General features: G+C 47.5%; 1 long non-coding RNA gene across 1 annotated transcript; it reads left to right on the forward strand.

The window, feature by feature from the left end:
• Nucleotides 1-18,419: 18,419 nt before the first annotated feature.
• LOC136793489 (uncharacterized) lies at nt 18,420-144,208 on the forward strand. The gene is made up of 3 exons (XR_010838778.1): nt 18,420-18,488; nt 130,614-130,706; nt 144,191-144,208. It is a non-coding gene; the product is annotated as an uncharacterized lncRNA (long non-coding RNA).
• Nucleotides 144,209-288,358: the final 144,150 nt, after the last annotated feature.

Raw genomic sequence — 288,358 nt, forward strand, 5'->3', positions numbered from 1 at the left:
AGCAAACATTGTAGTTAAGCCAAATCTTTACGAGACTGATGAGTTTTAACCCCAGGAAACTTTAGTTAACAGGCAAATCCTCTAGTCAACTGGCTTCAATCTGCTTCTTCTTCATTTGAGAAAGAAAAAAAGAAAAAAGGCAGGAAAATCTCTGGCAGAATTGAAGCTGCTTCTCTGAAATTACAATTCAATTTGTTGATTCACCACAGGGTTTGTGAGAAAGAGGGCTCAATCTCTGTCTTCAGATTTACAGTCGAATGCTAGCTCAGTCATTTTACCTCTGTTCATACACTGTTGATTATTTTCAACAAATCACAAAGATATCGGCATCTTATAATTACTATTTGGTGCTTGAGCTGGAGTAGCAGGCAGCACCTTAAGAATATTAATCCAGGCTGAGCTATGCTAACCTGGAGCGCTACTTGGAGATGCACAAATCTGTAACGTGGTCATAACAGTCCCTGCATTTGTAATAATTTTCTTTATTGTTGTACCCCTTATATTGCAGGGTTTGAAAACTCACTTGGGCCACTAATAACTCGCACACCTGAGGTAGCATTTCCCCGAGTAAACCATGTAAATTTTTGACTACTTCCCCCATCGTTCTTACTCCTACTCATATCACCAATAGTAGAAGCTTGTTCTGGTACCAGTGGACCGTGTATTCAGCTCTAGCCTGCAACCTGGCCCACGCAGGAGCCTCTGTCGACATAACCATTTCCTCCTTACATTTATCAGGTGTCTCCTCAATTCTTGGTGCTATTGCTTTTATTACTATAGTCTTTCATACAAAACCAGCAGTCATACCCCAATACCAAACACCATTATTTGTTTAATCTTCACCAACTATAGCCATATTACTATAATTACCACTCTCAGTCCGAGCAGCCAGAATTGCCATACTCTTAAGAGATAGAAATCTCAACACTACTTTCTCTGACCCTGCAGGAGGAGGCCGAATCCTATACCAACACCTATTTTGATTCTTTGGTCACCCTGAAGTCTGTATTCATGGCCTACCAGGGTTTGTTATAAATTCACACATCATTACACACTATTTAGGACAAAAGGTGCCTTTCAGCTATTTGGGAATAGTATGAGTCATGCCCACTGGCTTTTTAGGATTTCTCTTGTGGGCCCATCATATATTTACCATAGGGAGAGCTGTCCACTCAGGAGCATACTTTGCAAAAGCTACCATAATTGCTTCTATCCCTACAGGAGTGTGCTTTCTCTGGTTGCAGTGAGCAGTAGCGACTCTACGCTGCGGTGCATTGCCTTTTCACTGAAAAGGCTTTCTTTATTGCAGAGCATGGCTTTCACGCTCTAGAGGGCAGGCTCAGTAGTTGTGGCACATGGGCTTTTTGCTCCACGGCAGGTGGAATATTCCCACACGATGGCTCGAACCCGTGTCCCCTGCATTGGCAGGCAAATTCTTAACCACTGCACCACCAGGGAAGTCCCTGGTTAGCAACTGTTCACGGAGGTAATATTATATGACCTCCAATATATTATGAGTTTTAGGCTTTAGTTTTTCTTTTTACAGTAGGAGGTTTCACAGGAATCATCTTAGTGAACTCATCCCCGGACGCTATCCTCCAGGATACATACTATGTAGCAGCACACTTCCATGACCTAATGTCCATGGGAGCGGGCTTCACTATTACGGGAGGCTTCCTACACGGATTCCCACTATTCTCAGGTTACACAGTGAACTCAGCATGAGCAAAAAGTCACTTCACGCGTATATTTGTAGTAGTAAATATGACTTCCCGCAGCACTTTCTGGCCTCTCAGGAATGTCATTACTTTAGTCTCACTACTCGGAGGCACACACAACATGAAATATTGTGTCTTTTGGCTCACTCATCTCAATAGCAGCAGTAATGCTAATCATAATCTTCATACTTTGAAAAGCATTTGCATCTAAACAAGAAGGCTAAGCACTAGAAACTGATACTCCTAACCTAGAATTGTTACATAAATGCCCTCCACCATATCCTATGTTTCAAGATCCTACCTATGTAAATATAAAATAAGGAAGGTCTCAAGTCCTTTTCAACCACTTTCAAGCCAACACCATAACAATTATGTCTTTCTCAATAAATGAGAGAAAAGTAAAAAGTGATGTAGCTTTGTCAAACTTAAATCAGAGGCTAAAATCCTGTATATCACGAAGGCATATCAATTTCACCTAGGATCTCAAGATATAACATCACCGATTATGGAAGAACATTTACATTCTCATCATCACACATTAATAGTGATTTTTGAAACTAGTTCTCTATATTATTTCTCTAACATTGACAACTAAACTAACTCATATACATATAATAGATGCACAGGTAGAGAAAATGTGAACAATTTATCAGCCATTATTGTAATCTTAATTGCTCTATCATCATTGTGAATCCTTTACATGATACATGAAATCAATAACTCTTCCCAAACCATAAAATCGATGGGTCAGTAATGATACTGAAGCTACAAATACACAGATTATGAAGATTTAAATGTTGGCTCCTCTGTAATCCCCACATCAGGGCTAAAACCAGGAGAATAATGACTAATAGAAGTCAACAACCACGGAGTTAGAGAGAGTCATAGAATATTAGTTTCATCTGAAATTGTTGTACACTCCTGAGCTGTTCCTTCTCAGGCCTAAAAAGGGCTGCTATCCCAGGACGCCTAAATTAAAGAATCCTAATACCAACAGGACCAGGCCTATGTTGTAGACAAGAGAGCTCATTTTCCTGAGTTCAAAGACAGGCCAGAGGGATATGGCTGAGATGAGGGGTGAATCTGGAGCCCATGGGGATGCACTCTCCAAGCTCCAGGATAGGAATGGGCCATTATTGGTTTAATGGACCTCTGGGGTCCCAGGCCACCCACACCACGCCCTCCCGAGCAGGATCTTGGCAACATTCCCTGTCAGTGATGAGGCAACCTAGCACTTGTCACGCCCCGATGTTGTGTCCTATGTGGGCACCATGCTGTGGGGACCACACCCACACTCTGCAGGTCCATGCTACAGGGTCCTTCTTGCCTCAGGAGTAGAGACCACCCAGCAAGCAGTTCGCTCCCCAACCAGCAGGAGGAGGGGAGGAGAGCAGGGGCACCAGGGGAATCTCACTCAGACAACAACACCCAGGGGTGCCAGCGGGGACAGTGATGATGCAGATGAGGCCCAGACCAAGAGATGCGACCAGAGGACACAAAAGGCAGCTGATCAGGTCCTGACTCAACTGCATCCCGGACACCTTTGTCCCTCCTACGCCCCTTCCTCATACATCCCCTCCTTAAATGCAGATTCTTCAGATGCAAACAGGCAGAGCCTCAGACTGAAAGTCAGCTCTTCCAAAATGACCCGTCAGCAAACACTGCAGGATTGTGCTCCAGTGGGGGCCCTGGAGTCCACAACTCAGGGACTGAAGGGGACATCGGTGCCAGGGCCAGTGTGAGGGGATGGGGAGTGAGACTTTCATGGTTGTGGAATGTTGGTTTTGCAAGATGAAAAGTTCTAGGCGTGGTGGCGATGGCTCCACGAGAAAGTGAATAGATCTGTTGCCTCAGAAACGTGCACTTAAAATGGTGACGATGGTAAAGGGTATGTGACGTGTGTTTTATTTCACTTAAATTCATAAAATAATGTCTTTTTAAATCAGAGTCCATTTCGACTCCCGTTCATCACAAATGTCGGAGACCCAAACACATTCCCCTACCTTAGGGGCCATCACGGTGCCCTCACATGGCACATGGGAGACCGTTCTCACAGGGGCCTAGTCTGTGCTCACCTCACCTCTGTCCAGGGAGACCCAGGCAGTGGTGACCCCCATAGATTAGACATATGATATGCTATGATATTCATATGACACCACCGAACATTGTCACTCACCAGCACACAGAGCAGCACCCCACTCAAACATGCATGACCTCATATGAATGCGACAAGATTAAGGGAAGAAAAGGAACCACCAGTTAATCAGGGCAACACCCTTAACGCAGAGGTTGGAAATGTCAAAGGGGTAAAGACACACTGCAGGCAAAGAGCACATAGGGGTCTCCCCATACATGTGATCCTGACCCATGCAGATGTGGTGAGACCCATACAGTGCCCGTACCCTATAGCTGGGGTCACACATCCACACTCACCACAGTGACCCCACCTCCCCAGACCCTGCACCTAAAGTCACACGTTCTCTCTCAACACGTGACCCCACCTCCTCAGACCCCTCCACCTGGGTCACATGTCCACAGTCCCAGGGTGAACTGCCCTCCACAGACTCCCCCAACTGGGGTCACACGTGCACATCCTCCAGGGTGACCTCACCTCACCAGACCGTGCACCTGGGGTCACATGTCCCCTTGGTCAGGGCACCATAGCTCTGCTCTTGGCTCCCTAATTTGGAAACAAGCTGGGTTCCTGGGCCCTGCTGGGATGAGAAAAAGTGTAAGGTGGGTCTCCTGTCCCCACACTTGTCCCACAGAAGTCCTCCTCTTTTCACTTTGGTTCTGTGTGATTTTACCTCTTTTTAAAGCTTTCATGCTAGAGTTGAACATATTACTTGGTTCTGGCAGGCGCAGTCTCACTTGTCTCACTTACTTGTTGAGAAAACTCATAGGACAGCAGGGCTGAAAGCCGAAGGGCAGCTCTGGACGCTGCTGACTAGGGACGGCAGACAGGAAGGAGAGCTCAGCAGCAGCCTCAGCTGTTACCCATCGGCCTTTTGCCCGATCTGCGTGCCCTGCAATCAATTCACCAGCTAAACCTGCCTCCCTTCGCACCATGCACGTGCTGGTAAATTGGAATAATCAGCAGGTAGCCCTCCTGAGGATTATCCACGAGCCCCAAGGAAGGTGAACCTTGCAGGAATAAGGACTAAGGCCCTGCCCATAGCACTGCCCTTGGGAGGACCAGGTCACCACAGTCAGAAGAGAGGGTGTTACCTAGACAAGCCCACCTCGGCTCCAGACCCAGACATCTAAGCACTGACTTTCAAATGCAGGCACGGAGCTTCCCAGTACTGAGGCCAGGCCGGCTCTCTTCCCAGCTCTCCATACTCCTAGCATACACGGAACATGGTCAGGTCTAAATCTTCTTATTATAGACAACACATGGTCAGCTCTAAACATAAACAGTAGACAGCACATGGAGAGGTCTAAATTTACCATGTAGACAGGACTTGATCATGTTTCAACTAGCTTAGGGCTGAGCTCATAGGAGGTACAGATCACACATATGGGTCTCTCATCTTTGGACACCCACATCAGGAAACTGAACAATATCGTTGTCATTAAACATTTCAACAGGCAAAACAGAAATGTTACCAGTGTGTCTGGCCACCTGATGGTCAGGATCCTCATGTGATGCAAGAACTTCTTAGAGTGCAGCCCAGTCTGCGGCCAGGCCAGGCAAGAAGTGGCCTGATTGCAGCCTCCCAGGCTTCCAGAAGGAGGCGGCCGCACAGGAGGCCCAGGCAGGACAGTTCTGCATGGTGCGGGCCAGGAGAGCCTGTCTGTCCATTCCACTGGCCGATTCCGGGCGGGGTGCTCAGGGTCGCTGAGAGCCCCGCGCTCAGGCCCTGCTTCCCTGCACCATGTGCGTGTGCGTGCGTGTGTGTGTGTGTGTGTGTGTGTATCTGTGTGTGTGTAGAGGGGGCAGTGGCTGACGGCTCCCACGGCTCCCGTCCCGGGCACCGTGATATCTTCGAGGGGAGGTACGGGGAGAGGTAGGGGCACAGAAGCCATTGGAGAGGAGAACCCACCACGGAGCTCCTTGCACACTGGCTCGCCCCACCCGGGGACCAGCCTACCCATCGTGGGCCACATGCCACCCCCCAGCCCCGCACCCCAAAAGGCAGGGCACCTGCTCTTTCAATAGCACAGGGTCTCACATGAAGGAGACTCAGTGGGGAATGTCACCCACTCCCCCACTCCTGATGCTCCGTTTGGGGAGAATGAACCCCCTTGACTGGGCGATGGGACCCTGTGATGAAACATGTGGTGCCCCATCCAAGTCGGGGTCTGGCTGACAGATGGGAACACAGGAGCCACGTGCATGGCCTGGAGGCCAGGCCAACAGGACAAGCACCTCCAGCCTTGGTCTAGCTCTCCAACTGTGACATTGTAGCATTAAGGGACCTGAGGCAGGTGACTGAATGTAATGGGGTCTAAACTGGACCCTGAATGGGGCTTAAAGAACGTGTGAAGGATGTCACTCAGACAGTGACAGTCACTGGAAGACAGACCCTGTGTGAGGACATCCTGCTCCATCCATTTAAATCCCTGCGATCTCTGAACTTTACGTGGCTACGCAGGATTGTTAGAGCAGGTGCGTGCGGACATATCTGGGGCACAATTCAGTCTGCAATCAACTTGCAAGTGGTTGCAGAAAACACACAGGTGTGCGCAAAGGTAGACACAGCACACACACAAACATACGCATGCGCACAGCACAAATATATTCACACACTAGCCTATGAACACACACGCACGCGTGTACCCACGCACACACTAACGTGTGCCGGTGCACATACCTATGCACATGCACAGCACATGTACGCATACAGGCACATGCACACACGTAGCACACACACAGGGAATAAAGTGAATCCGTAAAGCATTAATTCCTGAAAGCAAGTGAAGCTGACATGTATTTTTCCCTTTTTCTTAGCTTTGATGTCCACCTGAGGCCCCCATTACATTCAGTCACCTGCCCTAGGTCCCCTATAAACTACAATGTCACAGTTGGAGAGCTAGACCAAGGCTGGAGGTGCTCGTCCTGTTGGCCTGGCCTCCAGGCCATGCACGTGGCTCCTGTGTTCCCATCTGTCAGCCAGACCCCGACTTGGATGGGGCACCACATGTTTCATCACAGGGTCCCATCGCCCAGTCAAGGGGGTTCATTCTCCCCAAACGGAGCATCAGGAGTGGGGGAGTGGGTGACATTCCCCACTGAGTCTCCTTCATGTGAGACCCTGTGCTATTGAAAGAGCAGGTGCCCTGCCTTTTGGGGTGCGGGGCTGGGGGGTGGCATGTGGCCCACGATGGGTAGGCTGGTCCCCGGGTGGGGCGAGCCAGTGTGCAAGGAGCTCCGTGGTGGGTTCTCCTCTCCAATGGCTTCTGTGCCCCTACCTCTCCCCGTACCTCCCCTCGAAGATATCACGGTGCCCGGGACGGGAGCCGTGGGAGCCGTCAGCCACTGCCCCCTCTACACACACACAGATACACACACACACACACACACACACGCACGCACACGCACATGGTGCAGGGAAGCAGGGCCTGAGCGCGGGGCTCTCAGCGACCCTGAGCACCCCGCCCGGAATCGGCCAGTGGAATGGACAGACAGGCTCTCCTGGCCCGCACCATGCAGAACTGTCCTGCCTGGGCCTCCTGTGCGGCCGCCTCCTTCTGGAAGCCTGGGAGGCTGCAATCAGGCCACTTCTTGCCTGGCCTGGCCGCAGACTGGGCTGCACTCTAAGAAGTTCTTGCATCACATGAGGATCCTGACCATCAGGTGGCCAGACACACTGGTAACATTTCTGTTTTGCCTGTTGAAATGTTTAATGACAACGATATTGTTCAGTTTCCTGATGTGGGTGTCCAAAGATGAGAGACCCATATGTGTGATCTGTACCTCCTATGAGCTCAGCCCTAAGCTAGTTGAAACATGATCAAGTCCTGTCTACATGGTAAATTTAGACCTCTCCATGTGCTGTCTACTGTTTATGTTTAGAGCTGACCATGTGTTGTCTATAATAAGAAGATTTAGACCTGACCATGTTCCGTGTATGCTAGGAGTCTGGAGAGCTGGGAAGAGAGCCGGCCTGGCCTCAGTACTGGGAAGCTCCGTGCCTGCATTTGAAAGTCAGTGCTTAGATGTCTGGGTCTGGAGCCGAGGTGGGCTTGTCTAGGTAACACCCTCTCTTCTGACTGTGGTGACCTGGTCCTCCCAAGGGCAGTGCTATGGGCAGGGCCTTAGTCCTTATTCCTGCAAGGTTCACCTTCCTTGGGGCTCGTGGATAATCCTCAGGAGGGCTACCTGCTGATTATTCCAATTTACCAGCACGTGCATGGTGCGAAGGGAGGCAGGTTTAGCTGGTGAATTGATTGCAGGGCACGCAGATCGGGCAAAAGGCCGATGGGTAACAGCTGAGGCTGCTGCTGAGCTCTCCTTCCTGTCTGCCGTCCCTAGTCAGCAGCGTCCAGAGCTGCCCTTCGGCTTTCAGCCCTGCTGTCCTATGAGTTTTCTCAACAAGTAAGTGAGACAAGAAAGTGAGACTGTGCCTGCCAGAACCAAGTAATGTGTTCAACTTTAGCATGAAAGCTTTAAAAAGAGGTAAAATCACACAGAACCAAAGTGAAAAGAGGAGGACTTCTGTGGGACAAGTGTGGGGACAGGAGACCCACCTTACACTTTTTCTCATCCCAGCAGGGCCCAGGAACCCAGCTTGTTTCCAAATTAGGGAGCCAAGAGCAGAGCTATGGTGCCCTGACCAAGGGGACATGTGACCCCAGGTGCACGGTCTGGTGAGGTGAGGTCACCCTGGAGGATGTGCACGTGTGACCCCAGTTGGGGGAGTCTGTGGAGGGCAGTTCACCCTGGGACTGTGGACATGTGACCCAGGTGGAGGGGTCTGAGGAGGTGGGGTCACGTGTTGAGAGAGAACGTGTGACTTTAGGTGCAGGGTCTGGGGAGGTGGGGTCACTGTGGTGAGTGTGGATGTGTGACCCCAGCTATAGGGTACGGGCACTGTATGGGTCTCACCACATCTGCATGGGTCAGGATCACATGTATGGGGAGACCCCTATGTGCTCTTTGCCTGCAGTGTGTCTTTACCCCTTTGACATTTCCAACCTCTGCGTTAAGGGTGTTGCCCTGATTAACTGGTGGTTCCTTTTCTTCCCTTAATCTTGTCGCATTCATATGAGGTCATGCATGTTTGAGTGGGGTGCTGCTCTGTGTGCTGGTGAGTGACAATGTTCGGTGGTGTCATATGAATATCATAGCATATCATATGTCTAATCTATGGGGGTCACCACTGCCTGGGTCTCCCTGGACAGAGGTGAGGTGAGCACAGACTAGGCCCCTGTGAGAACGGTCTCCCATGTGCCATGTGAGGGCACCGTGATGGCCCCTAAGGTAGGGGAATGTGTTTGGGTCTCCGACATTTGTGATGAACGGGAGTCGAAATGGACTCTGATTTAAAAAGACATTATTTTATGAATTTAAGTGAAATAAAACACACGTCACATACCCTTTACCATCGTCACCATTTTAAGTGCACGTTTCTGAGGCAACAGATCTATTCACTTTCTCGTGGAGCCATCGCCACCACGCCTAGAACTTTTCATCTTGCAAAACCAACATTCCACAACCATGAAAGTCTCACTCCCCATCCCCTCACACTGGCCCTGGCACCGATGTCCCCTTCAGTCCCTGAGTTGTGGACTCCAGGGCCCCCACTGGAGCACAATCCTGCAGTGTTTGCTGACGGGTCATTTTGGAAGAGCTGACTTTCAGTCTGAGGCTCTGCCTGTTTGCATCTGAAGAATCTGCATTTAAGGAGGGGATGTATGAGGAAGGGGCGTAGGAGGGACAAAGGTGTCCGGGATGCAGTTGAGTCAGGACCTGATCAGCTGCCTTTTGTGTCCTCTGGTCGCATCTCTTGGTCTGGGCCTCATCTGCATCATCACTGTCCCCGCTGGCACCCCTGGGTGTTGTTGTCTGAGTGAGATTCCCCTGGTGCCCCTGCTCTCCTCCCCTCCTCCTGCTGGTTGGGGAGCGAACTGCTTGCTGGGTGGTCTCTACTCCTGAGGCAAGAAGGACCCTGTAGCATGGACCTGCAGAGTGTGGGTGTGGTCCCCACAGCATGGTGCCCACATAGGACACAACATCGGGGCGTGACAAGTGCTAGGTTGCCTCATCACTGACAGGGAATGTTGCCAAGATCCTGCTCGGGAGGGCGTGGTGTGGGTGGCCTGGGACCCCAGAGGTCCATTAAACCAATAATGGCCCATTCCTATCCTGGAGCTTGGAGAGTGCATCCCCATGGGCTCCAGATTCACCCCTCATCTCAGCCATATCCCTCTGGCCTGTCTTTGAACTCAGGAAAATGAGCTCTCTTGTCTACAACATAGGCCTGGTCCTGTTGGTATTAGGATTCTTTAATTTAGGCGTCCTGGGATAGCAGCCCTTTTTAGGCCTGAGAAGGAACAGCTCAGGAGTGTACAACAATTTCAGATGAAACTAATATTCTATGACTCTCTCTAACTCCGTGGTTGTTGACTTCTATTAGTCATTATTCTCCTGGTTTTAGCCCTGATGTGGGGATTACAGAGGAGCCAACATTTAAATCTTCATAATCTGTGTATTTGTAGCTTCAGTATCATTACTGACCCATCGATTTTATGGTTTGGGAAGAGTTATTGATTTCATGTATCATGTAAAGGATTCACAATGATGATAGAGCAATTAAGATTACAATAATGGCTGATAAATTGTTCACATTTTCTCTACCTGTGCATCTATTATATGTATATGAGTTAGTTTAGTTGTCAATGTTAGAGAAATAATATAGAGAACTAGTTTCAAAAATCACTATTAATGTGTGATGATGAGAATGTAAATGTTCTTCCATAATCGGTGATGTTATATCTTGAGATCCTAGGTGAAATTGATATGCCTTCGTGATATACAGGATTTTAGCCTCTGATTTAAGTTTGACAAAGCTACATCACTTTTTACTTTTCTCTCATTTATTGAGAAAGACATAATTGTTATGGTGTTGGCTTGAAAGTGGTTGAAAAGGACTTGAGACCTTCCTTATTTTATATTTACATAGGTAGGATCTTGAAACATAGGATATGGTGGAGGGCATTTATGTAACAATTCTAGGTTAGGAGTATCAGTTTCTAGTGCTTAGCCTTCTTGTTTAGATGCAAATGCTTTTCAAAGTATGAAGATTATGATTAGCATTACTGCTGCTATTGAGATGAGTGAGCCAAAAGACACAATATTTCATGTTGTGTGTGCCTCCGAGTACTGAGACTAAAGTAATGACATTCCTGAGAGGCCAGAAAGTGCTGCGGGAAGTCATATTTACTACTACAAATATACGCGTGAAGTGACTTTTTGCTCATGCTGAGTTCACTGTGTAACCTGAGAATAGTGGGAATCCGTGTAGGAAGCCTCCCGTAATAGTGAAGCCCGCTCCCATGGACATTAGATCATGGAAGTGTGCTGCTACATAGTATGTATCCTGGAGGATAGTGTCCGGGGATGAGTTCACTAAGATGATTCCTGTGAAACCTCCTACTGTAAAAAGAAAAACTAAAGCCTAAAACTCATAATATATTGGAGGTCATATAATATTACCTCCGTGAACAGTTGCTAACCAGGGACTTCCCTGGTGGTGCAGTGGTTAAGAATTTGCCTGCCAATGCAGGGGACACGGGTTCGAGCCATCGTGTGGGAATATTCCACCTGCCGTGGAGCAAAAAGCCCATGTGCCACAACTACTGAGCCTGCCCTCTAGAGCGTGAAAGCCATGCTCTGCAATAAAGAAAGCCTTTTCAGTGAAAAGGCAATGCACCGCAGCGTAGAGTCGCTACTGCTCACTGCAACCAGAGAAAGCACACTCCTGTAGGGATAGAAGCAATTATGGTAGCTTTTGCAAAGTATGCTCCTGAGTGGACAGCTCTCCCTATGGTAAATATATGATGGGCCCACAAGAGAAATCCTAAAAAGCCAGTGGGCATGACTCATACTATTCCCAAATAGCTGAAAGGCACCTTTTGTCCTAAATAGTGTGTAATGATGTGTGAATTTATAACAAACCCTGGTAGGCCATGAATACAGACTTCAGGGTGACCAAAGAATCAAAATAGGTGTTGGTATAGGATTCGGCCTCCTCCTGCAGGGTCAGAGAAAGTAGTGTTGAGATTTCTATCTCTTAAGAGTATGGCAATTCTGGCTGCTCGGACTGAGAGTGGTAATTATAGTAATATGGCTATAGTTGGTGAAGATTAAACAAATAATGGTGTTTGGTATTGGGGTATGACTGCTGGTTTTGTATGAAAGACTATAGTAATAAAAGCAATAGCACCAAGAATTGAGGAGACACCTGATAAATGTAAGGAGGAAATGGTTATGTCGACAGAGGCTCCTGCGTGGGCCAGGTTGCAGGCTAGAGCTGAATACACGGTCCACTGGTACCAGAACAAGCTTCTACTATTGGTGATATGAGTAGGAGTAAGAACGATGGGGGAAGTAGTCAAAAATTTACATGGTTTACTCGGGGAAATGCTACCTCAGGTGTGCGAGTTATTAGTGGCCCAAGTGAGTTTTCAAACCCTGCAATATAAGGGGTACAACAATAAAGAAAATTATTACAAATGCAGGGACTGTTATGACCACGTTACAGATTTGTGCATCTCCAAGTAGCGCTCCAGGTTAGCATAGCTCAGCCTGGATTAATATTCTTAAGGTGCTGCCTGCTACTCCAGCTCAAGCACCAAATAGTAATTATAAGATGCCGATATCTTTGTGATTTGTTGAAAATAATCAACAGTGTATGAACAGAGGTAAAATGACTGAGCTAGCATTCGACTGTAAATCTGAAGACAGAGATTGAGCCCTCTTTCTCACAAACCCTGTGGTGAATCAACAAATTGAATTGTAATTTCAGAGAAGCAGCTTCAATTCTGCCAGAGATTTTCCTGCCTTTTTTCTTTTTTTCTTTCTCAAATGAAGAAGAAGCAGATTGAAGCCAGTTGACTAGAGGATTTGCCTGTTAACTAAAGTTTCCTGGGGTTAAAACTCATCAGTCTCGTAAAGATTTGGCTTAACTACAATGTTTGCTTTACATTCAATTGATGTAGGATGAAGTCTTTCAATCCTTATTTTTAGAAATTAAGTAAATTTTACTTGTTTTGGGTTATGAAAGCTCTTGGTCTGAACTAACCTAAATTCCTAGTCCAGCACGGATGGAATGGGTGTTATGTGGAGTAATTGTCTGGGTTTTATGATTAGTAATGATAGGAAGGTTATTTCTTTGAATGTTCAGTGTGCTTTGTTTTTGTGTTGTTTCATGAAGGGAATACAGTTAGTGATGTGGAGTATGTTAGCTGCAAGTAGAAATATATGCTGAGCACTGCTGTGATGGCTATTAATGTTGGTAGAATGATGTTGTCATTTTCGTTATCTCTTGGATAAGTATTCATTTGGGTAAAAACCCTGATAGTGATGGACTATGTCCTAATGATACTATAATGGTGAGGAAAAGGATTGTGATGGGAGGTGTTTTACCTCATGTGTGTGATAATGACACTCTTGTAGTCCATGCTCTGGGCATAAATAATAAGAAGAGAGTACTGTTATGATATAAATTAGTATGTTTAGGATTGTTATAATCGGAATATACTTTATAACGGCTGTTATTCATCCTATATGGGCAATTGATGAGGAGGGTTTAATTTTTTCCAGGTGAGTCTGACTAAATCTCCCTCAGCCTCCAGCTATGATTTATAATATCACTATGATTAATAGTATATTTAGGTTGATGGATGGTGACATGTGGTATAAAAGTGACAGGGGTGCACTTTTGTCATATTAATAGCATCAGGCCTGCTGTTCATGGGACGCCTTGTGTGACGTGAGGCACTCAGAAGTGAAATGGGGAAAGTCCTACTTTTGTGACAAGGGCGATTGTCATGAGGGTGGATGCTGCTGGATGAAAGATTTTTGTTATTCATTGTGTTCCATGACCAGAGTATATTAGATTAATGATACTAGCCATTATAAGTAGTATTGGTGTGGTGGATTGTTTTAGGAAATATTTGTTGGATGCTTCTGTAGCTTATGGGTTTGTGTTTTTTATTAGAATGGGGATACCATTAACCAGTGTGAGCTTCTTATACAATTATATTTCCTGTGATAATGGTCAGTAGAATGATAGTAAAAACAATGAGAGTTTATTAGTACAGGAAGGATCTACGACAACATGTTGGGGGTATGGGCCTGAAGCTTACCTAGTGAACCTTAGTATATAGCATGTGCTGTAATGTGGTAACATGGAGAATATAAAATTCTTAGGAAGAATTCAATTCCAGGAATAAGAGCATTGAAACCTCTATAATTTACTCTATCACAGTAACTCTTTTGTCAGACATATTTCTTAAGTTTGTGGTGGGTTGCCTGGTATGATGACAGGTGGTGAAAACTCTCATATACATCGGGCTAATGTTAGTAGAAAAAAATTTTTATACGAGATGTAGACGTTGATCATATCAAAATTGTGGGTAGGATGCTCAAATTCATAGAAAGGAGATTGTTAGATGTGTTTTAATGATGACTTGGGGTGCATATAATTCTGGCACCTAGGGATTGTCGAATGCTCCTACAAATGGATTGTTGTGGAAATGTTTATTATAAGGAAATTGACATATTGTCTAGCAAGGAAGAGGTGAATGGGCCTGCTACATCTTCTACATTGAAGTCATATACAGGTTTTGATTCTACTTCTGTTGAATCAAGTGAGGCTTCATTGAATTTCTGCTACTGCGGAGATAATAAAATTCTGAGTAGGGGTCAGAAGAAAATAGTCATAGGTGTTCCTGTGTAATAATTACTGTTGAAAGTGTAAATGATCCATTTATCAGTAAGACTGAGAATAGAATAACTGCTACATTACTTCATATGAGATTGTCTATGCTACTGTCCCTAGAGCTCCAGTGAGTGAGTATGGTGAATGTGAAGCTCATCCAGAACTGAGGATGGAATAAATGGCTAGGTGTGATATGGCTAATATAAAGAGTATGCCTACATTTATATTAATTAGTGGCTAAGATATGGGAAGAGGAATTCATGTTGTGAGAGCCAGGGTTAAGGCTAGCATTGGGGCAATAATATATAAATTGATGCTGTTGATGGACATAGTGGGTCTTTAATAAGTAATTTGAATGCCTCAGCAATGGGTTGTAATAATCCATGTGGGCAGATGATTTTTGGCCCTTTCTGGATTTGTATATAGCTTAGGATTTTCCATTTAGTTAATATGAGGAATGCTATGGTGAATTAAATTGGGTAACTTGTGAAAGAGTGTTGATTATAAACATATTCTTAGGAAGAGGACTTGAACCAGTGCAGATAAAAGTTTCAGTTTTACATAATTACCGGGCTCTGCCACCGTAACAAACCCTGCTCTACAGTAGGGTATGTATAAATTAATTGAATGTAGATTATGTCATCATTTAGTTTGAAGACATTGTGTAAAGTAAGCCGTATTGCTCTTGTCCTTTCATACTGGAAGAAATCTGCAATAGACAGAAACCAAGCAGGATGGCTCCAGTCTGAACTCAGATCATGTGAGACTTTAATCATTGAACAAAGAGACAATTAATAGCAGTTATACCATTGAAATGTCGTGATCCAGCATCAAGGTCAAAAACCATATTGCCGATATGAACTCTAGAATACAATTACACTCTTATCCCTAGTAAAACTTGTTCCATTGATCAGTGTTTGAGAAGAACAGGTGATAAAGAATTTTGACTAGCTGGTCTAAATTGTAATCACTCAGAGGTGATTTTATTCTCTAAAAATGAATGGCACACGGGCTCAAGGTGCACCAGCTTCAGTAGTTGTGGCACGCAGGCTCAGTAGTTGTGGCCCACTGGGTTAGTTGCTCCGTTGCACGTGGGATCTTCCCAGACTAGGGATCGAACCCGTGTCCCCTGAATTGGCAGGCGCAGTCTTAACCACTGCATCACCAGGGAAGTCCCAGAATCGCCGTCTCCCTTTTAATACACCTTAAGCCCAAAGAATCCATGGAAGATTGTTACAGATAATAAGAGAATAAAATATTGTAAGGACTATAACAGAAGCATATAGTACACTGTTCATATAGACACATCCCAAGCAGTTACAAAGTATATTATAAAGGAGGCTGCAGTTTGCAAAGAACAACATAAATTATACCCACAAACTCCCAATATTTCCTGAATCGTTGCAATCTGAAACCCTATTGTAGGAAGCAGAACATTCCAGGAGACATTCTACAAATCAAGGCCTCTAAACCCTGTGGGTGGATAAGGAATTCTGGAAGGAAGGTATCCTCACTCAAGGAGAGCATGATCCTATACTTTTGTCACATCACATCCCTGTACAATTCCCATTGATCTCGGTCCAGGCATTCCCAGTTCTCTTGAGAGAAATCTATGGGCACATCCTGGGATGTCAGCAGTCCCTGAAATTAAAAGTACACATGACATGTGGCCACGGGAAGAGTTCATAATGTGACGCAAGAAGAAAAGAGCAAATTAAGAGAACTGGTTTTAATTTAGAAGAGTGTCTTCAATCATCCACTAATATATATATATATATACATATATATTTTTTTTCACAAAGTAACTTTCTCTATTTCTAACTACAAAAAAGAGTATGTCATGTGATCCATAAAACTAGTATAGAGACTATAGTCATCTGGAAAAGAAATGATAAAATGGTGGTTTCAACACGGACATATGCATTTTTGAGTGTTTTATTTATATCAAACTGGATAAAATGTGCGTATTTCTCAGACAGAAAAGACATGTCGAGGTAGAAATGTATCTTTCAACTATTCATGGGTCCACAAGTACACTGGAGAGAGTGTAAAATTGCAGATTCTGATACAGTAGGGCCGGTGGGCCTGAGTTCTATTTTTTAAACGAGCTCATTTTTAACTAGTGATGCCACAGTCTCTGATTCATTAACGACAATTGTGAATAGCAGAGACATAATAAGGAAAGGTAAACATTCATAGTTAACTTCTAACTTCAAGTGTGTTATGGATTTCCCACGTTTAATAGGATAGTAAGCACAGCAGCAACCACCATTTGTGAACATTCACTGTAGACCGTGTGTATCTTTCTGACTTTTTGTGTAGGATTGCAGGTAAAAGCCCTGTGCTGCGGCCACAGTGGGCGGGGCCCTCAGGCCGGGCCGCCCCTCCAGGCCCCCCGACGGGGCCCTGAGCTCCTGGCGGCTCCTCCCCCGGCGCCCCGCCCCCTCCCAGGAGGCCTCGGGGCAGAACGGCCCCACCCACTGCGCCCGGAACGGAGCCCGCGTTTCCTCAGAGCTGGAGCTCCCGGCTCGGGGTCTCTTCCCTCCGCCGTCACGGAGCTGCCCCGGAGCCCAAGGGGAGGGCGGCCTCACTGACGCTGCCGGCTGCGGAGGGGCCCCGGCGGCCGAAGCCGCGACAGTCGTGGGGACGGCGGGCCGGGTAAGTGGGTCCGGTGCCCGGGCGGCCGCGCAAGAGCAGCTTCTGAGGGGAAGGGTTTCGCGGCCACCCGCCGCTGCTGTGCAGAACGAGCGGCCTCGGGGTCTGGTCCCGGGGAACTTCGGCCCCTCCTCTCGGCCCTGCCCTCGGCCTGGCTCGCGGGGCCCGGGGGGCGTGGGGAGAGGGCGGCTGAACGTCCTGAGGGGACACGGGGCGAGGGAGGCGCAGGGTCCGGCCGCAGCGTCAGCGACCCTCCTCCCGACGGCGGGGAAAGCGGCGAAAGTTCCTCCCGAGGCTCCCAGGCCTCTTGTTCAGCCGAGGCCCTGTGCGCCCCTTCGTCCCTGAGCTAAAGCACCGGGGGGGGGGGAGGGGACAGGGCGGGGGGCTGGCGCAGGTGATGGGGGACGGGAAAAGGTGATTGTCAGCTAAGGAGAACCTGCTCTCCCAGGTTCTACAGGAATGCAGGGCTTTCCTTATGCGAAGATGCCGGAGTCAGGCTCACGAATTCCTTCCTTTGATATGCACCTCAGCTCTCTGGGGCCTGCATCCTGTAATTGCACATCCTGAGTTCCTCAGGGCCTGCCCGCTCACATTGGAGAGGATGACTGTGGCATCTTTTGTTTACTGAGATGGCAAGAAATATTCCATTTCTCACAGGCTTGAGGGGCAGACAGTGAAGAAGCGTCGGAGAGTCTCACTTGGCATGTACTTTGGTTTACATATAGATAATAGTTATACTTACTTAACTGTGCTAATAGAGGCTCTGGAGTACAATCAACTTGTACTACTGCCCTCTATGTATTAATTTCATCAATATCATAAGATAAATGCCTGTAGAATTGACTTAATCCAGTTAAATAGCATAATGATTTTTAAAGGAAACATAATAGAAATATAACAACAAAACCTTTACCACTACAGGCTGGGTCTGGAACAAGGTAAATAAATGTTCCATTGTTAAAATATTGAAAGAGTATTCAATAGAAATATCAAGAAAAATGACAAATAATAAGGGCAGCAGAATGTTGAAATGTTCTATCTTTATCATTAAAGTGGCAGAAAATCATTTATGAGCAGGCACTGGGGCAGAAGATGCCTGATTTTATATCTTTGTCATATTTGTGCAGTTGTTTCAACAAGTAACTTAAAGACACAATGGAAAAGCCAGGAGGTTTGTGCCTGAGATCATGTTGATGTGAAACCCGGGATGGCCGCCTTGTGCCAGGTGAGTTAAGTTTACCTCGCAGGTAGACCCCAGAGCTCCTGAGAAACAAGGGCTGGAATTTTTCTTCTGCGATGAATAGGAGCTGTTGAGTCCAGTTCATTGAGCAAGGAGTAGGTCTTGTCTATTACATATTTGGTTTTTGGAACGGTATCTGTGCTAATTTCAAACTCTTGTTTTATGAAAACCCCCCCTCACCTTTCCCCTGAAGCAGGCATAAGTGTGTTTTCTAAAAGCGTGACTCTGTTCTGTTTTAATTCAGTTCTTTGTAGCCATGTTTACATTCCCTCTATAAGTGATATGTTTTGATAAATTTCTTTTTCTGTGTGACCTTTTTCACTTTGAATTATCGTACCTAAATCCACTCATTATGCTGCTACTAGCCTTATGACATTGATTTCATGGCTGAGTGATATTCCATTGTACATAAGTTTCACAACTTCTGTATCCATTTTTCTCTTTCCTGGGATATGGAACGGGTACCGAAGTCGAGGTTCTTGTAAACAGAGCAGCCCTAAGCTTTGGGGTGCCTGTGTCTTGTTGATTTTTAGTCTTCCCAAGATATACGCCCATGAGTGGAAGTGCCCTATGCTCTGTAGCTCTGTTGTTTAGATGTTTTAGGAAACACCATACACTTTTGTAGAGTGTCTGCGGCAATTTTCATCCCGCCCGTCAGCATAACAAGGTTTCCTGTTCTCCATGGCCTGTCCTGCATTTGTGGTTTTTTACACTTTTTTCAGATGGCCGTTTTGACCGGGGGTAAGTGAGACTTCTTTGTAGTGCTGATTTGCTCTCCCAGCTTGCTTGGTTGGCCAAAACGTGTGTATGCTTTTTTACCTGAATATATTCAGGAAGGAACACATACTCCCTTTTTGGCCAACTGCATCATTGTCCAAGTTCTGCCGCTTTTCATGTGCTTTCAAGGAAACTCCAATCTACCTCTTGAAATCTGTTTCCTGCAATTCTGCCTTGCTTTCAAATCCTCTTCGTTGCCTTAACTCAATGTATTTTTGGATGGTAGTTGTCATTTATCACTGTGCAGGTTTGTGAGTTGCAGTGCCCCTGAGCTCCATGTTTCAACTGCCCTTTTTGTGAGCTGGCCCAGAAAACCACAGCATCGCCTCAGGCCCTATCCTGGTTTCGGGGCGTCAGGCTGAGCCTTTGGTGAATTCTTCTTCGTGATGGGAAATGAGAGTAACATGTGCCCGACCAAACACCTCCAGCGAGTCTCTCATTGGTTCCCCCTTTTCCCGTTCATCCTCGGCACATATTGCAAACTGTTCGAAACAGGAGGTTAAAGGTGCTGATTCTCCAAGTGGGGAGATTGTTAGTAAAGCGGCTGGAATGGTGAACCCGAGCACCAGGAGATGAAAAATGAGGTGCGCTGTCGAAACCTTTCATGATCACACGGTGTATCATCCTCTGGGCTTCCCATGCAGCTTTTAGCTGTAGGAAGGTTGCGTTGCACCTGGAGAGTTGGGACCCATGGAATGGGTAGCACACAGTATTACTTTAAAGGGTCTGCATTTGCTCACTCAACCTCACCAATCCTCTCAGTCCCAAGAGTGTCCAACCTTATGTCTCATCCTGCTGTGTGTCTAGGTGTGTTCAATCCATGTTGCATCATAGCCCCTGAGCAAAAGTTATAAGGGTTTTTATGTCTGTCACTGTCTTTTTCTACTATTGTTATATTGGTTACAGCTGATTTTCAACGCTGTTTGTTGCTGTTCTACATCCACTTGATTCACGTAGAAACAGACATCAATAAATTCTTTTTCAGATTCTTAACAGTCGTATAGAATTTTTTCTGGTGACTTGAGTGTGCTGAGTGCAGTTCTTTGAGGTTCTGTGTAGGCCTCGTCTATTATCAATTTGGTATTTGGAACGGTATCTTTGCTAATTTCAACCTCCTGGATAATGCCTCACCCCTCCCCACCTTTCCCCTTTGGCAGCCTTATGTGTGTTTTCTACATATTTGACTATGTTTCTGTTTTGTAATTTGTTTCATGTGTAGCCATTGTTGATTCTACCTTTAAGTTATATCTTACGATATGTGTCTTTTTCTTTCTGACTTATGTTACCTAGAATGATCTTACATAACTCCTCCTGAGTTGATGCAACTGGCCTTATTTCATTGATTTCCTGGCTGAGTTATATTCCACTCTACATATGTACCACATCTCTTTTATCCATTTTTTCCTTCCAGGTATATTTAGGTTTTATCCAAGTCGAGGCTCTTTTAAACAGAGAGGCGGTAAACGTTGGGGTGCCTGTATCCTGACGATTTTTGTTTTTCCCAAGATATTCGCCCATGAGTGCAAGTGCCCTATGCTCTGTAGCTCATCTGTTTAGATGTTTTAGTAAACACAGTACACTTCTTCAGTGTGCCCGTTGGCAATTTACATTTCCACTATCAGCCTCACAGGGCTCCCTTCACTCCTCGCCCTGTCCTGCATTTCTGGTGTTTACACTTTATGAGGATGGCTCTTCTGACTGATGCGAAGTGTGATACTTTTTGTAGTATTGATTTGCAATGCCCACCTGTTTGGTTGGCTAAAAAGGGTGTATGCCCTTTTCTTGAATATATTCAGGAAAAAAGCATACGCCCTTTTTGGCTAACTGCACCGTTGGCGATGTTCAGCCCCTTTTTTGTGCTTTCATGATGAGTCCTTTTTACCTCTTCAAATCCCTTTCCTGCCATTCTCCCTTGTTTACAATTCCTTTTCGGTGACTTCCCTCAAGACATTTTTCAATGATAGATATTTTCAACTCTGCAGTTTCGTGAATTTTAGTGATCCCGAGTTCCATTTTTCAACTTGTGTTTTTTGGAACTGGCCACAAAATAGTGGGATTTCCTCAAACCGTATTCTTTTTCCATGGGCAATCTTAGCCTTTGGTCATTTCGTCTTCCTGATTGGAAATGAGAGTGACATGTGCCTGTCCGAACACCTAGGACTTTTCTCTCATTGTTTCTCATCCTTCCGCTTCATCCTCTGGACAAATTCCAAACTGTGCGCAACAGGAGGTTGAAGGTGCTGACATCCCCAAGTGGGGAGATTGTTAGGAAAGACGCTGGAGGGGTGAACCCGACTCCCTGGAGATGAGGAGATGAGATGCCTTTTCCAAACTCTTCCCGATCAAATGGTGTACCACCTTCTGGGTGTCAGAGTCATGTTTTAGCTGTAGGAAGGGTCCCGTGCATGGTAAGAGAACACCAGGGATGTTTCCAAATCAGTGTCTCCCTGAACCCTAAACTGGGGAATTTTACGCTATGGCTACACGTATGTTCATTAAGGGCCTTGGGCAGTAGGCAGAGTCCGAACTTAAGATGATTAAAGTCTTCAGGGTCAGAAGCGCTGACCATCGGCCTCCCTTAGGGTACATTGTATCTGTCATTGATAGATGATGTCAATAAAAATATCTATTCGTTTTCAGATTATTTCCGCTTCTAGGTATTACAAAATATTGAGTGTAGTTCCCTGTGCTGTACAGTAGTTCTGTGTTGATGATCTATTTATACATAGCAGTGTGTACGTGTTAATCCCAAACTGTTCATTTATCCCTCCCTGCACCTTTCCCCTTTGGTAATAATAAATTATAAGATTTTATGCTTCTCAGAAATGGGGGAGCTGAAAGAGAGGTATCATTTTCAATGGAAAAGCATTCAAAACTATATTGAAGCTTCAGTCAAGATTATTCGATGTACATCCTTGGAAAGAAATCACTTCATTTCTCCAATGTTGACCTGACAAATAAGACAATCCCCTTCACTGAACTTGCCTATACTAAAGTGATGGAAATATCAAATGGAAGTGTTGGAAACATCTTATTTTACCTGAGCCTTATACACGGCTCTAGGTTAATTACAGTTTGGCTCACACATCTGTTCATTGAAGTTACAATGTTCTCAATTTCTGTCACTGATCCTGCAGAGTGGGCCCCAACAAGGGTCCCCTGCCCCGTGTCATTGGAGCCAAGAGAACGAGACTGAGTTTGGTTCAGAAGCAAAGGAAACTTTAGATTCTGATCAGAGAACGGGGAGAGGTGAGAGCGTGCGCTCCCCCGAGGGCTGTGGGCGGGGCTGCTGTGTGGGGATCCAGGCAGCATCAGCGGGACGGAAGGGGCGGAGTCTCGAGGGCCGGGTTGGCTGGAGCTCAGGCTCCATGTCGCAGAGTCTGCATGGGGCCCCGCGAGCTGAGGTGTCGGCCCAGCCATTTTGCACCAGGAAATAGGTTCTGAAGTGCCGGGTGTGGGACCTCTGCATGTGGAAACCTAGGAGCAAGTGAAATTAGACAAAGCACAAAGGAATCAACGTTAGACTTTACTTTATTGCCCGGATTCTATTTTTATCTCCCAGGATTTTTTCATGGGCTCTGCCGGTGACAAACCCCTCCTCTGCCTTTTGTCCCATTCCTCATTGTTGGGGCGCTGAGGGTGCAGACCCCGCTTCTGTAACTGCTTCGTGCTGAGTCGGGAGGCCTCATACCCGGGGGGAGGGGCAGAACTTCTCCCCAGCAGCCTCCAGGTGAGGTTGACTGTCCCCAGGGCTCTTCCCTCACTGCTCGTCCGCCTGAGCCCCAGCATTTGAAGTGTTATAGATTCTAATGACCTTTAAGGGTGCAGGAAAGAGATGCGCAGAGACGCTGGGGGGGCCGGTTTTACCCCGCCCACATTTGTTCGGCCACCTTAGGCAGACGGTTTCTGCCAGCCTAGATGCTCTGACCAGTAGTCTGCGCTTTCTTCAATTAGGCCCCTGAATTAACGTACAAACAGCACCAGGTGTCAGAACCCTGCCTGCTCAACTCCCACACAGTCCAGGGCCGGTGGTGATCCAGACCCATGACGGCCACTGAGTCAACGGCCTTTTCAAGTAGCCAGGAGTGCAGCCGGTCTCATGGCCGCCGCCGTCACCGCGGTGTCTGTAGGCGTTTCTATGGTGACAGCGTTATTTAGGGTTCCCCCGCCAAGCTTATGAGCTCCGCTCTGGGTGCAGTAAGTCCTGCAAGCAGTAGTCTGCTCTTTTGGGGCACGCTCTTGTTGTTTTCTGAGAGAAGATCCACGTCAAGTGATGGTCACACGGGTCATCATGGGGACCCGTTGCCCCCAGTTGTCCCTCTGGAGGTTGGAGTTGGAGGGCTTCCTCACTCGAGGTCAGTGTGCCCACGGAGCGATGCCTGCAACTTCAGGGCATGGTGGGTGGTTAGGATCACCGTGTGCGGTCCTTTCCCCTTAGGAGGGAGTTGGCCTTGCGGGCTGCGGATTCCAGGTTTTTAGATACCCCCAGTATCTTGGCTGGATGGGGCGGCGGGCCAAGCCCTTGGTGACCGTACTTTCTCCTACCTGGAGGGCATTCTTGCATTGTTCCATTTCAAGAGGTCCCAGTTTTTGCACTAATACTCCAAGGGCGATTCACTTTCTACCCAGAATGTAAAGGTCAAAGGGTTTAGCTAAATTAGGGAGGTCCAGGGCAAGGGTCTGAATTAACTGCTCTTTCCATTCTTGAAAGACCGCTTCTGGATTCTATGCGAACAGATCATCATCTTTTCCTTTCAATGTTTCCTATAGAGGCCCAGCTATTAGACTGTAGTTAGGGATCCAGATGCAGCAAACCCCGACCTCCCTAGGAACCCTTAAGCTGTCTTCTAGGTTTAGAAGGGGTAAGGCTGCAAATGACTTCTTCCCTTTCCTGGGATGGGCTTCTCCGACCTTCTGTGAGAATGAAGCCCAGGCAGGTCACCTTAGTCTGTGATATTTGAGCCTTTGTCTTGGACACCTTCTATCCTTTATTGGCTAGGTAGTTCAGAGGCCTCCTTAGTAGGGCTGGGGATCAGAATGTCGTCTGCATATTGAAGGAGGGTTCCCTTCTCCAGAGGTAGATCTTTGAGGTTTTAGTTAAGTTTCCCCAAAGGTGGTGCGGGAAGTTTTGAACCCTTGGGGGAGGACGGCCCAGCAGTACTGTCTTCCTTGTATGTTGAGTCCTGCCAGTCACAAGCCAAAATTTCTGTGACCTCTGGGACTAATGGAATACAGAAGAAAGCATCATGTACGTCTCATACAGAATACTATGTCCTGGGGGATGGTACAATGACCAGCAGGGTGTAGGAATTAGGAACTATTGGATGCATATCCTCAGTGGCTTCACTGACTGTCCCGACATCTTTACCAGTTCCCCAGTAGCCCATGGGGCTCTCGTGGTCAGGCCCCTCGCAGGATATACAGCTCACCTGGGCAGGTACCCAGCAGCCCACGGGGCTCTCGTGGTCAGGCCCCTCCCAGGATATGGAGCTCACCTGTGCAGCTACCCAGCAGCCCACGGGGCTCTCGTGGTCAGGCCCCTCCTTGGATACGGAACACCCTTGTGCAGGTACCACGGCAGGGCTGGGCACACAGGAACCGTGCACATAGCCCTCATTGCAGAGCACCCCCATCTCACCTGTCCCTCAGAGCTGACACAGAGCACCTCAGAGCAGGACTTGAACTAACAAACAGCAGCTCCGACAGGTCTGTGACCCTGGGCTTCACTCTGTGTGGCCTCCCTCCGCCTGGTCTTCCAGAGACTTCCACTGCAGCCGGGGCACCAGGTCTCTGTCTCCACCCACCACCCCTCCTCTCCCTGACTCCTGGGTTCCTCTTATTAGGAGAGGGTCTTCTTGAAGTTGTCTCCCACTCATGGGCCAGATAAAATGGTTAGAAAACAAGCCAGGGCTGCAGCCCCTTGTCTATCCTGACCCTCAGGACCTACACGTGTTCCTTGGAACTGACCGGTGCAGGAAGGTCCATTTTATGCAACTGTGAGCCCCTGAGGGGCGAGGAGTGGCTGACCTGGGCAGTCTGACCCGGCCGGCCAGTCCTCCCCAGGTGTGCCTGGGCTGAGGTCAATATAAACACCGCTCCAGGCAGCAAGAGCCCCTGCAGCTGTGCCTGACGCCATATTCTCTGCCCCATCGGCAGTCTCGGGGCTGGGCTGGTGGGAGGGAGTAGGGCCCACGGCTCTGTGCGTGGCCCGGTGCGAGTGGGGCTCTGGTGGACTTTCTGCAGGAGTTGCCGCGCTGCCACCTGCTAAAGAAGAGGATGTGTCACCCATACCTGCCGCTGGAATTTCTCCCCGGGCAGAGGTGAGGACGGAGAAAAGCGGTGGGCGCCGGGACAGGAGGGGTACATTGGGCAGGGAGATGGAAAGCTTCCAGAAGAGCGCCCGGGGCCAGGACCATGCTGGCTGGCCTGCAGGCCCCAAGTCGGCCTCCGTGCTGGTGTGGCTCCATGGCCCTTCCTCTAGGCTTTCAAGTCCTTGCACACATTCAGGTGTTTTAGCTGGGAAGGGTGGGAACAGTTCAGCAGCAGCTGGCCTGGGGGTCAGCTCATGTTTACTCAGGGACGCCTTGACATGGTCCCCCAGCTTTGCAATGAGGACGTTCCTTGCGGGGGGGCTGCTGGCTGCATGAGAGATGATTCCCCACCTCTGACCAACTTCAGAATTGTTTACCACTGGAGCAAGGGTTTTCCTGATAGGGTTTTCCTCTGTGTAACTAGTGGGTTCTTAATTGGCAGCGTGAACGGTGATATCAGAGGTCCCGAATCAGGATGGAAATACTTATCCCCAACTTGTACAGGCAGGCATAAAAACCTGGGGAGGCCGTGTGCAGCCGGCACCCTTAGGGATTGGCTTCCGACTGACCCCTCAACGTTCTGGTGTCCAGCCACTGCTTTAGAATTTCTGGGGCCCAGTGCTGACTCTAAGGGTTCTGTAACCCAGGCTCTGTTGGTCTTTAATGAGACCCGCACTTCCAGGGTCCCACAGAGCAGGGTCCGTGTGACTGTTCTGTGGCTTCTGTAACAAATGACCACAAGCTGGGTGGTTTAAAACAACAGGAATTCACCCTCCCCCAGTCCTGGAGACCAGACATCTGAGATCCAGGTGTTCCAGGATGGACGTCCCTCCAGAGGCTCCAGGATAGGGCTCTTCCTGCCTTTTCCAGCTTTGGGGGGCTCCAGGCATCCCCAGGCTTGCGGCTGCAGCCCTCCTGTCTCTGCCTTCACGTGGCTTCTCCTCTATGTTTGTGTTTCTCCTCTTTTGTCTCATAAGGACTCTCTCAATTGGATTGGGGGCCACGCTAACCCCAGATGGCCTCACCTTGAGACCCTTAACTACATATACAAAGACGCTTTTCCCAGATATGGTCCGGTTCCTGTGTTCTGGGGGGAACATATTTTGGGACCAGCATTCAACCCATTACCTGTGTATAAAATAACCCTAATTTTAGGAGATTACCAAGGTCCCGTATAGATAGCAGCCAGCAGCCATGTGGGTGGGGGTCTGGGGAGAATGAGGACCCTGGAATCACCTGGAAAGGATGAAGTCCTGGCTGCATTAGGTGAGCTCTTCCACCACGGGGCCCGTGGAAACAGCCACTCCACTCTGTCCGTGGAAAGGGACCCAGTGCCGAGTCCAGAAATGGTGATATTGCAAAGCTGGCTCTTCTGGGATGTCATCATCAGTAGCATCATGTAACCAGTAACTACGGGCTTGGAGGAGTCACGCTGTGGCACGTGATGACAGCACTGTCACTTTAGGCTCATCAAGCTTAGAATAGGAATGTTTGAAGGAGAAGAGTTTGGGAGATTGCGAAGCTTGGTTGTTAAGGAAACTGAGCAGGTTTGTCAAGGTAGGTTGTCAAGGAAACTTCTCCCTTAAACTGAAGGCAGGGCGGGGAGAGCTGAAATCCAGGGATCTTTTAAAGGGGCTGCTCTGAAACACCATCACCTGAGAGGTGGTCTCAGCGTGAGCTGGTGTTTGAGAAACGTGTGATGAGATGAAGCCTGACTTTCTGTGACAGCTGGGGAGGGGTTTGTAAAGCAACTTAGCGTTTAAGGCCAAGTTTGTTGCTGGAACATAGTGTCTCCCCAAACTGGGCTGAAGCTCAAGATGTCTCTGTCCCCTTCCTGTGAGAGTCCAGGGCAGGTGGGTGTCAGTTCCCAGGCTCTGCCCCCACTTTGTTTCTCCTCCCTGCTTCCAGGTGAGTGTTTCAACCAGCGGGGTGGGGTGACCACAGGGACATCATGCCCTCCGTCCTAGGATGCAGGCTGGCCAAGGCCCTCACCACCTCCACCCCTTCCCCTTGGTAACACGAGACACTGTGCCCCAGCTGTAAGGGGTGGGAAGGCTGGGATGTGCAGGGTAGCTGTGCACAGGAAAAAGGGAAATGGGTTCTGATGGGCAGCTGTGCGGCTCTGTTGTGAGGGTCGCCCAGACACTAGCGCACAGATTCTGGGTTCTGTGAAGCTTCGATGCTCTGTGGTTCTGGAAATCCTATAGGAGATGGTCCACAGCAGGTGAAGCTAATGCTCGCAGTGGAGGTGGTGAAGCCAAAGGTCTGCAGTTCAGACTAAAGGTGCCGATGTACATGCAGGACAAAACCATCTCAGGTGAATGGACTTCAGGCACGTTTAACATGAATGCAGTCATGTTAATGCCTAGCATCTTCTATCTTGTGCCTCCTCAGGGACCCCCTCCTCAGTGCCTGGGGCTCCTGTAACTCACGTACAAGGGGATGGAGAGCGGGGTCTGTCCAGTCTGAGCCCTGTGAGTCTGCTCGGGACCACCGTAACAAATACCACAGACTGCGCAGCTTGAATAACAGGCCTATCTCCCAGTCCTGGATGCTGTCGGAGATCAAGGTGTCTGCACGCTGGCTTCTCCTGAGGCCTCGCTCCTTGGTGCTTAGACAGCCACCTTCTCCCCAGGTCCTCACATGGTCTCCCCCTGTGCCTATCTGTGTCCTAATCTCTTCTTGTAGGACATCAATCCTATTGGATTAGGATCCACCCTAGTGACGTCATTTTTACTTTGATCATCTCTTTAAAAATCCCATCTCCAAATACAGACACATCCTGGGGTCCTGGGGGTTAGGCATTCAGCATGTGGATTTGGGGAGACATGACTGAGCCTATAGCATCCTCCTTAGGAAGCAAGTGTGCCTCGGTCCTTCCTTCCCTCAAGTCATACGAGGTGAGCTAATGGCTCAAGGAGAGGCCACTCGTGCAGAGTTTGTGTCCCAGCTGGGGAACCCTTCTCTGCTCTCTTTGATCAGGCAGTGGCAGTGCCAGCCCCCTCCTGAGGTGAGCAGTTCTGGGGTTTCCTGCCGTGTCACCTGGCCTGCTGAGGTGCTCAGTGTCTGGGAACCCAGGAGTCAGCAGCCTAGTGGGGCTGCTGGGGACTCTCAGGGCCTTGGCACGTACCCTAGCGAAAGTGGGGAAACTTTGGGGGATTACAGGAGGGAGAGAGTCACAGTCTCGTTTATGCTTCAGAAAGACCACGTTGGGGTGGGATGTGAGACGCACCGTGGGGCAGGGAGGTTTGTCAGGTCTGATGGAGGAACCAGGCACAAGATCGGGCTTGGGCCACGGCTGTGGGCGTAGAGGGGAATTAGTGTGGGAACTGGCCACAGGCTGTTGTCGAAATATCGGTTTCCCTGTGCACCGAGGCCGAACAGAAATACGGAGACAGGGGTTTTGGAGGAAGAGACAGATGGCTTTATTTTTCTGCCAGGCAGCAGGGAAGACACAGCTGGCTAGCACCTCAAGAACTGGGCACCCCTCTTTGAGAATCAGGGAAGATTTTATATGTGGGGCTTCTGCAGTCCAGGGTAGAGGATAAGGATCAAAGTAGTGAAGGTCTTGCATTCCTCCTTTCCTTTGCATTATTTCAAAACAGTCATCGCTGGCATCAGGTCGCCGGTAATTGGGGTCCAGCAGACTGGTAATTGCGTCCGTTTGCCTCTGGTTTATTGGCCAGTGACCTTGTTTCTGAAATGAAAAACTAGGGGGTGATTTGTTATGAGGAGCGTATAGAATCTAAGTGCGTTACATAATAAGGTTAGGGAGTGAGAAGCAGGGGCTGTAACACACACAGTGAGGGGTGATGGGTGCCGAAGGTAAATTCCATAGTGTCGGAGTGAGGTTAGCTTTGTAGAGTACAAATCTAGTTACTACAAATGAATGACAAAGTGAAACAAGGAGTGATGAGCTCTTTCAGGCCAGGTTACGCTTCTTCTCTAGTCTTTTCGCTGTCCCCTTGTTCTCAGGGCAGGGAAACTTCGTTTCTGTTTTTGCTGCAACAAGACTGTGGAGGAGGAGCTGACAGTCACTGGGGCACAAGGCGAGTGGGAGCCTGGGAGGCCCCAGTGTTACCGAACCGAACGTGGGTCCGCTCGCCCGAGGGCAGCAGAGCCAGTCTACTGACACCGGGGGTGGTGGAGGAAGGTGCAGCCTAAATTGTCAAAGTGCGGATACAAGGAGGCCAGGTGGCCTGTGCTCTAAAACCCCGAGCTCCCTGAAGGATTTCAGCAAAGCAATTTTCAAGGCCAAGTGAAGGAGGGGGGTCGCAGGGTATGTGATCAGCTGGTGCACAATTCTCTGATTGATGGTGAGGTAACGGGCGGTTAACGTTATAAATTCTTAAGCACCAGGAGCTCCGGGGTTACCTGTTCCTGATCATCAAGTAGTTAATTTCTTCCACTTGGTGGTGGAGGAAGCATGCATCGGGCACTGTTATCCAGGTACTTCAGAGGGGAGCTACAGCAGAGGGTGTGGGGGAGGGGTCTGTCCTGGGAAGGCCCCACAGGGTCCTGCTCGGTTACACCTGGTGCCTGGGCTCAGCAACCTGGGAAGGTGGGGCTGCTCCTGGGTGTGGGGAGCTGCAGGATCCCAGTCCTCTGAAACCCTGCTAAGCCCCCAAGGTGAGATGGGTGTGCAGTGACTGGACGGAGGCGTCTGGCCTGGGAGAGGGGTCCGGGCTGGAAATGTCACTGGAATCATGGCAGGGAGGGAGAGGAAAGGCAAAGTGGGGGCAGATGGGTCACAGCAGACTAATGCAGGTGACTGCGGTCTTGTTGGAAGCAACTCAGAGCCAGAAAGGAGTGGCCGTCAGGGGCTCAGCTCCATTCTCTTGTTCCTTTGTAAAACCACTGTGTCAGAGTTTGAGACGCCGCCAGGAGACGTCTGGGCCCAGTGCTGCCATGGCTTCATCAAAGGGCCCAGGGGGAACACAGAACCACTGCAGGCCCCGCCCATGTCCTCACTGGGAATGAGTCCCATCGGGGCTCCTGGGCTCACAGACTTCAGGGCACCTCTGTCCTCAGGACTGGTCTTCCTCCTTCCTCTCACCTGCTGGTCAGAGACCCAGGAACCCCCAACCTGGCTCCACCCCCAGGGCCTGGATTCAGAGGCCCAGGAGCCCCCAACTTGGCTCCACCCCCAGAGCCAGGATTCAGTGTCCCAGGAATCCCCAAACTGTCTCCACCCAGGGCCTAGATTCTGGGACAGCTTAGGGGTAAGCAAGACCCTCACGCTCCTTTATTTGCTTAGGGGTGAGAATGTCTTAAACGCTGCAGTTGACTGATTACGGAGTGCTGAGTGTTTCCAGCAGGTGTGGATGGAAAGATGGGGTGCGAAGTTCCTATGTCTGCAGGGTCTTCCCGGCGTGAAGATCTGTGTGTTCCCCCCGGCCAGTCGGCATCCTCCCAGGAAGCCCAGATCCAGGATTACGAGGGCAGAGGCTCTCCCCTTGCGTACCTGTAACTTCGCACTCCCACAGCAAGGAGCCTGGCTCCCACCATCTGCCATTTATCTATGCATTGCTCCTTTCCACATTACATGTGCAGAGGTTTCAGAATTGTTAGCTACTACACCCTGGAAAGAACTTCATAAAACAAAGCCCACTGTATATATACGGGCCATTTTGCCTTTAGCCTACAGATTCCATTCATTTCCAAAGGTAACTTAAGTCAGCAGCTTTTACCCCATCCCCTACAGTGAGTTGTTTCCATATATTTCTAATACAGTTAGATTCTGTCACATGACGTATTCCATCGTGCAACATCCTACACCCTAAATAACTAAATTTGAGTAGATTATGATTGGCCCCTTGGGCTACACACATCTATGGGCTTAGACAAATGCATAGTGACAGGTATCCATCCTAGAGTATCACATGGACTACTTCAAACCCCCCACCCCATGATCTGCTTATCATCTATGTAGCTTTGCCTTTCCCGGGATGTCATCAATGGGGTCATACTGTGTGCAGCCTGCTCAGGCTGGAGTTTTCACTTAGCAGTACACGCTGAAGGTTTATCCATGTCTTTCCATAGGTGGATGGTGCATTCCTTTCTGCTGAGTAGTATTCCACTGCATGTGTATGGGAGGAAAAACAATTTTCCCTCTACTTTTCTAGGTTCTTGGTTGAGGCCCCCCCCCGCCCCTGTAATAAAAGACAGATTACCAGGAGAAAAGCAGAAGTTTAATAACATGTATACCTTCTGAATAGAGGGGGGATACCACGGAAAACTGAGTCACTCCCCAAACCATCCCCTTCAATACCGTCTTCAGCTAAACACAGAAAAGATGCTGGGGAAGGGGGGAAGGCCAGTTATGGAAGGTTATCATGCAAAGCACAGTAAACAAGGGTATGGCTGTGTGCACATTTAAGTCAGGACTTCCCCATTGAAAAGAGTTACTTAAGATTTAATTATCCTTCTATGTTTGGTGCAAAGAGGGACATACCCTTATAAATGGAGATTTCTCTATTGTAAATGCCCTTCATAAAACGGCAATCTCAGTTTTCTGAGATTTTTTAAAAAATAAATTTATTATTTTATTTTTGGCTTCATTGGGTCTTCGTTGCTGCGTGCAGTCTTTTCTCTGGGTGTTGGCGAGCAGGGGCTTCTCATTGTGGTGGCTTTTCTTGTCACGGAGCACAGGCTCTAGGCATGCAGGCTTCAGTAGTTGTGGCACACGGGCTCAGTAGTTGTGGCTCGCGGGCTCTAGAGCACAGGCTCAGTAGTTGTGGCGCACAGGCTTAGTTGCTCTGCGGCATGTGGGATCTTCCCGGACCGGGCCTCGAACCTGTGTCCCCTGAATCGGCAGGTGGACTCTTACTCACTGAGCCACCAGGGAAGCCCTATTCTTTTTAAAGCAGACCAATAACCCTTATGCCAGAGAGACATATTTTGAGGTGGCATATTCTACTCGCCTTGACATGGATGTATCCCAATTTGCTTATGCATTCATCTTTTGAAGGATATCCTGATTTCAAGTTTTTAGCCATTATGGAAGTGCTGCTGTGCATAATTGCATCCTTGTTTGCATTTGGACATAGATTTTCAAAGCAGTTGCCTAAATACTGGAAGTATGATTGTTGGATCCCAACGTGAGACTTGTTTAGCTTTGGAAAAAACTGCCAAATTGTCTTACAAAGTGGCTGCACAGGCATCCCCCCAGCTATGAGGGAGAGTTCCTTTTGTTCCTCACCCTCTAGCAATTGGTATTGTCATATTTTTGGAGCTTAGCAGTCCCAATTGGTGTGCTATGGTGTCTCATGATTTTAATTTGTAGTTCCCTAATGGTATATGATGTTGAGCTTTTTTCTGTATGACTTTTACTATCTGTAACTTTTTTGGCAGGATGTCTGTTCAGATCACGCTGTTCATGTTCATGCTGGGAGGAGCCCTGTCTCCTCGGGACCTGCTGGGGCTTTGGCTTCAGGAACACGCGGGGCTGAGTCCACGCTGATGGCCTGGCTTCGGTACAACCCGGGGTCAAGTCCACACTAACGGAAACCGGGTCTCCTCAGGACCCGCCGAGGCTTCAGCTCTGGGACACTGGGGGGTCCAGTTCAGGCTGACATGAGCCTGATCTCCTCAGGACCTGCTAGGAGGTGATGCCGCTGAGGGAGAAGGTGAGGAAAAGTGGGGAGAAGGTTCCTGTGCAGGGCTGACCGCTGTGGGTGTCTGTCTCCAGAGGACCCAGGAGAGGAAGGGCTTGATGTGGAAAACTGGGTTTTTGGCCCATTTTGTGTGGGGTGTAGACAGTTGAATGTTGTTCTTTGGCGTGTAGTGTCTGGTTTTCCCAGCACCGTTTATTGAGGGGCCTGTCCTTTCCCTGGTGTATGTTCTTGGCTCCTTTCTTGTGAATTAACTGATCACATACCTGTAGGTTGATTCCTGGGCTCTCTGCTCTATTCCTCTGGTCTGTGTGCCTGTTTTTCTGCCAATGCCACAATTTTGGGGGACTAGCTTCATAATGAAGTGTGAAGTCAGGGAACGAGATGCCTCCACACATTCCCCTGCCTCAGGGTCGCTTTGGTTCTTCTGGGTCCTTTGTGGTTCCACACACAACCTAAGATGGTTCGTCCTGTTTCTATGGAAAATGTCATTGGACTTTTGATAAGGATTGCGTTGAATGTGTACATTAACAGGATCTTAGCTGGAGAAACTGTCAGGGCATGACTTAAGAGCAGCATCAGGGCCTTTGTTGGGTCAACATTATGGTCTCAGTGAAAGATATGATCAGAACCTGAGTTACTAAGAACATCAAGGCTTCATTTAGGAAAAGCTTCAGGGCCTGAGTTAGGCACAGCCTCAGGACTTCACTTAAGGACACTGACAGGGCTTTCTTTGGGACAGAGTCAGGAACGTGCATAGAAATGTGGCAGGAAATTATCTCAGGAGAGTGTCCAGATTTTAGCTATTGATTTCAACAGGTCCCATGTTAGGGACAGATTCCGGGCCTTAGTGAGAGCGAGTGTGAAGGACTTATTTAGGGTTAGTCAGGGCTTAGTTAGGGAGACTATTAGGGTTTCAGTTAGGATAAGATGCAGGATATTAGCTTGGGACAGAGTCAGGTTGCGGGCCAGGGATAGCGTCACGAAATGACCCAGGAGAAGCGTGAAGACCTTCGTTATTGAGAGCCTCAGGGCCGTAGTTAGGACCAGCGTGAGGGCCTAAATCAGGACCACTGCCAGGGCTTCCTATACAGACACCGTCAGAGCATAAGGAAGGTACAACCAAAGGGCCTAAGTGAGGCTTATCTTTAGGGCCTGAGTTCGGGACACTGTCAGGGCATGACTTAGGAGCAGCAGAAGGGCCTCTGTGGGATCAGCGTCAGGTTCTTCATTAAAGACATTATCAGGGCCTCTGTTAGGGAGAGCCTCAGGGCCTCATTTATGGACAGCATCAAGGCTAACTTTGGGTCAGTTTCAGGACCTTGGTAAGACCTGGGTCAAGATATTAACTCAGGATAGTATCAGGACTCTAGATATTGACGGCACTAGTGCCTTAGTTAGACACAGTGTCAGGGCCTGAGTTAGGAGTAGCATTATAGCCTTTGTTAGGTATAGTGTCAGGGACTGAGCTAGGAGGAGCCTCCAGGCCTAAGTTTGGGACAGATTCACAGCCTCGGGACTAATTTCAGGGCGTTATTTAGGGACAGCATCAGGGATTTAGTTAGCATAACAGGAGGAATTCCTACAAGCACCCTTTAAGCCAACACACGCAGATGCAGAAGTAAACCATGCACGCTGGTATAAAGGAATATTCCACAGAAGTTGAGTACATTTTGTTTAAGGTGCGTAAGAGTTTAAACATTATTTTTTTCAGAAAACTATATTCAGAAGATGAAGGAATTTCATCCTAAAGAATCTCTTTAGCTAAATTTAACATTAGCAAATGAGAAGTTTACGTTCAGGTCTAGGGCTAGTGTCAGGTAATGACCTAGGTTTGGAAACAAGCCCTTAGTTACGTAGAGAATCAGGGCCTAATTTAGGACCTGTGCCAGGGCTTCGGGTAGGGACAGTGTCAGAGCCTGATATAGGGAGAATGTGAGAGCCTGAGTGAGGCCTAGCGTCAGGCACCTAGATGCAGACACTGTCAGGGCATGACTTAGGAGCAGCATCAGGGCGTTTGTGGAGTCAGCATTCAGATCATAGTGAAAGACATGAGCAGGGCTTGAGTGAGTCACAGAATCAAGGCCTCGGTTAAGGAAAGCTTCAGGGCCTGAGTTAGGCACAGCCTCTCGTCTTCAGTTAAGGAGAGCGACAGGGCTCTCTTTGGGACAGTGTCAGAACCTTGGATAGAAATGTGTCAGCATATTAGCTCAGGATAGTGTCCGGATTTTAGTTATTGATTGTAGCAGGACCCATGTTAGGGACAGATTCCAGGCCTTAGTGAGAGATAGTGTCAAGACCTTAGTTACTGAGAGCATCAGGGCCTTCTTTAGAAGCAATGTTAGGGCTTCGTGTAAAAATAGCATCACGGACTGGCTTCGGGCGAGCGACAGGGCCTGAGTGAGGCCTAGCGTCATTCCTGTAGGTGGGGACACTGTCAGCGCGTGACACAGGAGCAGCATCAGTGCCATTGTTGGATCAGCATTATGGTCTTCGTTAAAGACATGAGCAGGCCTTCTGTTAGGGACAGCGTCACGGCTTACTTAGCGATATTTTCAGGACCTTAGCAAGAGATGGGATAGTAAATTAGCAGAGGATAGTGTGAGGACTTTAGATATTGATGGCATCAGGGATTTAGTTAGGGACAGTGTCAGGCTGTGAGTTAGGCCTAACATCCAGGCCTTAGTTAGGGACAGTGTCACGGCATGGGGAACCAATTCAGGTCCTGACGTCGGCACAGCATAAGGGCTTCAGTTAGCATAAGAGGCAGGACATTAGCTAGGGACAGGGTTAGGGTAAAGTCTAGGGATTGTGTCAGCAAATGACCTCGGGATAGTGTCAAGACCTTAGTTACTGAGAACCTGAGGGCCTTATTTAGGACCAGCATCAGGGCCGGAATTGGGCAAGAAACAGGGCCTGAGTGAGGCCCAGCTTCAGGCTCCTAGCTGGAGACAGTGTCAGGGCATGACGTCGAAGCAGCATCCGGGCCTTTGTTGGGTCAGCATTCGGGTCATAGTTAAAGATATGAGCAGGGCCTGAGTGAGTCAGAGAATCGAGGCCTCCGTTAGGGAAAGCTTCAGGGTCTGAGTTAGGCACAGCCTCTCGTCTTCATTTAAGGACAGCGACAGGCCTTTCTTTGGGACTGTGTCAGGTCCGTGGATAGAAATGTGTCAGGATATTAGCTCAGGATAGTGTCGGGATGTTCATTATTGCCTGGAGCACGGCCCATGTCAGGGACAGATTCTGGGCCTTAATGAGAGATAAGGTGAAAGTCTTAGTTAGGATCCATGAGCGCCTTAGTTAGGGAGAGTATTAGGGTTTCAATTAGGATAAGATGCAGGACATTAGCTTGGGACAGACTCATGATCCGAGCCAGGGATAGTGTCAGCCAATGACCTGGGTTGGTGTCAAGACCTTAGTTACTTAGAGAATCGGGGCCTAATTTAGGACGTGTGTCAGGGCTTCGGGTAGGGACAGCATCAGAGCCTGACTTAGGGAGAACGTCTAGGCCTGAGTGAGGCCTAGTGTCAGCCCACTAGCTGGAGACACAGTCAGGGCATGACGTAGGAACAGCATCAGGGCCTTTGCTGGGTCAGCATTCGGGTCATAGTGAAAGACATGAGCAGGGCCTGTGTTAGTCACAGAATCAAGGCCTCAGTTAGGGAAAGTTTCAGGGCCTGAGTTAGGCACAGCCTCAGGTCTTCACTTAAGGACTGCAACAGGCTTTCTTTTGGAAAGTATCAGGACAGTGGATAGAAATCAGTCAGGGTAATAGCTCAGGACAGTGTCCGGATTTTAGTTATTGATTGTAGCAGGGACCATTAGGGATAGATTCTGGGTGTTGGTGACAGATAGTGTGAAGGCCTTTGTTAGGTTTAGTCGGGGCTTAGTTAGGGAGAGTACTAGGGTTTCATTTAGGATAAGATGCAGGACATGAGCTTGGGACAGAGTCAGGTTCCGGGCCAGGGATAGCGTCACGAAATGACCCAGGAAAAGCGTGAAGACCTTCGTTATTGAGAGCCTCAGGGCCTTACTTAGGACCAGCGTGAGGGCCTAAATCAGGACCACTGCCAGGGCTTCCTATACAGACAGCGTCAGAGCATAAGGAAGGTACAGCCAAAGGGCCTAAGTGAGGCTTATCTTTAGGGCCTGAGTTCGGGACACTGTCAGGGCATGACTTAGGAGCAGCAGAAGGGCCTCTGTGGGATCAGTGTCAGGTTCTTCATTAAAGACATTATCAGGGCCTCTGTTAGGGAGAGCCTCAGGGCCTCATTTTCAGACAGCATCAAGGCTTACTTTGGGTCAGTTTCAGGACCTTGGTAAGACCTGGGTCAGGATATTAACTCAGGATAATATCAGGATTTTAGATATTGGCGGCAGCTGGGCTTTAGTTAGAAACAGTGTCAGGGCCTGAGTTAGGACTAGCATTATAGCCTTTGTTAGGTATAGTCAGGGCCTTTTCTAGGGACAATGTCAGGTTCCGGGCCTTAGTGAGAAGTCGTGTCAAGGCCTTAGGCAGGATTATTCAGGGCCCTAGTTACGGAGAGTGTTAGGGTTTCATTTAGGATAAGATGCAGGACATGAGCTTGGGACAGAGTCAGGTTCCGGGCCAGGGATAGTGTCAGGAAACGACCAAGAGAAAGCGTTAAAACCTTAGTTATTGAGAGCATCGGGGCCTGACTTAGGACCAGAGTCAGGCCCTAAATCACGACCACTGCCCTGGCTTCATATAAGGACAGCATCAGAGCCTAAGTAAGGTACAGCCCAAGTGCCTAAGTGAGGCCTATCTTTAGGATCTGAGTTAGGGAAAGTGTCAGGGCATGACTTAGGAGCAGCAGAAGGGCCTCTGTGGGATCAGCCTGAGGGTCTTCATTAAAGACATTATCAGGGCCTCTGTTAGGGAGAGCCTCAGGACCTCATTTTCGGACAGCATCAAGGCTTACTTTGGGTCAGTTTCAGGACCTTGGTAAGACCTGGGTCAGGATATTAACTCAGGATAGTATCAGGACTTTAGATATTGGCGGCAGTAGGGCCTTAGTTAGAGTCAGTGTCAGGGTCTGAGTTAGGAATATCATTATGGCCTTTGTCAGGTATAGTGTCAGGGAGTGAGCTAGGAGTAGTGTCAGGGTCCGAGTTACGTGTAATGTCAGGGTCTTGGTTAGGGACAGTGTCAGCGCCTGGGTTAGCACGAGTCTCCAGGCCGTAGTTAGGGAGCGGTTCACAGCATCGGGAGTAATTTCAGCGCCTTATTTATGTTCAGCATCAGGGATGATTTAGTTAGCATAAGAGGAGCCATTCCTGCAAGAACCCTGAAGGCCAACACACAAGAATGTAAAAGTGAACCATGCACGCTGCTATGAAGGAATATTCCACAGCAGTTGAGTACACTTTGTTTAAGGTTAACAAGAGTTTAAAAATTATTGTTTTAAGAAACCAATATTCATATGATGAAAGAATTTCATCGTAAAGAATCTCTTTCCCTAAACTTGACATTAGCTAAAGTCAAGATTAGATTAAGGTCTAGGGGTAGTGTCAGTTAATGACGTAGATTTGGTGTCAAGACCTTAGTTACTTAGAGAATCAAGGCCTAAAATTTAGGACCTGCGTCAAGATTTTCGGTAGGGACAGATTCAGACCTGACTTATGGAGAACATCAAGGCCTGAGTGAGGCCTAGCGTCAGCCCCCTAGCTGCAGACACAGTCAGGGTACGACTTAGGAGCAGCATAAACACCTTGGTTAGGTCAGCGAAAGGTCATAGTGAAAGACATGAGCAGGCCTTGAGTGAGTCACAGAATCAAGGCCTCACTTAGGGAAAGCTTCAGGGCCTGAGTTAGGCACAGTGTCAGGTCTTCACTTAAAGACACCGACAGGTTTGGGACAGTGTCAGGATCGTGCATAGAAATGTGTCAGGAAATTATCTCAGGACAGTGTCCGGATTTTAGTTATTGATTGCAACAGGTGCCATGTTAGGGACAGATTCCGGGCTTTAGTGAGAGATAGTGTCAAGGCCTTTGTTCGGATTGGTCAGGGCTTAGTTAGGGATACTATTAGGGTTTCATTTATTATAAGATGCAGGACATGAGCTTGGGACAGAGTCAGGTTCCGGGCCAGGGATAGCGTCACGAAATGACCCAGGAAAAGCGTGAAGACCTTCGTTATTGAGAGCCTCAGGGCCTTACTTAGGACCAGCGTGAGGGCCTAAATCAGGACCACTGCCAGGGCTTCCTATACAGACAGCGTCAGAGCATAAGGAAGGTACAGCCAAAGGGCCTAAGTGAGGCTTATCTTTAGGGCCTGAGTTCGGGACACTGTCAGGGCATGACTTAGGAGCAGCAGAAGGGCCTCTGTGGGATCAGCGTCAGGTTCTTCATTAAAGACATTATCAGGGCCTCTGTTAGGGAGAGCCTCAGGGCCTCATTTATGGACAGCATCAAGGCTTACTTTGGGTCAGTTTCAGGACCTTGGTAAGACCTGGGTCAGGATAGTATCAGGATTTTAGATATTGGCGGCAGCTGGGCTGTAGTTAGAAACAGTGTCAGGGCCTGAGTTAGGACTAGCATTATAGCCTTTGTTAGGTATAGTGTCAGGGACTGAGCTAGGAGTTGTGTCAGGGCCTGAGCTAGGATGAGCCTCCAGGCCTCAGTTTGGGAGGGGTTCACAGCCTTGGGAGGAGTTTCCTGAATTTAATTAGGGAAAACATCAGGGATTTAGCATAATAAGAGTTAGTTCGTTAGCATAAGAGGAGGTATTCCTACAAGCACCCTGAAAGCCAACACAGGCAAATGCAGAAGTAAACCAGGCAGGCTGGTATAAAGGAATATTCCACAGAAGTTGAGTACATTTTGTTTAAGTTCAGTAAGAGTTTAAACATTATTTTTTTCAGAAAACTCTATTCAGAAGATGAAAGAATTTCATCCTAAAGAATCTCTTTAGCTAAATTTAACATTAGCAAAAGAGAAGTTTACGTTCACGCCTAGGGCTAGTGTCAGGTAATGACCTAGGTTTGGAATCAAGCCCTTAGTTACTTATAGAATCAGGGCCTAATTTAGGATCTGTGCCAGGGCTTCGGGTAGGGACAGTGTCAGAGCCTGGTATAGGGAGAAAGTGAGGGCCTGAGTGAGGCCTAGCATCAGGCCCCTAGATGCAGACACTGTCAGGGCATGACTTAGGAGCAGCATCAGGGCGTTTGTGGAGTCAGCATTCGGGTCATAGTGAAAGACATGAGCAGGGCTTGAGTGAGTCACAGAATCAAGGCCTGGGTTAAGGAAAGCTTCGGGGCCTGAGTTAGGCACAGCCTCACGTCTTCAGTTAAGGAGAGCGACAGGGCTCTCTTTGGGACAGTGTCAGAACCTTGGATAGAAATGTGTCAGCATATTAGCTCAGGATAGTGTCCGGATTTTAGTTATTGATTGCAGCAGGACCCATGTTAGGGACAGATTCCAGGCCTTAGTGAGAGATAGTGTCAAGACCTTAGTTACTGAGAGCATCAGGGCCTTCTTTAGAAGCAATGTTAGGGCTTCATGTAAAAATCGCATCCCGGACTGGCTTGGGGTGAGCGACAGGGCCTGAGTGAGGCCTAGCGTCATTCCTGTAGGTGGGGACACTGTCAGGGCGTGACACAGGAGCAGCATCAGTGCCGTTGTTGGATCAGCATTATGGTCTTCGTTAAAGACATGAGCAGGCCTTCTGTTAGGGACAGCGTCACGGCTTACTTAGCGATATTTTCAGGACCTTAGTAAGAGATGGGATAGTAAATTAGCTGAGGATAGTGTGAGGACTTTAGATATTGATGGCATCAGGGCCTTAGTTAGGGACAGTGTCAGGCCTTGAGTTAGGCCTAACATCCAGGCCTTAGTTAGGGACAGTGTCACGGCATGGGGACTCAATTCAGGTCCTGACATGGGCACAGCATAAGGGCTTCAGTTAGCATAAGAGGCAGGACATTAGCTAGGGACAGGGTTAGGGTAAAGTCTAGGGATTGTGTCAGCAAATGACCTCGGGATAGTGTCAAGACCTTAGTTACTGAGAACCTGAGGGCCTTATTTAGGACCAGCATCAGGACCGGACTTAGGGCAAGAAACAGGGCCTGAGTGAGGCCCAGCTTCAGGCCCCTAGCTGGAGACAGTGTCAGGGCATGACGTCGAAGCAGCATCCGGGCCTTGGTTGGGTCAGCATTCGGGTCATAGTTAAGGACATGAGCAGGGCCTGAGTGCGTCAGAGAATCGAGGCCTCCGTTAGGGAAAGCTTCAGGGCCTGAGTTAGGCACAGCCTCAGGTCTTCATTTAAGGACAGCGACAGGCCTTTCTTTGGGACTGTGTCAGGTCCGTGGATAGAAAAGTGTCAGCATATTAGCTCAGGATAGTGTCCGGATTTTCATTATTGATTGCAGCAGGGCCCATGTTAGGGATAGATTCTGGGCCTTAGTGAGAGATAGGGTCAATGCCTTAATTAGGATTAGTCCGGGCCTTAGTTAGGGAGAGTATTAGGGTTTCAATTAGGATAAGATGCAGGACATTACCTTGGGACAGAGTCATGATCCGAGCCAGGGATAGTGTCAGAAAATGACCTGGGTTGGTGTCAAGACCTTAGTTATTTAGAGAATCAGGGCCTAATTTAGGACCTGTGTCAGGGCTTCGGGTAGGGACATCGTCAGAGCCTGACTTAGGGAGAACGTCTAGGCCTGAGTGAGGCCTAGTGCCAGCCCACCTGCTGGAGACACAGTCAGGGCATGACGTAGGAACAGCATCAGGGCCTTTGTGGGGTCAGCATGCAGGTCATAGTGAAAGACATGAACAGGGCCTGTGTTAGTCACAGAATCAAGGCCTCAGTTAGGGAAAGCTGCAGGGCCTGAGTTAGGCACAGCCTCAGGTCTTCACTTAAGGACGGCAACAGGCTTTCTTTTGGAAAGTATCAGGACAGTGGCTAGAAATGTGTCAGGATATTAGCTCTGGACAGTGTCCTTTTTTTAGTTATTAATTGCAGCAGGGACCATTAGGGACAGATTCCGGGCGCTCGTGAGAGATAGTGTGAAGGCCTTTGTTCGGATTCGTCAGGGCTTAGTTAGGGATACTATTAGGGTTTCATTTAGGATAAGATGCAGGACATGAGCTTGGGACAGAGTCAGGTTCCGGGCCAGGGATAGCGTCACGAAATGACCCAGGAAAAGCGTGAAGACCTTCATTATTGAGAGCCTCAGGGCCTTACTTAGGACCAGCGTGAGGGCCTAAATCAGGACCACTGCCAGGGCTTCCTATACAGACAGCGTCAGAGCATAAGGAAGGTACAGCCAAAGGGCCTAAGTGAGGCTTATCTTTAGGGCCTGAGTTCGGGACACTGTCAGGGCATGACTTAGGAGCAGCAGAAGGGCCTCTGTGGGATCAGCGTGAGGGTCTTCACTAAAGACATTATCAGGGCCTCTGTTAGGGAGAGCCTCAGGGCCTCATTTTCAGACAGCATCAAGGCTTACTTTGGGTCAGTTTCAGGACCTTGGTAAGACCTGGGTCAGGATATTAACTCAGGATAGCATCAGGACTTTAGATATTGGCGGCAGCAGGGCCTTAGTTAGAGTCAGTGTCAGGGTGTGAGTTAGGAATATCATTATGGGCTTTGTTAGGTAATAGTGTCAGGGAGTGAGCTAGGAGTAGTGTCAGGGTCCGAGTTACATGTAATGTCAGAGTCTTGGTTTGGGACAGTGTCAGGGCCTGGTTTAGCACGAGTCTCCAGGCCGTAGTTAGGGACAGGTTCAGAGCATCGGGAGTAATTTCAGCGCCTTATTTATGTTCAGCATCAGGGATGATTTAGTTAGCATAAGAGGAGCCATTCCTGCAAGAACCTTGAAGGCCAACACACAAGAATGTAAAAGTGAACCATGCATGCTGCTATGAAGGAATATTCCACAGCAGTTGAGTACACTTTGTTTAAGGTTAACAAGAGTTTAAAAATTATTGTTTTAAGAAACCAATATTCATATGATGAAAGAATTTCATCGTAAAGAATCTCTTTCCCTAAACTTGACATTAGCTAAAGTCAAGATTAGATTAAGGTCTAGGGGTAGTGTCAGTTAATGACCTAGTTTTAGTGTCAAGACCTTACTTACTTAGAGAATCAAGGCCTAAAATTTAGGACCTGCGTCAAGATTTTCGGTAGGGACAGCGTCAGACCTGACTTATGGAGAACTTCAGGGCCTGAGTGAGGCCTAGCGTCATCCCCGTAGCTGTAGACACAGTCAGGGCATGACTTAGGAGCAGCATAAACACCTTGGTTGGGTCAGCGAAAGGTCATAGTGAAAGACATGAGCAGGCCTTGAGTGAGTCACAGAATCAAGGCCTCCGTTAGGGAAAGCTTCAGGGCCTGAGTTAGGCACAGTGTCTGGTCTTCACTTAAAGACACCGACCGGTTTGGGACAGTGTCAGGATCGTGCATAGAAATGTGTCAGGAAAGTATCTCAGGACAGTGTCCGGATTTTAGTTATTGATTGCAACAGGTCCCATGTTAGGGACAGATTCCGGGCTTTAGTGAGAGATAGTGTCAAGGCCTTTGTTCGGATTGGTCAGGGCTTAGTTAGGCATACTATTAGGGTTTCATTTAGGATAAGATGCAGGACATGAGCTTGGGACAGAGTCAGGTTCCGGGCCAGGGATAACGTCACGAAATGACCCAGGAAAAGCGTGAAGACCTTCGTTATTGCGAGCCTCAGGGCCTTACTTAGGACCAGCGTGAGGGCCTAAATCAGGACCACTGCCAGGGCTTCCTATACAGACAGCGTCAGAGCATAAGGAAGGTACAGCCAAAGGGCCTAAGTGAGGCTTATCTTTAGGGCCTGAGTTCGGGACACTGTCAGGGCATGACTTAGGAGCAGCAGAAGGGCCTCTGTGGGATCAGCGTCAGGTTCTTCATTAAAGACATTATCAGGGCCTCTGTTAGGGAGAGCCTCAGGGCCTTATTTATGGACAGCATCAAGGCTTAGTTTTAGTCAGTTTCAGGACCTTGGTAAGACCTGGGTCAGGATATTAACTCAGGATAGTATCAGGATTTTAGATATTGGCGGCAGCTGGGCTTTAGTTAGAAACAGTGTCAGGGCCTGAGTTAGGACTAGCATTATGGCCTTTGTTAGGTATAGTGTCAGGGACTGAGCTAGGAGTTGTGTGAGGGCCTTTGCTAGGGACAGTGTCAGGGCCTGAGCTAGGATGAGCCTCCAGGCCTCAGTTTGGGACAGGTTCACAGCCTTGAGACTAATTTCAGGACGTTATTTAGGGACAGCATCAGGGATTTAGTTAGCATAACAGTAGGCATTCCTACAAGCACCCTTTAAGCCAACACACGCAGATGCAGAAGGAAACCATACACGCTGGTATAAAGGAATATTCCGCAGAAGTTGAGTACATTTTGTTTAAGGTCGGTAAGAGTTTAAACATTATTTTTTTCAGAAAACTCTATTCAGAAGATGAAAGAATTTCATCCTAAAGAATCTCTTTAGATAAATTTGACATTAGCAACGGACAAGGTTACATTCAGGTCTAGGGCTAGTGTCAGGTAATGACCTAGGTTTGGAATCAAGCCCTTAGGTACTTAGAGAATCAGGGCCTAATTTAAGACCTGTGCCAGGGCTTCGGGTAGGGACAGCGTCAGAGCCTGATATAGGGAGAAGGTGAGGGCCTGAGTGAGGCCCCTAGATGCAGACACTGTCAGGGCATGACTTAAGAGCAGCATTCAGGGCGTTTGTGGAGTCAGCATTCGGGTCATAGTGAAAGACATGAGCAGGGCCTGAGTGAGTCAGAGAATCGAGGCCTCAGTTAGGGAAATCTTGAGGTCCTGAGTTAGGCACAGCCTCTCGTCTTCAGTTAAGGACAGCGACAGGCCTTTCTTTGGGACTGTGTCTGGTGGGTGGATAGAAATGTGTCAGGATATTAGCTCAGGATAGTGTCCGGATTTTCATTATTGACTGCAGAAGGTCCCATGTTAGGGACAGATTCTGGGCCTTAGTGAGAGATAGGGTGAAAGTCTTAGTTAGGATCAGTGAGCGACTTAGTTAGGGAGAGTATTAGGGTTTCAATTAGGATAAGATGCAGGACATTAGCTTGGGACAGAGTCACGATCCGAGCCAGGGATAGTGTCAGCCAATGACCTGGGTTGGTGTCAAGACCTTAGTTACTTAGAGAATCAGGGCCTAATTTAGGACCTGTGTCAGGGTTTCGGGTAGGGACAGCGTCAGAGCCTGACTTAGGGAGAACATCTAGGCCTGAGTGCGGCCTAGTGTCAGCCCACTAGCTGGAGTCACAGGGCATGACGTAGGAATAGCATCAGGGCCTTTGTTGGGTCAGCATTCGGGTCATAGTGAAAGAAATGAGCAGGGCCTGTGTTAGTCACAGAATCAAGGCCTCAGTTAGGGAAAGTTTCAGGGCCTGAGTTAGGCACAGCCTCAGGTCTTCACTTAAGGACGGCAACAGGCTTTCTTTTGGAAAGTATCAGGACAGTGGATAGAAAGGAGTCAGGGTAATAGCTCAGGACAGTGTCCGGATTTTAGTTATTGATTGCAGCAGGGACCATTAGGGATATATTCTGGGTGTTGGTGAGAGATAGTGTGAAGGCCCTTGTTAGGTTTAATCAGGGCTTAGTTAGGGATACTATTAGGGTTTCATTTAGGATAAGATGCAGGACATGAGCTTGGGACAGAGTCAGGTTCCGGGCCAGGGATAGCGTCGCGAAATGACCCAGGAAATGCGTGAAGACCTTCGTTATTGAGAGCATCAGGGCCTTACTTAGGACCAGCGTCAGGGCCTAAATCAGGACCACTGCCAGGTCTTCCTATACAGACAGCGTCAGAGCATAAGGAAGGTACAGCCAAAGGGCCTAAGTGAGGCTTATCTTTAGGGCCTGAGTTCGGGACACTGTCAGGGCATGACTTAGGAGCAGCAGAAGGGCCTCTGTGGGATCAGTGTCAGGTTCTTCATTAAAGACATTATCAGGGTCTCTGTTAGGGAGAGCCTCAGGGCCTCATTTATGGACAGCATCAAGGCTTACTTTTAGTCAGTTTCAGGACCTTGGTAAGACCTGGGTCAGGATATTAACTCAGGATAATATCAGGATTTTAGATATTGGCGGCAGCTGGGCTTTAGTTAGAAACAGTGTCAGGGCCTGAGTTAGGACTAGCATTATAGCCTTTGTTAGGTATAGTCAGGGCCTTTTCTAGGGACAATGTCAGGTTCCGGGCCTTAGTGAGAAGTCGTGTCAAGGCCTTAGGCAGGATTATTCAGGGCCCTAGTTACGGAGAGTGTTAGGGTTTCATTTAGGATAAGATGCAGGACATGAGCTTGGGACAGAGTCAGGTTCCGGGCCAGGGATAGTGTCAGGAAACGACCAAGAGAAAGCGTTAAAACCTTAGTTATTGAGAGCATCGGGGCCTGACTTAGGACCAGAGTCAGGCCCTAAATCACGACCACTGCCCTGGCTTCATATAAGGACAGCATCAGAGCCTAAGTAAGGTACAGCCCAAGTGCCTAAGTGAGGCCTATCTTTAGGATCTGAGTTAGGGAAAGTGTCAGGGCATGACTTAGGAGCAGCAGAAGGGCCTCTGTGGGATCAGCCTGAGGGTCTTCATTAAAGACATTATCAGGGCCTCTGTTAGGGAGAGCCTCAGGACCTCATTTTCGGACAGCATCAAGGCTTACTTTGGGTCAGTTTCAGGACCTTGGTAAGACCTGGGTCAGGATATTAACTCAGGATAGTATCAGGACTTTAGATATTGGCGGCAGTAGGGCCTTAGTTAGAGTCAGTGTCAGGGTCTGAGTTAGGAATATCATTATGGCCTTTGTCAGGTATAGTGTCAGGGAGTGAGCTAGGAGTAGTGTCAGGGTCCGAGTTACGTGTAATGTCAGGGTCTTGGTTAGGGACAGTGTCAGCGCCTGGGTTAGCACGAGTCTCCAGGCCGTAGTTAGGGAGCGGTTCACAGCATCGGGAGTAATTTCAGCGCCTTATTTATGTTCAGCATCAGGGATGATTTAGTTAGCATAAGAGGAGCCATTCCTGCAAGAACCCTGAAGGCCAACACACAAGAATGTAAAAGTGAACCATGCACGCTGCTATGAAGGAATATTCCACAGCAGTTGAGTACACTTTGTTTAAGGTTAACAAGAGTTTAAAAATTATTGTTTTAAGAAACCAATATTCATATGATGAAAGAATTTCATCGTAAAGAATCTCTTTCCCTAAACTTGACATTAGCTAAAGTCAAGATTAGATTAAGGTCTAGGGGTAGTGTCAGTTAATGACCTGGATTTGGTGTCAAGACCTTAGTTACTTAGAGAATCAAGGCCTAAAATTTAGGACCTGCGTCAAGATTTTCGGTAGGGACAGATTCAGACCTGACTTATGGAGAACGTCAAGGCCTGAGTGAGGCCTAGCGTCAGCCTCCTAGCTGCAGACACAGTCAGGGTACGACTTAGGAGCAGCATAAACACCTTGGTTGGGTCAGCGAAAGGTCATAGTGAAAGACATGAGCAGGCCTTGAGTGAGTCACAGAATCAAGGCCTCACTTAGGGAAAGCTTCAGGGCCTGAGTTAGGCACAGTGTCAGGTCTTCACTTAAAGACACCGACCGGTTTGGGACAGTGTCAGGATCGTGCATAGAAATGTGTCAGGAAATTATCTCAGGACAGTGTCCGGATTTTAGTTATTGATTGCAACAGGTGCCATGTTAGGGACAGATTCCGGGCTTTAGTGAGAGATAGTGTCAAGGCCTTTGTTCGGATTGGTCAGGGCTTAGTTAGGGATACTATTAGGGTTTCATTTAGGATAAGATGCAGGACATGAGCTTGGGACAGACTCATGATCCGAGCCAGGGATAGTGTCAGAAAATGACCTGGGTTGGTGTCAAGACCTTAGTTATTTAGAGAATCAGGGCCTAATTTAGGACCTGTGTCAGGGCTTCGGGTAGGGACAGCGTCAGAGCCTGACTTAGGGAGAACGTCTAGGCCTGAGTGAGGCCTAGTGCCAGCCCACCTGCTGGAGACACAGTCAGGGCATGACGTAGGAACAGCATCAGGGCCTTTGTGGGGTCAGCATGCAGGTCATAGTGAAAGACATGAACAGGGCCTGTGTTAGTCACAGAATCAAGGCCTCAGTCAGGGAAAGCTTCAGGGCCTGAGTTAGGAACAGCCTCAGGTCTTCACTTAAGGACGGCAACAGGCTTTCTTTTGGAAAGTATCAGAACAGTGGATAGAAATGAGTCAGGATATTAGCTCAGGACAGTGTCCGGATTTTAGTTATTGATTGCAACAGGTCCCATGTTAGGGACAGATTCCGGGCTTTAGTGAGAGATAGTGTCAAGGCCTTTGTTCGGATTAGTCAGGGCTTAGTTAGGGATACTATTAGGGTTTCATTTAGGATAAGATGCAGGACATGAGCTTGGGACAGAGTCAGGTTCCGGGCCAGGGATAACGTCACGAAATGACCCAGGAAAAGCGTGAAGACCTTCGTTATTGAGAGCCTCAGGGCCTTACTTAGGACCAGCGTGAGGGCCTAAATCAGGACCACTGCCAGGGCTTCCTATACAGACAGCGTCAGAGCATAAGGAAGGTACAGCCAAAGGGCCTAAGTGAGGCTTATCTTTAGTTCCTGAGTTCGGGACACTGTCAGGGCAAGACATAGGAGCTGCAGAAGAGCCTCTGTGGCATCAGCGTGAGGGTCTTCACTAAAGACATTATCAGGGCCTCTGTTACTGAGAGCCTCAGGGCCTCATTTTCAGACAGCATCAAGGCTTACTTTGGGTCAGTTTCAGGACCTTGGTAAGACCTGGGTCAGGATATTAACTCAGGATAATATCAGGACTTTAGATATTGGCGGCAGTAGGGCCTTAGTTAGAGTCAGTGTCAGGGTCTGAGTTAGGAATATCATTATGGGCTTTGTTAGGTAATAGTGTTAGGGATTGAGCTAGGAGTAGTGTCAGGGTCCGAGTTACGTGTAATGTCAGGGTCTTGGTTTGGGACAGTGTCAGGGCCTGGTTTAGCACGAGTCTCCAGGCCGTAGTTAGGGACAGGTTCAGAGCATCGGGAGTAATTTCAGCGCCTTATTTATGTTCAGCATCAGGGATGATTTAGTTAGCATAAGAGGAGCCATTCCTGCAAGAACCTTGAAGGCCAACACACAAGAATGTAAAAGTGAACCATGCATGCTGCTATGAAGGAATATTCCACAGCAGTTGAGTACACTTTGTTTAAGGTTAACAAGAGTTTAAAAATTATTGTTTTAAGAAACCAATATTCATATGATGAAAGAATTTCATCGTAAAGAATCTCTTTCCCTAAACTTGACATTAGCTAAAGTCAAGATTAGATTAAGGTCTAGGGGTAGTGTCAGTTAATGACCTAGTTTTAGTGTCAAGACCTTACTTACTTAGAGAATCAAGGCCTAAAATTTAGGACCTGCGTCAAGATTTTCGGTAGGGACAGCGTCAGACCTGACTTATGGAGAACTTCAGGGCCTGAGTGAGGCCTAGCGTCATCCCCGTAGCTGTAGACACAGTCAGGGCATGACTTAGGAGCAGCATAAACACCTTGGTTGGGTCAGCGAAAGGTCATAGTGAAAGACATGAGCAGGCCTTGAGTGAGTCACAGAATCAAGGCCTCACTTAGGGAAAGCTTCAGGGCCTGAGTTAGGCACAGTGTCTGGTCTTCACTTAAAGACACCGACCGGTTTGGGACAGTGTCAGGATCGTGCATAGAAATGTGTCAGGAAAGTATCTCAGGACAGTGTCCGGATTTTAGTTATTGATTGCAACAGGTCCCATGTTAGGGACAGATTCCGGGCTTTAGTGAGAGATAGTGTCAAGGCCTTTGTTCGGATTGGTCAGGGCTTAGTTAGGCATACTATTAGGGTTTCATTTAGGATAAGATGCAGGACATTAGCTTGGGACAGAGTCAGGTTCCGGGCCAGGGATAACGTCACGAAATGACCCAGGAAAAGCGTGAAGACCTTCGTTATTGCGAGCCTCAGGGCCTTACTTAGGACCAGCGTGAGGGCCTAAATCAGGACCACTGCCAGGGCTTCCTATACAGACAGCGTCAGAGCATAAGGAAGGTACAGCCAAAGGGCCTAAGTGAGGCTTATCTTTAGGGCCTGAGTTCGGGACACTGTCAGGGCATGACTTAGGAGCAGCAGAAGGGCCTCTGTGGGATCAGCGTCAGGTTCTTCATTAAAGACATTATCAGGGCCTCTGTTAGGGAGAGCCTCAGGGCCTTATTTATGGACAGCATCAAGGCTTAGTTTTAGTCAGTTTCAGGACCTTGGTAAGACCTGGGTCAGGATATTAACTCAGGATAGTATCAGGATTTTAGATATTGGCGGCAGCTGGGCTTTAGTTAGAAACAGTGTCAGGGCCTGAGTTAGGACTAGCATTATGGCCTTTGTTAGGTATAGTGTCAGGGACTGAGCTAGGAGTTGTGTGAGGGCCTTTGCTAGGGACAGTGTCAGGGCCTGAGCTAGGATGAGCCTCCAGGCCTCAGTTTGGGACAGGTTCACAGCCTTGAGACTAATTTCAGGACGTTATTTAGGGACAGCATCAGGGATTTAGTTAGCATAACAGTAGGCATTCCTACAAGCACCCTTTAAGCCAACACACGCAGATGCAGAAGGAAACCATACACGCTGGTATAAAGGAATATTCCGCAGAAGTTGAGTACATTTTGTTTAAGGTCGGTAAGAGTTTAAACATTATTTTTTTCAGAAAACTCTATTCAGAAGATGAAAGAATTTCATCCTAAAGAATCTCTTTAGATAAATTTGACATTAGCAACGGACAAGGTTACATTCAGGTCTAGGGCTAGTGTCAGGTAATGACCTAGGTTTGGAATCAAGCCCTTAGGTACTTAGAGAATCAGGGCCTAATTTAAGACCTGTGCCAGGGCTTCGGGTAGGGACAGCGTCAGAGCCTGATATAGGGAGAAGGTGAGGGCCTGAGTGAGGCCCCTAGATGCAGACACTGTCAGGGCATGACTTAAGAGCAGCATTCAGGGCGTTTGTGGAGTCAGCATTCGGGTCATAGTGAAAGACATGAGCAGGGCCTGAGTGAGTCAGAGAATCGAGGCCTCAGTTAGGGAAATCTTGAGGTCCTGAGTTAGGCACAGCCTCTCGTCTTCAGTTAAGGACAGCGACAGGCCTTTCTTTGGGACTGTGTCTGGTGGGTGGATAGAAATGTGTCAGGATATTAGCTCAGGATAGTGTCCGGATTTTCATTATTGACTGCAGAAGGTCCCATGTTAGGGACAGATTCTGGGCCTTAGTGAGAGATAGGGTGAAAGTCTTAGTTAGGATCAGTGAGCGACTTAGTTAGGGAGAGTATTAGGGTTTCAATTAGGATAAGATGCAGGACATTAGCTTGGGACAGAGTCACGATCCGAGCCAGGGATAGTGTCAGCCAATGACCTGGGTTGGTGTCAAGACCTTAGTTACTTAGAGAATCAGGGCCTAATTTAGGACCTGTGTCAGGGTTTCGGGTAGGGACAGCGTCAGAGCCTGACTTAGGGAGAACATCTAGGCCTGAGTGCGGCCTAGTGTCAGCCCACTAGCTGGAGTCACAGGGCATGACGTAGGAATAGCATCAGGGCCTTTGTTGGGTCAGCATTCGGGTCATAGTGAAAGAAATGAGCAGGGCCTGTGTTAGTCACAGAATCAAGGCCTCAGTTAGGGAAAGTTTCAGGGCCTGAGTTAGGCACAGCCTCAGGTCTTCACTTAAGGACGGCAACAGGCTTTCTTTTGGAAAGTATCAGGACAGTGGATAGAAAGGAGTCAGGGTAATAGCTCAGGACAGTGTCCGGATTTTAGTTATTGATTGCAGCAGGGACCATTAGGGATATATTCTGGGTGTTGGTGAGAGATAGTGTGAAGGCCCTTGTTAGGTTTAATCAGGGCTTAGTTAGGGATACTATTAGGGTTTCATTTAGGATAAGATGCAGGACATGAGCTTGGGACAGAGTCAGGTTCCGGGCCAGGGATAGCGTCGCGAAATGACCCAGGAAATGCGTGAAGACCTTCGTTATTGAGAGCATCAGGGCCTTACTTAGGACCAGCGTCAGGGCCTAAATCAGGACCACTGCCAGGTCTTCCTATACAGACAGCGTCAGAGCATAAGGAAGGTACAGCCAAAGGGCCTAAGTGAGGCTTATCTTTAGGGCCTGAGTTCGGGACACTGTCAGGGCATGACTTAGGAGCAGCAGAAGGGCCTCTGTGGGATCAGTGTCAGGTTCTTCATTAAAGACATTATCAGGGTCTCTGTTAGGGAGAGCCTCAGGGCCTCATTTATGGACAGCATCAAGGCTTACTTTTAGTCAGTTTCAGGACCTTGGTAAGACCTGGGTCAGGATATTAACTCAGGATAATATCAGGATTTTAGATATTGGCGGCAGCTGGGCTTTAGTTAGAAACAGTGTCAGGGCCTGAGTTAGGACTAGCATTATAGCCTTTGTTAGGTATAGTCAGGGCCTTTTCTAGGGACAATGTCAGGTTCCGGGCCTTAGTGAGAAGTCGTGTCAAGGCCTTAGGCAGGATTATTCAGGGCCCTAGTTACGGAGAGTGTTAGGGTTTCATTTAGGATAAGATGCAGGACATGAGCTTGGGACAGAGTCAGGTTCCGGGCCAGGGATAGTGTCAGGAAACGACCAAGAGAAAGCGTTAAAACCTTAGTTATTGAGAGCATCGGGGCCTGACTTAGGACCAGAGTCAGGCCCTAAATCACGACCACTGCCCTGGCTTCATATAAGGACAGCATCAGAGCCTAAGTAAGGTACAGCCCAAGTGCCTAAGTGAGGCCTATCTTTAGGATCTGAGTTAGGGAAAGTGTCAGGGCATGACTTAGGAGCAGCAGAAGGGCCTCTGTGGGATCAGCCTGAGGGTCTTCATTAAAGACATTATCAGGGCCTCTGTTAGGGAGAGCCTCAGGACCTCATTTTCGGACAGCATCAAGGCTTACTTTGGGTCAGTTTCAGGACCTTGGTAAGACCTGGGTCAGGATATTAACTCAGGATAGTATCAGGACTTTAGATATTGGCGGCAGTAGGGCCTTAGTTAGAGTCAGTGTCAGGGTCTGAGTTAGGAATATCATTATGGCCTTTGTCAGGTATAGTGTCAGGGAGTGAGCTAGGAGTAGTGTCAGGGTCCGAGTTACGTGTAATGTCAGGGTCTTGGTTAGGGACAGTGTCAGCGCCTGGGTTAGCACGAGTCTCCAGGCCGTAGTTAGGGAGCGGTTCACAGCATCGGGAGTAATTTCAGCGCCTTATTTATGTTCAGCATCAGGGATGATTTAGTTAGCATAAGAGGAGCCATTCCTGCAAGAACCCTGAAGGCCAACACACAAGAATGTAAAAGTGAACCATGCACGCTGCTATGAAGGAATATTCCACAGCAGTTGAGTACACTTTGTTTAAGGTTAACAAGAGTTTAAAAATTATTGTTTTAAGAAACCAATATTCATATGATGAAAGAATTTCATCGTAAAGAATCTCTTTCCCTAAACTTGACATTAGCTAAAGTCAAGATTAGATTAAGGTCTAGGGGTAGTGTCAGTTAATGACCTGGATTTGGTGTCAAGACCTTAGTTACTTAGAGAATCAAGGCCTAAAATTTAGGACCTGCGTCAAGATTTTCGGTAGGGACAGCGTCAGACCTGACTTATGGAGAACTTCAGGGCCTGAGTGAGGCCTAGCGTCATCCCCGTAGCTGTAGACACAGTCAGGGCATGACTTAGGAGCAGCATAAACACCTTGGTTGGGTCAGCGAAAGGTCATAGTGAAAGACATGAGCAGGCCTTGAGTGAGTCACAGAATCAAGGCCTCCGTTAGGGAAAGCTTCAGGGCCTGAGTTAGGCACAGTGTCTGGTCTTCACTTAAAGACACCGACCGGTTTGGGACAGTGTCAGGATCGTGCATAGAAATGTGTCAGGAAAGTATCTCAGGACAGTGTCCGGATTTTAGTTATTGATTGCAACAGGTCCCATGTTAGGGACAGATTCCGGGCTTTAGTGAGAGATAGTGTCAAGGCCTTTGTTCGGATTGGTCAGGGCTTAGTTAGGCATACTATTAGGGTTTCATTTAGGATAAGATGCAGGACATTAGCTTGGGACAGAGTCAGGTTCCGGGCCAGGGATAACGTCACGAAATGACCCAGGAAAAGCGTGAAGACCTTCGTTATTGCGAGCCTCAGGGCCTTACTTAGGACCAGCGTGAGGGCCTAAATCAGGACCACTGCCAGGGCTTCCTATACAGACAGCGTCAGAGCATAAGGAAGGTACAGCCAAAGGGCCTAAGTGAGGCTTATCTTTAGGGCCTGAGTTCGGGACACTGTCAGGGCATGACTTAGGAGCAGCAGAAGGGCCTCTGTGGGATCAGCGTCAGGTTCTTCATTAAAGACATTATCAGGGCCTCTGTTAGGGAGAGCCTCAGGGCCTTATTTATGGACAGCATCAAGGCTTAGTTTTAGTCAGTTTCAGGACCTTGGTAAGACCTGGGTCAGGATATTAACTCAGGATAGTATCAGGATTTTAGATATTGGCGGCAGCTGGGCTTTAGTTAGAAACAGTGTCAGGGCCTGAGTTAGGACTAGCATTATGGCCTTTGTTAGGTATAGTGTCAGGGACTGAGCTAGGAGTTGTGTGAGGGCCTTTGCTAGGGACAGTGTCAGGGCCTGAGCTAGGATGAGCCTCCAGGCCTCAGTTTGGGACAGGTTCACAGCCTTGAGACTAATTTCAGGACGTTATTTAGGGACAGCATCAGGGATTTAGTTAGCATAACAGTAGGCATTCCTACAAGCACCCTTTAAGCCAACACACGCAGATGCAGAAGGAAACCATACACGCTGGTATAAAGGAATATTCCGCAGAAGTTGAGTACATTTTGTTTAAGGTCGGTAAGAGTTTAAACATTATTTTTTTCAGAAAACTCTATTCAGAAGATGAAAGAATTTCATCCTAAAGAATCTCTTTAGATAAATTTGACATTAGCAACGGACAAGGTTACATTCAGGTCTAGGGCTAGTGTCAGGTAATGACCTAGGTTTGGAATCAAGCCCTTAGGTACTTAGAGAATCAGGGCCTAATTTAAGACCTGTGCCAGGGCTTCGGGTAGGGACAGCGTCAGAGCCTGATATAGGGAGAAGGTGAGGGCCTGAGTGAGGCCCCTAGATGCAGACACTGTCAGGGCATGACTTAAGAGCAGCATTCAGGGCGTTTGTGGAGTCAGCATTCGGGTCATAGTGAAAGACATGAGCAGGGCCTGAGTGAGTCAGAGAATCGAGGCCTCAGTTAGGGAAATCTTGAGGTCCTGAGTTAGGCACAGCCTCTCGTCTTCAGTTAAGGACAGCGACAGGCCTTTCTTTGGGACTGTGTCTGGTGGGTGGATAGAAATGTGTCAGGATATTAGCTCAGGATAGTGTCCGGATTTTCATTATTGACTGCAGAAGGTCCCATGTTAGGGACAGATTCTGGGCCTTAGTGAGAGATAGGGTGAAAGTCTTAGTTAGGATCAGTGAGCGACTTAGTTAGGGAGAGTATTAGGGTTTCAATTAGGATAAGATGCAGGACATTAGCTTGGGACAGAGTCACGATCCGAGCCAGGGATAGTGTCAGCCAATGACCTGGGTTGGTGTCAAGACCTTAGTTACTTAGAGAATCAGGGCCTAATTTAGGACCTGTGTCAGGGTTTCGGGTAGGGACAGCGTCAGAGCCTGACTTAGGGAGAACATCTAGGCCTGAGTGCGGCCTAGTGTCAGCCCACTAGCTGGAGTCACAGGGCATGACGTAGGAATAGCATCAGGGCCTTTGTTGGGTCAGCATTCGGGTCATAGTGAAAGAAATGAGCAGGGCCTGTGTTAGTCACAGAATCAAGGCCTCAGTTAGGGAAAGTTTCAGGGCCTGAGTTAGGCACAGCCTCAGGTCTTCACTTAAGGACGGCAACAGGCTTTCTTTTGGAAAGTATCAGGACAGTGGATAGAAAGGAGTCAGGGTAATAGCTCAGGACAGTGTCCGGATTTTAGTTATTGATTGCAGCAGGGACCATTAGGGATATATTCTGGGTGTTGGTGAGAGATAGTGTGAAGGCCCTTGTTAGGTTTAATCAGGGCTTAGTTAGGGATACTATTAGGGTTTCATTTAGGATAAGATGCAGGACATGAGCTTGGGACAGAGTCAGGTTCCGGGCCAGGGATAGCGTCGCGAAATGACCCAGGAAATGCGTGAAGACCTTCGTTATTGAGAGCATCAGGGCCTTACTTAGGACCAGCGTCAGGGCCTAAATCAGGACCACTGCCAGGTCTTCCTATACAGACAGCGTCAGAGCATAAGGAAGGTACAGCCAAAGGGCCTAAGTGAGGCTTATCTTTAGGGCCTGAGTTCGGGACACTGTCAGGGCATGACTTAGGAGCAGCAGAAGGGCCTCTGTGGGATCAGTGTCAGGTTCTTCATTAAAGACATTATCAGGGTCTCTGTTAGGGAGAGCCTCAGGGCCTCATTTATGGACAGCATCAAGGCTTACTTTTAGTCAGTTTCAGGACCTTGGTAAGACCTGGGTCAGGATATTAACTCAGGATAATATCAGGATTTTAGATATTGGCGGCAGCTGGGCTTTAGTTAGAAACAGTGTCAGGGCCTGAGTTAGGACTAACATTATAGCCTTTGTTAGGTATAGTCAGGGCCTTTTCTAGGGACAATGTCAGGTTCCGGGCCTTAGTGAGAAGTCGTGTCAAGGCCTTAGGCAGGATTATTCAGGGCCCTAGTTACGGAGAGTGTTAGGGTTTCATTTAGGATAAGATGCAGGACATGAGCTTGGGACAGAGTCAGGTTCCGGGCCAGGGATAGTGTCAGGAAACGACCAAGAGAAAGCGTTAAAACCTTAGTTATTGAGAGCATCGGGGCCTGACTTAGGACCAGAGTCAGGCCCTAAATCACGACCACTGCCCTGGCTTCATATAAGGACAGCATCAGAGCCTAAGTAAGGTACAGCCCAAGTGCCTAAGTGAGGCCTATCTTTAGGATCTGAGTTAGGGAAAGTGTCAGGGCATGACTTAGGAGCAGCAGAAGGGCCTCTGTGGGATCAGCCTGAGGGTCTTCATTAAAGACATTATCAGGGCCTCTGTTAGGGAGAGCCTCAGGACCTCATTTTCGGACAGCATCAAGGCTTACTTTGGGTCAGTTTCAGGACCTTGGTAAGACCTGGGTCAGGATATTAACTCAGGATAGTATCAGGACTTTAGATATTGGCGGCAGTAGGGCCTTAGTTAGAGTCAGTGTCAGGGTCTGAGTTAGGAATATCATTATGGCCTTTGTCAGGTATAGTGTCAGGGAGTGAGCTAGGAGTAGTGTCAGGGTCCGAGTTACGTGTAATGTCAGGGTCTTGGTTAGGGACAGTGTCAGCGCCTGGGTTAGCACGAGTCTCCAGGCCGTAGTTAGGGAGCTGTTCACAGCATCGGGAGTAATTTCAGCGCCTTATTTATGTTCAGCATCAGGGATGATTTAGTTAGCATAAGAGGAGCCATTCCTGCAAGAACCCTGAAGGCCAACACACAAGAATGTAAAAGTGAACCATGCACGCTGCTATGAAGGAATATTCCACAGCAGTTGAGTACACTTTGTTTAAGGTTAACAAGAGTTTAAAAATTATTGTTTTAAGAAACCAATATTCATATGATGAAAGAATTTCATCGTAAAGAATCTCTTTCCCTAAACTTGACATTAGCTAAAGTCAAGATTAGATTAAGGTCTAGGGGTAGTGTCAGTTAATGACCTGGATTTGGTGTCAAGACCTTAGTTACTTAGAGAATCAAGGCCTAAAATTTAGGACCTGCGTCAAGATTTTCGGTAGGGACAGATTCAGACCTGACTTATGGAGAACGTCAAGGCCTGAGTGAGGCCTAGCGTCAGCCTCCTAGCTGCAGACACAGTCAGGGTACGACTTAGGAGCAGCATAAACACCTTGGTTGGGTCAGCGAAAGGTCATAGTGAAAGACATGAGCAGGCCTTGAGTGAGTCACAGAATCAAGGCCTCACTTAGGGAAAGCTTCAGGGCCTGAGTTAGGCACAGTGTCAGGTCTTCACTTAAAGACACCGACCGGTTTGGGACAGTGTCAGGATCGTGCATAGAAATGTGTCAGGAAATTATCTCAGGACAGTGTCCGGATTTTAGTTATTGATTGCAACAGGTGCCATGTTAGGGACAGATTCCGGGCTTTAGTGAGAGATAGTGTCAAGGCCTTTGTTCGGATTGGTCAGGGCTTAGTTAGCGATACTATTAGGGTTTCATTTATTATAAGATGCAGGACATGAGCTTGGGACAGAGTCAGGTTCCGGGCCAGGGATAGCGTCACGAAATGACCCAGGAAAAGCGTGAAGACCTTCGTTATTGAGAGCCTCAGGGCCTTACTTAGGACCAGCGTGAGGGCCTAAATCAGGACCACTGCCAGGGCTTCCTATACAGACAGCGTCAGAGCATAAGGAAGGTACAGCCAAAGGGCCTAAGTGAGGCTTATCTTTAGGGCCTGAGTTCGGGACACTGTCAGGGCATGACTTAGGAGCAGCAGAAGGGCCTCTGTGGGATCAGCGTCAGGTTCTTCATTAAAGACATTATCAGGGCCTCTGTTAGGGAGAGCCTCAGGGCCTCATTTATGGACAGCATCAAGGCTTACTTTGGGTCAGTTTCAGGACCTTGGTAAGACCTGGGTCAGGATATTAACTCAGGATAGTATCAGGATTTTAGATATTGGCGGCAGCTGGGCTGTAGTTAGAAACAGTGTCAGGGCCTGAGTTAGGACTAGCATTATAGCCTTTGTTAGGTATAGTGTCAGGGACTGAGCTAGGAGTTGTGTCAGGGCCTGAGCTAGGATGAGCCTCCAGGCCTCAGTTTGGGAGGGGTTCACAGCCTTGGGAGGAGTTTCCTGAATTTAATTAGGGAAAACATCAGGGATTTAGCATAATAAGAGTTAGTTCGTTAGCATAAGAGGAGGTATTCCTACAAGCACCCTGAAAGCCAACACAGGCAAATGCAGAAGTAAACCAGGCAGGCTGGTATAAAGGAATATTCCACAGAAGTTGAGTACATTTTGTTTAAGTTCAGTAAGAGTTTAAACATTATTTTTTTCAGAAAACTCTATTCAGAAGATGAAAGAATTTCATCCTAAAGAATCTCTTTAGCTAAATTTAACATTAGCAAAAGAGAAGTTTACGTTCACGCCTAGGGCTAGTGTCAGGTAATGACCTAGGTTTGGAATCAAGCCCTTAGTTACTTATAGAATCAGGGCCTAATTTAGGATCTGTGCCAGGGCTTCGGGTAGGGACAGTGTCAGAGCCTGGTATAGGGAGAAAGTGAGGGCCTGAGTGAGGCCTAGCATCAGGCCCCTAGATGCAGACACTGTCAGGGCATGACTTAGGAGCAGCATCAGGGCGTTTGTGGAGTCAGCATTCGGGTCATAGTGAAAGACATGAGCAGGGCTTGAGTGAGTCACAGAATCAAGGCCTGGGTTAAGGAAAGCTTCGGGGCCTGAGTTAGGCACAGCCTCACGTCTTCAGTTAAGGAGAGCGACAGGGCTCTCTTTGGGACAGTGTCAGAACCTTGGATAGAAATGTGTCAGCATATTAGCTCAGGATAGTGTCCGGATTTTAGTTATTGATTGCAGCAGGACCCATGTTAGGGACAGATTCCAGGCCTTAGTGAGAGATAGTGTCAAGACCTTAGTTACTGAGAGCATCAGGGCCTTCTTTAGAAGCAATGTTAGGGCTTCATGTAAAAATCGCATCCCGGACTGGCTTGGGGTGAGCGACAGGGCCTGAGTGAGGCCTAGCGTCATTCCTGTAGGTGGGGACACTGTCAGGGCGTGACACAGGAGCAGCATCAGTGCCGTTGTTGGATCAGCATTATGGTCTTCGTTAAAGACATGAGCAGGCCTTCTGTTAGGGACAGCGTCACGGCTTACTTAGCGATATTTTCAGGACCTTAGTAAGAGATGGGATAGTAAATTAGCTGAGGATAGTGTGAGGACTTTAGATATTGATGGCATCAGGGCCTTAGTTAGGGACAGTGTCAGGCCTTGAGTTAGGCCTAACATCCAGGCCTTAGTTAGGGACAGTGTCACGGCATGGGGACTCAATTCAGGTCCTGACATGGGCACAGCATAAGGGCTTCAGTTAGCATAAGAGGCAGGACATTAGCTAGGGACAGGGTTAGGGTAAAGTCTAGGGATTGTGTCAGCAAATGACCTCGGGATAGTGTCAAGACCTTAGTTACTGAGAACCTGAGGGCCTTATTTAGGACCAGCATCAGGACCGGACTTAGGGCAAGAAACAGGGCCTGAGTGAGGCCCAGCTTCAGGCCCCTAGCTGGAGACAGTGTCAGGGCATGACGTCGAAGCAGCATCCGGGCCTTGGTTGGGTCAGCATTCGGGTCATAGTTAAGGACATGAGCAGGGCCTGAGTGCGTCAGAGAATCGAGGCCTCCGTTAGGGAAAGCTTCAGGGCCTGAGTTAGGCACAGCCTCAGGTCTTCATTTAAGGACAGCGACAGGCCTTTCTTTGGGACTGTGTCAGGTCCGTGGATAGAAAAGTGTCAGCATATTAGCTCAGGATAGTGTCCGGATTTTCATTATTGATTGCAGCAGGGCCCATGTTAGGGATAGATTCTGGGCCTTAGTGAGAGATAGGGTCAATGCCTTAATTAGGATTAGTCCGGGCCTTAGTTAGGGAGAGTATTAGGGTTTCAATTAGGATAAGATGCAGGACATTACCTTGGGACAGAGTCATGATCCGAGCCAGGGATAGTGTCAGAAAATGACCTGGGTTGGTGTCAAGACCTTAGTTATTTAGAGAATCAGGGCCTAATTTAGGACCTGTGTCAGGGCTTCGGGTAGGGACATCGTCAGAGCCTGACTTAGGGAGAACGTCTAGGCCTGAGTGAGGCCTAGTGCCAGCCCACCTGCTGGAGACACAGTCAGGGCATGACGTAGGAACAGCATCAGGGCCTTTGTGGGGTCAGCATGCAGGTCATAGTGAAAGACATGAACAGGGCCTGTGTTAGTCACAGAATCAAGGCCTCAGTTAGGGAAAGCTGCAGGGCCTGAGTTAGGCACAGCCTCAGGTCTTCACTTAAGGACGGCAACAGGCTTTCTTTTGGAAAGTATCAGGACAGTGGCTAGAAATGTGTCAGGATATTAGCTCTGGACAGTGTCCTTTTTTTAGTTATTAATTGCAGCAGGGACCATTAGGGACAGATTCCGGGCGCTCGTGAGAGATAGTGTGAAGGCCTTTGTTCGGATTCGTCAGGGCTTAGTTAGGGATACTATTAGGGTTTCATTTAGGATAAGATGCAGGACATGAGCTTGGGACAGAGTCAGGTTCCGGGCCAGGGATAGCGTCACGAAATGACCCAGGAAAAGCGTGAAGACCTTCGTTATTGAGAGCCTCAGGGCCTTACTTAGGACCAGCGTGAGGGCCTAAATCAGGACCACTGCCAGGGCTTCCTATACAGACAGCGTCAGAGCATAAGGAAGGTACAGCCAAAGGGCCTAAGTGAGGCTTATCTTTAGGGCCTGAGTTCGGGACACTGTCAGGGCATGACTTAGGAGCAGCAGAAGGGCCTCTGTGGGATCAGCGTGAGGGTCTTCACTAAAGACATTATCAGGGCCTCTGTTAGGGAGAGCCTCAGGGCCTCATTTTCAGACAGCATCAAGGCTTACTTTGGGTCAGTTTCAGGACCTTGGTAAGACCTGGGTCAGGATATTAACTCAGGATAGCATCAGGACTTTAGATATTGGCGGCAGCAGGGCCTTAGTTAGAGTCAGTGTCAGGGTCTGAGTTAGGAATATCATTATGGGCTTTGTTAGGTAATAGTGTCAGGGAGTGAGCTAGGAGTAGTGTCAGGGTCCGAGTTACATGTAATGTCAGAGTCTTGGTTTGGGACAGTGTCAGGGCCTGGTTTAGCACGAGTCTCCAGGCCGTAGTTAGGGACAGGTTCAGAGCATCGGGAGTAATTTCAGCGCCTTATTTATGTTCAGCATCAGGGATGATTTAGTTAGCATAAGAGGAGCCATTCCTGCAAGAACCTTGAAGGCCAACACACAAGAATGTAAAAGTGAACCATGCATGCTGCTATGAAGGAATATTCCACAGCAGTTGAGTACACTTTGTTTAAGGTTAACAAGAGTTTAAAAATTATTGTTTTAAGAAACCAATATTCATATGATGAAAGAATTTCATCGTAAAGAATCTCTTTCCCTAAACTTGACATTAGCTAAAGTCAAGATTAGATTAAGGTCTAGGGGTAGTGTCAGTTAATGACCTAGTTTTAGTGTCAAGACCTTACTTACTTAGAGAATCAAGGCCTAAAATTTAGGACCTGCGTCAAGATTTTCGGTAGGGACAGCGTCAGACCTGACTTATGGAGAACTTCAGGGCCTGAGTGAGGCCTAGCGTCATCCCCGTAGCTGTAGACACAGTCAGGGCATGACTTAGGAGCAGCATAAACACCTTGGTTGGGTCAGCGAAAGGTCATAGTGAAAGACATGAGCAGGCCTTGAGTGAGTCACAGAATCAAGGCCTCCGTTAGGGAAAGCTTCAGGGCCTGAGTTAGGCACAGTGTCTGGTCTTCACTTAAAGACACCGACCGGTTTGGGACAGTGTCAGGATCGTGCATAGAAATGTGTCAGGAAAGTATCTCAGGACAGTGTCCGGATTTTAGTTATTGATTGCAACAGGTCCCATGTTAGGGACAGATTCCGGGCTTTAGTGAGAGATAGTGTCAAGGCCTTTGTTCGGATTGGTCAGGGCTTAGTTAGGCATACTATTAGGGTTTCATTTAGGATAAGATGCAGGACATGAGCTTGGGACAGAGTCAGGTTCCGGGCCAGGGATAACGTCACGAAATGACCCAGGAAAAGCGTGAAGACCTTCGTTATTGCGAGCCTCAGGGCCTTACTTAGGACCAGCGTGAGGGCCTAAATCAGGACCACTGCCAGGGCTTCCTATACAGACAGCGTCAGAGCATAAGGAAGGTACAGCCAAAGGGCCTAAGTGAGGCTTATCTTTAGGGCCTGAGTTCGGGACACTGTCAGGGCATGACTTAGGAGCAGCAGAAGGGCCTCTGTGGGATCAGCGTCAGGTTCTTCATTAAAGACATTATCAGGGCCTCTGTTAGGGAGAGCCTCAGGGCCTTATTTATGGACAGCATCAAGGCTTAGTTTTAGTCAGTTTCAGGACCTTGGTAAGACCTGGGTCAGGATATTAACTCAGGATAGTATCAGGATTTTAGATATTGGCGGCAGCTGGGCTTTAGTTAGAAACAGTGTCAGGGCCTGAGTTAGGACTAGCATTATGGCCTTTGTTAGGTATAGTGTCAGGGACTGAGCTAGGAGTTGTGTGAGGGCCTTTGCTAGGGACAGTGTCAGGGCCTGAGCTAGGATGAGCCTCCAGGCCTCAGTTTGGGACAGGTTCACAGCCTTGAGACTAATTTCAGGACGTTATTTAGGGACAGCATCAGGGATTTAGTTAGCATAACAGTAGGCATTCCTACAAGCACCCTTTAAGCCAACACACGCAGATGCAGAAGGAAACCATACACGCTGGTATAAAGGAATATTCCGCAGAAGTTGAGTACATTTTGTTTAAGGTCGGTAAGAGTTTAAACATTATTTTTTTCAGAAAACTCTATTCAGAAGATGAAAGAATTTCATCCTAAAGAATCTCTTTAGATAAATTTGACATTAGCAACGGACAAGGTTACATTCAGGTCTAGGGCTAGTGTCAGGTAATGACCTAGGTTTGGAATCAAGCCCTTAGGTACTTAGAGAATCAGGGCCTAATTTAAGACCTGTGCCAGGGCTTCGGGTAGGGACAGCGTCAGAGCCTGATATAGGGAGAAGGTGAGGGCCTGAGTGAGGCCCCTAGATGCAGACACTGTCAGGGCATGACTTAAGAGCAGCATTCAGGGCGTTTGTGGAGTCAGCATTCGGGTCATAGTGAAAGACATGAGCAGGGCCTGAGTGAGTCAGAGAATCGAGGCCTCAGTTAGGGAAATCTTGAGGTCCTGAGTTAGGCACAGCCTCTCGTCTTCAGTTAAGGACAGCGACAGGCCTTTCTTTGGGACTGTGTCTGGTGGGTGGATAGAAATGTGTCAGGATATTAGCTCAGGATAGTGTCCGGATTTTCATTATTGACTGCAGAAGGTCCCATGTTAGGGACAGATTCTGGGCCTTAGTGAGAGATAGGGTGAAAGTCTTAGTTAGGATCAGTGAGCGACTTAGTTAGGGAGAGTATTAGGGTTTCAATTAGGATAAGATGCAGGACATTAGCTTGGGACAGAGTCACGATCCGAGCCAGGGATAGTGTCAGCCAATGACCTGGGTTGGTGTCAAGACCTTAGTTACTTAGAGAATCAGGGCCTAATTTAGGACCTGTGTCAGGGTTTCGGGTAGGGACAGCGTCAGAGCCTGACTTAGGGAGAACATCTAGGCCTGAGTGCGGCCTAGTGTCAGCCCACTAGCTGGAGTCACAGGGCATGACGTAGGAATAGCATCAGGGCCTTTGTTGGGTCAGCATTCGGGTCATAGTGAAAGAAATGAGCAGGGCCTGTGTTAGTCACAGAATCAAGGCCTCAGTTAGGGAAAGTTTCAGGGCCTGAGTTAGGCACAGCCTCAGGTCTTCACTTAAGGACGGCAACAGGCTTTCTTTTGGAAAGTATCAGGACAGTGGATAGAAAGGAGTCAGGGTAATAGCTCAGGACAGTGTCCGGATTTTAGTTATTGATTGCAGCAGGGACCATTAGGGATATATTCTGGGTGTTGGTGAGAGATAGTGTGAAGGCCCTTGTTAGGTTTAATCAGGGCTTAGTTAGGGATACTATTAGGGTTTCATTTAGGATAAGATGCAGGACATGAGCTTGGGACAGAGTCAGGTTCCGGGCCAGGGATAGCGTCGCGAAATGACCCAGGAAATGCGTGAAGACCTTCGTTATTGAGAGCATCAGGGCCTTACTTAGGACCAGCGTCAGGGCCTAAATCAGGACCACTGCCAGGTCTTCCTATACAGACAGCGTCAGAGCATAAGGAAGGTACAGCCAAAGGGCCTAAGTGAGGCTTATCTTTAGGGCCTGAGTTCGGGACACTGTCAGGGCATGACTTAGGAGCAGCAGAAGGGCCTCTGTGGGATCAGTGTCAGGTTCTTCATTAAAGACATTATCAGGGTCTCTGTTAGGGAGAGCCTCAGGGCCTCATTTATGGACAGCATCAAGGCTTACTTTTAGTCAGTTTCAGGACCTTGGTAAGACCTGGGTCAGGATATTAACTCAGGATAATATCAGGATTTTAGATATTGGCGGCAGCTGGGCTTTAGTTAGAAACAGTGTCAGGGCCTGAGTTAGGACTAGCATTATAGCCTTTGTTAGGTATAGTCAGGGCCTTTTCTAGGGACAATGTCAGGTTCCGGGCCTTAGTGAGAAGTCGTGTCAAGGCCTTAGGCAGGATTATTCAGGGCCCTAGTTACGGAGAGTGTTAGGGTTTCATTTAGGATAAGATGCAGGACATGAGCTTGGGACAGAGTCAGGTTCCGGGCCAGGGATAGTGTCAGGAAACGACCAAGAGAAAGCGTTAAAACCTTAGTTATTGAGAGCATCGGGGCCTGACTTAGGACCAGAGTCAGGCCCTAAATCACGACCACTGCCCTGGCTTCATATAAGGACAGCATCAGAGCCTAAGTAAGGTACAGCCCAAGTGCCTAAGTGAGGCCTATCTTTAGGATCTGAGTTAGGGAAAGTGTCAGGGCATGACTTAGGAGCAGCAGAAGGGCCTCTGTGGGATCAGCCTGAGGGTCTTCATTAAAGACATTATCAGGGCCTCTGTTAGGGAGAGCCTCAGGACCTCATTTTCGGACAGCATCAAGGCTTACTTTGGGTCAGTTTCAGGACCTTGGTAAGACCTGGGTCAGGATATTAACTCAGGATAGTATCAGGACTTTAGATATTGGCGGCAGTAGGGCCTTAGTTAGAGTCAGTGTCAGGGTCTGAGTTAGGAATATCATTATGGCCTTTGTCAGGTATAGTGTCAGGGAGTGAGCTAGGAGTAGTGTCAGGGTCCGAGTTACGTGTAATGTCAGGGTCTTGGTTAGGGACAGTGTCAGCGCCTGGGTTAGCACGAGTCTCCAGGCCGTAGTTAGGGAGCTGTTCACAGCATCGGGAGTAATTTCAGCGCCTTATTTATGTTCAGCATCAGGGATGATTTAGTTAGCATAAGAGGAGCCATTCCTGCAAGAACCCTGAAGGCCAACACACAAGAATGTAAAAGTGAACCATGCACGCTGCTATGAAGGAATATTCCACAGCAGTTGAGTACACTTTGTTTAAGGTTAACAAGAGTTTAAAAATTATTGTTTTAAGAAACCAATATTCATATGATGAAAGAATTTCATCGTAAAGAATCTCTTTCCCTAAACTTGACATTAGCTAAAGTCAAGATTAGATTAAGGTCTAGGGGTAGTGTCAGTTAATGACCTGGATTTGGTGTCAAGACCTTAGTTACTTAGAGAATCAAGGCCTAAAATTTAGGACCTGCGTCAAGATTTTCGGTAGGGACAGATTCAGACCTGACTTATGGAGAACGTCAAGGCCTGAGTGAGGCCTAGCGTCAGCCTCCTAGCTGCAGACACAGTCAGGGTACGACTTAGGAGCAGCATAAACACCTTGGTTGGGTCAGCGAAAGGTCATAGTGAAAGACATGAGCAGGCCTTGAGTGAGTCACAGAATCAAGGCCTCACTTAGGGAAAGCTTCAGGGCCTGAGTTAGGCACAGTGTCAGGTCTTCACTTAAAGACACCGACCGGTTTGGGACAGTGTCAGGATCGTGCATAGAAATGTGTCAGGAAATTATCTCAGGACAGTGTCCGGATTTTAGTTATTGATTGCAACAGGTGCCATGTTAGGGACAGATTCCGGGCTTTAGTGAGAGATAGTGTCAAGGCCTTTGTTCGGATTGGTCAGGGCTTAGTTAGGGATACTATTAGGGTTTCATTTATTATAAGATGCAGGACATGAGCTTGGGACAGAGTCAGGTTCCGGGCCAGGGATAGCGTCACGAAATGACCCAGGAAAAGCGTGAAGACCTTCGTTATTGAGAGCCTCAGGGCCTTACTTAGGACCAGCGTGAGGGCCTAAATCAGGACCACTGCCAGGGCTTCCTATACAGACAGCGTCAGAGCATAAGGAAGGTACAGCCAAAGGGCCTAAGTGAGGCTTATCTTTAGGGCCTGAGTTCGGGACACTGTCAGGGCATGACTTAGGAGCAGCAGAAGGGCCTCTGTGGGATCAGCGTCAGGTTCTTCATTAAAGACATTATCAGGGCCTCTGTTAGGGAGAGCCTCAGGGCCTCATTTATGGACAGCATCAAGGCTTACTTTGGGTCAGTTTCAGGACCTTGGTAAGACCTGGGTCAGGATATTAACTCAGGATAGTATCAGGATTTTAGATATTGGCGGCAGCTGGGCTGTAGTTAGAAACAGTGTCAGGGCCTGAGTTAGGACTAGCATTATAGCCTTTGTTAGGTATAGTGTCAGGGACTGAGCTAGGAGTTGTGTCAGGGCCTGAGCTAGGATGAGCCTCCAGGCCTCAGTTTGGGAGGGGTTCACAGCCTTGGGAGGAGTTTCCTGAATTTAATTAGGGAAAACATCAGGGATTTAGCATAATAAGAGTTAGTTCGTTAGCATAAGAGGAGGTATTCCTACAAGCACCCTGAAAGCCAACACAGGCAAATGCAGAAGTAAACCAGGCAGGCTGGTATAAAGGAATATTCCACAGAAGTTGAGTACATTTTGTTTAAGTTCAGTAAGAGTTTAAACATTATTTTTTTCAGAAAACTCTATTCAGAAGATGAAAGAATTTCATCCTAAAGAATCTCTTTAGCTAAATTTAACATTAGCAAAAGAGAAGTTTACGTTCACGCCTAGGGCTAGTGTCAGGTAATGACCTAGGTTTGGAATCAAGCCCTTAGTTACTTATAGAATCAGGGCCTAATTTAGGATCTGTGCCAGGGCTTCGGGTAGGGACAGTGTCAGAGCCTGGTATAGGGAGAAAGTGAGGGCCTGAGTGAGGCCTAGCATCAGGCCCCTAGATGCAGACACTGTCAGGGCATGACTTAGGAGCAGCATCAGGGCGTTTGTGGAGTCAGCATTCGGGTCATAGTGAAAGACATGAGCAGGGCTTGAGTGAGTCACAGAATCAAGGCCTGGGTTAAGGAAAGCTTCAGGGCCTGAGTTAGGCACAGCCTCACGTCTTCAGTTAAGGAGAGCGACAGGGCTCTCTTTGGGACAGTGTCAGAACCTTGGATAGAAATGTGTCAGCATATTAGCTCAGGATAGTGTCCGGATTTTAGTTATTGATTGCAGCAGGACCCATGTTAGGGACAGATTCCAGGCCTTAGTGAGAGATAGTGTCAAGACCTTAGTTACTGAGAGCATCAGGGCCTTCTTTAGAAGCAATGTTAGGGCTTCATGTAAAAATCGCATCCCGGACTGGCTTGGGGTGAGCGACAGGGCCTGAGTGAGGCCTAGCGTCATTCCTGTAGGTGGGGACACTGTCAGGGCGTGACACAGGAGCAGCATCAGTGCCGTTGTTGGATCAGCATTATGGTCTTCGTTAAAGACATGAGCAGGCCTTCTGTTAGGGACAGCGTCACGGCTTACTTAGCGATATTTTCAGGACCTTAGTAAGAGATGGGATAGTAAATTAGCTGAGGATAGTGTGAGGACTTTAGATATTGATGGCATCAGGGCCTTAGTTAGGGACAGTGTCAGGCCTTGAGTTAGGCCTAACATCCAGGCCTTAGTTAGGGACAGTGTCACGGCATGGGGACTCAATTCAGGTCCTGACATGGGCACAGCATAAGGGCTTCAGTTAGCATAAGAGGCAGGACATTAGCTAGGGACAGGGTTAGGGTAAAGTCTAGGGATTGTGTCAGCAAATGACCTCGGGATAGTGTCAAGACCTTAGTTACTGAGAACCTGAGGGCCTTATTTAGGACCAGCATCAGGACCGGACTTAGGGCAAGAAACAGGGCCTGAGTGAGGCCCAGCTTCAGGCCCCTAGCTGGAGACAGTGTCAGGGCATGACGTCGAAGCAGCATCCGGGCCTTGGTTGGGTCAGCATTCGGGTCATAGTTAAGGACATGAGCAGGGCCTGAGTGCGTCAGAGAATCGAGGCCTCCGTTAGGGAAAGCTTCAGGGCCTGAGTTAGGCACAGCCTCAGGTCTTCATTTAAGGACAGCGACAGGCCTTTCTTTGGGACTGTGTCAGGTCCGTGGATAGAAAAGTGTCAGCATATTAGCTCAGGATAGTGTCCGGATTTTCATTATTGATTGCAGCAGGGCCCATGTTAGGGATAGATTCTGGGCCTTAGTGAGAGATAGGGTCAATGCCTTAATTAGGATTAGTCCGGGCCTTAGTTAGGGAGAGTATTAGGGTTTCAATTAGGATAAGATGCAGGACATTACCTTGGGACAGAGTCATGATCCGAGCCAGGGATAGTGTCAGAAAATGACCTGGGTTGGTGTCAAGACCTTAGTTATTTAGAGAATCAGGGCCTAATTTAGGACCTGTGTCAGGGCTTCGGGTAGGGACATCGTCAGAGCCTGACTTAGGGAGAACGTCTAGGCCTGAGTGAGGCCTAGTGCCAGCCCACCTGCTGGAGACACAGTCAGGGCATGACGTAGGAACAGCATCAGGGCCTTTGTGGGGTCAGCATGCAGGTCATAGTGAAAGACATGAACAGGGCCTGTGTTAGTCACAGAATCAAGGCCTCAGTTAGGGAAAGCTGCAGGGCCTGAGTTAGGCACAGCCTCAGGTCTTCACTTAAGGACGGCAACAGGCTTTCTTTTGGAAAGTATCAGGACAGTGGCTAGAAATGTGTCAGGATATTAGCTCTGGACAGTGTCCTTTTTTTAGTTATTAATTGCAGCAGGGACCATTAGGGACAGATTCCGGGCGCTCGTGAGAGATAGTGTGAAGGCCTTTGTTCGGATTCGTCAGGGCTTAGTTAGGGATACTATTAGGGTTTCATTTAGGATAAGATGCAGGACATGAGCTTGGGACAGAGTCAGGTTCCGGGCCAGGGATAGCGTCACGAAATGACCCAGGAAAAGCGTGAAGACCTTCGTTATTGAGAGCCTCAGGGCCTTACTTAGGACCAGCGTGAGGGCCTAAATCAGGACCACTGCCAGGGCTTCCTATACAGACAGCGTCAGAGCATAAGGAAGGTACAGCCAAAGGGCCTAAGTGAGGCTTATCTTTAGGGCCTGAGTTCGGGACACTGTCAGGGCATGACTTAGGAGCAGCAGAAGGGCCTCTGTGGGATCAGCGTGAGGGTCTTCACTAAAGACATTATCAGGGCCTCTGTTAGGGAGAGCCTCAGGGCCTCATTTTCAGACAGCATCAAGGCTTACTTTGGGTCAGTTTCAGGACCTTGGTAAGACCTGGGTCAGGATATTAACTCAGGATAGCATCAGGACTTTAGATATTGGCGGCAGCAGGGCCTTAGTTAGAGTCAGTGTCAGGGTGTGAGTTAGGAATATCATTATGGGCTTTGTTAGGTAATAGTGTCAGGGAGTGAGCTAGGAGTAGTGTCAGGGTCCGAGTTACGTGTAATGTCAGGGTCTTGGTTTGGGACAGTGTCAGGGCCTGGTTTAGCACGAGTCTCCAGGCCGTAGTTAGGGACAGGTTCAGAGCATCAGGAGTAATTTCAGCGCCTTATTTATGTTCAGCATCAGGGATGATTTAGTTAGCATAAGAGGAGCCATTCCTGCAAGAACACTGAAGGCCAACACACGAGAATGTAAAAGTAAACCATGCACGCTGCTATGAAGGAATATTCCACAGCAGTTGAGTACACTTTGTTTAAGGTTAACAAGAGTTTAAAAATTATTGTTTTAAGAAACCAATATTCATATGATGAAAGAATTTCATCGTAAAGAATCTCTTTCCCTAAACTTGACATTAGCTAAAGTCAAGATTAGATTAAGGTCTAGGGGTAGTGTCAGTTAATGACGTAGATTTGGTGTCAAGACCTTAGTTACTTAGAGAATCAAGGCCTAAAATTTAGGACCTGCGTCAAGATTTTCGGTAGGGACAGCGTCAGACCTGACTTATGGAGAACGTCAGGGCCTGAGTGAGGCCTAGCGTCAGCCCCCTAGCTGCAGACACAGTCAGGGTACGACTTAGGAGCAGCATAAACACCTTGGTTGGGTCAGCGAAAGGTCATAGTGAAAGACATGAGCAGGCCTTGAGTGAGTCACAGAATCAAGGCCTCACTTAGGGAAAGCTTCAGGGCCTGAGTTAGGCACAGTGTCAGGTCTTCACTTACAGACACCGACCGGTTTGGGACAGTGTCAGGATCGTGCATAGAAATGTGTCAGGAAATTACCTCAGGACAGTGTCCGGATTTTAGTTATTGATTGCAACAGGTGCCATGTTAGGGACAGATTCCGGGCTTTAGTGAGAGATAGTGTCAAGGCCTTTGTTCGGATTAGTCAGGGCTTAGTTAGGGATACTATTAGGGTTTCATTTAGGATAAGATGCAGGACATGAGCTTGGGACAGACTCATGATCCGAGCCAGGGATAGTGTCAGAAAATGACCTGGGTTGGTGTCAAGACCTTAGTTATTTAGAGAATCAGGGCCTAATTTAGGACCTGTGTCAGGGCTTCGGGTAGGGACAGCGTCAGAGCCTGACTTAGGGAGAACGTCTAGGCCTGAGTGAGGCCTAGTGCCAGCCCACCTGCTGGAGACACAGTCAGGGCATGACGTAGGAACAGCATCAGGGCCTTTGTGGGGTCAGCATGCAGGTCATAGTGAAAGACATGAACAGGGCCTGTGTTAGTCACAGAATCAAGGCCTCAGTCAGGGAAAGCTTCAGGGCCTGAGTTAGGAACAGCCTCAGGTCTTCACTTAAGGACGGCAACAGGCTTTCTTTTGGAAAGTATCAGAACAGTGGATAGAAATGAGTCAGGATATTAGCTCAGGACAGTGTCCGGATTTTAGTTATTGATTGCAACAGGTCCCATGTTAGGGACAGATTCCGGGCTTTAGTGAGAGATAGTGTCAAGGCCTTTGTTCGGATTAGTCAGGGCTTAGTTAGGGATACTATTAGGGTTTCATTTAGGATAAGATGCAGGACATGAGCTTGGGACAGAGTCAGGTTCCGGGCCAGGGATAACGTCACGAAATGACCCAGGAAAAGCGTGAAGACCTTCGTTATTGAGAGCCTCAGGGCCTTACTTAGGACCAGCGTGAGGGCCTAAATCAGGACCACTGCCAGGGCTTCCTATACAGACAGCGTCAGAGCATAAGGAAGGTACAGCCAAAGGGCCTAAGTGAGGCTTATCTTTAGTTCCTGAGTTCGGGACACTGTCAGGGCAAGACATAGGAGCTGCAGAAGAGCCTCTGTGGCATCAGCGTGAGGGTCTTCACTAAAGACATTATCAGGGCCTCTGTTACTGAGAGCCTCAGGGCCTCATTTTCAGACAGCATCAAGGCTTACTTTGGGTCAGTTTCAGGACCTTGGTAAGACCTGGGTCAGGATATTAACTCAGGATAATATCAGGACTTTAGATATTGGCGGCAGCAGGGCCTTAGTTAGAGTCAGTGTCAGGGTCTGAGTTAGGAATATCATTATGGGCTTTGTTAGGTAATAGTGTCAGGGAGTGAGCTAGGAGTAGTGTCAGGGTCCGAGTTACGTGTAATGTCAGGGTCTTGGTTTGGGACAGTGTCAGGGCCTGGTTTAGCACGAGTCTCCAGGCCGTAGTTAGGGACAGGTTCAGAGCATCGGGAGTAATTTCAGCGCCTTATTTATGTTCAGCATCAGGGATGATTTAGTTAGCATAAGAGGAGCCATTCCTGCAAGAACCTTGAAGGCCAACACACAAGAATGTAAAAGTGAACCATGCATGCTGCTATGAAGGAATATTCCACAGCAGTTGAGTACACTTTGTTTAAGGTTAACAAGAGTTTAAAAATTATTGTTTTAAGAAACCAATATTCATATGATGAAAGAATTTCATCGTAAAGAATCTCTTTCCCTAAACTTGACATTAGCTAAAGTCAAGATTAGATTAAGGTCTAGGGGTAGTGTCAGTTAATGACCTAGTTTTAGTGTCAAGACCTTACTTACTTAGAGAATCAAGGCCTAAAATTTAGGACCTGCGTCAAGATTTTCGGTAGGGACAGCGTCAGACCTGACTTATGGAGAACTTCAGGGCCTGAGTGAGGCCTAGCGTCATCCCCGTAGCTGTAGACACAGTCAGGGCATGACTTAGGAGCAGCATAAACACCTTGGTTGGGTCAGCGAAAGGTCATAGTGAAAGACATGAGCAGGCCTTGAGTGAGTCACAGAATCAAGGCCTCCGTTAGGGAAAGCTTCAGGGCCTGAGTTAGGCACAGTGTCTGGTCTTCACTTAAAGACACCGACCGGTTTGGGACAGTGTCAGGATCGTGCATAGAAATGTGTCAGGAAAGTATCTCAGGACAGTGTCCGGATTTTAGTTATTGATTGCAACAGGTCCCATGTTAGGGACAGATTCCGGGCTTTAGTGAGAGATAGTGTCAAGGCCTTTGTTCGGATTGGTCAGGGCTTAGTTAGGCATACTATTAGGGTTTCATTTAGGATAAGATGCAGGACATGAGCTTGGGACAGAGTCAGGTTCCGGGCCAGGGATAACGTCACGAAATGACCCAGGAAAAGCGTGAAGACCTTCGTTATTGCGAGCCTCAGGGCCTTACTTAGGACCAGCGTGAGGGCCTAAATCAGGACCACTGCCAGGGCTTCCTATACAGACAGCGTCAGAGCATAAGGAAGGTACAGCCAAAGGGCCTAAGTGAGGCTTATCTTTAGGGCCTGAGTTCGGGACACTGTCAGGGCATGACTTAGGAGCAGCAGAAGGGCCTCTGTGGGATCAGCGTCAGGTTCTTCATTAAAGACATTATCAGGGCCTCTGTTAGGGAGAGCCTCAGGGCCTTATTTATGGACAGCATCAAGGCTTAGTTTTAGTCAGTTTCAGGACCTTGGTAAGACCTGGGTCAGGATATTAACTCAGGATAGTATCAGGATTTTAGATATTGGCGGCAGCTGGGCTTTAGTTAGAAACAGTGTCAGGGCCTGAGTTAGGACTAGCATTATGGCCTTTGTTAGGTATAGTGTCAGGGACTGAGCTAGGAGTTGTGTGAGGGCCTTTGCTAGGGACAGTGTCAGGGCCTGAGCTAGGATGAGCCTCCAGGCCTCAGTTTGGGACAGGTTCACAGCCTTGAGACTAATTTCAGGACGTTATTTAGGGACAGCATCAGGGATTTAGTTAGCATAACAGTAGGCATTCCTACAAGCACCCTTTAAGCCAACACACGCAGATGCAGAAGGAAACCATACACGCTGGTATAAAGGAATATTCCGCAGAAGTTGAGTACATTTTGTTTAAGGTCGGTAAGAGTTTAAACATTATTTTTTTCAGAAAACTCTATTCAGAAGATGAAAGAATTTCATCCTAAAGAATCTCTTTAGATAAATTTGACATTAGCAACGGACAAGGTTACATTCAGGTCTAGGGCTAGTGTCAGGTAATGACCTAGGTTTGGAATCAAGCCCTTAGGTACTTAGAGAATCAGGGCCTAATTTAAGACCTGTGCCAGGGCTTCGGGTAGGGACAGCGTCAGAGCCTGATATAGGGAGAAGGTGAGGGCCTGAGTGAGGCCCCTAGATGCAGACACTGTCAGGGCATGACTTAAGAGCAGCATTCAGGGCGTTTGTGGAGTCAGCATTCGGGTCATAGTGAAAGACATGAGCAGGGCCTGAGTGAGTCAGAGAATCGAGGCCTCAGTTAGGGAAATCTTGAGGTCCTGAGTTAGGCACAGCCTCTCGTCTTCAGTTAAGGACAGCGACAGGCCTTTCTTTGGGACTGTGTCTGGTGGGTGGATAGAAATGTGTCAGGATATTAGCTCAGGATAGTGTCCGGATTTTCATTATTGACTGCAGAAGGTCCCATGTTAGGGACAGATTCTGGGCCTTAGTGAGAGATAGGGTGAAAGTCTTAGTTAGGATCAGTGAGCGACTTAGTTAGGGAGAGTATTAGGGTTTCAATTAGGATAAGATGCAGGACATTAGCTTGGGACAGAGTCACGATCCGAGCCAGGGATAGTGTCAGCCAATGACCTGGGTTGGTGTCAAGACCTTAGTTACTTAGAGAATCAGGGCCTAATTTAGGACCTGTGTCAGGGTTTCGGGTAGGGACAGCGTCAGAGCCTGACTTAGGGAGAACATCTAGGCCTGAGTGCGGCCTAGTGTCAGCCCACTAGCTGGAGTCACAGGGCATGACGTAGGAATAGCATCAGGGCCTTTGTTGGGTCAGCATTCGGGTCATAGTGAAAGAAATGAGCAGGGCCTGTGTTAGTCACAGAATCAAGGCCTCAGTTAGGGAAAGTTTCAGGGCCTGAGTTAGGCACAGCCTCAGGTCTTCACTTAAGGACGGCAACAGGCTTTCTTTTGGAAAGTATCAGGACAGTGGATAGAAAGGAGTCAGGGTAATAGCTCAGGACAGTGTCCGGATTTTAGTTATTGATTGCAGCAGGGACCATTAGGGATATATTCTGGGTGTTGGTGAGAGATAGTGTGAAGGCCCTTGTTAGGTTTAATCAGGGCTTAGTTAGGGATACTATTAGGGTTTCATTTAGGATAAGATGCAGGACATGAGCTTGGGACAGAGTCAGGTTCCGGGCCAGGGATAGCGTCGCGAAATGACCCAGGAAATGCGTGAAGACCTTCGTTATTGAGAGCATCAGGGCCTTACTTAGGACCAGCGTCAGGGCCTAAATCAGGACCACTGCCAGGTCTTCCTATACAGACAGCGTCAGAGCATAAGGAAGGTACAGCCAAAGGGCCTAAGTGAGGCTTATCTTTAGGGCCTGAGTTCGGGACACTGTCAGGGCATGACTTAGGAGCAGCAGAAGGGCCTCTGTGGGATCAGTGTCAGGTTCTTCATTAAAGACATTATCAGGGTCTCTGTTAGGGAGAGCCTCAGGGCCTCATTTATGGACAGCATCAAGGCTTACTTTTAGTCAGTTTCAGGACCTTGGTAAGACCTGGGTCAGGATATTAACTCAGGATAATATCAGGATTTTAGATATTGGCGGCAGCTGGGCTTTAGTTAGAAACAGTGTCAGGGCCTGAGTTAGGACTAGCATTATAGCCTTTGTTAGGTATAGTCAGGGCCTTTTCTAGGGACAATGTCAGGTTCCGGGCCTTAGTGAGAAGTCGTGTCAAGGCCTTAGGCAGGATTATTCAGGGCCCTAGTTACGGAGAGTGTTAGGGTTTCATTTAGGATAAGATGCAGGACATGAGCTTGGGACAGAGTCAGGTTCCGGGCCAGGGATAGTGTCAGGAAACGACCAAGAGAAAGCGTTAAAACCTTAGTTATTGAGAGCATCGGGGCCTGACTTAGGACCAGAGTCAGGCCCTAAATCACGACCACTGCCCTGGCTTCATATAAGGACAGCATCAGAGCCTAAGTAAGGTACAGCCCAAGTGCCTAAGTGAGGCCTATCTTTAGGATCTGAGTTAGGGAAAGTGTCAGGGCATGACTTAGGAGCAGCAGAAGGGCCTCTGTGGGATCAGCCTGAGGGTCTTCATTAAAGACATTATCAGGGCCTCTGTTAGGGAGAGCCTCAGGACCTCATTTTCGGACAGCATCAAGGCTTACTTTGGGTCAGTTTCAGGACCTTGGTAAGACCTGGGTCAGGATATTAACTCAGGATAGTATCAGGACTTTAGATATTGGCGGCAGTAGGGCCTTAGTTAGAGTCAGTGTCAGGGTCTGAGTTAGGAATATCATTATGGCCTTTGTCAGGTATAGTGTCAGGGAGTGAGCTAGGAGTAGTGTCAGGGTCCGAGTTACGTGTAATGTCAGGGTCTTGGTTAGGGACAGTGTCAGCGCCTGGGTTAGCACGAGTCTCCAGGCCGTAGTTAGGGAGCTGTTCACAGCATCGGGAGTAATTTCAGCGCCTTATTTATGTTCAGCATCAGGGATGATTTAGTTAGCATAAGAGGAGCCATTCCTGCAAGAACCCTGAAGGCCAACACACAAGAATGTAAAAGTGAACCATGCACGCTGCTATGAAGGAATATTCCACAGCAGTTGAGTACACTTTGTTTAAGGTTAACAAGAGTTTAAAAATTATTGTTTTAAGAAACCAATATTCATATGATGAAAGAATTTCATCGTAAAGAATCTCTTTCCCTAAACTTGACATTAGCTAAAGTCAAGATTAGATTAAGGTCTAGGGGTAGTGTCAGTTAATGACCTGGATTTGGTGTCAAGACCTTAGTTACTTAGAGAATCAAGGCCTAAAATTTAGGACCTGCGTCAAGATTTTCGGTAGGGACAGATTCAGACCTGACTTATGGAGAACGTCAAGGCCTGAGTGAGGCCTAGCGTCAGCCTCCTAGCTGCAGACACAGTCAGGGTACGACTTAGGAGCAGCATAAACACCTTGGTTGGGTCAGCGAAAGGTCATAGTGAAAGACATGAGCAGGCCTTGAGTGAGTCACAGAATCAAGGCCTCACTTAGGGAAAGCTTCAGGGCCTGAGTTAGGCACAGTGTCAGGTCTTCACTTAAAGACACCGACCGGTTTGGGACAGTGTCAGGATCGTGCATAGAAATGTGTCAGGAAATTATCTCAGGACAGTGTCCGGATTTTAGTTATTGATTGCAACAGGTGCCATGTTAGGGACAGATTCCGGGCTTTAGTGAGAGATAGTGTCAAGGCCTTTGTTCGGATTGGTCAGGGCTTAGTTAGGGATACTATTAGGGTTTCATTTATTATAAGATGCAGGACATGAGCTTGGGACAGAGTCAGGTTCCGGGCCAGGGATAGCGTCACGAAATGACCCAGGAAAAGCGTGAAGACCTTCGTTATTGAGAGCCTCAGGGCCTTACTTAGGACCAGCGTGAGGGCCTAAATCAGGACCACTGCCAGGGCTTCCTATACAGACAGCGTCAGAGCATAAGGAAGGTACAGCCAAAGGGCCTAAGTGAGGCTTATCTTTAGGGCCTGAGTTCGGGACACTGTCAGGGCATGACTTAGGAGCAGCAGAAGGGCCTCTGTGGGATCAGCGTCAGGTTCTTCATTAAAGACATTATCAGGGCCTCTGTTAGGGAGAGCCTCAGGGCCTCATTTATGGACAGCATCAAGGCTTACTTTGGGTCAGTTTCAGGACCTTGGTAAGACCTGGGTCAGGATATTAACTCAGGATAGTATCAGGATTTTAGATATTGGCGGCAGCTGGGCTGTAGTTAGAAACAGTGTCAGGGCCTGAGTTAGGACTAGCATTATAGCCTTTGTTAGGTATAGTGTCAGGGACTGAGCTAGGAGTTGTGTCAGGGCCTGAGCTAGGATGAGCCTCCAGGCCTCAGTTTGGGAGGGGTTCACAGCCTTGGGAGGAGTTTCCTGAATTTAATTAGGGAAAACATCAGGGATTTAGCATAATAAGAGTTAGTTCGTTAGCATAAGAGGAGGTATTCCTACAAGCACCCTGAAAGCCAACACAGGCAAATGCAGAAGTAAACCAGGCAGGCTGGTATAAAGGAATATTCCACAGAAGTTGAGTACATTTTGTTTAAGTTCAGTAAGAGTTTAAACATTATTTTTTTCAGAAAACTCTATTCAGAAGATGAAAGAATTTCATCCTAAAGAATCTCTTTAGCTAAATTTAACATTAGCAAAAGAGAAGTTTACGTTCACGCCTAGGGCTAGTGTCAGGTAATGACCTAGGTTTGGAATCAAGCCCTTAGTTACTTATAGAATCAGGGCCTAATTTAGGATCTGTGCCAGGGCTTCGGGTAGGGACAGTGTCAGAGCCTGGTATAGGGAGAAAGTGAGGGCCTGAGTGAGGCCTAGCATCAGGCCCCTAGATGCAGACACTGTCAGGGCATGACTTAGGAGCAGCATCAGGGCGTTTGTGGAGTCAGCATTCGGGTCATAGTGAAAGACATGAGCAGGGCTTGAGTGAGTCACAGAATCAAGGCCTGGGTTAAGGAAAGCTTCAGGGCCTGAGTTAGGCACAGCCTCACGTCTTCAGTTAAGGAGAGCGACAGGGCTCTCTTTGGGACAGTGTCAGAACCTTGGATAGAAATGTGTCAGCATATTAGCTCAGGATAGTGTCCGGATTTTAGTTATTGATTGCAGCAGGACCCATGTTAGGGACAGATTCCAGGCCTTAGTGAGAGATAGTGTCAAGACCTTAGTTACTGAGAGCATCAGGGCCTTCTTTAGAAGCAATGTTAGGGCTTCATGTAAAAATCGCATCCCGGACTGGCTTGGGGTGAGCGACAGGGCCTGAGTGAGGCCTAGCGTCATTCCTGTAGGTGGGGACACTGTCAGGGCGTGACACAGGAGCAGCATCAGTGCCGTTGTTGGATCAGCATTATGGTCTTCGTTAAAGACATGAGCAGGCCTTCTGTTAGGGACAGCGTCACGGCTTACTTAGCGATATTTTCAGGACCTTAGTAAGAGATGGGATAGTAAATTAGCTGAGGATAGTGTGAGGACTTTAGATATTGATGGCATCAGGGCCTTAGTTAGGGACAGTGTCAGGCCTTGAGTTAGGCCTAACATCCAGGCCTTAGTTAGGGACAGTGTCACGGCATGGGGACTCAATTCAGGTCCTGACATGGGCACAGCATAAGGGCTTCAGTTAGCATAAGAGGCAGGACATTAGCTAGGGACAGGGTTAGGGTAAAGTCTAGGGATTGTGTCAGCAAATGACCTCGGGATAGTGTCAAGACCTTAGTTACTGAGAACCTGAGGGCCTTATTTAGGACCAGCATCAGGACCGGACTTAGGGCAAGAAACAGGGCCTGAGTGAGGCCCAGCTTCAGGCCCCTAGCTGGAGACAGTGTCAGGGCATGACGTCGAAGCAGCATCCGGGCCTTGGTTGGGTCAGCATTCGGGTCATAGTTAAGGACATGAGCAGGGCCTGAGTGCGTCAGAGAATCGAGGCCTCCGTTAGGGAAAGCTTCAGGGCCTGAGTTAGGCACAGCCTCAGGTCTTCATTTAAGGACAGCGACAGGCCTTTCTTTGGGACTGTGTCAGGTCCGTGGATAGAAAAGTGTCAGCATATTAGCTCAGGATAGTGTCCGGATTTTCATTATTGATTGCAGCAGGGCCCATGTTAGGGATAGATTCTGGGCCTTAGTGAGAGATAGGGTCAATGCCTTAATTAGGATTAGTCCGGGCCTTAGTTAGGGAGAGTATTAGGGTTTCAATTAGGATAAGATGCAGGACATTACCTTGGGACAGAGTCATGATCCGAGCCAGGGATAGTGTCAGAAAATGACCTGGGTTGGTGTCAAGACCTTAGTTATTTAGAGAATCAGGGCCTAATTTAGGACCTGTGTCAGGGCTTCGGGTAGGGACATCGTCAGAGCCTGACTTAGGGAGAACGTCTAGGCCTGAGTGAGGCCTAGTGCCAGCCCACCTGCTGGAGACACAGTCAGGGCATGACGTAGGAACAGCATCAGGGCCTTTGTGGGGTCAGCATGCAGGTCATAGTGAAAGACATGAACAGGGCCTGTGTTAGTCACAGAATCAAGGCCTCAGTTAGGGAAAGCTGCAGGGCCTGAGTTAGGCACAGCCTCAGGTCTTCACTTAAGGACGGCAACAGGCTTTCTTTTGGAAAGTATCAGGACAGTGGCTAGAAATGTGTCAGGATATTAGCTCTGGACAGTGTCCTTTTTTTAGTTATTAATTGCAGCAGGGACCATTAGGGACAGATTCCGGGCGCTCGTGAGAGATAGTGTGAAGGCCTTTGTTCGGATTCGTCAGGGCTTAGTTAGGGATACTATTAGGGTTTCATTTAGGATAAGATGCAGGACATGAGCTTGGGACAGAGTCAGGTTCCGGGCCAGGGATAGCGTCACGAAATGACCCAGGAAAAGCGTGAAGACCTTCATTATTGAGAGCCTCAGGGCCTTACTTAGGACCAGCGTGAGGGCCTAAATCAGGACCACTGCCAGGGCTTCCTATACAGACAGCGTCAGAGCATAAGGAAGGTACAGCCAAAGGGCCTAAGTGAGGCTTATCTTTAGGGCCTGAGTTCGGGACACTGTCAGGGCATGACTTAGGAGCAGCAGAAGGGCCTCTGTGGGATCAGCGTGAGGGTCTTCACTAAAGACATTATCAGGGCCTCTGTTAGGGAGAGCCTCAGGGCCTCATTTTCAGACAGCATCAAGGCTTACTTTGGGTCAGTTTCAGGACCTTGGTAAGACCTGGGTCAGGATATTAACTCAGGATAGCATCAGGACTTTAGATATTGGCGGCAGCAGGGCCTTAGTTAGAGTCAGTGTCAGGGTGTGAGTTAGGAATATCATTATGGGCTTTGTTAGGTAATAGTGTCAGGGAGTGAGCTAGGAGTAGTGTCAGGGTCCGAGTTACATGTAATGTCAGAGTCTTGGTTTGGGACAGTGTCAGGGCCTGGTTTAGCACGAGTCTCCAGGCCGTAGTTAGGGACAGGTTCAGAGCATCGGGAGTAATTTCAGCGCCTTATTTATGTTCAGCATCAGGGATGATTTAGTTAGCATAAGAGGAGCCATTCCTGCAAGAACACTGAAGGCCAACACACGAGAATGTAAAAGTAAACCATGCACGCTGCTATGAAGGAATATTCCACAGCAGTTGAGTACACTTTGTTTAAGGTTAACAAGAGTTTAAAAATTATTGTTTTAAGAAACCAATATTCATATGATGAAAGAATTTCATCGTAAAGAATCTCTTTCCCTAAACTTGACATTAGCTAAAGTCAAGATTAGATTAAGGTCTAGGGGTAGTGTCAGTTAATGACGTAGATTTGGTGTCAAGACCTTAGTTACTTAGAGAATCAAGGCCTAAAATTTAGGACCTGCGTCAAGATTTTCGGTAGGGACAGCGTCAGACCTGACTTATGGAGAACGTCAGGGCCTGAGTGAGGCCTAGCGTCAGCCCCCTAGCTGCAGACACAGTCAGGGTACGACTTAGGAGCAGCATAAACACCTTGGTTGGGTCAGCGAAAGGTCATAGTGAAAGACATGAGCAGGCCTTGAGTGAGTCACAGAATCAAGGCCTCACTTAGGGAAAGCTTCAGGGCCTGAGTTAGGCACAGTGTCAGGTCTTCACTTACAGACACCGACCGGTTTGGGACAGTGTCAGGATCGTGCATAGAAATGTGTCAGGAAATTACCTCAGGACAGTGTCCGGATTTTAGTTATTGATTGCAACAGGTGCCATGTTAGGGACAGATTCCGGGCTTTAGTGAGAGATAGTGTCAAGGCCTTTGTTCGGATTAGTCAGGGCTTAGTTAGGGATACTATTAGGGTTTCATTTAGGATAAGATGCAGGACATGAGCTTGGGACAGACTCATGATCCGAGCCAGGGATAGTGTCAGAAAATGACCTGGGTTGGTGTCAAGACCTTAGTTATTTAGAGAATCAGGGCCTAATTTAGGACCTGTGTCAGGGCTTCGGGTAGGGACAGCGTCAGAGCCTGACTTAGGGAGAACGTCTAGGCCTGAGTGAGGCCTAGTGCCAGCCCACCTGCTGGAGACACAGTCAGGGCATGACGTAGGAACAGCATCAGGGCCTTTGTGGGGTCAGCATGCAGGTCATAGTGAAAGACATGAACAGGGCCTGTGTTAGTCACAGAATCAAGGCCTCAGTCAGGGAAAGCTTCAGGGCCTGAGTTAGGAACAGCCTCAGGTCTTCACTTAAGGACGGCAACAGGCTTTCTTTTGGAAAGTATCAGAACAGTGGATAGAAATGAGTCAGGATATTAGCTCAGGACAGTGTCCGGATTTTAGTTATTGATTGCAACAGGTCCCATGTTAGGGACAGATTCCGGGCTTTAGTGAGAGATAGTGTCAAGGCCTTTGTTCGGATTAGTCAGGGCTTAGTTAGGGATACTATTAGGGTTTCATTTAGGATAAGATGCAGGACATGAGCTTGGGACAGAGTCAGGTTCCGGGCCAGGGATAACGTCACGAAATGACCCAGGAAAAGCGTGAAGACCTTCGTTATTGAGAGCCTCAGGGCCGTACTTAGGACCAGCGTGAGGGCCTAAATCAGGACCACTGCCAGGGCTTCCTATACAGACAGCGTCAGAGCATAAGGAAGGTACAGCCAAAGGGCCTAAGTGAGGCTTATCTTTAGTTCCTGAGTTCGGGACACTGTCAGGGCAAGACATAGGAGCTGCAGAAGAGCCTCTGTGGCATCAGCGTGAGGGTCTTCACTAAAGACATTATCAGGGCCTCTGTTACTGAGAGCCTCAGGGCCTCATTTTCAGACAGCATCAAGGCTTACTTTGGGTCAGTTTCAGGACCTTGGTAAGACCTGGGTCAGGATATTAACTCAGGATAATATCAGGACTTTAGATATTGGCGGCAGCAGGGCCTTAGTTAGAGTCAGTGTCAGGGTCTGAGTTAGGAATATCATTATGGGCTTTGTTAGGTAATAGTGTCAGGGAGTGAGCTAGGAGTAGTGTCAGGGTCCGAGTTACGTGTAATGTCAGGGTCTTGGTTTGGGACAGTGTCAGGGCCTGGTTTAGCACGAGTCTCCAGGCCGTAGTTAGGGACAGGTTCAGAGCATCGGGAGTAATTTCAGCGCCTTATTTATGTTCAGCATCAGGGATGATTTAGTTAGCATAAGAGGAGCCATTCCTGCAAGAACCTTGAAGGCCAACACACAAGAATGTAAAAGTGAACCATGCATGCTGCTATGAAGGAATATTCCACAGCAGTTGAGTACACTTTGTTTAAGGTTAACAAGAGTTTAAAAATTATTGTTTTAAGAAACCAATATTCATATGATGAAAGAATTTCATCGTAAAGAATCTCTTTCCCTAAACTTGACATTAGCTAAAGTCAAGATTAGATTAAGGTCTAGGGGTAGTGTCAGTTAATGACCTAGTTTTAGTGTCAAGACCTTACTTACTTAGAGAATCAAGGCCTAAAATTTAGGACCTGCGTCAAGATTTTCGGTAGGGACAGCGTCAGACCTGACTTATGGAGAACTTCAGGGCCTGAGTGAGGCCTAGCGTCATCCCCGTAGCTGTAGACACAGTCAGGGCATGACTTAGGAGCAGCATAAACACCTTGGTTGGGTCAGCGAAAGGTCATAGTGAAAGACATGAGCAGGCCTTGAGTGAGTCACAGAATCAAGGCCTCCGTTAGGGAAAGCTTCAGGGCCTGAGTTAGGCACAGTGTCTGGTCTTCACTTAAAGACACCGACCGGTTTGGGACAGTGTCAGGATCGTGCATAGAAATGTGTCAGGAAAGTATCTCAGGACAGTGTCCGGATTTTAGTTATTGATTGCAACAGGTCCCATGTTAGGGACAGATTCCGGGCTTTAGTGAGAGATAGTGTCAAGGCCTTTGTTCGGATTGGTCAGGGCTTAGTTAGGCATACTATTAGGGTTTCATTTAGGATAAGATGCAGGACATGAGCTTGGGACAGAGTCAGGTTCCGGGCCAGGGATAACGTCACGAAATGACCCAGGAAAAGCGTGAAGACCTTCGTTATTGCGAGCCTCAGGGCCTTACTTAGGACCAGCGTGAGGGCCTAAATCAGGACCACTGCCAGGGCTTCCTATACAGACAGCGTCAGAGCATAAGGAAGGTACAGCCAAAGGGCCTAAGTGAGGCTTATCTTTAGGGCCTGAGTTCGGGACACTGTCAGGGCATGACTTAGGAGCAGCAGAAGGGCCTCTGTGGGATCAGCGTCAGGTTCTTCATTAAAGACATTATCAGGGCCTCTGTTAGGGAGAGCCTCAGGGCCTTATTTATGGACAGCATCAAGGCTTAGTTTTAGTCAGTTTCAGGACCTTGGTAAGACCTGGGTCAGGATATTAACTCAGGATAGTATCAGGATTTTAGATATTGGCGGCAGCTGGGCTTTAGTTAGAAACAGTGTCAGGGCCTGAGTTAGGACTAGCATTATGGCCTTTGTTAGGTATAGTGTCAGGGACTGAGCTAGGAGTTGTGTGAGGGCCTTTGCTAGGGACAGTGTCAGGGCCTGAGCTAGGATGAGCCTCCAGGCCTCAGTTTGGGACAGGTTCACAGCCTTGAGACTAATTTCAGGACGTTATTTAGGGACAGCATCAGGGATTTAGTTAGCATAACAGTAGGCATTCCTACAAGCACCCTTTAAGCCAACACACGCAGATGCAGAAGGAAACCATACACGCTGGTATAAAGGAATATTCCGCAGAAGTTGAGTACATTTTGTTTAAGGTCGGTAAGAGTTTAAACATTATTTTTTTCAGAAAACTCTATTCAGAAGATGAAAGAATTTCATCCTAAAGAATCTCTTTAGATAAATTTGACATTAGCAACGGACAAGGTTACATTCAGGTCTAGGGCTAGTGTCAGGTAATGACCTAGGTTTGGAATCAAGCCCTTAGGTACTTAGAGAATCAGGGCCTAATTTAAGACCTGTGCCAGGGCTTCGGGTAGGGACAGCGTCAGAGCCTGATATAGGGAGAAGGTGAGGGCCTGAGTGAGGCCCCTAGATGCAGACACTGTCAGGGCATGACTTAAGAGCAGCATTCAGGGCGTTTGTGGAGTCAGCATTCGGGTCATAGTGAAAGACATGAGCAGGGCCTGAGTGAGTCAGAGAATCGAGGCCTCAGTTAGGGAAATCTTGAGGTCCTGAGTTAGGCACAGCCTCTCGTCTTCAGTTAAGGACAGCGACAGGCCTTTCTTTGGGACTGTGTCTGGTGGGTGGATAGAAATGTGTCAGGATATTAGCTCAGGATAGTGTCCGGATTTTCATTATTGACTGCAGAAGGTCCCATGTTAGGGACAGATTCTGGGCCTTAGTGAGAGATAGGGTGAAAGTCTTAGTTAGGATCAGTGAGCGACTTAGTTAGGGAGAGTATTAGGGTTTCAATTAGGATAAGATGCAGGACATTAGCTTGGGACAGAGTCACGATCCGAGCCAGGGATAGTGTCAGCCAATGACCTGGGTTGGTGTCAAGACCTTAGTTACTTAGAGAATCAGGGCCTAATTTAGGACCTGTGTCAGGGTTTCGGGTAGGGACAGCGTCAGAGCCTGACTTAGGGAGAACATCTAGGCCTGAGTGCGGCCTAGTGTCAGCCCACTAGCTGGAGTCACAGGGCATGACGTAGGAATAGCATCAGGGCCTTTGTTGGGTCAGCATTCGGGTCATAGTGAAAGAAATGAGCAGGGCCTGTGTTAGTCACAGAATCAAGGCCTCAGTTAGGGAAAGTTTCAGGGCCTGAGTTAGGCACAGCCTCAGGTCTTCACTTAAGGACGGCAACAGGCTTTCTTTTGGAAAGTATCAGGACAGTGGATAGAAAGGAGTCAGGGTAATAGCTCAGGACAGTGTCCGGATTTTAGTTATTGATTGCAGCAGGGACCATTAGGGATATATTCTGGGTGTTGGTGAGAGATAGTGTGAAGGCCCTTGTTAGGTTTAATCAGGGCTTAGTTAGGGATACTATTAGGGTTTCATTTAGGATAAGATGCAGGACATGAGCTTGGGACAGAGTCAGGTTCCGGGCCAGGGATAGCGTCGCGAAATGACCCAGGAAATGCGTGAAGACCTTCGTTATTGAGAGCATCAGGGCCTTACTTAGGACCAGCGTCAGGGCCTAAATCAGGACCACTGCCAGGTCTTCCTATACAGACAGCGTCAGAGCATAAGGAAGGTACAGCCAAAGGGCCTAAGTGAGGCTTATCTTTAGGGCCTGAGTTCGGGACACTGTCAGGGCATGACTTAGGAGCAGCAGAAGGGCCTCTGTGGGATCAGTGTCAGGTTCTTCATTAAAGACATTATCAGGGTCTCTGTTAGGGAGAGCCTCAGGGCCTCATTTATGGACAGCATCAAGGCTTACTTTTAGTCAGTTTCAGGACCTTGGTAAGACCTGGGTCAGGATATTAACTCAGGATAATATCAGGATTTTAGATATTGGCGGCAGCTGGGCTTTAGTTAGAAACAGTGTCAGGGCCTGAGTTAGGACTAGCATTATAGCCTTTGTTAGGTATAGTCAGGGCCTTTTCTAGGGACAATGTCAGGTTCCGGGCCTTAGTGAGAAGTCGTGTCAAGGCCTTAGGCAGGATTATTCAGGGCCCTAGTTACGGAGAGTGTTAGGGTTTCATTTAGGATAAGATGCAGGACATGAGCTTGGGACAGAGTCAGGTTCCGGGCCAGGGATAGTGTCAGGAAACGACCAAGAGAAAGCGTTAAAACCTTAGTTATTGAGAGCATCGGGGCCTGACTTAGGACCAGAGTCAGGCCCTAAATCACGACCACTGCCCTGGCTTCATATAAGGACAGCATCAGAGCCTAAGTAAGGTACAGCCCAAGTGCCTAAGTGAGGCCTATCTTTAGGATCTGAGTTAGGGAAAGTGTCAGGGCATGACTTAGGAGCAGCAGAAGGGCCTCTGTGGGATCAGCCTGAGGGTCTTCATTAAAGACATTATCAGGGCCTCTGTTAGGGAGAGCCTCAGGACCTCATTTTCGGACAGCATCAAGGCTTACTTTGGGTCAGTTTCAGGACCTTGGTAAGACCTGGGTCAGGATATTAACTCAGGATAGTATCAGGACTTTAGATATTGGCGGCAGTAGGGCCTTAGTTAGAGTCAGTGTCAGGGTCTGAGTTAGGAATATCATTATGGCCTTTGTCAGGTATAGTGTCAGGGAGTGAGCTAGGAGTAGTGTCAGGGTCCGAGTTACGTGTAATGTCAGGGTCTTGGTTAGGGACAGTGTCAGCGCCTGGGTTAGCACGAGTCTCCAGGCCGTAGTTAGGGAGCGGTTCACAGCATCGGGAGTAATTTCAGCGCCTTATTTATGTTCAGCATCAGGGATGATTTAGTTAGCATAAGAGGAGCCATTCCTGCAAGAACCCTGAAGGCCAACACACAAGAATGTAAAAGTGAACCATGCACGCTGCTATGAAGGAATATTCCACAGCAGTTGAGTACACTTTGTTTAAGGTTAACAAGAGTTTAAAAATTATTGTTTTAAGAAACCAATATTCATATGATGAAAGAATTTCATCGTAAAGAATCTCTTTCCCTAAACTTGACATTAGCTAAAGTCAAGATTAGATTAAGGTCTAGGGGTAGTGTCAGTTAATGACCTGGATTTGGTGTCAAGACCTTAGTTACTTAGAGAATCAAGGCCTAAAATTTAGGACCTGCGTCAAGATTTTCGGTAGGGACAGATTCAGACCTGACTTATGGAGAACGTCAAGGCCTGAGTGAGGCCTAGCGTCAGCCTCCTAGCTGCAGACACAGTCAGGGTACGACTTAGGAGCAGCATAAACACCTTGGTTGGGTCAGCGAAAGGTCATAGTGAAAGACATGAGCAGGCCTTGAGTGAGTCACAGAATCAAGGCCTCACTTAGGGAAAGCTTCAGGGCCTGAGTTAGGCACAGTGTCAGGTCTTCACTTACAGACACCGACCGGTTTGGGACAGTGTCAGGATCGTGCATAGAAATGTGTCAGGAAATTATCTCAGGACAGTGTCCGGATTTTAGTTATTGATTGCAACAGGTGCCATGTTAGGGACAGATTCCGGGCTTTAGTGAGAGATAGTGTCAAGGCCTTTGTTCGGATTGGTCAGGGCTTAGTTAGGGATACTATTAGGGTTTCATTTATTATAAGATGCAGGACATGAGCTTGGGACAGAGTCAGGTTCCGGGCCAGGGATAGCGTCACGAAATGACCCAGGAAAAGCGTGAAGACCTTCGTTATTGAGAGCCTCAGGGCCTTACTTAGGACCAGCGTGAGGGCCTAAATCAGGACCACTGCCAGGGCTTCCTATACAGACAGCGTCAGAGCATAAGGAAGGTACAGCCAAAGGGCCTAAGTGAGGCTTATCTTTAGGGCCTGAGTTCGGGACACTGTCAGGGCATGACTTAGGAGCAGCAGAAGGGCCTCTGTGGGATCAGCGTCAGGTTCTTCATTAAAGACATTATCAGGGCCTCTGTTAGGGAGAGCCTCAGGGCCTCATTTATGGACAGCATCAAGGCTTACTTTGGGTCAGTTTCAGGACCTTGGTAAGACCTGGGTCAGGATATTAACTCAGGATAGTATCAGGATTTTAGATATTGGCGGCAGCTGGGCTGTAGTTAGAAACAGTGTCAGGGCCTGAGTTAGGACTAGCATTATAGCCTTTGTTAGGTATAGTGTCAGGGACTGAGCTAGGAGTTGTGTCAGGGCCTGAGCTAGGATGAGCCTCCAGGCCTCAGTTTGGGAGGGGTTCACAGCCTTGGGAGGAGTTTCCTGAATTTAATTAGGGAAAACATCAGGGATTTAGCATAATAAGAGTTAGTTCGTTAGCATAAGAGGAGGTATTCCTACAAGCACCCTGAAAGCCAACACAGGCAAATGCAGAAGTAAACCAGGCAGGCTGGTATAAAGGAATATTCCACAGAAGTTGAGTACATTTTGTTTAAGTTCAGTAAGAGTTTAAACATTATTTTTTTCAGAAAACTCTATTCAGAAGATGAAAGAATTTCATCCTAAAGAATCTCTTTAGCTAAATTTAACATTAGCAAAAGAGAAGTTTACGTTCACGCCTAGGGCTAGTGTCAGGTAATGACCTAGGTTTGGAATCAAGCCCTTAGTTACTTATAGAATCAGGGCCTAATTTAGGATCTGTGCCAGGGCTTCGGGTAGGGACAGTGTCAGAGCCTGGTATAGGGAGAAAGTGAGGGCCTGAGTGAGGCCTAGCATCAGGCCCCTAGATGCAGACACTGTCAGGGCATGACTTAGGAGCAGCATCAGGGCGTTTGTGGAGTCAGCATTCGGGTCATAGTGAAAGACATGAGCAGGGCTTGAGTGAGTCACAGAATCAAGGCCTGGGTTAAGGAAAGCTTCAGGGCCTGAGTTAGGCACAGCCTCACGTCTTCAGTTAAGGAGAGCGACAGGGCTCTCTTTGGGACAGTGTCAGAACCTTGGATAGAAATGTGTCAGCATATTAGCTCAGGATAGTGTCCGGATTTTAGTTATTGATTGCAGCAGGACCCATGTTAGGGACAGATTCCAGGCCTTAGTGAGAGATAGTGTCAAGACCTTAGTTACTGAGAGCATCAGGGCCTTCTTTAGAAGCAATGTTAGGGCTTCATGTAAAAATCGCACCCCGGACTGGCTTGGGGTGAGCGACAGGGCCTGAGTGAGGCCTAGCGTCATTCCTGTAGGTGGGGACACTGTCAGGGCGTGACACAGGAGCAGCATCAGTGCCGTTGTTGGATCAGCATTATGGTCTTCGTTAAAGACATGAGCAGGCCTTCTGTTAGGGACAGCGTCACGGCTTACTTAGCGATATTTTCAGGACCTTAGTAAGAGATGGGATAGTAAATTAGCTGAGGATAGTGTGAGGACTTTAGATATTGATGGCATCAGGGCCTTAGTTAGGGACAGTGTCAGGCCTTGAGTTAGGCCTAACATCCAGGCCTTAGTTAGGGACAGTGTCACGGCATGGGGACTCAATTCAGGTCCTGACATGGGCACAGCATAAGGGCTTCAGTTAGCATAAGAGGCAGGACATTAGCTAGGGACAGGGTTAGGGTAAAGTCTAGGGATTGTGTCAGCAAATGACCTCGGGATAGTGTCAAGACCTTAGTTACTGAGAACCTGAGGGCCTTATTTAGGACCAGCATCAGGACCGGACTTAGGGCAAGAAACAGGGCCTGAGTGAGGCCCAGCTTCAGGCCCCTAGCTGGAGACAGTGTCAGGGCATGACGTCGAAGCAGCATCCGGGCCTTGGTTGGGTCAGCATTCGGGTCATAGTTAAGGACATGAGCAGGGCCTGAGTGCGTCAGAGAATCGAGGCCTCCGTTAGGGAAAGCTTCAGGGCCTGAGTTAGGCACAGCCTCAGGTCTTCATTTAAGGACAGCGACAGGCCTTTCTTTGGGACTGTGTCAGGTCCGTGGATAGAAAAGTGTCAGCATATTAGCTCAGGATAGTGTCCGGATTTTCATTATTGATTGCAGCAGGGCCCATGTTAGGGATAGATTCTGGGCCTTAGTGAGAGATAGGGTCAATGCCTTAATTAGGATTAGTCCGGGCCTTAGTTAGGGAGAGTATTAGGGTTTCAATTAGGATAAGATGCAGGACATTACCTTGGGACAGAGTCATGATCCGAGCCAGGGATAGTGTCAGAAAATGACCTGGGTTGGTGTCAAGACCTTAGTTATTTAGAGAATCAGGGCCTAATTTAGGACCTGTGTCAGGGCTTCGGGTAGGGACATCGTCAGAGCCTGACTTAGGGAGAACGTCTAGGCCTGAGTGAGGCCTAGTGCCAGCCCACCTGCTGGAGACACAGTCAGGGCATGACGTAGGAACAGCATCAGGGCCTTTGTGGGGTCAGCATGCAGGTCATAGTGAAAGACATGAACAGGGCCTGTGTTAGTCACAGAATCAAGGCCTCAGTTAGGGAAAGCTGCAGGGCCTGAGTTAGGCACAGCCTCAGGTCTTCACTTAAGGACGGCAACAGGCTTTCTTTTGGAAAGTATCAGGACAGTGGCTAGAAATGTGTCAGGATATTAGCTCTGGACAGTGTCCTTTTTTTAGTTATTAATTGCAGCAGGGACCATTAGGGACAGATTCCGGGCGCTCGTGAGAGATAGTGTGAAGGCCTTTGTTCGGATTCGTCAGGGCTTAGTTAGGGATACTATTAGGGTTTCATTTAGGATAAGATGCAGGACATGAGCTTGGGACAGAGTCAGGTTCCGGGCCAGGGATAGCGTCACGAAATGACCCAGGAAAAGCGTGAAGACCTTCATTATTGAGAGCCTCAGGGCCTTACTTAGGACCAGCGTGAGGGCCTAAATCAGGACCACTGCCAGGGCTTCCTATACAGACAGCGTCAGAGCATAAGGAAGGTACAGCCAAAGGGCCTAAGTGAGGCTTATCTTTAGGGCCTGAGTTCGGGACACTGTCAGGGCATGACTTAGGAGCAGCAGAAGGGCCTCTGTGGGATCAGCGTGAGGGTCTTCACTAAAGACATTATCAGGGCCTCTGTTAGGGAGAGCCTCAGGGCCTCATTTTCAGACAGCATCAAGGCTTACTTTGGGTCAGTTTCAGGACCTTGGTAAGACCTGGGTCAGGATATTAACTCAGGATAGCATCAGGACTTTAGATATTGGCGGCAGCAGGGCCTTAGTTAGAGTCAGTGTCAGGGTGTGAGTTAGGAATATCATTATGGGCTTTGTTAGGTAATAGTGTCAGGGAGTGAGCTAGGAGTAGTGTCAGGGTCCGAGTTACATGTAATGTCAGAGTCTTGGTTTGGGACAGTGTCAGGGCCTGGTTTAGCACGAGTCTCCAGGCCGTAGTTAGGGACAGGTTCAGAGCATCGGGAGTAATTTCAGCGCCTTATTTATGTTCAGCATCAGGGATGATTTAGTTAGCATAAGAGGAGCCATTCCTGCAAGAACACTGAAGGCCAACACACGAGAATGTAAAAGTAAACCATGCACGCTGCTATGAAGGAATATTCCACAGCAGTTGAGTACACTTTGTTTAAGGTTAACAAGAGTTTAAAAATTATTGTTTTAAGAAACCAATATTCATATGATGAAAGAATTTCATCGTAAAGAATCTCTTTCCCTAAACTTGACATTAGCTAAAGTCAAGATTAGATTAAGGTCTAGGGGTAGTGTCAGTTAATGACGTAGATTTGGTGTCAAGACCTTAGTTACTTAGAGAATCAAGGCCTAAAATTTAGGACCTGCGTCAAGATTTTCGGTAGGGACAGCGTCAGACCTGACTTATGGAGAACGTCAGGGCCTGAGTGAGGCCTAGCGTCAGCCCCCTAGCTGCAGACACAGTCAGGGTACGACTTAGGAGCAGCATAAACACCTTGGTTGGGTCAGCGAAAGGTCATAGTGAAAGACATGAGCAGGCCTTGAGTGAGTCACAGAATCAAGGCCTCACTTAGTGAAAGCTTCAGGGCCTGAGTTAGGCACAGTGTCAGGTCTTCACTTACAGACACCGACCGGTTTGGGACAGTGTCAGGATCGTGCATAGAAATGTGTCAGGAAATTACCTCAGGACAGTGTCCGGATTTTAGTTATTGATTGCAACAGGTGCCATGTTAGGGACAGATTCCGGGCTTTAGTGAGAGATAGTGTCAAGGCCTTTGTTCGGATTAGTCAGGGCTTAGTTAGGGATACTATTAGGGTTTCATTTAGGATAAGATGCAGGACATGAGCTTGGGACAGACTCATGATCCGAGCCAGGGATAGTGTCAGAAAATGACCTGGGTTGGTGTCAAGACCTTAGTTATTTAGAGAATCAGGGCCTAATTTAGGACCTGTGTCAGGGCTTCGGGTAGGGACAGCGTCAGAGCCTGACTTAGGGAGAACGTCTAGGCCTGAGTGAGGCCTAGTGCCAGCCCACCTGCTGGAGACACAGTCAGGGCATGACGTAGGAACAGCATCAGGGCCTTTGTGGGGTCAGCATGCAGGTCATAGTGAAAGACATGAACAGGGCCTGTGTTAGTCACAGAATCAAGGCCTCAGTCAGGGAAAGCTTCAGGGCCTGAGTTAGGAACAGCCTCAGGTCTTCACTTAAGGACGGCAACAGGCTTTCTTTTGGAAAGTATCAGAACAGTGGATAGAAATGAGTCAGGATATTAGCTCAGGACAGTGTCCGGATTTTAGTTATTGATTGCAACAGGTCCCATGTTAGGGACAGATTCCGGGCTTTAGTGAGAGATAGTGTCAAGGCCTTTGTTCGGATTAGTCAGGGCTTAGTTAGGGATACTATTAGGGTTTCATTTAGGATAAGATGCAGGACATGAGCTTGGGACAGAGTCAGGTTCCGGGCCAGGGATAACGTCACGAAATGACCCAGGAAAAGCGTGAAGACCTTCGTTATTGAGAGCCTCAGGGCCGTAGTTAGGACCAGCGTGAGGGCCTAAATCAGGACCACTGCCAGGGCTTCCTATACAGACAGCGTCAGAGCATAAGGAAGGTACAGCCAAAGGGCCTAAGTGAGGCTTATCTTTAGTTCCTGAGTTCGGGACACTGTCAGGGCAAGACATAGGAGCTGCAGAAGAGCCTCTGTGGCATCAGCGTGAGGGTCTTCACTAAAGACATTATCAGGGCCTCTGTTACTGAGAGCCTCAGGGCCTCATTTTCAGACAGCATCAAGGCTTACTTTGGGTCAGTTTCAGGACCTTGGTAAGACCTGGGTCAGGATATTAACTCAGGATAATATCAGGACTTTAGATATTGGCGGCAGCAGGGCCTTAGTTAGAGTCAGTGTCAGGGTCTGAGTTAGGAATATCATTATGGGCTTTGTTAGGTAATAGTGTCAGGGAGTGAGCTAGGAGTAGTGTCAGGGTCCGAGTTACGTGTAATGTCAGGGTCTTGGTTTGGGACAGTGTCAGGGCCTGGTTTAGCACGAGTCTCCAGGCCGTAGTTAGGGACAGGTTCAGAGCATCGGGAGTAATTTCAGCGCCTTATTTATGTTCAGCATCAGGGATGATTTAGTTAGCATAAGAGGAGCCATTCCTGCAAGAACCTTGAAGGCCAACACACAAGAATGTAAAAGTGAACCATGCATGCTGCTATGAAGGAATATTCCACAGCAGTTGAGTACACTTTGTTTAAGGTTAACAAGAGTTTAAAAATTATTGTTTTAAGAAACCAATATTCATATGATGAAAGAATTTCATCGTAAAGAATCTCTTTCCCTAAACTTGACATTAGCTAAAGTCAAGATTAGATTAAGGTCTAGGGGTAGTGTCAGTTAATGACCTAGTTTTAGTGTCAAGACCTTAGTTACTTAGAGAATCAAGGCCTAAAATTTAGGACCTGCGTCAAGATTTTCGGTAGGGACAGCGTCAGACCTGACTTATGGAGAACTTCAGGGCCTGAGTGAGGCCTAGCGTCATCCCCGTAGCTGTAGACACAGTCAGGGCATGACTTAGGAGCAGCATAAACACCTTGGTTGGGTCAGCGAAAGGTCATAGTGAAAGACATGAGCAGGCCTTGAGTGAGTCACAGAATCAAGGCCTCCGTTAGGGAAAGCTTCAGGGCCTGAGTTAGGCACAGTGTCTGGTCTTCACTTAAAGACACCGACCGGTTTGGGACAGTGTCAGGATCGTGCATAGAAATGTGTCAGGAAAGTATCTCAGGACAGTGTCCGGATTTTAGTTATTGATTGCAACAGGTCCCATGTTAGGGACAGATTCCGGGCTTTAGTGAGAGATAGTGTCAAGGCCTTTGTTCGGATTGGTCAGGGCTTAGTTAGGCATACTATTAGGGTTTCATTTAGGATAAGATGCAGGACATGAGCTTGGGACAGAGTCAGGTTCCGGGCCAGGGATAACGTCACGAAATGACCCAGGAAAAGCGTGAAGACCTTCGTTATTGCGAGCCTCAGGGCCTTACTTAGGACCAGCGTGAGGGCCTAAATCAGGACCACTGCCAGGGCTTCCTATACAGACAGCGTCAGAGCATAAGGAAGGTACAGCCAAAGGGCCTAAGTGAGGCTTATCTTTAGGGCCTGAGTTCGGGACACTGTCAGGGCATGACTTAGGAGCAGCAGAAGGGCCTCTGTGGGATCAGCGTCAGGTTCTTCATTAAAGACATTATCAGGGCCTCTGTTAGGGAGAGCCTCAGGGCCTTATTTATGGACAGCATCAAGGCTTAGTTTTAGTCAGTTTCAGGACCTTGGTAAGACCTGGGTCAGGATATTAACTCAGGATAGTATCAGGATTTTAGATATTGGCGGCAGCTGGGCTTTAGTTAGAAACAGTGTCAGGGCCTGAGTTAGGACTAGCATTATGGCCTTTGTTAGGTATAGTGTCAGGGACTGAGCTAGGAGTTGTGTGAGGGCCTTTGCTAGGGACAGTGTCAGGGCCTGAGCTAGGATGAGCCTCCAGGCCTCAGTTTGGGACAGGTTCACAGCCTTGAGACTAATTTCAGGACGTTATTTAGGGACAGCATCAGGGATTTAGTTAGCATAACAGTAGGCATTCCTACAAGCACCCTTTAAGCCAACACACGCAGATGCAGAAGGAAACCATACACGCTGGTATAAAGGAATATTCCGCAGAAGTTGAGTACATTTTGTTTAAGGTCGGTAAGAGTTTAAACATTATTTTTTTCAGAAAACTCTATTCAGAAGATGAAAGAATTTCATCCTAAAGAATCTCTTTAGATAAATTTGACATTAGCAACGGACAAGGTTACATTCAGGTCTAGGGCTAGTGTCAGGTAATGACCTAGGTTTGGAATCAAGCCCTTAGGTACTTAGAGAATCAGGGCCTAATTTAAGACCTGTGCCAGGGCTTCGGGTAGGGACAGCGTCAGAGCCTGATATAGGGAGAAGGTGAGGGCCTGAGTGAGGCCCCTAGATGCAGACACTGTCAGGGCATGACTTAAGAGCAGCATTCAGGGCGTTTGTGGAGTCAGCATTCGGGTCATAGTGAAAGACATGAGCAGGGCCTGAGTGAGTCAGAGAATCGAGGCCTCAGTTAGGGAAATCTTGAGGTCCTGAGTTAGGCACAGCCTCTCGTCTTCAGTTAAGGACAGCGACAGGCCTTTCTTTGGGACTGTGTCTGGTGGGTGGATAGAAATGTGTCAGGATATTAGCTCAGGATAGTGTCCGGATTTTCATTATTGACTGCAGAAGGTCCCATGTTAGGGACAGATTCTGGGCCTTAGTGAGAGATAGGGTGAAAGTCTTAGTTAGGATCAGTGAGCGACTTAGTTAGGGAGAGTATTAGGGTTTCAATTAGGATAAGATGCAGGACATTAGCTTGGGACAGAGTCACGATCCGAGCCAGGGATAGTGTCAGCCAATGACCTGGGTTGGTGTCAAGACCTTAGTTACTTAGAGAATCAGGGCCTAATTTAGGACCTGTGTCAGGGTTTCGGGTAGGGACAGCGTCAGAGCCTGACTTAGGGAGAACATCTAGGCCTGAGTGCGGCCTAGTGTCAGCCCACTAGCTGGAGTCACAGGGCATGACGTAGGAATAGCATCAGGGCCTTTGTTGGGTCAGCATTCGGGTCATAGTGAAAGAAATGAGCAGGGCCTGTGTTAGTCACAGAATCAAGGCCTCAGTTAGGGAAAGTTTCAGGGCCTGAGTTAGGCACAGCCTCAGGTCTTCACTTAAGGACGGCAACAGGCTTTCTTTTGGAAAGTATCAGGACAGTGGATAGAAAGGAGTCAGGGTAATAGCTCAGGACAGTGTCCGGATTTTAGTTATTGATTGCAGCAGGGACCATTAGGGATATATTCTGGGTGTTGGTGAGAGATAGTGTGAAGGCCCTTGTTAGGTTTAATCAGGGCTTAGTTAGGGATACTATTAGGGTTTCATTTAGGATAAGATGCAGGACATGAGCTTGGGACAGAGTCAGGTTCCGGGCCAGGGATAGCGTCGCGAAATGACCCAGGAAATGCGTGAAGACCTTCGTTATTGAGAGCATCAGGGCCTTACTTAGGACCAGCGTCAGGGCCTAAATCAGGACCACTGCCAGGTCTTCCTATACAGACAGCGTCAGAGCATAAGGAAGGTACAGCCAAAGGGCCTAAGTGAGGCTTATCTTTAGGGCCTGAGTTCGGGACACTGTCAGGGCATGACTTAGGAGCAGCAGAAGGGCCTCTGTGGGATCAGTGTCAGGTTCTTCATTAAAGACATTATCAGGGTCTCTGTTAGGGAGAGCCTCAGGGCCTCATTTATGGACAGCATCAAGGCTTACTTTTAGTCAGTTTCAGGACCTTGGTAAGACCTGGGTCAGGATATTAACTCAGGATAATATCAGGATTTTAGATATTGGCGGCAGCTGGGCTTTAGTTAGAAACAGTGTCAGGGCCTGAGTTAGGACTAGCATTATAGCCTTTGTTAGGTATAGTCAGGGCCTTTTCTAGGGACAATGTCAGGTTCCGGGCCTTAGTGAGAAGTCGTGTCAAGGCCTTAGGCAGGATTATTCAGGGCCCTAGTTACGGAGAGTGTTAGGGTTTCATTTAGGATAAGATGCAGGACATGAGCTTGGGACAGAGTCAGGTTCCGGGCCAGGGATAGTGTCAGGAAACGACCAAGAGAAAGCGTTAAAACCTTAGTTATTGAGAGCATCGGGGCCTGACTTAGGACCAGAGTCAGGCCCTAAATCACGACCACTGCCCTGGCTTCATATAAGGACAGCATCAGAGCCTAAGTAAGGTACAGCCCAAGTGCCTAAGTGAGGCCTATCTTTAGGATCTGAGTTAGGGAAAGTGTCAGGGCATGACTTAGGAGCAGCAGAAGGGCCTCTGTGGGATCAGCCTGAGGGTCTTCATTAAAGACATTATCAGGGCCTCTGTTAGGGAGAGCCTCAGGACCTCATTTTCGGACAGCATCAAGGCTTACTTTGGGTCAGTTTCAGGACCTTGGTAAGACCTGGGTCAGGATATTAACTCAGGATAGTATCAGGACTTTAGATATTGGCGGCAGTAGGGCCTTAGTTAGAGTCAGTGTCAGGGTCTGAGTTAGGAATATCATTATGGCCTTTGTCAGGTATAGTGTCAGGGAGTGAGCTAGGAGTAGTGTCAGGGTCCGAGTTACGTGTAATGTCAGGGTCTTGGTTAGGGACAGTGTCAGCGCCTGGGTTAGCACGAGTCTCCAGGCCGTAGTTAGGGAGCGGTTCACAGCATCGGGAGTAATTTCAGCGCCTTATTTATGTTCAGCATCAGGGATGATTTAGTTAGCATAAGAGGAGCCATTCCTGCAAGAACCCTGAAGGCCAACACACAAGAATGTAAAAGTGAACCATGCACGCTGCTATGAAGGAATATTCCACAGCAGTTGAGTACACTTTGTTTAAGGTTAACAAGAGTTTAAAAATTATTGTTTTAAGAAACCAATATTCATATGATGAAAGAATTTCATCGTAAAGAATCTCTTTCCCTAAACTTGACATTAGCTAAAGTCAAGATTAGATTAAGGTCTAGGGGTAGTGTCAGTTAATGACCTGGATTTGGTGTCAAGACCTTAGTTACTTAGAGAATCAAGGCCTAAAATTTAGGACCTGCGTCAAGATTTTCGGTAGGGACAGATTCAGACCTGACTTATGGAGAACGTCAAGGCCTGAGTGAGGCCTAGCGTCAGCCTCCTAGCTGCAGACACAGTCAGGGTACGACTTAGGAGCAGCATAAACACCTTGGTTGGGTCAGCGAAAGGTCATAGTGAAAGACATGAGCAGGCCTTGAGTGAGTCACAGAATCAAGGCCTCACTTAGGGAAAGCTTCAGGGCCTGAGTTAGGCACAGTGTCAGGTCTTCACTTACAGACACCGACCGGTTTGGGACAGTGTCAGGATCGTGCATAGAAATGTGTCAGGAAATTATCTCAGGACAGTGTCCGGATTTTAGTTATTGATTGCAACAGGTGCCATGTTAGGGACAGATTCCGGGCTTTAGTGAGAGATAGTGTCAAGGCCTTTGTTCGGATTGGTCAGGGCTTAGTTAGGGATACTATTAGGGTTTCATTTATTATAAGATGCAGGACATGAGCTTGGGACAGAGTCAGGTTCCGGGCCAGGGATAGCGTCACGAAATGACCCAGGAAAAGCGTGAAGACCTTCGTTATTGAGAGCCTCAGGGCCTTACTTAGGACCAGCGTGAGGGCCTAAATCAGGACCACTGCCAGGGCTTCCTATACAGACAGCGTCAGAGCATAAGGAAGGTACAGCCAAAGGGCCTAAGTGAGGCTTATCTTTAGGGCCTGAGTTCGGGACACTGTCAGGGCATGACTTAGGAGCAGCAGAAGGGCCTCTGTGGGATCAGCGTCAGGTTCTTCATTAAAGACATTATCAGGGCCTCTGTTAGGGAGAGCCTCAGGGCCTCATTTATGGACAGCATCAAGGCTTACTTTGGGTCAGTTTCAGGACCTTGGTAAGACCTGGGTCAGGATATTAACTCAGGATAGTATCAGGATTTTAGATATTGGCGGCAGCTGGGCTGTAGTTAGAAACAGTGTCAGGGCCTGAGTTAGGACTAGCATTATAGCCTTTGTTAGGTATAGTGTCAGGGACTGAGCTAGGAGTTGTGTCAGGGCCTGAGCTAGGATGAGCCTCCAGGCCTCAGTTTGGGAGGGGTTCACAGCCTTGGGAGGAGTTTCCTGAATTTAATTAGGGAAAACATCAGGGATTTAGCATAATAAGAGTTAGTTCGTTAGCATAAGAGGAGGTATTCCTACAAGCACCCTGAAAGCCAACACAGGCAAATGCAGAAGTAAACCAGGCAGGCTGGTATAAAGGAATATTCCACAGAAGTTGAGTACATTTTGTTTAAGTTCAGTAAGAGTTTAAACATTATTTTTTTCAGAAAACTCTATTCAGAAGATGAAAGAATTTCATCCTAAAGAATCTCTTTAGCTAAATTTAACATTAGCAAAAGAGAAGTTTACGTTCACGCCTAGGGCTAGTGTCAGGTAATGACCTAGGTTTGGAATCAAGCCCTTAGTTACTTATAGAATCAGGGCCTAATTTAGGATCTGTGCCAGGGCTTCGGGTAGGGACAGTGTCAGAGCCTGGTATAGGGAGAAAGTGAGGGCCTGAGTGAGGCCTAGCATCAGGCCCCTAGATGCAGACACTGTCAGGGCATGACTTAGGAGCAGCATCAGGGCGTTTGTGGAGTCAGCATTCGGGTCATAGTGAAAGACATGAGCAGGGCTTGAGTGAGTCACAGAATCAAGGCCTGGGTTAAGGAAAGCTTCAGGGCCTGAGTTAGGCACAGCCTCACGTCTTCAGTTAAGGAGAGCGACAGGGCTCTCTTTGGGACAGTGTCAGAACCTTGGATAGAAATGTGTCAGCATATTAGCTCAGGATAGTGTCCGGATTTTAGTTATTGATTGCAGCAGGACCCATGTTAGGGACAGATTCCAGGCCTTAGTGAGAGATAGTGTCAAGACCTTAGTTACTGAGAGCATCAGGGCCTTCTTTAGAAGCAATGTTAGGGCTTCATGTAAAAATCGCATCCCGGACTGGCTTGGGGTGAGCGACAGGGCCTGAGTGAGGCCTAGCGTCATTCCTGTAGGTGGGGACACTGTCAGGGCGTGACACAGGAGCAGCATCAGTGCCGTTGTTGGATCAGCATTATGGTCTTCGTTAAAGACATGAGCAGGCCTTCTGTTAGGGACAGCGTCACGGCTTACTTAGCGATATTTTCAGGACCTTAGTAAGAGATGGGATAGTAAATTAGCTGAGGATAGTGTGAGGACTTTAGATATTGATGGCATCAGGGCCTTAGTTAGGGACAGTGTCAGGCCTTGAGTTAGGCCTAACATCCAGGCCTTAGTTAGGGACAGTGTCACGGCATGGGGACTCAATTCAGGTCCTGACATGGGCACAGCATAAGGGCTTCAGTTAGCATAAGAGGCAGGACATTAGCTAGGGACAGGGTTAGGGTAAAGTCTAGGGATTGTGTCAGCAAATGACCTCGGGATAGTGTCAAGACCTTAGTTACTGAGAACCTGAGGGCCTTATTTAGGACCAGCATCAGGACCGGACTTAGGGCAAGAAACAGGGCCTGAGTGAGGCCCAGCTTCAGGCCCCTAGCTGGAGACAGTGTCAGGGCATGACGTCGAAGCAGCATCCGGGCCTTGGTTGGGTCAGCATTCGGGTCATAGTTAAGGACATGAGCAGGGCCTGAGTGCGTCAGAGAATCGAGGCCTCCGTTAGGGAAAGCTTCAGGGCCTGAGTTAGGCACAGCCTCAGGTCTTCATTTAAGGACAGCGACAGGCCTTTCTTTGGGACTGTGTCAGGTCCGTGGATAGAAAAGTGTCAGCATATTAGCTCAGGATAGTGTCCGGATTTTCATTATTGATTGCAGCAGGGCCCATGTTAGGGATAGATTCTGGGCCTTAGTGAGAGATAGGGTCAATGCCTTAATTAGGATTAGTCCGGGCCTTAGTTAGGGAGAGTATTAGGGTTTCAATTAGGATAAGATGCAGGACATTACCTTGGGACAGAGTCATGATCCGAGCCAGGGATAGTGTCAGAAAATGACCTGGGTTGGTGTCAAGACCTTAGTTATTTAGAGAATCAGGGCCTAATTTAGGACCTGTGTCAGGGCTTCGGGTAGGGACATCGTCAGAGCCTGACTTAGGGAGAACGTCTAGGCCTGAGTGAGGCCTAGTGCCAGCCCACCTGCTGGAGACACAGTCAGGGCATGACGTAGGAACAGCATCAGGGCCTTTGTGGGGTCAGCATGCAGGTCATAGTGAAAGACATGAACAGGGCCTGTGTTAGTCACAGAATCAAGGCCTCAGTTAGGGAAAGCTGCAGGGCCTGAGTTAGGCACAGCCTCAGGTCTTCACTTAAGGACGGCAACAGGCTTTCTTTTGGAAAGTATCAGGACAGTGGCTAGAAATGTGTCAGGATATTAGCTCTGGACAGTGTCCTTTTTTTAGTTATTAATTGCAGCAGGGACCATTAGGGACAGATTCCGGGCGCTCGTGAGAGATAGTGTGAAGGCCTTTGTTCGGATTCGTCAGGGCTTAGTTAGGGATACTATTAGGGTTTCATTTAGGATAAGATGCAGGACATGAGCTTGGGACAGAGTCAGGTTCCGGGCCAGGGATAGCGTCACGAAATGACCCAGGAAAAGCGTGAAGACCTTCATTATTGAGAGCCTCAGGGCCTTACTTAGGACCAGCGTGAGGGCCTAAATCAGGACCACTGCCAGGGCTTCCTATACAGACAGCGTCAGAGCATAAGGAAGGTACAGCCAAAGGGCCTAAGTGAGGCTTATCTTTAGGGCCTGAGTTCGGGACACTGTCAGGGCATGACTTAGGAGCAGCAGAAGGGCCTCTGTGGGATCAGCGTGAGGGTCTTCACTAAAGACATTATCAGGGCCTCTGTTAGGGAGAGCCTCAGGGCCTCATTTTCAGACAGCATCAAGGCTTACTTTGGGTCAGTTTCAGGACCTTGGTAAGACCTGGGTCAGGATATTAACTCAGGATAGCATCAGGACTTTAGATATTGGCGGCAGCAGGGCCTTAGTTAGAGTCAGTGTCAGGGTGTGAGTTAGGAATATCATTATGGGCTTTGTTAGGTAATAGTGTCAGGGAGTGAGCTAGGAGTAGTGTCAGGGTCCGAGTTACGTGTAATGTCAGGGTCTTGGTTTGGGACAGTGTCAGGGCCTGGTTTAGCACGAGTCTCCAGGCCGTAGTTAGGGACAGGTTCAGAGCATCGGGAGTAATTTCAGCGCCTTATTTATGTTCAGCATCAGGGATGATTTAGTTAGCATAAGAGGAGCCATTCCTGCAAGAACACTGAAGGCCAACACACGAGAATGTAAAAGTAAACCATGCACGCTGCTATGAAGGAATATTCCACAGCAGTTGAGTACACTTTGTTTAAGGTTAACAAGAGTTTAAAAATTATTGTTTTAAGAAACCAATATTCATATGATGAAAGAATTTCATCGTAAAGAATCTCTTTCCCTAAACTTGACATTAGCTAAAGTCAAGATTAGATTAAGGTCTAGGGGTAGTGTCAGTTAATGACGTAGATTTGGTGTCAAGACCTTAGTTACTTAGAGAATCAAGGCCTAAAATTTAGGACCTGCGTCAAGATTTTCGGTAGGGACAGCGTCAGACCTGACTTATGGAGAACGTCAGGGCCTGAGTGAGGCCTAGCGTCAGCCCCCTAGCTGCAGACACAGTCAGGGTACGACTTAGGAGCAGCATAAACACCTTGGTTGGGTCAGCGAAAGGTCATAGTGAAAGACATGAGCAGGCCTTGAGTGAGTCACAGAATCAAGGCCTCACTTAGGGAAAGCTTCAGGGCCTGAGTTAGGCACAGTGTCAGGTCTTCACTTACAGACACCGACCGGTTTGGGACAGTGTCAGGATCGTGCATAGAAATGTGTCAGGAAATTACCTCAGGACAGTGTCCGGATTTTAGTTATTGATTGCAACAGGTGCCATGTTAGGGACAGATTCCGGGCTTTAGTGAGAGATAGTGTCAAGGCCTTTGTTCGGATTAGTCAGGGCTTAGTTAGGGATACTATTAGGGTTTCATTTAGGATAAGATGCAGGACATGAGCTTGGGACAGACTCATGATCCGAGCCAGGGATAGTGTCAGAAAATGACCTGGGTTGGTGTCAAGACCTTAGTTATTTAGAGAATCAGGGCCTAATTTAGGACCTGTGTCAGGGCTTCGGGTAGGGACAGCGTCAGAGCCTGACTTAGGGAGAACGTCTAGGCCTGAGTGAGGCCTAGTGCCAGCCCACCTGCTGGAGACACAGTCAGGGCATGACGTAGGAACAGCATCAGGGCCTTTGTGGGGTCAGCATGCAGGTCATAGTGAAAGACATGAACAGGGCCTGTGTTAGTCACAGAATCAAGGCCTCAGTCAGGGAAAGCTTCAGGGCCTGAGTTAGGAACAGCCTCAGGTCTTCACTTAAGGACGGCAACAGGCTTTCTTTTGGAAAGTATCAGAACAGTGGATAGAAATGAGTCAGGATATTAGCTCAGGACAGTGTCCGGATTTTAGTTATTGATTGCAACAGGTCCCATGTTAGGGACAGATTCCGGGCTTTAGTGAGAGATAGTGTCAAGGCCTTTGTTCGGATTAGTCAGGGCTTAGTTAGGGATACTATTAGGGTTTCATTTAGGATAAGATGCAGGACATGAGCTTGGGACAGAGTCAGGTTCCGGGCCAGGGATAACGTCACGAAATGACCCAGGAAAAGCGTGAAGACCTTCGTTATTGAGAGCCTCAGGGCCTTACTTAGGACCAGCGTGAGGGCCTAAATCAGGACCACTGCCAGGGCTTCCTATACAGACAGCGTCAGAGCATAAGGAAGGTACAGCCAAAGGGCCTAAGTGAGGCTTATCTTTAGTTCCTGAGTTCGGGACACTGTCAGGGCAAGACATAGGAGCTGCAGAAGAGCCTCTGTGGCATCAGCGTGAGGGTCTTCACTAAAGACATTATCAGGGCCTCTGTTACTGAGAGCCTCAGGGCCTCATTTTCAGACAGCATCAAGGCTTACTTTGGGTCAGTTTCAGGACCTTGGTAAGACCTGGGTCAGGATATTAACTCAGGATAATATCAGGACTTTAGATATTGGCGGCAGCAGGGCCTTAGTTAGAGTCAGTGTCAGGGTCTGAGTTAGGAATATCATTATGGGCTTTGTTAGGTAATAGTGTCAGGGAGTGAGCTAGGAGTAGTGTCAGGGTCCGAGTTACGTGTAATGTCAGGGTCTTGGTTTGGGACAGTGTCAGGGCCTGGTTTAGCACGAGTCTCCAGGCCGTAGTTAGGGACAGGTTCAGAGCATCGGGAGTAATTTCAGCGCCTTATTTATGTTCAGCATCAGGGATGATTTAGTTAGCATAAGAGGAGCCATTCCTGCAAGAACCTTGAAGGCCAACACACAAGAATGTAAAAGTGAACCATGCATGCTGCTATGAAGGAATATTCCACAGCAGTTGAGTACACTTTGTTTAAGGTTAACAAGAGTTTAAAAATTATTGTTTTAAGAAACCAATATTCATATGATGAAAGAATTTCATCGTAAAGAATCTCTTTCCCTAAACTTGACATTAGCTAAAGTCAAGATTAGATTAAGGTCTAGGGGTAGTGTCAGTTAATGACCTAGTTTTAGTGTCAAGACCTTACTTACTTAGAGAATCAAGGCCTAAAATTTAGGACCTGCGTCAAGATTTTCGGTAGGGACAGCGTCAGACCTGACTTATGGAGAACTTCAGGGCCTGAGTGAGGCCTAGCGTCATCCCCGTAGCTGTAGACACAGTCAGGGCATGACTTAGGAGCAGCATAAACACCTTGGTTGGGTCAGCGAAAGGTCATAGTGAAAGACATGAGCAGGCCTTGAGTGAGTCACAGAATCAAGGCCTCCGTTAGGGAAAGCTTCAGGGCCTGAGTTAGGCACAGTGTCTGGTCTTCACTTAAAGACACCGACCGGTTTGGGACAGTGTCAGGATCGTGCATAGAAATGTGTCAGGAAAGTATCTCAGGACAGTGTCCGGATTTTAGTTATTGATTGCAACAGGTCCCATGTTAGGGACAGATTCCGGGCTTTAGTGAGAGATAGTGTCAAGGCCTTTGTTCGGATTGGTCAGGGCTTAGTTAGGCATACTATTAGGGTTTCATTTAGGATAAGATGCAGGACATGAGCTTGGGACAGAGTCAGGTTCCGGGCCAGGGATAACGTCACGAAATGACCCAGGAAAAGCGTGAAGACCTTCGTTATTGCGAGCCTCAGGGCCTTACTTAGGACCAGCGTGAGGGCCTAAATCAGGACCACTGCCAGGGCTTCCTATACAGACAGCGTCAGAGCATAAGGAAGGTACAGCCAAAGGGCCTAAGTGAGGCTTATCTTTAGGGCCTGAGTTCGGGACACTGTCAGGGCATGACTTAGGAGCAGCAGAAGGGCCTCTGTGGGATCAGCGTCAGGTTCTTCATTAAAGACATTATCAGGGCCTCTGTTAGGGAGAGCCTCAGGGCCTTATTTATGGACAGCATCAAGGCTTAGTTTTAGTCAGTTTCAGGACCTTGGTAAGACCTGGGTCAGGATATTAACTCAGGATAGTATCAGGATTTTAGATATTGGCGGCAGCTGGGCTTTAGTTAGAAACAGTGTCAGGGCCTGAGTTAGGACTAGCATTATGGCCTTTGTTAGGTATAGTGTCAGGGACTGAGCTAGGAGTTGTGTGAGGGCCTTTGCTAGGGACAGTGTCAGGGCCTGAGCTAGGATGAGCCTCCAGGCCTCAGTTTGGGACAGGTTCACAGCCTTGAGACTAATTTCAGGACGTTATTTAGGGACAGCATCAGGGATTTAGTTAGCATAACAGTAGGCATTCCTACAAGCACCCTTTAAGCCAACACACGCAGATGCAGAAGGAAACCATACACGCTGGTATAAAGGAATATTCCGCAGAAGTTGAGTACATTTTGTTTAAGGTCGGTAAGAGTTTAAACATTATTTTTTTCAGAAAACTCTATTCAGAAGATGAAAGAATTTCATCCTAAAGAATCTCTTTAGATAAATTTGACATTAGCAACGGACAAGGTTACATTCAGGTCTAGGGCTAGTGTCAGGTAATGACCTAGGTTTGGAATCAAGCCCTTAGGTACTTAGAGAATCAGGGCCTAATTTAAGACCTGTGCCAGGGCTTCGGGTAGGGACAGCGTCAGAGCCTGATATAGGGAGAAGGTGAGGGCCTGAGTGAGGCCCCTAGATGCAGACACTGTCAGGGCATGACTTAAGAGCAGCATTCAGGGCGTTTGTGGAGTCAGCATTCGGGTCATAGTGAAAGACATGAGCAGGGCCTGAGTGAGTCAGAGAATCGAGGCCTCAGTTAGGGAAATCTTGAGGTCCTGAGTTAGGCACAGCCTCTCGTCTTCAGTTAAGGACAGCGACAGGCCTTTCTTTGGGACTGTGTCTGGTGGGTGGATAGAAATGTGTCAGGATATTAGCTCAGGATAGTGTCCGGATTTTCATTATTGACTGCAGAAGGTCCCATGTTAGGGACAGATTCTGGGCCTTAGTGAGAGATAGGGTGAAAGTCTTAGTTAGGATCAGTGAGCGACTTAGTTAGGGAGAGTATTAGGGTTTCAATTAGGATAAGATGCAGGACATTAGCTTGGGACAGAGTCACGATCCGAGCCAGGGATAGTGTCAGCCAATGACCTGGGTTGGTGTCAAGACCTTAGTTACTTAGAGAATCAGGGCCTAATTTAGGACCTGTGTCAGGGTTTCGGGTAGGGACAGCGTCAGAGCCTGACTTAGGGAGAACATCTAGGCCTGAGTGCGGCCTAGTGTCAGCCCACTAGCTGGAGTCACAGGGCATGACGTAGGAATAGCATCAGGGCCTTTGTTGGGTCAGCATTCGGGTCATAGTGAAAGAAATGAGCAGGGCCTGTGTTAGTCACAGAATCAAGGCCTCAGTTAGGGAAAGTTTCAGGGCCTGAGTTAGGCACAGCCTCAGGTCTTCACTTAAGGACGGCAACAGGCTTTCTTTTGGAAAGTATCAGGACAGTGGATAGAAAGGAGTCAGGGTAATAGCTCAGGACAGTGTCCGGATTTTAGTTATTGATTGCAGCAGGGACCATTAGGGATATATTCTGGGTGTTGGTGAGAGATAGTGTGAAGGCCCTTGTTAGGTTTAATCAGGGCTTAGTTAGGGATACTATTAGGGTTTCATTTAGGATAAGATGCAGGACATGAGCTTGGGACAGAGTCAGGTTCCGGGCCAGGGATAGCGTCGCGAAATGACCCAGGAAATGCGTGAAGACCTTCGTTATTGAGAGCATCAGGGCCTTACTTAGGACCAGCGTCAGGGCCTAAATCAGGACCACTGCCAGGTCTTCCTATACAGACAGCGTCAGAGCATAAGGAAGGTACAGCCAAAGGGCCTAAGTGAGGCTTATCTTTAGGGCCTGAGTTCGGGACACTGTCAGGGCATGACTTAGGAGCAGCAGAAGGGCCTCTGTGGGATCAGTGTCAGGTTCTTCATTAAAGACATTATCAGGGTCTCTGTTAGGGAGAGCCTCAGGGCCTCATTTATGGACAGCATCAAGGCTTACTTTTAGTCAGTTTCAGGACCTTGGTAAGACCTGGGTCAGGATATTAACTCAGGATAATATCAGGATTTTAGATATTGGCGGCAGCTGGGCTTTAGTTAGAAACAGTGTCAGGGCCTGAGTTAGGACTAGCATTATAGCCTTTGTTAGGTATAGTCAGGGCCTTTTCTAGGGACAATGTCAGGTTCCGGGCCTTAGTGAGAAGTCGTGTCAAGGCCTTAGGCAGGATTATTCAGGGCCCTAGTTACGGAGAGTGTTAGGGTTTCATTTAGGATAAGATGCAGGACATGAGCTTGGGACAGAGTCAGGTTCCGGGCCAGGGATAGTGTCAGGAAACGACCAAGAGAAAGCGTTAAAACCTTAGTTATTGAGAGCATCGGGGCCTGACTTAGGACCAGAGTCAGGCCCTAAATCACGACCACTGCCCTGGCTTCATATAAGGACAGCATCAGAGCCTAAGTAAGGTACAGCCCAAGTGCCTAAGTGAGGCCTATCTTTAGGATCTGAGTTAGGGAAAGTGTCAGGGCATGACTTAGGAGCAGCAGAAGGGCCTCTGTGGGATCAGCCTGAGGGTCTTCATTAAAGACATTATCAGGGCCTCTGTTAGGGAGAGCCTCAGGACCTCATTTTCGGACAGCATCAAGGCTTACTTTGGGTCAGTTTCAGGACCTTGGTAAGACCTGGGTCAGGATATTAACTCAGGATAGTATCAGGACTTTAGATATTGGCGGCAGTAGGGCCTTAGTTAGAGTCAGTGTCAGGGTCTGAGTTAGGAATATCATTATGGCCTTTGTCAGGTATAGTGTCAGGGAGTGAGCTAGGAGTAGTGTCAGGGTCCGAGTTACGTGTAATGTCAGGGTCTTGGTTAGGGACAGTGTCAGCGCCTGGGTTAGCACGAGTCTCCAGGCCGTAGTTAGGGAGCGGTTCACAGCATCGGGAGTAATTTCAGCGCCTTATTTATGTTCAGCATCAGGGATGATTTAGTTAGCATAAGAGGAGCCATTCCTGCAAGAACCCTGAAGGCCAACACACAAGAATGTAAAAGTGAACCATGCACGCTGCTATGAAGGAATATTCCACAGCAGTTGAGTACACTTTGTTTAAGGTTAACAAGAGTTTAAAAATTATTGTTTTAAGAAACCAATATTCATATGATGAAAGAATTTCATCGTAAAGAATCTCTTTCCCTAAACTTGACATTAGCTAAAGTCAAGATTAGATTAAGGTCTAGGGGTAGTGTCAGTTAATGACCTGGATTTGGTGTCAAGACCTTAGTTACTTAGAGAATCAAGGCCTAAAATTTAGGACCTGCGTCAAGATTTTCGGTAGGGACAGATTGAGACCTGACTTATGGAGAACGTCAAGGCCTGAGTGAGGCCTAGCGTCAGCCTCCTAGCTGCAGACACAGTCAGGGTACGACTTAGGAGCAGCATAAACACCTTGGTTGGGTCAGCGAAAGGTCATAGTGAAAGACATGAGCAGGCCTTGAGTGAGTCACAGAATCAAGGCCTCACTTAGGGAAAGCTTCAGGGCCTGAGTTAGGCACAGTGTCAGGTCTTCACTTACAGACACCGACCGGTTTGGGACAGTGTCAGGATCGTGCATAGAAATGTGTCAGGAAATTATCTCAGGACAGTGTCCGGATTTTAGTTATTGATTGCAACAGGTGCCATGTTAGGGACAGATTCCGGGCTTTAGTGAGAGATAGTGTCAAGGCCTTTGTTCGGATTGGTCAGGGCTTAGTTAGGGATACTATTAGGGTTTCATTTATTATAAGATGCAGGACATGAGCTTGGGACAGAGTCAGGTTCCGGGCCAGGGATAGCGTCACGAAATGACCCAGGAAAAGCGTGAAGACCTTCGTTATTGAGAGCCTCAGGGCCTTACTTAGGACCAGCGTGAGGGCCTAAATCAGGACCACTGCCAGGGCTTCCTATACAGACAGCGTCAGAGCATAAGGAAGGTACAGCCAAAGGGCCTAAGTGAGGCTTATCTTTAGGGCCTGAGTTCGGGACACTGTCAGGGCATGACTTAGGAGCAGCAGAAGGGCCTCTGTGGGATCAGCGTCAGGTTCTTCATTAAAGACATTATCAGGGCCTCTGTTAGGGAGAGCCTCAGGGCCTCATTTATGGACAGCATCAAGGCTTACTTTGGGTCAGTTTCAGGACCTTGGTAAGACCTGGGTCAGGATATTAACTCAGGATAGTATCAGGATTTTAGATATTGGCGGCAGCTGGGCTGTAGTTAGAAACAGTGTCAGGGCCTGAGTTAGGACTAGCATTATAGCCTTTGTTAGGTATAGTGTCAGGGACTGAGCTAGGAGTTGTGTCAGGGCCTGAGCTAGGATGAGCCTCCAGGCCTCAGTTTGGGAGGGGTTCACAGCCTTGGGAGGAGTTTCCTGAATTTAATTAGGGAAAACATCAGGGATTTAGCATAATAAGAGTTAGTTCGTTAGCATAAGAGGAGGTATTCCTACAAGCACCCTGAAAGCCAACACAGGCAAATGCAGAAGTAAACCAGGCAGGCTGGTATAAAGGAATATTCCACAGAAGTTGAGTACATTTTGTTTAAGTTCAGTAAGAGTTTAAACATTATTTTTTTCAGAAAACTCTATTCAGAAGATGAAAGAATTTCATCCTAAAGAATCTCTTTAGCTAAATTTAACATTAGCAAAAGAGAAGTTTACGTTCACGCCTAGGGCTAGTGTCAGGTAATGACCTAGGTTTGGAATCAAGCCCTTAGTTACTTATAGAATCAGGGCCTAATTTAGGATCTGTGCCAGGGCTTCGGGTAGGGACAGTGTCAGAGCCTGGTATAGGGAGAAAGTGAGGGCCTGAGTGAGGCCTAGCATCAGGCCCCTAGATGCAGACACTGTCAGGGCATGACTTAGGAGCAGCATCAGGGCGTTTGTGGAGTCAGCATTCGGGTCATAGTGAAAGACATGAGCAGGGCTTGAGTGAGTCACAGAATCAAGGCCTGGGTTAAGGAAAGCTTCAGGGCCTGAGTTAGGCACAGCCTCACGTCTTCAGTTAAGGAGAGCGACAGGGCTCTCTTTGGGACAGTGTCAGAACCTTGGATAGAAATGTGTCAGCATATTAGCTCAGGATAGTGTCCGGATTTTAGTTATTGATTGCAGCAGGACCCATGTTAGGGACAGATTCCAGGCCTTAGTGAGAGATAGTGTCAAGACCTTAGTTACTGAGAGCATCAGGGCCTTCTTTAGAAGCAATGTTAGGGCTTCATGTAAAAATCGCATCCCGGACTGGCTTGGGGTGAGCGACAGGGCCTGAGTGAGGCCTAGCGTCATTCCTGTAGGTGGGGACACTGTCAGGGCGTGACACAGGAGCAGCATCAGTGCCGTTGTTGGATCAGCATTATGGTCTTCGTTAAAGACATGAGCAGGCCTTCTGTTAGGGACAGCGTCACGGCTTACTTAGCGATATTTTCAGGACCTTAGTAAGAGATGGGATAGTAAATTAGCTGAGGATAGTGTGAGGACTTTAGATATTGATGGCATCAGGGCCTTAGTTAGGGACAGTGTCAGGCCTTGAGTTAGGCCTAACATCCAGGCCTTAGTTAGGGACAGTGTCACGGCATGGGGACTCAATTCAGGTCCTGACATGGGCACAGCATAAGGGCTTCAGTTAGCATAAGAGGCAGGACATTAGCTAGGGACAGGGTTAGGGTAAAGTCTAGGGATTGTGTCAGCAAATGACCTCGGGATAGTGTCAAGACCTTAGTTACTGAGAACCTGAGGGCCTTATTTAGGACCAGCATCAGGACCGGACTTAGGGCAAGAAACAGGGCCTGAGTGAGGCCCAGCTTCAGGCCCCTAGCTGGAGACAGTGTCAGGGCATGACGTCGAAGCAGCATCCGGGCCTTGGTTGGGTCAGCATTCGGGTCATAGTTAAGGACATGAGCAGGGCCTGAGTGCGTCAGAGAATCGAGGCCTCCGTTAGGGAAAGCTTCAGGGCCTGAGTTAGGCACAGCCTCAGGTCTTCATTTAAGGACAGCGACAGGCCTTTCTTTGGGACTGTGTCAGGTCCGTGGATAGAAAAGTGTCAGCATATTAGCTCAGGATAGTGTCCGGATTTTCATTATTGATTGCAGCAGGGCCCATGTTAGGGATAGATTCTGGGCCTTAGTGAGAGATAGGGTCAATGCCTTAATTAGGATTAGTCCGGGCCTTAGTTAGGGAGAGTATTAGGGTTTCAATTAGGATAAGATGCAGGACATTACCTTGGGACAGAGTCATGATCCGAGCCAGGGATAGTGTCAGAAAATGACCTGGGTTGGTGTCAAGACCTTAGTTATTTAGAGAATCAGGGCCTAATTTAGGACCTGTGTCAGGGCTTCGGGTAGGGACATCGTCAGAGCCTGACTTAGGGAGAACGTCTAGGCCTGAGTGAGGCCTAGTGCCAGCCCACCTGCTGGAGACACAGTCAGGGCATGACGTAGGAACAGCATCAGGGCCTTTGTGGGGTCAGCATGCAGGTCATAGTGAAAGACATGAACAGGGCCTGTGTTAGTCACAGAATCAAGGCCTCAGTTAGGGAAAGCTGCAGGGCCTGAGTTAGGCACAGCCTCAGGTCTTCACTTAAGGACGGCAACAGGCTTTCTTTTGGAAAGTATCAGGACAGTGGCTAGAAATGTGTCAGGATATTAGCTCTGGACAGTGTCCTTTTTTTAGTTATTAATTGCAGCAGGGACCATTAGGGACAGATTCCGGGCGCTCGTGAGAGATAGTGTGAAGGCCTTTGTTCGGATTCGTCAGGGCTTAGTTAGGGATACTATTAGGGTTTCATTTAGGATAAGATGCAGGACATGAGCTTGGGACAGAGTCAGGTTCCGGGCCAGGGATAGCGTCACGAAATGACCCAGGAAAAGCGTGAAGACCTTCATTATTGAGAGCCTCAGGGCCTTACTTAGGACCAGCGTGAGGGCCTAAATCAGGACCACTGCCAGGGCTTCCTATACAGACAGCGTCAGAGCATAAGGAAGGTACAGCCAAAGGGCCTAAGTGAGGCTTATCTTTAGGGCCTGAGTTCGGGACACTGTCAGGGCATGACTTAGGAGCAGCAGAAGGGCCTCTGTGGGATCAGCGTGAGGGTCTTCACTAAAGACATTATCAGGGCCTCTGTTAGGGAGAGCCTCAGGGCCTCATTTTCAGACAGCATCAAGGCTTACTTTGGGTCAGTTTCAGGACCTTGGTAAGACCTGGGTCAGGATATTAACTCAGGATAGCATCAGGACTTTAGATATTGGCGGCAGCAGGGCCTTAGTTAGAGTCAGTGTCAGGGTGTGAGTTAGGAATATCATTATGGGCTTTGTTAGGTAATAGTGTCAGGGAGTGAGCTAGGAGTAGTGTCAGGGTCCGAGTTACATGTAATGTCAGAGTCTTGGTTTGGGACAGTGTCAGGGCCTGGTTTAGCACTAGTCTCCAGGCCGTAGTTAGGGACAGGTTCAGAGCATCGGGAGTAATTTCAGCGCCTTATTTATGTTCAGCATCAGGGATGATTTAGTTAGCATAAGAGGAGCCATTCCTGCAAGAACACTGAAGGCCAACACACGAGAATGTAAAAGTAAACCATGCACGCTGCTATGAAGGAATATTCCACAGCAGTTGAGTACACTTTGTTTAAGGTTAACAAGAGTTTAAAAATTATTGTTTTAAGAAACCAATATTCATATGATGAAAGAATTTCATCGTAAAGAATCTCTTTCCCTAAACTTGACATTAGCTAAAGTCAAGATTAGATTAAGGTCTAGGGGTAGTGTCAGTTAATGACGTAGATTTGGTGTCAAGACCTTAGTTACTTAGAGAATCAAGGCCTAAAATTTAGGACCTGCGTCAAGATTTTCGGTAGGGACAGCGTCAGACCTGACTTATGGAGAACGTCAGGGCCTGAGTGAGGCCTAGCGTCAGCCCCCTAGCTGCAGACACAGTCAGGGTACGACTTAGGAGCAGCATAAACACCTTGGTTGGGTCAGCGAAAGGTCATAGTGAAAGACATGAGCAGGCCTTGAGTGAGTCACAGAATCAAGGCCTCACTTAGTGAAAGCTTCAGGGCCTGAGTTAGGCACAGTGTCAGGTCTTCACTTACAGACACCGACCGGTTTGGGACAGTGTCAGGATCGTGCATAGAAATGTGTCAGGAAATTACCTCAGGACAGTGTCCGGATTTTAGTTATTGATTGCAACAGGTGCCATGTTAGGGACAGATTCCGGGCTTTAGTGAGAGATAGTGTCAAGGCCTTTGTTCGGATTAGTCAGGGCTTAGTTAGGGATACTATTAGGGTTTCATTTAGGATAAAATGCAGGACATGAGCTTGGGACAGACTCATGATCCGAGCCAGGGATAGTGTCAGAAAATGACCTGGGTTGGTGTCAAGACCTTAGTTATTTAGAGAATCAGGGCCTAATTTAGGACCTGTGTCAGGGCTTCGGGTAGGGACAGCGTCAGAGCCTGACTTAGGGAGAACGTCTAGGCCTGAGTGAGGCCTAGTGCCAGCCCACCTGCTGGAGACACAGTCAGGGCATGACGTAGGAACAGCATCAGGGCCTTTGTGGGGTCAGCATGCAGGTCATAGTGAAAGACATGAACAGGGCCTGTGTTAGTCACAGAATCAAGGCCTCAGTCAGGGAAAGCTTCAGGGCCTGAGTTAGGAACAGCCTCAGGTCTTCACTTAAGGACGGCAACAGGCTTTCTTTTGGAAAGTATCAGAACAGTGGATAGAAATGAGTCAGGATATTAGCTCAGGACAGTGTCCGGATTTTAGTTATTGATTGCAACAGGTCCCATGTTAGGGACAGATTCTGGGCTTTAGTGAGAGATAGTGTCAAGGCCTTTGTTCGGATTAGTCAGGGCTTAGTTAGGGATACTATTAGGGTTTCATTTAGGATAAGATGCAGGACATGAGCTTGGGACAGAGTCAGGTTCCGGGCCAGGGATAACGTCACGAAATGACCCAGGAAAAGCGTGAAGACCTTCGTTATTGAGAGCCTCAGGGCCTTACTTAGGACCAGCGTGAGGGCCTAAATCAGGACCACTGCCAGGGCTTCCTATACAGACAGCGTCAGAGCATAAGGAAGGTACAGCCAAAGGGCCTAAGTGAGGCTTATCTTTAGTTCCTGAGTTCGGGACACTGTCAGGGCAAGACATAGGAGCTGCAGAAGAGCCTCTGTGGCATCAGCGTGAGGGTCTTCACTAAAGACATTATCAGGGCCTCTGTTACTGAGAGCCTCAGGGCCTCATTTTCAGACAGCATCAAGGCTTACTTTGGGTCAGTTTCAGGACCTTGGTAAGACCTGGGTCAGGATATTAACTCAGGATAATATCAGGACTTTAGATATTGGCGGCAGCAGGGCCTTAGTTAGAGTCAGTGTCAGGGTGTGAGTTAGGAATATCATTATGGGCTTTGTTAGGTAATAGTGTCAGGGAGTGAGCTAGGAGTAGTGTCAGGGTCCGAGTTACGTGTAATGTCAGGGTCTTGGTTTGGGACAGTGTCAGGGCCTGGTTTAGCACGAGTCTCCAGGCCGTAGTTAGGGACAGGTTCAGAGCATCGGGAGTAATTTCAGCGCCTTATTTATGTTCAGCATCAGGGATGATTTAGTTAGCATAAGAGGAGCCATTCCTGCAAGAACCTTGAAGGCCAACACACAAGAATGTAAAAGTGAACCATGCATGCTGCTATGAAGGAATATTCCACAGCAGTTGAGTACACTTTGTTTAAGGTTAACAAGAGTTTAAAAATTATTGTTTTAAGAAACCAATATTCATATGATGAAAGAATTTCATCGTAAAGAATCTCTTTCCCTAAACTTGACATTAGCTAAAGTCAAGATTAGATTAAGGTCTAGGGGTAGTGTCAGTTAATGACCTAGTTTTAGTGTCAAGACCTTACTTACTTAGAGAATCAAGGCCTAAAATTTAGGACCTGCGTCAAGATTTTCGGTAGGGACAGCGTCAGACCTGACTTATGGAGAACTTCAGGGCCTGAGTGAGGCCTAGCGTCATCCCCGTAGCTGTAGACACAGTCAGGGCATGACTTAGGAGCAGCATAAACACCTTGGTTGGGTCAGCGAAAGGTCATAGTGAAAGACATGAGCAGGCCTTGAGTGAGTCACAGAATCAAGGCCTCCGTTAGGGAAAGCTTCAGGGCCTGAGTTAGGCACAGTGTCTGGTCTTCACTTAAAGACACCGACCGGTTTGGGACAGTGTCAGGATCGTGCATAGAAATGTGTCAGGAAAGTATCTCAGGACAGTGTCCGGATTTTAGTTATTGATTGCAACAGGTCCCATGTTAGGGACAGATTCCGGGCTTTAGTGAGAGATAGTGTCAAGGCCTTTGTTCGGATTGGTCAGGGCTTAGTTAGGCATACTATTAGGGTTTCATTTAGGATAAGATGCAGGACATGAGCTTGGGACAGAGTCAGGTTCCGGGCCAGGGATAACGTCACGAAATGACCCAGGAAAAGCGTGAAGACCTTCGTTATTGCGAGCCTCAGGGCCTTACTTAGGACCAGCGTGAGGGCCTAAATCAGGACCACTGCCAGGGCTTCCTATACAGACAGCGTCAGAGCATAAGGAAGGTACAGCCAAAGGGCCTAAGTGAGGCTTATCTTTAGGGCCTGAGTTCGGGACACTGTCAGGGCATGACTTAGGAGCAGCAGAAGGGCCTCTGTGGGATCAGCGTCAGGTTCTTCATTAAAGACATTATCAGGGCCTCTGTTAGGGAGAGCCTCAGGGCCTTATTTATGGACAGCATCAAGGCTTAGTTTTAGTCAGTTTCAGGACCTTGGTAAGACCTGGGTCAGGATATTAACTCAGGATAGTATCAGGATTTTAGATATTGGCGGCAGCTGGGCTTTAGTTAGAAACAGTGTCAGGGCCTGAGTTAGGACTAGCATTATGGCCTTTGTTAGGTATAGTGTCAGGGACTGAGCTAGGAGTTGTGTGAGGGCCTTTGCTAGGGACAGTGTCAGGGCCTGAGCTAGGATGAGCCTCCAGGCCTCAGTTTGGGACAGGTTCACAGCCTTGAGACTAATTTCAGGACGTTATTTAGGGACAGCATCAGGGATTTAGTTAGCATAACAGTAGGCATTCCTACAAGCACCCTTTAAGCCAACACACGCAGATGCAGAAGGAAACCATACACGCTGGTATAAAGGAATATTCCGCAGAAGTTGAGTACATTTTGTTTAAGGTCGGTAAGAGTTTAAACATTATTTTTTTCAGAAAACTCTATTCAGAAGATGAAAGAATTTCATCCTAAAGAATCTCTTTAGATAAATTTGACATTAGCAACGGACAAGGTTACATTCAGGTCTAGGGCTAGTGTCAGGTAATGACCTAGGTTTGGAATCAAGCCCTTAGGTACTTAGAGAATCAGGGCCTAATTTAAGACCTGTGCCAGGGCTTCGGGTAGGGACAGCGTCAGAGCCTGATATAGGGAGAAGGTGAGGGCCTGAGTGAGGCCCCTAGATGCAGACACTGTCAGGGCATGACTTAAGAGCAGCATTCAGGGCGTTTGTGGAGTCAGCATTCGGGTCATAGTGAAAGACATGAGCAGGGCCTGAGTGAGTCAGAGAATCGAGGCCTCAGTTAGGGAAATCTTGAGGTCCTGAGTTAGGCACAGCCTCTCGTCTTCAGTTAAGGACAGCGACAGGCCTTTCTTTGGGACTGTGTCTGGTGGGTGGATAGAAATGTGTCAGGATATTAGCTCAGGATAGTGTCCGGATTTTCATTATTGACTGCAGAAGGTCCCATGTTAGGGACAGATTCTGGGCCTTAGTGAGAGATAGGGTGAAAGTCTTAGTTAGGATCAGTGAGCGACTTAGTTAGGGAGAGTATTAGGGTTTCAATTAGGATAAGATGCAGGACATTAGCTTGGGACAGAGTCACGATCCGAGCCAGGGATAGTGTCAGCCAATGACCTGGGTTGGTGTCAAGACCTTAGTTACTTAGAGAATCAGGGCCTAATTTAGGACCTGTGTCAGGGTTTCGGGTAGGGACAGCGTCAGAGCCTGACTTAGGGAGAACATCTAGGCCTGAGTGCGGCCTAGTGTCAGCCCACTAGCTGGAGTCACAGGGCATGACGTAGGAATAGCATCAGGGCCTTTGTTGGGTCAGCATTCGGGTCATAGTGAAAGAAATGAGCAGGGCCTGTGTTAGTCACAGAATCAAGGCCTCAGTTAGGGAAAGTTTCAGGGCCTGAGTTAGGCACAGCCTCAGGTCTTCACTTAAGGACGGCAACAGGCTTTCTTTTGGAAAGTATCAGGACAGTGGATAGAAAGGAGTCAGGGTAATAGCTCAGGACAGTGTCCGGATTTTAGTTATTGATTGCAGCAGGGACCATTAGGGATATATTCTGGGTGTTGGTGAGAGATAGTGTGAAGGCCCTTGTTAGGTTTAATCAGGGCTTAGTTAGGGATACTATTAGGGTTTCATTTAGGATAAGATGCAGGACATGAGCTTGGGACAGAGTCAGGTTCCGGGCCAGGGATAGCGTCGCGAAATGACCCAGGAAATGCGTGAAGACCTTCGTTATTGAGAGCATCAGGGCCTTACTTAGGACCAGCGTCAGGGCCTAAATCAGGACCACTGCCAGGTCTTCCTATACAGACAGCGTCAGAGCATAAGGAAGGTACAGCCAAAGGGCCTAAGTGAGGCTTATCTTTAGGGCCTGAGTTCGGGACACTGTCAGGGCATGACTTAGGAGCAGCAGAAGGGCCTCTGTGGGATCAGTGTCAGGTTCTTCATTAAAGACATTATCAGGGTCTCTGTTAGGGAGAGCCTCAGGGCCTCATTTATGGACAGCATCAAGGCTTACTTTTAGTCAGTTTCAGGACCTTGGTAAGACCTGGGTCAGGATATTAACTCAGGATAATATCAGGATTTTAGATATTGGCGGCAGCTGGGCTTTAGTTAGAAACAGTGTCAGGGCCTGAGTTAGGACTAGCATTATAGCCTTTGTTAGGTATAGTCAGGGCCTTTTCTAGGGACAATGTCAGGTTCCGGGCCTTAGTGAGAAGTCGTGTCAAGGCCTTAGGCAGGATTATTCAGGGCCCTAGTTACGGAGAGTGTTAGGGTTTCATTTAGGATAAGATGCAGGACATGAGCTTGGGACAGAGTCAGGTTCCGGGCCAGGGATAGTGTCAGGAAACGACCAAGAGAAAGCGTTAAAACCTTAGTTATTGAGAGCATCGGGGCCTGACTTAGGACCAGAGTCAGGCCCTAAATCACGACCACTGCCCTGGCTTCATATAAGGACAGCATCAGAGCCTAAGTAAGGTACAGCCCAAGTGCCTAAGTGAGGCCTATCTTTAGGATCTGAGTTAGGGAAAGTGTCAGGGCATGACTTAGGAGCAGCAGAAGGGCCTCTGTGGGATCAGCCTGAGGGTCTTCATTAAAGACATTATCAGGGCCTCTGTTAGGGAGAGCCTCAGGACCTCATTTTCGGACAGCATCAAGGCTTACTTTGGGTCAGTTTCAGGACCTTGGTAAGACCTGGGTCAGGATATTAACTCAGGATAGTATCAGGACTTTAGATATTGGCGGCAGTAGGGCCTTAGTTAGAGTCAGTGTCAGGGTCTGAGTTAGGAATATCATTATGGCCTTTGTCAGGTATAGTGTCAGGGAGTGAGCTAGGAGTAGTGTCAGGGTCCGAGTTACGTGTAATGTCAGGGTCTTGGTTAGGGACAGTGTCAGCGCCTGGGTTAGCACGAGTCTCCAGGCCGTAGTTAGGGAGCTGTTCACAGCATCGGGAGTAATTTCAGCGCCTTATTTATGTTCAGCATCAGGGATGATTTAGTTAGCATAAGAGGAGCCATTCCTGCAAGAACCCTGAAGGCCAACACACAAGAATGTAAAAGTGAACCATGCACGCTGCTATGAAGGAATATTCCACAGCAGTTGAGTACACTTTGTTTAAGGTTAACAAGAGTTTAAAAATTATTGTTTTAAGAAACCAATATTCATATGATGAAAGAATTTCATCGTAAAGAATCTCTTTCCCTAAACTTGACATTAGCTAAAGTCAAGATTAGATTAAGGTCTAGGGGTAGTGTCAGTTAATGACCTGGATTTGGTGTCAAGACCTTAGTTACTTAGAGAATCAAGGCCTAAAATTTAGGACCTGCGTCAAGATTTTCGGTAGGGACAGATTCAGACCTGACTTATGGAGAACGTCAAGGCCTGAGTGAGGCCTAGCGTCAGCCTCCTAGCTGCAGACACAGTCAGGGTACGACTTAGGAGCAGCATAAACACCTTGGTTGGGTCAGCGAAAGGTCATAGTGAAAGACATGAGCAGGCCTTGAGTGAGTCACAGAATCAAGGCCTCACTTAGGGAAAGCTTCAGGGCCTGAGTTAGGCACAGTGTCAGGTCTTCACTTAAAGACACCGACCGGTTTGGGACAGTGTCAGGATCGTGCATAGAAATGTGTCAGGAAATTATCTCAGGACAGTGTCCGGATTTTAGTTATTGATTGCAACAGGTGCCATGTTAGGGACAGATTCCGGGCTTTAGTGAGAGATAGTGTCAAGGCCTTTGTTCGGATTGGTCAGGGCTTAGTTAGGGATACTATTAGGGTTTCATTTATTATAAGATGCAGGACATGAGCTTGGGACAGAGTCAGGTTCCGGGCCAGGGATAGCGTCACGAAATGACCCAGGAAAAGCGTGAAGACCTTCGTTATTGAGAGCCTCAGGGCCTTACTTAGGACCAGCGTGAGGGCCTAAATCAGGACCACTGCCAGGGCTTCCTATACAGACAGCGTCAGAGCATAAGGAAGGTACAGCCAAAGGGCCTAAGTGAGGCTTATCTTTAGTTCCTGAGTTCGGGACACTGTCAGGGCAAGACATAGGAGCTGCAGAAGGGCCTCTGTGGCATCTGCGTGAGGGTCTTCACTAAAGACATTATCAGGGCCTCTGTTACTGAGAGCCTCAGGGCCTCATTTTCAGACAGCATCAAGGCTTACTTTGGGTCAGTTTCAGGACCTTGGTAAGACCTGGGTCAGGATATTAACTCAGGATAGTATCAGGATTTTAGATATTGGCGGCAGCTGGGCTGTAGTTAGAAACAGTGTCAGGGCCTGAGTTAGGACTAGCATTATAGCCTTTGTTAGGTATAGTGTCAGGGACTGAGCTAGGAGTTGTGTCAGGGCCTGAGCTAGGATGAGCCTCCAGGCCTCAGTTTGGGAGGGGTTCACAGCCTTGGGAGGAGTTTCCTGAATTTAATTAGGGAAAACATCAGGGATTTAGCATAATAAGAGTTAGTTCGTTAGCATAAGAGGAGGTATTCCTACAAGCACCCTGAAAGCCAACACAGGCAAATGCAGAAGTAAACCAGGCAGGCTGGTATAAAGGAATATTCCACAGAAGTTGAGTACATTTTGTTTAAGTTCAGTAAGAGTTTAAACATTATTTTTTTCAGAAAACTCTATTCAGAAGATGAAAGAATTTCATCCTAAAGAATCTCTTTAGCTAAATTTAACATTAGCAAAAGAGAAGTTTACGTTCACGCCTAGGGCTAGTGTCAGGTAATGACCTAGGTTTGGAATCAAGCCCTTAGTTACTTATAGAATCAGGGCCTAATTTAGGATCTGTGCCAGGGCTTCGGGTAGGGACAGTGTCAGAGCCTGGTATAGGGAGAAAGTGAGGGCCTGAGTGAGGCCTAGCATCAGGCCCCTAGATGCAGACACTGTCAGGGCATGACTTAGGAGCAGCATCAGGGCGTTTGTGGAGTCAGCATTCGGGTCATAGTGAAAGACATGAGCAGGGCTTGAGTGAGTCACAGAATCAAGGCCTGGGTTAAGGAAAGCTTCGGGGCCTGAATTAGGCACAGCCTCACGTCTTCAGTTAAGGAGAGCGACAGGGCTCTCTTTGGGACAGTGTCAGAACCTTGGATAGAAATGTGTCAGCATATTAGCTCAGGATAGTGTCCGGATTTTAGTTATTGATTGCAGCAGGACCCATGTTAGGGACAGATTCCAGGCCTTAGTGAGAGATAGTGTCAAGACCTTAGTTACTGAGAGCATCAGGGCCTTCTTTAGAAGCAATGTTAGGGCTTCATGTAAAAATCGCATCCCGGACTGGCTTGGGGTGAGCGACAGGGCCTGAGTGAGGCCTAGCGTCATTCCTGTAGGTGGGGACACTGTCAGGGCGTGACACAGGAGCAGCATCAGTGCCGTTGTTGGATCAGCATTATGGTCTTCGTTAAAGACATGAGCAGGCCTTCTGTTAGGGACAGCGTCACGGCTTACTTAGCGATATTTTCAGGACCTTAGTAAGAGATGGGATAGTAAATTAGCTGAGGATAGTGTGAGGACTTTAGATATTGATGGCATCAGGGCCTTAGTTAGGGACAGTGTCAGGCCTTGAGTTAGGCCTAACATCCAGGCCTTAGTTAGGGACAGTGTCACGGCATGGGGACTCAATTCAGGTCCTGACATGGGCACAGCATAAGGGCTTCAGTTAGCATAAGAGGCAGGACATTAGCTAGGGACAGGGTTAGGGTAAAGTCTAGGGATTGTGTCAGCAAATGACCTCGGGATAGTGTCAAGACCTTAGTTACTGAGAACCTGAGGGCCTTATTTAGGACCAGCATCAGGACCGGACTTAGGGCAAGAAACAGGGCCTGAGTGAGGCCCAGCTTCAGGCCCCTAGCTGGAGACAGTGTCAGGGCATGACGTCGAAGCAGCATCCGGGCCTTGGTTGGGTCAGCATTCGGGTCATAGTTAAGGACATGAGCAGGGCCTGAGTGCGTCAGAGAATCGAGGCCTCCGTTAGGGAAAGCTTCAGGGCCTGAGTTAGGCACAGCCTCAGGTCTTCATTTAAGGACAGCGACAGGCCTTTCTTTGGGACTGTGTCAGGTCCGTGGATAGAAAAGTGTCAGCATATTAGCTCAGGATAGTGTCCGGATTTTCATTATTGATTGCAGCAGGGCCCATGTTAGGGATAGATTCTGGGCCTTAGTGAGAGATAGGGTCAATGCCTTAATTAGGATTAGTCCGGGCCTTAGTTAGGGAGAGTATTAGGGTTTCAATTAGGATAAGATGCAGGACATTACCTTGGGACAGAGTCATGATCCGAGCCAGGGATAGTGTCAGAAAATGACCTGGGTTGGTGTCAAGACCTTAGTTATTTAGAGAATCAGGGCCTAATTTAGGACCTGTGTCAGGGCTTCGGGTAGGGACATCGTCAGAGCCTGACTTAGGGAGAACGTCTAGGCCTGAGTGAGGCCTAGTGCCAGCCCACCTGCTGGAGACACAGTCAGGGCATGACGTAGGAACAGCATCAGGGCCTTTGTGGGGTCAGCATGCAGGTCATAGTGAAAGACATGAACAGGGCCTGTGTTAGTCACAGAATCAAGGCCTCAGTTAGGGAAAGCTGCAGGGCCTGAGTTAGGCACAGCCTCAGGTCTTCACTTAAGGACGGCAACAGGCTTTCTTTTGGAAAGTATCAGGACAGTGGCTAGAAATGTGTCAGGATATTAGCTCTGGACAGTGTCCTTTTTTTAGTTATTAATTGCAGCAGGGACCATTAGGGACAGATTCCGGGCGCTCGTGAGAGATAGTGTGAAGGCCTTTGTTCGGATTCGTCAGGGCTTAGTTAGGGATACTATTAGGGTTTCATTTAGGATAAGATGCAGGACATGAGCTTGGGACAGAGTCAGGTTCCGGGCCAGGGATAGCGTCACGAAATGACCCAGGAAAAGCGTGAAGACCTTCGTTATTGAGAGCCTCAGGGCCTTACTTAGGACCAGCGTGAGGGCCTAAATCAGGACCACTGCCAGGGCTTCCTATACAGACAGCGTCAGAGCATAAGGAAGGTACAGCCAAAGGGCCTAAGTGAGGCTTATCTTTAGGGCCTGAGTTCGGGACACTGTCAGGGCATGACTTAGGAGCAGCAGAAGGGCCTCTGTGGGATCAGCGTGAGGGTCTTCACTAAAGACATTATCAGGGCCTCTGTTAGGGAGAGCCTCAGGGCCTCATTTTCAGACAGCATCAAGGCTTACTTTGGGTCAGTTTCAGGACCTTGGTAAGACCTGGGTCAGGATATTAACTCAGGATAGCATCAGGACTTTAGATATTGGCGGCAGCAGGGCCTTAGTTAGAGTCAGTGTCAGGGTCTGAGTTAGGAATATCATTATGGGCTTTGTTAGGTAATAGTGTTAGGGAGTGAGCTAGGAGTAGTGTCAGGGTCCGAGTTACGTGTAATGTCAGGGTCTTGGTTTGGGACAGTGTCAGGGCCTGGTTTAGCACGAGTCTCCAGGCCGTAGTTAGGGACAGGTTCAGAGCATCGGGAGTAATTTCAGCGCCTTATTTATGTTCAGCATCAGGGATGATTTAGTTAGCATAAGAGGAGCCATTCCTGCAAGAACCTTGAAGGCCAACACACAAGAATGTAAAAGTGAACCATGCATGCTGCTATGAAGGAATATTCCACAGCAGTTGAGTACACTTTGTTTAAGGTTAACAAGAGTTTAAAAATTATTGTTTTAAGAAACCAATATTCATATGATGAAAGAATTTCATCGTAAAGAATCTCTTTCCCTAAACTTGACATTAGCTAAAGTCAAGATTAGATTAAGGTCTAGGGGTAGTGTCAGTTAATGACCTAGTTTTAGTGTCAAGACCTTACTTACTTAGAGAATCAAGGCCTAAAATTTAGGACCTGCGTCAAGATTTTCGGTAGGGACAGCGTCAGACCTGACTTATGGAGAACTTCAGGGCCTGAGTGAGGCCTAGCGTCATCCCCGTAGCTGTAGACACAGTCAGGGCATGACTTAGGAGCAGCATAAACACCTTGGTTGGGTCAGCGAAAGGTCATAGTGAAAGACATGAGCAGGCCTTGAGTGAGTCACAGAATCAAGGCCTCCGTTAGGGAAAGCTTCAGGGCCTGAGTTAGGCACAGTGTCTGGTCTTCACTTAAAGACACCGACCGGTTTGGGACAGTGTCAGGATCGTGCATAGAAATGTGTCAGGAAAGTATCTCAGGACAGTGTCCGGATTTTAGTTATTGATTGCAACAGGTCCCATGTTAGGGACAGATTCCGGGCTTTAGTGAGAGATAGTGTCAAGGCCTTTGTTCGGATTGGTCAGGGCTTAGTTAGGCATACTATTAGGGTTTCATTTAGGATAAGATGCAGGACATTAGCTTGGGACAGAGTCAGGTTCCGGGCCAGGGATAACGTCACGAAATGACCCAGGAAAAGCGTGAAGACCTTCGTTATTGCGAGCCTCAGGGCCTTACTTAGGACCAGCGTGAGGGCCTAAATCAGGACCACTGCCAGGGCTTCCTATACAGACAGCGTCAGAGCATAAGGAAGGTACAGCCAAAGGGCCTAAGTGAGGCTTATCTTTAGGGCCTGAGTTCGGGACACTGTCAGGGCATGACTTAGGAGCAGCAGAAGGGCCTCTTTGGGATCAGCGTCAGGTTCTTCATTAAAGACATTATCAGGGCCTCTGTTAGGGAGAGCCTCAGGGCCTTATTTATGGACAGCATCAAGGCTTAGTTTTAGTCAGTTTCAGGACCTTGGTAAGACCTGGGTCAGGATATTAACTCAGGATAGTATCAGGATTTTAGATATTGGCGGCAGCTGGGCTTTAGTTAGAAACAGTGTCAGGGCCTGAGTTAGGACTAGCATTATGGCCTTTGTTAGGTATAGTGTCAGGGACTGAGCTAGGAGTTGTGTGAGGGCCTTTGCTAGGGACAGTGTCAGGGCCTGAGCTAGGATGAGCCTCCAGGCCTCAGTTTGGGACAGGTTCACAGCCTTGAGACTAATTTCAGGACGTTATTTAGGGACAGCATCAGGGATTTAGTTAGCATAACAGTAGGCATTCCTACAAGCACCCTTTAAGCCAACACACGCAGATGCAGAAGGAAACCATACACGCTGGTATAAAGGAATATTCCGCAGAAGTTGAGTACATTTTGTTTAAGGTCGGTAAGAGTTTAAACATTATTTTTTTCAGAAAACTCTATTCAGAAGATGAAAGAATTTCATCCTAAAGAATCTCTTTAGATAAATTTGACATTAGCAACGGACAAGGTTACATTCAGGTCTAGGGCTAGTGTCAGGTAATGACCTAGGTTTGGAATCAAGCCCTTAGGTACTTAGAGAATCAGGGCCTAATTTAAGACCTGTGCCAGGGCTTCGGGTAGGGACAGCGTCAGAGCCTGATATAGGGAGAAGGTGAGGGCCTGAGTGAGGCCCCTAGATGCAGACACTGTCAGGGCATGATTTAAGAGCAGCATTCAGGGCGTTTGTGGAGTCAGCATTCGGGTCATAGTGAAAGACATGAGCAGGGCCTGAGTGAGTCAGAGAATCGAGGCCTCCGTTAGGGAAAGCTTCAGGGCCTGAGTTAGGCACAGCCTCAGGTCTTCACTTAAGGATACCGACAGGGATTTTTTTGGGACAGTCAGGATGGTGCATAGAAATGTGTCAGGAAATTTTCTCAGGACAGTGTCCGCATTTTAGTTATTGTTTGCAGCAGGGACCATTAGGGACAGATTCTGGGCCGTAGTGAGATATAGTGTTAAGGCCTTAGTTAGGATTAGTCTGTGCCTTTGTCATGGAGTGTATTATGGTTTCAGTTAGGAAAAGATGCAGGACATTAGCTTGGGACAGAGTTAGGTCCGTTCCAGGCATAGTGCCAGAAAATTATTGAGAGCATCAGGACCTTAGTTAGGCCCAGTGACAGGGCCCTAAATCCGGACGTCTTCCAGCGTTTTGTATACAGATAGCGTCAGAGCCTATCTAAAGTACAGCTAAAGGGCCTAAGTGAGGCCTGTCTTTAGGGCCTGAGTTAGTGCCACTGTCAGGACATGTCTTAGGATCAGCATAAGGGCCTCTGTGGGATCAATGTGAGGATCTTTGAAGACATTATCAGGGATTCTATTAGGGGTAGCCTCATGCCCCCATTTATGGACAGCATCAAGGCTTACTTTGGGTCAGTTTCAGGAGCTTGGTAAGACCTGGGTCAGGATATTAGCTCAGGATAATGTCAGGACTTTAGATATTGTTGGCATCTGGGCCTTAGTTAGAGACAGCGTCAGGGACTGAGTTAGGGAGAATTTCAGGGCCTTAGTTATGCTAGAGACTCCAAGACCTTCCCTGAGTTCTAAAGGGCTGATTCGAACAGTTGCTAATCATGGAAAGGAGGGACTGCACAGACCAAAGAAGAACAGAATAGAATGAACAGTGCAGCCTTGGGCCAAGATTCTGGTTTTGCCTCAAGGGATACAGTTAAGAGCATCTTTGGGCTCTTTAGCAACCTAAACCCCCCCACAAAATAGAAGATTTTAGTCTTCATTCCAGAGAAGGTCCTCAAGAGACCATCTGAGGTCAGGTTATATTTAGTTAAGGCCCTGTACACACAGTAATCCTTAGGATACCTGTCTCCTTAAACCATTGCTGTAAAACTCCTCACCAGATCCTCCTGCATTGGGACACACGGTTTTTGAGGGTCGGAGTTTTCTGTGTCCCCCTTTGGCTGCCAAAGGAGTAAAGCTATTCTTCTCTACTTCCTGCAAACCTCTCTCTCTGAGATTTGATTTGGCACTGGTGCACAGAGGTTGAGTTTTCGACATCAAATTTAGTACCCAATGTGGGGCTGACTTGGGGATCCCCCTGTGGGTCCCCTGACTTGATCGGACACTGAGATTTTCTCCACACTAGTCTCTTTCGAGAGAGTGTAAGGTTGGAGAATTCCTTTAGAGGCCAAACCACCTGGGACCCTTGCCTGGAAAGGCCAAGCCCCAGTCATCCCAGCAGTTAGAACTCTAGGGCAGGAGTAGATGGTGGAAGAGGAACCACCCTAGCAGCTGCCGAGGCCGTCTTTGCCTTGAGGACGTTCCTCTGTTCCTCCTGCCTGGACTGCCCTGAATGTCCTACTCCAAGGGATTATTTTGGGGAACCAGAAAAATAGCATTTGGGATGTTGCAGCACCTCAGCCAGTGTGTGGTAACTCCCCTGGCAAGCAGTCTGAGGTCCTTTTAGCCCTGTACATTTGGGGGAACCTTGGTTCCCATTTGGGTGACTTTTCATTCCAGGAAATCTCATTTGGAAGGTGAACCACTTGGACAGAGGTCACAGGCTAAGTTGAGACTTGGAAGCTGATTTGAGTCTTGTGCTGTTTGGTTGTTGGTTTCTCTTTGGTTTCTGGTTCCTTTGGTGTGAGGCTTCCATTGGTGTTTAGGATTTTGTTGTGTTCTTAGTCCGTGGTGTGAGTGTTCCATGGTTCAAACGTAAGAAGTGCTTCTTCTTCAGTTCCATCTGAGAGCCAATGGGCAAAATCCTGGCAGACTGGTCAACCTATAGTTGTAAACCTAAGAGTAAGAAAAGAATGAAATTCTATTGTAATTTTGTCTGGCCAATGTATGGATACATTCTTGAAAAATGAGGAAAGGTGGTCTTTGAATGATAGCCTAAATGACTATACTATCCTTCAGCTAGAGTTATTTTGTCACAGGAGGAGAAAGACAAAAGAAATTCCATACGTTCAAGCATTTATGAAACTACGTAATAAAGGAGGTGAGCGGCTAGGTAACAGGCTGATGGTACAAAGAGAAAAGAAAGTCACTTTGTACTAGAGCTCGTTGTGTCTGAATGCAGAAAAAAATAAGGGACAACATAAGATGGATACAGAAGGTGGTGAACATTTGTGAAAAGGGAACATGGAGGGAAGAGTTGTGCCTGACCACGATATTCTAAGATGGATTTTGTTGGAAGTGGGTTAGGGCAAGCCTGCATTTTGTTTCTCCCTCCAAAGTTTTCTTAGAATGCTGCTTTTGATTGTGAACAGCTGGTGAGTTCCTTTGCCTGTGTCTGTGATCTGTATTTTTGTTTGAAATCTCTTTACTTTGGTTCAGTGAATAAGTGTTTTTTGGCCAATTCTAACCGTTCTTTTGATCTCCAGCTAACTTTGGGATGCTTTAGAAGGCCCTTGAGCTATCTCAGAGAGAAATGTTTGATTAGTATATTAAATTACATGGAATTCCTAAAAATCTAGTATGTCCTGGTAAAATTGGAAGTCCTTCCCCTCAAGCTACTTAGGACTTGGAGCAATTGGATAAATGACACCTCTGTATTGAAGTGTGTATTTATGAAAGTTACTGTGTTGGCTTCATTTTGCCCCGATGTTTAAGAGGAAAGGAAAATTACATAGTGAAGTTATCAGAATGTAATGACTCATGATGTATCACTGTTTGCTTTAGGTCTACTGCTAAAAGCACATGTACAATGCTTGTGTGACAATTGGGTATGGATAATAAAATGTATGGCCTATATAAAGCGTTTTGTCATTAACATACCTCTGAGCATGTTCACGATACCTGATCAGTATTCCCCCAAAGTGGATTAACTAGGCAAATAACAAGGAGGCCTAGCACTGAGGGACATGATCTACACCAGGGCCAAACAGCTGAATCATTCTGGCACTGAGGGATTGACATTTTGATCATCAGTGCTTTCTATTGAAAGACTTGGAATCAAAAGGAAAAAAACTTCACGTATTGAGGTGTGAGGAAATCTCTCTGGCTTATACATGGTTTAACTTAAATTATACTGACCAGAGTGGCCAGTTTTGTGGCCTTTTAGATACGAATTGTACATCTGCTTTGGCATTGAGGAAGGGAATGCATTTTACAGTCAAAAAGGAGTAGTAACTATGGTTCAGACATCCAAGATAAACCTAAGTGACCTTTGTAGATGTGATTTAGATGCATTCCTGAATTCTTTTTCTGTTTTCTTTTTAAGTTTTTTTTGGATGTGGACCATTTTTTAAGTCTATTGAATTTGTTACAATATTGTTTCTGTTTCATGTTTTGGTTTTTAGGCCACGAGGCATGTGAGATCTTAGCTCCCTGCCCAGGGCTCAAACCGGCACCCTCTGTGTTAGAAGGCGAAGTCTTAACCATTGAGCCACCAGGTAAGTCCCCGCATAACTGTATTGTTGAAATTGAATTTCTGAGCTACATCAGACTCAGGATGCCACTAGCCATTCTGAAAACAATGTCTGCTGGTAGCTGCAACCGTACGTTTTCAAGGACTCCTATCTTAACTATTAAATTTCAAACAGTGACTTTAGATCAGATACTATTAGAAAGATGAGACATATGTGTAGTGTTCAGTAGCTCCTGTTATGGATATGTCAATACTACATCACAAGTTAAAACCTACTTAGGTAGAATTAGACAACTTGCTACGAAATCTCTCTGAAGTGCCAGTTCCAGACCAGGTTTCAGGCTTATTCTGCTGAATTCCTAAGGGGATGCACACTTTGGGATGGCATCAGGACTTTAGTAAGGACAGTGTCAGGACCATGGTAAGAGATGGATCAAGATATTAGCTCAGGATAGTGTCAGCACGTTAGTTATTGGCGGCAGCAAGGCTGATGTTAGGGACAGCTTTAGGGCCTTAGTTAGGGACAGCATCAGAACCTGAGATAGACCAAATATCAAGGCCTAGGCTAAGACTAGGGTCAGGGCCTTTGTTAGGGACAATGACAAGGCCAGGGTTAGGCCTAGCATGAGGATGTGAGTTAGGGACAACCTCAGGGCCTCACTTCGGGACAGTGTCAGCGCTTACTTAGGGAAAGGGTCAGTTAGGGTTAGGGTTAGGGCACAGGTTAGGATTAGGGTAAAGATTAGGCTATGGCTACCGGTTAGGGTTTTAAGGGTTAGGGCACGGTTTAGGACTAGGGTATGGCTTAGGTTTAAGCATTTGGGTTAGGGTTAGGGCACAGGTTAGGATTAGGGTAAAGATTGGGGTATGGATACGTGTTAGTGTACGAGTTAGGATTAGCGTACAGGTTAGAGTTAAGTTTAGGGTTAGGGCACGGGTTAGGATTAGGGTATAGTTTAAGGTATGTCGATGGGTTAGAGTTAGTGTATGGGTTAGGTTTAGGGTATGCTTTAGGGTTGGGGTATTTATGAAACCTCTCCCACTCTCCCGATATCACTTAGCAGGTAAAGTAATATTATTTCGACTCCAGGAATGGAGAAGAATATAGACGCTAGGATAAGACAAATAACACACACATTATAAATAAATCTCATTAGGATTTTGTTTGTAACCTGTACATTAAAACACTAGTGCTTAGGAAATCTATTGGAGGCAGAAGCAGTAAAGGGTAGTTTTATGGGAATAACATCACAGATTTTCTGTAGAATACACAGATTTTGACTGGTTAGCAAGTCAAGGAGGCATGCTTTTGTTCTGAAGATATAAACCCTCTTCTAAATTGAGCTCTTATTGGAAGTTAGACATTTTCTCTTGCTGTTGTATTGTTTTGTATTTGCATGATTATTCTGCTTCCATCTCCCTTGTTAAACCGTTGATTTGGGGAAGAGTGCCATTACTGAAAGGAGGTAACAGAATTTTTCTCAAAAACAGAAGGAAATGGTTCTCACCTAACTATTAAGAAATAATCTCTATACTGGTGTACTGACAGAATTATGATTCAGGGATAATAATCCTATGTTGTAACAAGGGAAATTTAAAAAGATTAAGGGAAAAGATAATATTTTACCACTTGCCATCCTTTCCCACTCTCTGAAATGACTAGTATAATGTGGAGAATTCTCATTTCATCTGTAAGGAATGCATGAATTAGGATATGGGGGTTAACAGATAAGTACTGATACATATGAAAGACATAATCAAAAAACACCTAAGGAATACAGAGAGAGGTCTACTCAACACTCTGTAATAACCTACACGGGAAAGGATCCAAAGATGAATAGATTGATACATACATATGATGAACCAGATGCAGTACACCTAGAACACACACCACATTTTTATCCAATTGGCTGTGATACTAGATAACAATTAAATTTTAAAAAACACACAAGAAGTAAGGAGATATAAGCTCTTGGGGGTTTGCCCTGACACACTGCACTCTCATTTGCAGCCTACTAACACAATTTCCAGGAAGCCTCTGTTGCAGGAAAACCCAGAGTTGGAAATGGAGAAATGCTGCCGCCTTGTGGCCGTTTCCCGCAAGAGCGGCTTCAAACGCATAGCTATGGGTCACTTAACATTCATAAGGACTCAGGCCTCTAAAAGACACCTGCCCTCAAAAAAAAAAAAAATGTCCTGAGCTCGGCCGTGGCCAAAAAAATTCAAAGCAGGCAAATGTGTCAAAGAGATAGTATGATAGAGGTAAGTTTTACTCACTCTTTATCAAAAAAAGGAAAATGGAGAAAAGCTCAACCTCAGGAATGATCAGACTCCTCTAAGCTACAAAAAGCTTTCAGCTCACCCAAGTTAACTACCGTCAGCCAAAAGACTACAAACAATAAATGCTGAAGGGGTTTTAGAGAACTCTGTTCCCTCTGTCTGCGGAGGACATGTCTAGTTGTAACAGCCAATAATGAGAACAGAAAGGAGCTGCGTTTTCAATTAAAAATTGAGCCACCCTTCCATCCAGAACACCCACAGCCGAGCCTCTCACCTGAGAAGACGGGCTGCAAGAGCTGCACTCCACGAGTTTTCACAGTAGCCAAGACACCGAAGCAACCCAAATGTCCATCAACAGATGAATGGATAAGAAGAGCTGGTCCGTGGACACAGTGGACTATTAGCCATGGAAAACAAGGAAACACTGCTCTTTGAGGCACCCGAGATGAGCCTAGAGATCATCACAGAACATGAGTTAAGTCGGAAAGCAAAAGGCATACCGTATGACATCACCTATAGGCGTTATCTAACAGCTGACACAAATGAACATATTTCCACAAAGAAAGACACTCACACACTTAGAAAACAAACTAAGCTTAAGTAAAATGAAAGGTGGGGGGAATGGATAACTTAAGATTAGTGTCACCATATGTGTACAAATACGTATTAAATATATATATCAAACAGACCGACCATATAGCAAGGGAGGTCACCAGAACACTCTGCAATAATTTACATGGGAAGAGGATCTGTACAAGAATATATATATATATATATATATATATATATATATACATATAAAACGTACAAATGAACCAGATTCTGTACATATAGGACCAACAGTATTCTAATCATTACCCCGATTTAAACAAATTAAAAGAGCGAACAAGAAGTAATGTGACATACACTTCTGGGGTTTTTTCCTGGCACATTCCATTCTAATTGACAACCTGGGAACAGGACTTCCAGAAGGCTCTGCTGCCCTAGTAACCAGATGTGGGAATGTAGCAATGCTGACGCCTTGTGGCCGTTTCCCACAGCAGCAGCTTTAAAGTCAGTGCTAATGGTCACTCAATATTCACACCCATTGCAGGCTTGTAAATGACACCTGCCCTCCAAAACAAAATCCTGGGGTCGAAAATCGACCAAAAAAGTCCAAAGAGGGCAACCTTCCAAGAAGACAATTTCGAGAGGTTTATTGTACTCACGGTTTTTTTTTTTTTCTGTTTTTGTTTAACAGAATAAAAAAAGGCGTGGAAAAATGCTGAACCTTAGGAATTATTAGACACGAAAATACACGTTACAAAAACCTATCATGTCACACGACTCAGCATGGCCAGCAGCAAAACTTCTGCAAACAAGAAATGCTGACGGGGTGGTGAAGAAATGCGTACCCTCGGTTCTAAGTGGGACGTGGTAAGAGCCCCTAAGGAAAACACAGTGGAGTTGCCTGGAAAGGGTCAACATTGAGCGACCGTTCAATCAAGCATAGCCACTGCTGGGTCTATCACCTGAGAGGATGAGAATCAAAAAGACACGGGCTGGCAATCCTGCAATCCAGCAATGTTTACCATAGCCAACACTTGGAAGCAATGAAAATGCCCAGCCACAGAGGAATGCAGAAAGGAGCAGTGGTCCATGGACACAATGGAAGAGTACTCCAGTGAAAAGTAGAAATTCCATTTTAAAAACAGATATAAGTAAGGAGACATCAGCTTTGGGGGGTTTCTCCAGACACATCCCACCGTCATTGATAACCGAGGAACACCACTGGCAGGAAGGTCTGTTTCACTAGTTACCAGAGTGGGAAACGCAGAAATGCTGCAGCCCTCTGGCCGTTACCTGCAACGGCAGCTTGAAAACCCGTGCTAATGGTCACTTCGTGTGCACAAGTCCTGGAGGGCTGTCAATGAAACCTGCCCTCAAAATGTCTTGAGGGAGGTAGTGGCCAAAATATTTCAAAAGGCGGCACATACTTCAAGAAAAGAATGTGATGAGGTAAGCTACACACACAGTTTGAAGAAAAAAAGGACATCCCTGAAAGCTCAATTTCAAGGCTTTATGAGACGCATGCAAATCCAACCACAGAGGTATCGGCTCACACCAGTCAGAAGAACCATCAGCAACAAGACTACCAACAATTCATGCTGAAGGGGTTGTGGAGAAGTGCATACCCTCTAGGTTAAGTGGGACTTTGCCGCCAGCCGCGGCGGGTCCTCAAAGTGTAGCAACAACCGACGAGAGGGGGTAGGGAACTGAACGCACCAAGGTATGGGATCAGAAGGGCACAAGCAACTGACGCTTGCAAGGCAAGTTTAATAACAAAGCCTAGCCGTATATATACCCCTAAAGCAGGGACTTTGCTTCGTCACGCCTTATCGGCATCAGCTGGTTGGTTGGCTTCTCGGCTTAGTCACACCTTATCAGCATCAGCTGGTTGGTTGGCTGCTCGGCTTCTCCCTCAAAGGCACCAATTTCCCCTCCAGGGTTGCTTTTCCTAGCTTTAGGGAACAACCAGGGACTCCCAGTAACTGAGCAGGTCCCTGGAGCGATTTGGCCAAAGGCCATCTCCTTTTGTATGTTCATACCATAAAGTCCAGGATGCACACCAAGGAGAGTACAGTCGGGCCCTGAGGCTTAGGAGGGTCTTAGTGGCGCCTTCCTCAGAGGGCAATGCTCGCCACAGGACTTCACCTGGTAAGAGGCACTAATGGGAACAGAATGGAGGTGCCTTTACAAGGTAAACACTGAGTTACGATATGATCCAGCAGGCCCACTCGTGGGCCTATAACCTAAGAAAGAAGACAGAAGTGGAAAGACACAGGCAGGCAAATCTGCATTGCAGGAGTATTACAATAGCCAGGACATGGAAGCAAGCAGAAAGTCCATCAACAGATGAGTGGACAAAGAAGAACAGGGACCTGAACAGATGGAATATTAGCCAAGGAACAAAAGGAAACAATGCCATCAACAGCACCATCGGTGAGGCTAGAGTTCATCACGCACCTTGCAGTAAGTCACAGAGCGAAAGATACATAGCCTACGATATCACTTATAGGTGTTCCCTAAAAATCGATATCACTGAAGATATTTCCACAGAGAAAGGCAATCACAGATGCAATAAACAGATTTATGGTTCACCCATGGACAGGTGTGAGAATTGTGTACATTAGGAAATTGGGTTTAAGAGAGAGATACAAACACAGGTGAAATACAAAATCACCAAAGGCCTACGGAATACCAAGAGAAGAGTACTCAACATTGTGTCATAAGCTACATGGGAAAAGGATCCAAAGAAGACTAGATACATGTTTATGTGTAAAAGAGCCACATCTTTCACACCCACAACAAGCAAAACATTGTAATCAAACTTGCTGTGAGAAACAATAAACATTGAATTAAAAAACGAACAAGTCAGTCGTGAGGCACAAACATAAGGGGCTTTTTCCTGGCACAGTCCATTCTAATTGACAACCTAGAATACGACTTCCACGGAGGCTCTGTTGCCCGAGTAACCACGTTTGGTAAAGGAGACCTGCTGCCGCCTTGTGGCCGTTTCTCAAAACAGCAGCTTTAAACCCAGTGCTAATGGTCACTTGATATTCAAAATCATTGCAGGCCTATAAATGACACCTGCCCTCAAAAACGATTCTTGGGTCGTCCATCGAGGAAAACAACTCAAAAGACTTGCACATTTCAAAACGACAATTTCAAGAGGCATATTTTGTGCACATTTTGTCTTCTCTTTCTTTCTTTCTCTTGTGATAAATAAAAGGGCATGGAAAAATGCTCAACATCAGGAATTAATAAAGCCATGCAAATCCAGTCGACAGAAACGTTCACCCACCGTCGTCAGAATGATCATCAGCCACAGAGTCTACAAAGAATAAATGCTCAAGGTGTTTTAGAGAACTCTGTGCCCTCTAGCGGCCGCTGGGACGTAACCTGGTAACAGCTAGTAGTGAGAACACCGTGGAGGTGCGTTGAAAGGTAAAAATTGAGCTAACCTGTAATCGGGTAGGCCCACTGATGGGCCTATCTCCCGAGTAGACCAAAATCAAAAAGACACAGGCTGGCCATCCTGCACTGCAGCAACATGTACCATAGCCAAGACTTGGAAGAAACCCAAATGTCCATCAACAGAACAATGCACCAAGAAGAAGGGGGCCCATGTGCACAATGGAACATGAGCCACGGAAGAGCATGCAACAGGTGCCTCTGGCACCACCGTAGAAGGATCTAGAGATACCCACCCAAAAGGAAGTACGAAAGAAACCGAAATAGAAATATCCTATGACATCACTTATAGCTGTTACTTCAACATTGATACCCATGAAGTCATTTCCAAGAGAAGGCCGTGCATAGATGCAGAAAACCAACTATGCTTAACCAAGTGGAAAGGTGTAAGGAATGTATGAATTTGGATATGGGGGTTTACAGACATGTACTGATACATATGAAATATATAATCACAAAATACCTAAGGAATACCAAGAGAGGTCGACTCAACACTCTGTAATAACCTACACGGGAAAGGATCCAAAGATGAATAGATTGACACATACATATGATGAACCAGATGCAGTACACCTAGAACACACACCACATTTTTATCCAATTGGCTGTGATACTAGATAACAATTAAATTTTAAAAAACACACAAGAAGTAAGGAGATATAAGCTCTTGGGGGTTTGCCCTGACACACTGCACTCTCATTTGCAGCCTACTAACACAATTTCCAGGAAGCCTCTGTTGCAGGAAAACCCAGAGTTGGAAATGGAGAAATGCTGCCGCCTTGTGGCCGTTTCCCGCAAGAGCGGCTTTAAACGGATAGCTATGGGTCACTTAACATTCACAAGGACTCCGGCCTCTAAAAGACACCTGCCCTCAAAAAAAAAAAAAAATGTCCTGAGCTCGGCAGTGGTGAAAAAAATTCAAAGCAGGCAAATGTGTCAAAGAGATAGTATGAAGAGGTAAGTTTTACTCACTCTTTATCAAAAAAGCAAAATGGAGAAAAGCTCAACCTCAGGAATGATCAGACTCCTCTAAGCTACAAAAAGCTTTCAGCTCACCCAAGTTAACTACCGTCAGCCAAAAGACTACAAACAATAAATGCTGAAGGGGTTTTAGAGAACTCTGTTCCCTCTGTCTGCGGAGGACATGTCTAGTTGTAACAGCCAATAATGAGAACAGAAAGGAGCTGCGTTTTCAATTAAAAATTGAGCCACCCTTCCATCCAGAACACCCACAGCCGAGCCTCTCACCTGAGAAGACGGGCTGCAAGAGCTGCACTCCACGAGTTTTCACAGTAGCCAAGACACCGAAGCAACCCAAATGTCCATCAACAGATGAATGGATAAGAAGAGCTGGTCCGTGGACACAGTGGACTATTAGCCATGGAAAACAAGGAAACACTGCTCTTTGAGGCACCCGAGATGAGCCTAGAGATCATCACAGAACATGAGTTAAGTCGGAAAGCAAAAGGCATACCGTATGACATCACCTATAGGCGTTATCTAACAGCTGACACAAATGAACATATTTCCACAAAGAAAGACACTCACACACTTAGAAAACAAACTAAGCTTAAGTAAAATGAAAGGTGGGGGGAATGGATAACTTAAGATTAGTGTCACCATATGTGTACAAATACGTATTAAATATATATATCAAACAGACCGACCATATAGCAAGGGAGGTCACCAGAACACTCTGCAATAATTTACATGGGAAGAGGATCTGTACAAGAATATATATATATATATATATATATATATATATATACATATAAAACGTACAAATGAACCAGATTCTGTACATATAGGACCAACAGTATTCTAATCATTACCCCGATTTAAACAAATTAAAAGAGCGAACAAGAAGTAATGTGACATACACTTCTGGGGTTTTTTCCTGGCACATTCCATTCTAATTGACAACCTGGGAACAGGACTTCCAGAAGGCTCTGCTGCCCTAGTAACCAGATGTGGGAATGTAGCAATGCTGACGCCTTGTGGCCGTTTCCCACAGCAGCAGCTTTAAAGTCAGTGCTAATGGTCACTCAATATTCACACCCATTGCAGGCTTGTAAATGACACCTGCCCTCCAAAACAAAATCCTGGGGTCGAAAATCGACCAAAAAAGTCCAAAGAGGGCAACCTTCCAAGAAGACAATTTCGAGAGGTTTATTGTACTCACGGTTTTTTTTTTTTCTGTTTTTGTTTAACAGAATAAAAAAAGGCGTGGAAAAATGCTGAACCTTAGGAATTATTAGACACGAAAATACACGTTACAAAAACCTATCATGTCACACGACTCAGCATGGCCAGCAGCAAAACTTCTGCAAACAAGAAATGCTGACGGGGTGGTGAAGAAATGCGTACCCTCGGTTCTAAGTGGGACGTGGTAAGAGCCCCTAAGGAAAACACAGTGGAGTTGCCTGGAAAGGGTCAACATTGAGCGACCGTTCAATCAAGCATAGCCACTGCTGGGTCTATCACCTGAGAGGATGAGAATCAAAAAGACACGGGCTGGCAATCCTGCAATCCAGCAATGTTTACCATAGCCAACACTTGGAAGCAATGAAAATGCCCAGCCACAGAGGAATGCAGAAAGGAGCAGTGGTCCATGGACACAATGGAAGAGTACTCCAGTGAAAAGTAGAAATTCCATTTTAAAAACAGATATAAGTAAGGAGACATCAGCTTTGGGGGGTTTCTCCAGACACATCCCACCGTCATTGATAACCGAGGAACACCACTGGCAGGAAGGTCTGTTTCACTAGTTACCAGAGTGGGAAACGCAGAAATGCTGCAGCCCTCTGGCCGTTACCTGCAACGGCAGCTTGAAAACCCGTGCTAATGGTCACTTCGTGTGCACAAGTCCTGGAGGGCTGTCAATGAAACCTGCCCTCAAAATGTCTTGAGGGAGGTAGTGGCCAAAATATTTCAAAAGGCGGCACATACTTCAAGAAAAGAATGTGATGAGGTAAGCTACACACACAGTTTGAAGAAAAAAAGGACATCCCTGAAAGCTCAATTTCAAGGCTTTATGAGACGCATGCAAATCCAACCACAGAGGTATCGGCTCACACCAGTCAGAAGAACCATCAGCAACAAGACTACCAACAATTCATGCTGAAGGGGTTGTGGAGAAGTGCATACCCTCTAGGTTAAGTGGGACTTTGCCGCCAGCCGCGGCGGGTCCTCAAAGTGTAGCAACAACCGACGAGAGGGGGTAGGGAACTGAACGCACCAAGGTATGGGATCAGAAGGGCACAAGCAACTGACGCTTGCAAGGCAAGTTTAATAACAAAGCCTAGCCGTATATATACCCCTAAAGCAGGGACTTTGCTTCGTCACGCCTTATCGGCATCAGCTGGTTGGTTGGCTTCTCGGCTTAGTCACACCTTATCAGCATCAGCTGGTTGGTTGGCTGCTCGGCTTCTCCCTCAAAGGCACCAATTTCCCCTCCAGGGTTGCTTTTCCTAGCTTTAGGGAACAACCAGGGACTCCCAGTAACTGAGCAGGTCCCTGGAGCGATTTGGCCAAAGGCCATCTCCTTTTGTATGTTCATACCATAAAGTCCAGGATGCACACCAAGGAGAGTACAGTCGGGCCCTGAGGCTTAGGAGGGTCTTAGTGGCGCCTTCCTCAGAGGGCAATGCTCGCCACAGGACTTCACCTGGTAAGAGGCACTAATGGGAACAGAATGGAGGTGCCTTTACAAGGTAAACACTGAGTTACGATATGATCCAGCAGGCCCACTCGTGGGCCTATAACCTAAGAAAGAAGACAGAAGTGGAAAGACACAGGCAGGCAAATCTGCATTGCAGGAGTATTACAATAGCCAGGACATGGAAGCAAGCAGAAAGTCCATCAACAGATGAGTGGACAAAGAAGAACAGGGACCTGAACAGATGGAATATTAGCCAAGGAACAAAAGGAAACAATGCCATCAACAGCACCATCGGTGAGGCTAGAGTTCATCACGCACCTTGCAGTAAGTCACAGAGCGAAAGATACATAGCCTACGATATCACTTATAGGTGTTCCCTAAAAATTGATATCACTGAAGATATTTCCACAGAGAAAGGCAATCACAGATGCAATAAACAGATTTATGGTTCACCCATGGACAGGTGTGAGAATTGTGTACATTAGGAAATTGGGTTTAAGAGAGGGATACAAACACAGGTGAAATACAAAATCACCAAAGGCCTACGGAATACCAAGAGAAGAGTACTCAACATTGTGTCATAAGCTACATGGGAAAAGGATCCAAAGAAGACTAGATACGTGTTTATGTGTAAAAGAGCCACATCTTTCACACCCACAACAAGCAAAACATTGTAATCAAACTTGCTGTGAGAAACAATAAACATTGAATTAAAAAACGAACAAGTCAGTCGTGAGGCACAAACATAAGGGGCTTTTTCCTGGCACAGTCCATTCTAATTGACAACCTAGAATACGACTTCCACGGAGGCTCTGTTGCCCGAGTAACCAGGTTTGGTAAAGGAGACCTGCTGCCGCCTTGTGGCCGTTTCTCAAAACAGCAGCTTTAAACCCAGTGCTAATGGTCACTTGATATTCAAAATCATTGCAGGCCTATAAATGACACCTGCCCTCAAAAACGATTCTTGGGTCGTCCATCGAGGAAAACAACTCAAAAGACGTGCACATTTCAAAACGACAATTTCAAGAGGCATATTTTGTGCACATTTTGTCTTCTCTTTCTTTCTTTCTCTTGTGATAAATAAAAGGGCATGGAAAAATGCTCAACATCAGGAATTAATAAAGCCATGCAAATCCAGTCGACAGAAACGTTCACCCACCGTCGTCAGAATGATCATCAGCCACAGAGTCTACAAAGAATAAATGCTCAAGGTGTTTTAGAGAACTCTGTGCCCTCTAGCGGCCGCTGGGACGTAACCTGGTAACAGCTAGTAGTGAGAACACCGTGGAGGTGCGTTGAAAGGTAAAAATTGAGCTAACCTGTAATCGGGTAGGCCCACTGATGGGCCTGTCTCCCGAGTAGACCAAAATCAAAAAGACACAGGCTGGCCATCCTGCACTGCAGCAACATGTACCATAGCCAAGACTTGGAAGAAACCCAAATGTCCATCAACAGAACAATGCACCAAGAAGAAGGGGGCCCATGTGCACAATGGAACATGAGCCACGGAAGAGCATGCAACAGGTGCCTCTGGCACCACCGTAGAAGGATCTAGAGATACCCACCCAAAAGGAAGTACGAAAGAAACCGAAATAGAAATATCCTATGACATCACTTATAGCTGTTACTTCAACATTGATACCCATGAAGTCATTTCCAAGAGAAGGCCGTGCATAGATGCAGAAAACCAACTATGCTTAACCAAGTGGAAAGGTGTAAGGAATGTATGAATTTGGATATGGGGGTTTACAGACATGTACTGATACATATGAAATATATAATCACAAAATACCTAAGGAATACCAAGAGAGGTCGACTCAACACTCTGTAATAACCTACACGGGAAAGGATCCAAAGATGAATAGATTGACACATACATATGATGAACCAGATGCAGTACACCTAGAACACACACCACATTTTTATCCAATTGGCTGTGATACTAGATAACAATTAAATTTTAAAAAACACACAAGAAGTAAGGAGATATAAGCTCTTGGGGGTTTGCCCTGACACACTGCACTCTCATTTGCAGCCTACTAACACAATTTCCAGGAAGCCTCTGTTGCAGGAAAACCCAGAGTTGGAAATGGAGAAATGCTGCCGCCTTGTGGCCGTTTCCCGCAAGAGCGGCTTTAAACGGATAGCTATGGGTCACTTAACATTCACAAGGACTCCGGCCTCTAAAAGACACCTGCCCTCAAAAAAAAAAAAAAAATGTCCTGAGCTCGGCAGTGGTGAAAAAAATTCAAAGCAGGCAAATGTGTCAAAGAGATAGTATGAAGAGGTAAGTTTTACTCACTCTTTATCAAAAAAGCAAAATGGAGAAAAGCTCAACCTCAGGAATGATCAGACTCCTCTAAGCTACAAAAAGCTTTCAGCTCACCCAAGTTAACTACCGTCAGCCAAAAGACTACAAACAATAAATGCTGAAGGGGTTTTAGAGAACTCTGTTCCCTCTGTCTGCGGAGGACATGTCTAGTTGTAACAGCCAATAATGAGAACAGAAAGGAGCTGCGTTTTCAATTAAAAATTGAGCCACCCTTCCATCCAGAACACCCACAGCCGAGCCTCTCACCTGAGAAGACGGGCTGCAAGAGCTGCACTCCACGAGTTTTCACAGTAGCCAAGACACCGAAGCAACCCAAATGTCCATCAACAGATGAATGGATAAGAAGAGCTGGTCCGTGGACACAGTGGACTATTAGCCATGGAAAACAAGGAAACACTGCTCTTTGAGGCACCCGAGATGAGCCTAGAGATCATCACAGAACATGAGTTAAGTCGGAAAGCAAAAGGCATACCGTATGACATCACCTATAGGCGTTATCTAACAGCTGACACAAATGAACATATTTCCACAAAGAAAGACACTCACACACTTAGAAAACAAACTAAGCTTAAGTAAAATGAAAGGTGGGGGGAATGGATAACTTAAGATTAGTGTCACCATATGTGTACAAATACGTATTAAATATATATATCAAACAGACCGACCATATAGCAAGGGAGGTCACCAGAACACTCTGCAATAATTTACATGGGAAGAGGATCTGTACAAGAATATATATATATATATATATATATATATATATATATATATATACATATAAAACGTACAAATGAACCAGATTCTGTACATATAGGACCAACAGTATTCTAATCATTACCCCGATTTAAACAAATTAAAAGAGCGAACAAGAAGTAATGTGACATACACTTCTGGGGTTTTTTCCTGGCACATTCCATTCTAATTGACAACCTGGGAACAGGACTTCCAGAAGGCTCTGCTGCCCTAGTAACCAGATGTGGGAATGTAGCAATGCTGACGCCTTGTGGCCGTTTCCCACAGCAGCAGCTTTAAAGTCAGTGCTAATGGTCACTCAATATTGACACCCATTGCAGGCTTGTAAATGACACCTGCCCTCCAAAACAAAATCCTGGGGTCGAAAATCGACCAAAAAAGTCCAAAGAGGGCAACCTTCCAAGAAGACAATTTCGAGAGGTTTATTGTACTCACGGTTTTTTTTTTTTCTGTTTTTGTTTAACAGAATAAAAAAAGGCGTGGTAAAATGCTGAACCTTAGGAATTATTAGACACGAAAATACACGTTACAAAAACCTATCATGTCACACGACTCAGCATGGCCAGCAGCAAAACTTCTGCAAACAAGAAATGCTGACGGGGTGGTGAAGAAATGCGTACCCTCGGTTCTAAGTGGGACGTGGTAAGAGCCCCTAAGGAAAACACAGTGGAGTTGCCTGGAAAGGGTCAACATTGAGCGACCGTTCAATCAAGCATAGCCACTGCTGGGTCTATCACCTGAGAGGATGAGAATCAAAAAGACACGGGCTGGCAATCCTGCAATCCAGCAATGTTTACCATAGCCAACACTTGGAAGCAATGAAAATGCCCAGCCACAGAGGAATGCAGAAAGGAGCAGTGGTCCATGGACACAATGGAAGAGTACTCCAGTGAAAGGTAGAAATTCCATTTTAAAAACAGATATAAGTAAGGAGACATCAGCTTTGGGGGGTTTCTCCAGACACATCCCACCGTCATTGATAACCGAGGAACACCACTGGCAGGAAGGTCTGTTTCACTAGTTACCAGAGTGGGAAACGCAGAAATGCTGCAGCCCTCTGGCCGTTACCTGCAACGGCAGCTTGAAAACCCGTGCTAATGGTCACTTCGTGTGCACAAGTCCTGGAGGGCTGTCAATGAAACCTGCCCTCAAAATGTCTTGAGGGAGGTAGTGGCCAAAATATTTCAAAAGGCGGCACATACTTCAAGAAAAGAATGTGATGAGGTAAGCTACACACACAGTTTGAAGAAAAAAAGGACATCCCTGAAAGCTCAATTTCAAGGCTTTATGAGACGCATGCAAATCCAACCACAGAGGTATCGGCTCACACCAGTCAGAAGAACCATCAGCAACAAGACTACCAACAATTCATGCTGAAGGGGTTGTGGAGAAGTGCATACCCTCTAGGTTAAGTGGGACTTTGCCGCCAGCCGCGGTGGGTCCTCAAAGTGTAGCAACAACCGACGAGAGGGGGTAGGGAACTGAACGCACCAAGGTATGGGATCAGAAGGGCACAAGCAACTGACGCTTGCAAGGCAAGTTTAATAACAAAGCCTAGCCGTATATATACCCCTAAAGCAGGGACTTTGCTTCGTCACGCCTTATCGGCATCAGCTGGTTGGTTGGCTTCTCGGCTTAGTCACACCTTATCAGCATCAGCTGGTTGGTTGGCTGCTCGGCTTCTCCCTCAAAGGCACCAATTTCCCCTCCAGGGTTGCTTTTCCTAGCTTTAGGGAACAACCAGGGACTCCCAGTAACTGAGCAGGTCCCTGGAGCGATTTGGCCAAAGGCCATCTCCTTTTGTATGTTCATACCATAAAGTCCAGGATGCACACCAAGGAGAGTACAGTCGGGCCCTGAGGCTTAGGAGGGTCTTAGTGGCGCCTTCCTCAGAGGGCAATGCTCGCCACAGGACTTCACCTGGTAAGAGGCACTAATGGGAACAGAATGGAGGTGCCTTTACAAGGTAAACACTGAGTTACGATATGATCCAGCAGGCCCACTCGTGGGCCTATAACCTAAGAAAGAAGACAGAAGTGGAAAGACACAGGCAGGCAAATCTGCATTGCAGGAGTATTACAATAGCCAGGACATGGAAGCAAGCAGAAAGTCCATCAACAGATGAGTGGACAAAGAAGAACAGGGACCTGAACAGATGGAATATTAGCCAAGGAACAAAAGGAAACAATGCCATCAACAGCACCATCGGTGAGGCTAGAGTTCATCACGCACCTTGCAGTAAGTCACAGAGCGAAAGATACATAGCCTACGATATCACTTATAGGTGTTCCCTAAAAATTGATATCACTGAAGATATTTCCACAGAGAAAGGCAATCACAGATGCAATAAACAGATTTATGGTTCACCCATGGACAGGTGTGAGAATTGTGTACATTAGGAAATTGGGTTTAAGAGAGAGATACAAACACAGGTGAAATACAAAATCACCAAAGGCCTACGGAATACCAAGAGAAGAGTACTCAACATTGTGTCATAAGCTACATGGGAAAAGGATCCAAAGGAGACTAGATACATGTTTATGTGTAAAAGAGCCACATCTTTCACACCCACAACAAGCAAAACATTGTAATCAAACTTGCTGTGAGAAACAATAAACATTGAATTAAAAAACGAACAAGTCAGTCGTGAGGCACAAACATAAGGGGCTTTTTCCTGGCACAGTCCATTCTAATTGACAACCTAGAATACGACTTCCACGGAGGCTCTGTTGCCCGAGTAACCAGGTTTGGTAAAGGAGACCTGCTGCCGCCTTGTGGCCGTTTCTCAAAACAGCAGCTTTAAACCCAGTGCTAATGGTCACTTGATATTCAAAATCATTGCAGGCCTATAAATGACACCTGCCCTCAAAAACGATTCTTGGGTCGTCCATCGAGGAAAACAACTCAAAAGACGTGCACATTTCAAAACGACAATTTCAAGAGGCATATTTTGTGCACATTTTGTCTTCTCTTTCTTTCTTTCTCTTGTGATAAATAAAAGGGCATGGAAAAATGCTCAACATCAGGAATTAATAAAGCCATGCAAATCCAGTCGACAGAAACGTTCACCCACCGTCGTCAGAATGATCATCAGCCACAGAGTCTACAAAGAATAAATGCTCAAGGTGTTTTAGAGAACTCTGTGCCCTCTAGCGGCCGCTGGGACGTAACCTGGTAACAGCTAGTAGTGAGAACACCGTGGAGGTGCGTTGAAAGGTAAAAATTGAGCTAACCTGTAATCGGGTAGGCCCACTGATGGGCCTATCTCCCGAGTAGACCAAAATCAAAAAGACACAGGCTGGCCATCCTGCACTGCAGCAACATGTACCATAGCCAAGACTTGGAAGAAACCCAAATGTCCATCAACAGAACAATGCACCAAGAAGAAGGGGGCCCATGTGCACAATGGAACATGAGCCACGGAAGAGCATGCAACAGGTGCCTCTGGCACCACCGTAGAAGGATCTAGAGATACCCACCCAAAAGGAAGTACGAAAGAAACCGAAATAGAAATATCCTATGACATCACTTATAGCTGTTACTTCAACATTGATACCCATGAAGTCATTTCCAAGAGAAGGCCGTGCATAGATGCAGAAAACCAACTATGCTTAACCAAGTGGAAAGGTGTAAGGAATGTATGAATTTGGATATGGGGGTTTACAGACATGTACTGATACATATGAAATATATAATCACAAAATACCTAAGGAATACCAAGAGAGGTCGACTCAACACTCTGTAATAACCTACACGGGAAAGGATCCAAAGATGAATAGATTGACACATACATATGATGAACCAGATGCAGTACACCTAGAACACACACCACATTTTTATCCAATTGGCTGTGATACTAGATAACAATTAAATTTTAAAAAACACACAAGAAGTAAGGAGATATAAGCTCTTGGGGGTTTGCCCTGACACACTGCACTCTCATTTGCAGCCTACTAACACAATTTCCAGGAAGCCTCTGTTGCAGGAAAACCCAGAGTTGGAAATGGAGAAATGCTGCCGCCTTGTGGCCGTTTCCCGCAAGAGCGGCTTTAAACGGATAGCTATGGGTCACTTAACATTCACAAGGACTCCGGCCTCTAAAAGACACCTGCCCTCAAAAAAAAAAAAAAATGTCCTGAGCTCGGCAGTGGTGAAAAAAATTCAAAGCAGGCAAATGTGTCAAAGAGATAGTATGAAGAGGTAAGTTTTACTCACTCTTTATCAAAAAAGCAAAATGGAGAAAAGCTCAACCTCAGGAATGATCAGACTCCTCTAAGCTACAAAAAGCTTTCAGCTCACCCAAGTTAACTACCGTCAGCCAAAAGACTACAAACAATAAATGCTGAAGGGGTTTTAGAGAACTCTGTTCCCTCTGTCTGCGGAGGACATGTCTAGTTGTAACAGCCAATAATGAGAACAGAAAGGAGCTGCGTTTTCAATTAAAAATTGAGCCACCCTTCCATCCAGAACACCCACAGCCGAGCCTCTCACCTGAGAAGACGGGCTACAAGAGCTGCACTCCACGAGTTTTCACAGTAGCCAAGACACCGAAGCAACCCAAATGTCCATCAACAGATGAATGGATAAGAAGAGCTGGTCCGTGGACACAGTGGACTATTAGCCATGGAAAACAAGGAAACACTGCTCTTTGAGGCACCCGAGATGAGCCTAGAGATCATCACAGAACATGAGTTAAGTCGGAAAGCAAAAGGCATACCGTATGACATCACCTATAGGCGTTATCTAACAGCTGACACAAATGAACATATTTCCACAAAGAAAGACACTCACACACTTAGAAAACAAACTAAGCTTAAGTAAAATGAAAGGTGGGGGGAATGGATAACTTAAGATTAGTGTCACCATATGTGTACAAATACGTATTAAATATATATATCAAACAGACCGACCATATAGCAAGGGAGGTCACCAGAACACTCTGCAATAATTTACATGGGAAGAGGATCTGTACAAGAATATATATATATATATATATATATATATATATATATACATATAAAACGTACAAATGAACCAGATTCTGTACATATAGGACCAACAGTATTCTAATCATTACCCCGATTTAAACAAATTAAAAGAGCGAACAAGAAGTAATGTGACATACACTTCTGGGGTTTTTTCCTGGCACATTCCATTCTAATTGACAACCTGGGAACAGGACTTCCAGAAGGCTCTGCTGCCCTAGTAACCAGATGTGGGAATGTAGCAATGCTGACGCCTTGTGGCCGTTTCCCACAGCAGCAGCTTTAAAGTCAGTGCTAATGGTCACTCAATATTCACACCCATTGCAGGCTTGTAAATGACACCTGCCCTCCAAAACAAAATCCTGGGGTCGAAAATCGACCAAAAAAGTCCAAAGAGGGCAACCTTCCAAGAAGACAATTTCGAGAGGTTTATTGTACTCACGGTTTTTTTTTTTTTCTGTTTTTGTTTAACAGAATAAAAAAAGGCGTGGAAAAATGCTGAACCTTAGGAATTATTAGACACGAAAATACACGTTACAAAAACCTATCATGTCACACGACTCAGCATGGCCAGCAGCAAAACTTCTGCAAACAAGAAATGCTGACGGGGTGGTGAAGAAATGCGTACCCTCGGTTCTAAGTGGGACGTGGTAAGAGCCCCTAAGGAAAACACAGTGGAGTTGCCTGGAAAGGGTCAACATTGAGCGACCGTTCAATCAAGCATAGCCACTGCTGGGTCTATCACCTGAGAGGATGAGAATCAAAAAGACACGGGCTGGCAATCCTGCAATCCAGCAATGTTTACCATAGCCAACACTTGGAAGCAATGAAAATGCCCAGCCACAGAGGAATGCAGAAAGGAGCAGTGGTCCATGGACACAATGGAAGAGTACTCCAGTGAAAAGTAGAAATTCCATTTTAAAAACAGATATAAGTAAGGAGACATCAGCTTTGGGGGGTTTCTCCAGACACATCCCACCGTCATTGATAACCGAGGAACACCACTGGCAGGAAGGTCTGTTTCACTAGTTACCAGAGTGGGAAACGCAGAAATGCTGCAGCCCTCTGGCCGTTACCTGCAACGGCAGCTTGAAAACCCGTGCTAATGGTCACTTCGTGTGCACAAGTCCTGGAGGGCTGTCAATGAAACCTGCCCTCAAAATGTCTTGAGGGAGGTAGTGGCCAAAATATTTCAAAAGGCGGCACATACTTCAAGAAAAGAATGTGATGAGGTAAGCTACACACACAGTTTGAAGAAAAAAAGGACATCCCTGAAAGCTCAATTTCAAGGCTTTATGAGACGCATGCAAATCCAACCACAGAGGTATCGGCTCACACCAGTCAGAAGAACCATCAGCAACAAGACTACCAACAATTCATGCTGAAGGGGTTGTGGAGAAGTGCATACCCTCTAGGTTAAGTGGGACTTTGCCGCCAGCCGCGGCGGGTCCTCAAAGTGTAGCAACAACCGACGAGAGGGGGTAGGGAACTGAACGCACCAAGGTATGGGATCAGAAGGGCACAAGCAACTGACGCTTGCAAGGCAAGTTTAATAACAAAGCCTAGCCGTATATATACCCCTAAAGCAGGGACTTTGCTTCGTCACGCCTTATCGGCATCAGCTGGTTGGTTGGCTTCTCGGCTTAGTCACACCTTATCAGCATCAGCTGGTTGGTTGGCTGCTCGGCTTCTCCCTCAAAGGCACCAATTTCCCCTCCAGGGTTGCTTTTCCTAGCTTTAGGGAACAACCAGGGACTCCCAGTAACTGAGCAGGTCCCTGGAGCGATTTGGCCAAAGGCCATCTCCTTTTGTATGTTCATACCATAAAGTCCAGGATGCACACCAAGGAGAGTACAGTCGGGCCCTGAGGCTTAGGAGGGTCTTAGTGGCGCCTTCCTCAGAGGGCAATGCTCGCCACAGGACTTCACCTGGTAAGAGGCACTAATGGGAACAGAATGGAGGTGCCTTTACAAGGTAAACACTGAGTTACGATATGATCCAGCAGGCCCACTCGTGGGCCTATAACCTAAGAAAGAAGACAGAAGTGGAAAGACACAGGCAGGCAAATCTGCATTGCAGGAGTATTACAATAGCCAGGACATGGAAGCAAGCAGAAAGTCCATCAACAGATGAGTGGACAAAGAAGAACAGGGACCTGAACAGATGGAATATTAGCCAAGGAACAAAAGGAAACAATGCCATCAACAGCACCATCGGTGAGGCTAGAGTTCATCACGCACCTTGCAGTAAGTCACAGAGCGAAAGATACATAGCCTACGATATCACTTATAGGTGTTCCCTAAAAATTGATATCACTGAAGATATTTCCACAGAGAAAGGCAATCACAGATGCAATAAACAGATTTATGGTTCACCCATGGACAGGTGTGAGAATTGTGTACATTAGGAAATTGGGTTTAAGAGAGAGATACAAACACAGGTGAAATACAAAATCACCAAAGGCCTACGGAATACCAAGAGAAGAGTACTCAACATTGTGTCATAAGCTACATGGGAAAAGGATCCAAAGAAGACTAGATACGTGTTTATGTGTAAAAGAGCCACATCTTTCACACCCACAACAAGCAAAACATTGTAATCAAACTTGCTGTGAGAAACAATAAACATTGAATTAAAAAACGAACAAGTCAGTCGTGAGGCACAAACATAAGGGGCTTTTTCCTGGCACAGTCCATTCTAATTGACAACCTAGAATACGACTTCCACGGAGGCTCTGTTGCCCGAGTAACCAGGTTTGGTAAAGGAGACCTGCTGCCGCCTTGTGGCCGTTTCTCAAAACAGCAGCTTTAAACCCAGTGCTAATGGTCACTTGATATTCAAAATCATTGCAGGCCTATAAATGACACCTGCCCTCAAAAACGATTCTTGGGTCGTCCATCGAGGAAAACAACTCAAAAGACGTGCACATTTCAAAACGACAATTTCAAGAGGCATATTTTGTGCACATTTTGTCTTCTCTTTCTTTCTTTCTCTTGTGATAAATAAAAGGGCATGGAAAAATGCTCAACATCAGGAATTAATAAAGCCATGCAAATCCAGTCGACAGAAACGTTCACCCACCGTCGTCAGAATGATCATCAGCCACAGAGTCTACAAAGAATAAATGCTCAAGGTGTTTTAGAGAACTCTGTGCCCTCTAGCGGCCGCTGGGACGTAACCTGGGAACAGCTAGTAGTGAGAACACCGTGGAGGTGCGTTGAATGGTAAAAATTGAGGTAACTGATGGGCCTATCTCCCGAGTAGACCAAAATCAAAAAGACACAGGCTGGCCGTCCTGCACTGCAGCAACATGTACCATCGCCAAGACTTGGAAGAAACCCAAATGTCCATCAACAGAACAATGCACCAAGAAGAAGGGGGCCCATGCGCACAATGGAACATGAGCCACGGAAGAGCATGCAACAGTGCCGCTGGCACCACCGTAGAAGGATCTAGAGATACCCACCCAAAAGGAAGTACGAAAGAAACCGAAATAGAAATATCCTATGACATCACTTATAGCTGTTACTTCAACATTGATACCCATGAAGTCATTTCCAAGAGAAGGCCGTGCATAGATGCAGAAAACCAACTATGCTTAACCAAGTGGAAAGGTGTAAGGAATGTATGAATTTGGATATGGGGGTTTACAGACATGTACTGATACATATGAAATATATAATCACAAAATACCTAAGGAATACCAAGAGAGGTCGACTCAACACTCTGTAATAACCTACACGGGAAAGGATCCAAAGATGAATAGATTGACACATACATATGATGAACCAGATGCAGTACACCTAGAACACACACCACATTTTTATCCAATTGGCTGTGATACTAGATAACAATTAAATTTTAAAAAACACACAAGAAGTAAGGAGATATAAGCTCTTGGGGGTTTGCCCTGACACACTGCACTCTCATTTGCAGCCTACTAACACAATTTCCAGGAAGCCTCTGTTGCAGGAAAACCCAGAGTTGGAAATGGAGAAATGCTGCCGCCTTGTGGCCGTTTCCCGCAAGAGCGGCTTTAAACGGATAGCTATGGGTCACTTAACATTCACAAGGACTCCGGCCTCTAAAAGACACCTGCCCTCAAAAAAAAAAAAAAAATGTCCTGAGCTCGGCAGTGGTGAAAAAAATTCAAAGCAGGCAAATGTGTCAAAGAGATAGTATGAAGAGGTAAGTTTTACTCACTCTTTATCAAAAAAGCAAAATGGAGAAAAGCTCAACCTCAGGAATGATCAGACTCCTCTAAGCTACAAAAAGCTTTCAGCTCACCCAAGTTAACTACCGTCAGCCAAAAGACTACAAACAATAAATGCTGAAGGGGTTTTAGAGAACTCTGTTCCCTCTGTCTGCGGAGGACATGTCTAGTTGTAACAGCCAATAATGAGAACAGAAAGGAGCTGCGTTTTCAATTAAAAATTGAGCCACCCTTCCATCCAGAACACCCACAGCCGAGCCTCTCACCTGAGAAGACGGGCTGCAAGAGCTGCACTCCACGAGTTTTCACAGTAGCCAAGACACCGAAGCAACCCAAATGTCCATCAACAGATGAATGGATAAGAAGAGCTGGTCCGTGGACACAGTGGACTATTAGCCATGGAAAACAAGGAAACACTGCTCTTTGAGGCACCCGAGATGAGCCTAGAGATCATCACAGAACATGAGTTAAGTCGGAAAGCAAAAGGCATACCGTATGACATCACCTATAGGCGTTATCTAACAGCTGACACAAATGAACATATTTCCACAAAGAAAGACACTCACACACTTAGAAAACAAACTAAGCTTAAGTAAAATGAAAGGTGGGGGGAATGGATAACTTAAGATTAGTGTCACCATATGTGTACAAATACGTATTAAATATATATATCAAACAGACCGACCATATAGCAAGGGAGGTCACCAGAACACTCTGCAATAATTTACATGGGAAGAGGATCTGTACAAGAATATATATATATATATATATATATATATATATATATATATATATATATATATATATATATATATACATATAAAACGTACAAATGAACCAGATTCTGTACATATAGGACCAACAGTATTCTAATCATTACCCCGATTTAAACAAATTAAAAGAGCGAACAAGAAGTAATGTGACATACACTTCTGGGGTTTTTTCCTGGCACATTCCATTCTAATTGACAACCTGGGAACAGGACTTCCAGAAGGCTCTGCTGCCCTAGTAACCAGATGTGGGAATGTAGCAATGCTGACGCCTTGTGGCCGTTTCCCACAGCAGCAGCTTTAAAGTCAGTGCTAATGGTCACTCAATATTGACACCCATTGCAGGCTTGTAAATGACACCTGCCCTCCAAAACAAAATCCTGGGGTCGAAAATCGACCAAAAAAGTCCAAAGAGGGCAACCTTCCAAGAAGACAATTTCGAGAGGTTTATTGTACTCACGGTTTTTTTTTTTTTCTGTTTTTGTTTAACAGAATAAAAAAAGGCGTGGAAAAATGCTGAACCTTAGGAATTATTAGACACGAAAATACACGTTACAAAAACCTATCATGTCACACGACTCAGCATGGCCAGCAGCAAAACTTCTGCAAACAAGAAATGCTGACGGGGTGGTGAAGAAATGCGTACCCTCGGTTCTAAGTGGGACGTGGTAAGAGCCCCTAAGGAAAACACAGTGGAGTTGCCTGGAAAGGGTCAACATTGAGCGACCGTTCAATCAAGCATAGCCACTGCTGGGTCTATCACCTGAGAGGATGAGAATCAAAAAGACACGGGCTGGCAATCCTGCAATCCAGCAATGTTTACCATAGCCAACACTTGGAAGCAATGAAAATGCCCAGCCACAGAGGAATGCAGAAAGGAGCAGTGGTCCATGGACACAATGGAAGAGTACTCCAGTGAAAAGTAGAAATTCCATTTTAAAAACAGATATAAGTAAGGAGACATCAGCTTTGGGGGGTTTCTCCAGACACATCCCACCGTCATTGATAACCGAGGAACACCACTGGCAGGAAGGTCTGTTTCACTAGTTACCAGAGTGGGAAACGCAGAAATGCTGCAGCCCTCTGGCCGTTACCTGCAACGGCAGCTTGAAAACCCGTGCTAATGGTCACTTCGTGTGCACAAGTCCTGGAGGGCTGTCAATGAAACCTGCCCTCAAAATGTCTTGAGGGAGGTAGTGGCCAAAATATTTCAAAAGGCGGCACATACTTCAAGAAAAGAATGTGATGAGGTAAGCTACACACACAGTTTGAAGAAAAAAAGGACATCCCTGAAAGCTCAATTTCAAGGCTTTATGAGACGCATGCAAATCCAACCACAGAGGTATCGGCTCACACCAGTCAGAAGAACCATCAGCAACAAGACTACCAACAATTCATGCTGAAGGGGTTGTGGAGAAGTGCATACCCTCTAGGTTAAGTGGGACTTTGCCGCCAGCCGCGGCGGGTCCTCAAAGTGTAGCAACAACCGACGAGAGGGGGTAGGGAACTGAACGCACCAAGGTATGGGATCAGAAGGGCACAAGCAACTGACGCTTGCAAGGCAAGTTTAATAACAAAGCCTAGCCGTATATATACCCCTAAAGCAGGGACTTTGCTTCGTCACGCCTTATCGGCATCAGCTGGTTGGTTGGCTTCTCGGCTTAGTCACACCTTATCAGCATCAGCTGGTTGGTTGGCTGCTCGGCTTCTCCCTCAAAGGCACCAATTTCCCCTCCAGGGTTGCTTTTCCTAGCTTTAGGGAACAACCAGGGACTCCCAGTAACTGAGCAGGTCCCTGGAGCGATTTGGCCAAAGGCCATCTCCTTTTGTATGTTCATACCATAAAGTCCAGGATGCATACCAAGGAGAGTACAGTCGGGCCCTGAGGCTTAGGAGGGTCTTAGTGGCGCCTTCCTCAGAGGGCAATGCTCGCCACAGGACTTCACCTGGTAAGAGGCACTAATGGGAACAGAATGGAGGTGCCTTTACAAGGTAAACACTGAGTTACGATATGATCCAGCAGGCCCACTCGTGGGCCTATAACCTAAGAAAGAAGACAGAAGTGGAAAGACACAGGCAGGCAAATCTGCATTGCAGGAGTATTACAATAGCCAGGACATGGAAGCAAGCAGAAAGTCCATCAACAGATGAGTGGACAAAGAAGAACAGGGACCTGAACAGATGGAATATTAGCCAAGGAACAAAAGGAAACAATGCCATCAACAGCACCATCGGTGAGGCTAGAGTTCATCACGCACCTTGCAGTAAGTCACAGAGCGAAAGATACATAGCCTACGATATCACTTATAGGTGTTCCCTAAAAATTGATATCACTGAAGATATTTCCACAGAGAAAGGCAATCACAGATGCAATAAACAGATTTATGGTTCACCCATGGACAGGTGTGAGAATTGTGTACATTAGGAAATTGGGTTTAAGAGAGGGATACAAACACAGGTGAAATACAAAATCACCAAAGGCCTACGGAATACCAAGAGAAGAGTACTCAACATTGTGTCATAAGCTACATGGGAAAAGGATCCAAAGAAGACTAGATACGTGTTTATGTGTAAAAGAGCCACATCTTTCACACCCACAACAAGCAAAACATTGTAATCAAACTTGCTGTGAGAAACAATAAACATTGAATTAAAAAACGAACAAGTCAGTCGTGAGGCACAAACATAAGGGGCTTTTTCCTGGCACAGTCCATTCTAATTGACAACCTAGAATACGACTTCCACGGAGGCTCTGTTGCCCGAGTAACCAGGTTTGGTAAAGGAGACCTGCTGCCGCCTTGTGGCCGTTTCTCAAAACAGCAGCTTTAAACCCAGTGCTAATGGTCACTTGATATTCAAAATCATTGCAGGCCTATAAATGACACCTGCCCTCAAAAACGATTCTTGGGTCGTCCATCGAGGAAAACAACTCAAAAGACGTGCACATTTCAAAACGACAATTTCAAGAGGCATATTTTGTGCACATTTTGTCTTCTCTTTCTTTCTTTCTCTTGTGATAAATAAAAGGGCATGGAAAAATGCTCAACATCAGGAATTAATAAAGCCATGCAAATCCAGTCGACAGAAACGTTCACCCACCGTCGTCAGAATGATCATCAGCCACAGAGTCTACAAAGAATAAATGCTCAAGGTGTTTTAGAGAACTCTGTGCCCTCTAGCGGCCGCTGGGACGTAACCTGGTAACAGCTAGTAGTGAGAACACCGTGGAGGTGCGTTGAAAGGTAAAAATTGAGCTAACCTGTAATCGGGTAGGCCCACTGATGGGCCTGTCTCCCGAGTAGACCAAAATCAAAAAGACACAGGCTGGCCATCCTGCACTGCAGCAACATGTACCATAGCCAAGACTTGGAAGAAACCCAAATGTCCATCAACAGAACAATGCACCAAGAAGAAGGGGGCCCATGTGCACAATGGAACATGAGCCACGGAAGAGCATGCAACAGGTGCCTCTGGCACCACCGTAGAAGGATCTAGAGATACCCACCCAAAAGGAAGTACGAAAGAAACCGAAATAGAAATATCCTATGACATCACTTATAGCTGTTACTTCAACATTGATACCCATGAAGTCATTTCCAAGAGAAGGCCGTGCATAGATGCAGAAAACCAACTATGCTTAACCAAGTGGAAAGGTGTAAGGAATGTATGAATTTGGATATGGGGGTTTACAGACATGTACTGATACATATGAAATATATAATCACAAAATACCTAAGGAATACCAAGAGAGGTCGACTCAACACTCTGTAATAACCTACACGGGAAAGGATCCAAAGATGAATAGATTGACACATACATATGATGAACCAGATGCAGTACACCTAGAACACACACCACATTTTTATCCAATTGGCTGTGATACTAGATAACAATTAAATTTTAAAAAACACACAAGAAGTAAGGAGATATAAGCTCTTGGGGGTTTGCCCTGACACACTGCACTCTCATTTGCAGCCTACTAACACAATTTCCAGGAAGCCTCTGTTGCAGGAAAACCCAGAGTTGGAAATGGAGAAATGCTGCCGCCTTGTGGCCGTTTCCCGCAAGAGCGGCTTTAAACGGATAGCTATGGGTCACTTAACATTCACAAGGACTCCGGCCTCTAAAAGACACCTGCCCTCAAAAAAAAAAAAAAATGTCCTGAGCTCGGCAGTGGTGAAAAAAATTCAAAGCAGGCAAATGTGTCAAAGAGATAGTATGAAGAGGTAAGTTTTACTCACTCTTTATCAAAAAAGCAAAATGGAGAAAAGCTCAACCTCAGGAATGATCAGACTCCTCTAAGCTACAAAAAGCTTTCAGCTCACCCAAGTTAACTACCGTCAGCCAAAAGACTACAAACAATAAATGCTGAAGGGGTTTTAGAGAACTCTGTTCCCTCTGTCTGCGGAGGACATGTCTAGTTGTAACAGCCAATAATGAGAACAGAAAGGAGCTGCGTTTTCAATTAAAAATTGAGCCACCCTTCCATCCAGAACACCCACAGCCGAGCCTCTCACCTGAGAAGACGGGCTGCAAGAGCTGCACTCCACGAGTTTTCACAGTAGCCAAGACACCGAAGCAACCCAAATGTCCATCAACAGATGAATGGATAAGAAGAGCTGGTCCGTGGACACAGTGGACTATTAGCCATGGAAAACAAGGAAACACTGCTCTTTGAGGCACCCGAGATGAGCCTAGAGATCATCACAGAACATGAGTTAAGTCGGAAAGCAAAAGGCATACCGTATGACATCACCTATAGGCGTTATCTAACAGCTGACACAAATGAACATATTTCCACAAAGAAAGACACTCACACACTTAGAAAACAAACTAAGCTTAAGTAAAATGAAAGGTGGGGGGAATGGATAACTTAAGATTAGTGTCACCATATGTGTACAAATACGTATTAAATATATATATCAAACAGACCGACCATATAGCAAGGGAGGTCACCAGAACACTCTGCAATAATTTACATGGGAAGAGGATCTGTACAAGAATATATATATATATATATATATATATATATATATATATATATATATATATATATATATATATATATACATATAAAACGTACAAATGAACCAGATTCTGTACATATAGGACCAACAGTATTCTAATCATTACCCCGATTTAAACAAATTAAAAGAGCGAACAAGAAGTAATGTGACATACACTTCTGGGGTTTTTTCCTGGCACATTCCATTCTAATTGACAACCTGGGAACAGGACTTCCAGAAGGCTCTGCTGCCCTAGTAACCAGATGTGGGAATGTAGCAATGCTGACGCCTTGTGGCCGTTTCCCACAGCAGCAGCTTTAAAGTCAGTGCTAATGGTCACTCAATATTGACACCCATTGCAGGCTTGTAAATGACACCTGCCCTCCAAAACAAAATCCTGGGGTCGAAAATCGACCAAAAAAGTCCAAAGAGGGCAACCTTCCAAGAAGACAATTTCGAGAGGTTTATTGTACTCACGGTTTTTTTTTTTTTCTGTTTTTGTTTAACAGAATAAAAAAAGGCGTGGAAAAATGCTGAACCTTAGGAATTATTAGACACGAAAATACACGTTACAAAAACCTATCATGTCACACGACTCAGCATGGCCAGCAGCAAAACTTCTGCAAACAAGAAATGCTGACGGGGTGGTGAAGAAATGCGTACCCTCGGTTCTAAGTGGGACGTGGTAAGAGCCCCTAAGGAAAACACAGTGGAGTTGCCTGGAAAGGGTCAACATTGAGCGACCGTTCAATCAAGCATAGCCACTGCTGGGTCTATCACCTGAGAGGATGAGAATCAAAAAGACACGGGCTGGCAATCCTGCAATCCAGCAATGTTTACCATAGCCAACACTTGGAAGCAATGAAAATGCCCAGCCACAGAGGAATGCAGAAAGGAGCAGTGGTCCATGGACACAATGGAAGAGTACTCCAGTGAAAAGTAGAAATTCCATTTTAAAAACAGATATAAGTAAGGAGACATCAGCTTTGGGGGGTTTCTCCAGACACATCCCACCGTCATTGATAACCGAGGAACACCACTGGCAGGAAGGTCTGTTTCACTAGTTACCAGAGTGGGAAACGCAGAAATGCTGCAGCCCTCTGGCCGTTACCTGCAACGGCAGCTTGAAAACCCGTGCTAATGGTCACTTCGTGTGCACAAGTCCTGGAGGGCTGTCAATGAAACCTGCCCTCAAAATGTCTTGAGGGAGGTAGTGGCCAAAATATTTCAAAAGGCGGCACATACTTCAAGAAAAGAATGTGATGAGGTAAGCTACACACACAGTTTGAAGAAAAAAAGGACATCCCTGAAAGCTCAATTTCAAGGCTTTATGAGACGCATGCAAATCCAACCACAGAGGTATCGGCTCACACCAGTCAGAAGAACCATCAGCAACAAGACTACCAACAATTCATGCTGAAGGGGTTGTGGAGAAGTGCATACCCTCTAGGTTAAGTGGGACTTTGCCGCCAGCCGCGGCGGGTCCTCAAAGTGTAGCAACAACCGACGAGAGGGGGTAGGGAACTGAACGCACCAAGGTATGGGATCAGAAGGGCACAAGCAACTGACGCTTGCAAGGCAAGTTTAATAACAAAGCCTAGCCGTATATATACCCCTAAAGCAGGGACTTTGCTTCGTCACGCCTTATCGGCATCAGCTGGTTGGTTGGCTTCTCGGCTTAGTCACACCTTATCAGCATCAGCTGGTTGGTTGGCTGCTCGGCTTCTCCCTCAAAGGCACCAATTTCCCCTCCAGGGTTGCTTTTCCTAGCTTTAGGGAACAACCAGGGACTCCCAGTAACTGAGCAGGTCCCTGGAGCGATTTGGCCAAAGGCCATCTCCTTTTGTATGTTCATACCATAAAGTCCAGGATGCACACCAAGGAGAGTACAGTCGGGCCCTGAGGCTTAGGAGGGTCTTAGTGGCGCCTTCCTCAGAGGGCAATGCTCGCCACAGGACTTCACCTGGTAAGAGGCACTAATGGGAACAGAATGGAGGTGCCTTTACAAGGTAAACACTGAGTTACGATATGATCCAGCAGGCCCACTCGTGGGCCTATAACCTAAGAAAGAAGACAGAAGTGGAAAGACACAGGCAGGCAAATCTGCATTGCAGGAGTATTACAATAGCCAGGACATGGAAGCAAGCAGAAAGTCCATCAACAGATGAGTGGACAAAGAAGAACAGGGACCTGAACAGATGGAATATTAGCCAAGGAACAAAAGGAAACAATGCCATCAACAGCACCATCGGTGAGGCTAGAGTTCATCACGCACCTTGCAGTAAGTCACAGAGCGAAAGATACATAGCCTACGATATCACTTATAGGTGTTCCCTAAAAATTGATATCACTGAAGATATTTCCACAGAGAAAGGCAATCACAGATGCAATAAACAGATTTATGGTTCACCCATGGACAGGTGTGAGAATTGTGTACATTAGGAAATTGGGTTTAAGAGAGGGATACAAACACAGGTGAAATACAAAATCACCAAAGGCCTACGGAATACCAAGAGAAGAGTACTCAACATTGTGTCATAAGCTACATGGGAAAAGGATCCAAAGAAGACTAGATACGTGTTTATGTGTAAAAGAGCCACATCTTTCACACCCACAACAAGCAAAACATTGTAATCAAACTTGCTGTGAGAAACAATAAACATTGAATTAAAAAACGAACAAGTCAGTCGTGAGGCACAAACATAAGGGGCTTTTTCCTGGCACAGTCCATTCTAATTGACAACCTAGAATACGACTTCCACGGAGGCTCTGTTGCCCGAGTAACCAGGTTTGGTAAAGGAGACCTGCTGCCGCCTTGTGGCCGTTTCTCAAAACAGCAGCTTTAAACCCAGTGCTAATGGTCACTTGATATTCAAAATCATTGCAGGCCTATAAATGACACCTGCCCTCAAAAACGATTCTTGGGTCGTCCATCGAGGAAAACAACTCAAAAGACGTGCACATTTCAAAACGACAATTTCAAGAGGCATATTTTGTGCACATTTTGTCTTCTCTTTCTTTCTTTCTCTTGTGATAAATAAAAGGGCATGGAAAAATGCTCAACATCAGGAATTAATAAAGCCATGCAAATCCAGTCGACAGAAACGTTCACCCACCGTCGTCAGAATGATCATCAGCCACAGAGTCTACAAAGAATAAATGCTCAAGGTGTTTTAGAGAACTCTGTGCCCTCTAGCGGCCGCTGGGACGTAACCTGGTAACAGCTAGTAGTGAGAACACCGTGGAGGTGCGTTGAAAGGTAAAAATTGAGCTAACCTGTAATCGGGTAGGCCCACTGATGGGCCTGTCTCCCGAGTAGACCAAAATCAAAAAGACACAGGCTGGCCATCCTGCACTGCAGCAACATGTACCATAGCCAAGACTTGGAAGAAACCCAAATGTCCATCAACAGAACAATGCACCAAGAAGAAGGGGGCCCATGTGCACAATGGAACATGAGCCACGGAAGAGCATGCAACAGGTGCCTCTGGCACCACCGTAGAAGGATCTAGAGATACCCACCCAAAAGGAAGTACGAAAGAAACCGAAATAGAAATATCCTATGACATCACTTATAGCTGTTACTTCAACATTGATACCCATGAAGTCATTTCCAAGAGAAGGCCGTGCATAGATGCAGAAAACCAACTATGCTTAACCAAGTGGAAAGGTGTAAGGAATGTATGAATTTGGATATGGGGGTTTACAGACATGTACTGATACATATGAAATATATAATCACAAAATACCTAAGGAATACCAAGAGAGGTCGACTCAACACTCTGTAATAACCTACACGGGAAAGGATCCAAAGATGAATAGATTGACACATACATATGATGAACCAGATGCAGTACACCTAGAACACACACCACATTTTTATCCAATTGGCTGTGATACTAGATAACAATTAAATTTTAAAAAACACACAAGAAGTAAGGAGATATAAGCTCTTGGGGGTTTGCCCTGACACACTGCACTCTCATTTGCAGCCTACTAACACAATTTCCAGGAAGCCTCTGTTGCAGGAAAACCCAGAGTTGGAAATGGAGAAATGCTGCCGCCTTGTGGCCGTTTCCCGCAAGAGCGGCTTTAAACGGATAGCTATGGGTCACTTAACATTCACAAGGACTCCGGCCTCTAAAAGACACCTGCCCTCAAAAAAAAAAAAAAATGTCCTGAGCTCGGCAGTGGTGAAAAAAATTCAAAGCAGGCAAATGTGTCAAAGAGATAGTATGAAGAGGTAAGTTTTACTCACTCTTTATCAAAAAAGCAAAATGGAGAAAAGCTCAACCTCAGGAATGATCAGACTCCTCTAAGCTACAAAAAGCTTTCAGCTCACCCAAGTTAACTACCGTCAGCCAAAAGACTACAAACAATAAATGCTGAAGGGGTTTTAGAGAACTCTGTTCCCTCTGTCTGCGGAGGACATGTCTAGTTGTAACAGCCAATAATGAGAACAGAAAGGAGCTGCGTTTTCAATTAAAAATTGAGCCACCCTTCCATCCAGAACACCCACAGCCGAGCCTCTCACCTGAGAAGACGGGCTGCAAGAGCTGCACTCCACGAGTTTTCACAGTAGCCAAGACACCGAAGCAACCCAAATGTCCATCAACAGATGAATGGATAAGAAGAGCTGGTCCGTGGACACAGTGGACTATTAGCCATGGAAAACAAGGAAACACTGCTCTTTGAGGCACCCGAGATGAGCCTAGAGATCATCACAGAACATGAGTTAAGTCGGAAAGCAAAAGGCATACCGTATGACATCACCTATAGGCGTTATCTAACAGCTGACACAAATGAACATATTTCCACAAAGAAAGACACTCACACACTTAGAAAACAAACTAAGCTTAAGTAAAATGAAAGGTGGGGGGAATGGATAACTTAAGATTAGTGTCACCATATGTGTACAAATACGTATTAAATATATATATCAAACAGACCGACCATATAGCAAGGGAGGTCACCAGAACACTCTGCAATAATTTACATGGGAAGAGGATCTGTACAAGAATATATATATATATATATATATATATATATATACATATAAAACGTACAAATGAACCAGATTCTGTACATATAGGACCAACAGTATTCTAATCATTACCCCGATTTAAACAAATTAAAAGAGCGAACAAGAAGTAATGTGACATACACTTCTGGGGTTTTTTCCTGGCACATTCCATTCTAATTGACAACCTGGGAACAGGACTTCCAGAAGGCTCTGCTGCCCTAGTAACCAGATGTGGGAATGTAGCAATGCTGACGCCTTGTGGCCGTTTCCCACAGCAGCAGCTTTAAAGTCAGTGCTAATGGTCACTCAATATTCACACCCATTGCAGGCTTGTAAATGACACCTGCCCTCCAAAACAAAATCCTGGGGTCGAAAATCGACCAAAAAAGTCCAAAGAGGGCAACCTTCCAAGAAGACAATTTCGAGAGGTTTATTGTACTCACGGTTTTTTTTTTTTCTGTTTTTGTTTAACAGAATAAAAAAAGGCGTGGAAAAATGCTGAACCTTAGGAATTATTAGACACGAAAATACACGTTACAAAAACCTATCATGTCACACGACTCAGCATGGCCAGCAGCAAAACTTCTGCAAACAAGAAATGCTGACGGGGTGGTGAAGAAATGCGTACCCTCGGTTCTAAGTGGGACGTGGTAAGAGCCCCTAAGGAAAACACAGTGGAGTTGCCTGGAAAGGGTCAACATTGAGCGACCGTTCAATCAAGCATAGCCACTGCTGGGTCTATCACCTGAGAGGATGAGAATCAAAAAGACACGGGCTGGCAATCCTGCAATCCAGCAATGTTTACCATAGCCAACACTTGGAAGCAATGAAAATGCCCAGCCACAGAGGAATGCAGAAAGGAGCAGTGGTCCATGGACACAATGGAAGAGTACTCCAGTGAAAAGTAGAAATTCCATTTTAAAAACAGATATAAGTAAGGAGACATCAGCTTTGGGGGGTTTCTCCAGACACATCCCACCGTCATTGATAACCGAGGAACACCACTGGCAGGAAGGTCTGTTTCACTAGTTACCAGAGTGGGAAACGCAGAAATGCTGCAGCCCTCTGGCCGTTACCTGCAACGGCAGCTTGAAAACCCGTGCTAATGGTCACTTCGTGTGCACAAGTCCTGGAGGGCTGTCAATGAAACCTGCCCTCAAAATGTCTTGAGGGAGGTAGTGGCCAAAATATTTCAAAAGGCGGCACATACTTCAAGAAAAGAATGTGATGAGGTAAGCTACACACACAGTTTGAAGAAAAAAAGGACATCCCTGAAAGCTCAATTTCAAGGCTTTATGAGACGCATGCAAATCCAACCACAGAGGTATCGGCTCACACCAGTCAGAAGAACCATCAGCAACAAGACTACCAACAATTCATGCTGAAGGGGTTGTGGAGAAGTGCATACCCTCTAGGTTAAGTGGGACTTTGCCGCCAGCCGCGGCGGGTCCTCAAAGTGTAGCAACAACCGACGAGAGGGGGTAGGGAACTGAACGCACCAAGGTATGGGATCAGAAGGGCACAAGCAACTGACGCTTGCAAGGCAAGTTTAATAACAAAGCCTAGCCGTATATATACCCCTAAAGCAGGGACTTTGCTTCGTCACGCCTTATCGGCATCAGCTGGTTGGTTGGCTTCTCGGCTTAGTCACACCTTATCAGCATCAGCTGGTTGGTTGGCTGCTCGGCTTCTCCCTCAAAGGCACCAATTTCCCCTCCAGGGTTGCTTTTCCTAGCTTTAGGGAACAACCAGGGACTCCCAGTAACTGAGCAGGTCCCTGGAGCGATTTGGCCAAAGGCCATCTCCTTTTGTATGTTCATACCATAAAGTCCAGGATGCACACCAAGGAGAGTACAGTCGGGCCCTGAGGCTTAGGAGGGTCTTAGTGGCGCCTTCCTCAGAGGGCAATGCTCGCCACAGGACTTCACCTGGTAAGAGGCACTAATGGGAACAGAATGGAGGTGCCTTTACAAGGTAAACACTGAGTTACGATATGATCCAGCAGGCCCACTCGTGGGCCTATAACCTAAGAAAGAAGACAGAAGTGGAAAGACACAGGCAGGCAAATCTGCATTGCAGGAGTATTACAATAGCCAGGACATGGAAGCAAGCAGAAAGTCCATCAACAGATGAGTGGACAAAGAAGAACAGGGACCTGAACAGATGGAATATTAGCCAAGGAACAAAAGGAAACAATGCCATCAACAGCACCATCGGTGAGGCTAGAGTTCATCACGCACCTTGCAGTAAGTCACAGAGCGAAAGATACATAGCCTACGATATCACTTATAGGTGTTCCCTAAAAATTGATATCACTGAAGATATTTCCACAGAGAAAGGCAATCACAGATGCAATAAACAGATTTATGGTTCACCCATGGACAGGTGTGAGAATTGTGTACATTAGGAAATTGGGTTTAAGAGAGAGATACAAACACAGGTGAAATACAAAATCACCAAAGGCCTACGGAATACCAAGAGAAGAGTACTCAACATTGTGTCATAAGCTACATGGGAAAAGGATCCAAAGAAGACTAGATACGTGTTTATGTGTAAAAGAGCCACATCTTTCACACCCACAACAAGCAAAACATTGTAATCAAACTTGCTGTGAGAAACAATAAACATTGAATTAAAAAACGAACAAGTCAGTCGTGAGGCACAAACATAAGGGGCTTTTTCCTGGCACAGTCCATTCTAATTGACAACCTAGAATACGACTTCCACGGAGGCTCTGTTGCCCGAGTAACCAGGTTTGGTAAAGGAGACCTGCTGCCGCCTTGTGGCCGTTTCTCAAAACAGCAGCTTTAAACCCAGTGCTAATGGTCACTTGATATTCAAAATCATTGCAGGCCTATAAATGACACCTGCCCTCAAAAACGATTCTTGGGTCGTCCATCGAGGAAAACAACTCAAAAGACGTGCACATTTCAAAACGACAATTTCAAGAGGCATATTTTGTGCACATTTTGTCTTCTCTTTCTTTCTTTCTCTTGTGATAAATAAAAGGGCATGGAAAAATGCTCAACATCAGGAATTAATAAAGCCATGCAAATCCAGTCGACAGAAACGTTCACCCACCGTCGTCAGAATGATCATCAGCCACAGAGTCTACAAAGAATAAATGCTCAAGGTGTTTTAGAGAACTCTGTGCCCTCTAGCGGCCGCTGGGACGTAACCTGGGAACAGCTAGTAGTGAGAACACCGTGGAGGTGCGTTGAATGGTAAAAATTGAGGTAACTGATGGGCCTATCTCCCGAGTAGACCAAAATCAAAAAGACACAGGCTGGCCGTCCTGCACTGCAGCAACATGTACCATCGCCAAGACTTGGAAGAAACCCAAATGTCCATCAACAGAACAATGCACCAAGAAGAAGGGGGCCCATGCGCACAATGGAACATGAGCCACGGAAGAGCATGCAACAGTGCCGCTGGCACCACCGTAGAAGGATCTAGAGATACCCACCCAAAAGGAAGTACGAAAGAAACCGAAATAGAAATATCCTATGACATCACTTATAGCTGTTACTTCAACATTGATACCCATGAAGTCATTTCCAAGAGAAGGCCGTGCATAGATGCAGAAAACCAACTATGCTTAACCAAGTGGAAAGGTGTAAGGAATGTATGAATTTGGATATGGGGGTTTACAGACATGTACTGATACATATGAAATATATAATCACAAAATACCTAAGGAATACCAAGAGAGGTCGACTCAACACTCTGTAATAACCTACACGGGAAAGGATCCAAAGATGAATAGATTGACACATACATATGATGAACCAGATGCAGTACACCTAGAACACACACCACATTTTTATCCAATTGGCTGTGATACTAGATAACAATTAAATTTTAAAAAACACACAAGAAGTAAGGAGATATAAGCTCTTGGGGGTTTGCCCTGACACACTGCACTCTCATTTGCAGCCTACTAACACAATTTCCAGGAAGCCTCTGTTGCAGGAAAACCCAGAGTTGGAAATGGAGAAATGCTGCCGCCTTGTGGCCGTTTCCCGCAAGAGCGGCTTTAAACGGATAGCTATGGGTCACTTAACATTCACAAGGACTCCGGCCTCTAAAAGACACCTGCCCTCAAAAAAAAAAAAAAAATGTCCTGAGCTCGGCAGTGGTGAAAAAAATTCAAAGCAGGCAAATGTGTCAAAGAGATAGTATGAAGAGGTAAGTTTTACTCACTCTTTATCAAAAAAGCAAAATGGAGAAAAGCTCAACCTCAGGAATGATCAGACTCCTCTAAGCTACAAAAAGCTTTCAGCTCACCCAAGTTAACTACCGTCAGCCAAAAGACTACAAACAATAAATGCTGAAGGGGTTTTAGAGAACTCTGTTCCCTCTGTCTGCGGAGGACATGTCTAGTTGTAACAGCCAATAATGAGAACAGAAAGGAGCTGCGTTTTCAATTAAAAATTGAGCCACCCTTCCATCCAGAACACCCACAGCCGAGCCTCTCACCTGAGAAGACGGGCTGCAAGAGCTGCACTCCACGAGTTTTCACAGTAGCCAAGACACCGAAGCAACCCAAATGTCCATCAACAGATGAATGGATAAGAAGAGCTGGTCCGTGGACACAGTGGACTATTAGCCATGGAAAACAAGGAAACACTGCTCTTTGAGGCACCCGAGATGAGCCTAGAGATCATCACAGAACATGAGTTAAGTCGGAAAGCAAAAGGCATACCGTATGACATCACCTATAGGCGTTATCTAACAGCTGACACAAATGAACATATTTCCACAAAGAAAGACACTCACACACTTAGAAAACAAACTAAGCTTAAGTAAAATGAAAGGTGGGGGGAATGGATAACTTAAGATTAGTGTCACCATATGTGTACAAATACGTATTAAATATATATATCAAACAGACCGACCATATAGCAAGGGAGGTCACCAGAACACTCTGCAATAATTTACATGGGAAGAGGATCTGTACAAGAATATATATATATATATATATATATATATATATATATATATATATATATATATATATACATATAAAACGTACAAATGAACCAGATTCTGTACATATAGGACCAACAGTATTCTAATCATTACCCCGATTTAAACAAATTAAAAGAGCGAACAAGAAGTAATGTGACATACACTTCTGGGGTTTTTTCCTGGCACATTCCATTCTAATTGACAACCTGGGAACAGGACTTCCAGAAGGCTCTGCTGCCCTAGTAACCAGATGTGGGAATGTAGCAATGCTGACGCCTTGTGGCCGTTTCCCACAGCAGCAGCTTTAAAGTCAGTGCTAATGGTCACTCAATATTGACACCCATTGCAGGCTTGTAAATGACACCTGCCCTCCAAAACAAAATCCTGGGGTCGAAAATCGACCAAAAAAGTCCAAAGAGGGCAACCTTCCAAGAAGACAATTTCGAGAGGTTTATTGTACTCACGGTTTTTTTTTTTTCTGTTTTTGTTTAACAGAATAAAAAAAGGCGTGGAAAAATGCTGAACCTTAGGAATTATTAGACACGAAAATACACGTTACAAAAACCTATCATGTCACACGACTCAGCATGGCCAGCAGCAAAACTTCTGCAAACAAGAAATGCTGACGGGGTGGTGAAGAAATGCGTACCCTCGGTTCTAAGTGGGACGTGGTAAGAGCCCCTAAGGAAAACACAGTGGAGTTGCCTGGAAAGGGTCAACATTGAGCGACCGTTCAATCAAGCATAGCCACTGCTGGGTCTATCACCTGAGAGGATGAGAATCAAAAAGACACGGGCTGGCAATCCTGCAATCCAGCAATGTTTACCATAGCCAACACTTGGAAGCAATGAAAATGCCCAGCCACAGAGGAATGCAGAAAGGAGCAGTGGTCCATGGACACAATGGAAGAGTACTCCAGTGAAAAGTAGAAATTCCATTTTAAAAACAGATATAAGTAAGGAGACATCAGCTTTGGGGGGTTTCTCCAGACACATCCCACCGTCATTGATAACCGAGGAACACCACTGGCAGGAAGGTCTGTTTCACTAGTTACCAGAGTGGGAAACGCAGAAATGCTGCAGCCCTCTGGCCGTTACCTGCAACGGCAGCTTGAAAACCCGTGCTAATGGTCACTTCGTGTGCACAAGTCCTGGAGGGCTGTCAATGAAACCTGCCCTCAAAATGTCTTGAGGGAGGTAGTGGCCAAAATATTTCAAAAGGCGGCACATACTTCAAGAAAAGAATGTGATGAGGTAAGCTACACACACAGTTTGAAGAAAAAAAGGACATCCCTGAAAGCTCAATTTCAAGGCTTTATGAGACGCATGCAAATCCAACCACAGAGGTATCGGCTCACACCAGTCAGAAGAACCATCAGCAACAAGACTACCAACAATTCATGCTGAAGGGGTTGTGGAGAAGTGCATACCCTCTAGGTTAAGTGGGACTTTGCCGCCAGCCGCGGCGGGTCCTCAAAGTGTAGCAACAACCGACGAGAGGGGGTAGGGAACTGAACGCACCAAGGTATGGGATCAGAAGGGCACAAGCAACTGACGCTTGCAAGGCAAGTTTAATAACAAAGCCTAGCCGTATATATACCCCTAAAGCAGGGACTTTGCTTCGTCACGCCTTATCGGCATCAGCTGGTTGGTTGGCTTCTCGGCTTAGTCACACCTTATCAGCATCAGCTGGTTGGTTGGCTGCTCGGCTTCTCCCTCAAAGGCACCAATTTCCCCTCCAGGGTTGCTTTTCCTAGCTTTAGGGAACAACCAGGGACTCCCAGTAACTGAGCAGGTCCCTGGAGCGATTTGGCCAAAGGCCATCTCCTTTTGTATGTTCATACCATAAAGTCCAGGATGCATACCAAGGAGAGTACAGTCGGGCCCTGAGGCTTAGGAGGGTCTTAGTGGCGCCTTCCTCAGAGGGCAATGCTCGCCACAGGACTTCACCTGGTAAGAGGCACTAATGGGAACAGAATGGAGGTGCCTTTACAAGGTAAACACTGAGTTACGATATGATCCAGCAGGCCCACTCGTGGGCCTATAACCTAAGAAAGAAGACAGAAGTGGAAAGACACAGGCAGGCAAATCTGCATTGCAGGAGTATTACAATAGCCAGGACATGGAAGCAAGCAGAAAGTCCATCAACAGATGAGTGGACAAAGAAGAACAGGGACCTGAACAGATGGAATATTAGCCAAGGAACAAAAGGAAACAATGCCATCAACAGCACCATCGGTGAGGCTAGAGTTCATCACGCACCTTGCAGTAAGTCACAGAGCGAAAGATACATAGCCTACGATATCACTTATAGGTGTTCCCTAAAAATTGATATCACTGAAGATATTTCCACAGAGAAAGGCAATCACAGATGCAATAAACAGATTTATGGTTCACCCATGGACAGGTGTGAGAATTGTGTACATTAGGAAATTGGGTTTAAGAGAGGGATACAAACACAGGTGAAATACAAAATCACCAAAGGCCTACGGAATACCAAGAGAAGAGTACTCAACATTGTGTCATAAGCTACATGGGAAAAGGATCCAAAGAAGACTAGATACGTGTTTATGTGTAAAAGAGCCACATCTTTCACACCCACAACAAGCAAAACATTGTAATCAAACTTGCTGTGAGAAACAATAAACATTGAATTAAAAAACGAACAAGTCAGTCGTGAGGCACAAACATAAGGGGCTTTTTCCTGGCACAGTCCATTCTAATTGACAACCTAGAATACGACTTCCACGGAGGCTCTGTTGCCCGAGTAACCAGGTTTGGTAAAGGAGACCTGCTGCCGCCTTGTGGCCGTTTCTCAAAACAGCAGCTTTAAACCCAGTGCTAATGGTCACTTGATATTCAAAATCATTGCAGGCCTATAAATGACACCTGCCCTCAAAAACGATTCTTGGGTCGTCCATCGAGGAAAACAACTCAAAAGACGTGCACATTTCAAAACGACAATTTCAAGAGGCATATTTTGTGCACATTTTGTCTTCTCTTTCTTTCTTTCTCTTGTGATAAATAAAAGGGTATGGAAAAATGCTCAACATCAGGAATTAATAAAGCCATGCAAATCCAGTCGACAGAAACGTTCACCCACCGTCGTCAGAATGATCATCAGCCACAGAGTCTACAAAGAATAAATGCTCAAGGTGTTTTAGAGAACTCTGTGCCCTCTAGCGGCCGCTGGGACGTAACCTGGTAACAGCTAGTAGTGAGAACACCGTGGAGGTGCGTTGAAAGGTAAAAATTGAGCTAACCTGTAATCGGGTAGGCCCACTGATGGGCCTATCTCCCGAGTAGACCAAAATCAAAAAGACACAGGCTGGCCATCCTGCACTGCAGCAACATGTACCATAGCCAAGACTTGGAAGAAACCCAAATGTCCATCAACAGAACAATGCACCAAGAAGAAGGGGGCCCATGTGCACAATGGAACATGAGCCACGGAAGAGCATGCAACAGTGCCGCTGGCACCACCGTAGAAGGATCTAGAGATACCCACCCAAAAGGAAGTACGAAAGAAACCGAAATAGAAATATCCTATGACATCACTTATAGCTGTTACTTCAACATTGATACCCATGAAGTCATTTCCAAGAGAAGGCCGTGCATAGATGCAGAAAACCAACTATGCTTAACCAAGTGGAAAGGTGTAAGGAATGTATGAATTTGGATATGGGGGTTTACAGACATGTACTGATACATATGAAATATATAATCACAAAATACCTAAGGAATACCAAGAGAGGTCGACTCAACACTCTGTAATAACCTACACGGGAAAGGATCCAAAGATGAATAGATTGACACATACATATGATGAACCAGATGCAGTACACCTAGAACACACACCACATTTTTATCCAATTGGCTGTGATACTAGATAACAATTAAATTTTAAAAAACACACAAGAAGTAAGGAGATATAAGCTCTTGGGGGTTTGCCCTGACACACTGCACTCTCATTTGCAGCCTACTAACACAATTTCCAGGAAGCCTCTGTTGCAGGAAAACCCAGAGTTGGAAATGGAGAAATGCTGCCGCCTTGTGGCCGTTTCCCGCAAGAGCGGCTTTAAACGGATAGCTATGGGTCACTTAACATTCACAAGGACTCCGGCCTCTAAAAGACACCTGCCCTCAAAAAAAAAAAAAAATGTCCTGAGCTCGGCAGTGGTGAAAAAAATTCAAAGCAGGCAAATGTGTCAAAGAGATAGTATGAAGAGGTAAGTTTTACTCACTCTTTATCAAAAAAGCAAAATGGAGAAAAGCTCAACCTCAGGAATGATCAGACTCCTCTAAGATACAAAAAGCTTTCAGCTCACCCAAGTTAACTACCGTCAGCCAAAAGACTACAAACAATAAATGCTGAAGGGGTTTTAGAGAACTCTGCTCCCTCTGTCTGCGGAGGACATGTCTAGTTGTAACAGCCAATAATGAGAACAGAAAGGAGCTGCGTTTTCAATTAAAAATTGAGCCACCCTTCCATCCAGAACACCCACAGCTGAGCCTCTCACCTGAGAAGACAGGCTGCAAGAGCTGCACTCCACGAGTTTTCACAGTAGCCAAGACACCGAAGCAACCCAAATGTCCATCAACAGATGAATGGATAAGAAGAGCTGGTCCGTGGACACAGTGGACTATTAGCCATGGAAAACAAGGAAACACTGCTCTTTGAGGCACCCGAGATGAGCCTAGAGATCATCACAGAACATCAGTTAAGTCGGAAAGCAAAAGGCATACCGTATGACATCACCTATAGGCGTTATCTAACAGCTGACACAAATGAACATATTTCCACAAAGAAAGACACTCACAGACTTAGAAAGCAAACTAAGCTGATGTAAAATGAAAGGTGGGGGGAATGGATAAATTAAGATTAGTGTCACCATATGTGTACAAATACGTATTAAATATATATATCAAACAGACCGACCATATAGCAAGGGAGGTCACCAGAACACTCTGCAATAATTTACATGGGAAGAGGATCTGTACAAGAATATATATATATATATATAAAACGTACAAATGAACCAGATTCTGTACATATAGGACCAACAGTATTCTAATCATTACCCCGATTTAAACAAATTAAAAGAGCGAACAAGAAGTAATGTGACATACACTTCTGGGGTTTTTTCCTGGCACATTCCATTCTAATTGACAACCTGGGAACAGGACTTCCAGAAGGCTCTGCTGCCCTAGTAACCAGATGTGGGAATGTAGCAATGCTGACGCCTTGTGGCCGTTTCCCACAGCAGCAGCTTTAAAGTCAGTGCTAATGGTCACTCAATATTCACACCCATTGCAGGCTTGTAAATGACACCTGCCCTCCAAAACAAAATCCTGGGGTCGAAAATCGACCAAAAAAGTCGAAAGAGGGCAACCTTCCAAGAAGACAATTTCGAGAGGTTTATTGTACTCAGGGGTTTTTTTTTTCTGTTTTTGTTTAACAGAATAAAAAAAGGCGTGGAAAAATGCTGAACCTTAGGAATTATTAGACACGAAAATACACGTTACAAAAACCTATCATGTCACACGACTCAGCATGGCCAGCAGCAAAACTTCTGCAAACAAGAAATGCTGACGGGGTGGTGAAGAAATGCGTACCCTCGGTTCTAAGTGGGACGTGGTAAGAGCCCCTAAGGAAAACACAGTGGAGTTGCCTGGAAAGGGTCAACATTGAGCGACCGTTCAATCAAGCATAGCCACTGCTGGGTCTATCACCTGACAGGATGAGAATCAAAAAGACACGGGCTGGCAATCCTGCAATCCAGCAATGTTTACCATAGCCAACACTTGGAAGCAATGAAAATGCCCAGCCACAGACGAATGCAGAAAGGAGCAGTGGTCCATGGACACAATGGAAGAGTACTCCAGTGAAAAGTAGAAATTCCATTTTAAAAACAGATATAAGTAAGGAGACATCAGCTTTGGGGGGTTTCTCCAGACACATCCCACCGTCATTGATAACCGAGGAACACCACTGGCAGGAAGGTCTGTTTCACTAGTTACCAGAGTGGGAAACGCAGAAATGCTGCAGCCCTCTGGCCGTTACCTGCAACGGCAGCTTGAAAACCCGTGCTAATGGTCACTTCGTGTGCACAAGTCCTGGAGGGCTGTCAATGAAACCTGCCCTCAAAATGTCTTGAGGGAGGTAGTGGCCAAAATATTTCAAAAGGCGGCACATACTTCAAGAAAAGAATGTGATGAGGTAAGCTACACACACAGTTTGAAGAAAAAAAGGACATCCCTGAAAGCTCAATTTCAAGGCTTTATGAGACGCATGCAAATCCAACCACAGAGGTATCGGCTCACACCAGTCAGAAGAACCATCAGCAACAAGACTACCAACAATTCATGCTGAAGGGGTTGTGGAGAAGTGCATACCCTCTAGGTTAAGTGGGACTTTGCCGCCAGCCGCGGCGGGTCCTCAAAGTGTAGCAACAACCGACGAGAGGGGGTAGGGAACTGAACGCACCAAGGTATGGGATCAGAAGGGCACAAGCAACTGACGCTTGCAAGGCAAGTTTAATAACAAAGCCTAGCCGTATATATACCCCTAAAGCAGGGACTTTGCTTCGTCACGCCTTATCGGCATCAGCTGGTTGGTTGGCTTCTCGGCTTAGTCACACCTTATCAGCATCAGCTGGTTGGTTGGCTGCTCGGCTTCTCCCTCAAAGGCACCAATTTCCCCTCCAGGGTTGCTTTTCCTAGCTTTAGGGAACAACCAGGGACTCCCAGTAACTGAGCAGGTCCCTGGAGCGATTTGGCCAAAGGCCATCTCCTTTTGTATGTTCATACCATAAAGTCCAGGATGCATACCAAGGAGAGTACAGTCGGGCCCTGAGGCTTAGGAGGGTCTTAGTGGCGCCTTCCTCAGAGGGCAATGCTCGCCACAGGACTTCACCTGGTAAGAGGCACTAATGGGAACAGAATGGAGGTGCCTTTACAAGGTAAACACTGAGTTACGATATGATCCAGCAGGCCCACTCGTGGGCCTATAACCTAAGAAAGAAGACAGAAGTGGAAAGACACAGGCAGGCAAATCTGCATTGCAGGAGTATTACAATAGCCAGGACATGGAAGCAAGCAGAAAGTCCATCAACAGATGAGTGGACAAAGAAGAACAGGGACCTGAACAGATGGAATATTAGCCAAGGAACAAAAGGAAACAATGCCATCAACAGCACCATCGGTGAGGCTAGAGTTCATCACGCACCTTGCAGTAAGTCACAGAGCGAAAGATACATAGCCTACGATATCACTTATAGGTGTTCCCTAAAAATTGATATCACTGAAGATATTTCCACAGAGAAAGGCAATCACAGATGCAATAAACAGATTTATGGTTCACCCATGGACAGGTGTGAGAATTGTGTACATTAGGAAATTGGGTTTAAGAGAGGGATACAAACACAGGTGAAATACAAAATCACCAAAGGCCTACGGAATACCAAGAGAAGAGTACTCAACATTGTGTCATAAGCTACATGGGAAAAGGATCCAAAGAAGACTAGATACGTGTTTATGTGTAAAAGAGCCACATCTTTCACACCCACAACAAGCAAAACATTGTAATCAAACTTGCTGTGAGAAACAATAAACATTGAATTAAAAAACGAACAAGTCAGTCGTGAGGCACAAACATAAGGGGCTTTTTCCTGGCACAGTCCATTCTAATTGACAACCTAGAATACGACTTCCACGGAGGCTCTGTTGCCCGAGTAACCAGGTTTGGTAAAGGAGACCTGCTGCCGCCTTGTGGCCGTTTCTCAAAACAGCAGCTTTAAACCCAGTGCTAATGGTCACTTGATATTCAAAATCATTGCAGGCCTATAAATGACACCTGCCCTCAAAAACGATTCTTGGGTCGTCCATCGAGGAAAACAACTCAAAAGACGTGCACATTTCAAAACGACAATTTCAAGAGGCATATTTTGTGCACATTTTGTCTTCTCTTTCTTTCTTTCTCTTGTGATAAATAAAAGGGTATGGAAAAATGCTCAACATCAGGAATTAATAAAGCCATGCAAATCCAGTCGACAGAAACGTTCACCCACCGTCGTCAGAATGATCATCAGCCACAGAGTCTACAAAGAATAAATGCTCAAGGTGTTTTAGAGAACTCTGTGCCCTCTAGCGGCCGCTGGGACGTAACCTGGTAACAGCTAGTAGTGAGAACACCGTGGAGGTGCGTTGAAAGGTAAAAATTGAGCTAACCTGTAATCGGGTAGGCCCACTGATGGGCCTATCTCCCGAGTAGACCAAAATCAAAAAGACACAGGCTGGCCATCCTGCACTGCAGCAACATGTACCATAGCCAAGACTTGGAAGAAACCCAAATGTCCATCAACAGAACAATGCACCAAGAAGAAGGGGGCCCATGTGCACAATGGAACATGAGCCACGGAAGAGCATGCAACAGTGCCGCTGGCACCACCGTAGAAGGATCTAGAGATACCCACCCAAAAGGAAGTACGAAAGAAACCGAAATAGAAATATCCTATGACATCACTTATAGCTGTTACTTCAACATTGATACCCATGAAGTCATTTCCAAGAGAAGGCCGTGCATAGATGCAGAAAACCAACTATGCTTAACCAAGTGGAAAGGTGTAAGGAATGTATGAATTTGGATATGGGGGTTTACAGACATGTACTGATACATATGAAATATATAATCACAAAATACCTAAGGAATACCAAGAGAGGTCGACTCAACACTCTGTAATAACCTACACGGGAAAGGATCCAAAGATGAATAGATTGACACATACATATGATGAACCAGATGCAGTACACCTAGAACACACACCACATTTTTATCCAATTGGCTGTGATACTAGATAACAATTAAATTTTAAAAAACACACAAGAAGTAAGGAGATATAAGCTCTTGGGGGTTTGCCCTGACACACTGCACTCTCATTTGCAGCCTACTAACACAATTTCCAGGAAGCCTCTGTTGCAGGAAAACCCAGAGTTGGAAATGGAGAAATGCTGCCGCCTTGTGGCCGTTTCCCGCAAGAGCGGCTTTAAACGGATAGCTATGGGTCACTTAACATTCACAAGGACTCCGGCCTCTAAAAGACACCTGCCCTCAAAAAAAAAAAAAAATGTCCTGAGCTCGGCAGTGGTGAAAAAAATTCAAAGCAGGCAAATGTGTCAAAGAGATAGTATGAAGAGGTAAGTTTTACTCACTCTTTATCAAAAAAGCAAAATGGAGAAAAGCTCAACCTCAGGAATGATCAGACTCCTCTAAGATACAAAAAGCTTTCAGCTCACCCAAGTTAACTACCGTCAGCCAAAAGACTACAAACAATAAATGCTGAAGGGGTTTTAGAGAACTCTGTTCCCTCTGTCTGTGGAGGACATGTCTAGTTGTAACAGCCAATAATGAGAACAGAAAGGAGCTGCGTTTTCAATTAAAAATTGAGCCACCCTTCCATCCAGAACACCCACAGCTGAGCCTCTCACCTGAGAAGACAGGCTGCAAGAGCTGCACTCCACGAGTTTTCACAGTAGCCAAGACACCGAAGCAACCCAAATGTCCATCAACAGATGAATGGATAAGAAGAGCTGGTCCGTGGACACAGTGGACTATTAGCCATGGAAAACAAGGAAACACTGCTCTTTGAGGCACCCGAGATGAGCCTAGAGATCATCACAGAACATCAGTTAAGTCGGAAAGCAAAAGGCATACCGTATGACATCACCTATAGGCGTTATCTAACAGCTGACACAAATGAACATATTTCCACAAAGAAAGACACTCACAGACTTAGAAAGCAAACTAAGCTGATGTAAAATGAAAGGTGGGGGGAATGGATAAATTAAGATTAGTGTCACCATATGTGTACAAATACGTATTAAATATATATATCAAACAGACCGACCATATAGCAAGGGAGGTCACCAGAACACTCTGCAATAATTTACATGGGAAGAGGATCTGTACAAGAATATATATATATATATATAAAACGTACAAATGAACCAGATTCTGTACATATAGGACCAACAGTATTCTAATCATTACCCCGATTTAAACAAATTAAAAGAGCGAACAAGAAGTAATGTGACATACACTTCTGGGGTTTTTTCCTGGCACATTCCATTCTAATTGACAACCTGGGAACAGGACTTCCAGAAGGCTCTGCTGCCCTAGTAACCAGATGTGGGAATGTAGCAATGCTGACGCCTTGTGGCCGTTTCCCACAGCAGCAGCTTTAAAGTCAGTGCTAATGGTCACTCAATATTCACACCCATTGCAGGCTTGTAAATGACACCTGCCCTCCAAAACAAAATCCTGGGGTCGAAAATCGACCAAAAAAGTCGAAAGAGGGCAACCTTCCAAGAAGACAATTTCGAGAGGTTTATTGTACTCAGGGGTTTTTTTTTTCTGTTTTTGTTTAACAGAATAAAAAAAGGCGTGGAAAAATGCTGAACCTTAGGAATTATTAGACACGAAAATACACGTTACAAAAACCTATCATGTCACACGACTCAGCATGGCCAGCAGCAAAACTTCTGCAAACAAGAAATGCTGACGGGGTGGTGAAGAAATGCGTACCCTCGGTTCTAAGTGGGACGTGGTAAGAGCCCCTAAGGAAAACACAGTGGAGTTGCCTGGAAAGGGTCAACATTGAGCGACCGTTCAATCAAGCATAGCCACTGCTGGGTCTATCACCTGACAGGATGAGAATCAAAAAGACACGGGCTGGCAATCCTGCAATCCAGCAATGTTTACCATAGCCAACACTTGGAAGCAATGAAAATGCCCAGCCACAGACGAATGCAGAAAGGAGCAGTGGTCCATGGACACAATGGAAGAGTACTCCAGTGAAAAGTAGAAATTCCATTTTAAAAACAGATATAAGTAAGGAGACATCAGCTTTGGGGGGTTTCTCCAGACACATCCCACCGTCATTGATAACCAAGGAACACCACTGGCAGGAAGGTCTGTTTCACTAGTTACCAGAGTGGGAAACGCAGAAATGCTGCAGCCCTGTGGCCGTTACCTGCAACGGCAGCTTGAAAACCCGTGCTTATGGTCACTTCGTGTGCACAAGTCCTGGAGGGCTGTCAATGAAACCTGCCCTCAAAATGTCTTGAGGGAGGTAGTGGCCAAAATATTTCAAAAGGCGGCACATACTTCAAGAAAAGAATGTGATGAGGTAAGCTACACACACAGTTTGAAGAAAAAAAGGGCATCCCTGAAAGCTCAATTTCAAGGCTTTATGAGACGCATGCAAATCCAACCACAGAGGTATCGGCTCACACCAGTCAGAAGAACCATCAGCAACAAGACTACCAACAATTCATGCTGAAGGGGTTGTGGAGAAGTGCATACCCTCTAGGTTAAGTGGGACTTTGCCGCCAGCCGCGGCGGGTCCTCAAAGTGTAGCAACAACCGACGAGAGGGGGTAGGGAACTGAACGCACCAAGGTATGGGATCAGAAGGGCACAAGCAACTGACGCTTGCAAGGCAAGTTTAATAACAAAGCATAGCCGTATATATACCCCTAAAGCAGGGACTTTGCTTCGTCACGCCTTATCGGCATCAGCTGGTTGGTTGGCTTCTCGGCTTAGTCACACCTTATCAGCATCAGCTGGTTGGTTGGCTGCTCGGCCTCTCCCTCAAAGGCACCAATTTCCCCTCCAGGGTTGCTTTTCCTAGCTTTAGGGAACAACCAGGGACTCCCAGTAACTGAGCAGGTCCCTGGAGCGATTTGGCCAAAGACCATCTCCTTTTGTATGTTCATACCATAAAGTCCAGGATGCATACCAAGGAGAGTACAGTCGGGCCCTGAGGCTTAGGAGGGTCTTAGTGGCGCCTTCCTCAGAGGGCAATGCTCGCCACAGGACTTCACCTGGTAAGAGGCACTAATGGGAACAGAATGGAGGTGCCTTTACAAGGTAAACACTGAGTTACGATATGATCCAGCAGGCCCACTCCTGGGCCTATAACCTAAGAAAGAAGACAGAAGTGGAAAGACACAGGCAGGCAAATCTGCATTGCAGGAGTATTACAATAGCCAGGACATGGAAGCAAGCAGAAAGTCCATCAACAGATGAGTGGACAAAGAAGAACAGGGACCTGAGCAGATGGAATATTAGCCAAGGAACAAAAGGAAACAATGCCATCAACAGCACCATCGGTGAGGCTAGAGTTCATCACGCACCTTGCAGTAAGTCACAGAGCGAAAGATACATAGCCTACGATATCACTTATAGGTGTTCCCTAAAAATTGATATCACTGAAGATATTTCCACAGAGAAAGGCAATCACAGATGCAATAAACAGATTTATGGTTCACCCATGGACAGGTGTGAGAATTGTGTACATTAGGAAATTGGGTTTAAGAGAGAGATACAAACACAGGTGAAATACAAAATCACCAAAGGCCTACGGAATACCAAGAGAAGAGTACTCAACATTGTGTCATAAGCTACATGGGAAAAGGATCCAAAGAAGACTAGATACATGTTTATGTGTAAAAGAGCCACATCTTTCACACCTACAACAAGCAAAACATTGTAATCAAACTTGCTGTGAGAAACAATAAACATTGAATTAAAAAACGAACAAGTCAGTCGTGAGGCACAAACATAAGGGGCTTTTTCCTGGCACAGTCCATTCTAATTGACAACCGAGAATACGACTTCCACGGAGGCTCTGTTGCCCGAGTAACCAGGTTTGGTAAAGGAGACCTGCTGCCGCCTTGTGGCCGTTTCTCAAAACAGCAGCTTTAAACCCAGTGCTAATGGTCACTTGATATTCAAAATCATTGCAGGCCTATAAATGACACCTGCCCTCAAAAACGATTCTTGGGTCGTCCATCGAGGAAAAAAACTCAAAAGATGTGCACACTTCAAAACGACAATTTCAAGAGGCATATTTTGCGCACATTTTGTCTTCTCTTTCTTTCTTTCTCTTGTGATAAATAAAAGGGCATGGAAAAATGCTCAACATCAGGAATTAATAAAGCCATGCAAATCCAGTCGACAGAAACGTTCACCCACCGTCGTCAGAATGATCACCAGCCACAGAGTCTACAAAGAATAAATGCTCAAGGTGTTTTAGAGAACTCTGTGCCCTCTAGCGGCCGCTGGGACGTAACCTGGGAACAGCTAGTAGTGAGAACACCGTGGAGGTGCACTGAAAGGTAAAAATTGAGCTAACCTGTAATCGGGTAGGCCCACTGATGGGCCTATCTCCCGAGTAGACCAAAATCAAAAAGACACAGGCTGGCCATCCTGCACTGCAGCAACATGTACCATCGCCAAGACTTGGAAGAAACCCAAATGTCCATCAACAGAACAATGCACCAAGAAGAAGGGGGCCCATGTGCACAATGGAACATGAGCCACGGAAGAGCATGCAACAGTGCCGCTGGCACCACCGTAGAAGGATCTAGAGATACCCACCCAAAAGGAAGTACGAAAGAAACCGAAATAGAAATATCCTATGACATCACTTATAGCTGTTACTTCAACATTGATACCCATGAAGTCATTTCCAAGAGAAGGCCGTGCATAGATGCAGAAAACCAACTATGCTTAACCAAGTGGAAAGGTGTAAGGAATGTATGAATTTGGATATGGGGGTTTACAGACATGTACTGATACATATGAAATATATAATCACAAAATACCTAAGGAATACCAGGAGAGGTCGACTCAACACTCTGTAATAACCTACACGGGAAAGGATCCAAAATGAATAGATTGATACATACATATGATGAACCAGATGCAGTACACCTAGAACACACACCACATTTTTATCCAATTGGCTGTGATACTAGATAACAATTAAATTTTAAAAAACACACAAGAAGTAAGGAGATATAAGCTCTTGGGGGTTTGCCCTGACACACTGCACTCTCATTTGCAGCCTACTAACACAATTTCCAGGAAGCCTCTGTTGCAGGAAAACCCAGAGTTGGAAATGGAGAAATGCTGCCGCCTTGTGGCCGTTTCCCGCAAGAGCGGCTTCAAACGCATAGCTATGGTTCACTTAACATTCATAAGGACTCAGGCCTCTAAAAGACACCTGCCCTCAAAAAAAAAAAAAATGTCCTGAGCTCGGCCGTGGCCAAAAAAATTCAAAGCAGGCAAATGTGTCAAAGAGATAGTATGATAGAGGTAAGTTTTACTCACTCTTTATCAAAAAAAGGAAAATGGAGAAAAGCTCAACATCAGGAATCATCAGACTCCTCTAACCTACAAAAAGCTTTCAGCTCACCCAAGTTAACTACCGTCAGCCAAAAGACTACAAACAATAAATGCTGAAGGGGTTTTAGAGAACTCTGCTCCCTCTGTCTCCGGAGGACATGTCTAGTTGTAACAGCCAATAATGAGAACAGAAAGGAGCTGCGTTTTCAATTAAAAATTGAGCCACCCTTCCATCCAGAACACCCACAGCTGAGCCTCTCACCTGAGAAGACAGGCTGCAAGAGCTGCACTCCACGAGTTTTCACAGTAGACAAGACACCGAAGCAACCCAAATGTCCATCAACAGATGAATGGATAAGAAGAGCTGGTCCGTGGACACAGTGGACTATTAGCCATGGAAAACAAGGAAACACTGCTTTTTGAGGCACCCAAGATGAGCCTAGAGATCATCACAGAACATCAGTTAAGTCGGAAAGCAAAAGGCATACCGTATGACATCACCTATAGGCGTTATCTAACAGCTGACACAAATGAACATATTTCCACAAAGAAAGACACTCACACACTTAGAAAACAAACTAAGCTTAAGTAAAATGAAAGGTGGGGGGAATGGATAAATTAAGATTAGTGTCACCATATGTGTACAAATACGTATTAAATATATATATCAAACAGACCGACCATATAGCAAGGGAGGTCACCAGAACACTCTGCAATAATTTACATGGGAAGAGGATCTGTACAAGAATATATATATATATAAAACGTCCAAATGAACCAGATTCTGTACATATAGGACCAACAGTATTCTAATCATTACCCCGATTTAAACAAATTAAAAGAGCGAACAAGAAGTAATGTGACATACACTTCTGGGGTTTTTTCCTGGCACATTCCATTCTAATTGACAACCTGGGAACAGGACTTCCAGAAGGCTCTGCTGCCCTAGTAACCAGATGTGGGAATGTAGCAATGCTGACGCCTTGTGGCCGTTTCCCACAGCAGCAGCTTTAAAGTCAGTGCTAATGGTCACTCAATATTCACACCCATTGCAGGCTTGTAAATGACACCTGCCCTCCAAAACAAAATCCTGGGGTCGAAAATCGACCAAAAAAGTCCAAAGAGGGCAACCTTCCAAGAAGACAATTTCGAGAGGTTTATTGTACTCAGGGGGTTTTTTTTTTCTGTTTTTGTTTAACAGAATAAAAAAAGGCGTGGGAAAATGCTGAACCTTAGGAATTATTAGACACGAAAATACACGTTACAAAAACCTATCATGTCACACGACTCAGCATGGCCAGCAGCAAAACTTCTGCAAACAAGAAATGCTGACGGGGTGGTGAAGAAATGCGTACCCTCGGTTCTAAGTGGGACGTGGTAAGAGCCCCTAAGGAAAACACAGTGGAGTTGCCTGGAAAGGGTCAACATTGAGCGACCGTTCAATCAAGCATAGCCACTGCTGGGTCTATCACCTGAGAGGATGAGAATCAAAAAGACACGGGCTGGCAATCCTGCAATCCAGCAATGTTTACCATAGCCAACACTTGGAAGCAATGAAAATGCCCAGCCACAGAGGAATGCAGAAAGGAGCAGTGGTCCATGGACACAATGGAAGAGTACTCCAGTGAAAAGTAGAAATTCCATTTTAAAAACAGATATAAGTAAGGAGACATCAGCTTTGGGGGGTTTCTCCAGACACATCCCACCGTCATTGATAACCAAGGAACACCACTGGCAGGAAGGCCTGTTTCACTAGTTACCAGAGTGGGAAACGCAGAAATGCTGCAGCCCTGTGGCCGTTACCTGCAACGGCAGCTTGAAAACCCGTGCTAATGGTCACTTCGTGTGCACAAGTCCTGGAGGGCTGTCAATGAAACCTGCCCTCAAAATGTCTTGAGGGAGGTAGTGGCCAAAATATTTCAAAAGGCGGCACATACTTCAAGAAAAGAATGTGATGAGGTAAGCTACACACACACAGTTTGAAGAAAAAAAGGGCATCCCTGAAAGCTCAATTTCAAGGCTTTATGAGACGCATGCAAATCCAACCACAGAGGTATCGGCTCACACCAGTCAGAAGAACCATCAGCAACAAGACTACCAACAATTCATGCTGAAGGGGTTGTGGAGAAGTGCATACCCTCTAGGTTAAGTGGGACTTTGCCGCCAGCCGCGGCGGGTCCTCAAAGTGTAGCAACAACCGACGAGAGGGGGTAGGGAACTGAACGCACCAAGGTATGGGATCAGAAGGGCACAAGCAACTGACGCTTGCAAGGCAAGTTTAATAACAAAGCATAGCCGTATATATACCCCTAAAGCAGGGAATTTGCTTCGTCACGCCTTATCGGCATCAGCTGGTTGGTTGGCTTCTCGGCTTAGTCACACCTTATCAGCATCAGCTGGTTGGTTGGCTGCTCGGCTTCTCCCTCAAAGGCACCAATTTCCCCTCCAGGGTTGCTTTTCCTAGCTTTAGGGAACAACCAGGGACTCCCAGTAACTGAGCAGGTCCCTGGAGCGATTTGGCCAAAGACCATCTCCTTTTGTATGTTCATACCATAAAGTCCAGGATGCATACCAAGGAGAGTACAGTCGGGCCCTGAGGCTTAGGAGGGTCTTAGTGGCGCCTTCCTCAGAGGGCAATGCTCGCCACAGGACTTCACCTGGTAAGAGGCACTAATGGGAACAGAATGGAGGTGCCTTTACAAGGTAAACACTGAGTTACGATATGATCCAGCAGGCCCACTCCTGGGCCTATAACCTAAGAAAGAAGACAGAAGTGGAAAGACACAGGCAGGCAAATCTGCATTGCAGGAGTATTACAATAGCCAGGACATGGAAGCAAGCAGAAAGTCCATCAACAGATGAGTGGACAAAGAAGAACAGGGACCTGAGCAGATGGAATATTAGCCAAGGAACAAAAGGAAACAATGCCATCAACAGCACCATCGGTGAGGCTAGAGTTCATCACGCACCTTGCAGTAAGTCACAGAGCGAAAGATACATAGCCTACGATATCACTTATAGGTGTTCCCTAAAAATTGATATCACTGAAGATATTTCCACAGAGAAAGGCAATCACAGATGCAATAAACAGATTTATGGTTCACCCATGGACAGGTGTGAGAATTGTGTACATTAGGAAATTGGGTTTAAGAGAGAGATACAAACACAGGTGAAATACAAAATCACCAAAGGCCTACGGAATACCAAGAGAAGAGTACTCAACATTGTGTCATAAGCTACATGGGAAAAGGATCCAAAGAAGACTAGATACGTGTTTATGTGTAAAAGAGCCACATCTTTCACACCTACAACAAGCAAAACATTGTAATCAAACTTGCTGTGAGAAACAATAAACATTGAATTAAAAAACGAACAAGTCAGTCGTGAGGCACAAACATAAGGGGCTTTTTCCTGGCACAGTCCATTCTAATTGACAACCGAGAATACGACTTCCACGGAGGCCCTGTTGCCCGAGTAACCAGGTTTGGTAAAGGAGACCTGCTGCCGCCTTGTGGCCGTTTCTCAAAACAGCAGCTTTAAACCCAGTGCTAATGGTCACTTGATATTCAAAATCATTGCAGGCCTATAAATGACACCTGCCCTCAAAAACGATTCTTGGGTCGTCAATCGAGGAAAAAAACTCAAAAGATGTGCACACTTCAAAACGACAATTTCAAGAGGCATATTTTGCGCACATTTTGTCTTCTTTCTTTCTTTCTCTTGTGATAAATAAAAGGGCATGGAAAAATGCTCAACATCAGGAATTAATAAAGCCATGCAAATCCAGTCGACAGAAACGTTCACCCACCGTCGTCAGAATGATCATCAGCCACAGAGTCTACAAAGAATAAATGCTCAAGGTGTTTTAGAGAACTCTGTGCCCTCTAGCGGCCGCTGGGACGTAACCTGGTAACAGCTAGTAGTGAGAACACCGTGGAGGTGCGTTGAATGGTAAAAATTGAGGTAACTGATGGGCCTATCTCCCGAGTAGACCAAAATCAAAAAGACACAGGCTGGCCGTCCTGCACTGCAGCAACATGTACCATCGCCAAGACTTGGAAGAAACCCAAATGTCCATCAACAGAACAATGCACCAAGAAGAAGGGGGCCCATGCGCACAATGGAACATGAGCCACGGAAGAGCATGCAACAGTGCCGCTGGCACCACCGTAGAAGGATCTAGAGATACCCACCCAAAAGGAAGTACGAAAGAAACCGAAATAGAAATATCCTATGACATCACTTATAGCTGTTACTTCAACATTGATACCCATGAAGTCATTTCCAAGAGAAGGCCGTGCATAGATGCAGAAAACCAACTATGCTTAACCAAGTGGAAAGGTGTAAGGAATGTATGAATTTGGATATGGGGGTTTACAGACATGTACTGATACATATGAAATATATAATCACAAAATACCTAAGGAATACCAAGAGAGGTCGACTCAACACTCTGTAATAACCTACACGGGAAAGGATCCAAAGATGAATAGATTGACACATACATATGATGAACCAGATGCAGTACACCTAGAACACACACCACATTTTTATCCAATTGGCTGTGATACTAGATAACAATTAAATTTTAAAAAACACACAAGAAGTAAGGAGATATAAGCTCTTGGGGGTTTGCCCTGACACACTGCACTCTCATTTGCAGCCTACTAACACAATTTCCAGGAAGCCTCTGTTGCAGGAAAACCCAGAGTTGGAAATGGAGAAATGCTGCCGCCTTGTGGCCGTTTCCCGCAAGAGCGGCTTTAAACGGATAGCTATGGGTCACTTAACATTCACAAGGACTCCGGCCTCTAAAAGACACCTGCCCTCAAAAAAAAAAAAAATGTCCTGAGCTCGGCAGTGGTGAAAAAAATTCAAAGCAGGCAAATGTGTCAAAGAGATAGTATGAAGAGGTAAGTTTTACTCACTCTTTATCAAAAAAGCAAAATGGAGAAAAGCTCAACCTCAGGAATGATCAGACTCCTCTAAGCTACAATAAGCTTTCAGCTCACCCAAGTTAACTACCGTCAGCCAAAAGACTACAAACAATAAATGCTGAAGGGGTTTTAGAGAACTCTGTTCCCTCTGTCTGCGGAGGACATGTCTAGTTGTAACAGCCAATAATGAGAACAGAAAGGAGCTGCGTTTTCAATTAAAAATTGAGCCACCCTTCCATCCAGAACACCCACAGCCGAGCCTCTCACCTGAGAAGACGGGTTGCAAGAGCTGCACTCCACGAGTTTTCACAGTAGCCAAGACACCGAAGCAACCCAAATGTCCATCAACAGATGAATGGATAAGAAGAGCTGGTCCGTGGACACAGTGGACTATTAGCCATGGAAAACAAGGAAACACTGCTCTTTGAGGCACCCGAGATGAGCCTAGAGATCATCACAGAACATGAGTTAAGTCGGAAAGCAAAAGGCATACCGTATGACATCACCTATAGGCGTTATCTAACAGCTGACACAAATGAACATATTTCCACAAAGAAAGACACTCACACACTTAGAAAACAAACTAAGCTTAAGTAAAATGAAAGGTGGGGGGAATGGATAACTTAAGATTAGTGTCACCATATGTGTACAAATACGTATTAAATATATATATCAAACAGACCGACCATATAGCAAGGGAGGTCACCAGAACACTCTGCAATAATTTACATGGGAAGAGGATCTGTACAAGAATATATATATATATATATATATATATATATATATATACATATAAAACGTACAAATGAACCAGATTCTGTACATATAGGACCAACAGTATTCTAATCATTACCCCGATTTAAACAAATTAAAAGAGCGAACAAGAAGTAATGTGACATACACTTCTGGGGTTTTTTCCTGGCACATTCCATTCTAATTGACAACCTGGGAACAGGACTTCCAGAAGGCTCTGCTGCCCTAGTAACCAGATGTGGGAATGTAGCAATGCTGACGCCTTGTGGCCGTTTCCCACAGCAGCAGCTTTAAAGTCAGTGCTAATGGTCACTCAATATTCACACCCATTGCAGGCTTGTAAATGACACCTGCCCTCCAAAACAAAATCCTGGGGTCGAAAATCGACCAAAAAAGTCCAAAGAGGGCAACCTTCCAAGAAGACAATTTCGAGAGGTTTATTGTACTCAGGGGTTTTTTTTTTCTGTTTTTGTTTAACAGAATAAAAAAAGGCGTGGAAAAATGCTGAACCTTAGGAATTATTAGACACGAAAATACACGTTACAAAAACCTATCATGTCACACGACTCAGCATGGCCAGCAGCAAAACTTCTGCAAACAAGAAATGCTGACGGGGTGGTGAAGAAATGCGTACCCTCGGTTCTAAGTGGGACGTGGTAAGAGCCCCTAAGGAAAACACAGTGGAGTTGCCTGGAAAGGGTCAACATTGAGCGACCGTTCAATCAAGCATAGCCACTGCTGGGTCTATCACCTGAGAGGATGAGAATCAAAAAGACACGGGCTGGCAATCCTGCAATCCAGCAATGTTTACCATAGCCAACACTTGGAAGCAATGAAAATGCCCAGCCACAGAGGAATGCAGAAAGGAGCAGTGGTCCATGGACACAATGGAAGAGTACTCCAGTGAAAAGTAGAAATTCCATTTTAAAAACAGATATAAGTAAGGAGACATCAGCTTTGGGGGGTTTCTCCAGACACATCCCACCGTCATTGATAACCAAGGAACACCACTGGCAGGAAGGCCTGTTTCACTAGTTACCAGAGTGGGAAACGCAGAAATGCTGCAGCCCTCTGGCCGTTACCTGCAACGGCAGCTTGAAAACCCGTGCTAATGGTCACTTCGTGTGCACAAGTCCTGGAGGGCTGTCAATGAAACCTGCCCTCAAAATGTCTTGAGGGAGGTAGTGGCCAAAATATTTCAAAAGGCGGCACATACTTCAAGAAAAGAATGTGATGAGGTAAGCTACACACACAGTTTGAAGAAAAAAAGGGCATCCCTGAAAGCTCAATTTCAAGGCTTTATGAGACGCATGCAAATCCAACCACAGAGGTATCGGCTCACACCAGTCAGAAGAACCATCAGCAACAAGACTACCAACAATTCATGCTGAAGGGGTTGTGGAGAAGTGCATACCCTCTAGGTTAAGTGGGACTTTGCCGCCAGCCGCGGCGGGTCCTCAAAGTGTAGCAACAACCGACGAGAGGGGGTAGGGAACTGAACGCACCAAGGTATGGGATCAGAAGGGCACAAGCAACTGACGCTTGCAAGGCAAGTTTAATAACAAAGCATAGCCGTATATATACCCCTAAAGCAGGGAATTTGCTTCGTCACGCCTTATCGGCATCAGCTGGTTGGTTGGCTTCTCGGCTTAGTCACACCTTATCAGCATCAGCTGGTTGGTTGGCTGCTCGGCTTCTCCCTCAAAGGCACCAATTTCCCCTCCAGGGTTGCTTTTCCTAGCTTTAGGGAACAACCAGGGACTCCCAATAACTGAGCAGGTCCCTGGAGCGATTTGGCCAAAGACCATCTCCTTTTGTATGTTCATACCATAAAGTCCAGGATGCATACCAAGGAGAGTACAGTCGGGCCCTGAGGCTTAGGAGGGTCTTAGTGGCGCCTTCCTCAGAGGGCAATGCTCGCCACAGGACTTCACCTGGTAAGAGGCACTAATGGGAACAGAATGGAGGTGCCTTTACAAGGTAAACACTGAGTTACGATATGATCCAGCAGGCCCTCTCCTGGGCCTATAACCTAAGAAAGAAGACAGAAGTGGAAAGACACAGGCAGGCATATCTGCATTGCAGGAGTATTACAATAGCCAGGACATGGAAGCAAGCAGAAAGTCCATCAACAGATGAGTGGACAAAGAAGAACAGGGACCTGAGCAGATGGAATATTAGCCAAGGAACAAAAGGAAACAATGCCATCAACAGCACCATCGGTGAGGCTAGAGTTCATCACGCACCTTGCAGTAAGTCACAGAGCGAAAGATACATAGCCTACGATATCACTTATAGGTGTTCCCTAAAAATTGATATCACTGAAGATATTTCCACAGAGAAAGGCAATCACAGATGCAATAAACAGATTTATGGTTCACCCATGGACAGGTGTGAGAATTGTGTACATTAGGAAATTGGGTTTAAGAGAGAGATACAAACACAGGTGAAATACAAAATCACCAAAGGCCTACGGAATACCAAGAGAAGAGTACTCAACATTGTGTCATAAGCTACATGGGAAAAGGATCCAAAGAAGACTAGATACATGTTTATGTGTAAAAGAGCCACATCTTTCACACCTACAACAAGCAAAACATTGTAATCAAACTTGCTGTGAGAAACAATAAACATTGAATTAAAAAACGAACAAGTCAGTCGTGAGGCACAAACATAAGGGGCTTTTTCCTGGCACAGTCCATTCTAATTGACAACCGAGAATACGACTTCCACGGAGGCTCTGTTGCCCGAGTAACCAGGTTTGGTAAAGGAGACCTGCTGCCGCCTTGTGGCCGTTTCTCAAAACAGCAGCTTTAAACCCAGTGCTAATGGTCACTTGATATTCAAAATCATTGCAGGCCTATAAATGACACCTGCCCTCAAAAACGATTCTTGGGTCGTCCATCGAGGAAAAAAACTCAAAAGATGTGCACACTTCAAAACGACAATTTCAAGAGGCATATTTTGCGCACATTTTGTCTTCTCTTTCTTTCTTTCTCTTGTGATAAATAAAAGGGCATGGAAAAATGCTCAACATCAGGAATTAATAAAGCCATGCAAATCCAGTCGACAGAAACGTTCACCCACCGTCGTCAGAATGATCACCAGCCACAGAGTCTACAAAGAATAAATGCTCAAGGTGTTTTAGAGAACTCTGTGCCCTCTAGCGGCCGCTGGGACGTAACCTGGGAACAGCTAGTAGTGAGAACACCGTGGAGGTGCACTGAAAGGTAAAAATTGAGCTAACCTGTAATCGGGTAGGCCCACTGATGGGCCTATCTCCCGAGTAGACCAAAATCAAAAAGACACAGGCTGGCCATCCTGCACTGCAGCAACATGTACCATCGCCAAGACTTGGAAGAAACCCAAATGTCCATCAACAGAACAATGCACCAAGAAGAAGGGGGCCCATGTGCACAATGGAACATGAGCCACGGAAGAGCATGCAACAGTGCCGCTGGCACCACCGTAGAAGGATCTAGAGATACCCACCCAAAAGGAAGTACGAAAGGAACCGAAATAGAAATATCCTATGACATCACTTATAGCTGTTACTTCAACATTGATACCCATGAAGTCATTTCCAAGAGAAGGCCGTGCATAGATGCAGAAAACCAACTATGCTTAACCAAGTGGAAAGGTGTAAGGAATGTATGAATTTGGATATGGGGGTTTACAGACATGTACTGATACATATGAAATATATAATCACAAAATACCTAAGGAATACCAGGAGAGGTCGACTCAACACTCTGTAATAACCTACACGGGAAAGGATCCAAAATGAATAGATTGATACATACATATGATGAACCAGATGCAGTACACCTAGAACACACACCACATTTTTATCCAATTGGCTGTGATACTAGATAACAATTAAATTTTAAAAAACACACAAGAAGTAAGGAGATATAAGCTCTTGGGGGTTTGCCCTGACACACTGCACTCTCATTTGCAGCCTACTAACACAATTTCCAGGAAGCCTCTGTTGCAGGAAAACCCAGAGTTGGAAATGGAGAAATGCTGCCGCCTTGTGGCCGTTTCCCGCAAGAGCGGCTTCAAACGCATAGCTATGGGTCACTTAACATTCATAAGGACTCAGGCCTCTAAAAGACACCTGCCCTCAAAAAAAAAAAAAATGTCCTGAGCTCGGCCGTGGCCAAAAAAATTCAAAGCAGGCAAATGTGTCAAAGAGATAGTATGATAGAGGTAAGTTTTACTCACTCTTTATCAAAAAAAGGAAAATGGAGAAAAGCTCAACATCAGGAATCATCAGACTCCTCTAACCTACAAAAAGCTTTCAGCTCACCCAAGTTAACTACCGTCAGCCAAAAGACTACAAACAATAAATGCTGAAGGGGTTTTAGAGAACTCTGCTCCCTCTGTCTGCGGAGGACATGTCTAGTTGTAACAGCCAATAATGAGAACAGAAAGGAGCTGCGTTTTCAATTAAAAATTGAGCCACCCTTCCATCCAGAACACCCACAGCTGAGCCTCTCACCTGAGAAGACAGGCTGCAAGAGCTGCACTCCACGAGTTTTCACAGTAGACAAGACACCGAAGCAACCCAAATGTCCATCAACAGATGAATGGATAAGAAGAGCTGGTCCGTGGACACAGTGGACTATTAGCCATGGAAAACAAGGAAACACTGCTTTTTGAGGCACCCAAGATGAGCCTAGAGATCATCACAGAACATCAGTTAAGTCGGAAAGCAAAAGGCATACCGTATGACATCACCTATAGGCGTTATCTAACAGCTGACACAAATGAACATATTTCCACAAAGAAAGACACTCACACACTTAGAAAACAAACTAAGCTTAAGTAAAATGAAAGGTGGGGGGAATGGATAAATTAAGATTAGTGTCACCATATGTGTACAAATACGTATTAAATATATATATCAAACAGACCGACCATATAGCAAGGGAGGTCACCAGAACACTCTGCAATAATTTACATGGGAAGAGGATCTGTACAAGAATATATATATATATAAAACGTCCAAATGAACCAGATTCTGTACATATAGGACCAACAGTATTCTAATCATTACCCCGATTTAAAGAAATTAAAAGAGCGAACAAGAAGTAATGTGACATACACTTCTGGGGTTTTTTCCTGGCACATTCCATTCTAATTCACAACCTGGGAACAGGACTTCCAGAAGGCTCTGCTGCCCTAGTAACCAGATGTGGGAATGTAGCAATGCTGACGCCTTGTGGCCGTTTCCCACAGCAGCAGCTTTAAAGTCAGTGCTAATGGTCACTCAATATTCACACCCATTGCAGGCTTGTAAATGACACCTGCCCTCCAAAACAAAATCCTGGGGTCGAAAATCGACCAAAAAAGTCCAAAGAGGGCAACCTTCCAAGAAGACAATTTCGAGAGGTTTATTGTACTCAGGGGTTTTTTTTTTTCTGTTTTTGTTTAACAGAATAAAAAAAGGCGTGGGAAAATGCTGAACCTTAGGAATTATTAGACACGAAAATACACGTTACAAAAACCTATCATGTCACACGACTCAGCATGGCCAGCAGCAAAACTTCTGCAAACAAGAAATGCTGACGGGGTGGTGAAGAAATGCGTACCCTCGGTTCTAAGTGGGACGTGGTAAGAGCCCCTAAGGAAAACACAGTGGAGTTGCCTGGAAAGGGTCAACATTGAGCGACCGTTCAATCAAGCATAGCCACTGCTGGGTCTATCACCTGAGAGGATGAGAATCAAAAAGACACGGGCTGGCAATCCTGCAATCCAGCAATGTTTACCATAGCCAACACTTGGAAGCAATGAAAATGCCCAGCCACAGACGAATGCAGAAAGGAGCAGTGGTCCATGGACACAATGGAAGAGTACTCCAGTGAAAAGTAGAAATTCCATTTTAAAAACAGATATAAGTAAGGAGACATCAGCTTTGGGGGGTTTCTCCAGACACATCCCACCGTCATTGATAACCAAGGAACACCACTGGCAGGAAGGCCTGTTTCACTAGTTACCAGAGTGGGAAACGCAGAAATGCTGCAGCCCTGTGGCCGTTACCTGCAACGGCAGCTTGAAAACCCGTGCTAATGGTCACTTCGTGTGCACAAGTCCTGGAGGGCTGTCAATGAAACCTGCCCTCAAAATGTCTTGAGGGAGGTAGTGGCCAAAATATTTCAAAAGGCGGCACATACTTCAAGAAAAGAATGTGATGAGGTAAGCTACACACACAGTTTGAAGAAAAAAAGGGCATCCCTGAAAGCTCAATTTCAAGGCTTTATGAGACGCATGAATTCCAACCACAGAGGTATCGGCTCACACCAGTCAGAAGAACCATCAGCAACAAGACTACCAACAATTCATGCTGAAGGGGTTGTGGAGAAGTGCATACCCTCTAGGTTAAGTGGGACTTTGCCGCCAGCCGCGGCGGGTCCTCAAAGTGTAGCAACAACCGACGAGAGGGTTAGGGAACTGAACGCACCAAGGTATGGGATCAGAAGGGCACAAGCAACTGACGCTTGCAAGGCAAGTTTAATAACAAAGCCTAGCCGTATATATACCCCTAAAGCAGGGACTTTGCTTGGTCACGCCTTATCGGCATCAGCTGGTTGGTTGGCTTCTCGGCTTAGTCACACCTTATCAGCATCAGCTGGTTGGTTGGCTGCTCGGCTTCTCCCTCAAAGGCACCAATTTCCCCTCCAGGGTTGCTTTTCCTAGCTTTAGGGAACAACCAGGGACTCCCAGTAACTGAGCAGGTCCCTGGAGCGATTTGGCCAAAGACCATCTCCTTTTGTATGTTCATACCATAAAGTCCAGGATGCACACCAAGGAGAGTACAGTCGGGCCCTGAGGCTTAGGAGGGTCTTAGTGGCGCCTTCCTCAGAGGGCAATGCTCGCCACAGGACTTCACCTGGTAAGAGGCACTAATGGGAACAGAATGGAGGTGCCTTTACAAGGTAAACACTGAGTTACGATATGATCCAGCAGGCCCACTCCTGGGCCTATAACCTAAGAAAGAAGACAGAAGTGGAAAGACACAGGCAGGCAAATGTGCATTGCAGGAGTATTACAATAGCCAGGACATGGAAGCAAGCAGAAAGCCCATCAACAGATGAGTGGACAAAGAAGAACAGGGACCTGTACAGATGGCATATTAGCCAAGGAACAAAAGGAAACAATGCCATCAACAGCACCATCGGTGAGGCTAGAGTTCATCACGCACCTTGCAGTAAGTCACAGAGCGAAAGATACATAGCCTACGATATCACTTATAGGTGTTCCCTAAAAATTGATATCACTGAAGATATTTCCACAGAGAAAGGCAATCACAGATGCAATAAACAGATTTATGGTTCACCCATGGACAGGTGTGAGAATTGTGTACATTAGGAAATTGGGTTTAAGAGAGAGATACAAACACAGGTGAAATACAAAATCACCAAAGGCCTACGGAATACCAAGAGAAGAGTACTCAACATTGTGTCATAAGCTACATGGGAAAAGGATCCAAAGAAGACTAGATACATGTTTATGTGTAAAAGAGCCACATCTTTCACACCTACAACAAGCAAAACATTGTAATCAAACTTGCTGTGAGAAACAATAAACATTGAATTAAAAAACGAACAAGTCAGTCGTGAGGCACAAACATAAGGGGCTTTTTCCTGGCACAGTCCATTCTAATTGACAACGGAGAATACGACTTCCACGGAGGCTCTGTTGCCCGAGTAACCAGGTTTGGTAAAGGAGACCTGCTGCCGCCTTGTGGCCGTTTCTCAAAACAGCAGCTTTAAACCCAGTGCTAATGGTCACTTGATATTCAAAATCATTGCAGGCCTATAAATGACACCTGCCCTCAAAAACGATTCTTGGGTCGTCAATCTAGGAAAAAAACTCAAAAGACGTGCACATTTCAAAACGACAATTTCAAGAGGCATATTTTGTGCACATTTTGTCTCCTCTTTCTTTCTTTCTCTTGTGATAAATAAAAGGGCATGGAAAAATGCTCAACATCAGGAATTAATAAAGCCATGCAAATCCAGTCGACAGAAACGTTCACCCACCGTCGTCAGAATGATCATCAGCCACAGAGTCTACAAAGAATAAATGCTCAAGGTGTTTTAGAGAACTCTGTGCCCTCTAGCTGCCGCTGGGACGTAACCTGGTAACAGCTAGTAGTGAGGACACCGTGGAGGTGCGTTGAAAGGTAAAAATTGAGCTAACCTGTAATCGGGTAGGCCCACCGATGGGCCTATCTCCCGAGTAGACCAAAATCAAAAAGACACAGGCTGGCCATCCTGCACTGCAGCAACATGTACCATCGCCAAGACTTGGAAGAAACCCAAATGTCCATCAACAGAACAATGCACCAAGAAGAAGGGGGCCCATGCGCACAATGGAACATGAGCCACGGAAGAGCATGCAACAGTGCCGCTGGCACCACCGTAGAAGGATCTAGAGATACCCACCCAAAAGGAAGTACGAAAGAAACCGAAATAGAAATATCCTATGACATCACTTATAGCTGTTACTTCAACATTGATACCCATGAAGTCATTTCCAAGAGAAGGCCGTGCATAGATGCAGAAAACCAACTATGCTTAACCAAGTGGAAAGGTGTAAGGAATGTATGAATTTGGATATGGGGGTTTACAGACATGTACTGATACATATGAAATATATAATCACAAAATACCTAAGGAATACCAAGAGAGGTCGACTCAACACTCTGTAATATCCTACACGGGAAAGGATCCAAAGATGAATAGATTGATACATACATATGATGAACCAGATGCAGTACACCTAGAACACACACCACATTTTTATCCAATTGGCTGTGATACTAGATAACAATTAAATTTTAAAAAACACACAAGAAGTAAGGAGATATAAGCTCTTGGGGGTTTGCCCTGGCACACTGCACTCTCATTTGCAGCCTACGAACACAATTTCCAGGAAGCCTCTGTTGCAGGAAAACCCAGAGTTGGAAATGGAGAAATGCTGCCGCCTTGTGGCCGTTTCCCGCAAGAGCGGCTTCAAACTCATAGCTATGGGTCACTTAACATTCACAAGGACTCAGGCCTCTAAAAGACACCTGCCCTCAAAAAAAAAAATGTCGTGAGCTCGGCAGTGGCGAAAAAAATTCAAAGCAGGCAAATGTGTCAAAGAGATAGTATGAAGAGGTAAGTTTTACTCACTCTTTATCAAAAAAAGCAAAATGGAGAAAAGCTCAACCTCAGGAATGATCAGACTCCTCTAAGCTACAAAAAGCTTTCAGCTCACCCAAGTTAACTACCGTCAGCCAAAAGACTACAAACAATAAATGCTGAAGGGGTTTTAGAGAACTCTGCTCCCTCTGTCTGCGGAGGACATGTCTAGTTGTAACAGCCAATAATGAGAACAGAAAGGAGCTGCGTTTTCAATTAAAAATTGAGCCACCCTTCCATCCACAACACCCACAGCCGAGCCTCTCACCTGAGAAGACAGGCTGCAAGAGCTGCACTCCACGAGTTTTCACAGTAGCCAAGACACCGAAGCAACCCAAATGTCCATCAACAGATGAATGGATAAGAAGAGCTGGTCCGTGGACACAGTGGACTATTCGGCATGGAAAACAAGGAAACACTGCTCTTTGAGGCACCCGAGATGAGCGTAGAGATCATCACAGAACATGAGTTAAGTCGGAAAGCAAAGGACATACTGTATGATATCACGTATAGGCGTTATCTAACAGCTGACACAAATGAACATATTTCCACAAAGAAAGACACTCACACACTTAGAAAAAAAACTAAGCTTATGTAAAATGAAAGGTGGGGGGAAAAGATAAATTAAGATTAGTGGGACCATATGTGTACAAATACATATTAAATATATATATATCATACAGACTGACCATATAGCAAGGGAGGTCACCAGAACACTCCGCAATAATTTACATTGGAAGAATATCTGTACAATATATATATATATATGTATATATATATATATATATATATATATATATATATATATACATACATAACGTATAAATGAACCAGATTTTTTACACCTAGGACCAACAATATTCTAATCATTAGCGTGATCAAAAGAATTAAAAGAGCGAACAAGAAGTAATGTGACATAAACTTCTGGGGTTTCTTCCTGGCACATTCCGTTCTAATTTACAACCTGGGAACAGGACTTCCAGAAGGGCTGTGCTGCCCGAGTAACCAGATGTGCGAATGTACTGAATTCCCAAAACACAACCGAGTCACGCTTTTAGAAAACACACTTATGCCTGCTTCAGGGGAAAGGTGAGGTGGGCTGATGCATAAAACTCGAGTTTGAAATGAGCACAGATACTCTTGCGAAAACCGAATATGGAATGGACACGACCTACTCCTTGCTCAATCAACTGGACTCACCAGACCCTGTTCATCGCACAAGTATCTATCCGACTAGTAAGCATCGTAAAAGCTAAGTCTTGATATCTCTGTGTAAGTGCATCATGTGTGTGTAAAGCGGCCTAAAACCAGCAGGGAAAATCAGCTCAGACCCATTCTGAGGATACATTTCCAACACAAAGAAGAAACAAGCAGGGCAAAACAGAGAGAAATTCTTCCAAAATGCGTTCAGGGACTGGCATGCAACCAGGATTCACCACAACTACAGCCCCAGCGGCAGAAAACATAAGGCTGGACACTCTTGGGGCTGAGACGATTGGTGAGGTTGGGAAAGCAAATGCAGACCCTTGAAAGGAATCCTGCGTGCTCCCCATTCCATGGGTCCCAACTCTCCAGGTTCAACGCAATCTTCCGACAGCGAAAGCACTCATTGGAAACCCAGCGGATGTTACACCGTGGGATCGGGAAAGCTTTCTGAAACTCACCTCAGTTTTCATCTCCTGGTGCTCGTGTTCTCCATTCAGGCCCCCTTACTAACAATCTCCCCACTTGGAGACTCGGCGCCTTTCCATGCCTCTTTCGTACCGTCTGCAATTTGTCCGCAGGATGAACTGCAAGAGGGGGAACCAATGAGAGACTCACTGGAGGTGTTTGGTCGGGCACATGTCACTCTCATTTCCCATCACGAAGAAGAATTCACCAGCGGTTCAGCCTGCAACCGCGGATCGACAATAGGGCGTGAAGCCATCCAGCCGTGTTGCGTCCCACTCACAAAAAAGCGACTTGGGAAATGGAGCTCAGGGGCCCTGCACTTCCCAAACCTGCAGAGTTCTAAACGATAACTATCGCCCCAAAATATATTGAGGGCAGGCTACGAAGAGGCGCTGAACGCAAGGCAGAACTGCAGGAAACGGATGTCAACGGGTACATCGGAATGGCCCCGATAGCACATGAAAAGCGCCAGAACGTGGACAATGATGCGGTTGGCCAAAAAGGGCGTATGCGTTTTTTCCTGAATATATTCAGGAAAAAACGCATACGCCCTTTTTGGCCAACCAAGCAACCTGGGAGAGCAAATCAGCACTACAAAGAAATCTCTCGCCCCCCCCCCCCCCCCCGGGGCAAAAGGGCCAGGCGAAAAAAGTCTAAAAACCAGAAAGGCAGGACAGCCCACGGAGTCAAGGGAGCCTTGTTAAGCTGATGGGCGGGATGTCAATGGCCAACAGCCAATCTTCACAAGTGTATCCTCTTTCCCAAACCATGTAAAACACAGAACCACAGAGCATAGGGCACTTCCACACATGGGCGTTGACCTTGGGAAAATGAAAAAATCAACCAGACACAGGGACCCCAAAGTTGAGGGCTGCTGTCTTGACAAGAACCTCCACTCCGGTACACGTTTCATATCCCAGGAAAGAGCCAAGTGGACAAAGACGAGTGGACAAGTGGACAAAGACAAGTGGACAAGTGGACAAGTGGTGCTACGTAGGTCCAATGGAGTGTCACTCAGCCATGAAATCCACGTCATGAGGCTGGTAGCAGCATCCTGAGTGGATTTAGGTACGATCATCCTCAGTGAAATAAGTCCCACAAAAAAAGAAACTTAGGATATCACTTATCGAGGGAATGTAAAAATCGCTCCCCATGCACTGAATCCCCAAACAGAACAGAGTCACGCTTTTAGAAAACACACTTATGCCTGCTTCAGGGGAAAGGTGAGGTGGGGTGACGCATAAAACTCGAGTTTGAAATGAGCACAGATACCCTTCCGAAAACCGAATATGGAATGGACACGACCTACTCCTTGCTCAATCAACTGGACTCACCAGACCCTGTTCATCGCACAAGTATCTATCCGACTAGTAAGCATCTTAAAAGCTAAGTCTTGATATCTCTGTGTAAGTGCATCAAGTGTGTGTAAAGCGGCCTAAAACCAGCAGGGAAAATCAGCTCAGACCCATTCTGAGGATACATTTCCAACATAAAGAAGAAACAAGCAGGGCAAAACAGAGAGAAATTCTTCCAAAATGCGTTCAGGGACTGGCATGCAACCAGGATTGACCACATCTACAGCCCCAGCGGCAGAAGACATAAGGCTGGACACTCTTGGGGCTGAGACGATTGGTGAGGTTGGGAAAGCAAATGCAGACCCTTGAAAGGAATCCTGCGTGCTCCCCATTCCATGGGTCCCAACTCTCCAGGTTCAACGCAATCTTCCGACAGCGAAAGCACTCATTGGAAACCCAGCGGATGCTACACCGTGGGATCGGGAAAGCTTTCTGAAACTCACCTCAGTTTTCCTCTCCTGGTGCTCGTGTTCTCCATTCAGGCCCCCTTACTAACAATCTCCCCACTTGGAGACTCGGCGCCTTTCCATGCCTCTTTCGTACCGTCTGCAATTTGTCCGCAGGATGAACTGCAAGAGGGGGAACCAATGAGAGACTCGCTGGAGGTGTTTGGTCGGGCACATGTCACTCTCATTTCCCATCACGAAGAAGAATTCACCAGCGGTTCAGCCTGCCACCCCGGATCGACAATAGGGCGTGAAGCCATCCAGCCGTGTTGCGTCCCACTCACAAAAAAGCGACTTGGGAAATGGAGCTCAGGGGCACTGCACTTCCCAAACCTGCAGAGTTCTAAACGATAACTATCGCCCCCAAATATATTGAGGTCAGGCTACGAAGAGGCGCTGAACGCAAGGCAGAACTGCAGGAAACGGATGTCAACGGGTACATCGGAATGGCCCCGATAGCACATGAAAAGCGCCAGAACGTGGACAATGATGCGGTTGGCCAAAAAGGGCGTATGCGTTTTTTCCTGAATATATTCAGGAAAAAACGCATACGCCCTTTTTGGCCAACCAAGCAACCTGGGAGAGCAAATCAGCACTACAAAGAAATCTCTCGCCCCCCCCCGGGGCAAAAGGGCCAGGCGAAAAAAGTCTAAAAACCAGAAAGGCAGGACAGCCCACGGAGTCAAGGGAGCCTTGTTCAGCTGATGGGCGGGATGTCAATGGCCAACAGCCAATCTTCACAAGTGTATCCTCTTTCCCAAACTATGTAAAACACAGAACCACAGAGCATAGGGCACTTCCACACATGGGCGTTGACCTTGGGAAAATGAAAAAATCAACCAGACACAGGGACCCCAAAGTTGAGGGCTGCTGTCTTGACAAGAACCTCCACTCCGGTACACGTTTCATATCCCAGGAAAGAGCCAAGTGGACAAAGACGAGTGGACAAGTGGACAAAGACAAGTGGACAAGTGGACAAGTGGTGCTACGTAGGTCCAATGGAGTGTCACTCAGCCATGATATCCACGTCATGAGGCTGGTAGCAGCATCCTGAGTGGATTTAGGTACGATCATCCTCAGTGAAATAAGTCCCACAAAAAAAGAAACTTATGATATCACTTATCGAGGGAATGTAAAAATCGCTCCCCATGCACTGAATCCCCAAACAGAACAGAGTCACGCTTTTAGAAAACACACTTATGCCTGCTTCAGGGGAAAGGTGAGGTGGGGTGACGCATAAAACTCGAGTTTGAAATGAGCACAGATACCCTTCCGAAAACCGAATATGGAATGGACACGACCTACTCCTTGCTCAATCAACTGGACTCACCAGACCCTGTTCATCGCACAAGTATCTATCCGACTAGTAAGCATCTTAAAAGCTAAGTCTTGATATCTCTGTGTAAGTGCATCAAGTGTGTGTAAAGCGGCCTAAAACCAGCAGGGAAAATCAGCTCAGACCCATTCTGAGGATACATTTCCAACATAAAGAAGAAACAAGCAGGGCAAAACAGAGAGAAATTCTTCCAAAATGCGTTCAGGGACTGGCATGCAACCAGGATTGACCACATCTACAGCCCCAGCGGCAGAAGACATAAGGCTGGACACTCTTGGGGCTGAGACGATTGGTGAGGTTGGGAAAGCAAATGCAGACCCTTGAAAGGAATCCTGCGTGCTCCCCATTCCATGGGTCCCAACTCTCCAGGTTCAACGCAATCTTCCGACAGCGAAAGCACTCATTGGAAACCCAGCGGATGTTACACCGTGGGATCGGGAAAGCTTTCTGAAACTCACCTCAGTTTTCATCTCCTGGTGCTCGTGTTCTCCATTCAGGCCCCCTTACTAACAATCTCCCCACTTGGAGACTCGGCGCCTTTCCATGCCTCTTTCGTACCGTCTGCAATTTGTCCGCAGGATGAACTGCAAGAGGGGGAACCAATGAGAGACTCACTGGAGGTGTTTGGTCGGGCACATGTCACTCTCATTTCCCATCACGAAGAAGAATTCACCAGCGGTTCAGCCTGCCACCCCGGATCGACAATAGGGCGTGAAGCCATCCAGCCGTGTTGCGTCCCACTCACAAAAAAGCGACTTGGGAAATGGAGCTCAGGGGCACTGCACTTCCCAAACCTGCAGAGTTCTAAACGATAACTATCGCCCCAAAATATATTGAGGTCAGGCTATGAAGAGGCGCTGAACACAAGGCAGAACTGCAGGAAACGGATGTCAACGGTACATCGGAATGGCCCCGATAGCACATGAAAAGCGCCAGAACGTGGACAATGATGCGGTTGGCCAAAAAGGGCGTATGCGTTTTTTCCTGAATATATTCAGGAAAAAACGCATACGCCCTTTTTGGCCAACCAAGCAACCTGGGAGAGCAAATCAGCACTACAAAGAAATCTCTCGCCCCCCCCCCCCCGGGGCAAAAGGGCCAGGCGAAAAAAGTCTAAAAACCAGAAAGGCAGGACAGGCCACGGAGTCAAGGGAGCCTTGTTAAGCTGATGGGCGGGATGTCAATGGCCAACAGCCAATCTTCACAAGTGTATCCTCTTTCCCAAACCATGGAAAACACAGAACCACAGAGCATAGGGCACTTCCACACATGGGCGTTGACCTTGGGAAAATGAAAAAATCAACCAGAAACAGGGACCCCAAAGTTGAGGGCTGCTGTCTTGACAAGAACCTCCACTCTGGTACACGTTTCATATCCCAGGAAAGAGCCAAGTGGACAAAGACGAGTGGACAAGTGGACAAAGACAAGTGGACAAGTGGACAAGTGGTGCTACGTAGGTCCAATGGAGTGTCACTCAGCCATGAAATCCACGTCATGAGGCTGGTAGCAGCATCCTGAGTGGATTTAGGTACGATCATCCTCAGTGAAATAAGTCCCACAAAAAAAGAAACTTATGATATCACTTATCGAGGGAATGTAAAAATCGCTCCCCATGCACTGAATCCCCAAACAGAACAGAGTCACGCTTTTAGAAAACACACTTATGCCTGCTTCAGGGGAAAGGTGAGGTGCGGTGACGCATAAAACTCGAGTTTGAAATGAGCACAGATACCCTTCCGAAAACCGAATATGGAATGGACACGACCTACTCCTTGCTCAATCAACTGGACTCACCAGACCCTGTTCATCGCACAAGTATCTATCCGACTAGTAAGCATCTTAAAAGCTAAGTCTTGATATCTCTGTGTAAGTGCATCAAGTGTGTGTAAAGCGGCCTAAAACCAGCAGGGAAAATCAGCTCAGACCCATTCTGAGGATACATTTCCAACATAAAGAAGAAACAAGCAGGGCAAAACAGAGAGAAATTCTTCCAAAATGCGTTCAGGGACTGGCATGCAACCAGGATTGACCACATCTACAGCCCCAGCGGCAGAAGACATAAGGCTGGACACTCTTGGGGCTGAGACGATTGGTGAGGTTGGGAAAGCAAATGCAGACCCTTGAAAGGAATCCTGCGTGCTCCCCATTCCATGGGTCCCAACTCTCCAGGTTCAACGCAATCTTCCGACAGCGAAAGCACTCATTGGAAACCCAGCGGATGCTACACCGTGGGATCGGGAAAGCTTTCTGAAACTCACCTCAGTTTTCATCTCCTGGTGCTCGTGTTCTCCATTCAGGCCCCCTTACTAACAATCTCCCCACTTGGAGACTCGGCGCCTTTCCATGCCTCTTTCGTACCGTCTGCAATTTGTCCGCAGGATGAACTGCAAGAGGGGGAACCAATGAGAGACTCGCTGGAGGTGTTTGGTCGGGCACATGTCACTCTCATTTCCCATCACGAAGAAGAATTCACCAGCGGTTCAGCCTGCCACCCCGGATCGACAATAGGGCGTGAAGCCATCCAGCCGTGTTGCGTCCCACTCACAAAAAAGCGACTTGGGAAATGGAGCTCAGGGGCACTGCACTTCCCAAACCTGCAGAGTTCTAAACGATAACTATCGCCCCAAAATATATTGAGGTCAGGCTACGAAGAGGCGCTGAACGCAAGGCAGAACTGCAGGAAACGGATGTCAACGGGTACATCGGAATGGCCCCGATAGCACATGAAAAGCGCCAGAACGTGGACAATGATGCGGTTGGCCAAAAAGGGCGTATGCGTTTTTTCCTGAATATATTCAGGAAAAAACGCATACGCCCTTTTTGGCCAACCAAGCAACCTGGGAGAGCAAATCAGCACTACAAAGAAATCTCTCGCCCCCCCCCCCCCGGGGCAAAAGGGCCAGGCGAAAAAAGTCTAAAAACCAGAAAGGCAGGACAGCCCACGGAGTCAAGGGAGCCTTGTTAAGCTGATGGGCGGGATGTCAATGGCCAACAGCCAATCTTCACAAGTGTATCCTCTTTCCCAAACCATGTAAAACACAGAACCACAGAGCATAGGGCACTTCCACACATGGGCGTTGACCTTGGGAAAATGAAAAAATCAACCAGACACAGGGACCCCAAAGTTGAGGGCTGCTGTCTTGACAAGAACCTCCACTCCGGTACACGTTTCATATCCCAGGAAAGAGCCAAGTGGACAAGTGGACAAAGACAAGTGGACAAGTGGACAAGTGGTGCTACGTAGGTCCAATGGAGTGTCACTCAGCCATGAAATCCACGTCATGAGGCTGGTAGCAGCATCCTGAGTGGATTTAGGTACGATCATCCTCAGTGAAATAAGTCCCACAAAAAAAGAAACTTATGATATCACTTATCGAGGGAATGTAAAAATCGCTCCCCATGAACGGAATCCCCAAACAGAACAGAGTCACGCTTTTAGAAAACACACTTATGCCTGCTTCAGGGGAAAGGTGAGGTGCGGTGACGCATAAAACTCGAGTTTGAAATGAGCACAGATACCCTTCCGAAAACCGAATATGGAATGGACACGACCTACTCCTTGCTCAATCAACTGGACTCACCAGACCCTGTTCATCGCACAAGTATCTATCCGACTAGTAAGCATCTTAAAAGCTAAGTCTTGATATCTCTGTGTAAGTGCATCAAGTGTGTGTAAAGCGGCCTAAAACCAGCAGGGAAAATCAGCTCAGACCCATTCTGAGGATACATTTCCAACACAAAGAAGAAACAAGCAGGGCAAAACAGAGAGAAATTCTTCCAAAATGCGTTCAGGGACTGGCATGCAACCAGGATTGACCACATCTACAGCCCCAGCGGCAGAAGACATAAGGCTGGACACTCTTGGGGCTGAGACGATTGGTGAGGTTGGGAAAGCAAATGCAGACCCTTGAAAGGAATCCTGCGTGCTCCCCATTCCATGGGTCCCAACTCTCCAGGTTCAACGCAATCTTCCGACAGCGAAAGCACTCATTGGAAACCCAGCGGATGCTACACCGTGGGATCGGGAAAGCTTTCTGAAACTCACCTCAGTTTTCCTCTCCTGGTGCTCGTGTTCTCCATTCAGGCCCCCTTACTAACAATCTCCCCACTTGGAGACTCGGCGCCTTTCCATGCCTCTTTCGTACCGTCTGCAATTTGTCCGCAGGATGAACTGCAAGAGGGGGAACCAATGAGAGACTCGCTGGAGGTGTTTGGTCGGGCACATGTCACTCTCATTTCCCATCACGAAGAAGAATTCACCAGCGGTTCAGCCTGCAACCGCGGATCGACAATAGGGCGTGAAGCCATCCAGCCGTGTTGCGTCCCACTCACAAAAAAGCGACTTGGGAAATGGAGCTCAGGGGCCCTGCACTTCCCAAACCTGCAGAGTTCTAAACGATAACTATCGCCCCAAAATATATTGAGGTCAGGCTACGAAGAGGCGCTGAACGCAAGGCAGAACTGCAGGAAACGGATGTCAACGGGTACATCGGAATGGCCCCGATAGCACATGAAAAGCGCCAGAACGTGGACAATGATGCGGTTGGCCAAAAAGGGCGTATTCAGGAAAAAACGCATACGCCCTTTTTGGCCAACCAAGCAACCTGGGAGAGCAAATCAGCACTACAAAGAAATCTCTCGCCCCCCCCCCGGGGCAAAAGGGCCAGGCGAAAAAAGTCTAAAAACCAGAAAGGCAGGACAGCCCACGGAGTCAAGGGAGCCTTGTTAAGCTGATGGGCGGGATGTCAATGGCCAACAGCCAATCTTCACAAGTGTATCCTCTTTCCCAAACCATGGAAAACACAGAACCACAGAGCATAGGGCACTTCCACACATGGGCGTTGACCTTGGGAAAATGAAAAAATCAACCAGACACAGGGACCCCAAAGTTGAGGGCTGCTGTCTTGACAAGAACCTCCACTCCGGTACACGTTTCATATCCCAGGAAAGAGCCAAGTGGACAAAGACGAGTGGACAAGTGGACAAAGACAAGTGGACAAGTGGACAAGTGGTGCTACGTAGGTCCAATGGAGTGTCACTCAGCCATGAAATCCACGTCATGAGGCTGGTAGCAGCATCCTGAGTGGATTTAGGTACGATCATCCTCAGTGAAATAAGTCCCACAAAAAAAGAAACTTATGATATCACTTATCGAGGGAATGTAAAAATCGCTCCCCATGCACTGAATCCCCAAACAGAACAGAGTCACGCTTTTAGAAAACACACTTATGCCTGCTTCAGTGGAAAGGTGAGGTGGGGTGACGCATAAAACTCGAGTTTGAAATGAGCACAGATACCCTTCCGAAAACCGAATATGGAATGGACACGACCTACTCCTTGCTCAATCAACTGGACTCACCAGACCCTGTTCATCGCACAAGTATCTATCCGACTAGTAAGCATCTTAAAAGCTAAGTCTTGATATCTCTGTGTAAGTGCATCAAGTGTGTGTAAAGCGGCCTAAAACCAGCAGGGAAAATCAGCTCAGACCCATTCTGAGGATACATTTCCAACACAAAGAAGAAACAAGCAGGGCAAAACAGAGAGAAATTCTTCCAAAATGCGTTCAGGGACTGGCATGCAACCAGGATTGACTACATCTACAGCCCCAGCGGCAGAAGACATAAGGCTGGACACTCTTGGGGCTGAGACGATTGGTGAGGTTGGGAAAGCAAATGCAGACCCTTGAAAGGAATCCTGCGTGCTCCCCATTCCATGGCTCCCAACTCTCCAGGTTCAACGCAATCTTCCGACAGCGAAAGCACTCATTGGAAACCCAGCGGATGCTACACCGTGGGATCGGGAAAGCTTTCTGAAACTCACCTCAGTTTTCATCTCCTGGTGCTCGTGTTCTCCATTCAGGCCCCCTTACTAACAATCTCCCCACTTGGAGACTCGGCGCCTTTCCATGCCTCTTTCGTACCGTCTGCAATTTGTCCGCAGGATGAACTGCAAGAGGGGGAACCAATGAGAGACTCGCTGGAGGTGTTTGGTCGGGCACATGTCACTCTCATTTCCCATCACGAAGAAGAATTCACCAGCGGTTCAGCCTGCCACCCCGGATCGACAATAGGGCGTGAAGCCATCCAGCCGTGTTGCGTCCCACTCACAAAAAAGCGACTTGGGAAATGGAGCTCAGGGGCACTGCACTTCCCAAACCTGCAGAGTTCTAAACGATAACTATCGCCCCAAAATATATTGAGGTCAGGCTACGAAGAGGCGCTGAACGCAAGGCAGAACTGCAGGAAACGGATGTCAACGGGTACATCGGAATGGCCCCGATAGCACATGAAAAGCGCCAGAACGTGGACAATGATGCGGTTGGCCAAAAAGGGCGTATGCGTTTTTTCCTGAATATATTCAGGAAAAAACGCATACGCCCTTTTTGGCCAACCAAGCAACCTGGGAGAGCAAATCAGCACTACAAAGAAATCTCTCGCCCCCCCCCGGGGCAAAAGGGCCAGGCGAAAAAAGTCTAAAAACCAGAAAGGCAGGACAGCCCACGGAGTCAAGGGAGCCTTGTTAAGCTGATGGGCGGGATGTCAATGGCCAACAGCCAATCTTCACAAGTGTATCCTCTTTCCCAAACCATGGAAAACACAGAACCACAGAGCATAGGGCACTTCCACACATGGGCGTTGACCTTGGGAAAATGAAAAAATCAACCAGACACAGGGACCCCAAAGTTGAGGGCTGCTGTCTTGACAAGAACCTCCACTCCGGTACACGTTTCATATCCCAGGAAAGAGCCAAGTGGACAAGTGGACAAAGACAAGTGGACAAGTGGACAAGTGGTGCTACGTAGGTCCAATGGAGTGTCACTCAGCCATGAAATCCACGTCATGAGGCTGGTAGCAGCATCCTGAGTGGATTTAGGTACGATCATCCTCAGTGAAATAAGTCCCACAAAAAAAGAAACTTATGATATCACTTATCGAGGGAATGTAAAAATCGCTCCCCATGAACGGAATCCCCAAACAGAACAGAGTCACGCTTTTAGAAAACACACTTATGCCTGCTTCAGGGGAAAGGTGAGGTGCGGTGACGCATAAAACTCGAGTTTGAAATGAGCACAGATACCCTTCCGAAAACCGAATATGGAATGGACACGACCTACTCCTTGCTCAATCAACTGGACTCACCAGACCCTGTTCATCGCACAAGTATCTATCCGACTAGTAAGCATCTTAAAAGCTAAGTCTTGATATCTCTGTGTAAGTGCATCAAGTGTGTGTAAAGCGGCCTAAAACCAGCAGGGAAAATCAGCTCAGACCCATTCTGAGGATACATTTCCAACACAAAGAAGAAACAAGCAGGGCAAAACAGAGAGAAATTCTTCCAAAATGCGTTCAGGGACTGGCATGCAACCAGGATTGACCACATCTACAGCCCCAGCGGCAGAAGACATAAGGCTGGACACTCTTGGGGCTGAGACGATTGGTGAGGTTGGGAAAGCAAATGCAGACCCTTGAAAGGAATCCTGCGTGCTCCCCATTCCATGGGTCCCAACTCTCCAGGTTCAACGCAATCTTCCGACAGCGAAAGCACTCATTGGAAACCCAGCGGATGCTACACCGTGGGATCGGGAAAGCTTTCTGAAACTCACCTCAGTTTTCCTCTCCTGGTGCTCGTGTTCTCCATTCAGGCCCCCTTACTAACAATCTCCCCACTTGGAGACTCGGCGCCTTTCCATGCCTCTTTCGTACCGTCTGCAATTTGTCCGCAGGATGAACTGCAAGAGGGGGAACCAATGAGAGACTCGCTGGAGGTGTTTGGTCGGGCACATGTCACTCTCATTTCCCATCACGAAGAAGAATTCACCAGCGGTTCAGCCTGCAACCGCGGATCGACAATAGGGCGTGAAGCCATCCAGCCGTGTTGCGTCCCACTCACAAAAAAGCGACTTGGGAAATGGAGCTCAGGGGCACTGCACTTCCCAAACCTGCAGAGTTCTAAACGATAACTATCGCCCCAAAATATATTGAGGTCAGGCTACGAAGAGGCGCTGAACGCAAGGCAGAACTGCAGGAAACGGATGTCAACGGGTACATCGGAATGGCCCCGATAGCACATGAAAAGCGCCAGAACGTGGACAATGATGCGGTTGGCCAAAAAGGGCGTATTCAGGAAAAAACGCATACGCCCTTTTTGGCCAACCAAGCAACCTGGGAGAGCAAATCAGCACTACAAAGAAATCTCTCGCCCCCCCCGGGGCAAAAGGGCCAGGCGAAAAAAGTCTAAAAACCAGAAAGTCAGGACATTCCACGGAGTCAAGGGAGCCTTGTTAAGCTGATGGGCGGGATGTCAATGGCCAACAGCCAATCTTCACAAGTGTATCCTCTTTCCCAAACCATGGAAAACACAGAACCACAGAGCATAGGGCACTTCCACACATGGGCGTTGACCTTGGGAAAATGAAAAAATCAACCAGACACAGGGACCCCAAAGTTGAGGGCTGCTGTCTTGACAAGAACCTCCACTCCGGTACACGTTTCATATCCCAGGAAAAAGCCAAGTGGACAAAGACGAGTGGACAAGTGGACAAAGACAAGTGGACAAGTGGACAAGTGGTGCTACGTAGGTCCAATGGAGTGTCACTCAGCCATGAAATCCACGTCATGAGGCTGGTAGCAGCATCCTGAGTGGATTTAGGTACGATCATCCTCAGTGAAATAAGTCCCACAAAAAAAGAAACTTATGATATCACTTATCGAGGGAATGTAAAAATCGCTCCCCATGCACTGAATCCCCAAACAGAACAGAGTCACGCTTTTAGAAAACACACTTATGCCTGCTTCAGGGGAAAGGTGAGGTGGGGTGACGCATAAAACTCGAGTTTGAAATGAGCACAGATACCCTTCCGAAAACCGAATATGGAATGGACACGACCTACTCCTTGCTCAATCAACTGGACTCACCAGACCCTGTTCATCGCACAAGTATCTATCCGACTAGTAAGCATCTTAAAAGCTAAGTCTTGATATCTCTGTGTAAGTGCATCAAGTGTGTGTAAAGCGGCCTAAAACCAGCAGGGAAAATCAGCTCAGACCCATTCTGAGGATACATTTCCAACATAAAGAAGAAACAAGCAGGGCAAAACAGAGAGAAATTCTTCCAAAATGCGTTCAGGGACTGGCATGCAACCAGGATTGACCACATCTACAGCCCCAGCGGCAGAAGACATAAGGCTGGACACTCTTGGGGCTGAGACGATTGGTGAGGTTGGGAAAGCAAATGCAGACCCTTGAAAGGAATCCTGCATGCTCCCCATTCCATGGGTCCCAACTCTCCAGGTTCAACGCAATCTTCCGACAGCGAAAGCACTCATTGGAAACCCAGCGGATGCTACACCGTGGGATCGGGAAAGCTTTCTGAAACTCACCTCAGTTTTCATCTCCTGGTGCTCGTGTTCTCCATTCAGGCCCCCTTACTAACAATCTCCCCACTTGGAGACTCGGCGCCTTTCCATGCCTCTTTCGTACCGTCTGCAATTTGTCCGCAGGATGAACTGCAAGAGGGGGAACCAATGAGAGACTCGCTGGAGGTGTTTGGTCGGGCACATGTCACTCTCATTTCCCATCACGAAGAAGAATTCACCAGCGGTTCAGCCTGCCACCCCGGATCGACAATAGGGCGTGAAGCCATCCAGCCGTGTTGCGTCCCACTCACAAAAAAGCGACTTGGGAAATGGAGCTCAGGGGCACTGCACTTCCCAAACCTGCAGAGTTCTAAACGATAACTATCGCCCCAAAATATATTGAGGTCAGGCTACGAAGAGGCGCTGAACGCAAGGCAGAACTGCAGGAAACGGATGTCAACGGGTACATCGGAATGGCCCCGATAGCACATGAAAAGCGCCAGAACGTGGACAATGATGCGGTTGGCCAAAAAGGGCGTATGCGTTTTTTCCTGAATATATTCAGGAAAAAACGCATACGCCCTTTTTGGCCAACCAAGCAACCTGGGAGAGCAAATCAGCACTACAAAGAAATCTCTCGCCCCCCCCCGGGGCAAAAGGGCCAGGCGAAAAAAGTCTAAAAACCAGAAAGGCAGGACAGGCCACGGAGTCAAGGGAGCCTTGTTAAGCTGATGGGCGGGATGTCAATGGCCAACAGCCAATCTTCACAAGTGTATCCTCTTTCCCAAACCATGGAAAACACAGAACCACAGAGCATAGGGCACTTCCACACATGGGCGTTGACCTTGGGAAAATGAAAAAATCAACCAGACACAGGGACCCCAAAGTTGAGGGCTGCTGTCTTGACAAGAACCTCCACTCCGGTACACGTTTCATATCCCAGGAAAGAGCCAAGTGGACAAAGACGAGTGGACAAGTGGACAAAGACAAGTGGACAAGTGGACAAGTGGTGCTACGTAGGTCCAATGGAGTGTCACTCAGCCATGAAATCCACGTCATGAGGCTGGTAGCAGCATCCTGAGTGGATTTAGGTACGATCATCCTCAGTGAAATAAGTCCCACAAAAAAAGAAACTTATGATATCACTTATCGAGGGAATGTAAAAATCGCTCCCCATGCACTGAATCCCCAAACAGAACAGAGTCACGCTTTTAGAAAACACACTTATGCCTGCTTCAGGGGAAAGGTGAGGTGGGGTGACGCATAAAACTCGAGTTTGAAATGAGCACAGATACCCTTCCGAAAACCGAATATGGAATGGACACGACCTACTCCTTGCTCAATCAACTGGACTCACCAGACCCTGTTCATCGCACAAGTATCTATCCGACTAGTAAGCATCTTAAAAGCTAAGTCTTGATATCTCTGTGTAAGTGCATCAAGTGTGTGTAAAGCGGCCTAAAACCAGCAGGGAAAATCAGCTCAGACCCATTCTGAGGATACATTTCCAACATAAAGAAGAAACAAGCAGGGCAAAACAGAGAAATTCTTCCAAAATGCGTTCAGGGACTGGCATGCAACCAGGATTGACCACATCTACAGCCCCAGCGGCAGAAGACATAAGGCTGGACACTCTTGGGGCTGAGACGATTGGTGAGGTTGGGAAAGCAAATGCAGACCCTTGAAAGGAATCCTGCGTGCTCCCCATTCCATGGGTCCCAACTCTCCAGGTTCAACGCAATCTTCCGACAGCGAAAGCACTCATTGGAAACCCAGCGGATGCTACACCGTGGGATCGGGAAAGCTTTCTGAAACTCACCTCAGTTTTCATCTCCTGGTGCTCGTGTTCTCCATTCAGGCCCCCTTACTAACAATCTCCCCACTTGGAGACTCGGCGCCTTTCCATGCCTCTTTCGTACCGTCTGCAATTTGTCCGCAGGATGAACTGCAATAGGGGGAACCAATGAGAGACTCGCTGGAGGTGTTTGGTCGGGCACATGTCACTCTCATTTCCCATCACGAAGAAGAATTCACCAGCGGTTCAGCCTGCCACCCCGGATCGACAATAGGGCGTGAAGCCATCCAGCCGTGTTGCGTCCCACTCACAAAAAAGCGACTTGGGAAATGGAGCTCAGGGGCACTGCACTTCCCAAACCTGCAGAGTTCTAAACGATAACTATCGCCCCAAAATATATTGAGGTCAGGCTACGAAGAGGCGCTGAACGCAAGGCAGAACTGCAGGAAACGGATGTCAACGGGTACATCGGAATGGCCACGATAGCACATGAAAAGCGCCAGAACGTGGACAATGATGCGGTTGGCCAAAAAGGGCGTATGCGTTTTTTCCTGAATATATTCAGGAAAAAACGCATACGCCCTTTTTGGCCAACCAAGCAACCTGGGAGAGCAAATCAGCACTACAAAGAAATCTCTCGCCCCCCCCGGGGCAAAAGGGCCAGGCGAAAAAAGTCTAAAAACCAGAAAGGCAGGACAGGCCACGGAGTCAAGGGAGCCTTGTTAAGCTGATGGGCGGGATGTCAATGGCCAACAGCCAATCTTCACAAGTGTATCCTCTTTCCCAATCCATGGAAAACACAGAACCACAGAGCATAGGGCACTTCCACACATGGGCGTTGACCTTGGGAAAATGAAAAAATCAACCAGACACAGGGACCCCAAAGTTGAGGGCTGCTGTCTTGACAAGAACCTCCACTCCAGTACACGTTTCATATCCCAGGAAAGAGCCAAGTGGACAAAGACGAGTGGACAAGTGGACAAAGACAAGTGGACAAGTGGACAAGTGGTGCTACGTAGGTCCAATGGAGTGTCACTCAGCCATGAAATCCACGTCATGAGGCTGGTAGCAGCATCCTGAGTGGATTTAGGTACGATCATCCTCCGTGAAATAAGTCCCACAAAAAAAGAAACTTATGATATCACTTATCGAGGGAATGTAAAAATCGCTCCCCATGCACTGAATCCCCAAACAGAACAGAGTCACGCTTTTAGAAAACACACTTATGCCTGCTTCAGGGGAAAGGTGAGGTGCGGTGACGCATAAAACTCGAGTTTGAAATGAGCACAGATACCCTTCCGAAAACCGAATATGGAATGGACACGACCTACTCCTTGCTCAATCAACTGGACTCACCAGACCCTGTTCATCGCACAAGTATCTATCCGACTAGTAAGCATCTTAAAAGCTAAGTCTTGATATCTCTGTGTAAGTGCATGAAGTGTGTGTAAAGCGGCCTAAAACCAGCAGGGAAAATCAGCTCAGACCCATTCTGAGGATACATTTCCAACATAAAGAAGAAACAAGCAGGGCAAAACAGAGAGAAATTCTTCCAAAATGCGTTCAGGGACTGGCATGCAACCAGGATTGACCACATCTACAGCCCCAGCGGCAGAAGACATAAGGCTGGACACTCTTGGGGCTGAGACGATTGGTGAGGTTGGGAAAGCAAATGCAGACCCTTGAAAGGAATCCGTCGAGCTCCCCATTCCATGGGTCCCAACTCTCCAGGTTCAACGCAATCTTCCGACAGCGAAAGCACTCATTGGAAACCCAGCGGATGCTACACCGTGGGATCGGGAAAGCTTTCTGAAACTCACCTCAGTTTTCATCTCCTGGTGCTCGTGTTCTCCATTCAGGCCCCCTTACTAACAATCTCCCCACTTGGAGACTCGGCGCCTTTCCATGCCTCTTTCGTACCGTCTGCAATTTGTCCGCAGGATGAACTGCAAGAGGGGGAACCAATGAGAGACTCGCTGGAGGTGTTTGGTCGGGCACATGTCACTCTCATTTCCCATCACGAAGAAGAATTCACCAGCGGTTCAGCCTGCCACCCCGGATCGACAATAGGGCGTGAAGCCATCCAGCCGTGTTGCGTCCCACTCACAAAAAAGCGACTTGGGAAATGGAGCTCAGGGGCACTGCACTTCCCAAACCTGCAGAGTTCTAAACGATAACTATCGCCCCAAAATATATTGAGGTCAGGCTACGAAGAGGCGCTGAACGCAAGGCAGAACTGCAGGAAACGGATGTCAACGGGTACATCGGAATGGCCACGATAGCACATGAAAAGCGCCAGAACGTGGACAATGATGCGGTTGGCCAAAAAGGGCGTATGCGTTTTTTCCTGAATATATTCAGGAAAAAACGCATACGCCCTTTTTGGCCAACCAAGCAACCTGGGAGAGCAAATCAGCACTACAAAGAAATCTCTCGCCCCCCCCCGGGGCAAAAGGGCCAGGCGAAAAAATTCTAAAAACCAGAAAGGCAGGACAGGCCACGGAGTCAAGGGAGCCTTGTTAAGCTGATGGGCGGGATGTCAATGGCCAACAGCCAATCTTCACAAGTGTATCCTCTTTCCCAAACCATGTAAAACACAGAACCACAGAGCATAGGGCACTTCCACACATGGGCGTTGACCTTGGGAAAATGAAAAAATCAACCAGACACAGGGACCCCAAAGTTGAGGGCTGCTGTCTTGACAAGAACCTCCACTCCGGTACACGTTTCATATCCCAGGAAAGAGCCAAGTGGACAAAGACGAGTGGACAAGTGGACAAAGACAAGTGGACAAGTGGACAAGTGGTGCTACGTAGGTCCAATGGAGTGTCACTCAGCCATGAAATCCACGTCATGAGGCTGGTAGCAGCATCCTGAGTGGATTTAGGTACGATCATCCTCAGTGAAATAAGTCCCACAAAAAAAGAAACTTATGATATCACTTATCGAGGGAATGTAAAAATCGCTCCCCATGCACTGAATCCCCAAACAGAACAGAGTCACGCTTTTAGAAAACACACTTATGCCTGCTTCAGGGGAAAGGTGAGGTGGGGTGACGCATAAAACTCGAGTTTGAAATGAGCACAGATACCCTTCCGAAAACCGAATATGGAATGGACACGACCTACTCCTTGCTCAATCAACTGGACTCACCAGACCCTGTTCATCGCACAAGTATCTATCCGACTAGTAAGCATCTTAAAAGCTAAGTCTTGATATCTCTGTGTAAGTGCATCAAGTGTGTGTAAAGCGGCCTAAAACCAGCAGGGAAAATCAGCTCAGACCCATTCTGAGGATACATTTCCAACATAAAGAAGAAACAAGCAGGGCAAAACAGAGAGAAATTCTTCCAAAATGCGTTCAGGGACTGGCATGCAACCAGGATTGACCACATCTACAGCCCCAGCCGCAGAAGACATAAGGCTGGACACTCTTGGGGCTGAGACGATTGGTGAGGTTGGGAAAGCAAATGCAGACCCTTGAAAGGAATCCTGCGTGCTCCCCATTCCATGGGTCCCAACTCTCCAGGTTCAACGCAATCTTCCGACAGCGAAAGCACTCATTGGAAACCCAGCGGATGCTACACCGTGGGATCGGGAAAGCTTTCTGAAACTCACCTCAGTTTTCATCTCCTGGTGCTCGTGTTCTCCATTCAGGCCCCCTTACTAACAATCTCCCCACTTGGAGACTCGGCGCCTTTCCATGCCTCTTTCGTACCGTCTGCAATTTGTCCGCAGGATGAACTGCAAGAGGGGGAACCAATGAGAGACTCGCTGGAGGTGTTTGGTCGGGCACATGTCACTCTCATTTCCCATCACGAAGAAGAATTCACCAGCGGTTCAGCCTGCCACCCCGGATCGACAATAGGGCGTGAAGCCATCCAGCCGTGTTGCGTCCCACTCACAAAAAAGCGACTTGGGAAATGGAGCTCAGGGGCACTGCACTTCCCAAACCTGCAGAGTTCTAAACGATAACTATCGCCCCAAAATATATTGAGGTCAGGCTACGAAGAGGCGCTGAACGCAAGGCAGAACTGCAGGAAACGGATGTCAACGGGTACATCGGAATGGCCCCGATAGCACATGAAAAGCGCCAGAACGTGGACAATGATGCGGTTGGCCAAAAAGGGCGTATGCGTTTTTTCCTGAATATATTCAGGAAAAAACGCATACGCCCTTTTTGGCCAACCAAGCAACCTGGGAGAGCAAATCAGCACTACAAAGAAATCTCTCGCCCCCCCCGGGGCAAAAGGGCCAGGCGAAAAAAGTCTAAAAACCAGAAAGGCAGGACAGGCCACGGAGTCAAGGGAGCCTTGTTAAGCTGATGGGCGGGATGTCAATGGCCAACAGCCAATCTTCACAAGTGTATCCTCTTTCCCAAACCATGGAAAACACAGAACCACAGAGCATAGGGCACTTCCACACATGGGCGTTGACCTTGGGAAAATGAAAAAATCAACCAGACACAGGGACCCCAAAGTTGAGGGCTGCTGTCTTGACAAGAACCTCCACTCCGGTACACGTTTCATATCCCAGGAAAGAGCCAAGTGGACAAAGACGAGTGGACAAGTGGACAAAGACAAGTGGACAAGTGGACAAGTGGTGCTACGTAGGTCCAATGGAGTGTCACTCAGCCATGAAATCCACGTCATGAGGCTGGTAGCAGCATCCTGAGTGGATTTAGGTACGATCATCCTCAGTGAAATAAGTCCCACAAAAAAAGAAACTTATGATATCACTTATCGAGGGAATGTAAAAATCGCTCCCCATGCACTGAATCCCCAAACAGAACAGAGTCACGCTTTTAGAAAACACACTTATGCCTGCTTCAGGGGAAAGGTGAGGTGCGGTGACGCATAAAACTCGAGTTTGAAATGAGCACAGATACCCTTCCGAAAACCGAATATGGAATGGACACGACCTACTCCTTGCTCAATCAACTGGACTCACCAGACCCTGTTCATCGCACAAGTATCTATCCGACTAGTAAGCATCTTAAAAGCTAAGTCTTGATATCTCTGTGTAAGTGCATCAAGTGTGTGTAAAGCGGCCTAAAACCAGCAGGGAAAATCAGCTCAGACCCATTCTGAGGATACATTTCCAACATAAAGAAGAAACAAGCAGGGCAAAACAGAGAGAAATTCTTCCAAAATGCGTTCAGGGACTGGCATGCAACCAGGATTGACCACATCTACAGCCCCAGCGGCAGAAGACATAAGGCTGGACACTCTTGGGGCTGAGACGATTGGTGAGGTTGGGAAAGCAAATGCAGACCCTTGAAAGGAATCCTGCGTGCTCCCCATTCCATGGGTCCCAACTCTCCAGGTTCAACGCAATCTTCCGACAGCGAAAGCACTCATTGGAAACCCAGCGGATGCTACACCGTGGGATCGGGAAAGCTTTCTGAAACTCACCTCAGTTTTCATCTCCTGGTGCTCGTGTTCTCCATTCAGGCCCCCTTACTAACAATCTCCCCACTTGGAGACTCGGCGCCTTTCCATGCCTCTTTCGTACCGTCTGCAATTTGTCCGCAGGATGAACTGCAAGAGGGGGTACCAATGAGAGACTCGCTGGAGGTGTTTGGTCGGGCACATGTCACTCTCATTTCCCATCACGAAGAAGAATTCACCAGCGGTTCAGCCTGCCACCCCGGATCGACAATAGGGCGTGAAGCCATCCAGCCGTGTTGCGTCCCACTCACAAAAAAGCGACTTGGGAAATGGAGCTCAGGGGCACTGCACTTCCCAAACCTGCAGAGTTCTAAACGATAACTATCGCCCCAAAATATATTGAGGTCAGGCTACGAAGAGGCGCTGAACGCAAGGCAGAACTGCAGGAAACGGATGTCAACGGGTACATCGGAATGGCCCCGATAGCACATGAAAAGCGCCAGAACGTGGACAATGATGCGGTTGGCCAAAAAGGGCGTATGCGTTTTTTCCTGAATATATTCAGGAAAAAACGCATACGCCCTTTTTGGCCAACCAAGCAACCTGGGAGAGCAAATCAGCACTACAAAGAAATCTCTCGCCCCCCCCCCCGGGGCAAAAGGGCCAGGCGAAAAAAGTCTAAAAACCAGAAAGGCAGGACAGCCCACGGAGTCAAGGGAGCCTTGTTAAGCTGATGGGCGGGATGTCAATGGCCAACAGCCAATCTTCACAAGTGTATCCTCTTTCCCAAACCATGTAAAACACAGAACCACAGAGCATAGGGCACTTCCACACATGGGCGTTGACCTTGGGAAAATGAAAAAATCAACCAGACACAGGGACCCCAAAGTTGAGGGCTGCTGTCTTGACAAGAACCTCCACTCCGGTACACGTTTCATATCCCAGGAAAGAGCCAAGTGGACAAGTGGACAAAGACAAGTGGACAAGTGGACAAGTGGTGCTACGTAGGTCCAATGGAGTGTCACTCAGCCATGAAATCCACGTCATGAGGCTGGTAGCAGCATCCTGAGTGGATTTAGGTACGATCATCCTCAGTGAAATAAGTCCCACAAAAAAAGAAACTTATGATATCACTTATCGAGGGAATGTAAAAATCGCTCCCCATGAACGGAATCCCCAAACAGAACAGAGTCACGCTTTTAGAAAACACACTTATGCCTGCTTCAGGGGAAAGGTGAGGTGCGGTGACGCATAAAACTCGAGTTTGAAATGAGCACAGATACCCTTCCGAAAACCGAATATGGAATGGACACGACCTACTCCTTGCTCAATCAACTGGACTCACCAGACCCTGTTCATCGCACAAGTATCTATCCGACTAGTAAGCATCTTAAAAGCTAAGTCTTGATATCTCTGTGTAAGTGCATCAAGTGTGTGTAAAGCGGCCTAAAACCAGCAGGGAAAATCAGCTCAGACCCATTCTGAGGATACATTTCCAACACAAAGAAGAAACAAGCAGGGCAAAACAGAGAGAAATTCTTCCAAAATGCGTTCAGGGACTGGCATGCAACCAGGATTGACCACATCTACAGCCCCAGCGGCAGAAGACATAAGGCTGGACACTCTTGGGGCTGAGACGATTGGTGAGGTTGGGAAAGCAAATGCAGACCCTTGAAAGGAATCCTGCGTGCTCCCCATTCCATGGGTCCCAACTCTCCAGGTTCAACGCAATCTTCCGACAGCGAAAGCACTCATTGGAAACCCAGCGGATGCTACACCGTGGGATCGGGAAAGCTTTCTGAAACTCACCTCAGTTTTCCTCTCCTGGTGCTCGTGTTCTCCATTCAGGCCCCCTTACTAACAATCTCCCCACTTGGAGACTCGGCGCCTTTCCATGCCTCTTTCGTACCGTCTGCAATTTGTCCGCAGGATGAACTGCAAGAGGGGGAACCAATGAGAGACTCGCTGGAGGTGTTTGGTCGGGCACATGTCACTCTCATTTCCCATCACGAAGAAGAATTCACCAGCGGTTCAGCCTGCAACCGCGGATCGACAATAGGGCGTGAAGCCATCCAGCCGTGTTGCGTCCCACTCACAAAAAAGCGACTTGGGAAATGGAGCTCAGGGGCCCTGCACTTCCCAAACCTGCAGAGTTCTAAACGATAACTATCGCCCCAAAATATATTGAGGTCAGGCTACGAAGAGGCGCTGAACGCAAGGCAGAACTGCAGGAAACGGATGTCAACGGGTACATCGGAATGGCCCCGATAGCACATGAAAAGCGCCAGAACGTGGACAATGATGCGGTTGGCCAAAAAGGGCGTATTCAGGAAAAAACGCATACGCCCTTTTTGGCCAACCAAGCAACCTGGGAGAGCAAATCAGCACTACAAAGAAATCTCTCGCCCCCCCCGGGGCAAAAGGGCCAGGCGAAAAAAGTCTAAAAACCAGAAAGTCAGGACAGGCCACGGAGTCAAGGGAGCCTTGTTAAGCTGATGGGCGGGATGTCAATGGCCAACAGCCAATCTTCACAAGTGTATCCTCTTTCCCAAACCATGGAAAACACAGAACCACAGAGCATAGGGCACTTCCACACATGGGCGTTGACCTTGGGAAAATGAAAAAATCAACCAGACACAGGGACCCCAAAGTTGAGGGCTGCTGTCTTGACAAGAACCTCCACTCCGGTACACGTTTCATATCCCAGGAAAAAGCCAAGTGGACAAAGACGAGTGGACAAGTGGACAAAGACAAGTGGACAAGTGGACAAGTGGTGCTACGTAGGTCCAATGGAGTGTCACTCAGCCATGAAATCCACGTCATGAGGCTGGTAGCAGCATCCTGAGTGGATTTAGGTACGATCATCCTCAGTGAAATAAGTCCCACAAAAAAAGAAACTTATGATATCACTTATCGAGGGAATGTAAAAATCGCTCCCCATGCACTGAATCCCCAAACAGAACAGAGTCACGCTTTTAGAAAACACACTTATGCCTGCTTCAGGGGAAAGGTGAGGTGGGGTGACGCATAAAACTCGAGTTTGAAATGAGCACAGATACCCTTCCGAAAACCGAATATGGAATGGACACGACCTACTCCTTGCTCAATCAACTGGACTCACCAGACCCTGTTCATCGCACAAGTATCTATCCGACTAGTAAGCATCTTAAAAGCTAAGTCTTGATATCTCTGTGTAAGTGCATCAAGTGTGTGTAAAGCGGCCTAAAACCAGCAGGGAAAATCAGCTCAGACCCATTCTGAGGATACATTTCCAACATAAAGAAGAAACAAGCAGGGCAAAACAGAGAGAAATTCTTCCAAAATGCGTTCAGGGACTGGCATGCAACCAGGATTGACCACATCTACAGCCCCAGCGGCAGAAGACATAAGGCTGGACACTCTTGGGGCTGAGACGATTGGTGAGGTTGGGAAAGCAAATGCAGACCCTTGAAAGGAATCCTGCATGCTCCCCATTCCATGGGTCCCAACTCTCCAGGTTCAACGCAATCTTCCGACAGCGAAAGCACTCATTGGAAACCCAGCGGATGCTACACCGTGGGATCGGGAAAGCTTTCTGAAACTCACCTCAGTTTTCATCTCCTGGTGCTCGTGTTCTCCATTCAGGCCCCCTTACTAACAATCTCCCCACTTGGAGACTCGGCGCCTTTCCATGCCTCTTTCGTACCGTCTGCAATTTGTCCGCAGGATGAACTGCAAGAGGGGGAACCAATGAGAGACTCGCTGGAGGTGTTTGGTCGGGCACATGTCACTCTCATTTCCCATCACGAAGAAGAATTCACCAGCGGTTCAGCCTGCCACCCCGGATCGACAATAGGGCGTGAAGCCATCCAGCCGTGTTGCGTCCCACTCACAAAAAAGCGACTTGGGAAATGGAGCTCAGGGGCACTGCACTTCCCAAACCTGCAGAGTTCTAAACGATAACTATCGCCCCAAAATATATTGAGTTCAGGCTACGAAGAGGCGCTGAACGCAAGGCAGAACTGCAGGAAACGGATGTCAACGGGTACATCGGAATGGCCCCGATAGCACATGAAAAGCGCCAGAACGTGGACAATGATGCGGTTGGCCAAAAAGGGCGTATGCGTTTTTTCCTGAATATATTCAGGAAAAAACGCATACGCCCTTTTTGGCCAACCAAGCAACCTGGGAGAGCAAATCAGCACTACAAAGAAATCTCTCGCCCCCCCCCGGGGCAAAAGGGCCAGGCGAAAAAAGTCTAAAAACCAGAAAGGCAGGACAGGCCACGGAGTCAAGGGAGCCTTGTTAAGCTGATGGGCGGGATGTCAATGGCCAACAGCCAATCTTCACAAGTGTATCCTCTTTCCCAATCCATGGAAAACACAGAACCACAGAGCATAGGGCACTTCCACACATGGGCGTTGACCTTGGGAAAATGAAAAAATCAACCAGACACAGGGACCCCAAAGTTGAGGGCTGCTGTCTTGACAAGAACCTCCACTCCGGTACACGTTTCATATCCCAGGAAAGAGCCAAGTGGACAAAGACGAGTGGACAAGTGGACAAAGACAAGTGGACAAGTGGACAAGTGGTGCTACGTAGGTCCAATGGAGTGTCACTCAGCCATGAAATCCACGTCATGAGGCTGGTAGCAGCATCCTGAGTGGATTTAGGTACGATCATCCTCAGTGAAATAAGTCCCACAAAAAAAGAAACTTATGATATCACTTATCGAGGGAATGTAAAAATCGCTCCCCATGCACTGAATCCCCAAACAGAACAGAGTCACGCTTTTAGAAAACACACTTATGCCTGCTTCAGGGGAAAGGTGAGGTGGGGTGACGCATAAAACTCGAGTTTGAAATGAGCACAGATACCCTTCCGAAAACCGAATATGGAATGGACACGACCTACTCCTTGCTCAATCAACTGGACTCACCAGACCCTGTTCATCGCACAAGTATCTATCCGACTAGTAAGCATCTTAAAAGCTAAGTCTTGATATCTCTGTGTAAGTGCATCAAGTGTGTGTAAAGCGGCCTAAAACCAGCAGGGAAAATCAGCTCAGACCCATTCTGAGGATACATTTCCAACATAAAGAAGAAACAAGCAGGGCAAAACAGAGAGAAATTCTTCCAAAATGCGTTCAGGGACTGGCATGCAACCAGGATTGACCACATCTACAGCCCCAGCGGCAGAAGACATAAGGCTGGACACTCTTGGGGCTGAGACGATTGGTGAGGTTGGGAAAGCAAATGCAGACCCTTGAAAGGAATCCTGCATGCTCCCCATTCCATGGGTCCCAACTCTCCAGGTTCAACGCAATCTTCCGACAGCGAAAGCACTCATTGGAAACCCAGCGGATGCTACACCGTGGGATCGGGAAAGCTTTCTGAAACTCACCTCAGTTTTCATCTCCTGGTGCTCGTGTTCTCCATTCAGGCCCCCTTACTAACAATCTCCCCACTTGGAGACTCGGCGCCTTTCCATGCCTCTTTCGTACCGTCTGCAATTTGTCCGCAGGATGAACTGCAAGAGGGGGAACCAATGAGAGACTCGCTGGAGGTGTTTGGTCGGGCACATGTCACTCTCATTTCCCATCACGAAGAAGAATTCACCAGCGGTTCAGCCTGCCACCCCGGATCGACAATAGGGCGTGAAGCCATCCAGCCGTGTTGCGTCCCACTCACAAAAAAGCGACTTGGGAAATGGAGCTCAGGGGCACTGCACTTCCCAAACCTGCAGAGTTCTAAACGATAACTATCGCCCCAAAATATATTGAGGTCAGGCTACGAAGAGGCGCTGAACGCAAGGCAGAACTGCAGGAAACGGATGTCAACGGGTACATCGGAATGGCCCCGATAGCACATGAAAAGCGCCAGAACGTGGACAATGATGCGGTTGGCCAAAAAGGGCGTATGCGTTTTTTCCTGAATATATTCAGGAAAAAACGCATACGCCCTTTTTGGCCAACCAAGCAACCTGGGAGAGCAAATCAGCACTACAAAGAAATCTCTCGCCCCCCCCCGGGGCAAAAGGGCCAGGCGAAAAAAGTCTAAAAACCAGAAAGGCAGGACAGGCCACGGAGTCAAGGGAGCCTTGTTAAGCTGATGGGCGGGATGTCAATGGCCAACAGCCAATCTTCACAAGTGTATCCTCTTTCCCAATCCATGGAAAACACAGAACCACAGAGCATAGGGCACTTCCACACATGGGCGTTGACCTTGGGAAAATGAAAAAATCAACCAGACACAGGGACCCCAAAGTTGAGGGCTGCTGTCTTGACAAGAACCTCCACTCCGGTACACGTTTCATATCCCAGGAAAGAGCCAAGTGGACAAAGACGAGTGGACAAGTGGACAAAGACAAGTGGACAAGTGGACAAGTGGTGCTACGTAGGTCCAATGGAGTGTCACTCAGCCATGAAATCCACGTCATGAGGCTGGTAGCAGCATCCTGAGTGGATTTAGGTACGATCATCCTCCGTGAAATAAGTCCCACAAAAAAAGAAACTTATGATATCACTTATCGAGGGAATGTAAAAATCGCTCCCCATGCACTGAATCCCCAAACAGAACAGAGTCACGCTTTTAGAAAACACACTTATGCCTGCTTCAGGGGAAAGGTGAGGTGGGGTGACGCATAAAACTCGAGTTTGAAATGAGCACAGATACCCTTCCGAAAACCGAATATGGAATGGACACGACCTACTCCTTGCTCAATCAACTGGACTCACCAGACCCTGTTCATCGCACAAGTATCTATCCGACTAGTAAGCATCTTAAAAGCTAAGTCTTGATATCTCTGTGTAAGTGCATCAAGTGTGTGTAAAGCGGCCTAAAACCAGCAGGGAAAATCAGCTCAGACCCATTCTGAGGATACATTTCCAACATAAAGAAGAAACAAGCAGGGCAAAACAGAGAAATTCTTCCAAAATGCGTTCAGGGACTGGCATGCAACCAGGATTGACCACATCTACAGCCCCAGCGGCAGAAGACATAAGGCTGGACACTCTTGGGGCTGAGACGATTGGTGAGGTTGGGAAAGCAAATGCAGACCCTTGAAAGGAATCCTGCGTGCTCCCCATTCCATGGGTCCCAACTCTCCAGGTTCAACGCAATCTTCCGACAGCGAAAGCACTCATTGGAAACCCAGCGGATGCTACACCGTGGGATCGGGAAAGCTTTCTGAAACTCACCTCAGTTTTCATCTCCTGGTGCTCGTGTTCTCCATTCAGGCCCCCTTACTAACAATCTCCCCACTTGGAGACTCGGCGCCTTTCCATGCCTCTTTCGTACCGTCTGCAATTTGTCCGCAGGATGAACTGCAAGAGGGGGAACCAATGAGAGACTCGCTGGAGGTGTTTGGTCGGGCACATGTCACTCTCATTTCCCATCACGAAGAAGAATTCACCAGCGGTTCAGCCTGCCACCCCGGATCGACAATAGGGCGTGAAGCCATCCAGCCGTGTTGCGTCCCACTCACAAAAAAGCGACTTGGGAAATGGAGCTCAGGGGCACTGCACTTCCCAAACCTGCAGAGTTCTAAACGATAACTATCGCCCCAAAATATATTGAGGTCAGGCTACGAAGAGGCGCTGAACGCAAGGCAGAACTGCAGGAAACGGATGTCAACGGGTACATCGGAATGGCCACGATAGCACATGAAAAGCGCCAGAACGTGGACAATGATGCGGTTGGCCAAAAAGGGCGTATGCGTTTTTTCCTGAATATATTCAGGAAAAAACGCATACGCCCTTTTTGGCCAACCAAGCAACCTGGGAGAGCAAATCAGCACTACAAAGAAATCTCTCGCCCCCCCCGGGGCAAAAGGGCCAGGCGAAAAAAGTCTAAAAACCAGAAAGGCAGGACAGGCCACGGAGTCAAGGGAGCCTTGTTAAGCTGATGGGCGGGATGTCAATGGCCAACAGCCAATCTTCACAAGTGTATCCTCTTTCCCAATCCATGGAAAACACAGAACCACAGAGCATAGGGCACTTCCACACATGGGCGTTGACCTTGGGAAAATGAAAAAATCAACCAGACACAGGGACCCCAAAGTTGAGGGCTGCTGTCTTGACAAGAACCTCCACTCCAGTACACGTTTCATATCCCAGGAAAGAGCCAAGTGGACAAAGACGAGTGGACAAGTGGACAAAGACAAGTGGACAAGTGGACAAGTGGTGCTACGTAGGTCCAATGGAGTGTCACTCAGCCATGAAATCCACGTCATGAGGCTGGTAGCAGCATCCTGAGTGGATTTAGGTACGATCATCCTCCGTGAAATAAGTCCCACAAAAAAAGAAACTTATGATATCACTTATCGAGGGAATGTAAAAATCGCTCCCCATGCACTGAATCCCCAAACAGAACAGAGTCACGCTTTTAGAAAACACACTTATGCCTGCTTCAGGGGAAAGGTGAGGTGCGGTGACGCATAAAACTCGAGTTTGAAATGAGCACAGATACCCTTCCGAAAACCGAATATGGAATGGACACGACCTACTCCTTGCTCAATCAACTGGACTCACCAGACCCTGTTCATCGCACAAGTATCTATCCGACTAGTAAGCATCTTAAAAGCTAAGTCTTGATATCTCTGTGTAAGTGCATGAAGTGTGTGTAAAGCGGCCTAAAACCAGCAGGGAAAATCAGCTCAGACCCATTCTGAGGATACATTTCCAACATAAAGAAGAAACAAGCAGGGCAAAACAGAGAGAAATTCTTCCAAAATGCGTTCAGGGACTGGCATGCAACCAGGATTGACCACATCTACAGCCCCAGCGGCAGAAGACATAAGGCTGGACACTCTTGGGGCTGAGACGATTGGTGAGGTTGGGAAAGCAAATGCAGACCCTTGAAAGGAATCCGTCGAGCTCCCCATTCCATGGGTCCCAACTCTCCAGGTTCAACGCAATCTTCCGACAGCGAAAGCACTCATTGGAAACCCAGCGGATGCTACACCGTGGGATCGGGAAAGCTTTCTGAAACTCACCTCAGTTTTCATCTCCTGGTGCTCGTGTTCTCCATTCAGGCCCCCTTACTAACAATCTCCCCACTTGGAGACTCGGCGCCTTTCCATGCCTCTTTCGTACCGTCTGCAATTTGTCCGCAGGATGAACTGCAAGAGGGGGAACCAATGAGAGACTCGCTGGAGGTGTTTGGTCGGGCACATGTCACTCTCATTTCCCATCACGAAGAAGAATTCACCAGCGGTTCAGCCTGCCACCCCGGATCGACAATAGGGCGTGAAGCCATCCAGCCGTGTTGCGTCCCACTCACAAAAAAGCGACTTGGGAAATGGAGCTCAGGGGCACTGCACTTCCCAAACCTGCAGAGTTCTAAACGATAACTATCGCCCCAAAATATATTGAGGTCAGGCTACGAAGAGGCGCTGAACGCAAGGCAGAACTGCAGGAAACGGATGTCAACGGGTACATCGGAATGGCCACGATAGCACATGAAAAGCGCCAGAACGTGGACAATGATGCGGTTGGCCAAAAAGGGCGTATGCGTTTTTTCCTGAATATATTCAGGAAAAAACGCATACGCCCTTTTTGGCCAACCAAGCAACCTGGGAGAGCAAATCAGCACTACAAAGAAATCTCTCGCCCCCCCCCGGGGCAAAAGGGCCAGGCGAAAAAATTCTAAAAACCAGAAAGGCAGGACAGGCCACGGAGTCAAGGGAGCCTTGTTAAGCTGATGGGCGGGATGTCAATGGCCAACAGCCAATCTTCACAAGTGTATCCTCTTTCCCAAACCATGTAAAACACAGAACCACAGAGCATAGGGCACTTCCACACATGGGCGTTGACCTTGGGAAAATGAAAAAATCAACCAGACACAGGGACCCCAAAGTTGAGGGCTGCTGTCTTGACAAGAACCTCCACTCCGGTACACGTTTCATATCCCAGGAAAGAGCCAAGTGGACAAAGACGAGTGGACAAGTGGACAAAGACAAGTGGACAAGTGGACAAGTGGTGCTACGTAGGTCCAATGGAGTGTCACTCAGCCATGAAATCCACGTCATGAGGCTGGTAGCAGCATCCTGAGTGGATTTAGGTACGATCATCCTCAGTGAAATAAGTCCCACAAAAAAAGAAACTTATGATATCACTTATCGAGGGAATGTAAAAATCGCTCCCCATGCACTGAATCCCCAAACAGAACAGAGTCACGCTTTTAGAAAACACACTTATGCCTGCTTCAGGGGAAAGGTGAGGTGCGGTGACGCATAAAACTCGAGTTTGAAATGAGCACAGATACCCTTCCGAAAACCGAATATGGAATGGACACGACCTACTCCTTGCTCAATCAACTGGACTCACCAGACCCTGTTCATCGCACAAGTATCTATCCGACTAGTAAGCATCTTAAAAGCTAAGTCTTGATATCTCTGTGTAAGTGCATCAAGTGTGTGTAAAGCGGCCTAAAACCAGCAGGGAAAATCAGCTCAGACCCATTCTGAGGATACATTTCCAACATAAAGAAGAAACAAGCAGGGCAAAACAGAGAGAAATTCTTCCAAAATGCGTTCAGGGACTGGCATGCAACCAGGATTGACCACATCTACAGCCCCAGCCGCAGAAGACATAAGGCTGGACACTCTTGGGGCTGAGACGATTGGTGAGGTTGGGAAAGCAAATGCAGACCCTTGAAAGGAATCCGTCGAGCTCCCCATTCCATGGGTCCCAACTCTCCAGGTTCAACGCAATCTTCCGACAGCGAAAGCACTCATTGGAAACCCAGCGGATGCTACACCGTGGGATCGGGAAAGCTTTCTGAAACTCACCTCAGTTTTCATCTCCTGGTGCTCGTGTTCTCCATTCAGGCCCCCTTACTAACAATCTCCCCACTTGGAGACTCGGCGCCTTTCCATGCCTCTTTCGTACCGTCTGCAATTTGTCCGCAGGATGAACTGCAAGAGGGGGAACCAATGAGAGACTCGCTGGAGGTGTTTGGTCGGGCACATGTCACTCTCATTTCCCATCACGAAGAAGAATTCACCAGCGGTTCAGCCTGCCACCCCGGATCGACAATAGGGCGTGAAGCCATCCAGCCGTGTTGCGTCCCACTCACAAAAAAGCGACTTGGGAAATGGAGCTCAGGGGCACTGCACTTCCCAAACCTGCAGAGTTCTAAACGATAACTATCGCCCCAAAATATATTGAGGTCAGGCTACGAAGAGGCGCTGAACGCAAGGCAGAACTGCAGGAAACGGATGTCAACGGGTACATCGGAATGGCCACGATAGCACATGAAAAGCGCCAGAACGTGGACAATGATGCGGTTGGCCAAAAAGGGCGTATGCGTTTTTTCCTGAATATATTCAGGAAAAAACGCATACGCCCTTTTTGGCCAACCAAGCAACCTGGGAGAGCAAATCAGCACTACAAAGAAATCTCTCGCCCCCCCCCGGGGCAAAAGGGCCAGGCGAAAAAATTCTAAAAACCAGAAAGGCAGGACAGGCCACGGAGTCAAGGGAGCCTTGTTAAGCTGATGGGCGGGATGTCAATGGCCAACAGCCAATCTTCACAAGTGTATCCTCTTTCCCAAACCATGGAAAACACAGAACCACAGAGCATAGGGCACTTCCACACATGGGCGTTGACCTTGGGAAAATGAAAAAATCAACCAGACACAGGGACCCCAAAGTTGAGGGCTGCTGTCTTGACAAGAACCTCCACTCCGGTACACGTTTCATATCCCAGGAAAGAGCCAAGTGGACAAAGACGAGTGGACAAGTGGACAAAGACAAGTGGACAAGTGGACAAGTGGTGCTACGTAGGTCCAATGGAGTGTCACTCAGCCATGAAATCCACGTCATGAGGCTGGTAGCAGCATCCTGAGTGGATTTAGGTACGATCATCCTCAGTGAAATAAGTCCCACAAAAAAAGAAACTTATGATATCACTTATCGAGGGAATGTAAAAATCGCTCCCCATGCACTGAATCCCCAAACAGAACAGAGTCACGCTTTTAGAAAACACACTTATGCCTGCTTCAGGGGAAAGGTGAGGTGGGGTGACGCATAAAACTCGAGTTTGAAATGAGCACAGATACCCTTCCGAAAACCGAATATGGAATGGACACGACCTACTCCTTGCTCAATCAACTGGACTCACCAGACCCTGTTCATCGCACAAGTATCTATCCGACTAGTAAGCATCTTAAAAGCTAAGTCTTGATATCTCTGTGTAAGTGCATCAAGTGTGTGTAAAGCGGCCTAAAACCAGCAGGGAAAATCAGCTCAGACCCATTCTGAGGATACATTTCCAACATAAAGAAGAAACAAGCAGGGCAAAACAGAGAGAAATTCTTCCAAAATGCGTTCAGGGACTGGCATGCAACCAGGATTGACCACATCTACAGCCCCAGCGGCAGAAGACATAAGGCTGGACACTCTTGGGGCTGAGACGATTGGTGAGGTTGGGAAAGCAAATGCAGACCCTTGAAAGGAATCCTGCGTGCTCCCCATTCCATGGGTCCCAACTCTCCAGGTTCAACGCAATCTTCCGACAGCGAAAGCACTCATTGGAAACCCAGCGGATGCTACACCGTGGGATCGGGAAAGCTTTCTGAAACTCACCTCAGTTTTCCTCTCCTGGTGCTCGTGTTCTCCATTCAGGCCCCCTTACTAACAATCTCCCCACTTGGAGACTCGGCGCCTTTCCATGCCTCTTTCGTACCGTCTGCAATTTGTCCGCAGGATGAACTGCAAGAGGGGGTACCAATGAGAGACTCGCTGGAGGTGTTTGGTCGGGCACATGTCACTCTCATTTCCCATCACGAAGAAGAATTCACCAGCGGTTCAGCCTGCCACCCCGGATCGACAATAGGGCGTGAAGCCATCCAGCCGTGTTGCGTCCCACTCACAAAAAAGCGACTTGGGAAATGGAGCTCAGGGGCACTGCACTTCCCAAACCTGCAGAGTTCTAAACGATAACTATCGCCCCAAAATATATTGAGGTCAGGCTACGAAGAGGCGCTGAACGCAAGGCAGAACTGCAGGAAACGGATGTCAACGGGTACATCGGAATGGCCCCGATAGCACATGAAAAGCGCCAGAACGTGGACAATGATGCGGTTGGCCAAAAAGGGCGTATGCGTTTTTTCCTGAATATATTCAGGAAAAAACACATACGCCCTTTTTGGCCAACCAAGCAACCTGGGAGAGCAAATCAGCACTACAAAGAAATCTCTCGCCCCCCCCGGGGCAAAAGGGCCAGGCGAAAAAAGTCTAAAAACCAGAAAGGCAGGACAGCCCACGGAGTCAAGGGAGCCTTGTTAAGCTGATGGGCGGGATGTCAATGGCCAACAGCCAATCTTCACAAGTGTATCCTCTTTCCCAAACCATGTAAAACACAGAACCACAGAGCATAGGGCACTTCCACACATGGGCGTTGACCTTGGGAAAATGAAAAAATCAACCAGACACAGGGACCCCAAAGTTGAGGGCTGCTGTCTTGACAAGAACCTCCACTCCGGTACACGTTTCATATCCCAGGAAAGAGCCAAGTGGACAAAGACGAGTGGACAAGTGGACAAAGACAAGTGGACAAGTGGACAAGTGGTGCTACGTAGGTCCAATGGAGTGTCACTCAGCCATGAAATCCACGTCATGAGGCTGGTAGCAGCATCCTGAGTGGATTTAGGTACGATCATCCTCCGTGAAATAAGTCCCACAAAAAAAGAAACTTATGATATCACTTATCGAGGGAATGTAAAAATCGCTCCCCATGCACTGAATCCCCAAACAGAACAGAGTCACGCTTTTAGAAAACACACTTATGCCTGCTTCAGGGGAAAGGTGAGGTGCGGTGACGCATAAAACTCGAGTTTGAAATGAGCACAGATACCCTTCCGAAAACCGAATATGGAATGGACACGACCTACTCCTTGCTCAATCAACTGGACTCACCAGACCCTGTTCATCGCACAAGTATCTATCCGACTAGTAAGCATCTTAAAAGCTAAGTCTTGATATCTCTGTGTAAGTGCATCAAGTGTGTGTAAAGCGGCCTAAAACCAGCAGGGAAAATCAGCTCAGACCCATTCTGAGGATACATTTCCAACATAAAGAAGAAACAAGCAGGGCAAAACAGAGAGAAATTCTTCCAAAATGCGTTCAGGGACTGGCATGCAACCAGGATTGACCACATCTACAGCCCCAGCCGCAGAAGACATAAGGCTGGACACTCTTGGGGCTGAGACGATTGGTGAGGTTGGGAAAGCAAATGCAGACCCTTGAAAGGAATCCTGCGTGCTCCCCATTCCATGGGTCCCAGCTCTCCAGGTTCAACGTAATCTTCCGACAGCGAAAGCACTCATTGGAAACCCAGCGGTTGCTACACCGTGGGATCGGGAAAGCTTTCTGAAACTCACCTCAGTTTTCATCTCCTGGTGCTCGTGTTCTCCATTCAGGCCCCCTTACTAACAATCTCCCCACTTGGAGACTCGGCGCCTTTCCATGCCTCTTTCGTACCGTCTGCAATTTGTCCGCAGGATGAACTGCAAGAGGGGGAACCAATGAGAGACTCGCTGGAGGTGTTTGGTCGGGCACATGTCACTCTCATTTCCCATCACGAAGAAGAATTCACCAGCGGTTCAGCCTGCCACCCCGGATCGACAATAGGGCGTGAAGCCATCCAGCCGTGTTGCGTCCCACTCACAAAAAAGCGACTTGGGAAATGGAGCTCAGGGGCACTGCACTTCCCAAACCTGCAGAGTTCTAAACGATAACTATCGCCCCAAAATATATTGAGGTCAGGCTACGAAGAGGCGCTGAACGCAAGGCAGAACTGCAGGAAACGGATGTCAACGGGTACATCGGAATGGCCCCGATAGCACATGAAAAGCGCCAGAACGTGGACAATGATGCGGTTGGCCAAAAAGGGCGTATGCGTTTTTTCCTGAATATATTCAGGAAAAAACGCATACGCCCTTTTTGGCCAACCAAGCAACCTGGGAGAGCAAATCAGCACTACAAAGAAATCTCTCGCCCCCCCCGGGGCAAAAGGGCCAGGCGAAAAAAGTCTAAAAACCAGAAAGGCAGGACAGGCCACGGAGTCAAGGGAGCCTTGTTAAGCTGATGGGCGGGATGTCAATGGCCAACAGCCAATCTTCACAAGTGTATCCTCTTTCCCAATCCATGGAAAACACAGAACCACAGAGCATAGGGCACTTCCACACATGGGCGTTGACCTTGGGAAAATGAAAAAATCAACCAGACACAGGGACCCCAAAGTTGAGGGCTGCTGTCTTGACAAGAACCTCCACTCCGGTACACGTTTCATATCCCAGGAAAGAGCCAAGTGGACAAAGACGAGTGGACAAGTGGACAAAGACAAGTGGACAAGTGGACAAGTGGTGCTACGTAGGTCCAATGGAGTGTCACTCAGCCATGAAATCCACGTCATGAGGCTGGTAGCAGCATCCTGAGTGGATTTAGGTACGATCATCCTCCGTGAAATAAGTCCCACAAAAAAAGAAGCTTATGATATCACTTATCGAGGGAATGTAAAAATCGCTCCCCATGCACTGAATCCCCAAACAGAACAGAGTCACGCTTTTAGAAAACACACTTATGCCTGCTTCAGGGGAAAGGTGAGGTGCGGTGACGCATAAAACTCGAGTTTGAAATGAGCACAGATACCCTTCTGAAAACCGAATATGGAATGGACACGACCTACTCCTTGCTCAATCAACTGGACTCACCAGACCCTGTTCATCGCACAAGTATCTATCCGACTAGTAAGCATCTTAAAAGCTAAGTCTTGATATCTCTGTGTAAGTGCATCAAGTGTGTGTAAAGCGGCCTAAAACCAGCAGGGAAAATCAGCTCAGACCCATTCTGAGGATACATTTCCAACATAAAGAAGAAACAAGCAGGGCAAAACAGAGAGAAATTCTTCCAAAATGCGTTCAGGGACTGGCATGCAACCAGGATTGACCACATCTACAGCCCCAGCGGCAGAAGACATAAGGCTGGACACTCTTGGGGCTGAGACGATTGGTGAGGTTGGGAAAGCAAATGCAGACCCTTGAAAGGAATCCTGCGTGCTCCCCATTCCATGGGTCCCAGCTCTCCAGGTTCAACGTAATCTTCCGACAGCGAAAGCACTCATTGGAAACCCAGCGGTTGCTACACCGTGGGATCGGGAAAGCTTTCTGAAACTCACCTCAGTTTTCATCTCCTGGTGCTCGTGTTCTCCATTCAGGCCCCCTTACTAACAATCTCCCCACTTGGAGACTCGGCGCCTTTCCATGCCTCTTTCGTACCGTCTGCAATTTGTCCGCAGGATGAACTGCAAGAGGGGGAACCAATGAGAGACTCGCTGGAGGTGTTTGGTCGGGCACATGTCACTCTCATTTCCCATCACGAAGAAGAATTCACCAGCGGTTCAGCCTGCCACCCCGGATCGACAATAGGGCGTGAAGCCATCCAGCCGTGTTGCGTCCCACTCACAAAAAAGCGACTTGGGAAATGGAGCTCAGGGGCACTGCACTTCCCAAACCTGCAGAGTTCTAAACGATAACTATCGCCCCAAAATATATTGAGGTCAGGCTACGAAGAGGCGCTGAACGCAAGGCAGAACTGCAGGAAACGGATGTCAACGGGTACATCGGAATGGCCCCGATAGCACATGAAAAGCGCCAGAACGTGGACAATGATGCGGTTGGCCAAAAAGGGCGTATGCGTTTTTTCCTGAATATATTCAGGAAAAAACGCATACGCCCTTTTTGGCCAACCAAGCAACCTGGGATAGCAAATCAGCACTACAAAGAAATCTCTCGCCCCCCCCCCGGGGCAAAAGGGCCAGGCGAAAAAATTCTAAAAACCAGAAAGGCAGGACAGGCCACGGAGTCAAGGGAGCCTTGTTAAGCTGATGGGCGGGATGTCAATGGCCAACAGCCAATCTTCACAAGTGTATCCTCTTTCCCAAACCATGTAAAACACAGAACCACAGAGCATAGGGCACTTCCACACATGGGCGTTGACCTTGGGAAAATGAAAAAATCAACCAGACACAGGGACCCCAAAGTTGAGGGCTGCTGTCTTGACAAGAACCTCCACTCCGGTACACGTTTCATATCCCAGGAAAGAGCCAAGTGGACAAAGACGAGTGGACAAGTGGACAAAGACAAGTGGACAAGTGGACAAGTGGTGCTACGTAGGCCCAATGGAGTGTCACTCAGCCATGAAATCCACGTCATGAGGCTGGTAGCAGCATCCTGAGTGGATTTAGGTACGATCATCCTCCGTGAAATAAGTCCCACAAAAAAAGAAGCTTATGATATCACTTATCGAGGGAATGTAAAAATCGCTCCCCATGCACTGAATCCCCAAACAGAACAGAGTCACGCTTTTAGAAAACACACTTATGCCTGCTTCAGGGGAAAGGTGAGGTGCGGTGACGCATAAAACTCGAGTTTGAAATGAGCACAGATACCCTTCCGAAAACCGAATATGGAATGGACACGACCTACTCCTTGCTCAATCAACTGGACTCACCAGACCCTGTTCATCGCACAAGTATCTATCCGACTAGTAAGCATCTTAAAAGCTAAGTCTTGATATCTCTGTGTAAGTGCATCAAGTGTGTGTAAAGCGGCCTAAAACCAGCAGGGAAAATCAGCTCAGACCCATTCTGAGGATACATTTCCAACATAAAGAAGAAACAAGCAGGGCAAAACAGAGAGAAATTCTTCCAAAATGCGTTCAGGGACTGGCATGCAACCAGGATTGACCACATCTACAGCCCCAGCGGCAGAAGACATAAGGCTGGACACTCTTGGGGCTGAGACGATTGGTGAGGTTGGGAAAGCAAATGCAGACCCTTGAAAGGAATCCTGCGTGCTCCCCATTCCATGGGTCCCAACTCTCCAGGTTCAACGCAATCTTCCGACAGCGAAAGCACTCATTGGAAACCCAGCGGATGCTACACCGTGGGATCGGGAAAGCTTTCTGAAACTCACCTCAGTTTTCATCTCCTGGTGCTCGTGTTCTCCATTCAGGCCCCCTTACTAACAATCTCCCCACTTGGAGACTCGGCGCCTTTCCATGCCTCTTTCGTACCGTCTGCAATTTGTCCGCAGGATGAACTGCAAGAGGGGGAACCAATGAGAGACTCGCTGGAGGTGTTTGGTCGGGCACATGTCACTCTCATTTCCCATCACGAAGAAGAATTCACCAGCGGTTCAGCCTGCCACCCCGGATCGACAATAGGGCGTGAAGCCATCCAGCCGTGTTGCGTCCCACTCACAAAAAAGCGACTTGGGAAATGGAGCTCAGGGGCACTGCACTTCCCAAACCTGCAGAGTTCTAAACGATAACTATCGCCCCAAAATATATTGAGGTCAGGCTACGAAGAGGCGCTGAACGCAAGGCAGAACTGCAGGAAACGGATGTCAACGGGTACATCGGAATGGCCCCGATAGCACATGAAAAGCGCCAGAACGTGGACAATGATGCGGTTGGCCAAAAAGGGCGTATGCGTTTTTTCCTGAATATATTCAGGAAAAAACGCATACGCCCTTTTTGGCCAACCAAGCAACCTGGGAGAGCAAATCAGCACTACAAAGAAATCTCTCGCCCCCCCCCCCGGGGCAAAAGGGCCAGGCGAAAAAAGTCTAAAAACCAGAAAGGCAGGACAGCCCACGGAGTCAAGGGAGCCTTGTTAAGCTGATGGGCGGGATGTCAATGGCCAACAGCCAATCTTCACAAGTGTATCCTCTTTCCCAAACCATGGAAAACACAGAACCACAGAGCATAGGGCACTTCCACACATGGGCGTTGACCTTGGGAAAATGAAAAAATCAACCAGACACAGGGACCCCAAAGTTGAGGGCTGCTGTCTTGACAAGAACCTCCACTCCGGTACACGTTTCATATCCCAGGAAAGAGCCAAGTGGACAAGTGGACAAAGACAAGTGGACAAGTGGACAAGTGGTGCTACGTAGGTCCAATGGAGTGTCACTCAGCCATGAAATCCACGTCATGAGGCTGGTAGCAGCATCCTGAGTGGATTTAGGTACGATCATCCTCAGTGAAATAAGTCCCACAAAAAAAGAAACTTATGATATCACTTATCGAGGGAATGTAAAAATCGCTCCCCATGCACTGAATCCCCAAACAGAACAGAGTCACGCTTTTAGAAAACACACTTATGCCTGCTTCAGGGGAAAGGTGAGGTGGGGTGACGCATAAAACTCGAGTTTGAAATGAGAACAGATACCCTTCCGAAAACTGAATATGGAATGGACACGACCTACTCCTTGCTCAATCAACTGGACTCACCAGACCCTGTTCATCGCACAAGTATCTATCCGACTAGTAAGCATCTTAAAAGCTAAGTCTTGATATCTCTGTGTAAGTGCATCAAGTGTGTGTAAAGCGGCCTAAAACCAGCAGGGAAAATCAGCTCAGACCCATTCTGAGGATACATTTCCAACATAAAGAAGAAACAAGCAGGGCAAAACAGAGAGAAATTCTTCCAAAATGCGTTCAGGGACTGGCATGCAACCAGGATTGAGCACATCTACAGCCCCAGCGGCAGAAGACATAAGGCTGGACACTCTTGGGGCTGAGACGATTGGTGAGGTTGGGAAAGCAAATGCAGACCCTTGAAAGGAATCCTGCGTGCTCCCCATTCCATGGGTCCCAGCTCTCCAGGTTCAACGCAATCTTCCGACAGCGAAAGCACTCATTGGAAACCCAGCGGTTGCTACACCGTGGGATCGGGAAAGCTTTCTGAAACTCACCTCAGTTTTCATCTCCTGGTGCTCGTGTTCTCCATTCAGGCCCCCTTACTAACAATCTCCCCACTTGGAGACTCGGCGCCTTTCCATGCCTCTTTCGTACCGTCTGCAATTTGTCCGCAGGATGAACTGCAAGAGGGGGAACCAATGAGAGACTCGCTGGAGGTGTTTGGTCGGGCACATGTCACTCTCATTTCCCATCACGAAGAAGAATTCACCAGCGGTTCAGCCTGCCACCCCGGATCGACAATAGGGCGTGAAGCCATCCAGCCGTGTTGCGTCCCACTCACAAAAAAGCGACTTGGGAAATGGAGCTCAGGGGCACTGCACTTCCCAAACCTGCAGAGTTCTAAACGATAACTATCGCCCCAAAATATATTGAGGTCAGGCTACGAAGAGGCGCTGAACGCAAGGCAGAACTGCAGGAAACGGATGTCAACGGGTACATCGGAATGGCCCCGATAGCACATGAAAAGCGCCAGAACGTGGACAATGATGCGGTTGGCCAAAAAGGGCGTATGCGTTTTTTCCTGAATATATTCAGGAAAAAACGCATACGCCCTTTTTGGCCAACCAAGCAACCTGGGAGAGCAAATCAGCACTACAAAGAAATCTCTCGCCCCCCCCCACCACGGGGCAAAAGGGCCAGGCGAAAAAAGTCTAAAAACCAGAAAGGCAGGACAGGCCACGGAGTCAAGGGAGCCTTGTTAAGCTGATGGGCGGGATGTCAATGGCCAACAGCCAATCTTCACAAGTGTATCCTCTTTCCCAAACCATGTAAAACACAGAACCACAGAGCATAGGGCACTTCCACACATGGGCGTTGACCTTGGGAAAATGAAAAAATCAACCAGACACAGGGACCCCAAAGTTGAGGGCTGCTGTCTTGACAAGAACCTCCACTCCGGTACACGTTTCATATCCCAGGAAAAAGCCAAGTGGACAAAGACGAGTGGACAAGTGGACAAAGACAAGTGGACAAGTGGACAAGTGGTGCTACGTAGGTCCAATGGAGTGTCACTCAGCCATGAAATCCACGTCATGAGGCTGGTAGCAGCATCCTGAGTGGATTTAGGTACGATCATCCTCCGTGAAATAAGTCCCACAAAAAAAGAAACTTATGATATCACTTATCGAGGGAATGTAAAAATCGCTCCCCATGCACTGAATCCCCAAACAGAACAGAGTCACGCTTTTAGAAAACACACTTATGCCTGCTTCAGGGGAAAGGTGAGGTGGGGTGACGCATAAAACTCGAGTTTGAAATGAGCACAGATACCCTTCCGAAAACCGAATATGGAATGGACACGACCTACTCCTTGCTCAATCAACTGGACTCACCAGACCCTGTTCATCGCACAAGTATCTATCCGACTAGTAAGCATCTTAAAAGCTAAGTCTTGATATCTCTGTGTAAGTGCATCAAGTGTGTGTAAAGCGGCCTAAAACCAGCAGGGAAAATCAGCTCAGACCCATTCTGAGGATACATTTCCAACATAAAGAAGAAACAAGCAGGGCAAAACAGAGAGAAATTCTTCCAAAATGCGTTCAGGGACTGGCATGCAACCAGGATTGACCACATCTACAGCCCCAGCGGCAGAAGACATAAGGCTGGACACTCTTGGGGCTGAGACGATTGGTGAGGTTGGGAAAGCAAATGCAGACCCTTGAAAGGAATCCTGCGTGCTCCCCATTCCATGGGTCCCAACTCTCCAGGTTCAACGCAATCTTCCGACAGCGAAAGCACTCATTGGAAACCCAGCGGATGCTACACCGTGGGATCGGGAAAGCTTTCTGAAACTCACCTCAGTTTTCATCTCCTGGTGCTCGTGTTCTCCATTCAGGCCCCCTTACTAACAATCTCCCCACTTGGAGACTCGGCGCCTTTCCATGCCTCTTTCGTACCGTCTGCAATTTGTCCGCAGGATGAACTGCAAGAGGGGGAACCAATGAGAGACTCGCTGGAGGTGTTTGGTCGGGCACATGTCACTCTCATTTCCCATCACGAAGAAGAATTCACCAGCGGTTCAGCCTGCCACCCCGGATCGACAATAGGGCGTGAAGCCATCCAGCCGTGTTGCGTCCCACTCACAAAAAAGCGACTTGGGAAATGGAGCTCAGGGGCACTGCACTTCCCAAACCTGCAGAGTTCTAAACGATAACTATCGCCCCAAAATATATTGAGGTCAGGCTACGAAGAGGCGCTGAACGCAAGGCAGAACTGCAGGAAACGGATGTCAACGGGTACATCGGAATGGCCCCGATAGCACATGAAAAGCGCCAGAACGTGGACAATGATGCGGTTGGCCAAAAAGGGCGTATGCGTTTTTTCCTGAATATATTCAGGAAAAAACGCATACGCCCTTTTTGGCCAACCAAGCAACCTGGGAGAGCAAATCAGCACTACAAAGAAATCTCTCGCCCCCCCCCCGGGGCAAAAGGGCCAGGCGAAAAAAGTCTAAAAACCAGAAAGGCAGGACAGCCCACGGAGTCAAGGGAGCCTTGTTAAGCTGATGGGCGGGATGTCAATGGCCAACAGCCAATCTTCACAAGTGTATCCTCTTTCCCAAACCATGGAAAACACAGAACCACAGAGCATAGGGCACTTCCACACATGGGCGTTGACCTTGGGAAAATGAAAAAATCAACCAGACACAGGGACCCCAAAGTTGAGGGCTGCTGTCTTGACAAGAACCTCCACTCCGGTACACGTTTCATATCCCAGGAAAGAGCCAAGTGGACAAGTGGACAAAGACAAGTGGACAAGTGGACAAGTGGTGCTACGTAGGTCCAATGGAGTGTCACTCAGCCATGAAATCCACGTCATGAGGCTGGTAGCAGCATCCTGAGTGGATTTAGGTACGATCATCCTCAGTGAAATAAGTCCCACAAAAAAAGAAACTTATGATATCACTTATCGAGGGAATGTAAAAATCGCTCCCCATGCACTGAATCCCCAAACAGAACAGAGTCACGCTTTTAGAAAACACACTTATGCCTGCTTCAGGGGAAAGGTGAGGTGGGGTGACGCATAAAACTCGAGTTTGAAATGAGAACAGATACCCTTCCGAAAACTGAATATGGAATGGACACGACCTACTCCTTGCTCAATCAACTGGACTCACCAGACCCTGTTCATCGCACAAGTATCTATCCGACTAGTAAGCATCTTAAAAGCTAAGTCTTGATATCTCTGTGTAAGTGCATCAAGTGTGTGTAAAGCGGCCTAAAACCAGCAGGGAAAATCAGCTCAGACCCATTCTGAGGATACATTTCCAACATAAAGAAGAAACAAGCAGGGCAAAACAGAGAGAAATTCTTCCAAAATGCGTTCAGGGACTGGCATGCAACCAGGATTGAGCACATCTACAGCCCCAGCGGCAGAAGACATAAGGCTGGACACTCTTGGGGCTGAGACGATTGGTGAGGTTGGGAAAGCAAATGCAGACCCTTGAAAGGAATCCTGCGTGCTCCCCATTCCATGGGTCCCAGCTCTCCAGGTTCAACGCAATCTTCCGACAGCGAAAGCACTCATTGGAAACCCAGCGGTTGCTACACCGTGGGATCGGGAAAGCTTTCTGAAACTCACCTCAGTTTTCATCTCCTGGTGCTCGTGTTCTCCATTCAGGCCCCCTTACTAACAATCTCCCCACTTGGAGACTCGGCGCCTTTCCATGCCTCTTTCGTACCGTCTGCAATTTGTCCGCAGGATGAACTGCAAGAGGGGGAACCAATGAGAGACTCGCTGGAGGTGTTTGGTCGGGCACATGTCACTCTCATTTCCCATCACGAAGAAGAATTCACCAGCGGTTCAGCCTGCCACCCCGGATCGACAATAGGGCGTGAAGCCATCCAGCCGTGTTGCGTCCCACTCACAAAAAAGCGACTTGGGAAATGGAGCTCAGGGGCACTGCACTTCCCAAACCTGCAGAGTTCTAAACGATAACTATCGCCCCAAAATATATTGAGGTCAGGCTACGAAGAGGCGCTGAACGCAAGGCAGAACTGCAGGAAACGGATGTCAACGGGTACATCGGAATGGCCCCGATAGCACATGAAAAGCGCCAGAACGTGGACAATGATGCGGTTGGCCAAAAAGGGCGTATGCGTTTTTTCCTGAATATATTCAGGAAAAAACGCATACGCCCTTTTTGGCCAACCAAGCAACCTGGGAGAGCAAATCAGCACTACAAAGAAATCTCTCGCCCCCCCCCACCACGGGGCAAAAGGGCCAGGCGAAAAAAGTCTAAAAACCAGAAAGGCAGGACAGGCCACGGAGTCAAGGGAGCCTTGTTAAGCTGATGGGCGGGATGTCAATGGCCAACAGCCAATCTTCACAAGTGTATCCTCTTTCCCAAACCATGTAAAACACAGAACCACAGAGCATAGGGCACTTCCACACATGGGCGTTGACCTTGGGAAAATGAAAAAATCAACCAGACACAGGGACCCCAAAGTTGAGGGCTGCTGTCTTGACAAGAACCTCCACTCCGGTACACGTTTCATATCCCAGGAAAAAGCCAAGTGGACAAAGACGAGTGGACAAGTGGACAAAGACAAGTGGACAAGTGGACAAGTGGTGCTACGTAGGTCCAATGGAGTGTCACTCAGCCATGAAATCCACGTCATGAGGCTGGTAGCAGCATCCTGAGTGGATTTAGGTACGATCATCCTCAGTGAAATAAGTCCCACAAAAAAAGAAACTTATGATATCACTTATCGAGGGAATGTAAAAATCGCTCCCCATGCACTGAATCCCCAAACAGAACAGAGTCACGCTTTTAGAAAACACACTTATGCCTGCTTCAGGGGAAAGGTGAGGTGGGGTGACGCATAAAACTCGAGTTTGAAATGAGCACAGATACCCTTCCGAAAACCGAATATGGAATGGACACGACCTACTCCTTGCTCAATCAACTGGACTCACCAGACCCTGTTCATCGCACAAGTATCTATCCGACTAGTAAGCATCTTAAAAGCTAAGTCTTGATATCTCTGTGTAAGTGCATCAAGTGTGTGTAAAGCGGCCTAAAACCAGCAGGGAAAATCAGCTCAGACCCATTCTGAGGATACATTTCCAACATAAAGAAGAAACAAGCAGGGCAAAACAGAGAGAAATTCTTCCAAAATGCGTTCAGGGACTGGCATGCAACCAGGATTGACCACATCTACAGCCCCAGCGGCAGAAGACATAAGGCTGGACACTCTTGGGGCTGAGACGATTGGTGAGGTTGGGAAAGCAAATGCAGACCCTTGAAAGGAATCCTGCATGCTCCCCATTCCATGGGTCCCAACTCTCCAGGTTCAACGCAATCTTCCGACAGCGAAAGCACTCATTGGAAACCCAGCGGATGCTACACCGTGGGATCGGGAAAGCTTTCTGAAACTCACCTCAGTTTTCATCTCCTGGTGCTCGTGTTCTCCATTCAGGCCCCCTTACTAACAATCTCCCCACTTGGAGACTCGGCGCCTTTCCATGCCTCTTTCGTACCGTCTGCAATTTGTCCGCAGGATGAACTGCAAGAGGGGGAACCAATGAGAGACTCGCTGGAGGTGTTTGGTCGGGCACATGTCACTCTCATTTCCCATCACGAAGAAGAATTCACCAGCGGTTCAGCCTGCCACCCCGGATCGACAATAGGGCGTGAAGCCATCCAGCCGTGTTGCGTCCCACTCACAAAAAAGCGACTTGGGAAATGGAGCTCAGGGGCACTGCACTTCCCAAACCTGCAGAGTTCTAAACGATAACTATCGCCCCAAAATATATTGAGGTCAGGCTACGAAGAGGCGCTGAACGCAAGGCAGAACTGCAGGAAACGGATGTCAACGGGTACATCGGAATGGCCCCGATAGCACATGAAAAGCGCCAGAACGTGGACAATGATGCGGTTGGCCAAAAAGGGCGTATGCGTTTTTTCCTGAATATATTCAGGAAAAAACGCATACGCCCTTTTTGGCCAACCAAGCAACCTGGGAGAGCAAATCAGCACTACAAAGAAATCTCTCGCCCCCCCCCGGGGCAAAAGGGCCAGGCGAAAAAAGTCTAAAAACCAGAAAGGCAGGACAGGCCACGGAGTCAAGGGAGCCTTGTTAAGCTGATGGGCGGGATGTCAATGGCCAACAGCCAATCTTCACAAGTGTATCCTCTTTCCCAATCCATGGAAAACACAGAACCACAGAGCATAGGGCACTTCCACACATGGGCGTTGACCTTGGGAAAATGAAAAAATCAACCAGACACAGGGACCCCAAAGTTGAGGGCTGCTGTCTTGACAAGAACCTCCACTCCGGTACACGTTTCATATCCCAGGAAAGAGCCAAGTGGACAAAGACGAGTGGACAAGTGGACAAAGACAAGTGGACAAGTGGACAAGTGGTGCTACGTAGGTCCAATGGAGTGTCACTCAGCCATGAAATCCACGTCATGAGGCTGGTAGCAGCATCCTGAGTGGATTTAGGTACGATCATCCTCAGTGAAATAAGTCCCACAAAAAAAGAAACTTATGATATCACTTATCGAGGGAATGTAAAAATCGCTCCCCATGCACTGAATCCCCAAACAGAACAGAGTCACGCTTTTAGAAAACACACTTATGCCTGCTTCAGGGGAAAGGTGAGGTGGGGTGACGCATAAAACTCGAGTTTGAAATGAGCACAGATACCCTTCCGAAAACCGAATATGGAATGGACACGACCTACTCCTTGCTCAATCAACTGGACTCACCAGACCCTGTTCATCGCACAAGTATCTATCCGACTAGTAAGCATCTTAAAAGCTAAGTCTTGATATCTCTGTGTAAGTGCATCAAGTGTGTGTAAAGCGGCCTAAAACCAGCAGGGAAAATCAGCTCAGACCCATTCTGAGGATACATTTCCAACATAAAGAAGAAACAAGCAGGGCAAAACAGAGAGAAATTCTTCCAAAATGCGTTCAGGGACTGGCATGCAACCAGGATTGACCACATCTACAGCCCCAGCGGCAGAAGACATAAGGCTGGACACTCTTGGGGCTGAGACGATTGGTGAGGTTGGGAAAGCAAATGCAGACCCTTGAAAGGAATCCTGCGTGCTCCCCATTCCATGGGTCCCAACTCTCCAGGTTCAACGCAATCTTCCGACAGCGAAAGCACTCATTGGAAACCCAGCGGATGCTACACCGTGGGATCGGGAAAGCTTTCTGAAACTCACCTCAGTTTTCCTCTCCTGGTGCTCGTGTTCTCCATTCAGGCCCCCTTACTAACAATCTCCCCACTTGGAGACTCGGCGCCTTTCCATGCCTCTTTCGTACCGTCTGCAATTTGTCCGCAGGATGAACTGCAAGAGGGGGTACCAATGAGAGACTCGCTGGAGGTGTTTGGTCGGGCACATGTCACTCTCATTTCCCATCACGAAGAAGAATTCACCAGCGGTTCAGCCTGCCACCCCGGATCGACAATAGGGCGTGAAGCCATCCAGCCGTGTTGCGTCCCACTCACAAAAAAGCGACTTGGGAAATGGAGCTCAGGGGCACTGCACTTCCCAAACCTGCAGAGTTCTAAACGATAACTATCGCCCCAAAATATATTGAGGTCAGGCTACGAAGAGGCGCTGAACGCAAGGCAGAACTGCAGGAAACGGATGTCAACGGGTACATCGGAATGGCCCCGATAGCACATGAAAAGCGCCAGAACGTGGACAATGATGCGGTTGGCCAAAAAGGGCGTATGCGTTTTTTCCTGAATATATTCAGGAAAAAACGCATACGCCCTTTTTGGCCAACCAAGCAACCTGGGAGAGCAAATCAGCACTACAAAGAAATCTCTCGCCCCCCCCCCCCACCCCGGGGCAAAAGGGCCAGGCGAAAAAAGTCTAAAAACCAGAAAGGCAGGACAGCCCACGGAGTCAAGGGAGCCTTGTTAAGCTGATGGGCGGGATGTCAATGGCCAACAGCCAATCTTCACAAGTGTATCCTCTTTCCCAAACCATGTAAAACACAGAACCACAGAGCATAGGGCACTTCCACACATGGGCGTTGACCTTGGGAAAATGAAAAAATCAACCAGACACAGGGACCCCAAAGTTGAGGGCTGCTGTCTTGACAAGAACCTCCACTCCGGTACACGTTTCATATCCCAGGAAAGAGCCAAGTGGACAAAGACGAGTGGACAAGTGGACAAAGACAAGTGGACAAGTGGACAAGTGGTGCTACGTAGGTCCAATGGAGTGTCACTCAGCCATGAAATCCACGTCATGAGGCTGGTAGCAGCATCCTGAGTGGATTTAGGTACGATCATCCTCCGTGAAATAAGTCCCACAAAAAAAGAAACTTATGATATCACTTATCGAGGGAATGTAAAAATCGCTCCCCATGCACTGAATCCCCAAACAGAACAGAGTCACGCTTTTAGAAAACACACTTATGCCTGCTTCAGGGGAAAGGTGAGGTGCGGTGACGCATAAAACTCGAGTTTGAAATGAGCACAGATACCCTTCCGAAAACCGAATATGGAATGGACACGACCTACTCCTTGCTCAATCAACTGGACTCACCAGACCCTGTTCATCGCACAAGTATCTATCCGACTAGTAAGCATCTTAAAAGCTAAGTCTTGATATCTCTGTGTAAGTGCATCAAGTGTGTGTAAAGCGGCCTAAAACCAGCAGGGAAAATCAGCTCAGACCCATTCTGAGGATACATTTCCAACATAAAGAAGAAACAAGCAGGGCAAAACAGAGAGAAATTCTTCCAAAATGCGTTCAGGGACTGGCATGCAACCAGGATTGACCACATCTACAGCCCCAGCGGCAGAAGACATAAGGCTGGACACTCTTGGGGCTGAGACGATTGGTGAGGTTGGGAAAGCAAATGCAGACCCTTGAAAGGAATCCTGCGTGCTCCCCATTCCATGGGTCCCAGCTCTCCAGGTTCAACGTAATCTTCCGACAGCGAAAGCACTCATTGGAAACCCAGCGGTTGCTACACCGTGGGATCGGGAAAGCTTTCTGAAACTCACCTCAGTTTTCATCTCCTGGTGCTCGTGTTCTCCATTCAGGCCCCCTTACTAACAATCTCCCCACTTGGAGACTCGGCGCCTTTCCATGCCTCTTTCGTACCGTCTGCAATTTGTCCGCAGGATGAACTGCAAGAGGGGGAACCAATGAGAGACTCGCTGGAGGTGTTTGGTCGGGCACATGTCACTCTCATTTCCCATCACGAAGAAGAATTCACCAGCGGTTCAGCCTGCCACCCCGGATCGACAATAGGGCGTGAAGCCATCCAGCCGTGTTGCGTCCCACTCACAAAAAAGCGACTTGGGAAATGGAGCTCAGGGGCACTGCACTTCCCAAACCTGCAGAGTTCTAAACGATAACTATCGCCCCAAAATATATTGAGGTCAGGCTACGAAGAGGCGCTGAACGCAAGGCAGAACTGCAGGAAACGGATGTCAACGGGTACATCGGAATGGCCCCGATAGCACATGAAAAGCGCCAGAACGTGGACAATGATGCGGTTGGCCAAAAAGGGCGTATGCGTTTTTTCCTGAATATATTCAGGAAAAAACGCATACGCCCTTTTTGGCCAACCAAGCAACCTGGGAGAGCAAATCAGCACTACAAAGAAATCTCTCGCCCCCCCCGGGGCAAAAGGGCCAGGCGAAAAAAGTCTAAAAACCAGAAAGGCAGGACAGGCCACGGAGTCAAGGGAGCCTTGTTAAGCTGATGGGCGGGATGTCAATGGCCAACAGCCAATCTTCACAAGTGTATCCTCTTTCCCAATCCATGGAAAACACAGAACCACAGAGCATAGGGCACTTCCACACATGGGCGTTGACCTTGGGAAAATGAAAAAATCAACCAGACACAGGGACCCCAAAGTTGAGGGCTGCTGTCTTGACAAGAACCTCCACTCCGGTACACGTTTCATATCCCAGGAAAGAGCCAAGTGGACAAAGACGAGTGGACAAGTGGACAAAGACAAGTGGACAAGTGGACAAGTGGTGCTACGTAGGTCCAATGGAGTGTCACTCAGCCATGAAATCCACGTCATGAGGCTGGTAGCAGCATCCTGAGTGGATTTAGGTACGATCATCCTCCGTGAAATAAGTCCCACAAAAAAAGAAGCTTATGATATCACTTATCGAGGGAATGTAAAAATCGCTCCCCATGCACTGAATCCCCAAACAGAACAGAGTCACGCTTTTAGAAAACACACTTATGCCTGCTTCAGGGGAAAGGTGAGGTGCGGTGACGCATAAAACTCGAGTTTGAAATGAGCACAGATACCCTTCCGAAAACCGAATATGGAATGGACACGACCTACTCCTTGCTCAATCAACTGGACTCACCAGACCCTGTTCATCGCACAAGTATCTATCCGACTAGTAAGCATCTTAAAAGCTAAGTCTTGATATCTCTGTGTAAGTGCATCAAGTGTGTGTAAAGCGGCCTAAAACCAGCAGGGAAAATCAGCTCAGACCCATTCTGAGGATACATTTCCAACACAAAGAAGAAACAAGCAGGGCAAAACAGAGAGAAATTCTTCCAAAATGCGTTCAGGGACTGGCATGCAACCAGGATTGACCACATCTACAGCCCCAGCGGCAGAAGACATAAGGCTGGACACTCTTGGGGCTGAGACGATTGGTGAGGTTGGGAAAGCAAATGCAGACCCTTGAAAGGAATCCTGCGTGCTCCCCATTCCATGGGTCCCAGCTCTCCAGGTTCAACGCAATCTTCCGACAGCGAAAGCACTCATTGGAAACCCAGCGGTTGCTACACCGTGGGATCGGGAAAGCTTTCTGAAACTCACCTCAGTTTTCATCTCCTGGTGCTCGTGTTCTCCATTCAGGCCCCCTTACTAACAATCTCCCCACTTGGAGACTCGGCGCCTTTCCATGCCTCTTTCGTACCGTCTGCAATTTGTCCGCAGGATGAACTGCAAGAGGGGGAACCAATGAGAGACTCGCTGGAGGTGTTTGGTCGGGCACATGTCACTCTCATTTCCCATCACGAAGAAGAATTCACCAGCGGTTCAGCCTGCCACCCCGGATCGACAATAGGGCGTGAAGCCATCCAGCCGTGTTGCGTCCCACTCACAAAAAAGCGACTTGGGAAATGGAGCTCAGGGGCACTGCACTTCCCAAACCTGCAGAGTTCTAAACGATAACTATCGCCCCAAAATATATTGAGGTCAGGCTACGAAGAGGCGCTGAACGCAAGGCAGAACTGCAGGAAACGGATGTCAACGGGTACATCGGAATGGCCCCGATAGCACATGAAAAGCGCCAGAACGTGGACAATGATGCGGTTGGCCAAAAAGGGCGTATGCGTTTTTTCCTGAATATATTCAGGAAAAAACGCATACGCCCTTTTTGGCCAACCAAGCAACCTGGGAGAGCAAATCAGCACTACAAAGAAATCTCTCGCCCCCCCCCGGGGCAAAAGGGCCAGGCGAAAAAAGTCTAAAAACCAGAAAGGCAGGACAGGCCACGGAGTCAAGGGAGCCTTGTTAAGCTGATGGGCGGGATGTCAATGGCCAACAGCCAATCTTCACAAGTGTATCCTCTTTCCCAATCCATGGAAAACACAGAACCACAGAGCATAGGGCACTTCCACACATGGGCGTTGACCTTGGGAAAATGAAAAAATCAACCAGACACAGGGACCCCAAAGTTGAGGGCTGCTGTCTTGACAAGAACCTCCACTCCGGTACACGTTTCATATCCCAGGAAAGAGCCAAGTGGACAAAGACGAGTGGACAAGTGGACAAAGACAAGTGGACAAGTGGACAAGTGGTGCTACGTAGGTCCAATGGAGTGTCACTCAGCCATGAAATCCACGTCATGAGGCTGGTAGCAGCATCCTGAGTGGATTTAGGTACGATCATCCTCAGTGAAATAAGTCCCACAAAAAAAGAAACTTATGATATCACTTATCGAGGGAATGTAAAAATCGCTCCCCATGCACTGAATCCCCAAACAGAACAGAGTCACGCTTTTAGAAAACACACTTATGCCTGCTTCAGGGGAAAGGTGAGGTGGGGTGACGCATAAAACTCGAGTTTGAAATGAGCACAGATACCCTTCCGAAAACCGAATATGGAATGGACACGACCTACTCCTTGCTCAATCAACTGGACTCACCAGACCCTGTTCATCGCACAAGTATCTATCCGACTAGTAAGCATCTTAAAAGCTAAGTCTTGATATCTCTGTGTAAGTGCATCAAGTGTGTGTAAAGCGGCCTAAAACCAGCAGGGAAAATCAGCTCAGACCCATTCTGAGGATACATTTCCAACATAAAGAAGAAACAAGCAGGGCAAAACAGAGAGAAATTCTTCCAAAATGCGTTCAGGGACTGGCATGCAACCAGGATTGACCACATCTACAGCCCCAGCGGCAGAAGACATAAGGCTGGACACTCTTGGGGCTGAGACGATTGGTGAGGTTGGGAAAGCAAATGCAGACCCTTGAAAGGAATCCTGCGTGCTCCCCATTCCATGGGTCCCAACTCTCCAGGTTCAACGCAATCTTCCGACAGCGAAAGCACTCATTGGAAACCCAGCGGATGCTACACCGTGGGATCGGGAAAGCTTTCTGAAACTCACCTCAGTTTTCCTCTCCTGGTGCTCGTGTTCTCCATTCAGGCCCCCTTACTAACAATCTCCCCACTTGGAGACTCGGCGCCTTTCCATGCCTCTTTCGTACCGTCTGCAATTTGTCCGCAGGATGAACTGCAAGAGGGGGTACCAATGAGAGACTCGCTGGAGGTGTTTGGTCGGGCACATGTCACTCTCATTTCCCATCACGAAGAAGAATTCACCAGCGGTTCAGCCTGCCACCCCGGATCGACAATAGGGCGTGAAGCCATCCAGCCGTGTTGCGTCCCACTCACAAAAAAGCGACTTGGGAAATGGAGCTCAGGGGCACTGCACTTCCCAAACCTGCAGAGTTCTAAACGATAACTATCGCCCCAAAATATATTGAGGTCAGGCTACGAAGAGGCGCTGAACGCAAGGCAGAACTGCAGGAAACGGATGTCAACGGGTACATCGGAATGGCCCCGATAGCACATGAAAAGCGCCAGAACGTGGACAATGATGCGGTTGGCCAAAAAGGGCGTATGCGTTTTTTCCTGAATATATTCAGGAAAAAACGCATACGCCCTTTTTGGCCAACCAAGCAACCTGGGAGAGCAAATCAGCACTACAAAGAAATCTCTCGCCCCCCCCCCCACCCCGGGGCAAAAGGGCCAGGCGAAAAAAGTCTAAAAACCAGAAAGGCAGGACAGCCCACGGAGTCAAGGGAGCCTTGTTAAGCTGATGGGCGGGATGTCAATGGCCAACAGCCAATCTTCACAAGTGTATCCTCTTTCCCAAACCATGTAAAACACAGAACCACAGAGCATAGGGCACTTCCACACATGGGCGTTGACCTTGGGAAAATGAAAAAATCAACCAGACACAGGGACCCCAAAGTTGAGGGCTGCTGTCTTGACAAGAACCTCCACTCCGGTACACGTTTCATATCCCAGGAAAGAGCCAAGTGGACAAAGACGAGTGGACAAGTGGACAAAGACAAGTGGACAAGTGGACAAGTGGTGCTACGTAGGTCCAATGGAGTGTCACTCAGCCATGAAATCCACGTCATGAGGCTGGTAGCAGCATCCTGAGTGGATTTAGGTACGATCATCCTCCGTGAAATAAGTCCCACAAAAAAAGAAACTTATGATATCACTTATCGAGGGAATGTAAAAATCGCTCCCCATGCACTGAATCCCCAAACAGAACAGAGTCACGCTTTTAGAAAACACACTTATGCCTGCTTCAGGGGAAAGGTGAGGTGCGGTGACGCATAAAACTCGAGTTTGAAATGAGCACAGATACCCTTCCGAAAACCGAATATGGAATGGACACGACCTACTCCTTGCTCAATCAACTGGACTCACCAGACCCTGTTCATCGCACAAGTATCTATCCGACTAGTAAGCATCTTAAAAGCTAAGTCTTGATATCTCTGTGTAAGTGCATCAAGTGTGTGTAAAGCGGCCTAAAACCAGCAGGGAAAATCAGCTCAGACCCATTCTGAGGATACATTTCCAACATAAAGAAGAAACAAGCAGGGCAAAACAGAGAGAAATTCTTCCAAAATGCGTTCAGGGACTGGCATGCAACCAGGATTGACCACATCTACAGCCCCAGCGGCAGAAGACATAAGGCTGGACACTCTTGGGGCTGAGACGATTGGTGAGGTTGGGAAAGCAAATGCAGACCCTTGAAAGGAATCCTGCGTGCTCCCCATTCCATGGGTCCCAGCTCTCCAGGTTCAACGTAATCTTCCGACAGCGAAAGCACTCATTGGAAACCCAGCGGTTGCTACACCGTGGGATCGGGAAAGCTTTCTGAAACTCACCTCAGTTTTCATCTCCTGGTGCTCGTGTTCTCCATTCAGGCCCCCTTACTAACAATCTCCCCACTTGGAGACTCGGCGCCTTTCCATGCCTCTTTCGTACCGTCTGCAATTTGTCCGCAGGATGAACTGCAAGAGGGGGAACCAATGAGAGACTCGCTGGAGGTGTTTGGTCGGGCACATGTCACTCTCATTTCCCATCACGAAGAAGAATTCACCAGCGGTTCAGCCTGCCACCCCGGATCGACAATAGGGCGTGAAGCCATCCAGCCGTGTTGCGTCCCACTCACAAAAAAGCGACTTGGGAAATGGAGCTCAGGGGCACTGCACTTCCCAAACCTGCAGAGTTCTAAACGATAACTATCGCCCCAAAATATATTGAGGTCAGGCTACGAAGAGGCGCTGAACGCAAGGCAGAACTGCAGGAAACGGATGTCAACGGGTACATCGGAATGGCCCCGATAGCACATGAAAAGCGCCAGAACGTGGACAATGATGCGGTTGGCCAAAAAGGGCGTATGCGTTTTTTCCTGAATATATTCAGGAAAAAACGCATACGCCCTTTTTGGCCAACCAAGCAACCTGGGAGAGCAAATCAGCACTACAAAGAAATCTCTCGCCCCCCCCGGGGCAAAAGGGCCAGGCGAAAAAAGTCTAAAAACCAGAAAGGCAGGACAGGCCACGGAGTCAAGGGAGCCTTGTTAAGCTGATGGGCGGGATGTCAATGGCCAACAGCCAATCTTCACAAGTGTATCCTCTTTCCCAATCCATGGAAAACACAGAACCACAGAGCATAGGGCACTTCCACACATGGGCGTTGACCTTGGGAAAATGAAAAAATCAACCAGACACAGGGACCCCAAAGTTGAGGGCTGCTGTCTTGACAAGAACCTCCACTCCGGTACACGTTTCATATCCCAGGAAAGAGCCAAGTGGACAAAGACGAGTGGACAAGTGGACAAAGACAAGTGGACAAGTGGACAAGTGGTGCTACGTAGGTCCAATGGAGTGTCACTCAGCCATGAAATCCACGTCATGAGGCTGGTAGCAGCATCCTGAGTGGATTTAGGTACGATCATCCTCCGTGAAATAAGTCCCACAAAAAAAGAAGCTTATGATATCACTTATCGAGGGAATGTAAAAATCGCTCCCCATGCACTGAATCCCCAAACAGAACAGAGTCACGCTTTTAGAAAACACACTTATGCCTGCTTCAGGGGAAAGGTGAGGTGCGGTGACGCATAAAACTCGAGTTTGAAATGAGCACAGATACCCTTCCGAAAACCGAATATGGAATGGACACGACCTACTCCTTGCTCAATCAACTGGACTCACCAGACCCTGTTCATCGCACAAGTATCTATCCGACTAGTAAGCATCTTAAAAGCTAAGTCTTGATATCTCTGTGTAAGTGCATCAAGTGTGTGTAAAGCGGCCTAAAACCAGCAGGGAAAATCAGCTCAGACCCATTCTGAGGATACATTTCCAACATAAAGAAGAAACAAGCAGGGCAAAACAGAGAGAAATTCTTCCAAAATGCGTTCAGGGACTGGCATGCAACCAGGATTGACCACATCTACAGCCCCAGCCGCAGAAGACATAAGGCTGGACACTCTTGGGGCTGAGACGATTGGTGAGGTTGGGAAAGCAAATGCAGACCCTTGAAAGGAATCCTGCGTGCTCCCCATTCCATGGGTCCCAGCTCTCCAGGTTCAACGCAATCTTCCGACAGCGAAAGCACTCATTGGAAACCCAGCGGATGCTACACCGTGGGATCGGGAAAGCTTTCTGAAACTCACCTCAGTTTTCATCTCCTGGTGCTCGTGTTCTCCATTCAGGCCCCCTTACTAACAATCTCCCCACTTGGAGACTCGGCGCCTTTCCATGCCTCTTTCGTACCGTCTGCAATTTGTCCGCAGGATGAACTGCAAGAGGGGGAACCAATGAGAGACTCGCTGGAGGTGTTTGGTCGGGCACATGTCACTCTCATTTCCCATCACGAAGAAGAATTCACCAGCGGTTCAGCCTGCCACCCCGGATCGACAATAGGGCGTGAAGCCATCCAGCCGTGTTGCGTCCCACTCACAAAAAAGCGACTTGGGAAATGGAGCTCAGGGGCACTGCACTTCCCAAACCTGCAGAGTTCTAAACGATAACTATCGCCCCAAAATATATTGAGGTCAGGCTACGAAGAGGCGCTGAACGCAAGGCAGAACTGCAGGAAACGGATGTCAACGGGTACATCGGAATGGCCCCGATAGCACATGAAAAGCGCCAGAACGTGGACAATGATGCGGTTGGCCAAAAAGGGCGTATGCGTTTTTTCCTGAATATATTCAGGAAAAAACGCATACGCCCTTTTTGGCCAACCAAGCAACCTGGGAGAGCAAATCAGCACTACAAAGAAATCTCTCGCCCCCCCCCCGGGGCAAAAGGGCCAGGCGAAAAAAGTCTAAAAACCAGAAAGGCAGGACAGGCCACGGAGTCAAGGGAGCCTTGTTAAGCTGATGGGCGGGATGTCAATGGCCAACAGCCAATCTTCACAAGTGTATCCTCTTTCCCAATCCATGGAAAACACAGAACCACAGAGCATAGGGCACTTCCACACATGGGCGTTGACCTTGGGAAAATGAAAAAATCAACCAGACACAGGGACCCCAAAGTTGAGGGCTGCTGTCTTGACAAGAACCTCCACTCCGGTACACGTTTCATATCCCAGGAAAGAGCCAAGTGGACAAAGACAAATGGACAAGTGGACAAGTGGTGCTATGTAGGTTCAATGGAGTGTCACTCAGCCATGAAATCCACGTCATGAGGCTGGTAGCAGCATCCTGAGTGGATTTAGGTACGATCATCCTCCGTGAAATAAGTCCCACAAAAAAAGAAGCTTATGATATCACTTATCGAGGGAATGTAAAAATCGCTCCCCATGCACTGAATCCCCAAACAGAACAGAGTCACGCTTTTAGAAAACACACTTATGCCTGCTTCAGGGGAAAGGTGAGGTGGGGTGACGCATAAAACTCGAGTTTGAAATGAGCACAGATACCCTTCCGAAAACCGAATATGGAATGGACACGACCTACTCCTTGCTCAATCAACTGGACTCACCAGACGCTGTTCATCGCACAAGTATCTATCCGACTAGTAAGCATCTTAAAAGCTAAGTCTTGATATCTCTGTGTAAGTGCATCAAGTGTGTGTAAAGCGGCCTAAAACCAGCAGGGAAAATCAGCTCAGACCCATTCTGAGGATACATTTCCAACATAAAGAAGAAACAAGCAGGGCAAAACAGAGAGAAATTCTTCCAAAATGCGTTCAGGGACTGGCATGCAACCAGGATTGACCACATCTACAGCCCCAGCGGCAGAAGACATAAGGCTGGACACTCTTGGGGCTGAGACGATTGGTGAGGTTGGGAAAGCAAATGCAGACCCTTGAAAGGAATCCTGCGTGCTCCCCATTCCATGGGTCCCAACTCTCCAGGTTCAACGCAATCTTCCGACAGCGAAAGCACTCATTGGAAACCCAGCGGATGCTACACCGTGGGATCGGGAAAGCTTTCTGAAACTCACCTCAGTTTTCATCTCCTGGTGCTCGTGTTCTCCATTCAGGCCCCCTTACTAACAATCTCCCCACTTGGAGACTCGGCGCCTTTCCATGCCTCTTTCGTACCGTCTGCAATTTGTCCGCAGGATGAACTGCAAGAGGGGGAACCAATGAGAGACTCGCTGGAGGTGTTTGGTCGGGCACATGTCACTCTCATTTCCCATCACGAAGAAGAATTCACCAGCGGTTCAGCCTGCCACCCCGGATCGACAATAGGGCGTGAAGCCATCCAGCCGTGTTGCGTCCCACTCACAAAAAAGCGACTTGGGAAATGGAGCTCAGGGGCACTGCACTTCCCAAACCTGCAGAGTTCTAAACGATAACTATCGCCCCAAAATATATTGAGGTCAGGCTACGAAGAGGCGCTGAACGCAAGGCAGAACTGCAGGAAACGGATGTCAACGGGTACATCGGAATGGCCCCGATAGCACATGAAAAGCGCCAGAACGTGGACAATGATGCGGTTGGCCAAAAAGGGCGTATGCGTTTTTTCCTGAATATATTCAGGAAAAAACGCATACGCCCTTTTTGGCCAACCAAGCAACCTGGGAGAGCAAATCAGCACTACAAAGAAATCTCTCGCCCCCCCCCGGGGCAAAAGGGCCAGGCGAAAAAAGTCTAAAAACCAGAAAGGCAGGACAGCCCACGGAGTCAAGGGAGCCTTGTTAAGCTGATGGGCGGGATGTCAATGGCCAACAGCCAATCTTCACAAGTGTATCCTCTTTCCCAAACCATGGAAAACACAGAACCACAGAGCATAGGGCACTTCCACACATGGGCGTTGACCTTGGGAAAATGAAAAAATCAACCAGACACAGGGACCCCAAAGTTGAGGGCTGCTGTCTTGACAAGAACCTCCACTCCGGTACACGTTTCATATCCCAGGAAAGAGCCAAGTGGACAAGTGGACAAAGACAAGTGGACAAGTGGACAAGTGGTGCTACGTAGGTCCAATGGAGTGTCACTCAGCCATGAAATCCACGTCATGAGGCTGGTAGCAGCATCCTGAGTGGATTTAGGTACGATCATCCTCAGTGAAATAAGTCCCACAAAAAAAGAAACTTATGATATCACTTATCGAGGGAATGTAAAAATCGCTCCCCATGCACTGAATCCCCAAACAGAACAGAGTCACGCTTTTAGAAAACACACTTATGCCTGCTTCAGGGGAAAGGTGAGGTGGGGTGACGCATAAAACTCGAGTTTGAAATGAGCACAGATACCCTTCCGAAAACCGAATATGGAATGGACACGACCTACTCCTTGCTCAATCAACTGGACTCACCAGACCCTGTTCATCGCACAAGTATCTATCCGACTAGTAAGCATCTTAAAAGCTAAGTCTTGATATCTCTGTGTAAGTGCATCAAGTGTGTGTAAAGCGGCCTAAAACCAGCAGGGAAAATCAGCTCAGACCCATTCTGAGGATACATTTCCAACATAAAGAAGAAACAAGCAGGGCAAAACAGAGAGAAATTCTTCCAAAATGCGTTCAGGGACTGGCATGCAACCAGGATTGAGCACATCTACAGCCCCAGCGGCAGAAGACATAAGGCTGGACACTCTTGGGGCTGAGACGATTGGTGAGGTTGGGAAAGCAAATGCAGACCCTTGAAAGGAATCCTGCGTGCTCCCCATTCCATGGGTCCCAACTCTCCAGGTTCAACGCAATCTTCCGACAGCGAAAGCACTCATTGGAAACCCAGCGGTTGCTACACCGTGGGATCGGGAAAGCTTTCTGAAACTCACCTCAGTTTTCATCTCCTGGTGCTCGTGTTCTCCATTCAGGCCCCCTTACTAACAATCTCCCCACTTGGAGACTCGGCGCCTTTCCATGCCTCTTTCGTACCGTCTGCAATTTGTCCGCAGGATGAACTGCAAGAGGGGGAACCAATGAGAGACTCGCTGGAGGTGTTTGGTCGGGCACATGTCACTCTCATTTCCCATCACGAAGAAGAATTCACCAGCGGTTCAGCCTGCCACCCCGGATCGACAATAGGGCGTGAAGCCATCCAGCCGTGTTGCGTCCCACTCACAAAAAAGCGACTTGGGAAATGGAGCTCAGGGGCACTGCACTTCCCAAACCTGCAGAGTTCTAAACGATAACTATCGCCCCAAAATATATTGAGGTCAGGCTACGAAGAGGCGCTGAACGCAAGGCAGAACTGCAGGAAACGGATGTCAACGGGTACATCGGAATGGCCCCGATAGCACATGAAAAGCGCCAGAACGTGGACAATGATGCGGTTGGCCAAAAAGGGCGTATGCGTTTTTTCCTGAATATATTCAGGAAAAAACGCATACGCCCTTTTTGGCCAACCAAGCAACCTGGGAGAGCAAATCAGCACTACAAAGAAATCTCTCGCCCCCCCCGGGGCAAAAGGGCCAGGCGAAAAAAGTCTAAAAACCAGAAAGGCAGGACAGGCCACGGAGTCAAGGGAGCCTTGTTAAGCTGATGGGCGGGATGTCAATGGCCAACAGCCAATCTTCACAAGTGTATCCTCTTTCCCAATCCATGGAAAACACAGAACCACAGAGCATAGGGCACTTCCACACATGGGCGTTGACCTTGGGAAAATGAAAAAATCAACCAGACACAGGGACCCCAAAGTTGAGGGCTGCTGTCTTGACAAGAACCTCCACTCCGGTACACGTTTCATATCCCAGGAAAGAGCCAAGTGGACAAAGACGAGTGGACAAGTGGACAAAGACAAGTGGACAAGTGGACAAGTGGTGCTACGTAGGTCCAATGGAGTGTCACTCAGCCATGAAATCCACGTCATGAGGCTGGTAGCAGCATCCTGAGTGGATTTAGGTACGATCATCCTCCGTGAAATAAGTCCCACAAAAAAAGAAGCTTATGATATCACTTATCGAGGGAATGTAAAAATCGCTCCCCATGCACTGAATCCCCAAACAGAACAGAGTCACGCTTTTAGAAAACACACTTATGCCTGCTTCAGGGGAAAGGTGAGGTGCGGTGACGCATAAAACTCGAGTTTGAAATGAGCACAGATACCCTTCCGAAAACCGAATATGGAATGGACACGACCTACTCCTTGCTCAATCAACTGGACTCACCAGACCCTGTTCATCGCACAAGTATCTATCCGACTAGTAAGCATCTTAAAAGCTAAGTCTTGATATCTCTGTGTAAGTGCATCAAGTGTGTGTAAAGCGGCCTAAAACCAGCAGGGAAAATCAGCTCAGACCCATTCTGAGGATACATTTCCAACATAAAGAAGAAACAAGCAGGGCAAAACAGAGAGAAATTCTTCCAAAATGCGTTCAGGGACTGGCATGCAACCAGGATTGACCACATCTACAGCCCCAGCGGCAGAAGACATAAGGCTGGACACTCTTGGGGCTGAGACGATTGGTGAGGTTGGGAAAGCAAATGCAGACCCTTGAAAGGAATCCTGCGTGCTCCCCATTCCATGGGTCCCAGCTCTCCAGGTTCAACGTAATCTTCCGACAGCGAAAGCACTCATTGGAAACCCAGCGGTTGCTACACCGTGGGATCGGGAAAGCTTTCTGAAACTCACCTCAGTTTTCATCTCCTGGTGCTCGTGTTCTCCATTCAGGCCCCCTTACTAACAATCTCCCCACTTGGAGACTCGGCGCCTTTCCATGCCTCTTTCGTACCGTCTGCAATTTGTCCGCAGGATGAACTGCAAGAGGGGGAACCAATGAGAGACTCGCTGGAGGTGTTTGGTCGGGCACATGTCACTCTCATTTCCCATCACGAAGAAGAATTCACCAGCGGTTCAGCCTGCCACCCCGGATCGACAATAGGGCGTGAAGCCATCCAGCCGTGTTGCGTCCCACTCACAAAAAAGCGACTTGGGAAATGGAGCTCAGGGGCACTGCACTTCCCAAACCTGCAGAGTTCTAAACGATAACTATCGCCCCAAAATATATTGAGGTCAGGCTACGAAGAGGCGCTGAACGCAAGGCAGAACTGCAGGAAACGGATGTCAACGGGTACATCGGAATGGCCCCGATAGCACATGAAAAGCGCCAGAACGTGGACAATGATGCGGTTGGCCAAAAAGGGCGTATGCGTTTTTTCCTGAATATATTCAGGAAAAAACGCATACGCCCTTTTTGGCCAACCAAGCAACCTGGGAGAGCAAATCAGCACTACAAAGAAATCTCTCGCCCCCCCCCCGGGGCAAAAGGGCCAGGCGAAAAAATTCTAAAAACCAGAAAGGCAGGACAGGCCACGGAGTCAAGGGAGCCTTGTTAAGCTGATGGGCGGGATGTCAATGGCCAACAGCCAATCTTCACAAGTGTATCCTCTTTCCCAAACCATGTAAAACACAGAACCACAGAGCATAGGGCACTTCCACACATGGGCGTTGACCTTGGGAAAATGAAAAAATCAACCAGACACAGGGACCCCAAAGTTGAGGGCTGCTGTCTTGACAAGAACCTCCACTCCGGTACACGTTTCATATCCCAGGAAAGAGCCAAGTGGACAAAGACGAGTGGACAAGTGGACAAAGACAAGTGGACAAGTGGACAAGTGGTGCTACGTAGGCCCAATGGAGTGTCACTCAGCCATGAAATCCACGTCATGAGGCTGGTAGCAGCATCCTGAGTGGATTTAGGTACGATCATCCTCCGTGAAATAAGTCCCACAAAAAAAGAAGCTTATGATATCACTTATCGAGGGAATGTAAAAATCGCTCCCCATGCACTGAATCCCCAAACAGAACAGAGTCACGCTTTTAGAAAACACACTTATGCCTGCTTCAGGGGAAAGGTGAGGTGCGGTGACGCATAAAACTCGAGTTTGAAATGAGCACAGATACCCTTCCGAAAACCGAATATGGAATGGACACGACCTACTCCTTGCTCAATCAACTGGACTCACCAGACCCTGTTCATCGCACAAGTATCTATCCGACTAGTAAGCATCTTAAAAGCTAAGTCTTGATATCTCTGTGTAAGTGCATCAAGTGTGTGTAAAGCGGCCTAAAACCAGCAGGGAAAATCAGCTCAGACCCATTCTGAGGATACATTTCCAACATAAAGAAGAAACAAGCAGGGCAAAACAGAGAGAAATTCTTCCAAAATGCGTTCAGGGACTGGCATGCAACCAGGATTGACCACATCTACAGCCCCAGCGGCAGAAGACATAAGGCTGGACACTCTTGGGGCTGAGACGATTGGTGAGGTTGGGAAAGCAAATGCAGACCCTTGAAAGGAATCCTGCGTGCTCCCCATTCCATGGGTCCCAACTCTCCAGGTTCAACGCAATCTTCCGACAGCGAAAGCACTCATTGGAAACCCAGCGGATGCTACACCGTGGGATCGGGAAAGCTTTCTGAAACTCACCTCAGTTTTCATCTCCTGGTGCTCGTGTTCTCCATTCAGGCCCCCTTACTAACAATCTCCCCACTTGGAGACTCGGCGCCTTTCCATGCCTCTTTCGTACCGTCTGCAATTTGTCCGCAGGATGAACTGCAAGAGGGGGAACCAATGAGAGACTCGCTGGAGGTGTTTGGTCGGGCACATGTCACTCTCATTTCCCATCACGAAGAAGAATTCACCAGCGGTTCAGCCTGCCACCCCGGATCGACAATAGGGCGTGAAGCCATCCAGCCGTGTTGCGTCCCACTCACAAAAAAGCGACTTGGGAAATGGAGCTCAGGGGCACTGCACTTCCCAAACCTGCAGAGTTCTAAACGATAACTATCGCCCCAAAATATATTGAGGTCAGGCTACGAAGAGGCGCTGAACGCAAGGCAGAACTGCAGGAAACGGATGTCAACGGGTACATCGGAATGGCCCCGATAGCACATGAAAAGCGCCAGAACGTGGACAATGATGCGGTTGGCCAAAAAGGGCGTATGCGTTTTTTCCTGAATATATTCAGGAAAAAACGCATACGCCCTTTTTGGCCAACCAAGCAACCTGGGAGAGCAAATCAGCACTACAAAGAAATCTCTCGCCCCCCCCCGGGGCAAAAGGGCCAGGCGAAAAAAGTCTAAAAACCAGAAAGGCAGGACAGCCCACGGAGTCAAGGGAGCCTTGTTAAGCTGATGGGCGGGATGTCAATGGCCAACAGCCAATCTTCACAAGTGTATCCTCTTTCCCAAACCATGGAAAACACAGAACCACAGAGCATAGGGCACTTCCACACATGGGCGTTGACCTTGGGAAAATGAAAAAATCAACCAGACACAGGGACCCCAAAGTTGAGGGCTGCTGTCTTGACAAGAACCTCCACTCCGGTACACGTTTCATATCCCAGGAAAGAGCCAAGTGGACAAGTGGACAAAGACAAGTGGACAAGTGGACAAGTGGTGCTACGTAGGTCCAATGGAGTGTCACTCAGCCATGAAATCCACGTCATGAGGCTGGTAGCAGCATCCTGAGTGGATTTAGGTACGATCATCCTCAGTGAAATAAGTCCCACAAAAAAAGAAACTTATGATATCACTTATCGAGGGAATGTAAAAATCGCTCCCCATGCACTGAATCCCCAAACAGAACAAAGTCACGCTTTTAGAAAACACACTTATGCCTGCTTCAGGGGAAAGGTGAGGTGGGGTGACGCATAAAACTCGAGTTTGAAATGAGCACAGATACCCTTCCGAAAACCGAATATGGAATGGACACGACCTACTCCTTGCTCAATCAACTGGACTCACCAGACCCTGTTCATCGCACAAGTATCTATCCGACTAGTAAGCATCTTAAAAGCTAAGTCTTGATATCTCTGTGTAAGTGCATCAAGTGTGTGTAAAGCGGCCTAAAACCAGCAGGGAAAATCAGCTCAGACCCATTCTGAGGATACATTTCCAACATAAAGAAGAAACAAGCAGGGCAAAACAGAGAGAAATTCTTCCAAAATGCGTTCAGGGACTGGCATGCAACCAGGATTGAGCACATCTACAGCCCCAGCGGCAGAAGACATAAGGCTGGACACTCTTGGGGCTGAGACGATTGGTGAGGTTGGGAAAGCAAATGCAGACCCTTGAAAGGAATCCTGCGTGCTCCCCATTCCATGGGTCCCAGCTCTCCAGGTTCAACGCAATCTTCCGACAGCGAAAGCACTCATTGGAAACCCAGCGGTTGCTACACCGTGGGATCGGGAAAGCTTTCTGAAACTCACCTCAGTTTTCATCTCCTGGTGCTCGTGTTCTCCATTCAGGCCCCCTTACTAACAATCTCCCCACTTGGAGACTCGGCGCCTTTCCATGCCTCTTTCGTACCGTCTGCAATTTGTCCGCAGGATGAACTGCAAGAGGGGGAACCAATGAGAGACTCGCTGGAGGTGTTTGGTCGGGCACATGTCACTCTCATTTCCCATCACGAAGAAGAATTCACCAGCGGTTCAGCCTGCCACCCCGGATCGACAATAGGGCGTGAAGCCATCCAGCCGTGTTGCGTCCCACTCACAAAAAAGCGACTTGGGAAATGGAGCTCAGGGGCACTGCACTTCCCAAACCTGCAGAGTTCTAAACGATAACTATCGCCCCAAAATATATTGAGGTCAGGCTACGAAGAGGCGCTGAACGCAAGGCAGAACTGCAGGAAACGGATGTCAACGGGTACATCGGAATGGCCCCGATAGCACATGAAAAGCGCCAGAACGTGGACAATGATGCGGTTGGCCAAAAAGGGCGTATGCGTTTTTTCCTGAATATATTCAGGAAAAAACGCATACGCCCTTTTTGGCCAACCAAGCAACCTGGGAGAGCAAATCAGCACTACAAAGAAATCTCTCGCCCCCCCCCGGGGCAAAAGGGCCAGGCGAAAAAAGTCTAAAAACCAGAAAGGCAGGACAGCCCACGGAGTCAAGGGAGCCTTGTTAAGCTGATGGGCGGGATGTCAATGGCCAACAGCCAATCTTCACAAGTGTATCCTCTTTCCCAAACCATGTAAAACACAGAACCACAGAGCATAGGGCACTTCCACACATGGGCGTTGACCTTGGGAAAATGAAAAAATCAACCAGACACAGGGACCCCAAAGTTGAGGGCTGCTGTCTTGACAAGAACCTCCACTCCGGTACACGTTTCATATCCCAGGAAAGAGCCAAGTGGACAAAGACGAGTGGACAAGTGGACAAAGACAAGTGGACAAGTGGACAAGTGGTGCTACGTAGGTCCAATGGAGTGTCACTCAGCCATGAAATCCACGTCATGAGGCTGGTAGCAGCATCCTGAGTGGATTTAGGTACGATCATCCTCAGTGAAATAAGTCCCACAAAAAAAGAAACTTATGATATCACTTATCGAGGGAATGTAAAAATCGCTCCCCATGCACTGAATCCCCAAACAGAACAGAGTCACGCTTTTAGAAAACACACTTATGCCTGCTTCAGGGGAAAGGTGAGGTGGGGTGACGCATAAAACTCGAGTTTGAAATGAGCACAGATACCCTTCCGAAAACCGAATATGGAATGGACACGACCTACTCCTTGCTCAATCAACTGGACTCACCAGACCCTGTTCATCGCACAAGTATCTATCCGACTAGTAAGCATCTTAAAAGCTAAGTCTTGATATCTCTGTGTAAGTGCATCAAGTGTGTGTAAAGCGGCCTAAAACCAGCAGGGAAAATCAGCTCAGACCCATTCTGAGGATACATTTCCAACATAAAGAAGAAACAAGCAGGGCAAAACAGAGAGAAATTCTTCCAAAATGCGTTCAGGGACTGGCATGCAACCAGGATTGACCACATCTACAGCCCCAGCGGCAGAAGACATAAGGCTGGACACTCTTGGGGCTGAGACGATTGGTGAGGTTGGGAAAGCAAATGCAGACCCTTGAAAGGAATCCTGCGTGCTCCCCATTCCATGGGTCCCAACTCTCCAGGTTCAACGCAATCTTCCGACAGCGAAAGCACTCATTGGAAACCCAGCGGATGCTACACCGTGGGATCGGGAAAGCTTTCTGAAACTCACCTCAGTTTTCCTCTCCTGGTGCTCGTGTTCTCCATTCAGGCCCCCTTACTAACAATCTCCCCACTTGGAGACTCGGCGCCTTTCCATGCCTCTTTCGTACCGTCTGCAATTTGTCCGCAGGATGAACTGCAAGAGGGGGTACCAATGAGAGACTCGCTGGAGGTGTTTGGTTGGGCACATGTCACTCTCATTTCCCATCACGAAGAAGAATTCACCAGCGGTTCAGCCTGCCACCCCGGATCGACAATAGGGCGTGAAGCCATCCAGCCGTGTTGCGTCCCACTCACAAAAAAGCGACTTGGGAAATGGAGCTCAGGGGCACTGCACTTCCCAAACCTGCAGAGTTCTAAACGATAACTATCGCCCCAAAATATATTGAGGTCAGGCTACGAAGAGGCGCTGAACGCAAGGCAGAACTGCAGGAAACGGATGTCAACGGGTACATCGGAATGGCCCCGATAGCACATGAAAAGCGCCAGAACGTGGACAATGATGCGGTTGGCCAAAAAGGGCGTATGCGTTTTTTCCTGAATATATTCAGGAAAAAACGCATACGCCCTTTTTGGCCAACCAAGCAACCTGGGAGAGCAAATCAGCACTACAAAGAAATCTCTCGCCCCCCCCGGGGCAAAAGGGCCAGGCGAAAAAAGTCTAAAAACCAGAAAGGCAGGACAGGCCACGGAGTCAAGGGAGCCTTGTTAAGCTGATGGGCGGGATGTCAATGGCCAACAGCCAATCTTCACAAGTGTATCCTCTTTCCCAAACCATGTAAAACACAGAACCACAGAGCATAGGGCACTTCCACACATGGGCGTTGACCTTGGGAAAATGAAAAAATCAACCAGACACAGGGACCCCAAAGTTGAGGGCTGCTGTCTTGACAAGAACCTCCACTCCGGTACACGTTTCATATCCCAGGAAAGAGCCAAGTGGACAAAGACGAGTGGACAAGTGGACAAAGACAAGTGGACAAGTGGACAAGTGGTGCTACGTAGGTCCAATGGAGTGTCACTCAGCCATGAAATCCACGTCATGAGGCTGGTAGCAGCATCCTGAGTGGATTTAGGTACGATCATCCTCCGTGAAATAAGTCCCACAAAAAAAGAAACTTATGATATCACTTATCGAGGGAATGTAAAAATCGCTCCCCATGCACTGAATCCCCAAACAGAACAGAGTCACGCTTTTAGAAAACACACTTATGCCTGCTTCAGGGGAAAGGTGAGGTGCGGTGACGCATAAAACTCGAGTTTGAAATGAGCACAGATACCCTTCCGAAAACCGAATATGGAATGGACACGACCTACTCCTTGCTCAATCAACTGGACTCACCAGACCCTGTTCATCGCACAAGTATCTATCCGACTAGTAAGCATCTTAAAAGCTAAGTCTTGATATCTCTGTGTAAGTGCATCAAGTGTGTGTAAAGCGGCCTAAAACCAGCAGGGAAAATCAGCTCAGACCCATTCTGAGGATACATTTCCAACATAAAGAAGAAACAAGCAGGGCAAAACAGAGAGAAATTCTTCCAAAATGCGTTCAGGGACTGGCATGCAACCAGGATTGACCACATCTACAGCCCCAGCGGCAGAAGACATAAGGCTGGACACTCTTGGGGCTGAGACGATTGGTGAGGTTGGGAAAGCAAATGCAGACCCTTGAAAGGAATCCTGCGTGCTCCCCATTCCATGGGTCCCAGCTCTCCAGGTTCAACGTAATCTTCCGACAGCGAAAGCACTCATTGGAAACCCAGCGGTTGCTACACCGTGGGATCGGGAAAGCTTTCTGAAACTCACCTCAGTTTTCATCTCCTGGTGCTCGTGTTCTCCATTCAGGCCCCCTTACTAACAATCTCCCCACTTGGAGACTCGGCGCCTTTCCATGCCTCTTTCGTACCGTCTGCAATTTGTCCGCAGGATGAACTGCAAGAGGGGGAACCAATGAGAGACTCGCTGGAGGTGTTTGGTCGGGCACATGTCACTCTCATTTCCCATCACGAAGAAGAATTCACCAGCGGTTCAGCCTGCCACCCCGGATCGACAATAGGGCGTGAAGCCATCCAGCCGTGTTGCGTCCCACTCACAAAAAAGCGACTTGGGAAATGGAGCTCAGGGGCACTGCACTTCCCAAACCTGCAGAGTTCTAAACGATAACTATCGCCCCAAAATATATTGAGGTCAGGCTACGAAGAGGCGCTGAACGCAAGGCAGAACTGCAGGAAACGGATGTCAACGGGTACATCGGAATGGCCCCGATAGCACATGAAAAGCGCCAGAACGTGGACAATGATGCGGTTGGCCAAAAAGGGCGTATGCGTTTTTTCCTGAATATATTCAGGAAAAAACGCATACGCCCTTTTTGGCCAACCAAGCAACCTGGGAGAGCAAATCAGCACTACAAAGAAATCTCTCGCCCCCCCCGGGGCAAAAGGGCCAGGCGAAAAAAGTCTAAAAACCAGAAAGGCAGGACAGGCCACGGAGTCAAGGGAGCCTTGTTAAGCTGATGGGCGGGATGTCAATGGCCAACAGCCAATCTTCACAAGTGTATCCTCTTTCCCAATCCATGGAAAACACAGAACCACAGAGCATAGGGCACTTCCACACATGGGCGTTGACCTTGGGAAAATGAAAAAATCAACCAGACACAGGGACCCCAAAGTTGAGGGCTGCTGTCTTGACAAGAACCTCCACTCCGGTACACGTTTCATATCCCAGGAAAGAGCCAAGTGGACAAAGACGAGTGGACAAGTGGACAAAGACAAGTGGACAAGTGGACAAGTGGTGCTACGTAGGTCCAATGGAGTGTCACTCAGCCATGAAATCCACGTCATGAGGCTGGTAGCAGCATCCTGAGTGGATTTAGGTACGATCATCCTCCGTGAAATAAGTCCCACAAAAAAAGAAGCTTATGATATCACTTATCGAGGGAATGTAAAAATCGCTCCCCATGCACTGAATCCCCAAACAGAACAGAGTCACGCTTTTAGAAAACACACTTATGCCTGCTTCAGGGGAAAGGTGAGGTGCGGTGACGCATAAAACTCGAGTTTGAAATGAGCACAGATACCCTTCCGAAAACCGAATATGGAATGGACACGACCTACTCCTTGCTCAATCAACTGGACTCACCAGACCCTGTTCATCGCACAAGTATCTATCCGACTAGTAAGCATCTTAAAAGCTAAGTCTTGATATCTCTGTGTAAGTGCATCAAGTGTGTGTAAAGCGGCCTAAAACCAGCAGGGAAAATCAGCTCAGACCCATTCTGAGGATACATTTCCAACATAAAGAAGAAACAAGCAGGGCAAAACAGAGAGAAATTCTTCCAAAATGCGTTCAGGGACTGGCATGCAACCAGGATTGACCACATCTACAGCCCCAGCGGCAGAAGACATAAGGCTGGACACTCTTGGGGCTGAGACGATTGGTGAGGTTGGGAAAGCAAATGCAGACCCTTGAAAGGAATCCTGCGTGCTCCCCATTCCATGGGTCCCAGCTCTCCAGGTTCAACGTAATCTTCCGACAGCGAAAGCACTCATTGGAAACCCAGCGGTTGCTACACCGTGGGATCGGGAAAGCTTTCTGAAACTCACCTCAGTTTTCATCTCCTGGTGCTCGTGTTCTCCATTCAGGCCCCCTTACTAACAATCTCCCCACTTGGAGACTCGGCGCCTTTCCATGCCTCTTTCGTACCGTCTGCAATTTGTCCGCAGGATGAACTGCAAGAGGGGGAACCAATGAGAGACTCGCTGGAGGTGTTTGGTCGGGCACATGTCACTCTCATTTCCCATCACGAAGAAGAATTCACCAGCGGTTCAGCCTGCCACCCCGGATCGACAATAGGGCGTGAAGCCATCCAGCCGTGTTGCGTCCCACTCACAAAAAAGCGACTTGGGAAATGGAGCTCAGGGGCACTGCACTTCCCAAACCTGCAGAGTTCTAAACGATAACTATCGCCCCAAAATATATTGAGGTCAGGCTACGAAGAGGCGCTGAACGCAAGGCAGAACTGCAGGAAACGGATGTCAACGGGTACATCGGAATGGCCCCGATAGCACATGAAAAGCGCCAGAACGTGGACAATGATGCGGTTGGCCAAAAAGGGCGTATGCGTTTTTTCCTGAATATATTCAGGAAAAAACGCATACGCCCTTTTTGGCCAACCAAGCAACCTGGGAGAGCAAATCAGCACTACAAAGAAATCTCTCGCCCCCCCCGGGGCAAAAGGGCCAGGCGAAAAAAGTCTAAAAACCAGAAAGGCAGGACAGGCCACGGAGTCAAGGGAGCCTTGTTAAGCTGATGGGCGGGATGTCAATGGCCAACAGCCAATCTTCACAAGTGTATCCTCTTTCCCAATCCATGGAAAACACAGAACCACAGAGCATAGGGCACTTCCACACATGGGCGTTGACCTTGGGAAAATGAAAAAATCAACCAGACACAGGGACCCCAAAGTTGAGGGCTGCTGTCTTGACAAGAACCTCCACTCCGGTACACGTTTCATATCCCAGGAAAGAGCCAAGTGGACAAAGACGAGTGGACAAGTGGACAAAGACAAATGGACAAGTGGACAAGTGGTGCTATGTAGGTCCAATGGAGTGTCACTCAGCCATGAAATCCACGTCATGAGGCTGGTAGCAGCATCCTGAGTGGATTTAGGTACGATCATCCTCCGTGAAATAAGTCCCACAAAAAAAGAAGCTTATGATATCACTTATCGAGGGAATGTAAAAATCGCTCCCCATGCACTGAATCCCCAAACAGAACAGAGTCACGCTTTTAGAAAACACACTTATGCCTGCTTCAGGGGAAAGGTGAGGTGCGGTGACGCATAAAACTCGAGTTTGAAATGAGCACAGATACCCTTCCGAAAACCGAATATGGAATGGACACGACCTACTCCTTGCTCAATCAACTGGACTCACCAGACCCTGTTCATCGCACAAGTATCTATCCGACTAGTAAGCATCTTAAAAGCTAAGTCTTGATATCTCTGTGTAAGTGCATCAAGTGTGTGTAAAGCGGCCTAAAACCAGCAGGGAAAATCAGCTCAGACCCATTCTGAGGATACATTTCCAACATAAAGAAGAAACAAGCAGGGCAAAACAGAGAGAAATTCTTCCAAAATGCGTTCAGGGACTGGCATGCAACCAGGATTGACCACATCTACAGCCCCAGCCGCAGAAGACATAAGGCTGGACACTCTTGGGGCTGAGACGATTGGTGAGGTTGGGAAAGCAAATGCAGACCCTTGAAAGGAATCCTGCGTGCTCCCCATTCCATGGGTCCCAACTCTCCAGGTTCAACGCAATCTTCCGACAGCGAAAGCACTCATTGGAAACCCAGCGGATGCTACACCGTGGGATCGGGAAAGCTTTCTGAAACTCACCTCAGTTTTCATCTCCTGGTGCTCGTGTTCTCCATTCAGGCCCCCTTACTAACAATCTCCCCACTTGGAGACTCGGCGCCTTTCCATGCCTCTTTCGTACCGTCTGCAATTTGTCCGCAGGATGAACTGCAAGAGGGGGAACCAATGAGAGACTCGCTGGAGGTGTTTGGTCGGGCACATGTCACTCTCATTTCCCATCACGAAGAAGAATTCACCAGCGGTTCAGCCTGCCACCCCGGATCGACAATAGGGCGTGAAGCCATCCAGCCGTGTTGCGTCCCACTCACAAAAAAGCGACTTGGGAAATGGAGCTCAGGGGCACTGCACTTCCCAAACCTGCAGAGTTCTAAACGATAACTATCGCCCCAAAATATATTGAGGTCAGGCTACGAAGAGGCGCTGAACGCAAGGCAGAACTGCAGGAAACGGATGTCAACGGGTACATCGGAATGGCCACGATAGCACATGAAAAGCGCCAGAACGTGGACAATGATGCGGTTGGCCAAAAAGGGCGTATGCGTTTTTTCCTGAATATATTCAGGAAAAAACGCATACGCCCTTTTTGGCCAACCAAGCAACCTGGGAGAGCAAATCAGCACTACAAAGAAATCTCTCGCCCCCCCCCCGGGGCAAAAGGGCCAGGCGAAAAAATTCTAAAAACCAGAAAGGCAGGACAGGCCACGGAGTCAAGGGAGCCTTGTTAAGCTGATGGGCGGGATGTCAATGGCCAACAGCCAATCTTCACAAGTGTATCCTCTTTCCCAAACCATGTAAAACACAGAACCACAGAGCATAGGGCACTTCCACACATGGGCGTTGACCTTGGGAAAATGAAAAAATCAACCAGACACAGGGACCCCAAAGTTGAGGGCTGCTGTCTTGACAAGAACCTCCACTCCGGTACACGTTTCATATCCCAGGAAAGAGCCAAGTGGACAAAGACGAGTGGACAAGTGGACAAAGACAAGTGGACAAGTGGACAAGTGGTGCTACGTAGGCCCAATGGAGTGTCACTCAGCCATGAAATCCACGTCATGAGGCTGGTAGCAGCATCCTGAGTGGATTTAGGTACGATCATCCTCAGTGAAATAAGTCCCACAAAAAAAGAAACTTATGATATCACTTATCGAGGGAATGTAAAAATCGCTCCCCATGCACTGAATCCCCAAACAGAACAGAGTCACGCTTTTAGAAAACACACTTATGCCTGCTTCAGGGGAAAGGTGAGGTGGGGTGACGCATAAAACTCGAGTTTGAAATGAGCACAGATACCCTTCCGAAAACCGAATATGGAATGGACACGACCTACTCCTTGCTCAATCAACTGGACTCACCAGACGCTGTTCATCGCACAAGTATCTATCCGACTAGTAAGCATCTTAAAAGCTAAGTCTTGATATCTCTGTGTAAGTGCATCAAGTGTGTGTAAAGCGGCCTAAAACCAGCAGGGAAAATCAGCTCAGACCCATTCTGAGGATACATTTCCAACATAAAGAAGAAACAAGCAGGGCAAAACAGAGAGAAATTCTTCCAAAATGCGTTCAGGGACTGGCATGCAACCAGGATTGACCACATCTACAGCCCCAGCGGCAGAAGACATAAGGCTGGACACTCTTGGGGCTGAGACGATTGGTGAGGTTGGGAAAGCAAATGCAGACCCTTGAAAGGAATCCTGCGTGCTCCCCATTCCATGGGTCCCAACTCTCCAGGTTCAACGCAATCTTCCGACAGCGAAAGCACTCATTGGAAACCCAGCGGATGCTACACCGTGGGATCGGGAAAGCTTTCTGAAACTCACCTCAGTTTTCATCTCCTGGTGCTCGTGTTCTCCATTCAGGCCCCCTTACTAACAATCTCCCCACTTGGAGACTCGGCGCCTTTCCATGCCTCTTTCGTACCGTCTGCAATTTGTCCGCAGGATGAACTGCAAGAGGGGGAACCAATGAGAGACTCGCTGGAGGTGTTTGGTCGGGCACATGTCACTCTCATTTCCCATCACGAAGAAGAATTCACCAGCGGTTCAGCCTGCCACCCCGGATCGACAATAGGGCGTGAAGCCATCCAGCCGTGTTGCGTCCCACTCACAAAAAAGCGACTTGGGAAATGGAGCTCAGGGGCACTGCACTTCCCAAACCTGCAGAGTTCTAAACGATAACTATCGCCCCAAAATATATTGAGGTCAGGCTACGAAGAGGCGCTGAACGCAAGGCAGAACTGCAGGAAACGGATGTCAACGGGTACATCGGAATGGCCCCGATAGCACATGAAAAGCGCCAGAACGTGGACAATGATGCGGTTGGCCAAAAAGGGCGTATGCGTTTTTTCCTGAATATATTCAGGAAAAAACGCATACGCCCTTTTTGGCCAACCAAGCAACCTGGGAGAGCAAATCAGCACTACAAAGAAATCTCTCGCCCCCCCCCGGGGCAAAAGGGCCAGGCGAAAAAAGTCTAAAAACCAGAAAGGCAGGACAGCCCACGGAGTCAAGGGAGCCTTGTTAAGCTGATGGGCGGGATGTCAATGGCCAACAGCCAATCTTCACAAGTGTATCCTCTTTCCCAAACCATGGAAAACACAGAACCACAGAGCATAGGGCACTTCCACACATGGGCGTTGACCTTGGGAAAATGAAAAAATCAACCAGACACAGGGACCCCAAAGTTGAGGGCTGCTGTCTTGACAAGAACCTCCACTCCGGTACACGTTTCATATCCCAGGAAAGAGCCAAGTGGACAAGTGGACAAAGACAAGTGGACAAGTGGACAAGTGGTGCTACGTAGGTCCAATGGAGTGTCACTCAGCCATGAAATCCACGTCATGAGGCTGGTAGCAGCATCCTGAGTGGATTTAGGTACGATCATCCTCAGTGAAATAAGTCCCACAAAAAAAGAAACTTATGATATCACTTATCGAGGGAATGTAAAAATCGCTCCCCATGCACTGAATCCCCAAACAGAACAGAGTCACGCTTTTAGAAAACACACTTATGCCTGCTTCAGGGGAAAGGTGAGGTGGGGTGACGCATAAAACTCGAGTTTGAAATGAGCACAGATACCCTTCCGAAAACCGAATATGGAATGGACACGACCTACTCCTTGCTCAATCAACTGGACTCACCAGACCCTGTTCATCGCACAAGTATCTATCCGACTAGTAAGCATCTTAAAAGCTAAGTCTTGATATCTCTGTGTAAGTGCATCAAGTGTGTGTAAAGCGGCCTAAAACCAGCAGGGAAAATCAGCTCAGACCCATTCTGAGGATACATTTCCAACATAAAGAAGAAACAAGCAGGGCAAAACAGAGAGAAATTCTTCCAAAATGCGTTCAGGGACTGGCATGCAACCAGGATTGAGCACATCTACAGCCCCAGCGGCAGAAGACATAAGGCTGGACACTCTTGGGGCTGAGACGATTGGTGAGGTTGGGAAAGCAAATGCAGACCCTTGAAAGGAATCCTGCGTGCTCCCCATTCCATGGGTCCCAGCTCTCCAGGTTCAACGCAATCTTCCGACAGCGAAAGCACTCATTGGAAACCCAGCGGTTGCTACACCGTGGGATCGGGAAAGCTTTCTGAAACTCACCTCAGTTTTCATCTCCTGGTGCTCGTGTTCTCCATTCAGGCCCCCTTACTAACAATCTCCCCACTTGGAGACTCGGCGCCTTTCCATGCCTCTTTCGTACCGTCTGCAATTTGTCCGCAGGATGAACTGCAAGAGGGGGAACCAATGAGAGACTCGCTGGAGGTGTTTGGTCGGGCACATGTCACTCTCATTTCCCATCACGAAGAAGAATTCACCAGCGGTTCAGCCTGCCACCCCGGATCGACAATAGGGCGTGAAGCCATCCAGCCGTGTTGCGTCCCACTCACAAAAAAGCGACTTGGGAAATGGAGCTCAGGGGCACTGCACTTCCCAAACCTGCAGAGGTCTAAACGATAACTATCGCCCCCAAATATATTGAGGTCAGGCTACGAAGAGGCGCTGAACGCAAGGCAGAACTGCAGGAAACGGATGTCAACGGGTACATCGGAATGGCCCCGATAGCACATGAAAAGCGCCAGAACGTGGACAATGATGCGGTTGGCCAAAAAGGGCGTATGCGTTTTTTCCTGAATATATTCAGGAAAAAACGCATACGCCCTTTTTGGCCAACCAAGCAACCTGGGAGAGCAAATCAGCACTACAAAGAAATCTCTCGCCCCCCCCCCCACGGGGCAAAAGGGCCAGGCGAAAAAAGTCTAAAAACCAGAAAGGCAGGACAGGCCACGGAGTCAAGGGAGCCTTGTTAAGCTGATGGGCGGGATGTCAATGGCCAACAGCCAATCTTCACAAGTGTATCCTCTTTCCCAAACCATGTAAAACACAGAACCACAGAGCATAGGGCACTTCCACACATGGGCGTTGACCTTGGGAAAATGAAAAAATCAACCAGACACAGGGACCCCAAAGTTGAGGGCTGCTGTCTTGACAAGAACCTCCACTCCGGTACACGTTTCATATCCCAGGAAAAAGCAAAGTGGACAAAGACGAGTGGACAAGTGGACAAAGACAAGTGGACAAGTGGACAAGTGGTGCTACGTAGGTCCAATGGAGTGTCACTCAGCCATGAAATCCACGTCATGAGGCTGGTAGCAGCATCCTGAGTGGATTTAGGTACGATCATCCTCAGTGAAATAAGTCCCACAAAAAAAGAAACTTATGATATCACTTATCGAGGGAATGTAAAAATCGCTCCCCATGCACTGAATCCCCAAACAGAACAGAGTCACGCTTTTAGAAAACACACTTATGCCTGCTTCAGGGGAAAGGTGAGGTGGGGTGACGCATAAAACTCGAGTTTGAAATGAGCACAGATACCCTTCCGAAAACCGAATATGGAATGGACACGACCTACTCCTTGCTCAATCAACTGGACTCACCAGACCCTGTTCATCGCACAAGTATCTATCCGACTAGTAAGCATCTTAAAAGCTAAGTCTTGATATCTCTGTGTAAGTGCATCAAGTGTGTGTAAAGCGGCCTAAAACCAGCAGGGAAAATCAGCTCAGACCCATTCTGAGGATACATTTCCAACATAAAGAAGAAACAAGCAGGGCAAAACAGAGAGAAATTCTTCCAAAATGCGTTCAGGGACTGGCATGCAACCAGGATTGACCACATCTACAGCCCCAGCGGCAGAAGACATAAGGCTGGACACTCTTGGGGCTGAGACGATTGGTGAGGTTGGGAAAGCAAATGCAGACCCTTGAAAGGAATCCTGCATGCTCCCCATTCCATGGGTCCCAACTCTCCAGGTTCAACGCAATCTTCCGACAGCGAAAGCACTCATTGGAAACCCAGCGGATGCTACACCGTGGGATCGGGAAAGCTTTCTGAAACTCACCTCAGTTTTCATCTCCTGGTGCTCGTGTTCTCCATTCAGGCCCCCTTACTAACAATCTCCCCACTTGGAGACTCGGCGCCTTTCCATGCCTCTTTCGTACCGTCTGCAATTTGTCCGCAGGATGAACTGCAAGAGGGGGAACCAATGAGAGACTCGCTGGAGGTGTTTGGTCGGGCACATGTCACTCTCATTTCCCATCACGAAGAAGAATTCACCAGCGGTTCAGCCTGCCACCCCGGATCGACAATAGGGCGTGAAGCCATCCAGCCGTGTTGCGTCCCACTCACAAAAAAGCGACTTGGGAAATGGAGCTCAGGGGCACTGCACTTCCCAAAGCTGCAGAGTTCTAAACGATAACTATCGCCCCAAAATATATTGAGGTCAGGCTACGAAGAGGCGCTGAACGCAAGGCAGAACTGCAGGAAACGGATGTCAACGGGTACATCGGAATGGCCCCGATAGCACATGAAAAGCGCCAGAACGTGGACAATGATGCGGTTGGCCAAAAAGGGCGTATGCGTTTTTTCCTGAATATATTCAGGAAAAAACGCATACGCCCTTTTTGGCCAACCAAGCAACCTGGGAGAGCAAATCAGCACTACAAAGAAATCTCTCGCCCCCCCCCCGGGGCAAAAGGGCCAGGCGAAAAAAGTCTAAAAACCAGAAAGGCAGGACAGGCCACGGAGTCAAGGGAGCCTTGTTAAGCTGATGGGCGGGATGTCAATGGCCAACAGCCAATCTTCACAAGTGTATCCTCTTTCCCAAACCATGTAAAACACAGAACCACAGAGCATAGGGCACTTCCACACATGGGCGTTGACCTTGGGAAAATGAAAAAATCAACCAGACACAGGGACCCCAAAGTTGAGGGCTGCTGTCTTGACAAGAACCTCCACTCCGGTACACGTTTCATATCCCAGGAAAGAGCCAAGTGGACAAAGACGAGTGGACAAGTGGACAAAGACAAGTGGACAAGTGGACAAGTGGTGCTACGTAGGTCCAATGGAGTGTCACTCAGCCATGAAATCCACGTCATGAGGCTGGTAGCAGCATCCTGAGTGGATTTAGGTACGATCATCCTCAGTGAAATAAGTCCCACAAAAAAAGAAACTTATGATATCACTTATCGAGGGAATGTAAAAATCGCTCCCCATGCACTGAATCCCCAAACAGAACAGAGTCACGCTTTTAGAAAACACACTTATGCCTGCTTCAGGGGAAAGGTGAGGTGGGGTGACGCATAAAACTCGAGTTTGAAATGAGCACAGATACCCTTCCGAAAACCGAATATGGAATGGACACGACCTACTCCTTGCTCAATCAACTGGACTCACCAGACCCTGTTCATCGCACAAGTATCTATCCGACTAGTAAGCATCTTAAAAGCTAAGTCTTGATATCTCTGTGTAAGTGCATCAAGTGTGTGTAAAGCGGCCTAAAACCAGCAGGGAAAATCAGCTCAGACCCATTCTGAGGATACATTTCCAACATAAAGAAGAAACAAGCAGGGCAAAACAGAGAAATTCTTCCAAAATGCGTTCAGGGACTGGCATGCAACCAGGATTGACCACATCTACAGCCCCAGCGGCAGAAGACATAAGGCTGGACACTCTTGGGGCTGAGACGATTGGTGAGGTTGGGAAAGCAAATGCAGACCCTTGAAAGGAATCCTGCGTGCTCCCCATTCCATGGGTCCCAACTCTCCAGGTTCAACGCAATCTTCCGACAGCGAAAGCACTCATTGGAAACCCAGCGGATGCTACACCGTGGGATCGGGAAAGCTTTCTGAAACTCACCTCAGTTTTCATCTCCTGGTGCTCGTGTTCTCCATTCAGGCCCCCTTACTAACAATCTCCCCACTTGGAGACTCGGCGCCTTTCCATGCCTCTTTCGTACCGTCTGCAATTTGTCCGCAGGATGAACTGCAAGAGGGGGAACCAATGAGAGACTCGCTGGAGGTGTTTGGTCGGGCACATGTCACTCTCATTTCCCATCACGAAGAAGAATTCACCAGCGGTTCAGCCTGCCACCCCGGATCGACAATAGGGCGTGAAGCCATCCAGCCGTGTTGCGTCCCACTCACAAAAAAGCGACTTGGGAAATGGAGCTCAGGGGCACTGCACTTCCCAAAGCTGCAGAGTTCTAAACGATAACTATCGCCCCAAAATATATTGAGGTCAGGCTACGAAGAGGCGCTGAACGCAAGGCAGAACTGCAGGAAACGGATGTCAACGGGTACATCGGAATGGCCCCGATAGCACATGAAAAGCGCCAGAACGTGGACAATGATGCGGTTGGCCAAAAAGGGCGTATGCGTTTTTTCCTGAATATATTCAGGAAAAAACGCATACGCCCTTTTTGGCCAACCAAGCAACCTGGGAGAGCAAATCAGCACTACAAAGAAATCTCTCGCCCCCCCCGGGGCAAAAGGGCCAGGCGAAAAAAGTCTAAAAACCAGAAAGGCAGGACAGGCCACGGAGTCAAGGGAGCCTTGTTAAGCTGATGGGCGGGATGTCAATGGCCAACAGCCAATCTTCACAAGTGTATCCTCTTTCCCAAACCATGGAAAACACAGAACCACAGAGCATAGGGCACTTCCACACATGGGCGTTGACCTTGGGAAAATGAAAAAATCAACCAGACACAGGGACCCCAAAGTTGAGGGCTGCTGTCTTGACAAGAACCTCCACTCCAGTACACGTTTCAAATCCCAGGAAAGAGCCAAGTGGACAAAGACGAGTGGACAAGTGGACAAAGACAAGTGGACAAGTGGACAAGTGGTGCTACGTAGGTCCAATGGAGTGTCACTCAGCCATGAAATCCACGTCATGAGGCTGGTAGCAGCATCCTGAGTGGATTTAGGTACGATCATCCTCAGTGAAATAAGTCCCACAAAAAAAGAAACTTATGATATCACTTATCGAGGGAATGTAAAAATCGCTCCCCATGCACTGAATCCCCAAACAGAACAGAGTCACGCTTTTAGAAAACACACTTATGCCTGCTTCAGGGGAAAGGTGAGGTGGGGTGACGCATAAAACTCGAGTTTGAAATGAGCACAGATACCCTTCCGAAAACCGAATATGGAATGGACACGACCTACTCCTTGCTCAATCAACTGGACTCACCAGACCCTGTTCATCGCACAAGTATCTATCCGACTAGTAAGCATCTTAAAAGCTAAGTCTTGATATCTCTGTGTAAGTGCATCAAGTGTGTGTAAAGCGGCCTAAAACCAGCAGGGAAAATCAGCTCAGACCCATTCTGAGGATACATTTCCAACATAAAGAAGAAACAAGCAGGGCAAAACAGAGAGAAATTCTTCCAAAATGCGTTCAGGGACTGGCATGCAACCAGGATTGACCACATCTACAGCCCCAGCGGCAGAAGACATAAGGCTGGACACTCTTGGGGCTGAGACGATTGGTGAGGTTGGGAAAGCAAATGCAGACCCTTGAAAGGAATCCTGCGTGCTCCCCATTCCATGGGTCCCAACTCTCCAGGTTCAACGCAATCTTCCGACAGCGAAAGCACTCATTGGAAACCCAGCGGATGCTACACCGTGGGATCGGGAAAGCTTTCTGAAACTCACCTCAGTTTTCCTCTCCTGGTGCTCGTGTTCTCCATTCAGGCCCCCTTACTAACAATCTCCCCACTTGGAGACTCGGCGCCTTTCCATGCCTCTTTCGTACCGTCTGCAATTTGTCCGCAGGATGAACTGCAAGAGGGGGTACCAATGAGAGACTCGCTGGAGGTGTTTGGTCGGGCACATGTCACTCTCATTTCCCATCACGAAGAAGAATTCACCAGCGGTTCAGCCTGCCACCCCGGATCGACAATAGGGCGTGAAGCCATCCAGCCGTGTTGCGTCCCACTCACAAAAAAGCGACTTGGGAAATGGAGCTCAGGGGCACTGCACTTCCCAAACCTGCAGAGTTCTAAACGATAACTATCGCCCCAAAATATATTGAGGTCAGGCTACGAAGAGGCGCTGAACGCAAGGCAGAACTGCAGGAAACGGATGTCAACGGGTACATCGGAATGGCCACGATAGCACATGAAAAGCGCCAGAACGTGGACAATGATGCGGTTGGCCAAAAAGGGCGTATGCGTTTTTTCCTGAATATATTCAGGAAAAAACGCATACGCCCTTTTTGGCCAACCAAGCAACCTGGGAGAGCAAATCAGCACTACAAAGAAATCTCTCGCCCCCCCCGGGGCAAAAGGGCCAGGCGAAAAAAGTCTAAAAACCAGAAAGGCAGGACAGGCCACGGAGTCAAGGGAGCCTTGTTAAGCTGATGGGCGGGATGTCAATGGCCAACAGCCAATCTTCACAAGTGTATCCTCTTTCCCAAACCATGTAAAACACAGAACCACAGAGCATAGGGCACTTCCACACATGGGCGTTGACCTTGGGAAAATGAAAAAATCAACCAGACACAGGGACCCCAAAGTTGAGGGCTGCTGTCTTGACAAGAACCTCCACTCCGGTACACGTTTCATATCCCAGGAAAGAGCCAAGTGGACAAAGACGAGTGGACAAGTGGACAAAGACAAGTGGACAAGTGGACAAGTGGTGCTACGTAGGTCCAATGGAGTGTCACTCAGCCATGAAATCCACGTCATGAGGCTGGTAGCAGCATCCTGAGTGGATTTAGGTACGATCATCCTCAGTGAAATAAGTCCCACAAAAAAAGAAACTTATGATATCACTTATCGAGGGAATGTAAAAATCGCTCCCCATGCACTGAATCCCCAAACAGAACAGAGTCACGCTTTTAGAAAACACACTTATGCCTGCTTCAGGGGAAAGGTGAGGTGCGGTGACGCATAAAACTCGAGTTTGAAATGAGCACAGATACCCTTCCGAAAACCGAATATGGAATGGACACGACCTACTCCTTGCTCAATCAACTGGACTCACCAGACCCTGTTCATCGCACAAGTATCTATCCGACTAGTAAGCATCTTAAAAGCTAAGTCTTGATATCTCTGTGTAAGTGCATCAAGTGTGTGTAAAGCGGCCTAAAACCAGCAGGGAAAATCAGCTCAGACCCATTCTGAGGATACATTTCCAACATAAAGAAGAAACAAGCAGGGCAAAACAGAGAGAAATTCTTCCAAAATGCGTTCAGGGACTGGCATGCAACCAGGATTGACCACATCTACAGCCCCAGCGGCAGAAGACATAAGGCTGGACACTCTTGGGGCTGAGACGATTGGTGAGGTTGGGAAAGCAAATGCAGACCCTTGAAAGGAATCCTGCGTGCTCCCCATTCCATGGGTCCCAGCTCTCCAGGTTCAACGTAATCTTCCGACAGCGAAAGCACTCATTGGAAACCCAGCGGTTGCTACACCGTGGGATCGGGAAAGCTTTCTGAAACTCACCTCAGTTTTCATCTCCTGGTGCTCGTGTTCTCCATTCAGGCCCCCTTACTAACAATCTCCCCACTTGGAGACTCGGCGCCTTTCCATGCCTCTTTCGTACCGTCTGCAATTTGTCCGCAGGATGAACTGCAAGAGGGGGAACCAATGAGAGACTCGCTGGAGGTGTTTGGTCGGGCACATGTCACTCTCATTTCCCATCACGAAGAAGAATTCACCAGCGGTTCAGCCTGCCACCCCGGATCGACAATAGGGCGTGAAGCCATCCAGCCGTGTTGCGTCCCACTCACAAAAAAGCGACTTGGGAAATGGAGCTCAGGGGCACTGCACTTCCCAAACCTGCAGAGGTCTAAACGATAACTATCGCCCCCAAATATATTGAGGTCAGGCTACGAAGAGGCGCTGAACGCAAGGCAGAACTGCAGGAAACGGATGTCAACGGGTACATCGGAATGGCCCCGATAGCACATGAAAAGCGCCAGAACGTGGACAATGATGCGGTTGGCCAAAAAGGGCGTATGCGTTTTTTCCTGAATATATTCAGGAAAAAACGCATACGCCCTTTTTGGCCAACCAAGCAACCTGGGAGAGCAAATCAGCACTACAAAGAAATCTCTCGCCCCCCCCGGGGCAAAAGGGCCAGGCGAAAAAAGTCTAAAAACCAGAAAGGCAGGACAGGCCACGGAGTCAAGGGAGCCTTGTTAAGCTGATGGGCGGGATGTCAATGGCCAACAGCCAATCTTCACAAGTGTATCCTCTTTCCCAATCCATGGAAAACACAGAACCACAGAGCATAGGGCACTTCCACACATGGGCGTTGACCTTGGGAAAATGAAAAAATCAACCAGACACAGGGACCCCAAAGTTGAGGGCTGCTGTCTTGACAAGAACCTCCACTCCGGTACACGTTTCATATCCCAGGAAAGAGCCAAGTGGACAAAGACGAGTGGACAAGTGGACAAAGACAAATGGACAAGTGGACAAGTGGTGCTATGTAGGTCCAATGGAGTGTCACTCAGCCATGAAATCCACGTCATGAGGCTGGTAGCAGCATCCTGAGTGGATTTAGGTACGATCATCCTCCGTGAAATAAGTCCCACAAAAAAAGAAACTTATGATATCACTTATCGAGGGAATGTAAAAATCGCTCCCCATGCACTGAATCCCCAAACAGAACAGAGTCACGCTTTTAGAAAACACACTTATGCCTGCTTCAGGGGAAAGGTGAGGTGCGGTGACGCATAAAACTCGAGTTTGAAATGAGCACAGATACCCTTCCGAAAACCGAATATGGAATGGACACGACCTACTCCTTGCTCAATCAACTGGACTCACCAGACCCTGTTCATCGCACAAGTATCTATCCGACTAGTAAGCATCTTAAAAGCTAAGTCTTGATATCTCTGTGTAAGTGCATCAAGTGTGTGTAAAGCGGCCTAAAACCAGCAGGGAAAATCAGCTCAGACCCATTCTGAGGATACATTTCCAACATAAAGAAGAAACAAGCAGGGCAAAACAGAGAGAAATTCTTCCAAAATGCGTTCAGGGACTGGCATGCAACCAGGATTGACCACATCTACAGCCCCAGCCGCAGAAGACATAAGGCTGGACACTCTTGGGGCTGAGACGATTGGTGAGGTTGGGAAAGCAAATGCAGACCCTTGAAAGGAATCCTGCGTGCTCCCCATTCCATGGGTCCCAACTCTCCAGGTTCAACGCAATCTTCCGACAGCGAAAGCACTCATTGGAAACCCAGCGGATGCTACACCGTGGGATCGGGAAAGCTTTCTGAAACTCACCTCAGTTTTCATCTCCTGGTGCTCGTGTTCTCCATTCAGGCCCCCTTACTAACAATCTCCCCACTTGGAGACTCGGCGCCTTTCCATGCCTCTTTCGTACCGTCTGCAATTTGTCCGCAGGATGAACTGCAAGAGGGGGAACCAATGAGAGACTCGCTGGAGGTGTTTGGTCGGGCACATGTCACTCTCATTTCCCATCACGAAGAAGAATTCACCAGCGGTTCAGCCTGCCACCCCGGATCGACAATAGGGCGTGAAGCCATCCAGCCGTGTTGCGTCCCACTCACAAAAAAGCGACTTGGGAAATGGAGCTCAGGGGCACTGCACTTCCCAAACCTGCAGAGTTCTAAACGATAACTATCGCCCCAAAATATATTGAGGTCAGGCTACGAAGAGGCGCTGAACGCAAGGCAGAACTGCAGGAAACGGATGTCAACGGGTACATCGGAATGGCCACGATAGCACATGAAAAGCGCCAGAACGTGGACAATGATGCGGTTGGCCAAAAAGGGCGTATGCGTTTTTTCCTGAATATATTCAGGAAAAAACGCATACGCCCTTTTTGGCCAACCAAGCAACCTGGGAGAGCAAATCAGCACTACAAAGAAATCTCTCGCCCCCCCCCGGGGCAAAAGGGCCAGGCGAAAAAATTCTAAAAACCAGAAAGGCAGGACAGGCCACGGAGTCAAGGGAGCCTTGTTAAGCTGATGGGCGGGATGTCAATGGCCAACAGCCAATCTTCACAAGTGTATCCTCTTTCCCAAACCATGTAAAACACAGAACCACAGAGCATAGGGCACTTCCACACATGGGCGTTGACCTTGGGAAAATGAAAAAATCAACCAGACACAGGGACCCCAAAGTTGAGGGCTGCTGTCTTGACAAGAACCTCCACTCCGGTACACGTTTCATATCCCAGGAAAGAGCCAAGTGGACAAAGACGAGTGGACAAGTGGACAAAGACAAGTGGACAAGTGGACAAGTGGTGCTACGTAGGCCCAATGGAGTGTCACTCAGCCATGAAATCCACGTCATGAGGCTGGTAGCAGCATCCTGAGTGGATTTAGGTACGATCATCCTCAGTGAAATAAGTCCCACAAAAAAAGAAACTTATGATATCACTTATCGAGGGAATGTAAAAATCGCTCCCCATGCACTGAATCCCCAAACAGAACAGAGTCACGCTTTTAGAAAACACACTTATGCCTGCTTCAGGGGAAAGGTGAGGTGGGGTGACGCATAAAACTCGAGTTTGAAATGAGCACAGATACCCTTCCGAAAACCGAATATGGAATGGACACGACCTACTCCTTGCTCAATCAACTGGACTCACCAGACGCTGTTTATCGCACAAGTATCTATCCGACTAGTAAGCATCTTAAAAGCTAAGTCTTGATATCTCTGTGTAAGTGCATCAAGTGTGTGTAAAGCGGCCTAAAACCAGCAGGGAAAATCAGCTCAGACCCATTCTGAGGATACATTTCCAACATAAAGAAGAAACAAGCAGGGCAAAACAGAGAGAAATTCTTCCAAAATGCGTTCAGGGACTGGCATGCAACCAGGATTGACCACATCTACAGCCCCAGCGGCAGAAGACATAAGGCTGGACACTCTTGGGGCTGAGACGATTGGTGAGGTTGGGAAAGCAAATGCAGACCCTTGAAAGGAATCCTGCGTGCTCCCCATTCCATGGGTCCCAACTCTCCAGGTTCAACGCAATCTTCCGACAGCGAAAGCACTCATTGGAAACCCAGCGGATGCTACACCGTGGGATCGGGAAAGCTTTCTGAAACTCACCTCAGTTTTCATCTCCTGGTGCTCGTGTTCTCCATTCAGGCCCCCTTACTAACAATCTCCCCACTTGGAGACTCGGCGCCTTTCCATGCCTCTTTCGTACCGTCTGCAATTTGTCCGCAGGATGAACTGCAAGAGGGGGAACCAATGAGAGACTCGCTGGAGGTGTTTGGTCGGGCACATGTCACTCTCATTTCCCATCACGAAGAAGAATTCACCAGCGGTTCAGCCTGCCACCCCGGATCGACAATAGGGCGTGAAGCCATCCAGCCGTGTTGCGTCCCACTCACAAAAAAGCGACTTGGGAAATGGAGCTCAGGGGCACTGCACTTCCCAAACCTGCAGAGTTCTAAACGATAACTATCGCCCCAAAATATATTGAGGTCAGGCTACGAAGAGGCGCTGAACGCAAGGCAGAACTGCAGGAAACGGATGTCAACGGGTACATCGGAATGGCCCCGATAGCACATGAAAAGCGCCAGAACGTGGACAATGATGCGGTTGGCCAAAAAGGGCGTATGCGTTTTTTCCTGAATATATTCAGGAAAAAACGCATACGCCCTTTTTGGCCAACCAAGCAACCTGGGAGAGCAAATCAGCACTACAAAGAAATCTCTCGCCCCCCCCCGGGGCAAAAGGGCCAGGCGAAAAAAGTCTAAAAACCAGAAAGGCAGGACAGCCCACGGAGTCAAGGGAGCCTTGTTAAGCTGATGGGCGGGATGTCAATGGCCAACAGCCAATCTTCACAAGTGTATCCTCTTTCCCAAACCATGGAAAACACAGAACCACAGAGCATAGGGCACTTCCACACATGGGCGTTGACCTTGGGAAAATGAAAAAATCAACCAGACACAGGGACCCCAAAGTTGAGGGCTGCTGTCTTGACAAGAACCTCCACTCCGGTACACGTTTCATATCCCAGGAAAGAGCCAAGTGGACAAGTGGACAAAGACAAGTGGACAAGTGGACAAGTGGTGCTACGTAGGTCCAATGGAGTGTCACTCAGCCATGAAATCCACGTCATGAGGCTGGTAGCAGCATCCTGAGTGGATTTAGGTACGATCATCCTCAGTGAAATAAGTCCCACAAAAAAAGAAACTTATGATATCACTTATCGAGGGAATGTAAAAATCGCTCCCCATGCACTGAATCCCCAAACAGAACAGAGTCACGCTTTTAGAAAACACACTTATGCCTGCTTCAGGGGAAAGGTGAGGTGGGGTGACGCATAAAACTCGAGTTTGAAATGAGCACAGATACCCTTCCGAAAACCGAATATGGAATGGACACGACCTACTCCTTGCTCAATCAACTGGACTCACCAGACCCTGTTCATCGCACAAGTATCTATCCGACTAGTAAGCATCTTAAAAGCTAAGTCTTGATATCTCTGTGTAAGTGCATCAAGTGTGTGTAAAGCGGCCTAAAACCAGCAGGGAAAATCAGCTCAGACCCATTCTGAGGATACATTTCCAACATAAAGAAGAAACAAGCAGGGCAAAACAGAGAGAAATTCTTCCAAAATGCGTTCAGGGACTGGCATGCAACCAGGATTGAGCACATCTACAGCCCCAGCGGCAGAAGACATAAGGCTGGACACTCTTGGGGCTGAGACGATTGGTGAGGTTGGGAAAGCAAATGCAGACCCTTGAAAGGAATCCTGCGTGCTCCCCATTCCATGGGTCCCAGCTCTCCAGGTTCAACGCAATCTTCCGACAGCGAAAGCACTCATTGGAAACCCAGCGGTTGCTACACCGTGGGATCGGGAAAGCTTTCTGAAACTCACCTCAGTTTTCATCTCCTGGTGCTCGTGTTCTCCATTCAGGCCCCCTTACTAACAATCTCCCCACTTGGAGACTCGGCGCCTTTCCATGCCTCTTTCGTACCGTCTGCAATTTGTCCGCAGGATGAACTGCAAGAGGGGGAACCAATGAGAGACTCGCTGGAGGTGTTTGGTCGGGCACATGTCACTCTCATTTCCCATCACGAAGAAGAATTCACCAGCGGTTCAGCCTGCCACCCCGGATCGACAATAGGGCGTGAAGCCATCCAGCCGTGTTGCGTCCCACTCACAAAAAAGCGACTTGGGAAATGGAGCTCAGGGGCACTGCACTTCCCAAACCTGCAGAGTTCTAAACGATAACTATCGCCCCAAAATATATTGAGGTCAGGCTACGAAGAGGCGCTGAACGCAAGGCAGAACTGCAGGAAACGGATGTCAACGGGTACATCGGAATGGCCCCGATAGCACATGAAAAGCGCCAGAACGTGGACAATGATGCGGTTGGCCAAAAAGGGCGTATGCGTTTTTTCCTGAATATATTCAGGAAAAAACGCATACGCCCTTTTTGGCCAACCAAGCAACCTGGGAGAGCAAATCAGCACTACAAAGAAATCTCTCGCCCCCCCCCCCACGGGGCAAAAGGGCCAGGCGAAAAAAGTCTAAAAACCAGAAAGGCAGGACAGGCCACGGAGTCAAGGGAGCCTTGTTAAGCTGATGGGCGGGATGTCAATGGCCAACAGCCAATCTTCACAAGTGTATCCTCTTTCCCAAACCATGTAAAACACAGAACCACAGAGCATAGGGCACTTCCACACATGGGCGTTGACCTTGGGAAAATGAAAAAATCAACCAGACACAGGGACCCCAAAGTTGAGGGCTGCTGTCTTGACAAGAACCTCCACTCCGGTACACGTTTCATATCCCAGGAAAGAGCCAAGTGGACAAGTGGACAAAGACAAGTGGACAAGTGGACAAGTGGTGCTACGTAGGTCCAATGGAGTGTCACTCAGCCATGAAATCCACGTCATGAGGCTGGTAGCAGCATCCTGAGTGG

The sequence above is a fragment of the Kogia breviceps genome, unplaced genomic scaffold (assembly GCF_026419965.1).
Source record: "Kogia breviceps isolate mKogBre1 unplaced genomic scaffold, mKogBre1 haplotype 1 scaffold_60, whole genome shotgun sequence".
NCBI classification, from domain to species: domain Eukaryota; kingdom Metazoa; phylum Chordata; class Mammalia; order Artiodactyla; family Physeteridae; genus Kogia; species Kogia breviceps.